At 44.0% G+C, this 288,358-nt stretch overlaps 3 protein-coding genes and 1 long non-coding RNA gene across 5 annotated transcripts; 2 read left to right on the forward strand and 2 right to left on the reverse strand.

Annotated features, from left to right (window-relative positions):
* The first annotated feature begins 37,585 nt into the window (after positions 1-37,585).
* Positions 37,586-194,127, forward strand: LAMA4 (laminin subunit alpha 4). Its single transcript, XM_074990717.1, has 38 exons — positions 37,586-38,201; positions 69,518-69,619; positions 92,545-92,669; positions 102,041-102,121; positions 110,608-110,822; positions 115,973-116,059; positions 117,777-117,928; positions 118,110-118,220; positions 123,255-123,366; positions 132,169-132,336; positions 133,770-133,963; positions 138,597-138,713; positions 140,560-140,708; positions 142,611-142,752; positions 145,067-145,163; positions 146,285-146,401; positions 153,142-153,327; positions 155,515-155,654; positions 157,381-157,554; positions 158,652-158,794; positions 159,185-159,347; positions 162,453-162,586; positions 164,170-164,341; positions 166,737-166,868; positions 167,116-167,258; positions 170,681-170,819; positions 172,930-173,067; positions 175,357-175,490; positions 178,859-179,023; positions 180,198-180,351; positions 181,589-181,779; positions 182,539-182,728; positions 183,481-183,636; positions 185,306-185,465; positions 186,688-186,818; positions 190,832-190,925; positions 191,680-191,799; positions 193,859-194,127. The coding sequence occupies exons 1-38, from the start codon at positions 38,001-38,003 to the stop codon at positions 194,002-194,004; spliced, it is 5,475 nt and encodes a 1,824-aa protein (XP_074846818.1). The 5' UTR covers positions 37,586-38,000; the 3' UTR covers positions 194,005-194,127.
* Positions 194,128-201,269: 7,142 nt separating this feature from the next.
* On the reverse strand, positions 201,270-204,339 carry LOC142010461 (uncharacterized). Of its 2 annotated transcripts, none has more exons than XR_012644807.1 (3): positions 204,201-204,339; positions 202,215-202,322; positions 201,270-201,815 (listed from the first exon to the last, which is right to left on the reverse strand). It is a non-coding gene; the product is annotated as an uncharacterized LOC142010461 (long non-coding RNA). The 2 variants fall into 2 exon arrangements; XR_012644806.1 differs by having other exon boundaries at positions 202,141-202,322.
* TUBE1 (tubulin epsilon 1) lies at positions 204,226-234,674 on the forward strand. Its single transcript, XM_074988816.1, has 12 exons — positions 204,226-204,476; positions 204,563-204,636; positions 207,923-207,975; positions 216,482-216,539; positions 217,179-217,294; positions 218,280-218,401; positions 221,398-221,585; positions 222,646-222,821; positions 225,823-225,963; positions 228,351-228,491; positions 229,616-229,790; positions 233,318-234,674. Exons 1-12 carry the CDS (start codon positions 204,452-204,454, stop codon positions 233,474-233,476), a joined length of 1,428 nt encoding a protein of 475 aa, XP_074844917.1. The 5' UTR covers positions 204,226-204,451; the 3' UTR covers positions 233,477-234,674.
* Positions 234,675-234,974: 300 nt separating this feature from the next.
* On the reverse strand, positions 234,975-242,389 carry CCN6 (cellular communication network factor 6). Its single transcript, XM_074988817.1, has 5 exons — positions 242,339-242,389; positions 240,439-240,733; positions 239,833-240,072; positions 237,217-237,410; positions 234,975-236,317 (listed from the first exon to the last, which is right to left on the reverse strand). The coding sequence occupies exons 1-5, from the start codon at positions 242,387-242,389 to the stop codon at positions 236,036-236,038; spliced, it is 1,062 nt and encodes a 353-aa protein (XP_074844918.1). The 3' UTR covers positions 234,975-236,035.
* Between the last annotated feature and the right edge of the window lie 45,969 nt (positions 242,390-288,358).

Consider the following 288,358-nt stretch of genomic DNA (forward strand, 5'->3'; position numbering starts at 1 on the left):
GATAGTCTTCACTAGGACTACATCTACACTACAGAGCACTTTTGAAAGCTACCCTTCAAAAGATCGCCTTTTGAAAGCACGTCTACACAGAAAAAGTGAATCGAGATTGTGATCCACTCTTTTGAAAGACCAGCCCACTCTTTCGAAAGGGAGCATACACACAGCTACAGGCATCTTTTCAAAAGAATGGGCCAGGAAACCCCACAGAAGGGGTCACATGGCAGACAAGCCCTTCTGGGCCCTGCAGTCAGCCACTCACTTAAAGGGCCTCTCCCAAGCACCCTCGCCCTGCATGCTCTGAGTCCTGCAGAGCCGTCACAAGCCCAGCAGAGCCTGAAGATGCCTGGAAGCCAGTAGCCACGGACACCCAGCAGCAGCTCCTCATTGTCAAGCTGGCATCCTCAACACCATGCTCAGCCAGATGGTCATGGTGCTCATGGCCACCCTCCACCTGCTCCTGGAGGTGATCCGCCCTGCCAGGGCTCTGGAGTCCCTTGAGCTGGGATCCTGATGGATCCCCACCCCAAGCACCCCACCACCCCTGAAGCCACCCAAGCAGCACAGACTGGTAACAGCGGCTGGTGCTTGGGGACGGGGACAACATCAGGTGAGTGCAGAACTTCTGCATGAGTAGGTGGACCTTTGAAGAACTCTGCCACTGGGTCACCTTCACCCTGAAACACTGGGACATATGCATGCGGCCCACCCTTGCTGTCGAAAAACGGGTGGCCAACACCATGTGGAAGCTGGCCACTCAGGACAATTACTGGTCAGGCAGTGTAGCCGGACAGAAACCCCCTCCCCTCCTCCCTCTTGGATCACAAGACAGAGAGAGAGAGAGCAGTCTTTGATGCTTCGGGGGCACAGATGTGCTGCCTCATCATGACCCTGAACAACAGACAAAAAAACAAACAACAGACAACAAAGACAAATGGACTAGCTGACGACCAGAGCCTCAGGCAGCCCTTGGCTGGTACCGGCAATTGATACACCTACACACCGTCCCAGGAGAAGAATCTCACGCTCATGAGAAAAGAATGCCTCGTTAGCTTCTCCTCACAGGTTTAAATTAAGTCTCTGTAACACCTCTGTGAGAACTGGCGTCACAAAGACGATCTAACACAATTGGCATCTTTGAGATAAGGAAGAGTGTACGTGACCCAAGGGGTATGAAGAAGGGTCCAGCAGCCCACTCTAATTGAGCTCCAATTACCTATACCTGCCGGTCAGGAAGGTCTTTGCCTCCTGAGGTCCTAGGGGATGCCCTCCTCATGCTTCTTCTTTCCAAGGGATTGAGTGGAAGACGCTGGCGACGCCAAAGTCGGGTAACTCAGGGGTGAGAATTATACCTGCCATGTGTTTTTCTTTTGCGCACATTCAAAAACAGATCTGTAAGCTAAAAATCATTTTGCTGTATGTAAGTTACTTGTAACCAAAGAAGTGAAGCAATAGCTTTGTAACCATAAGAGGTAAGTTTTCTTGTCTAAGAAGTAGTAACTGTTTAAGTTTCAGCCTGACTCCTCCTATTACTGTACTAAACCGAACACAAAGAACCCCAGCCAGTCTTGGCTGTATTAGCGTGGTCACTGGTGAGATGTACTGAGAGCCGGGCATTGAGTCATGTCGCCTCCACGGGACAGACTCTTGGGGCACCCATCAGCCATCCTGGCTGCCCGCTGCGAAGGGACTGTCTGTCCTAGCAGTCAAAGACTTGGGTGAAGTAGGCTCTCAGTATAACCCTTGGGGCACCCGTCAGCCACCTTGGCTGCCCGTTGCGAAGGGACTGTGTGTCCTAGCAGCTAAAGACGGGTGAGAATCCTTGGGGCATCCGTCAGGCACCCTGGCTGCCCGTTGCGAAGGGAATGTCTGTCCTTGCAGTTAAAGACTTGGATGAAGTGAAGGCACACGTGATATCTCACCACGCCATTGGCTAACAGGCGGGCACCAATTTGGGGTCAGCAAGGCCACCATCGGAGCTGTCACCATGGAGGTAAGGTATGCTCGGGGCACGCACCCACCACAGGGAGGCGGGAGGGGGACCCCAGGCAACGGGGACCCTTGGCAGCTGGGACAACAGTGGAGGGAGCCGGGGACAGGGCCAGGGAGGGGCATGGAGAAGGAGGGAATGGGGGAGGGGCCCTGGGAGAGGTGCCTAGGGGAGAGATCCTGGGGAGGGGCCAGGCACACCCTGTCACACCCTCACAAGAGTACATGATCTCCCTTCTATGTAGGTTGTGCCATGAACACCACACTGCTGCACAGTGTGGTCTCTGTGGGGGATGTGGATACAGCGGTCATGGGATTCACGGAGCTCAGCTTCCTGAATTGCTTTGGTGCCATGGACGGGATGCACATACTCATTTGCTTCCTGGAACAGAGCACTGGCACCTACATCAGTCTAAGGACTACCACTCGCTAGAGCTCCAGGCACTGGTGGACTCAGGGGAATGCTTCTGGAACATTTATGTGGGCTGGGCAGGCTGGACACATGATGCCTGTGTGTCCTGGAATTCTGGCTTCTGTCACAGAATGGAGGCCAGAACATACGTTCCACCATGGGAGCATCAGGTTGGGGATGTCACCACGCCCCAGCGCATGGTGGCGGATGCCACCTACCCCCTGCAATTAATGTGGATCTATCTTGGCCACTCCAGTCCCACCTAGGAGCTGTTCAACACACACCTGAACCAAGCCTGCCATGTGGTGGAACGAGCCTTTGTGAGCCTAAAGCGTTGGTGGGGGTGCTTCCTCGCATGGCTCGAGGTTGGCCTGCAGAACATTCAGTGGGTTGTGGGCACCTGCTGCATCCTCCACAACATTGTTCCCCCGCAGTGAGTGGCCAAGTCCAGCCCTGGCTTCAAAAAGCCAGCCCCCACCCCAAGCCACCAGGCCCACTGGGACAGGATCCACATTAGGGAGGCCCTCCAGGAGGCCTCTGCACACAGGCCACAGTGATTCCCACACACAGCACCCCATGCAGGCCCCACTGCACATACACCATTCACCATCCCCCCCACACCTTCCCTACACACATCCACCCCCCCCACTACCCCGCCCCAACAAAATCACAGGACACGGTGGTGGTGCAAAAATAAAAGCTTTAATGATAACTATTAACTGGGTGGTTTGTATGAACAGCGACACACATCTACCTACAGTGTGGAACAGGGGTAAACTATGTACAATGCAGGGGCTGGCCAAATAGGAAGTGGTGCAACCGGGGGTGGTACTCAACTTGTGTTAGCTCAACCGGGGGGGAGCTCAACTGGGGAGAGGGTGGCACTACGCCGGGGCAGGGGTGGATGGGCCGTGAGACTCATTGGCTCTGGATCCTCTCCCATCTCTGGTTCAGTGTCCCCAGTAGGACTGGAAAGCGGCTGGCAGCAAGGGGAGGTAGGGCTGTCAGGGGGGGTGTCCAGCAGGGGTGGTCTCAGCAGGGGGGCTGATGGGGGAGCAGGCCCACAGGACTGTGGTCATCTCCCACAGGTAGCCCAGCAGCTCATCCCACGTGGCCTTCTGCTCACACCACTCTGCCAGCTCTGTCTGGAGAAAAGTGGTGTTGTCCTCTCTGGCCCCACATCATGCCCTCCTGCTCCAGGACCCTCGTGGTACGGCTAGGGCTGGTGAGTGGTCACCCTCTTTAGTTGGGCTGTCTGGGACCACGGATGGGTCAGGGCACTCCTGGCTCTCCTGCAGCACACGGCTGCAAGGATAGAAAGGAAGACATAGTCAGTCCTCTGTTACAGCACAAGGGCCGTGCCCCCCCACATGGCACCCGCCCCCATCCAGTGGCAGGGGGACGATGGGGTATCATGCTTGCCACAGGGGTCCCTGCTCATGTGGGGCAGTCCCCAGCCACGATCCAGCCCCAGCTCCCTTTCCCCGTGCATGTGGCTCACAATGCTGTTCAGAGAGGTGGGTGCTGGATATTACCAGTGGCTGTTGCATGCTGGGAGCTGCGGTCACGTGTGCTGTGTGCCTGGCCTGGGTTCACTGAGCATGTGGGTGGCCCACTGGTGGCTGTGCTGCCCCCGTCCCAAGGGATGGGGTGTGTGCCTTGTCGGGTACCTACTGGAGGGTCCCTTGCCAAGGTCTGGCAGTTCCTGGCTGCCTATCACCCAGCTTGTCAACCAGGAGGTGAACTCGATCACAAGGTCACTCGAGACCTCAGTGGCAGCTTCTGCCTCTGGGTGCATGGTGGGGCAGTCCTCAGGTCCAGGCTCCTCCACACCCCTTGGGTGTGGCTCGTCTGCTGCAGTGTCCAGGAGGAATGGTGGTGGGGAGATGTCCCTGGGCCCCAGGAGCCAATGAAGCTCTCTGTAGTAGGGACACGTCATGGGACCTGCCCCTGAGCAGATGGTGGAGTCCCAGGCCCGGGCATAACCCTGATGCAGCTCCTTCACCTTACTGCATACTTGGCCAGGGGTGTGGGCAGGGTACCCTTGGGCACAAAGCCCTTCAGCCAGATGGGCAAATGCAGCTGCATTCCACTCTTTCACCCCCATCTCCTTTAGGACCTCCTCCTCCTTCCAGAGCTCGAGCAGGTCTCGCAGCTCTGGCTCCATTCAGGAGGGTGCCCTTTTTTACGGGGCTGCCCAGAATCCTGCGAGCCCTGTGAGTGTTCTAAGGGGGAGCCCTGGGGCTCCTGGGGTGACTAGCTGCTGGCCATCTGTGCCGCTTGCTGCTCTGTGGCTGCACTGAAGGTGTGCTGTGGAGCTTATGGGTTTGCTGCTCCTAGCATGTTCTCAGCTTCCTGCCAAGGAGCTTTTGGGTCCATGCAGCTTTAAACGCAGTTGGACGTAGCTACCATAGAGCCCCCCTGCTGCCGGCCAGGGTGTTTCTATGCGCCAGCTGGCCAGCACCATGGAGAACTGGCCTTTTAAAAGAGCAGCCCATGGAACATCTACACACGTTTCCTTTCAAAAACTCTTTTGAAAGAGCGCACTCTTCCTATTACAGGATTGGAGGAACGCTTTCTAAAACAGTGCCGCGTTCTTTTGATTTTGTGTGTAGACGCTCTGAGTGCTCTTTCGAAAGAGGTGCAGATTTTCCAAATGTAGTTGCAAGTGTAGACACAGCCTAGAAGGCATTATGCCCTTCCCAAAAGCAGAGATCCATCCACAGCAAACCAGCTGTTGTAGAATCCAAACAAACAGAATGCAGAATGAAAATATAGAAATAATTTTATTCTATCAATGCTTTATAATGCTTTCAAGGCATTATCTATTGTTCTAGTGATACACAAAAGGCAGTTCACGTGCAGTAAATAAACTTGTATTCCATAACTTGTATAAGTAACATAGACGCTACCAACTTACATATTTACAATCACCCATGTTGCATTACTTATACTTAAATTGACTTGTGACTGTTACATGTGGCAATCCAAAACATATTTTTTCAAACCATTGTGCATGTTATTAGATTAACTGTATAATATCATCTTGCACATATCATATCAAATGTTGAGACTCGAGACACAACCTACTCTAAATGTGAGGTCCACTGGAAATCTTTAGGGCCTGTCCAATTGATTTGCACAGAACTCCACTTCCTCCTCTGAGAATAGCTAGCTCTTTCTTTGCATGTGGATTTGGGTTTTGTCTTGTGGAGGTAGACTGCTCTGCCCTGCCATGTCCTACCTTCTTATCCCATTTCCCGTGGTCTCCCTTCTCTGGATAACAGGTAAATAAAGATAAGTAGAATCTTTTTTCACACTGCTTCAAGGTTATTCTTGTAATTCCATAGCCTCCTCTGTAGGTGATGCTGGAAATACAGCTGACTCCTGCCTCTTCAGAAGTGAAGTAATTCACCTTGCTTTTTTTTCACAATGTGTTCAGTATTCTTCAGCCAAGACTACTTCTAAGCACCTTGCGTTTGGAAATACTACTTTAACTTGTCTAGTGACTTAAGGCAAGAAGGGTCCATCTAATGTATCTCTGTTGTGCAGCCAGTAAAACAGGGGCTGGACTAGATGATCTATTGAGGTCTCTTCCAGCCTTAGGATTCTATAATTTTATGGATTCCTCAGGGCCCTATCAAATTCCAAGTGATGAAAAATGTGACAAAGACCGTGAATTCTGGTTGCCACTGTGAAATCTGGTGTTTGGTGTATTTATACCCTATATTATACAGTTGTCATGGGGGGAACACCAGTGTTTCTCAAACTGGGGGTCATGACCCAAAGGTAGTTGTGGGCACTGTGCAAGGTTATTGTAAGTGGGTGTTACATGGTATTGTCACACTTACTTGTAAGCTGCTGTCAGATTTATGTGGCAAAAGAGTGGTGGATGCTGGCTGGGTGCCCAGCTCTGAAGGCAACAGCACAGAAGTAAGGCCACATCATGTCATCCTGACTTCTGCACAACTGCTGGCAATGATTCTGCCCTCCGAGCTGGGTTCCCAGCCAGCAGCTACTACTCTCCAGCCACCTAAATCCGCCATCAGAAACACAGAAGTAGGGATCTCAGTACCATGACCTCCTTAAATAACCTTGTGGCCCCACTACCTGTTTTGCATCAGTACCCTAACAGTTACAACAATGTGAAATGTCAGATTTAAATAGGTGAAATAATGAAAATTATGTTAAACATTGTTTGATTGTGAAATTGACCAAAGTTGCACGGTGAATTTGGTAGGGCCCTATTAATGAAACAGAGAATCAGATCTGGGGTTTTATTTGCCACATCACACAGACAGAAATGAACACTTAACATTGCAAATAAGCAGCAACCCTAGCCATTTCTGTAGCCATAATTCACCAAGGAAAGAGTCAAAATATTAAAAGAAGATACTTCCTTAGCTTTAGATCTCATGAGTAAAGGCTTGGTAGAACAAACCTGTCATGGTGCTATGGAGGTTACCACATTCTGGCTTTTGCAGCCCAGTAGACAAAAGGACACCCACAAGACCCTTCCCTGTAAGTGATCTGTCTGTGATCCTCCACAACGCAAACAGAAAGGCTATAAATAGAAGTTCATCAACTGACTTTGCTGTCATTGCTGTGCATAAGAAAAGAGGCAATCTCGAAAGTAAATATTTCTAAGGCTTTATAGATTAAAACCAGCAGTATGAATTAGAGTCAGGTTCCCCCAAGTAACTTTTCTTCACATTTATAATCTCAAAATGTAATCAAATGTATGATTTAAAAGAACAGGAAGACAGCTAGGAGATCTTGGGATTCCATAGAAGACTATGTATCATGTTAAGTAGGCAGGGAGCAGTTAGAAAAAAAGACCACTATTTTCTCTAACAATTCCACTCTTAAAAAATTGTTGGGACTGATGCTTGTGTAAAACTGAATTATATCAATGATTTGCAATCAACGCTTGCACAGCTGCATAACCATCATCTCGTTTCAAATATTTCTATAATCTTGTGAGGAGTGTGGAATTACATGTGGTCCTACAATTTATATATTAATAGCAACCAAAACAAACTGCTATTTTCCAAATAGCTTTTACACAGAATGCAATGTATTGGATCACTAATACTATGGAAGGCAAGTTTATGTTTTTGATAATCACAGCAAGCTTGAGCAGTGAAGAATCTCTCCTCAGAACTTGGAATCAGCTGTCTATTTTCTAATGACTCCATTGAAGTTAGTGGCAAAACACCTGTTGCCTAAATGCCCACAGTCATCACAACTAAACAATGTTAACAGTGGCTCAGATTTTCCTGGAAACCTCATGACAAGGCATGCCTGAGAATGTGTTACACTCCAGTCTGCTGTGGAAGAACGGGATTACCACGTGGTGGAACTCAGTTACTCTAGTTGCACGTGCTTGAAGTTAGCTTTGAGTAGTCATCTGTTGTTAGACTTTTCTCATTAAAGTTAACTTGTCAGTCTAAAATAGGCCACAAGCACATAAATAAGCATTTCCACCCATACAATAGTAAGTAAATGAGCCATTCTCATTGAATGACTTCTCTGTGAGGCACCCAAAGCTTTCTGGTAACTTCACTCTCAGACATCTAAGAGAAAGTTAGACCTTTTGTAGAACAATCAGTTACTGGCTCTCAGCCAAGTCAAGGCAGAAAAGATTTTATCTTTGTTTTAGCAACGAAGGGTCCTGTGGCACCTTATAGACTAACAGAAAAGTTTTGAGCATCAGCTTTCGTGAGCACAGACTCACTTCATCAGATGCTGGTCTTGGAAATCTGCAGGGCCAGGTATAAATAAGCCAGAGCAAGGCTGGGGATAATAAGGTTATCTTCGTTTTGAAAAGCTTGAAGTCCTCTAGTGATTCTGCAGTTGTCATCAACCTCCAACTTTCCTTACTCCCAAGACATAGAAGCCAAAATTAGTAATAAATCACATTTTTTCTAAAGTGATTATCTCCAAAATGTTACTAAAATTCTGCTATTTTTTTCTGAAGAAACTACATTTTTAAATTTCTCCTAAAAAACTGCCCCCTTCATTAATTCTCTCCCTCTCTCTCTTCTGCTTCCCCTTTCGACTCAAAAGAACAACAGAAGCTACAAGAAAGGTGAGTTCTGAGGTCATGGTAGAGAATAATCAGTTGTGCAATTTCTATAATCTAAACCAAAGCCATTTCAATTTGTCCTCCAAGCATCCTTGCAATGAGGTCTATAGACTTTGATAGTAGCAGCCACAGAAGAGTTAATGTATGGCTAATAGATGGAAAAATTACATCTCCAGTTGTGACTCCATGGTTAGTTAGCAACTGCTGAGTTAAAAGGCTATCGCATAGACTCAGAAAATAGGCTGGCAGAGTGTCTGAGCACTGTCTCTACAACTCCCTAGCAATGGACTGAGAAGCCTGTCCAAGGAGTCAGCTGAATGAATGACACCTGCAAACAGTCAAGAAATGGGATGCAGCCCAAGGAAGCAGCCAAGATTCTTAAGATGCAGTCCTTACCTGTTTCCACAAAGGGTTCCTGGGCTGGAACCTGTGGCAGAAGGTAGGCCTGGGCTCCTTTCCCACTCCTTCAAAAGAGGAGGCACAAGCCCTTGAGTGCAAAGAAGCAAGCAAGAACTATTGAGCTCAGGTTGGAGCTGAAGACCTAAACTTAGGTCCTTAGATAGTTGGTTGTCTTTGCACATCTTTGGTTATCCCAGAACAGGAAAGACAAAGAGTGACCCAACCCAAGAAGAGGGCCAAGTCTCAAGTCTCTTGGCTTGTACTTCATGAAGCGATGATGGCAAACTGACACTCTTCTGCTTAATTATTGGAATTATAACCGACCTGGAAACTTATGAAGTACTGCCATGTTTTGGAAATTTGCTATCGTTTAGTGATGAAATTGCTTATGATTGCATATTGTATAAGTGTAACTTGCATTTTACAAACTGTTACTCTTCCACACTGCTTGGGGAATAAACCAAGGCTTTACTGCGTTACTAAGAGGCAAATGAAAGCATCTGAGAATGCTGGACAGATGGAAGTTGAGCCTATTGTTACTTATGTAAAAACAGATTGGCTTCACTGTTACCTCTTTGTCCTTTTACCAGTTACTTTTTTGATTCTTGATCTGTTTCCCTTTTTCACAGATCTAGATTGCAGACTCTTTGGAGCAGACACAGTCTTTTCTGCTTGTAGACCCAGTGCACAGAGGGGCAGGGAAATACAGCACTACATGCCTGCCCAGATATTTTGTTTCCCCACCCGCAGACATGGATGGCAAGCTGAGATACATCAGGGAATGAAGATGGGGCTTCTTCCCTGAGCCCCACACCACGAGTCTCCTGTCATCACTGCTCATCCCCTGAATATTCCTCCATGCCACTCCCCACAATTATAAAACCTCTGTAGGGCAGTCACATGCCACCTCAAAGGTATAAATTGTGCTCCCCCCCATCAGCAGTGCTTGCTTGTTTTAAAAGTGGCTAACATGACAGCACCTCTAAACACTACTGAGCTGAGCAACTATCACCATGATCCCCCAAAGTGAAGGCACCATTTGGTAACACACAGGCTGCTATTTAAATGCTTCTCTTTGGCCTTTGCCACGTGGCTGTCTCTTCTACTAGTCCTGAAAGATCCGGAAGGGGCAGACAGGCTTAGGCGCTCACTGCAAAGCACCCATATGTATTGCAAGAGGCAGATAAATGAAACCACTCATCAACTGCTAACGAATGGATTTTCACAGTAAAAAACCTGCCTTTGTTCAGGAGAAAGAAAGATACCTATTGCTTCTGCTGGCCCTGTTTGGGAAGGGGAGGAAAAATTACTGCAGCTGTTGTTATGCTTCTCTGGTGTTGCCACACCTGTCCCTAATGCTACTGCCTCTGCTGTGACTACAGAAATAACAGTCTCCGGCTATGCTCTACTACCTCTGCTTCTTTCAAAACAAAGACCACGGATGGGTTTTTATCACAGCAGGGATCTCCCCAACCTGTGCTTTTGTGTGAGTCGCTGCTTCCAAGGCACCATCGTCATCCAACCTATTTTCCCATGACCCTATGGCTTGCTCTCCACAGGAGCTTGGATCTCCATAGGATTGAGAGGCAGGTCGAGGGGGCCGGGGGAAGGTGAGGGAAGGAAGGTGACAGGCTGGAAATCTGCTTCCCCCACCCCACCCCCTTAAGTCTTCATGTGGGCTTCATCTGCATGGAGTCACAGCGCTCTGCTGGGAGACAGAAAGGAGATTGAAAAGATGAACTCTGTGTAGTTTGAAAGCATGTCTTTCTCAACAGCAGAAGTAGGTCTAATATAAAATATTATCTCACACACCTTGTCCCTGTAGCACTGGTGCAAACTCAAACCTGGGGCCTCTGGACCTTACTGCATGAGCCTCTACAGTTTGAACTAAAAGTCAGCTTTCTCCTAACTAAAATAATTTGTAACCCAAACGCCTACAGGTCTCAGAGGGGTAGTGTGTTAGTCCGCAGCTTCACAAAAAGCAAGCAGTCCTGTAGCACCTCAAAGGCTATCAAATGTATTTATTAGATAATGAGTTTTTGTGGGTAAGAAGAAGTGGGTCATATACACAGAATCTCATTATCTAATAAATATTTGTTTTAGTCTTCAAGGTGCTACAGGTCTGTTTGTTTCTGTGACACCTAAGGTGTGGGTCACTGTCCCATGAAGTGGCACTGAGACCACCTACACAAAGAAAAACTGAGTCTCTGCTTCAGCCTTAGCTGAGAGACAGCCAGCTTTTAGCTCAAATTATAGCAGCTCATGCACTAAGCTGCAGAGGTCCCAGGTTCAAGTCAAGGCTGCCTGTGGGCAGTTACACTAGTACACTACCTGGCCACGTTTACATAGGACACCTCTCTTGACAGATGTCACTGTCAGAAGAGATCTCCCAGGAGGACTTCTGTTGACAGATTGCGTCTACACACAAAAGCAGATAGAAAGAGCAACCTGCTCTGTCGACAGAGCAGCCAGACTGCCCAGCCCTCTCTCAACAGAATGGCTGACCAGAAGCTCTGCAGACAGGGCTGCCTGGTGAACAGGAAGCCCTCTCTGTCAATAAAAGGGTGCCAGAGCTTCTACACATCTGTTTCGTCAACAGAAAACTGTCAAGGGAACCAGTATACGTGAACGCGGTGAGAGATAATGCTGCTGGTGAATGTGCCGGGTTTTGTCGACAAACAGTCAACAAAGCACATTTTGCGTATAGATGCTCCACAGGTTTTTTCAACAAAAGCCTAGTTTTGTCGGGAAAAGCCCCTCATGTAGATGTGGCCTCTGTGAGAGGTAGATAATAGCAATTATCTCCTTTATCCCCTGGGGAACTGATGTACACAGAGATGAAATGACTTGCCCAAAATCACACAGGAAGTCTATGGTGGAGCAGAGAATTGAACTGATGTCTGTCACGCCCCAGGCTGGGGTCTCAAACACTGACATCATTAATTGGCCTCCAGTTCCCTTAATCCCCCACTTCCCAGTGATTTTCTGAAGCAGGATTGAGCCCAAGTCTTCATGAAACTGGTGTGGGTAGTGTTGGTGGAAGGTAACATTTATTTCTGCTTCTTGTTTTTCCTTTGCAGTATGTTCTTCCATTGGCCTTCTTTGATTTGAAGAATTAAAACTGCTAACATCCTCTTATCTCGTCCTTTCAAGTCTCTGTAAGGGAAAGAAAACACACGAACCAAATACAGCAGGTGACGTTCACAGCTTAACATGGGGATTTTGCTTTTTCATTTTTAGCTTTTGACTTTTGTGTAGTATGTGATTTCAGCTCTATGCAAAGAATAAAACCTTTTGAGCTCAAATGCCCACTGCAGAAGTCACAACAGTCTCTCCTTTCCCCACAGCTCTTTTGTGGTGTGTGGAATTGGAAAGCACAACAAGTGCTATCTCATTAATAGACTGTTGATGCAATAAGTACCCTTTTGTAGGCTTAATAAGAAATTAGAATGTGAAAGAGTACGTGAATAATAGCAAATTTGGTAATATCATCCCTCAGAGCCTGTCTTCCAAGATGCGTGCTTTAGGGCTGCTTGTGAGGGAACACTGCTGCTGATTATATTATTATTACTACTATGGTAACACTGAGAGGTTCTAACCAAGATCAGGACCTCACTGTGCTAGGCAGCATACGTTAAAGGCAGAAGTTCTTAACCCACAACCTGCAAGCCACATAATGGCCCAAATAGAATACAGCTCAGGCTCAGCTGTGTGCTAAAAATAACTCAAAATGTGCTCCTCTGCCTAGTATGGGCAGAGCTTACCGAGGGAGAGACAGCATCTGATAGCCTGTGCCAGGGCCTGGTGAGTGCTGCAGGGGAGCAGGGGGAGGGAAAGTGGGTCTGGGGTAGTTTTGTGGGGAGGCGCTGAGATGTAGGGGTTTGCTGGATTGATGTAGGACCTTCTTTCCCAGTTTAAGGTAAGGCTCTGCTCCTGGCTGCCAGCCTGTGCTGGGTGCTCCGCTCCTGGGTACCCATCCGTGCATTACAGAACTTGAGTCCCAGCTGCCCATCCCACTTGTATAAGCACTTTTGAAAAATGTGACTCTTAGTCCAGTTCCTTAAACTCAAAACTTCTTCCTCCCAGATCTGGTCTGTGCTTTGGCCAGTGTTGTCTTCTAAAATAAATTTCAGGGATTGTGCTGAATATTTATTTATTTACTAACTGCCCATTCCTGCTGCCATTGAAATACATACTTTGGGAGCAGGATTGAGTCTTCAATTTACCTCCAAACCAATCCAGTTCTGAGACCTGGCAAAATCAGTCATTCAGCAACACGCAGTTATAAATTCTGGTTTGGTTAGTTTGGCGGTTTTTTTAAATCCATACAAAACCTCCCTCAGCCCATTAAATTATATGATCACTCACCATTTTAAAAATCACAATGACTCCAGTGTTGCTGGCTGATTTCTCAGTCTTATACCTTCTCGCACGAGGTTTTTTTTTTTTTCATTCCCACTGCAGATGTTTAAGGTTGGCTTATATAGAGGTAACTGCGCACTGTCAAAGCTAAATACCTTTTAAGCTCAATCAGAGAAAATAGGCATTCTTCTGATGAGTGTACTATGTCACTGTGTCAAGTGTCTGTGAGGCTTGAGGGAATTCTGTGCTATTGCATATGCACATGTAGGGAATGTGGCAGAAGGAATGCAGTGCTGCTGAAGGCTGGGAGAAATAAGTCTCCCAGAGGTCATCTGCATAAGAATGCAAAAGGTGTGCATGTGTGATACCTTTTCAGGCAAAGCCTAATGGGTAGCAAGTAAGCCATGAGATTTGGTCTACTGTAAACATGTAGTTGTAAAATCACAATTTAAGCTGACATTTAATGCGGGAGTTGTGAGATCTCACCAATGCTCTGGGTTGTTGTGGGGGACAGGGCAGTCGCCTTAGCTGTGTAAGACATTGATTACACAGGGCTCCCTGGTTTAAAGCATTGTAAGAGACAGGGAAGGGGTACTGGTTGAGCCAGCTTGCTGAGTGCCTTGGCCCTGCCTATGCCTTGGCCATATAGCTATAAGCCTGGCTTAACTAACCTTCCCCACCTGTTAAAAGATAAAGCTGAATACTAGGGTGTTTGTAAAACCCCACACTAGAGATACCAAAAGCTGAAATCACAGAGTGGCAGCTGAGGCCACACAGAGCTGAAATCACTGGGTTTTGCCTTAGGGCAGTCCCAAGCAGTGGGGTTAGGACTGGCGGACAACAGCAGGACCAGCGGGCGGCCGGTAGGAGCGCCGGCAGCAGACGCTGGTGACCGGCGGGCGGCGGGTAGGAGCAGCGGCGGCGGCAGATGACGGCGGTGGGCGGCCGGTAGGAGCAGCGGCGGCGGCAGACGACGGCGGCGACCGGCGGGCGGCTGGTGACAGCAAGAGGAGGCTACAGACAAGTGGACAGCTAGTATTGCCCTGGTGATGTATCTGTGGGCTTTGAGTTTGGGACTGCACCGCAGAGGGTACACCCTGTAACTGTGTGTGTGTGAAAAAGGGCCAAGAGCCCCAGCAAAAGACTGGGTTCTACTGCATATGGGGATGGTATCTGGGTAAAAGGGGTTTTGTCTCTTCTGTGCTGAGATATACTGCATCTGTCGCTGTAACCTTGGGGTAGGTTACGGTCATTAAACAAGCCATTTCTATCTCAGACTCTGTGCTTGCGAGGGGGGGGAGAACCGCCTTACAGGCACCCAGCACGGGGGTGAAATTGTCCCAGGCCACTGGGTGGGGGCTCAAGCCAGTTAATTGTATCCTTGATAGGAAAACCCCACAAGAGTTGAACCCGGCCCTTCTGGCAGGCATCTGGCATTAACAGAAGGGTTACGTAAGTGGGGGCTCGTCCGGGATATCTTTTGCTGGGTAGTGCCCCTCGCAAGCACACATATATATATATAACATTGTAAGAAGCAGTTGTTGTTGCGGGATAAGTTAGAGTTTATACCATGGCTGGCCGTATGCTAGAAGAGTGGTGTGGGGAGTTGGGTATTGACCCTAGAAATTGTCTATTAGTTTTAGGGATACCTGAGGGTATGGAAGATGGCCCAATTAAGGCCCTTCTAACAAAAGCCATTGATTCTCTAACGAGGTGTCGCATACGGGGGCGTAGACCTCAAGTAGACGACAAAGCATTTGTGGTGATACGTGAATTGCCAGTAGCTGTGGACTCTTTGCAGATCCCAAGTGAGATAAAGATTCCCACTGGCACTTTGAAAGTTGTGATCGCCAAGGCCTTTGCAACAGGCCCCGCTTCACATGCTGTATTTGAGGAGAAGATGACAGCCTTTTTGGCACAGGAAGGAAAGACTATGGCTGACGTGTCAAGTCTACTGAGTGCTGAACCATTGGCCCCTGGCCCTTCTATGGATGTATGGGCCAAAGCTTTGGGACAAGCATTGGAGAAGGTCCTGCAACCTCATCATGAATCTAGTTCATACCATAAGTTACACTTATTTTCGGGTGGTGCGGTCCCAATACCCGGGGAAGAAGCGTTTGAACCCTGGTTAGAACATACCACTGAAATGCTCCAAGAGTGGGCAGTACCTGAAGCTGAGAAAAGAAGGCGACTGATAGAGAGTCTCCGGGGTCCCGCGCTGGATGTCATTCGGACGTTGAAGCTGGGTAATCCGGAGGCTAGTGCAAATGACTGCTTGGAAGCTCTCAATCATGCCTTTGGGAGGACTGAAGATTCGGAGGAAGTTTATTGCAAATTCTTGAGCACCAGACAACAGAGAGGCAAAAAGTTATCAACCTATGTTCAGAGGTTGGAGAAACTACTACAGAGAGTTGTCTTGCATGGAGCCATCACAGCGGAGCAAATGGATCGAACTCGAGTGTCCCAAATTGTGAGGGGAGCGCAATACCAGCACCCAATCCTACTCCACCTTCGGTTAAGGGAACGACTGGCGGCCCCACCCAGCTATTCGCGATTGATTAAAGAGATCCAAGAAGAGGAAGAAAGGCAGGCCACCAGTGAGAGCGGGGACACTCAACCATCCAAACATGGCAGCACGGCCCCCTCGCAACTCCCCAAAACATTAATGGTGAACGGTGGAGAGGAGCTTGCCCAAAGAGTGCAAGACCTGATGGTGCAGGTGGACAAACTGAGGGGTGCTGTAGGTTCAGCCCGGGCACCAGGGAGTGGTGAACAGCTAGCAGCAGCAGTCCATAAGATTGGGCTCAGGACAGCTACTTCTGCAGGCCGGCCAAGTAAAGGATCCTTCTTCTGCTACAAATGTGGTCAGGAAGGACACACTGCAGCAAGATGTCGAAATAAGGAAAATCCAACACTGGTGTACCAAAAGCTGAGGGCCACCTGGGAAAAGTCGGGAAACGGCTACAGGGTCTGGGAAAGGAGCCGCCCACACCCTCGGGAAGCAAGGGCTCCCCTAGAAGAGACAGACCCACGACTTTCCCACGAGGACTAATAGGACCTAGAGCAGAAGTCAATGTGAAAATAGAAGGGGTGGAATGTACAGCCGTCCTTGATACAGGGTCTCAAGTGACGATCATATTCCAGTCATTCTATCAACAAAGGCTTGGGCACCTGCCTATCCAGCCATTGACAGGTCTCGGCCTGTGTGGACTCAGCCTGAATGAATACCCCTATGCGGGGTATATCATCGTGCACCTAGAGTTCCCAGAAGATGTGGCAGGGGTAAGAGAGGAGGTGGACACAGTTGCCTTAATATGCCCTGACCCCAAGGGGATCTCTGACGTGTCGGTGCTCATAGGGACCAACTCCAGTCTCTTTAAAGTACTGGCAGAATATTGCAGACGACGGGCCGGGGACCAATACCTGAGTACCCTGATGATTCATGCACTTTGTGCTGAAGCCTACAAAAAATTTGAGGATTCTAAACAGGAGTTGCCTGAACTACCAATGGGTACCCTGAGGTATGCGGGCACAACTCCCATAGTAGTGCCTGCAAGGACAGAGCAAGAGGTGCTCACTAGGAGTACCTGGCTAAAGAGCAGCGGAGGGACTCTAGCTATGGTAGAGCAACCAGCTGATGGAGGCCTTCCTGAAGGAGTGCTGGTTCCCAGTGGAGTTATAGCCTTACCCGCTAAAGCCCAGGAAGAGGTAACTATACTAATCGCTAATGAGACGAGTCGTGATATTGTTGTAAAGCGAGGGCAAAAGATAGCAGACCTTTTTAAGTCCGATGCAGTGGTAAAGCCCCAGTGTGGAGCTCCGGCCCCAACAATAGATCCAAAAAAATTCGACTTTGGAGATTCACCACTGTCTGAGGAATGGAAGACACGGTTAAGGGAAAAGCTTTGCAAGAGAACAAAGGTATTCTCACTGCATGAGTGGGATGTGGGATGTGCAAAAGGGGTTGAACATAACATCAGGCTGCATGATTCTCGATCCTTCCGGGAGAGATCTAGGAAGATCGCCCTTTCTGAGATGGAAGATGTGCGACAGCATCTTCAAGAGCTGGCAGAGAATGGCATCATTACAGAGTCCCGCAGCCCATATGCTTCACCCATTGTTGTGGTCCGTAAAAAGAATGGAAAAATCTGGATGTGTATTGATTACCGCACCCTAAACAGCCGTACGGTGACTAACCAGTACACTATGCCTCGGATCCAAGATGCCTTAGACTGCCTGCTAGGAAGCCAGTGGTTTTCAGTTTTAGACCTTCGAAGTGGATACTATCAGATTCCTTTGGGGGAAGAAGATAAAGAGAAGACAGCCTTCATCTGCCCATTAGGGTTCTACCAGTTTAACACATGCCGCAAGGGATTTCCGGGGCACCAGCCACATTCCAGCGTCTTATGGAGAAAGTTGTAGAAAACATGAACCTACTGCAAGTCTTGGTTTACTTGGATGACCTGATCGTATTTGGAAGAACATTGGAGGAGCATAAAGAAAGACTTCTTAAGGTCCTTAACCGGTTGGAGGCCTATGGGTTGAAACTTTCTATTGACAAATGCCAGTTTTGTAGAACATCGGTGAAGTATGTGGGTCACATTGTGTCCCAGGAAGGTGTAAGTACTGATCCAGACAAAATAGAGGCACTGGTCACATGGCCACGTCCCAACAATTACCAAGAGCTTAAAAGCTTTCTTGGATTTAGTGGATATTACCGTAGATTTGTGGAACATTATGCGTCCATTATCAAGCCTTTGAATGATCTCACTCGTGGATACCCGCTCAACAAGAGCAAGGCTAAGACCAAGGGTAAGGGGGGGCCCTCAAGACTGCCAGGGCAAAAGTGCCGTGGCCCTGTAGAGCCTTTTGGATCACAATGGGATGAGAGGTGTAAAAAAGCTTTCCAAGAGATCATTAACTGCCTAACTCATGCTCCAGTCCTCGTGTTTGCTGACCCAAACAAACCCTTTATCTTGCATACGGATGCCAGTTTGGAAGGGTTAGGGGCGGTGTTATACCAAGACGTGGATGGCAAACATAGGCCTGTGGCCTTCGCTAGCCGAGGATTGTCTGACAGTAAGACCCGTTACCCGATCCACAAGCTGGAGTTCTTGGCCTTAAAGTGGGCCATCACTGAGAAGTTTCGTAACTACCTATATGGTGCTAAGTTCCAAGTATGGACAGACAACAATCCATTAACATATGTATTGACAAGTGCTAAGCTGAACGCCACTGGGCAGAGATGGGTGGCTGCCTTGGCCAGCTACAAGTTCAGCCTACAGTACCAATCGGTCAAAAGCAACATTGATGCCGATGCATTGTCACGACGCCCACAGCCACAAAAGATTGCTGAAATTCCTCTAGATGGAGTAAGAGCCATTTGCAATGGAAGTTATCACAAGCCCCAGGCCCCTGATAGTTGCATTGCTGAAACTCTAGGTTTACCACCTGAGAGTGTGCCGTCGGCCTCTGTGAACTATATTGCGTTGGATCAATCGCCATTGCCTAGGCTCAATGCAGCGGACTGGCAAAAAGCCCAGTTGCAAGATGCCGACATCCGTAACACCCTACTCGCAAAAAGAGAGGGGCAAGACCCTCGAACCATTGTTCCCTCCACTCCGGGAAGTAAAATACTACTAAGGGAGTGGAACAAACTGAGACTGATACAGGGCGTGCTGCACCGGGTCACCGCAGATCCATTGCAAAATCGACGAACACAACTGGTGCTACCGACCGAGTACAGGGTTCTGGGGGTTCTGGCCATGAGGGCTCTGCATGATGATTTCGGACATTTGGGTATGAAAAGAACACTTAAGCTTCTCCGTAATAGGTTCTATTGGCCCCGGATGGCTGAGGATGTACGCAGGAAATGTGAGACGTGTGCTCGATGTGTTCAACGCAAAACTCTGCCCACTAGAGCAGCCTATCTGCAGAGCATCACGACCAGCAAACCCTTGGAACTGGTATGCATTGACTTCTTGTCTCTGGAGCTGGATAGAAAGAATATTGGAAACATCTTAGTGGTAACTGATCACTTTACCCGATACGCCCAGGCCTACCCCACACGGGACCAGAGAGCCACCACTGTGGCACGGGTATTGTGGGAAAAGTACTTCTCAGTGTCTGAACTCCCAACTCGAATACACTCTGACCAAGGGCGAGACTTTGAAAGTCAACTCTTAAAGGAGGTGCTAAGAGTGGCAGGAATAAAAAAGTCCAGGACAACCCCTTACCACCCACAAGGGGACCCTCAGCCAGAACAGTTTAACCGAACCTTATTGGATATGCTGGGGACATTGCGCCCGGAGCAAAAAGCGGCCTGGAGTCAACATGTTGCTTTTTTGGTGCATGCCTACAATGCCACAAAGAATGATGCTACGGGAACCACCCCGTATTTGCTAATGTTTGGACAAAAGCCCAAACTACCAATAAACTTGTGTTTCGGGGTGTCAGGGGATGGGGAAGGCTATGAGACACATTTGCAGTATGTTTCCCGACTAAAGGAAAAGCTGCGGGATGCCTACCGTTTGGCTACGGCAGCTGCCCGCGGGAACACAGATCGTAACAAACACCGGTATGATGCAAGAGTGCGCCCTCAGGAGCTCCAACCTGGGGACCGAGTTCTCCTGCGGGATCTAGGGGTTGCTGGTAAACACAAGATTGCCGATAGATGAAAGGCAACACCCTACCTGGTGGTGGAAAGACTTAAGGACCTACCTGTTTACAAGATTAAACCTAAGAGCGGATCAGGGCCAATGAAGACCGTACATAGGAATCTCCTACTGCCTGTGGGAGAGTTGGTTGGTGCATCTGCAGAGATGAACTATGACATACGACCAGGTGCAAGGTCACATCCATTACCCAACACAGGCAGTGGGTGCAGTGGAGATGATCTTCCTTTATACAGCACCTTCAAGAGTGATCCTGAAGAGGATAAGATTCCCATGGAACACCCTAAAGTGGAAACCAGATCCCAGAGTCTATTGCATAAACCTGGAAAAAGGGCAACACCTTTGGCACTGAATCCCAGAGCAGAAGTGTTTAGGCCCCGGCCTGGGGACCCTCCTTCCACAACAAGACTAGTCTGGGATGATAAACCTGCCCCAGCTGCCGACAGTTTGAAGGAGAACCAGGCATGTGCAGCTACACCCCCATTAGCTGACGGAGACATTTTTGTCCAGGATATCCCAGTCTGTGAGCAAGAGACACAAGGACCAACACGGGTGGAGGGGGAGTCCCCGGGTGAATGCCCCTCGCCCCTGCTGCCAGAGGAGAACCCTGCCCCTGTTATCCCCATCCTCAATAGGCAAAATAGAGCCATAAAGCCCATAAACAGACTAACTTATGAGGCACCTAAAGTAGTTGAAAAGAATGTAATACATCTGGCACACAAACTTGTAGAAGCCATAGTAAGCTTTCTCAGGCCATTAAAGGGGAATTCATGTGGATGTTATAATCAAAACAGTGTTTTGCCGGGACGTCAAATTCTCAGCTGACACACAGAATTCATCTCCTGGGAAGAATTTTTTCTCCTCAAAAATGCATTGTGACAGAGAGGTGCTCCAGTTATGCCTTTTACGTAATGGGGTGCTGCAGCAAACGAGCAAAGAGCAGTAGCTTCCAGGCAGCAGAAGCCCCAACAGTGGTTAAGGAAGATATGGCTGAGCTCCTAATAGTGCCCTGCCTGTGGGGCCAAGTCAGCAGGCATGGGGTATGGAGGGATGGACAGCGTGGGGCACATAGGGCTGCTGAAGTGATCACAGACAAGTTCAGAAGAGCTACTTGGAGAAGGATAGACTGGTGCAGAGGCTGAATGGGAGTGGGGATGCAGGAACACATGGGAAGAGGCAGGAGAGTGGCTTAGAGGAGGTGCAGGGATATATGGGGATAGAGAAAGAGGGGATCAAGAACACATGGGGATGAGAGAAGTGTGGAATGGCTGAGACGATGTTTAGAAACACATGGGGATTCTGGAAGAGGGATGCAGAGACACACAGAGAAAGGAGAGTGTGCATGGCTGAGAGGAGTTTCAGGGATATATGGGGATAGTGGAGAGAGTTCAGGGACACATGGGAACAGGAGAAGGGGAGGTGGGAACATGTGAGATGGGTGGCTATGTGGAGGTGCATGGACACATGGGGATGGAGGTGTGTGAAGAGACACAAGGAGCCAGGGCAGCTGTGGCTGACTGAATGAGAGAAGCTAAGGGTCAGCTGGGGTCTGCATGGAGAGGCTCCCTAGCAGTCTTTTCTTCTTCTCTCCAAAAAACTGTTCCACTCTTGTCCCACTCTTGCTCAGCAATGCCCCCAAGTTCACACAATGGGCTCCTTCCCCTCAACTACTTCCCTCAGCTCCTCCTTTTCCCCTGAATCTCCCCAAACTATGAACTGCTTCTAAGGGGTGTGAAAAATACATTTTTGTATTGTAGTTTGAATGAATTGCTACAAAGTTCAGTATTAATATGCCCAGTAAGGAATCTGTCAAAAAAAATGTCCTGAATCTTTTTTATTGTCTGTGTTGTGACAGACATGCTTGTTGACAAGTATTTTGAAATAAAATTCCAAAATAATTGAAATTGGCATATTAGCCTGTGGTGTTTTGACACACTAAATATGCAGAATTTTGGAGAATTTTAGAACATTGTGTACAAAGATTTTAATTTTTGCACAGCATTCCCCCAGGATCAATATGCCTGCTGTGTCTGCTAGAGAATCTGTAAGGTACAGTACATGAACAGATGTCATTCTGCTGAGTGTGTCAGCTGCTAAGCTGTGAGGATGTGTGAAAGTGTGTGTGAGAAAGAGAGAGTATTTTTGGTCGGTAGAAGAGAAGGACATTTGGGACTCCAATATGAGTGAATAAAGAAGATATAAATGATGATTTATATAGCGCCAAAAGTGGATCAGACAGACAAATAAGAGCAGGTCCTTCAACAAGGAGTTTGCTGTACCAGTGAATCACTGCAAAGAGCTATCCTAAAACAAGATGTCAGAATGGAGCGTAAATGACTGTTGATCTCCAAACATTCCTGCCCATCTCCAGAAGGCTTCAGGGATGAATGAAAATTACCTTAAATGGACCTTTACAGCCCAAGTCCTCACCTACAGAGTCCCAAATACACAACCAAAATAACACCGGTAGCCAAAGACCAAGCATGGAAAGATCTGCCTAAAAGCTGAATGTTACGAAAAGTCATGTGTGTGAAAGAGGTGGGTGCAGTGGAAATCATTTTGCAGCATTAACTCTGGCCCTTTCTAACAATGAAAACAGTATGCAACTACTGAGGCAGAATAATCTATACTCAGTCCCAATCCCTACTCTTTTAAGATAAACAGAAGAGGTATCTTCACACAAGCACTCAGGAGAAACGTTCCACCCTGTTTGATCAAATTGTAAAAAGATTTGTGGTTGTCTTGCTAATAAACATCTACCTAATATACCAACATTCAACAGAAGAGCTGTAGGGTATTTGGGTGCCAAAGCCACCCCACAAAAATTGCCATTGTGTAAAAAATGAATAGCTAAGGAAATGCTTCTCAAATACATTCTGCATTTCACTTTAATTCCTGGACAGCGCACCCCTGGCAGGCTTTGCCGGTGAACAGGAAGGACTAGATTGGAATTAACAAACTGGTTTAGGATGCCCAATCCCTTCCAGAGGTCCCTGGTATTCAGGGGACCTCTGTGATGGGCTCAACACGTTTCCCTGCCCATCTATAAACAGGGGGAACAGCAGCTACGCTGATTTGACTGTAGAGGGAAGCAATCTCTGTGTTCTGGGTTCAGGCAATGTGATTGTGCCTGATCCTCGCCCTGGAGAAGTAGCAAAGGGAAGGTCTTAGTCTCCAGACCATGATCAAGATGTTCAGCTAGTGTAAATCACCATAGTTCCACAAAGTTTGGTGAAGTTACACCAGTTGTTTTATACATGTTTCATTGTGCCCGTTCTTGTGTTGTATCCGTGGCAGTCTGGGTTTCATGAAACACCTATTTTCTCTGGGTTCCTCTGATGCCCTTGTTACTATGGCACAGAGAAGCAACAAAAGGGTGGTAATGAGATTATCACTGTAGTAAAAATGGATCTAAATTCCAAGACTTGACGTGATTACCCTGTCAACTGCCTGACCAAAAAGATAGGAAAACATTTCAGTGATCATGACAAGTGGAGAGTTCAGGCCTTGAAAGAGCCATAGTCTTCAAGGACCTATGAAATTCCTTTTGGGTTCACATCACGTTACATTTTCAGTGTTGACCGTTTTTTTCTCACACACACTCTCTCAATCTCTCTCTCCCTCTCTCTCTCTCTCTCTCTCTCTCTCTCTCACACACACACACACACACACAAAGGCAGAAACGCACCCTCCAGTCCACAGGAATTAAGCAGTGATGCCAGTGAAAAAAAATGAGCTCATTTGGGTGGAGGGAGGAAACGACACGTAATTCCACAGCCACACATACTGTAATTCTAACATACTGTATAAGAAACCCAGCCGCCAACCACTCCTGCTGAAACTGCTGTTTCCCATTCTGGCCTGGCTTCTGGAGTGGATTACCGTAGGGGTGGAGACCCAGCCTGTGCAATCTGAGTGGAGCCAGGAACAAGCCTTTGCAAAATTTGTTCTTTTGTTTTTTCTCTAGTCACAATCTTTTGCCTTTAGCTTGATTTTTCTTCAGCTCTCGATAGTGAGTAGCCACTACCTCACAACTTTGGCCCTTATTCTAGTCCCTTTGTGCTACTGGTTACAAGCATAGCAGTTTGCTCAATATAAGCACTATATTTCTATGCTAAATGTCTCAATATCTGCTCTACAGATAGTAGGGCATCTAGTTATCCCAAAGATGGGCAGGTTAGTGTGAAGAAGGAAGCCTTTCCTTTTTGCTATCCACAACTTGGACTGCTCCTTCCTGGGACCAGCTGCACTCTGTTCTGTAACCACAGCCACCCTGATGTGTGAAGGGCATAACTGCAACCCTGCCAGAGCAGAATGTATTTTCTACGGAGGGGAAAAAATTGCAAAAGATGAATTCTGTGCATGCACAGTGGCACAGAACTCCCCCAGGATTAAAAACGGGTCATATAATCCAATCCATGAGCCAAGTGAATGATTTTATCAGCCATGTTTTGAATATATTTGAGGAAAGCAAGGTGACAAGTACCAAGTCCAGAGGCAAGGAGACTACTGCAATCAAGCTGTGAGATGATCTGTGCTCAGACAAAAAGTTGAGGAGTATGAGCAGAGAAGATGAAGCAGCAAGATGTAGATACAGCTCAGAGGTGCAGGTTTAAAGGGAGAGCTAACTGGAAACTACAGCCAAAATTACAGGTGTAAGTGAAAGCAACAAGAAGTCCTGTGGCACCTTATAGACTTACAGATTTATTGGAGCATAAGCTTTCATGGGCAAAGACTCACTGGGTCAGATGCATGTAGATAAGTGACAGGTGTAACTGACAGGAGGATGTCTATCATGCTACAGAAAGCCGAGAGTGAGAAGGGGAGAGTTTCGGGGAAGGAGCTGAAGCATGGGTTTGAATATTTTAAATTTCAGCTGATGGCTTGACATCCCCAAGAAGAAGTCAGAAAGATAGATCAAGATTTTAGTTTTGATGACAGAAGATGAATCATCATCATAAAGATTGTAGTCAGAGATGTGTTGTGACATTATTGGATTTTAAAATGAAGACAAGAACCATTATTGTAACCACTGTCCTAGGTTTGCAACAAATCTTGTGCCAAGTGGGCCAAGTGAGGTGTCTCATGAGATCTGTTGATTCACTGAATCTGTTTATGCTGCTTACATGATAGTATCTTTTTATATGTAAAGTTATAAGTATTGGCTCTGGGGTTAGAGTTGAAATTCTGGTGTCTGGGAGACCACAATAGGAGGTGGGGCACCAGGTAAATCTGTATTTGATTCAAACCCACATTTCAGGAATTTAGCTGTGGACATGTAGTCTGGGAGGCTGCCAATGGCAGAATGCCCAAAACAGGACATGGACAGGTAATAATGCCCATGTGATTCTCCATTTCAACCATGCTCCCAGACAGGGAGGAACAGTGGATTTCCCTGCACATGGGCAAGGGTATAAAGGGGACCATAAAACTTCTCCATTTTGTCTCCGATTTTCCCTCTTGAGTCTGCAGTCTTCTGTTTTCAACCCAGCTGATCACTTCAGGAACATCTCTGCTATGAACAAAGCCTGGAAGCATCGCTGACCCATCCTAACAAAGGATGTATCCAAAGACTTTTAAGGTAGCAGCCATCTGCTGCAGCCTGCATCAAGAACTTTGTGATTGATATACAGTAAACCCTCAAAATATGTGGCTTCAATTTGCACATAACTCGCTTTAATGTGAGTTAAGCACTACCTGAAGCTGCTCTGTGGTCCCTTTCCACTACCTACTCCCAGCAGCACAGCTGTCAGCCTGACAGCTGCATGGTTGGAGGAAAGCAGGGGGAAGGCTTTTAGCTTGCTTAGATGCCTGCAGCTGCGAGCAGCTAGGCATGCTAAAAGCCCCTTCCACCTGTTTTCCCCTAGCTGCATGGCTGTCAGGATGACAGTCACACGGTTGGGAAAAGATATGGTGCAACGGGCTTTTAGTGTGCCTAGCTGCTGGCAGCTGCAAGCATCTGAGCAAGCTAAATGCCTTCTCCGTGTCTTGCCCCCCAGCATCGTGGTTGTCCGGATGACAGCTGCGCCACTGGAGAAAGGCAGGGAGAAGCAGCCAGGAAACAGACCAGCCCTGGGGAGCTGGTCAGTTTCCCAGTCCTGAAGCAGAGGCGCTGGGAACAAAGCAGCGGCCTGATTCCCTCTCCCCACATCCAACTTGTGTGAAAATTCAAGTTATGCTGGAATTGCAAGAATGCAACCCACATGTAACTCAAGGGCTTACTGTATGTAGTTTGATTGCTTTAAACAATTTCATGCTCACACAATTCTTTCTTTTTATTCCTAAACCTTTAGATTTTAGATTCTAAAGGATTGGCACAGCATGCTGTTTTGATGAGATCTAAGCATATATTGACCTGGGCATGTGGCTGGTCCTTTGGCAGTGGTAGAACCTGTGTGGATGTGCTGAGATTGATTTACATAACCTCTCATTTGTGAAAGGAGGGACACTGGTTATGGCACAAGGGCTGAGGGATTTGCTTGAGTGACATCTTCCTGGCCAGAGAGGCAGCAGAGGTACTGTTTGTGACTAGTTTGGTGAGCCTCATATAGGAAGCCCCAGGGTCTAGGGATGTAAGTAGCCTTGTTTTAAGAAATTTGCCCTGATTTGGCTCTCTCAACTGTGCCTGGAAAAACCTGTGCTATTACATATGTTCACAGTAAAATCACCCAGAAATGGAGTGTAAAGGGAAAAGAGGAGACTGAGGGTGGTATTCCGAGGGACCCTCAGCAAAAGTGAGAGAAGGAGAAAAACCCATTGAATGAGGCACTGAAAGAGTGAGCTGAAAGGTAAGAGGGTGGAGCCACCAAAGTCCAGAGATGTCAGGATATCAAGAAGAGGAGGAGTACAGTAAACATTGTTAAAGAGAGCTGATAGATCAAGAAGGATGAGGCTAGACTGTCAGTCCAAACTCTGTCCAGAAAAAAATTAGAGACCTTGGTGTCAGCTAGAAATAGGAATAGGTTGCCAATATCAGGAGGAGCTCCCAACTGCAGAATATGTAGCACTGGGCCAATACTAATTTTTTATGTCTTTCCGCAAAACCAATAAAAAGGGTGAATTTCTCTCATTTAACTTCATGGGATTTAGAGAATAAATAATCCTTTCATGCAAATCTAAAGCTAATGAGAAAGTCTTTCCAATGCAGTCTAGTGTGATGGCTGCTATGGAAACTGTAAATGTGTTGCCACAGAATCTGCTGTGAACACTCAGCTATCACACAAAGAAAATGGTAAAAGTCCACAGTGTCATCGAAATCAAGCATTCCACTTACCCTAACAAGCTCTAGAGTTGTAGAAACTACACGTTCAAAGACTGTCGCAGCAGGAAAAGATGTAAATTCCCACCCCCAACTCCCTGTCATTTTGTGCTTGTCAGCTAGATAATAAGGAATTTAAAAAACAGGACAAAAAGAATGTATTTAGAGCATGAAGTAAGAATAATCCTTTATGATGACATGTGAGGAACTTTCTTATAGCTAAGAGTAATTTGCTGAATTGGGGAACTAGTGGCCACAATGGAAAAAGGAGCTGATTGTCTTAAAAGCCACAGTAGGGTTTGAGTCAAGGTGTATTGCTGTCACAGCACTCTGAGTTTTGCCACAACCCTATCTTCAACCATTAAATTAGTGGCAAGCAAGAATGTATTAACTGTTCTGGTTCATGCAGCATGGATTGGAGTTAATAAAGTGAGACCGCCCTATGGACGCTTCATTTGGATCCCACTCTTGCCTCGGAACACAAGACAATAGTCTAAAACCCCAGTATATATGATAGCGACAGCATGCATCCATTTGCCAAGGTTTATATACATATGATGTATTTTGATAATATGCTTCAAAATAGTATAAATTTTTCAACACTTTAATGTTCATGCAGTTAAGCTAATTATCTTAAATGATGAACCAATTTTCTTCAGTAAAGAATTTTGCATCAAGTTATTGGTCCTTGCAGCATCTCTTTTTACCTCCCAAGTGTTAGGTGGAAATTTGTGCCTCTCTCCACAAAGCCTGAGGAATATGAACTTTGTGTGGAGACTGGGGGAGCTAGGGTTGGAATCCACCACTCAACCCATGAGCAGACAACAGGGTTGCTAATCCAGTTTCCAAGCTCAGCTCTATTATGGAGCCAGAAAAAGAGACTCAGTAATACCCACTCCATTTTAATCTAGCTCAGCAGTTCTCAGACAGTGGGTTGGGACCTCAGAATGGTTTGCAAACTCTTTTTAACCAGGTCCCCAAGGCCAGAGTTACACTTGCTGGTTCCCGTGGGTGAAGCCAAAGCTGCAGCCCCATCATTCAAAATGGTGAGTCTTGAGCTTCAAATTTGGCCATGGGATATGGCGGGGGAGTCACATGGACTCAGGCTTCAGTCCCCGCTCCTGGATTCATGTCCTAAATTGAGTTAGCTGAAAAGCATCATGGTGCAATGAAATTTGAGAGACCCTAATTCTAGCTAGTTTTGGGAGCAGTAGTAGTGAATTCATGGAGGCATGGTCTTCGGCATTCATGAGAGGCTTGTACTGGGAGAGCTTGCCCATGCCACCAGGTTTTCCCTGCTTGTTACCCACATTATCTAGAGCCAAACTATTATGGTTCTGGCTACCCATGCTACAGTCACTCCTTGTTGAATATACCATCACACATGCACATAGTCTGAAAGTCAGCATATGTGGTGGGTGGTGTCACAGGGCCTCAGAGCAATAGCTTGTAATTTTCAGCACCAGCATAATGCACTGATATCTAAAGACGTGGTGTTTCCATGCTAGCCTTAATTCAAACTTTTAAATTTGAACTTCACATTATGTTGAGTCTCTTCTCACGCTGTTATAATATCGATCTTAGTGATGCCTAAAATCGACGGAATGGTATTTACAGTGAAGATAGTGACTGTGTAAAATCCAGCTATCTCCTATAATTTGACTTTATCATGTAGTGTAGACATAGCCCGAGTCAAGAGATTCTTACAGAGATTTCTTTGTCTGCTGTTTGAAATCCTACACAAGTGTAGCTTAGAAAATTAGCTCCCCAGGCTACTTAATAAGTTTAGGGATCTCATTAAAAATAAAATAGTATTTCACCTTCAGATAATTTTCACCTAAGAAATCAGAGAAGGGAATTGTACCAAAAATTGCTAGCTGCAGTTGTATATACAGCTTATAGACCTATTGCAGGTGCCTAACAGGGATATTCTGTTCTGTGCATGACATTGTACTGTGCCCATTCATATGGCATTGAAGGCATTCAGATACCTGGCATGTTAGTCAAGAAGACGGGCAAAGCAGCACAGATTCTAGCACAGCTGTGAAAGTGACTATCTAACAGTTGAAGACTGGCTCAATCTGGAATCATCAACCTGCCTTTCCAACAGATTGCTACAGAAAGGGCTGGAGAGGTTTATCTGTTCACGCAGTTCAGGATCTAAATTAGTCAAAGTACTACATATAGAGACACTTTGATGGCTGTTCTATTTCTGTCCATTTACCCAGCTATAGGCATCTGCTAGGGTAGTGTAGTTTAGTGTCTGCTCTTTGGTACTGATGATACCTCCTGATCTCTTGGTCACTCTATTTTAACTAAAGAGTCACTTACTCACTGAAAGTAATTTGTGCATACATTACTCCATTACAGTAAAATTGAACTGCTGATGTACTGAGGATGCAGTTGTAATAAAACTTCATGGTGCAAAGTCTCTTTCAATATCTGCAATCCCAAGGACATTACTCTTTTCCTTCAATTCCAGGTAAATGTGGGTTACACTAGCGCAGTTCATTAGGCATCACTGTGGAGCCGCTTAACAGATGAATTTTGTAGTTGTTGTTGTCAGCATTTTCTGCCAGCAAGATGTGGGCCAGCTGCTCAGCTAGCCCTGCTGCTAACAGACAAGCAAAAACAGCCTCAGTCAGTACTGTGCCTTCTGTCAAATGCAGGTGCTACAATTTTATATTGACTTTTCATGTTTACCAACATACAAAGTAAAAAAGAGTGTATCCACCACCTGCAAAAGTGACTTTCAATCACCTTTGCTGTTCAGGCGGGCAGTAAAAATTCTAAAGATCAGTGTGAAACAGAGACTGTTTTATGGAATTAACGGTCTTTGTTTCAGACAGTTATTTTCAGTTCATTATGGAAAACTGAAAAGCAGTTCATTAAGGTGATAACTAAGGTATAGTTATATTAATTTGTGGTTGACAATAAATGTCAACAATAAAAGGGAAATAATATTAAACATAATTTTAAAAAACTAATTATCTCAGTTCACTGCCTTTCTCGCTTAGAAAGCTTCATTATTCTGCTGCCTTCGATTAAGCCCTTTAGCAAAGGCTCAGAGAACTCCAGCTGTCCATCAGAATCTATGAGCTCAACTAATTTCGTCATAGTAGCCTGTGACCTTCATAGGGTAAACAAAACTGCATGAGCATTCACTTTGTGCCTACTGACTTGACCTTAACAAACTATGCAGTGAATGATAGAAATGTCAGGGCATAGCCCAAATATACTCCTTTGCTTTGCTTACTGTGCCTTTCAGGGGAAGCAGTCTTCGTTTTGAAGACCAATAAGCTAAGACAGAGTGAATTCACAGGTCTCTCCACAGATGCAAAGACTATTCTAAAAAAAATGCCAAGGGGTGAACAACCCCCAAAACACAAGGAAATTTCTCGCAGATCCAGTAACGATAGACATAAGACTCTAGATGAATAGAAATGTATGAGACATATGCTGCCGCATGGCCTTAGTATTCCATACCACTGTAACAAAGACACTTCACAAGAACATTTCTGCCTAGCATAGCAGCTAACGCACTTTGTCAGATCCTCCACATATCTAAAGGCTGCTTTAATCACAGCTGTCACAAAGCTGCTCAGTGTGGGATTCCCCATAACAAGGGGAGTTCTACAATGATATAGGCAACAGGGCTGATAGCCACCATGGACTGGGGGACATTGGAGGCAGGGTGGTTGGTTATGTGCCCCTAGAAGGGTTGGAGCCTCACGTGGAAGTGGTGGGGCTACGGACAGTCAGCCCTTAGCACTGCCTGAGCATGGTGCTGGGCCTGCCCACCAGCCCTCAGAAGCCACGTGAAGCAGCAGAGTGATTCTCCTGTGGCATTTCAAAGGACCCTGGCGCTCCTAGCTGCCACCTCTGCTACTATAGCAGTGGTGGTGGCGGCCAGCAGCTCCAGGGCCTTTGAAATACCAGGCCCTTATGCAGTTCCCTGTTTGCTCCACCCCCATCAGTAGGCCTGGATATAGGACTTATGGTAAACTGTCCTACACTGTCACCTTTCCCAGCCTTGATCCATGAGGAGATATCAGGAGGAATGGGATATAGTCAGCCCACCTAACAATCCCTGACTTCCAAAATGTCCTTGGATGGTGCAGTCAGGTGACACGATGTAGGCTGTTTTCGTGATGAACCGATGCAGTGTGGCATTTCGTTTGTTGCTGCTGAATAGCCTTTCAAATGTAGTGACTTTCAGTCACTACTGACATGGATCAGGTGTATCAAATGAGTGACGCAGTGGTAAATGGCTCTCTAGCTCATTTCCAATTCCTCAGAACAATGCTTTTCCACAAAAGCTATCATCCACCACAGTATTCTCACTCTTTCTACCCCATTACACACTTGAAGCAAAGACCTTGAAAAGTCTCACCCCATAAGCAACTTTCTCTTTTTATTTTCAGTAATGAAAAAGCATGACATGTTCACCAGGCTCTTGAGGCCACTGTATGTTTTATTGAACTCCAAGAGTTTTACAGGAGAAACAAATGAGAGCAACACTGTGGAACAAGAAAGAAAAAAGCCATTATGAGATCAGCTGAAAGCAACCCAGGATAAGCCAGACGGGTCTGATACCAGTAATGAATGATACAAAGGATGAGAGATGTCAAGGTTAACGCAATGTCAGGTGGGAAATGAAATTGAGTACAGTGCAAAAGCAAAGAAGTGGAGCATGTGCAGATGTTTGCTTGGATCATCACTTCTTTATGAAGACCAGTACTCCAGCTATTGCTTTCCTCTTCAAAGTGCAATGTAGAGCACCTGAGCAGCTCATTCTGAGTCATTCATCCCAGCATCCGCCATGGTGAACCCATGAACCCACATCAAACGGGGTGGGGGGATGGGAATGGGTGAAAAGGAGAGAAGCTGCCAATGGGGAAAACAAAAATGAAGGACACTTTCTTAATTGCATCTTGGGATCTATTCTATAGCCCATCTTAAGTTTTGCTGAAGACATCATGAAACTTATTCTGCCCAACTAAATCACACATTAGTCTTACAAAGAATAATTAAAAAGCTCATTTCATCACAGCACAACTTTAACTCAGAGCCATGGATTAATATCAGGGGTTTATTAATTACTTGTGTTACTTCAATTTCAACATCTACAATTTGTCAGGGATATTCTTAAAAGGGAAATATAGTCAATCAATATACATAATTTTTTAGCAAAGAACTTCTTACGGCAATTTCTTTACTGTTGTCTGTGTCATTAATTCAATAAAATGTACAACATCATTAACTTACAGTACACTTATATATGCAGATAGACTTGATTTTGAAGATCATCACAGTGTGCCTTTAATGTGAACAACTGTAAATGTATTATTTCTTCTACAAAAGGTATTGCTTAGTGTTTAACACATTGAGATTAGTTTTATAAGCTTAATAGTCATTTCAGGTCAGAGTTAAGAGTGTTGTGTTGTGCTGAAATGCCTTTTTATGCTTCATAAGAAAAATTGGTTTATTGTAGTTCTAAGAGTTACAATATCTTTATTTAATTCTTTGCCTTTATAGAGTCAAAGGCCACAGTTTTCTAAGATGATTAGTGATGCCCCCGTTTTTGGGTAGCCAGCCTGAGATACTTTAAAGAGGCAGAAAGTCTTGAGCAATCACCTTCTTCCCTTTGGAATTTTGATTTGGTGAAAGATGAAAATACATAACTCTTATAAAGCAGCCTTCCTTGGTTGATCTCAAAGCATTCTATAAAAGGAGTGTCATTGTCTCCATTGTATAAATGGAGTTATGCTGTGATAAGTAACTACATTGCTTTTATTTGGCAGCCTTTACTACTTTCCAAAATGGAGTTTTCCGAATGTCTGGAAAAGTCCCAGGTTATTATTATTATTATTATTATTATTATTATTATTATTATTATATCACAGTACTGTAGATGCCTAGAGGACCCATGTAAGGCTTTTTGTATATCTGAAATAAATGGTAGTCCATGCCAAAGGACTTACAATTTAAGCATCTTTCATGTTTTCTCCAGTGTAGGTAACTGAAGACAGAGAGGGTGAGATGGCTAGATTATTTAAATAAAAGGAGAATGCAGCACTAACTGGGGCTCTGCAGGAGCCATTCTTCATTCACTGCCCCCCTGCCAAGCCCATTACATTCTCTGTGTTATTAAAGCCACGGTCTTGAAGACAGTTCTAAATTTAACTCTGTGGGACCCTTTGTTTGCTGGAAGTTATCACATGGCTGTTTTCAGGGTCAAGGTCTAAATTATCCAGGTGTACATGTATAACACAACATACCTTCAGACTCCTTCTCTCTCTCGCTTCTCTGTAATGCCCATCATTTCCCAGGAAAATTAGGAACTGTTAGCCACCCTGTCTCACAAGCAAAACACATGGGACTAGACTGGGTGTTGCATCTCTCAGAGGGACAGCACAGAAAAATTCTGTCCAGGCAGGAGGAGGACAAAAGTGCCAAGCTGGACACAAGCAAATAATTTGTTTTGGTACAGCCAAATGTAAAGCTGTACATTCAGGAAGAGAGAATATACGAACTTAAATATGGGGGACGTATCTTGGGAGCAGACACTCTGAAAAAGGTTTGGGAGTATTAGTGGAAAATCAGCTGAATATAAACTCTCGGTGTGGCACTGTGACCATTAAAGGCTGATGTCAATCTTGGATGTATCAACAGGGGGACCTTGAGTATGGATATGCAGGTCATTTTATGTATAGGCAGCTGTGGATGGCCTCAATGCCAATTAAGAGCTGTCTTCTTCCATGTTTTCTGCACAACCAAGAACAGCCACATCTGGCACTGGTGTGACCACAGCGTGTGTGACCAGTCCTGGCGCCCACAATTCAAGAAGGGTGTTGATAAAATTGGCGAAAGTTCAGAGAAAATTGGGAGAATAATTAAAGGCTTCAAAAACACGTCTCATAACGATAGACTCAAGGAGCTTAATCTCGTTATTTTATCAAAGAGAAAGTGAAGGCTGACTCGATCAATGATAAGAGTGGAGAGAAATGCCGCAGAGAAGGTATAACAATCCAATGGCCAGAAACTGAAGCTGGACACATTCTGTCTAGAAATAAGGCACAACTCTATAACAGTCAGGGTAATTAAACACTGGAACAGTTTACTAAGGAGATGAATTCTCTATCCCTAATGACTTTTAAAGCAAGATTGTAGGATTTTTTTAAAAGATGTGCTAGAGTTCAAATGGGAATGTATTCCACGAAGTTCTGGGGACTGTGTTATCAATTTACAGTTGATGAGTCTTAGGCTATGTCTACACTACCAGATAAATTCAAATTTGAATCAATTAGCTCGATTGCACCAAATGACTGTCTTTACTGTAAATACCATTAGCTCGATTTAGGGAGCACTAATATACATATCACAACGGCTGTGTCTACACTAGCCCCAAACTTTGAAATGGCCATTTCAAAGTTTACTAATGAAGCGCTGAAATACATATTCAGGACCTCATTAGCACACAGGCGGCCGCAGCACTTCGAAATTGATGCAGCTCGCCGCCGCGCGGCTCGTCCCAACGGGGCTCAAAGGACCCCGGCAACTTTGAAGTCCCCTTATTCCTGTGGGCAGATGAGAATAAGGGGACTTAGAAGTATGCGGGGTCCTTTCAAAAAGGAGCCCCGTTGGGACGAGCCGTGTGGTGGCAAGCCGCATCAATTTCAAAGTGCCGTGGCCACCCGCATGCTAATGAGGCGCTGAATATGTATTTCAGCACTTCATTAGTAAACTTCGAAATAGCCATTTCGAAGTTTGGGGCTAGTGTAGACACGGCCAACATCATTGGAATCAGCTTGGTGCAGCATCAAGTTCGAATTTAAAAGTTGGAATGAAGGCTGGTGTGGAAGCGCCATGTCTTTTAATCGAATTCATTTGCCTCCAGAGGCTGACTGGCACTGTTACACCTGGCTCCCTGCTCCCTGCCTCTTGCAGGAGCTGGGAAACTGACCAGTGCTGCTGCACCTGGATCCCTGTTGCACCTGGCTCCCTGCTGCCGTGACCCAAGTGCAATAGTGCTGGTCAGTTTCCCAGCTCCCCCAACCTGCGGGGACCCAGGAACCAGGCAGAAGGATGTGTGCTGCTGGGGGCGGAGGTGCAGCCGGGCCCGGAGGGAGGGCACAGTATGCAGGGCTGAGGCAACTGTGGGATAGGTTCCCACAATGCACTGCTGCAACAATTCAATGTTTGGCCATTCAGTGTGGCAGCACTAATTCGACTCTGTGTGGACTTTGTGGGGAAGTGAGAATACTCAGAATTTATAAAACCAAATGTTAGAAAATCAAATTTATTAATAAAAAATTTATCTGGTAGTGTAGACATGGCCTATAGGACATCGCTTACAGCCATCTTCATGCTGCTTGGATTCTACCCGCTCTGGGGTCCAGTGTGGCCCTGATGCACATTGTAGCTATCTTTCCCCCATGACTGCTGCACAACTGAGAACAGCTGCAGTGGTTTGTACTGCAACCACTCCCACTCCTGGTGCACTCACAAAAGTTCCCAAATCCCCAAAGCAATTGAAGTCACCCACAGCTTTATGGCTGCTCCCTAAGTTGATATTAAAGCAACATACAAGGGGAGGCAGGAATCTGCTTTTCACTCGGAGGTGAAATAGGACAGCCATGTTCTAAACCACTGAAGAACAGTGTGTGTAACGGTGGGACATACCAGGGTACTATTCCCACCAGAGAGGGCCTGCCAGTTTGGAGGCCTTGCTGAAGTAGCTCCTGCCTGGGCTTCTCACAAACAGTGCAGGGCACCTGAAAGTTTGGGGCACAACACGGATGTCAGGGAAGACTGAATCAGCTCACACAGGTGTGTGTGAGGGAGCTGACATGCTCCTGCTGTCCCCGTTGTGCCCCAAATTATGTCAGTTTGTACACTGGAGGAGGGGTATGGGGATGGGGGGCTATTACGTGATTGTCACCACAGGACATCTAAGCCCAGGGCTATGGAAGGAACTCCTGTGCCTCTAGACAAAGGCAGGGGCAGCTGCAGAACTTCCCCAGCCACCCCTCCAGGGCCATCCACTCATGTTGTCCAGGGCTCCGGAGGTGCTTTAAGGGGCCCAGGATTCTAGCTGCTACTGCAGTAGTGGTATCAGCAGCCAGCAGCCCTGGGTCCTTTTAAATTGCCATGCCCCAAGGCAGCTGCCCGCTTTCTACTCTCTCTCCCCACTTGCTGCTGTTCCTGAGTCCAGCTTCCTGCTCATTGGAGGTTTTCAGTGCTCTGATTCCCAGCAGTCCCCAGCCCTGGAGCTGATTGGCAGCCTCCGCAGCAGGCAGGTGAGGCAACGAAACCCTTTTCCTACTGGCCTCTCCCAGCTAATGTGGAGGGACAAGGGAGATCACGGAGATGGGAGCACCAGGCTGGTGGCAAGAACAAGTGAAATGGGTGGGGCACATGCAGGGGGTGTTCGTAGAGCACGATAAATTCTAGAGACAGTCCTGCAAACAGCTTTCCAGCATGCAAGCCACATCCTGAGTGTGTGTGCAATCACAGCCTGCCAGCTATAGCCTGGCTGTCACCAGCCTTGGTTATATTTCATGGTGCCCCAATGCATCCCTGAATCCCGGATTTTTTACTAAGAACGTACGTCGGGCACCGCCTCGCCTCTCCTGAAGAAAGAAATTAAGTAGGTCCAATGCTCCTTTAAGGGACCCAGTATGTCAGAAATGGATTCAGCGGTTCCCCTTTAAATGAGGGGGTGCACAGTGATTTAGTTCTATCAGGACTTTGTCCAAAACCCTTGGAACGGTTACTTAGTCCAGTATCGTCCTCATAAGATTATAGTCAGAAAATAAGGGGCCAGCTGTGGATGTGCTTTCACACACTGCAAGCCTTGTTTCTGGGGACTTACAAAGCATCTCTTGAAAAGGCAAACAAGATGCTCTTTGTAAATAAAGTTCATGCATTTGAGCAACGAAGCCTTTTAACATAACGGCAGTGAATGATATTCTTTTTTCACAAACCGACATGAAAATGGGACATGGGGCTCTGGAAAAAGGGAGGAGGGAGATTTCAATTAAGCCAATTAGTACTGTTTCAGTAAGATCTGTATCTTCCATTCTCTCACACAAATGTGAAATCTTGAGCAGCAGAAAAGCCACCCTGCCCTTATTAACACTTGGCACATTCTGAAGCTTGATTCCCCCTTTTCCTGCCCATGCTCCCTCCCTCTCCCAAATAGGGGCCTTTAGAGGATTTAATGTATCCGGCACCTTTCTGGGTTTGGCTGAATAAACTAGAAGTGCTAAAAATAATCCTAAAAGCTGATTCTTAGTCTGGAGCAGTCAGATTGTGTCCAAATTGGAGAAGGGGAGGGAAAGTCTGACCTCAGTTTCTGAATGGCAAAGTTTGAGTGGGAGGATCCCAAGTGAAAAGGTAAAAGGGAACGATGTGAACATGTGAAGGAAGCCAGAGCCCTGAATACAGACTCAGTCTGCATCCTGACAGAGAGGAGATAAGGTGGCTGGGGAACTAGCGGTGCTTTCCTGGAACACAATCTGTGTTTGACACTCTCTGTTTAAGCACTGCCCATCTGCATGTTATTCAGCTGGAGCCTCTAGGGAAAAAGAGGAGCCACAGGCAGAGACTGCAAGGGAGGGAGGAAGCAAAGGAGCTTTTTTTAAAATAAGGATCTGGTTAGACTGCCTTGAAGTGCCACATCTGGGAGCTGAGAGCTGAGAGAAAGTTAAAATAACTGAGGTGCTACTGAACGAAGCGGGGTGGGGGATTGATTGAAGAAGTGGGTAAACAATTACTCAGAAGCCAGAAGACTACTGCTGGATGTAAGGGGAGGAAATGGCTTTGATCTCAGCCTGGCCCCTTGTTTTTCCTATATTATTCTTCATGGGATGTCTCTCCTCCAGTACAGTCTCAAGCGAGGGCAGCGTTGTTCATTTTGACATTGAAGGTAGCTCAGCGGTCAGCATTCAAGAATCTGCTGTTATCAGAGGGCAACAGCAGTCAGTTGCTACTGGAACTTTGGTGCCTTTTGCTGAGGTACGGTAACTCCATTCTATCTCTAGAGTTGGAGCTTTCTCCTTTCATGTGATTGTGGTGAAATTCACACCTGGATAAACTTAGTTTAATCATTTGAACTTTCAAATGATGCTGCAGGGTTTGCAGAGGGAGGGTGGGAAGTTGCATTTCAGGCTAAAAGAGACATTTCAGGCTTCAAAATAGACACATGCTCTGCTAGCTTTGAATAAATGGCTGCACTATAAAGTGATACTAGCTCAGCATGTCTCTGCCTTTCCTGCCAGCATAACTAAATAGGCCTGTCCAAACAGATTTTATAAGGGTTAATTGTCACAACAATAGTCACCCAATCTTAAAATTCACTTGGATTTCCAGAAAGAGTTCGCCAAAAGGAAATCTACTATATTACAGAAGTTTTCGTTTAGTTTTTTGCATAAAAGTCCATCTCTGGAAATGGAGGTTGCTTCTGTAGTTAGAATAAGGTTAATAAATCAGACGGTATTTAGAAAACTGCCTGTACAGAAAACACCTGCAGAGATTTTAAACATTACATGAGGTATGATAGTTACCGAGAGGTAGCTATGTTAGTTTGTATATACACAAAACAAAAAAAGCAGTCGTGTAGCTCTTTAAAGACCAGCAAAACAATTTAAGATTTCCAGATCTGAAGAAGTGGGTCTGCCCCACGAAAGCTCATCACCTAATAAATTATTTTGTTAGTCTTTAAAGTGCTACACGACTGCTTTTTTGTTTTATAAAACTTGATGATAAGACTAATGACAGAAGAAATCAGGAACATCCTAAATTTACTTTGTTGTGGTAAATTTTTTTTCAATCTTTGTTTCTTCAAGTTACTTTAGACGTCTGATTTCTGTAAGGCTGCATCTGAACTGACCTATTTAGGAAGAAAACAAATGATTTCAAGGCAGGCTAGAAACAGATCAATGTCTCATGTGGGAGATACAAAGTAGGAGGCAAATTAAGTCACCTAGGGTCATGGGGAGAGAAACAATAATTGAGTAACTGCTCTAGCATAACATCAGAAAATAAGCAAAGATAAGCACAGCTGTGTTGCTATCCCAGTTATGACACTAATATCATATGTCATGAAACTAAATGTTTTCTACCATGCTTTGATTACTAATGGTAATAGCTATGAAAATAAATGTGCAGCAACCTCGAAAAAAATCTTCTGGGACAAGAGGCCTTCCGTATAAGGCCGAATTTGATTAGACAAACCTCACCCACATTACTGTGCTCCCAAACAGCTGAGGAATTTCAGGAAAGACCTGCCCACTCCTCTACTTCTCTGGGAAGAAATGCGACCAACGTGAGAAAGTGTGGAACCTACCCTTTGTTCAGCTTCCATAGCTAGTCAGCGGGGAGCTCGCCTGGACTTGGACACATTCCATGGTGTGGGAAGTACATCTCTTCTCCACAGGCCTGGAATTAGCCACTGGGAAAGAGTATCACCACCTGTTGCTAGCAAAATGGAAAATCCCTGAATGAATGCTCAATTTAAGGGACAAATTGGTTTTGTAACTGAGTTCCACAGGGTAATGGACATAAGCTGTTAACAGCTAACACTCCTAGCCTTTTTGGGTATAATCCCATGGAATGATTCCACAAAGCCAGACTGTGTGTGCTTCATTTAACCTATTGGACTTCACACCAGGAAAGTGCTGAGTAATAGTTTGCATACAACTTAGGAAAGACAGTCTCCCACCCCCAAAACCCACTTGCTGATGAAGGCATTGGAAAGCTGGCGTTTATTCTCTTTTATGTTATTTTTTAAATAGTTAATATTTGCAATAAGAGCCTGACCTGGTGAAGCCAGTGGGAGTCTTTGCATTTACTTCTGTGGACACTATGTAACCCACATGACTACTGGGAAATTCTAACATATTCTACTTCTTTTTCCCCAGTAGTGGTACCTTAAATGTGGATTTTAAAACTCTCCATTTTGTGAGATTGAGCTCTTTATCCACAGATCAGCACAAACTGCACTACAAATTCCCATATACAGTTCGGCGTGAGTCTACTCCTCCAGCCTGTGATTCCAAGCAGACAGAAGTTTTTAGTCATGCTGAAGAGTGCCAAAATATACAGAGAGTGGGTTTGTGAGGTAGACTTCTAGAACCACCACATCATTGTATGTCATGGTGCCAGTGAAGGCCTCTGCATAACCACAAAGCTAACAAACCACAATAAAGCCAGAATTCAGGTCTAATCCACAAAGAATTCATTGCATTTCATGACGTAGTGGTAATATTATGCAGGGTTTGCACTGCAAACCACTTTTATTTAGATAATACACCAGCGAATTTGAAGGATTAGACATTGTGTGGGGGAACTTTTAAAACTGCATGGTTTTTTTTTCTTTTGGCCAGGTTTACATTGCTGTGGTGTCCTTAAATTCTGCTGAGACTATGATAGTATGAGCCTATTGAATAGTTGAAGGGAAGCTGGAGAAAGCATGAGGTACAAGGGAACACACTGGTGAATATTCCTTGGCCTTTTTACTTTCTAAGTTGGTAACCTAAAATCTAAGGATGAAGCGGGGAACTGGCTTTAGAAAACTTTAGAACGAACTGGAATTTTAGCCTTCCTGTGTGTCTGATATAAACCCAAAGCTCTTTATGGCTGATATAAGATTATTAAGTACATGAATGTCATGAGAGAGAATTGCATCCCAGTAACTGGACACACTTTTGAGGACAGGGGGCCCTATATATTTATGCTCTGTTGTCCTTTTACAGAAAAACCCACATTACTCACCCTTCCAAGTTCCACACAACACATACGGTCTCGCATAATATTCTTATCGACAAACTAGGCAAGTCCAACTTAAATCGCGCTGCAATAAGGTGGGTGCATAACTGGCTGGCTAATCGCACCCAGAGAGTAGTTGTTAATGGTGCTCAATCCAGCTGGAAAAGCATAACAAGTGGGGTTCTTCAGGGGTCTGTTTTGGGACCAGTTCTGTTCAATATCTTCATTAATGATTTGGATATTGGCATAGAAAGTACGCTTATTAAGTTTGCAGATGATACCAAGCTGGGAGGGATTGCAACTACCTTGGAGGATAGGGTCATAATTCAGAATGATCTAGATAAATTAGAGAAATGGTCTGAAGTAAACAGGATGAAGTTTAATAAAGATAAATGTAAGGTGCTGCACTTAGGAAGGAATAATCTGTTTCACACATACAGAATGGGAAAAGACTGTCTAGGAAGGAGTACAACAGAAAGGGATCTAGGGGTTCTAGTAGATCACAAGTTAAATATGAGTCAACAGTGTGATGCTGTTGCAAAAAAAGCAAACATGATTCTGGGATGCATTAGCAGGTGTGTTGTGAACAAGACACGAGAAATCATTCTACCGCTCTACTCTGCGCTGGTTAGACCTCAGCTGGAATATTGTGTCCAGTTCTGGGCACCCCAATTCAAGAAAGATGTGGAGAAATTAGAGAAGGTCCAGAGAAGAGCAACTAGAATGATAAAAGGTCTGGAGAACATGACTTATGAAGAAAGGCTGAAAGAATTGGGCTTGTTTAGCTTGGGAAAAAGAAGATTGAGGGGGGACATGACAGCGGTTTTCAGCTATCTTAAAGGGTGTCATAAGGAGGAGGGAGAAAACTTTTTCTTCTTGGCCTCTGAGTAGAGAACAAGAGGCAATGGACTTAAACTGCAGCAAGGGAAGTTTAGGTTGGACATTAGGAAAAAGTTCCTAACTGTCAGGGTGGTCAAGTACTGGAATAAGTTGCCAAGGGAGGTTGTGGAATCTCCCTTGCTGGAGATATTTAAGAACAGATTAGATAGATGTCTATCAGGGATGGTGTAGATAGTGGTCGGTCCTGCCGTCGGGGCAGGGGACTGGACTCGATGGCCTCTCGAGGCCCCTTCCGGTCCTAGTGTTCTATGATTCTATGATTCTATGATTCTATAGAACTTATCTGGAAGAGGGGTGGAGCTTCATGCAGGTCATTCAGGGAGCTCCAGCTAATCCAGGTAACATTGGCAATGATAGCAGTGAAGAGATGGTGCTAGAGGCTTCAGCCTCAGCCTGCCACTCCAGCACAAGCCTCATGAGGGACATGGGTAAATACTTAGGTTGCTCCCAAGTGATGAAGCCCATGTCATTGCCTTGCCACTGCTATTGTAATCCATGCTACCTTGATTAAAACTAGTATGGTTATGCTTATTTATGCTACAATCACACGTTAATTTGAAATGTCAATGTACCTGAGGAATGTAGCATGCTGGTCAGTGTTGTTCCTACAGTAAGGGACTTTCCCGCCTACAAGTTGCTTTCCATCCATTTGCTGGATCCTTCCTTCTGGAAAGGATTTGACGTGGACACCCACTGGGTCATGAGCTACCAATCAATGGGTGCTTTGGAAGCAATAAGAGAGGTGGGTTAGATTTGCAAGCACTAAGTGTGGAAGATTTTCTTCTGAAATTAAAGCTAAGGAAGAATTTAGCAAAAGGCATCCAGGTGAGAGAGAGACGAGCAAAATCATCAGGGAAAATTTGTATTAGGAAAGTAAACACTAGTATAAATAGGGTTGCTTGTATTCTGTTTCTGAGAGTGATTCTGGGACATTGATGTTCATAGGCAGGTTAGGAAGATATTTGTAAAAAAAAACACTAAAAAGCATCAGGAGCTTTAGTGGTTAATTCAAACCTTTCAAGAAATTTAGATTTCCTATCTTGTGATGGAGGGGAGGTGGAAAGTGTCACAATCTAGAAGGTTGGGGATATGGGACCAAATTACCCTTTGTGTACCTACACTGAAGTTAATGGATATAGGCCTGGGATTATTTTTGCCAAATATGAAAAATCTGAAGTATTTTTGGAAAGGTTCCACAGGCAGGATCCGAGGACTCAAACCACAAAATCAACAGCCAAATATTGACTATATCAGTGTTTGAGGAACACTGAGAGCTCCATGCCAGTCCTAAGCCTGGATGAAGGAGGAGGGTTGGTCAGATGTGTGTTGACGCACTGACCGTCAAACAACAATACGAATGACATCTAATGCCAGTACAACTAAATGTTAAAAGATGCTGGCTCGGACGTCACCCGGATAAACAAGGTCCACGATACCATTCGAGCGATCAGGGTTGAGTTGATAAGTTGGCTACCAAAAGAAAATTACACCTAACGCATATGCTATCCATTGGAACATGGAACATCTGAACACTGTGGGCAACTGGAAAATTAGAGCTGCTTCGGAAGGAGATGAAGAGATACTGGTGTGATATACTTGGACTGGCAGAGATGCGTTGGATGGGATCAGGAGAGATATGCAGTTGCGAAGTCATTTGGCCAGGAAACGAAACGAAGCATGAAGCAGGAGTTGGATTCCTTCTTAGCAAAACAGCTAGAGGAGCATTATTAGGACACAAACCAGTGAGTGCAAGAATGATGGCTGTGCGATTTGAAGCAATACTGTTCAACATCTCAGTCATTCAGGTGTATCCACCCACATCGGACAGTACAGAGGAAGAGATTGAGCTATTCTATAAAGACTTGAGAAAGATGGTGGAGGAGATACTGAAGAAAGAGGTGTTGATCATCAGAGGATATTGGAAAGTGAAGGTTGGAACAGACAATGAAGGTTGGGAGAGAGTCATGGGAAGGTTTGAATATGGAGAAAGAAACGAACGAGGTGAGAAACTGTTAGAGTTTGCTACAGAGCATGAAATGGTGATTTGCAACATGAGATTCCCACAAAAGGACTGTAGGAAGTGGACGTGGCAATCGAATAACGGGAAGTCCAAGAACATGATAGATATGATTTTGATAAGAAGAAGATGGATAACATCAGTACAGCAGTGCCAAACTTTCCAAGGAGTGGATATAGACTCAGACCACAGTCTAGTGATCGCAAACATCAAGATAAAACTCAAAAGAAAATGTAAGACTCAGTTTAAGAAAAGAAGTGACATGGTGAGGCTATATGAGGAAGAAACAGGGAAAGCATGCAGAACACCGCTCAAAGAGAAGATTAAGAGTATCGCCACAGAGGAAAAACCTAGATAAGAGAGTCGCAGGGATAGTCATCACTATAGAAAAAGCAATTGAGCAGACTGTTCCAGAAGAAGAAAAGATCAATAAAAAGTGAATTACCCAGAAGACACTGAAGTTGGTTCAAGAGAAAAGAGTATTGAAGATCAGAAGAGATGTCTCTGAGATGGCAGAACAGCAAGGATGAAATGCAATGAGGTAAGGAAAGCAGCCAGAAAGGATAAGGAGAAATGGTTAGAGGAGCAATGTGAAGATATCGAGAGGTATTATGGCGAATGTAAGACCAGGGATGTGTGTAAGACAATGAGCAATATTAACAGGAAATGGCAACCAAAGCAGATGGTGATCAAAGATGAGAACGAAGAAGTGCTCATGAACAGGGAGAAGACTGTGCAGCGATGGATGAGATATTGCACCAATCTATACAAAGCGCAGTTGAACCCGAGTGTCTCAGAGAGACTGGTTGAAGAATTGAAAGAGATATCTCCCCCGAGCATCAAGAGCAAGACCAATATTTCGAAGGAGGAAGTAGAAAAAGCAGTGAAACAACTAAAGAACAACAAGAGCCCTGGAAATGATAAGATCACAGGAGAGATGATCAAATATGGTGGAGAAAGCATGATTCAGGAAATACACTGACTATGTAATATAGCATGAAAGAAGGGAGGGCACCTAAGGAATGAACAAGATCTGTGCTAGTTACAATACCCAAGAAAGGAAGTACATTGGAGTGCAAGAACTACAGAACGATTGCCCTAACAACTCATCTAGGTAAGGTGATGATGATGATACTGACTGAGAGATTAAGGTCGCAGATAGAAGAACATATAGCAGACGAGCAAGCAGAGTGCAGAAAAGATAGAAGTACCATACAGCAGATATTGGCACTAAGACTGATAGTGGAGAAAGCTCGATGAAAGAACAAAAACATATACACTTGCTTCATCAATTTTCAAAAGACATTTGACAGTATAGATCAGAAAGTGACTTGGGCAGAGTTGGAGTCATATGGAGTGGAGAGCAGACTGATACGGTTGTTGAAACATATCAATAATAATGCGGAGGCAGTACTGAGAACATGCAGGGAGTTGGGAAGTTGGTTTAAAACAACTAGAAGTACGTGACAAGGAGATCCAATATCGCCAAGTATCTTCATCACACATCTGGAGAGAGTGATGGAGAAGATCAAGGAAGAGGTAGAAGGGGTATCTGTGCACAAGAAAAGAATTAACAACTTGAGGTTTGCGGATGATATAGTTATCATTGAGGAAGATGAGAAGCTAGCAAAAATGGTGCGGGTGTTAAACGAAGAAGGGAAGCGGTACGGACTGATTATGAACATCGATAAAACAAAAACAATGGTAATTGGAGATAAGGAAATAGGAAGGAAGATCAGTGTGGATGGTATTGAACTGGAAAATGTGGAGAAGTTCACATATCTGCGGAGCAACATAACGTATGATCTAGTCTATAAGAAGGAAATAGCGACTAGAATAGCAAAAGCAAGAGTGAGTTTGAAGGCAATGGATAAGATCTGGAATAGCAAAGCAATTAGCTTAAGAACGAAGTTGGGTGTCTTGAAAACGTGTATTCAGCAGTATGTTGTACAGATGTGAGACATGGGTGATAACGAAAGATTTAAAAAGAAGAATATTGGCGTTCAAAAGGAGTTGTTATAGAAAGATTCTGAGAATAGGATGGATGCAGAAGATCATCACAGAGGAATTTATATAGGAAGATACAGCCGAAAGAGAACCTGCTGTAGAAGGTTATAAAATGGAAGCTACAACTATCTGGACATATTTGCAGAATGAATGATGAACGAAAATCAAGACCCGGGTATTTGGCATAATGGATGGTTTGAATAGGAAAGGCAGACACACAGAGAATGGATAGATGATGTAGTAGACTGGTGCAGAGCTAGTCTACAGAAACTAAGCCATTCTGCACTGGATAGGGAATGATGGAAGGAAATAGCGAGAGAGGCATCAGACACCAATGGGTGCTGAGCCCACGGTTATTGATGATGATGATGAGTGTTTGAGGATGAGTGGGCTTACGAAAGTCAGAGGTGCCAAAACCAGGGCTTGGGCTAAGTACAGATTTCACACAATGATTTTTGGGGTGTCTAGATCTGGGAGCATTGTGTGGACCCATATCTATTCTAGTAACAACCTAGACAAGATGGAAAAATCAGGATTAAGCTTGAGGAAGAGATTAGTTATCAACCTCTAATAAAACCTTTCAAAAATAAGTAGAATATGTGTTAGAATTTGATCTGCAGTCTGCTAAGCATATTTCTTTTGATCTCTGTGATTGTATTTTTCAGTGGTTTTCATTTATACAGTCCAATAAATGTAACTGGTGTTTTGCAAAATAGTGGAATTGTTTGTAACCTGAGAGAGACAAACATTAATGATAGGACAATAGTTCAGGCATCTGAATGAAGACCACGGACCTGATTCAGCTTTGTCCTGAACCTGGTGTAGTTATTTCCTCCAATGCAACATGAAGGTAAAATGCTGTCAGTCCAGAATAATAACATTTTACGTCAACCATGCACTGGTGTTAATGAATACACAAGGTGCAGAAGAATGGTTAATGGGGCTCATCACTATTGAAGAACTCAGTGCTGGAAGGATTAGTAGAAGAAGGAGGCTCCAAGGAGGGATTTGGAGGAATGGTGTTGAGCGACTTAGTAAGAAAAAAAAGAAAAGTGTGTATACCAAACATGGGGAATGTCAAGAAAGAAGGGAGAAAGCTGACAGTGAGAGATGAAGAGAGCAGGATAGAGAGAGACCTGAGGAGCAGAGCAAGAGACAGAATAGGAAGCGCTGACAGCAGAGATATAGGAAGTAGTGAAATTATGTATCTCTTAACCATACAGACAAAGGTGACTGAATTTACTGCAATAGGGGAGGAAGCCAGGTATAAGTGTCCAGAGAACAGGGCTGATATTCTGGGAGCAGCACAGAGAGATAACTTTCAGCAACAGCATTTTTGGTAGACTTGAGGGCAGAAAGATGCCATGGGAGAGAGAGGTCCAGTGAGGAAAAGCTTACAGAAGTCAAGGCAAAAGTAGTCAGTCACTGCCACCAAAGCTGGAAGCATAGTACTTCTTAGAAAGCTCTGGCCTGACAGCTAAAGCCTGCCCCTTAACATAATGATGAAATGAGGTATTTGACAGCAGTCCATTACTATATCCGACTTACAACAATATCCTTTGGCCTCAATTCTTAAATGCATCTAGTGATATTTTGGATGCTTAATCTTTGGATACTCAGTTAAAGACACCATAAAGGGGCCTGATTTCTTTATAAAGGTGTGACGAAAGATCACTGAATCACTCTGAAAATCAGGGCCCTTTAAGGCATCTCAGGTTAGATATTTTAAAGTTGGGGGCTTCAAAATCACAAGTCACTTGAAAATGTAGGCCTAACCCTATAATCAAATGTGCCATTCCCAGCAAATAAAAACTGGGATAGAAAGACTTAGGAACTCTTCTGGAAGAAACACCGTTTGATCTCCCCTTTTAGTTTGCATCAGTTTGAAACAGATCAAAAGGGTTTTTAGACTTGACCAAGATCTTTACTTTTTTAAACAGTGGGAGCTGTATCTCACTGTGCAAAAAGCAGCTCTTCTAATGAGCTTCATTTCAAACTCTTAGGGTTATGATAGGTTAACTACCATAATGGGTAATTTAGATTTTTTTGTTGCTGTGTGTTCCTGCTGAGACAGGGTCATGTTCTGAGAAAAGTCCATTAATGACAAGGAGGTTTAATTGCAGATGTTAGCATTTGCAACTTTAAGTTTCTCATCAAAGTTTTAATGAAAATCAGCTGCCAGGAGTTAAGAAGCCAGCCCCAAGCCCCTTGAATCATGGACAGCTGAAACAAATGGAATTAAAGGACTGAGTGGATAGTGGGAAAATTATGTGTTTCAAGTTTAGTCTGGAAGACTAGAGTCTGCTTAAAATATAAAGAGCTAAAGAACATGAGCCAAACTTTACTGCAGCCTGTTCCAAGTGAATTTTGGGAAAGTACCAGTAAAATGCCCAAACTTACTCAGGGGTGCAGAAACAATAAAAGGAGTTCTATGTCTAATTCATGAGCATGGAAAGGAACAGACATACTTGAAGGTGCAGCTTTATTAATGGGCATGGGAAGCGGTAAAAGGATCAGTATGTCAGGGAGAGTGATACGACCTGGTTTTAAAACAACCACAGCTGTCACGGTTCTAATGGGAATTGTTGTTGCTTGGCAGCAGTAAAAATATGGCCAATATTATAAATTTTGATGGGAGACGTGGGCTCAAATTTTATTCTGAACTTGGATTTTAAACCCCTTAAAGTCCAGGGAAATTTCAGTCTGGGTTTTAATTAGGAATGGTTGCCAAATTTTGCTCCTGATCCCTGTTCGTTTATAAACACTGCCCAAATTCAGGAGTGTTTGAACCTGGCTTTCCAAGTGTAACGCAAGCTATAACCTTATCAATCCACCATCTTTATACTCCTCTTTTCTTGATGCCTTATTCTTTGTTAACAAAAAACAGTCAAAAATTATCCTAGCAATCCAGTTGTATATATTGAGCAATTGTTTTACTGATGAAAGAATGGGCTACATTTGATCTGTGTTTGTTGTTCTTATTTGTTTGAAAGATCCAAGATGTCTCTTTTCCGAAAACAAATACAGCAGAGCTACATTTTCTGAAAACAAACAAAACAGCAGGGTCAGAAGCCCAGTGCTCATGAGCAATTCAGACCCCAAATTCCACCTTTAAAACAACAAAGGAGGGAAGAAATCATAGTCAGATATGGAAGCAGATTTCAATTCCCAGCCTATAATGTATTATACACAACAGTAATTAAAAATTATGTTGTGAGGACTTCCTCCAAAGCCTGTGGAAGTCAGTGGAAAGATTGATTGGCCCATAAATGATGAAGAACACATTTATGGTGTTTCTATCACATAATATCTACGTCTACACTAGCCAAAAACTTCGAAATGGCCATGCAAATGGCCATTTCGAAGTTTACTAATGAAGCGCTGAAATGCATATTCAGCGCCTCATTAGCACGCGGGTGGCTGCGGCACTTCAAAATTGACATGGCTCGCCGTCGTGCGGCTTGTCCAGAGGGGGCTCCTTTTCAAAAGGACCCCGGCTACTTCGAAATCCCCTTATTCCTATCTGCTGTTAGGAATAAGGGGACTTTGAAGTAGGTGGGGTCCTTTTGAAAAGGAGCCCCGTTGGGACGAGCTGCGCGGCAGTGAGCCACGTCAATTTCGAAGTGCCATGGCCGCCCGCATTCTAATGAGGCGCTGAATATGTATTTCAGTGCTTCATTAGTAAACTTCGAAATGGCCATTTGCATGGCCATTTCAAAGTTTTTGGCTAGTGTAGACACGGCCATAAAATGTCAGTTCCTTGTTTGTTCCAGTAATTAATCAACAAACTAAATCTACTGTAACAAACTCTGTCAAAACAAACAATTTTAGTCACAGTTTGTAAGCTGTGAGTTATGCTTAACTCCTACACCCTTGCACTACTTAGCCAAGGAGGCCCCCTCTCCTGGTATTGCCCATAGACAGGGCTCAGCAACCAAAAGAGCAAGAAGAGCCATTTTTTTCCGATTTGGTAAAAAAAACTCAATAATTCAAGAGCCACAATGTGTGTGAACAAGGGACGGTTCTTAATAAATAATGTCAAACCATACTTTTCATAACCCCTGTTTTAAAACGGTGCACATGCAATGACTTTTAATATGATACATGCTTACTACAGGATGTTCACAAATGTTTTACATATTCTATTTCCCCACACTTTACATGTGTGTTTGTGCCACTATCTTCCTGACTTTCTCTCCCAAACATTCTCTCTCTCTGGAGGATGCTGGGGGAGTTATCCCATGTTTTAAGATCACATATCATTTGCTATTTAGATACGAGGTGTTCATTTTGGGGCCCTTAAATGTTCACGTTTATTGAAAATAATCAGGACAGTTGAGTTATTTGGTTTGTTTGTGGGTTTTTTTTGTTTTTGTTTTTGTTTTACTTTGCAATAATTTCATCAGGAGCCACAGAAAAGTCCTTAATGAGCTGTATGAGGCTCCGGAGCTGCAGACCTCTGCCCATAGATATCAGGCAGGAAGGGTATCAAGTATCCAGCAAGTGGATCTGTGGTGGAGCAGCCCCTCCAAGACAAAAAAGAAAGGTGGAATGGATGGATGGAATGCCAGATGGGGAGGACCTCATGGCTTTGGAGGCAGGAAGCTGAAAAGGGGACTAGCTGGGAGGTTGGATTTAAGAGGCTGTGAAAGGGCAGAGGTATAGCAAAAGTGTCTGGATTGTTTCAGACAGCCTATTACAAACCTTAGTCTCACATAATAGTACTCTTATTATCCCCCTACTGTGATCCCTGTCACTTTTCATCATGGTTCAGTGGGATGCAGCAGGGAGCAGAAAACTTCCTCTTGCCTAATTTTGCAGTGAGCCAGTCATGACTGATCAGGGCTGCTCAGACTACAGGCTAGGACATGCCTAGAACACGCCTAGAGAGGCAAAGCTTTTTCAGTCAGTGGTGCTTTTTTGTGGAACTCCTCCCAATAATACCAGCTCAGAGAGAGCCATGCATTCATGGATCCCCTGCATTCTATGCAGAAGAGGAACTCTGTCACCTCCTCAGCACCATGTATGCCCTCCTCCAGATCCAGTGTAAACCTCACTTTTTTCCAGGCATAAGAGGCTGCCAATAGAAGGGGTTTTTTGCTGACAGAACCATATTTACACTGCATCTGCTGGTGAGTGAATATGCAAATGAGTGGTCATTTGCATTTTCGAGACCACCTATTTTCATACTGCTGCCAGTGGTTCAGGTTAGTGTAACCATAGGTCATACATCAAGCCCATGCTGATGTATTCCTGATTTCTATGGGAACCTTCCTTTGTTTTGTCTATTTTTCAGGGGAGGGAAAACAGGTTAGTTGAGGGGCTATTTACTGTTTACTCTAATATTCCCCTTCACCCTCTCTTTGAGCCAGTGAGGAATAGATTACTTTGTCAGCAAGCAGCATCTCTAGTGGAATTGCCTCTCTACTATAATTTTTGACTCTGTGCCTTTTTAACGTTTTGTACTGTGACTTCCATTTGGTGCTTATGTGCCTTGAAATAGGTATCTTATCTATTGCTTATATCATTCAAAGCATCTCCAGAGCCAGGTTACTGCAATTCCTGAATTGTGCAGCGTAGCAAAATCAAACCCTAAAACACTAAGTCAAATGACTCTAAACAAAATTTCAGTCATCCATAGTGGAGTTCCTGGGGTTTTACCTTCTTGTTAGCCAACAAACACCTGTTTTAAGTCCCTCTTAGGACATACTAACCATATATATTTTGTTCCAGTGGTCTTGGACCTCTGGAAATCCATGGGTTGTAGTAGCATTTATTTTTCAAAGAGAAGAATGATACAAAATTATTTACATCCTTCTTGTAGTTGACTCAAGGAAAACAAAATGGACATTTGTTAAGAGAGGTAAATGGACTTTCCACATTACTAAACTTATCAGTATTTCTGTTTGCCACTGTGCATATATATTATAACAAGCTTTATACTTACTATCTTAGAAAAATAAATCAGTGCTGAAGCTTAGTATTAAATTATCTTTTGCTAGCTTGCAGCCAGCTAAAACATTTTAGCTCTTCGCCTTTGTGGGAAAGAATTCCTTTTAAGCTAAGTCTTTGTGTTTCCCACTTTATATGGAAAAAATGACTGTGCACTTTTACGAAGAATGCCTCACCAAGACATGTTTATATTGGAACCAACCCCATCTCTAAATCAGACACTGTTACTGAATGGTATTTTGTTTTCCGTATGGACTGAGGAAGGGTAACAGCCTGGAAACATCTGCAGCGGATGAGATTTTCAAAACTGAATACAATTATTTGACCACAATGATAGATAATTTTGTTGCTTTGAATCAGATCATTTTACTTTTTATCGTCATTTCCCTTGATGACACTTGCAACTATTTAGGTAGATCTCACTCAAAATGCAGGGTTTGTAGGTCTGTTTTGTAATTCTGTGCTTACTAACTTGAAAATATCAGATAAACAAATGGATTCTATAGTGAGGTCTGTAGAGAGATACATGAATAAATTAGAATGCACAATGATTGGGAAAACTGAGATGTTAAAGCATAGCTGAAAGGAGATAGCCGCTGAGCCAAATAATTTAAAAATTGGTAAAAAACCAGGTTTCATGCTCCATTGCATGCTCAAATAAGTTATGAAATGCATTTGAAAACAAAGTTGTCAATTACACTGTCAGCCATCTTAAGAGGCATCATTTGCCATTTTGACGTAATAGTAGTCAGTTGCCAAAAGCCCCAGTAGGGCTGTGCAATTCCCACAGTAGCTAGAAGTTGAACCTACTAGCCGATATAGAAGGCAGTAAGCAACCTGAGAGAGGTTACTACAGGAGCCATTGGACTTCTTATCATGGTCCTGTCCCTGGATATTGTACGTCTTCAATCTTTCTATCTATCCAAGGTACTTGAGTGGCCTCCATTGTTTTAGTATCTGAGCACTTCACAAACTTTTTTTATCCTGACAAGGTTGCATGAGAGAGGGATGGGCTATTATCCCCATTTTGTGAATAAGGAGCTGAAGCCAAAAAGCCCAGATCCATAAAGGGCCTTAGATACTTCAGTCTAGTTTTTAAGCACCATTGCAATGCATAAAACTCCCACTCGGCTGCCATATAACCAAATAGGCACCTCAACTTGCTCACCACCTACATTTTTGCAGAAAAAATTCCAGCTGTGGCTATTTTTCTGCCTCCAGGGATGGGCATTGCTACCTCCTTCTAGGCACCCATGCATCTGTCTCTAGCCTAAAACCCTGAGGTTATGTCTAGATTTCAGAGAACTGTCACTAAAAGGTGCAAATTAGACAATGCATTAGTGACCTTTTGCCAATCGCTCTGTCATGAGAGACTTTTCTGACATTTGGCCTGTCCACATGGGACCAAACATTGGAAAACCCTCCTCTGTCAAGACATCCCTTCTTCCTCATGGAATGAGGTGTACAAGGATGTTGACAGAACACACCTGACTGGCAGATCTCTTGTGGGAGATTGGCAGTCTAAATCTGTGCTCTATAGACAAAACATCTGTCTACGGAAGTTTTGTCAACAGGAGCCTGCAGTATAGACATAGCCTGAATGTGAGTGTGACCTAAGATGCACGTGGTTCCTGAGCCGACAGGCATTCTCAGCAGCCAGTTAAGTCCACAAAACCACTAGGTAGTGGGCAGAACAAGGCTGTCCTCCCTTCTAATCTTTAGCACAGTGGTTAGGGTACAGACATGCAAGAAACTTCCAGTTCAAGTGCCACTGAGGAGAAGGGATTTAAACAGGGATCTGCCCCTTGTCAGGTGAGTGCCCCTCTTCACCCTATGACTGTTTGGTGTGGAGTTAGACAGTCCCTGCACACACCTTCTGGCTCAAGCTTTCTTGTCAACTAGGTGTACAAGAACTTATCTTCCACTCTTCATGAATCATGGGTCTAGAACTCAGGCCTGCAGGGCTTGGAACAGCTGACATATCCGCCAGGGAGCACTCTCAGGGATTAGGCTGGGCAGGAATTACTGGCCAAAGGCCCCAGGAAGTACTCTGCAGCCCTCTGATTGGTCAAGCATATTATTGCATCCTGCAGAGTGGCCCAGGAATTAGGTTTGGCAATTACAGTCTTCTGGTCTGCTGTGACTCTTGACCATGCCTGGCCTTCTGGTCTGCAGCCCCCGCACTCCAACCTGACTCTGATCCTCATTCTTGCCATCTGATTCCATCCTGGTGCATCCTCTGATCTCCAGTCTCCAACCCTGTCATGTCCCTGACCATCACTCTTGTTTAATGAACCCGGCTCTAATAACTTCTTCAATCTTTGCTCACAGACTACTATCCTGTGGCCGTCCTTGACATATGGACACCAGACATGCTGCAACCACCAGGCCACTGCCTATTCCCTAGTCCCTTACAACCACGGGCAGAGATAGATGCCTCCCTGCAGGCCACACTTAGGTGCCAAAGTCTAAGACAGTGTCAGGGTTTGCCACACACCCCTCATCACTATCTCCCATTGGCTACCTAAAGCTGCTCCCTACCTAGTATGCTGCCTGTGCGGATTGCACTCAGAGTTTGCCGTGCCTCCCCATTCACTGTACTGTATACGGAGCCTCGGCATCAACATATCATAGTGTCTTTGTGATTTTCTCCGTACCAACGTCCCTTTGTGAATCTAGGCCAGCAAAACTACGTGATTTGCCCAAGATTGCTTGGGAAGTTAACGGAGGAGCATAAAACCAAAAGGAGATCTGCAAGGATTTCATCTTTCATAGCAGCTTCTAACTAGTGGGTAAATTTGAAGCCCCTTTCTTTGGTCTGGTTTTGGAAATTTACTTTAACTCTCCCCCTGGAAGCTTAAACTTTGCAGTATATGACAAGTATATGACATGTTAATGTCCCTTATGTGGCACAGGAAGTTTCCCATTTGCCAGTAGTGGATAGGCAATGGAGCACTCCGCCACTTGTGTTATGGTGTTTATATGACAGTGCTATCCTGTAATGAAATCAGCAATGAAACCTCCATTGATTTCAGTGGGGCTAGAGACCAGTCCCTCAGCATTTAATGTAAAATGAAGGCTTTGATCAAAGTGGTATTTTATTCTCTTTGATTAAAGGATTTTATACTGCTGGTATCAATGAAAGTGCACTTTTCACGATGAACTTTCGGACTGCCAAGCTAAGCACGCATGTTGTAGTTTATTTTTAATAACTCTTAAGTACAGATTCCTAGCACAATTTCATAAAGTGAAACAACCTTATCTTTCCAGCAGAAAGATGGGCTTGTGTTTAATCTTTCAAATAGGCACTTAATAGTGTTCAGGTGGAAAAACCCAGTACTGGACAGCTTTGCCACAGTAAATTCATTAGGAGAACCTTCCATTTCTATTTGTGTATCATGTTAAAATTCAGTTTCCAAAAAAAATCTGCGGTGTGAGAGCACTTTCTTTCAGGAAGATGAATATCTTGCTGGCAAAAAATGTGATCTTATCTCTGCAAATGAGGCAGCACATAATCTGTATGTAATTTGCTCTTTATGCAGTTTGGGTAGAAGCTTTAGTTTATACTCTCATTAAACATCATTAAAATGGAGATACCTGTCAAAAAAATGAGTAAGAAAAGCTTGCCAACCTTGTGTGCAGAAAACACCACAACTTTTTGTTTGCTCCTAATTTGCAGCAAAAATGGAGCAGAGAAAAAGATCAAAAATGCAGTGAGACTGTTAAGTAATTAATAAAAGGTAGTATATAAGATGAAGTTACTAAATAAAACGCACCATCAATAATGGCTTGGAGACTGAAATCTGGGAAACGTGTAATTCCAAGAGATGTTCACATTTTTAAAAATAAACCAATTCACACAGTAAATGCACATGTAATTTCAGTTTACCAACATTCACCAAAATGAAGGCTAAAATAAAGTGGCTTTTATCAGACAGACTACTTTCTAACCACTGTGCTGTCTTATTACCAAGGCTACTTAACTGTCTAGCTAGGATGTCAATACAGAATTAATTTCTTCAGCTATCATAGTTAGCATATGACCTTTCTAGTTCAAAAGAACAAGACACTGTCAAAGAGAGGTAATGAAGGTTTATAGAAATTATAAATAGGTTGGAGAGGAAATGGGAGAGCAGGCTTGATTGTTTTTAATTCAATAAATTTATAAGGCTTAAAAGCTCAAACTAATTTAACTGAAGCCAACGGTGAAGCAATAAAATCACAGAAAGTCTCTGCTCTTGGTTGCCAGGGTGTAACTCTGAAGGAACTCTGCAGTGCAGATTCTTTGCATTGCATATTGTTGTTTATTTCAATGTTATGTGGTAATCAACATGCTGTGGTGTTGCTGGCTTTCTAAGAGTATGTCTGCATCGGAAAAAAATAAAATAGAAACCTGCATCAGTCTCAGAGACCAGGTCAACAGATTAGGACTTGCACTATGAGGTTAAAAACAGCAGTGTAAATCTTCCAGCTTGGGCCGGAACCCAGGCTTTGAGAACAGGGAGGGGTGATGAATCTCAGAGCCCAGGTTCCAGCTTGAGTGGAAGTATCCCCACTGTCATTTTTTCATCCTGGAGCACGAGCGCAATAAGCCTGAATTAGCTGACTTGGGCTCAGACACTCACTGCCATGGGATGACTTTTTTGCAGTTTAGATATCCCCTCAGGTTCTAATAGCGTGGTACCCAGGGGCAGAAAACTCCCATCAAAGTTTCATTTTGTTGGAACTGCAGACTCAGTTCCAGGGGGAGCCTGAATGTACTACTACTTCCTAATTTGGAGTCCATTAATATCTTCTTTAACTGAAATTGTATTTAAATGAAATGCAGTCTGGGAATCAATAAAAGGGGCATGAGTTTGAAGGAAGGGTATCTTAAAAACTGTTCTAGATTCACTGGCCTGTCAAACTTTAGTAATAGGAAGATTGGAGGTCACCCTTAAGAGACCCTAACTTCTATAGTCCAATTTATTGCATAGAAAGTATGGAGAGAAGGAAACTTGAAAATAAGGTAGAGTAAGGTCAACAGTCTTGGTATCAGATCAGGGCACTGATTGGATCCTTCACTTATGTTGAAAATGCCTCCCTGAACCCTAAATATGATCCATATCTTGAGGGGGGAGATATTCCAAATTCTAATACCTAACTCTTACACAATATTTTGCTCTCAAAATGCTTTACTGAGGTCAATATAATTTTCCCCGATTTACCTATGGGAAAACTGAAGCACAGAGAAGTGAAGTGACTTGCCCAGGGTCACCCAGCTGACAAATGGCAGAGCTCAAAAATACAACCTAGACCTCCTGACTCAGTCTAATGAGCTATCCACTAGGCCACACTACCTCAGCAGAGCATATGTTTAATTTATACAAAGCATAAAGGATGACTTGGGGCTAAAAGTGGCCCAGTTTCTGTGGTTGCTGACAGATACTTGATTAAGGACAAAAGAATATGACTCATCTGTAGTTTTTAAATATATAGCACTCAGGGGCTACGTCTACACGTGCACGCTACATCAAAATAGCTTATTTCGATGTAGCAACATTGAAATAGTCTATTTCGATGAATAACGTCTACATGTCCTCCAGGGCTGGCAACGTCGATGTTCAGCGTCGACGTTGGGCAGCACCACATCGAAATAGGCGCTGCGAGGGAACGTCTACACGCCAAAGTAGCACACATCGAAATAAGGGTGCCAGGAACAGCTGCAGACAGGGTCATAGGGCGGACTCAACAGCAAGCCGCTCCCTTAAAGGGCCCCTCCCAGACACAGTTGCACTAAACAACACAAGATCCACAGAGCCGACAACTGGTTGCAGACCCTGTGCATGCAGCATGGATCCCCAGCTGCAGCAGCAGCAGCCAGAAGCCCTGGGCTAAGGTCTGCTGCACACGGTGACCATAGAGCCCCGCAGGGGCTGGAGAGAGAGCGTCTCTCAACCCCTCAGCTGATGGCCGCCATGGCGGACCCTGCTATTTCGATGTTGCGGGACGCGGATCGTCTACACGTGCCCTACTTCGACGTTCAACTTTGAAGTAGGGCGCTATTCCCATCCCTTCATGGGGTTAGCGACTTCGACGTCTCACCGCCTAACGTCGATTTCAACTTCGAAATAGCGCCCAACACGTGTAGCCGTGACGGGTGCTATTTTGAAGTTGGCACCACTACTTCGAAGTAGCGTGCACGTGTAGACATGGCCAGAGTCTGGGAGACACTGGAGATATAAAGGTCTCAGAGATATAATCACCTCAAAACCTTATATAAGACCTGAAACCTGCCACTGAGAAACATTATGAACATGATGAAGTTCACTGAATTACACAGGAATACCCATATGGATACAATTATTCACCTCTCCCACATCCATACATACAGAACTGGGCCCTATATAAGGATCTGACCCAACATGGTAACACGAACAAGAGTGAACAGGTTGTAAGAGGAGAGGATAAGTTTACAGATGCATCTTAATAAGTTTAATCAACTGTTCAGGGAGTATGTTGAAACTGCTTGTTAGGTTAATTTTAAAATTAAGATGATTTGTTTCTGAGAGGGGAATTAATGGGATAGAGATGAAGGGAATGGCCTGAAGTCGCTGGGATAATAAACCCAAGCGAAAAGGAAAGATGGGAAGCAGGAGAGCAGAGTAGGATGGAAGGAGAGGAATCCAAGGAGACTGATGCAGCAGCCGAAAGACTCTGGAAGTTGGAGAGGGGCAGAAGGAGATCAACAACCAATCAGTGTACTATCCAAACACAAGTGAAGCAGGATAGCCATTAATAGAAACAACCCAGGAGAACTACCGAGGCCTCCCCTGAAACGGGCCAATCAGCAGCCATTGCATCTTCTCGGCATTCAGTTTAAGAAAGTTAAATGATATTCAAGCCCAGTCATCAATGAGAGAGACATGTAATACAGACAAGACTGAAAAGTAACCTATAAATAAAAACTAGCACGAGTGTCATAAATAGAACCCAGAGGAAATGCAGATTCACTTAATAGCTTGTCGTACATAAATGGATCTGTCATAACAACTTGCCCATAACAAAACTATATTACCAATGTTCCCTCACTTAGTCACTAAGCGTTTGGGGGAAATCTAGGACTGAATTGGTCCTTAGTCTATTACTGAAGTTTCTTTCTTTAGTAAACTTATAGTCATTGTAAATTTTGAGAAATGAAACCTAGAAGACACAGTGCACAGATAAATTAGCTGCAGTTGACACACAAACTAGATAATGAAAGATTAACAGACATACCATAGAGAAAATTAATGACATTTTCCGCCCACCGCAAAAAAAAAAAAAAAAGCACAAGAGCAGTTATTATGTGCTTGTATGTAAAAAGTCTTAGGACTCACATTAGAAATAGGTTATCTCTCAAAGAACAACACAAATAAGCTGCTTAGACAAGTTTGAACCTAGGTCAGACATTCACACAGATTTGATATCCTTTACCCTCCCTGGACCAGACTTATACCAGATGTAATCATGCAAAGGAACGATTTTTGGCCAGCTGGAACGACACCACCCATCTTGGGGAGGTAGGCAGTACAAAAAATTTAAACATCTGTGACCTCACTGGCTCCAATTTTTGAAGGCATTACACATGGCAGCAAGGCTGTCTCCCAGCTCATACTTGTTGTACGTTCATAACTTTGTCGGTGGGTTGAGGAAATAGTATTCTTAGGTATTATGTAAAAAGTCTTATGCTCCTGCGTGTAATAATACTGAGATGTGAGATGTGAGTGAGTAGATTTCTTCAGACATGATAAAGGATGCAGGATCTCTGATTTATTAACTCCTAGTCCTACTCAGGCCTGCCAACCAGGGTCAAGGGGAGAAACTTGGAGTCTGGCATTTCAAAAAAGATAACAAGAGAATCAAAAAACTGCCACCATGGCTTAACAACCAACTAAAAGAAGCAGTGAAGAGTAAAAAAAACATTGTTTTAAAAGTGGAAGTTAAATCCTAAGTAAGGAAAATAAAAATAAGCATAATCTCTGGCAAAATGAAGTGTAAAAATATAATTAGGAAAGCCAAAAAAAATGTGAAGAATGGCTAGCCAAAACCTCAAAAAGTAGATCTGAAGCAGGAAGTCTGCTAAACAAAATCTCTCACAGAGTCTTAAGCAGGTGAGGAGAGTGGAGTTTGGATGGGAGAGGGTTTTGGTCTCTGGCAGTGTGTTTTTTGTTTTGTTTTGTACTTTTTTAAAAAAAAGAGGAGCTAGTACTTGGCTGTCTCCCCACCTCGTTCCTCCAGCCAACCCCACAGCTTGTGCTGCCAAGGTGCCAATACTCAGGTACTAAGTACTGGCAAGTACCAACACACACACAAAAAAAAAACAAAAAAAAAACCACCACTGGACTCTGGGCATTCTTGGAACCACCAACATTTCTGCAAACCTGCTGCCTCGCCTTTGAGGGGGGTGTCTCTGCTCCCCTCTCTCATGCAGGCAGAATGGCTTTGAGCACCATACCTGAGACTCTACAATCACACCCCCAAAACCCAGAATTTTACCTACATAATTCAACACTTTGCCCAAGGTCACACAGAAAATGCTGTAGCCTCACGTAGGACTGCTGAAACCTAGTTCCCTGGTCTGTTCACTAGCCACACTTGAAGCTAGAGTTTGGTCTAGAAACTAGTTGCCTATGAGGTGTACTCTATGTCTGTCAGATATTCTTTTTCAGCCCTGAGAAAGGGTATTTCAATCAGGTCATAGGATGCAGGAGGTCGGAACTGAGGGTCATAGTGTTATTATAGTTCCTGCTGTTTGCAGAATGTTTCCCATCAGTCCTGACAAGAACGAAATCTTTGTGCTTCTGAAAATATGTCTTTGAACTGGACAAACTGCTGAGGAATTTGAGAGGGCTGTTACTTCTCTCACAGGGAGCAGGAAAATGAGTGTCCATGAGTCTGCTATTGGGAGCCTACATTGTGAAATCTATGTTTGAGTGTTGTGGGACACTAGTTATGCCAGCAAACAGACTTAGGATGTGTGGGTAGGGGAGGGTGTGGCCTCTAAGCCCATCTTGATTGAGTGACATTAACAGATTGAGAGTCCCCTATGTCTGATGCTAAACTGACTGCTTTGTTAGCTAATACTTTCCTGCTGTGACAAGCTGAATGTTTTGTGCTTGTCAGATGTCCGAGTATAGATTGCTAGAGTGCCATGATGAGGACAACACAACACTTCATCTATTCACTGGAAAAAAGCAACATTGAACAGAAGGCTGTTTACTGTTTGACAAAATGTAAGGTACTAAGACCAGAGCAAAAGGATGATCTAGGTTAAAGCATAGGCCTGAAAGCCAGCAGGCTGTACTGGGAGATGCAGTGGGGTGGTCTATTTCCCACTACACCCTGGCTTTGGTGTGTCTCTGGCAACATTTACATTGCAATCACCAATACTTTGGAGCAGGTGAGCCTTTCAAACAGTCTGAGCAGGATTTCCCCACCATGGGATGCAACATGAGTGGGAGTTAATGGGAGAATTAAGCCCTCTGTACCTCAGTCTCTCCACTGGTAAAACTGAAAGAATGTCCCCATTCCTCACTGGGGCATTTTGGGTCTGAATTCATTGAAAATTGCAAAGAGCTCTGAGGCACTCAGATGAAAGTGCAAAGTTTATGATGACTGGTAGCTTATTATGACTTTATTCACTAATCTGCATGTAAATTTCCACTTAACTTCAGCTGATGTACTTGTAACAATGAGATGATTCTCCAAATAGCAGAGGTGCAGGAAGCATTTATTTAACTCTTCCTGAGATTTCTAGTTTCAGGAAAAGCTCAGTTACTAACTAATATTTGCTAAAAAAAAGAATCCCTAACCTTTGGCTGGGGAGGATTTATTTCCATAGTCAAAGGTACTTTAGCACAGTGAAGGAACAGTGATATTTGCTAAGTGCAGAGTAGCTCTTTTGAAAACAGAACGCACTGGGGATTTGCTGGGATTTGAAAACCTCTGAAAAACTGATCATGTTTAATGGGAACTAGAAATCTAGCTTTTTTGAAAATATGGCTCTGTTTACTATGAAATCTGTCTGCTTGGTTTAAAGCAAACATCAAGTGAATTGTAAAGAAATTCTGACTGGATTTCTTAGCACTTAAGAAAATGAAGATGCTAGATGGCATCTCTGTCACAGCCGGCTCTGCACAGAGTGTAAATGGTGGTGGGAAACAGCCCAGTCACCTCTTCCAAAAAATCAAGACATGGTGGGAGGAAAAAAAATCCTGCTTTTGGGACAAAGGTTAGCTTATTTATGTTAAGAGAGCCAAGGCAACATAAACCATCTTCAGAAAGCCTCAGATCTTTGGGCTGCTAATTCCAAACAGGACACTCAACAAAATCAAAACAAATCGAAGTACCAGTGATTTTTAAAAACCTCCTCAAGGAACAGAGGAGCTCACTCCACAGCATCACACTAGATTGTCCAATAGTGTCTGACACAGGTCCAGGCCCACCCACAGATGGGGCAAAGGGAAGCAGGGTTCCCTGGTGATTCAAAGGTCCCCAGGGTTCTTGTCCAGCCTACTGCAGCAGTCAGAGCACAAGCCCCTTAAATGACTGCCAGAGCACTGCTCTGCACACTCTGTGTGGCTCTGAGGACTGTGGGGCAGATAGGGACCATGCTGCGCTCCAGGAAGTGTGGAGGGCTGGCTTCCCCAACTCCACTGCTTCTTTCCTTCTGGGAGTGCAAAGCCAGGCCCCCATCCCCGCCTTGCCCATGGATGCTCTGAACTCCCCTGCACAGGTCATATTACTTGTTAATTACTCCTCTATGGGGCACAATGACTTGTGTGGTGATGACCACATTTATTTCAGAAAGACAGACATTTCTGATACGGAGCCATTAGGAGATGGAGAGTCTACCACTGGCCTTGGTCATTTGTTCAAGTGGTTCATCACCTAGTTAAAAAACTGGAACTTTCTCATTTGAATTTGCCTGGCTTTAACTCCATGAGTTTTTAGAATGTCACTTTCCATTAGATTATTATTTATGTGCCCCATTAACATTGAGAATAGCTGCTCTGCCTTGTTCTCTTGAGCTCAGAAGGAGCTCCTCTGCATTCTAGCAGCATTCAACTAGAAATCCTTTACTTAGGGAAGTGAGGGGGGAAAACACTTTGGGCTTTCTACCATTCATCACACAGATGGTCAGATAAAAAAGATGAAGATCAGAATAGTGCATCAAAATCTATAAGGGAATATTTGTTTCTTGGGGATATATTATCTCCTAAGTACATGCAAACTTTCCATTTTAAGTAATAGGAGTCATACATATGAGAAGATGCATGTGCTGTGACATTACTATTGCTACTACTAGCTCTGGAAGCATGAGGCTGCATAAAAGGGAACATGGCCCTGATTCTGCTGTGTAACACAGGTATGGATGAGAATAACTGCACTGGTTTCAGTATAGTTACATGAGTGCAAGTGAGAGCAGACCCATGCCTTGTGTCTCTACAGCAGTGCTTCCTAGCCTTTTCAGTACCACGGCACACTTCACTGAGACCCACATTTCCATGGCACACCCACTTTTTTTCAGCTTTATCAATTGATCATAAACATTGCCCCACCCCACCAGCCCATTGGAGCCAGGACGTGGCATTTAAACACGTCCCAGCTCCAACAGGCTCCAACCCATGCTCCTTCCCCATGCTTTCCACGGCAGGGAGCCGGCAGCCTTGCTGCTTGAGCACCATTTGGCATGAGGTCATCCATTTCCCCCTGCAGTGGCTCTGCAAAGAGCTGCGGCAACGGGAAATTGATGAAGTTTCACGGCACACCAGTGTATCGCAGCACACCAGCTGAAATCCACTGCGCTATAGCCCCATCCGATACTGACGCCAGTAAAGATAGTGGAACTAGGGAAATCAAACATGGAAAAGGAAGTAACTCCAGTGTCACTGTCACCTTGTTCCACAGCAAGGAGAGCTAATATTATAGCATGCCAGCTGGTTTGAAGAAAAGTAATAACAAAAACTAGGTGCAAAAATCAATATCAAATACACAAACAGGGTTTACAGATTTTAAAAGACTTAGTAGGATAGGTACGTTGGATTGAATTTTTCAATTTGTGCAGTACTGAGAAAAAATGTTGTCCCTTGGGCTAAAGAAATCCCCTCCAGTCGCCAATAATGCCTAATTCTGAAGATATAATGAGTAACGCAGACCCAACATTTTGTTCCACCAAGTATTTCCTAAGCTGAAAAAAGAGCCAGTGGATGGAAATGCTGCTCACCCACTTCCTTCACCATTCACGGAGTATATTTACCACTGTTCAGGGAGGCCAGATTGGTTTTATTCGAAACCTGTTCATGCCTTGTCTGTAATTATTTTATACACCCACAAGCATTAGCTCAATTTGACCACTCAATTAGCTGAACACCTTGAGATGTTGTGGTATAAATATGATGTTGGCTTTAAGCATTGGAACATATAATGGATTATTTCATTGTCACTGGTGGAGGAGGGAACAGTAAAAATACATTAACACTTAGAGAATGCTGGTATCCAAAGGCAACAAGCTGGTTCTGATTATCCTCCCACGTGTGTGCAGTTCCACTAACTTCCATAGGATATTTCTGATTTAAACCAGTGCAAGCGTGGAATCGGGTCTGTTGCAGCTTCAGGGATGAGTATCAACACTTAAAAACTGAACCTTTTCGAAAGCACCCAAATGACTTCAGAGCTTAAGACCCATTTTGAACAATGCCTGAGGCCCAGATCTTTAATGAAATTATCCTGACTGAGGCTGATCTCTGAAGATCTGTGCCTTAAGCACGCAGGGACAGAGGTACAGAGGTACTCAGATGGCTAAAGATGCAGGTACCTAATGGCAGGGGAGCCCACAGCCTCTGTGGACCACTGGGCTAGGTGAGAGGAGGATGGATCCATGCTCCCACCTTTCCCCCACCCCCACCCCCCGCCCTCAGAGCTGCACAGAGTGCACGGCGCAGGGCTCTGGAGCATGCTGCCTAGCACTCTGTGAGCAACTTAAAGGACCCAGGGCTCCAGTCACTGCTGCTGCTGCACCCACAGTAGCAGCAGGTTTAGTATCTGACTCCCTTTGATTTCAGTCAGGCCTTGGGAAGACTTAGTCACATAATCTTTTAGGTACATTCGAAAATGTAACCCTTTATGTATCACTGGCCCCTGCTGGATTGATTCAGAACAGCTGAAGCTGTCTTTCATAGGCCCCGTCCAAACCAGAGGGCATTCTTTTGAGCTTAAATGGAAGGTGGCAATACTTTTGGCATAGAAGCTCAGTTCTGTCACCTCTGCAACTGCACATTTCTGAGTGACCAAAGTGTACACTGCAGCATATTGTCAATTTAGGGAGTTGGGTCTTTACTGCAATCCTGGAGGCTAGTCACTTACACCATGCTGTGCAATGACACAATCGATGTGCTTCCTAAGCGTACAGATGATTAACATAGCTGGAGAGTCGCAAATGGCTTGTGATAGTCCCTTTCTCAGCTTCATACGCACTTCAGCAACATTCATGGTCATTGTTACATCCTAACAATGGCTCCCCATACCAGAAGAGCAAGAAAGCTATTGGACAGCGTGGCATTAAGCTCCCTTTTATTCAGACCCTGCACAGTACTGCACAGTACTGTAATTATCTTTGAATAGAATATTCTTTGTGAGGCATTGTTTCAAACCAATAACTCACTGATCATTAGTACTGTTGTGTAAGGTATACATGTGGTAGCTATCAAGAGTTACGGATATAAGCCTGAATTATGACTATAGTATTATGAAAGAAAGCACGTTGGGGGAGCCAATAAACGTGCCTGCCTTAAACAAAGAATTGTGCTGATTCTCCAGCCAACCTGATCTTCAGGCAAGATAATGAAGGTCCATTTTGACAGAAGAGGTAAACAAAGCTATTCAGCTAATAAATGACAGAAGAAAGCACATGGTGCTTCCATCGTCGCCAGACTCCACGTTGTCTTCCTCACAGCTTGAATAGACTTTACTTCTATGGTAAGAATCCACTTCAAAGGGTTACTGCTCTATAAAGATGGAATCTAAACATCCAGTGGTAAGCCATTGAATCAACTGGTTGTCTACAATATTACTCAATAATAAAAGTGCACAGAGAAGTCTTTTCTGAAAACTAATGACAAGCCAGGGTTGAATATAATTGTGAAATGTATGAACTGTATCAACAATATGAGGAAGCCTGGATATTTAATGATATTATGTTTTAAAGTCTGTGGCCAAACAGGGAGAAAGTTTCCCTCTGCGACAGGAGAGAAGATAGCTTTTTATCTGTCTCCTCTGAAAATTAAGCATGTTGGAACAAAAACAATGGAAGACGCTTTTACATACAGGAGGATGGGAAATCCACAGAAAGGGAAGAACAGCATGATGTCATCCTACCTCTTGAAATAAAATCATTGAACTGTGGAAGATATAAGCAAACACAGGTGCCATCTTTGGGCATCCGTAACTAAACAAACACAAGGTTATAGAGCTCTTGTCAACTGAGAAAAATGGGTCCTCCAGTCAAGGGAGTTCATCTCAGAGAACTGAATATAGATGAGAAAACACCTTTAGCAAAGCACTTTTATTTGCTAGATTCAGACCTTTAAATTAATTTTCATTGTGTTTACTTGTAACCTTTTCTAACTTTATTGCTTTTACTTGGCATCACCTAATCTATGACCTGCTGTTTCATAAATTTTTCTTATTTTCCCTATAAACCAACTCAGTCCTGATGAAGCGATCATACCCATGAAAGTTCATTACCTAATAAATAAAATTGTTAGTCTTTAAGGTGCTATAGGACTTTTTTTTTGTTAGTGTGTGACACTACAGACTAACACAGGTACCTCTGGGACAACTCAGTCCTGTGTTTAATGCAACAGTGTATTCACCCCAGTTAAATTAATAAACTATGATGTGCTTTTGAGTCTTTGTGTCTTTAGAGAAATGAATTAACCATAATATTTCTCAGAACTGTTCAGGAGAGGGCTAGACGTTGCAGAGGACATGGCTTGGGGAAAATTCAGGACTGAGAAATTTATTGGAGTCACTTTGCTGGTTGTAACCAAGGCTGCTGGAAGCCAGAATGGAGCTGTAGACAGGCTGATGGGATCAGAAGTAGCTGAACCAGAGCTAGCACACAGATGCTCAGGGTCTGACCTGCATGCCTGAAGGCTGGTTATGAGCATCCCAGGCTGGAAACTACTTCAATAAAGGACTGTGAGGCACCAGGGTTGCCAGAGCGAGTGGTGAAAAATCATCTTACTGGTCTTCCCCCAAGCCCTTGTTACAGACAGGCACCGATTTAACAGCTAAGACCTCCCACCAACCGAATAACACTAAAAAACAGAACATGCCTTAGATCTATATGAGAGAAGAGAACTACTGTCAAGAAAGACATCGTAATAAGAATCTGCTTTCAATTTGGAAGCTAATTGTCTGCCTTCCATGCTGTGTGGTTCAATCATCCAGCTGAAATTCTTAGTCTATTATGAGCCAGTTCTGCAATTTCACGTCAGGTTTGATTTACTGAGAGATGCAATACAAATGTCAAGTACTGATGATACCTCTCTAGCCATTGCATGAAGGATTTTCCTCCACAGTAGCTATAACGGACAGCAAATATTTGCAAAAGCAAACTAAAGTAACTGTCAAAACAAAAAGCAGTCAAGTAGCACTTTAAAGATTAGCAAAATAGTTTATTAGGTGAGCTTTCATGAGACAGATCCACTTCTTCAGACCATAGCCATACCAGAACAGACTCAATATTTAAGGCACAGAGAACCAAAAACAGTAATCAAGGAGGACAAATCAGAAAAAAATGATCAAGGTGAGCAAATCAGAGAGTGGAGGGGTGCAAGGGGGAAAGTCAAGAATTAGATTAAGCCAAGTATGCAGACGAGCCCCTATAGTGACTCAGAAAATTCCCATCCCGGTTCAAACCATGTGTTAATGTGCCGAATTTGAATATAAAAAACAGCTCGGCCGTTTCCCTTTGAATAGTGGTGCGAAAAAATTTTTTCAGTAACATGCATACTCTTAAGTCATTAACAGAATGGTCAACTCCATTAAAATGTTGACTACCTGGTTTGTGGATCTGGAGTGTTTTGATGTCTGTTTTGTTCCCATTAACCCTTTGTCTAAGGGAGTTAGAAGTCTGTCCAATATACAAAGCATCTGGGCATTGTTGGCACATGATGGCATATATGATGTTAGTTGAGGAGCATGAGAAAATGCCCGTGATTCTGTGAATAACCTGGTTAGGTCCAGTGATGGTATTTCCAGAGAAGATATGTGGACAAAGTTGGCAGCGGGCTTTGTTGCAAGGAGAGGTTTCAGGACTGGTATTCCTGGGGTATAGACTGTGGCTGTTGGTGAGGATCCTCATAAGGTTGGGAGGTTGTCTGTAGGAGAGAACAGGCGTGTCACCTAGGGCCTTCTGGAGTGTGGCATCCTGATTAAGGATAGGTTGGAGGTCTTTAATAATTCGTTGCAGTGGTTTGAGCTGGGGGCTGTAGGTGATGACCAGTGGTGTTCTGTTCTTGGCTTTTTTGGGCCGATCTTGGAGTAGCTGTTTCTCTGGGTATTCATCTGGCCCTGTTGATTTGTTTTTTTACTTCTTGTGGTGGGTAATTCAGGTTTATGAATATTTGGTAAAGAACAGAACATCACTGGTCATCACCTACAGCCCCCAATTCAAACCACTGCAATGAATTGTGCCATGTTAGAGATTTTATTAGCATTATTATTGATTGATTGATTGTCTCATTTTATTACTATAATTACTATTTAAAGCATATTGTTACACCGGACTGATTATTTCTTTTTCTATGAACTAATGTTATATGTATTAATGTCTGATTTCAATAAATGTACTTAACAGCTCCAGTATAGGTATATCCCAGTTATGATCACACATTCAATGTTTGGCAGGAAAGTCAGCATACACACTGTATAAAAGCACATCAAATTTCTTCTATTGCCTTTGAATTTAACATAAAGTCCCTATATGGCACATCCAGAACTGTGGTGTTGTTTCAAGAGCTATTACTTTGAATGACAATATAGTAGAGCTGAGGCATGTCATTATTCCCACATATAGATATTGACATGAGTAGCTGAATACCATACAAAGCTTGCTCCGTGATTTTTCATCTAGTTCTTGTTCAGAGGAGCCTTCATCTTCATAGATGTATTCCTGCCTTCTCTCTGGGCCTAATTCAAACCCTAAGGAAGCCAATAGAAAGATCATCATTGATGTCAGTGGACTTTGGATCATATGACACTCCTCCTCTCCTTCAAAACCTTCCTCAGAAACAACTTTTTTTTCATACAGCATTAGAATCAGTCATTTTCTGTCAGCTTAGCTTCTTCATTTGTACCTCACATTTACCATAAAATTCTGCAAGTTTCTCAGACCAGCACATGACCCTCTGGATGGATGGGCAGTGCTAGTGAGGGGAAGCAGAAACAGATGTTACCAGTTTCATGAGAAAAGGACAAAAAAGAAACATTAAAGAAGAGGGTAAAAACCCATCTGCATTCAACATAGTGCACGTGACCTGATCTGATGGGGTTCTGCGATGTTCACTGGGTAAACCTCATGGTCGCAAATACTTGCTACCTCTGAATATTAGCCAAACTTGATCTTAACATGCATAAATGAGGAATTTTTTTTTCATTGCAGAAATGTCAAGAAGGATTTTATCAAGCTGCTTTGGGGGATTGTTTGCGTTGTAACTGTAATGGCAATTCAAACAGGTGCCTCGATGGATCTGGAATCTGTGTGGTAAGTCACAGGTGCTATCCCCGGCCTCTCTGCTGAGCCCCCGTTTCACAGACGCCTTCCATTTCACTGTAAACATATTTGTATTTTCATTGATGAGACAAAGCCTCAGCGGAGTCTCCTCCCTTGATCTCGGATAAGTCACTCCAGCAATGAAATACAGTTAAGGAGAACACAAGCTATTGCAGATTATAGTGTTGGTAAATCAAAAGATGTGGGTGACCAATAGTCCTGGATCCCAATACACCAGCCTAGTCTTACGCTGTATTGCAGTAGTGTCTGATAGGAATTTAAAGATCACCACATTTGTGGCTGTCTCCTTTCCATATTCGCCACATTATATGAGTCAAAACTTTATTAAATAATGTAAGAATAATGGTAGATATTTCATACTAAATAATACAAACAACAAAATTTCAAATGATCCATTTATTAATATTATTAGAAATCAGCGTGACCCTTTGCAATCTTTATCTTTTACTAATAATTATTTCTTATGTCCCGCGGAGCCAGGCAATCCCACCCCCTCCCCTCCTAAACAAATGGCCTCTCCCTCCCACAGAGCCAGGTACCCCACCACACCCTCTCTACTCTAACTGAATGCCCTCCCTCAAAGCCAGACACCCCCAGCCCCCATTCTAATTCACTGCCAGTGACTCACCAGGGCCACTGCCAGGGCAGCCACATGCTTTTCCCACCAAGCGGAGAGGCACATGTGCGGAGTGGGCAGACAGAATTCCCCAGGTGTGGCTCTCAGGAGGAGCTACATATAAAGGTTCTAAGAGCCTCATGCAGCTCAAGAGCCACAGGCTGGCCACCCCTGTATTTGCCACAATGCAGTGTCCTATTTGCCACATGTGGCAAGTGGTGAACGTATTAGACACAGTGGCTAAACTGCAGTAGCAAAGGTGCTTTCTTCTGAATTACATTTAAAAAGTCGTGATCATTTGCCATCATGAAAGATCTCTGCATCTCAGACCATTAATTACAATGTCCTGACCAAATCTGAATGAAGATGCTTACATCTGGCCAACCCAACTTCTCTGTAGTTTCCAAAAACAAAAGCTGTGTTACACAGCAGTGTTATTTCTAAATAAACTATTCTGGATTAGCTATTCCAAAATATCTTATTTCGGAATAACACAGCTACATACTACAGTGCATTTCCAAATGGCACACAGCTATTTCGAAGTAATATGTCTGGATACACAGGCTATGGCCACACTACATTCCCCTTTCAGAGGAGGACTGCAAGGGAGGGAAATCCCAAATGTAAAGGAAGCGCACTTCATTTGTATAATCTCATGTTAACGCTTTTCCAGAAAAGACTTTTCCAAAAGCAAAAACAGCTGTGTAGGCGGAGTTCCTTCAGAAACAAAACCCCATTTTCGAAAGAACCCTTTTCCCTGAAATAAAATAGGAAGAAGGGTTCTTTTGAAAACGGGGTTTTTTTCTGAAGGCACCCCATCTACATGCCTGGTTTTGCTTTCAGAAAAGCCTCTTCTGGAAATGCGGTCATAAGACATTATGCAAATGAGGTAAGAGATTTGTAAATCAGTGCTTTATTTGCATTTTTGATCTCCCTCATTTGCTTTCCTCCTCCAAAAGGGAAATGTAGCTATAGGGCCTATTTTGAAATTATGTCTTTGGATGTCATTATGGCTTATTTTGAAATAGGGCTATTCCATGTTTTAACAGCCCATAGGCATTATTCTTCCTGCAGTGAGGTTTATGAAATTCGAAATAGCATGCCCACTGTTTGGAATTTATTTCAAAATAGCATGTGCATAGTGTAGAGGGTTGCAAAGTGTTTTGGAAATAATGACTCTTAAATAACTTTGCTGTCTAGAGGTAGCCAATGTGTTCTGCTCTTCCTGCTCTAAACTGATGTGAAATGTTTGTGTGAGCCACTGAACAGTTGTCAGATTTCATCTCAAAGATGAAGTGGTGCCTAGAGAGAGATTTTTAATCCGTTTCTCAGCACAGAAAGGAATTTGGGATCCAACTTGAGAAAAACACATAAATATAAGTTCATTTTGTTTTCCCTTACTGTCCTGTGTTGTATATCATGCAAACAGCTTCTGATTTTAAGTGACCTCTGACTGTTTATGTACATGTGTTATCTATAGTAGCTCTACCTCACAATTCACAGCAGCTAGCTTCCTGCTGCTTACTAATGAAGATAGGAGCTTGAAATAATACACGGAGGAAAGAATGTGCTCAAATTCCAGTGTAACATTATAGCCTGCCATATGCTCTGTCTCACTCATTATCAGCTAATATGGAATACTGGTCTTAGTATTACTAGTTTGTTGCTTTAGGCTTGGAAACGGAAGCCAAAATAGTAAAATCACCATCATTCTAACAGACCGCTGGTCACCAACCAGCAGTTCGTGAACTTGGAGCCTCTGCCAGGTGATCCTGACTGGTTTGGCCAGGAGGCTATGGCGCGCCAGCACTTCAGCTTCCCCTTCCCCCATTGCTCTGCTTCTCTTGCCCTCTGCCTTAGATGCTTGAAGCTGCAGTCCCCCACCCCACCCCAGAAATTCCTACTTCCTCTGCAGGATGGGGGCGGCAGAGAAGGGGAGTGCTGATGTCATACCCCTGTACCTCATTCCACAGAGAGAGGGGACATGACAGGGCTAGGGATGGAGGGAGCTTTCTGGAAGCTGCTCCTGTGTCTGAACGTGCCCAGTATACTTAAAGGGGCAAAGCAAATCTCTGTCACTCTCACAAACACACCCTGTCTCTCTCATCCGCCTGCCAACCCAACGCATACTTGTTTTGCTGTTTTTGTTACTTCTTTTATTTCTTTCAACGTGCATTATTTTAGGTATTCGACTGGCCTGTGAATGTCATCATTTTTATTTCTCTTAATCTTAAATTTCATTGAGTGGTGAGTTATAAAATGCCTACACTGGTATGGCTGGAGTAATTATCCCTATTCTAATTTTTGAAAACTATGTACTATATCTAGGCTTTTGTTTTCTACTGGCGGTGCACACCTGCACATTACCTTGATATTGGTGCACACAACAACTCATTCCCTCTATTTTTCCATCCATATGCAAACACCAGCCAGGAGTTTCCTGGTTTCAGGCTAGTTCCAAGCAACTGGGAGATTGGGTGCTAACAGTCCAGCAGTGCAACAGGGCTAAGGCAGATTCCCCCTTCCCTGGCCTTGTGCTGCTCCTGGAAGCAGCTGGTACCTTGCTGTGGCCCCTATGGAAGGCAGGGCAGGGAGGTCTCCACACACTGTCCACGCCATACCTGCAGATCCCATTGACTGGGAATGGAGAACTATGGCCAATACGAGGTGTGGAGTTGGTGCCTGCAGACAGGGGGCAGCACACTGAGCCACCTGCCCTTCCCCTGGCACTGATGAACATGCTGGCCTGGCACAGGGCCAGAACAGGAGTGAGCTTTAGCCACCCTGTGCCACTGCCCAGAAGCTACCTAAATTAAACAGTGCAAGATGGAGACCATATTCTGAACCCCGAACCCTGTCCTTTGCCCCAGCCCCTGCAGCAACCCTGAGCCAGACCTGCGCCCAAACTTCCTCCCAGAGCCTGAACTTTGAGCCCTCTCCTGCACCAACCCCATACCCCAGACTCCATCTGGAGGCCCTCCCACATTCTGAACCCCTCGTCCCAAGATCAGACCTGAATAGTACCCCTGCATCCCCACTCTCTGCCCTGGCTTGGTGAAAGAAAGAGAGGCAGGGGAAGAGAGGGTCAGAGTAAGCAAGGCAGGGCATCTGAGAAGGGGTGAGGCCGGGGAAGGGCCTCAGGGAAGGAGGTAGGGCAAGGGTATTTCAGTAGTGGATCTTGGACTAGACTTAAATTCAGAAAATGATCTTGAGCTTAACAAGGTTGGAAACCACTGTAATAGACAATCAAAATGGAAAATACCATAGGAAGTTAAAACAGTAAAACTGCCAAATAATAACAGAAGGGGGGAAGATTCTGTATCATACTGTATCTAAGCAATATAGAAAATATCTACTAGTCAAAACAATAAAACGGTCATGTAGCACTTTAAAGACTAACAAAGTCTTTTTTGGGTTTTTTTTTTTTTGATAGAATATAGACTAACACGGCTATCTCTCTGTCACTATCTACTAGTCTGTGTAGGGCGGGGAAATGCAAACATTTAACATCAGGCCCCACTTTTCATCCTGGCAAGTAGCAGCCCCTCCCAGTTTGTCTAATGTAACCCAAATCGATGGAAATTTCGGTTATGTTCATCTGAAGAAAAAATGCCCTTTTGGCATGTGTAAGAAAATAAGGATGTAGAATGTAAAAACTTTATGAATGGGTACATAAATATGAATACACATTCTGTACATAAAAACAGTTAACACATTTCAACATACACACAATATATACATGTTTTATTAGATGGATTAGACTGAGACCCAGCAGACGATCAGGCTGCACCCCACTTATGAAATGTTACACCCCCCCATAGCAGCCTGCCCATTTGTGCACCCCAGATGTAGGGCTTTCTGGGTTTTATTCCTGGCTCTGCCACTGAGTTACTCTGCTATTTTTATCAAGTCACCTAATCCTCTGTGCCTCAGTGTATTTTTCTATCAATGGGAAAATAACATTATCTTGCTTCTCCGCAGTGTTGTGAGTCTTAATTCATATTTTGAAAGTGCTTTGAGATCCCCCACTAAAAGAGACTATTGTATATAAATTCAGCTAATGTGAGTTGAAAGGTTTTATAGTTATATTCTGTGACAGTCAAGAGGGTGGGTTTCTTATCATTAATAAGCTGTTGGGAAGAGGATCTTTAAAACTTCTTCAGGACCTAGGTAGAATACCTTATTCTGTCTTTGGCCTCAGTTGTATGCTTGGATGGAATGATTCACAGCCAGCCCAATTTCTGCTCAACAGTGATTGTTTTAACATTTTATGTGAATTAAAAGAAAAATATCATTGGTATTGCCAGATATATGTGTATATGGCTGTGTCTACACTAGCTCCCTACTTCGAAGGGAGCATGGTAAGTAGGGTGTTAGGAGTTTACTAACAAAGTGCTGCGGTGCATATGCAGCACTTCATTAAGAACATTCCGCCCCCCGCAGCAATTTCGAAGTGTTAAACTTCCAAGTACCAGGTCACATCTAGCCGTGGCTCACCTGCCTGTACTTAGAAGTGCTTGAGCAACTTTGAAGTCCCTTTACTCCTCCTTTTGAGAACTTCGAAGTACCATCGGGTGAGCCGTGGCTAGACACGAGCCAGTACTTCGAAGTTTAACACTACAAAGTTGCTGTGGGGGGCGGAGTTTGCTTAAAGAAGTGCTGCATATGCAGCGCAGCACTTCATTAATAAACTCCCAGCACCCTACAGCCAACGTCCTCTCTTCGAAGTAGGGAGCTCAGGTAGACCCAGCCTATAGCCACTCACACTCTCTAGGGATTTCACTGTTAATCATTCGATTGACAGAAGAGGAAAGTGGTGATGAAATCTCAAAACAAAAAAGGAGATTTTTAGCAATTTTATGTTCCATCAGACTCTCAGGAGGAAGGTGAGTATATAATCAACTAGAAAACAGTACAAAAGCCAGGATGCATTAAATGACTTTATTGTTTGCTGTTCCTCATGAAAAGCATGGCAGGTGCAGAGAGTAAAAAAGAAACAAATGGTGACATGCTGCACAGAGTAATCTGGGAACATGTAGCCCAAGTGTGGTTTTCAACCAATGGGACAACTAGATTCACTGAACTGAGCAGCTGCTGGAAAAAAATAACTAGGAGCTGACCACTGTGTGATCCCACAGATCTTTCTGTGCAGTTCAACAACCAGCTCTCGGGGTAAGGAGAAAAAGGGGGAAGTTTAGGCAAAACAGAGGCACAAATGGGAGAGGAGAGGGGTTCAACAAAGAAACGAATGAGAAGGAGTTTAAGGAGAAGGAGGAGAGCAAGGGGACAGGACAAGAGATGCCCTTGTGGGCAGTAGGGATATTGACCTTGGTGAAGCTGTGAAGAATTAGGAGAGGCTGGTAGACTTAGAGGAGGGGGAGAAGAAAAGTGAAGGGAGAGAAAAGGGCGTTAGGGAGAAGGAGAAGAGTGAGGGCAGTGTTTCAGGAAGAAGGAAGGAATGCATGGTATTTGGGTCAGAGGGAGAGAGACTGAGTGGAAAAATCAGTGGAAGTTAATAGGAGCAAGGGAACTTGAAGACAAAAAGCCTGGTCTAATGCCCGTTAAATAATGGACAAGGCCCTAAAAACATCTGCTAATGACAGCTGCTGGCAAACTCAGAACAGCACAGGAGGGAATCTAGCCAAAGACTATGCAGAAAGAGGGAATTTACACTACTGGGAGCCTCGTAACGGTGAGGCCTCATGTTGTTGGAGGCAGGTTTTTGTTTTCCACAGCAAATTGCTCACTGCTGCTCAGGTTAGTAAGCATCCCACCTGGTGCTAACAGTTTGCAGAATCAGGGCCCTCTGCACCCAAACAGTTTAAACTGCCTGAAGGAGCTGACAAAGGGAAAGATTCTGGCTATGTCTACACATGAAGCCAACATCGAAATAGCTTATTTCGATGTAGGAATAACGTCTACACGTCCTCCAGGGCTGGCAACGTCGATGTTCAACTTCGACGTTGCGCGGCACCAGATTGAAATAGGCGCTGCGAGGGAACGTCTACACACCAAAGTAGCACACATCGAAATAAGGGTGCCAGGCACAGCTGCAGACAGGGTCACAGGGCGGACTCAACAGCAAGCCGCTTCCTTAAAGGGCCCCTCCCAGACACAGTTGCACTAAACAACACAAGATAGACAGAGCCGACAACTGGTTGCAGACCCTGTGCCTGCAGCATGGATCCCCAGCTGCAGCAGCAGCAGCCAGAAGCCCTGGGCTAAGGGCTGCTGCCCACGGTGACCATAGAGCCCCGCAGGGGCTGGAGAGAGAGCATCTCTCAACCCCCCAGCTGATGGACGCCATGGAGGACCCGGCAATTTCGACGTTGCAGGACGCGGATCGTCTACACGGTCCCTACTTCGACGTTGAACGTCGAAGTAGGGCGCTATTCCTATCTCCTCATGAGGTTAGCGACTTCGACGTCTCGCCGCCTAACATCAAAGTTAACTTCGAAATAGCGCCTGACGCGTGTAGCCGCGACGGGCGCTATTTCGAAGTTAGTGCCACTACTTCGAAGTAGCGTGCACGTGTAGACACAGCTTCTGTGAATACATCTAGACCTTTATTATTGTTCTTGTCCCAACCATGAATGGGAACCACTGCTCCAGCTGGTTTCTTCCTTCAGAGAAGTGACAGCAGGAGGGTGGTTTTAGGTTTTATCAATTAGGGATTCTAAATACACAGTACAATCACAGGAGGTCACTGATGTGCCTATGTTTACCCAAATGAATGCCTGAATGATAACTTAAATCCAGCAAAGTAGCAGCAAGTCTTTACATTGGTGAAGTCAATTCCCAAAAAGAATTCTTCCAATAAGTGTACAAATGTAAAAAAGTGCTTTTCGGGAGCAAAGGGGGTTGGTGCTAAAAATGGTGAAATACAACCTAGAAATGATCTTGTCATGGAGCTACATGTGTCACTACAGCATCTGAGAACATAGTTATTTTTCTTCTAGTTGAAATAATAACTAATGTCTAAAAACTAAATAAATGGTCTGGACTCTTGTGAAAATGAAAAAAAAAAAAAAGCTGCACAGCAGAGGATGAATTATAAGGACCAAGTTCAATAAAAATGCTTCAGAGCACCATACCATGCAATTCTGAAAAATCAATCTGTTGATAGTAGCCTCGGGTGCACAGAAACCAAATGGAATTTATATTGACTTCAGGGCTGAATGTGAAATCGACCAAAATTAAAACTTTATTAATGAAGTCCCAAAGTCCAGTGTTCAGATTTTTAATTTCTACAAACATCACAATGCTATTTTAAGGTTCTCTTTTTAAATCTCCTTTCACCATTAAAGTATAAATCAGTCCTGTGGTGTTTCTAAAAGCTATCTGAATGTACACAGTCAATAAAATCAGCAAACTCATTAGGTATCCAAGGACCAGGAATAATTGCTTATGGAACATTGCTTTTATGTATGTTACTGTAAAACTGGTGCATAGATCAATCATTTGATCCTTTAATTAAAACTGGACAGTTGCTCAATCTATTTCTAATATAGAAGTACACCCAATCAGAAGGAAAGAATGAAGTCAGCATAATCTAACTGCATTTATTATATATGGCAGTATAGATATTACAATAATGCTTCATTTTTCAGCTGTGTCCCATGCATTGGTAATACATCTATACAGCCCTTGAGAGAGAGAGAAAAGGAGACAGACCCACTCTCAGTGCTGACTTCAGGACTTTGCTCTCAAAAAATGTCACAGGCTTCATGTGTGTGAGTGGAGCCCAGTTAACAGAAGTTCTTTGTACCTTTCAGGTTTGGTTACATGTACATATAGGTTGCTGCAGGTACTAATTAAGGGTATCTTGAAAGTGATGGGAGAGAGTGCCTCTGCAGACAGAGTGAAACTTACTTCACCAGAATAAAGCTCAAGCAACTAGCTTTGTTGCAAATTGATTGCGCAGGATTTCAGAGGGCAGCTCTCCCTTTTATTACCACCTCTCACCCTGGTGCTGACCTCCTCATAAGAAACTCCTCCACTGTAAACAAAGATTGGAATTTGCAAGTAAAATTATTGGCAAATTTTACAGCTAGTAAAATGAAATGATCCTATCCATTCTTCAAACTACTTTACATTTGATCATGAATTTGTGATGGCTATTGTGGCAGACCACAGCCTGCAGGCTGTAAGGACTTGATCCTATGGGGGTAACCAAGGGAGTGGGTGGGCACAGAAGGGGATCCATTAAAATAACAAGGTTCCCAAATGAATATGGGGGACAACTAAAGAAAGAACAGGAAAGGGTGTGGGGGGTCAAAGGGCTAAAATAAGGGAGCCAGAGGGGGATGCCTGTCTGAGCAGAGAGCCCTGGACAATGCACACTGCTTCCCAAAGGTGTTGAGGGAGCCAGCGGATGCTGCCTCAACAAATTCTGCCGGATTCGTGAGCAGATGGCAGAAGAGAAATAGGCTCCATGGTCGCAGTCCTCCCCTCAGTCAGCCTTCTGTCCCTGGTCTTATAGGCTACGTTTACACGTGAAGCCTACATAGAAATAGCCTATAGCAACATCGAAATAGGCTATTTCGATGAATAACGTCTACACGTCCTCCAGGGCTGGCAACATCGATGTTCAACTTCGACGTTGCGCAGCACAACATCGAAATAGGCGCTGCGAGGGAACGTCTACATGCCAAAGTAGCACACATCGAAATAGGGATGCCAGGCACAGCTGCAGACAGGGTCACAGGGCGGACTAGCGCTTCCAGGGCAACACCTAGCCACTCCCTTAAAGGGCCCCTCCCAGACACACTCAGCCTGCACAGCACGCGGTCTGAGGAGCCATAGGCACGCAGACCCCGGGCGACGCAGGCATGGACCCCCAGCAGCAGCAACAGCAGCAGCAGCCAGAGGTCCACCCAGCCCTCCCGGCAGGAGCAGGGCTTGCCCTGATCCATGCCATGCGGGAGGCAGCTGAGCACCTCCTTGCTACACCAGAGGAGGAGCTGCCTCCAGGGCAGCAGGGCTCAACCCCCAACCCTGCAGCACTCCGCCCCCACCCCCGCCTCACACACCGGCAGCTATGGAGCTACCCCACCAGCACCGACTGGTGGGAGCGGCTGGTGCTTGAGGAGTGGGACGACGACCGCTGGCTCAGGAACTTCAGGATGAGCCGGCAGACATTTATGGAGCTGTGCCAGTGGCTCACCCCCGCACTCAGGCACCAGGACACCACCATGCGGCTTGCCCTCCCTGTGGAGAAATGGGTTGGCATCGCTGTCTGGAAGCTGGCCACTCCAGACAGCTACCGATCCATGGGACAGCAGTTTGGTGTCGGCAAGGCCACCGTCGGGGCTGTCCTCGTGGAGGTAAGAGAACCCACAGGGGGAGGGCAGGGCAGGGGAGGGGAGGGGAGGGCAGGGCAGGGCCACGCACACCCTGCTCACCCCTCATTGGTGCTGTCCCATGTGCTTTCCCTGCAGGTTGTGCGTGCCATCAATGCCATGCTCCTGCACAGGCTCGTGAGGCTGGGGGACCCAGATGCCACCATCGCGGCCTTTGCCACCCTGGGCTTCCCTAATTGCTTCGGGGCTCTGGATGGGACTCACATCCCCATCCGCGCCCTGCATCACAGTGGAGGACACTACATCAATCGCAAGGGCTACCATTCTGTGGCCCTCCAGGCCTTGGTGGACAGCCGGGGCCATTTCCAGGACATTTACGTGGGCTGGCCTGGCAGCACCCACGACACCCGGGTTTTCCGGAACTCGGGCCTGTGCCGCCGGCTGGAGGCGGGGACCTACATCCCCCAGCGGGAGATCCCTGTGGGGGACACCACCATGGCCCTCTGCGTCATCGCAGATGTGGCATACCCCCTCTGGCCCTGGCTCATGCACCCGTACATGGGCCATCTCTCTGCTAGCCAGGAGCGCTTCAACCAGTGCCTGAACCACGCGCGCCAGGTGGTGGAGCGCTCATTTGGCCGCCTGAAAGGACGCTGGAGATGTCTCCTGACCCACCTGGATGCGGGCCCCAACAACATCCCCCTGATTGTGGGTGCCTGCTGCGCCCTGCACAATTTGGTGGAGAGCAAGGGGGAGGCCTTTTTCCAGGGCTGGGCTGTGGAGGCCAGCAAGGCCAACGTGCAGCCACCCGCTGCCCCCAGTCGGCAGGTGGACCCCGAAGGGACCCGGGTCCGGAAGGCCCTGCGGGCCCACTTCAATGATGAGGCCGCGGGGTGAACTCTGCCAGGCCCCCCACTGCCCACCCCTTCCTCCACCACACTCCCTGCCCCAACGCCCACACCATGGAGCACCCAACCGCACCCCCCTCCCACTTTTCCTGGACAAATGACAGCACGCACTTGTGGCTGAACTTAAACTGCTTTTTCTTTGAGAACTTTTTTTTTTTAACTATAAATAAAACAAGAACAAACTATATACAACGTGTGGAACCAAAGTAATATGTACAAATAAAACAATAGTAATAAAAAAGTTTGTTCACTAACAAAAAGAAAACCAGGGATGATAAAGGGGAGAACTATTTACATGGGGGGACGGGGCAAACGGGGGGCACAAATTAATAAGTCCCAACTATATACAAGGGGGGGAGGCCACATCCCGGGCCCCTCGCCCCTAAAGGCCGGCACTGGGCGTGGGCGGCCGGGAGCCCCGCCACGGCTGCAGCCCTGTCCGGGGCTGGCTGGGGGTGGGGCGGACCGGAAGATATGCCCGGCGAGTCTCAGCTGGCTCCAGGGGTCCCTCGGCGCTCTGGCCCTCGGTGGTGGGTGGCGGGGTGACGGCGGACGGGACGGCGAAGTGCGGAGCAGCTGGGGGTGCGGCGGGTGGAGCAGGCAGGGCGGGCACTGCGGCGGCTGGCGCGGCATGGGGGGCCAGGTAGTCCACCAGGCGGTTGAAAGTCTCCATGTAGGCCCCCCATGCCTCTTGGTGCCAGGCCAGCGCCCGCTCCTGCAGGTGCAGGTGGCGTTGCTCCACCCGCAGGTGCTGCTCCGCGACCTCCAGCTGCCGACGGTGGATGGCCAGCAGCTGGGGGTCTGTCACCGTCGGCTGGTGGTGGCGCGGGGTCCGCCGTCTAGCCCGCCATGGGGCCGGTCGGTCCTCCGCCGAGGGGCTTGCCTGGAGCAATGGCCCTGAAGGGGTCTCCGGGACCACTGATGCCTCGCCGGCGCTCTCTTCTGGTCCTTCCGATGGTGCAGCTGCGGGACACAGGAGAGGAGGGGGGGAAGAAGAATGGAGACAGGCGTTAGTGTGGGCCCCGAGCCGTGGCCTTGTCCCCCCAGCCCTGTGCTGCAGGTTCCCCATCCCCATCCCCGGGAGATGCTGCTGTGATGGATGGTGTTCAGGGGTCCCCCTGCACTGCACCCCGTCCCCTGGTGGGAGCGACTCTCACTTCACTCCGCAGGGTCTGACAGGAGAGGTTTCTTAGGCCACAGATGCCCAGTTTCTCCCAGGAGAGACAGCACCAGCTGTCAGAAGAGACAGTCCTTCCAACCCGTCCTGGGGAGAAGACCCCAAGGGGTGCCCCTCTGGGATGCAGCTTTCCCCCTCCTCAGGCTGGCTGCCTTCCAGCTCTCCCTTCCCCTAGCCTCTACCTGTGGCCCCCGCCCTCCACCCCCGCAATTCAAAGCCAGCTCGGCTCCTCCATCCTCTTTGTTCAGGGCAGAGGTGTCACATGCCAGCTGTAGCCCCACGATCATCCTTTGCCCCTGGGAGCTATTCGGCTCTTGTTGCTCATATGTAGCCTGAGTCTCCCTTTTGCACTCCCCCCACTCCATCACATGCTGCTGCTGCTGCTGCAGGGTGTCCCACCCCCTCCTCCCGGGGGCCCCTCGAGGTTCCACTCCCCCCTGCCCCAGGCATGGGGCATGGCACTGTCGTGCGGGGTGGGGGAGCAGGGGCTGATGCACTGCTGTGAGGGACATGGCCCTGCTGTCCTTGGGGCCATGGCCATGTGAGCATGTGGGGGGCCCTGGACACATATCTATTACCCCCCGCCCCTCAAGCCCAGGGGTGTACACCAGAGGGGGGTACATACCTGTCGGTCCACTCCCACGGTCCGGAGATCCCCGGGGGGCGGAGGCCCGGCTGCTGCTCCGGGATGGCAGGAGGAGGATCTGCAGCCCAGATTCTGCGGAGGAGGAGCCCCCCTCCTCCTCCTCCTCCTCCTCCTCCTGCCGTGATGGCCCGGGGGGGGGCTCCAGGGGGGGGCCCCCGGGGTGCGGGGCTTACCTCCGGGGCGGACTCCGGCTGAAGGGCCTGCTGGGGCTCGTCAGCCGAAGTATCAAGGGTGGCCAGAGGGGAGGAGGTGTGCTGGGGGCCCAGGATGTCCCTGAGCTCCCTGTAAAAGGGGCAAGTGACGGGGGCGGCCCCAGATCGGCCGGCCGCATCCCAGGCCCGGGAGTAACCCTGCCGCAGCTCCTTCACCTTACTCCTGACGTGATCAGGAGTGCGGGCAGGGTGACCCCGGGCAGCCAGGCCGTCGGCCAGCCGAGCGAATGCATCCGCGTTCCGCCTCTTGCTCCCCATTACCTGGAGCACCTCCTTCTCGCTCCAGAGCCCCAGCAGGTCCCGCAGCTCGGCCTCCGTCCAGGAGGGGCCCCGCTGCCGCTTGCCAGCCTGGCTGCCCGCCTGGCTGGGCTGGCTGCCCTGGCTCCCCTTGGGGGGGGTCCCCGGGGGGGCGGGGGGGGCTGCCGGGTAGCCATTGAGGGTCCTGTGGCTGCTGAGGGACGTGAAGGCTGGCCGCGTGTCTGGGCTGCTGCCTGCACGTTCCCTCAACTTCCTGCACAGGAAGGGAGGGGGAGGGGACCTTTAAGGGGCCACTCCATGCGGCCACCATTGAGCTGAGGGGCTGCAGAGAGCGTCTCTCAACCCCTCAGCTGATGGCCGCCATGGAGGACCCCGCAACTTCGACGTTGCGGGACGCGCAATGACTACACAGTCCCTACTTCGACATTGAACGTCAAAGTAGGGCGCTATTCCCATCCCCTCATGGGGTTAGCGACTTCGACATCTCGCCGCCTAACGTCGAAGTTAACTTCGAAATAGTGCCTGACACGTGTAGCCATGACAGGCACTATTTCGAAGTTAGTGCCGCTACTTCGAAGTAGCGTGCACGTGTAGACACGGCTATAGACAGCCATCTTGGTTGTGGCTGTAAGGACTTGATAGAAGGCAGATATTCTGGATGTTGGGCTAATGCTTTTCTGTTCCCCAAGCAAGCCCAATCAGGGCTGGTAGCTGGGGCCTCATTAGGAGTCAGACACAGCTGAGGCTAATCAGCACCCGTGGCCAGCTGAGGCCTCTGGACTTCCTCTAAAAAGGTCCCCCCCACCCAGGCAGCAGGGGGGCAGGAGTTGGAAGGTGTTCAGGGGAGCAGAGCAGAGCAGAGCAGAGCAAAGCAAAGCAAAGCAAGAAGGTACCTGGGGGAAGTGGTGGGCAAAGTGGCCCAGGGTGAAGTTGCTACACCGGGGCAGTGGCAAGAGCCCTGCCAGCTGCCTCTTGTCATTTTAGAAACCCTGGACTGGAGTCCAGAGTAGAGGGTGGGTCTAGACTCACACCCTTCCCCACAGGGCTACCTTGCTGGAGCAGGCAAAAGCATGCAAGGGAGCCTGTTTTACCCCCATTCCGGACTTGCCCATGATAAGAATGGCTCACTAAGCAGAGACCCCTGCCTCTGGAGAGATCTGAGCAGTTAAGGAGCCACCATGAGTGCCCGAAGCACAACCGGGAACTGCCAGGAGGCACAGGGACCCTCAGGGAACTGAAGGAGAATCTGTCACACTATGGAAGTTCTTCTGCTCGGAAATTTTCTATGTAGCACATCTATCAGAAACAATCAACCTGCAGCTTTTTGGAAGCAATTTGCTCTGGGATTGAATATATGAGTGGACTTTAAGAGGAAACTATAGCTCCTGGTCAACAAACCAGGCTTTTCTCACGATGCTGAAACACAACCATGCAAACGTTTGAGAGAGAAAGCCAGTCAGTTCAGCCTGTAGGGTAGCTGGACAATGACTTCAACAGAATAGAGCAGGGTGGGAGAATTATGAAGTGGCAAGGAGGGTTGTGTACAGCAAAGGTATTTCTGGATTGAGTTGGCAGTGACCTTTCTGAGGATATTTTTAGTAATGGAAAGTAAATATTAGTCTAGGGTGAGCTCTTTACACAAAGATCACGTTAGGCTACATGGTATAAAAACAGCAGAGTGTGGAGATAAAGCTTTGTGGGGGAGTTGCTCTAAAAATATTACAGTGCTTTGGGGGTTTTCTAGGTGGGTGTATATTTGATCCACATGCATTGGAGGTGTGTGGTGGTTAGTTTCAGAAAGTATTTGGAGGAACTAGCAAGACAAAGGGCTCATGGGATGGGAAGCTAGAACTATCCAGATCCATTTGTCCCTCTTATGAATTCCTTAACAATAGAGCACGTCATTTGAATGTTTAATGTTTGAGTTTACAGCTAACTGGAAAAGTTGGAAGGGATTTGGCAGTTCTGCCTTTGAGGATAATATGTTCCATATGATAGCCAAGGCAGTGCTGGACACTAGCCAATAGATTTCCATCCATCAAGTAATAAAGGAAAGCAACAGGGAGTTGGCACAGTTCTGCAGCTTAATAGATACTTCTGGCTTGAGAATAACCTTGCCTTTTATTACTGGATTTTTTCCTTCCGCACAGATGGATTTCATCTGTCCAACAATGAGGGAGACAAAGGTAATACTTATCTATGAGACGCCTTGGAAGACAGGCTATCGCTCTTTTGATTGCAGGAATAGTCAGACGTGGTCCTTCCCTTGACATGGGATCAAAGATCATCACATGTCACGTTCAGATCTTTGTGCACGTTATTTTTGCCCTTTTACAGAGGCTCAGGAGTGCAGTTCTCAAACACGTGTGCCACAGGGAGTCAGATGGAGAGTGTGGAGTAATAACTTATGTGTGGCAGGCCACCACAATGCTTCCTGTTAATTAAGTCTCACAATTTTTAAGTCACTTTTATGACACTTTGGACGCATCCACCCACCCACCCTGATTCTTCAGTGCTTGAGGCTGGCATTATTTGCTACCTTTATTGTAAGCGGACACAAACACATCAAAATCTTGGGGTAGTTGAATCAGTAAATCTAAAAAATATGCAAAAATGCATAGCCCTTTCTTCACTGCAGCCATGTTAATTATCTGTTCATACAATGTTTGTCTGTGTTCATAATTTCTACTTGACTATCTCTGCAAGAAGAATTATTTCTATTGCACACCATTGAAAATGTTCTTTGAAAGTGAGACATTGTTATCTGATTCCTGAGTGGCTTGATGCAACTTTCAAATGCTATTAATAACATACTCTTGGACCTACTGAAATCAGGGAATTTTCTAATATAGGAAAACACATTCAGGCCACTTTGTCATCCAATTGGCTCTTAATGATATAATGGTACATGAATAGTTACATACTATAGAGGGTGCCTTCATGTAGAAGATGTTGGAATGATGGCTTCTGTTATATTTTTCCCTGGATCTTTAAGGGACACTACTGAGTTGACTTTGGTTTTGTAAAAGCAAAAGATTGTATTTGGCTAAATGCGAAGTGTTTGGCTTAGGATATTAACTACTTTATTTATTTTATTTTTTAAATATTTTTACCCCACTTCTCTATTTAAAATACTCAAGGCAGCTTACATTTAAAAAAAAAACGATATAAACATATATAAAAAATTAAAGTACAAGACCCCAAAAAGACATAAAACCTACTAAGACGAGACAAGGGACACACCCACACACAGATTCAAACACCAATAAAAGCATGAGCAATGGCATTTTTAAAAAAATTAAAAACCAGTTCTTCACCAAACATAACTGCAGTACATTTACCTGTGTAACTGTTCAACCTTTGTAGTCCATGAACTGCATATGTTAGCCTTTCAGGTCTCTGTAGAGACTGATGGCAGTTTTACCTTCAGTTCAGTGAATGCTGTCCAGATCAGTCTCATGGAAAAATTATTTTTTTTGGTTTTACATTTGCTTTCTTAACCAAAATTGATTGCTATTTGCTCCTTCTGTGTGGAAAAAAAAACGCTTAAACATCAATCTCAATAAGCATGTTTCAGTGATTTTTTTAAAAACTTCTTAAAGTGAATCTAGGATTGGAGGGCTGGTAACCAAATACCCTACTGCAGAATTTGTGACCCAACCAATGCTGGAACACAGCTCTGCATGCATGCAGAGATGTGTGTGTTTAAACACTGGGACCAGGAGTGTGTTTCTCCTCTATGCTTTACATAGGCATTACTACTGTGAAAAGTGACTTTATAAAAATGTCATCATGGAGTTCCATGTTTCTTATCCCTCACAGTTATTTTTCAAAGGGACATTATAAAAGGCCCAAATGCAAGCTATTCTACTGTGTAGAAGAGATGAAGAGGATGGCAAAAGAACACCTTGGCTTAAGCAGGAGATCTTGCGTGATCTCAAAAACAAAAAGGAGTTATATACAAAGTGGAAACTGGGAAAATTACAAGGGATGAACATAATCAAACAATACAGGCATGCGGGGGGGAGATTAGAAAGGCAAAGGCACAAAATGAGTTCAGACTAGCTGGAGATGTAAAGGATAACAAGAAGACATTCTATAAATATATTAGAAGCAAGAGGAAGACCAAGTACAGGGCAGGGCCCACTACTCAGTGAGGAGGGAGAAGCAATATCAGAAAACTTGGAAACAGCAGAGGGGCTTAATGACTTTTTTTTTTCCCATCTTCACCAAGAAGTCTGATGCAGAAATGCCTAACGTAGTGAATGCTAGTGGGAAGGGGGTAAGTTTAGAAGATAAAAGAAAAAAGAAAAAATTAAAAATTACTCAGAAAAGTTAGATGTCTGCAAGTCACCAGAGTCTGATTACATGCATCCTTGAATACTCAAATAGCTAGCAGAGGAGGTATCTGAGCCTTTAGCTATCATACTTGAAATGTCATGGAAGTCCGGGGAGATTCCAGAATACTGGAAAAGGGCAAATACAGTGATCATCTATAAAAAAAGGGAATAATAACAACCCAGGAAACTACAGACCAGTCAGTTTAACTTCTGTTCCAGGAAAGATAGTGAAGCACGTAATTAAGGAATTCATCTGCAAACATCTGGAAGAAAATAAGGTGATAGCTAGCAGCCAGCGTGGGTGTATAAAGAACAAATCATGCCAAACCAATCTGATAACTTTCTTTGATAGAATAACAAGTCTTGTGGATAAGGGAGAAGTGGTGGATGTGGTCTATCTAGACTTTAGTAAGGCATTTGATACAATTTTGCATGATCCTCTTGTCAAAAAACTGGGCAAATACAACTTAGACAGAGCTACTATAAGGTGGGTGCATAACTGGCTGGATAACCATTCTCAGTTATTAATGGTTCACAGTCATGCTGGAAGGGCATAACAAGTGGGGTTCCTCCAGGGTCAGTTTGGGGACCGGTTCTATTCAATATCTTCATCAACGATTTAGATATTGGCATAGAGAGTACATTTAGTAAATTTGCAGGTGATACCAAGCTAGGAGGGATTGCAACTGCTTTGGCGGATAGGTTCATAATTCAAAATGATCTGGACAAACAGGAGAAATAGTCTGAGGTAAACAGGATGAATTTTAATAAGGCCAAATGCAAAGTATGCCACTTAGGAAGGAACAATCAGCTTCCTACACACAGAATGGGAACTGACTGTCTAGGAGGCGGTACTGCAGAAAGGGATCTAGGGGTCATAGTGGACCACAAGCTAAATATGAGTCAACAGCGTGGAGCTGTTCCAGAAAAGCAAACATAATCCTGGGATGAATTAGCAGGCGTGAGCAAGACACAGGAAGTCATTCTTTTGGTCTACTCTGCACTGATTAGGCCTCAGTTGGAATATTGTGACCAGTTTTCAAGAATGATGTGGAGAAATTGGAGAAGGTCCAATGAAGAGTAACAAGAATGATCAAAGCTCTAGAGAACATGAGCTGAGGGAAGACTGAAGGAACTGGGCTTGTTTAGTTTAGAAAAGAGAAGACTTACAGGGGACATGATAGTGGTTTACAAGTACCAAAAAGAGGGTTACAGGGAGGAGGGAGAAAAATTGTTCTCCTGGGCCTCTGAGGATAAGACAAGAAGCAATGGGCTTAAACTGCAGGAAGGGAGGTTTAGGTTGGACATTAGGAAAAACTTCCTAACTGTCAGGGTGGTTAAACACTGAAATAAGTTCCTGAGGGAGCATGTGGAATCTCTATCACTGGAGATATTTAAGAACAGGTTAGACAGACATCTGTTGAGGATGGTCTACATGGTACTTGGTCCTGCCATGAGGGCAGGGGACTGGACTCAATGACCTCTCAAAATCCCTTCCAGTTCTAAGGTTCTATGATTCAATGATTTCTCTATGTGACATGCGTAGTTTAAAAGAGAAAAACTTGTAAATGCAGCTTTGGCTGTGAGAGTCTGTTATGAGCCATGTCTACACGTGCACACTACTTCGAAGTAGCGGCACTAACTTCGAAATACCGCCTGTCACAGCTACACGTGTTGGGTGCTATTTCGATGTTAACATCGATGTTAGGCGGCGAGACGTCGAAGCTGCTAACCCCATGAGAGGGTGGGAATAGCGCCCTACTTCGATGTTCACTGTCGAAGTAGGGACCGTGTAGTCGTTGCGTGTCCCGCAACATCGAAATTGTGGGGTCCTCCATGGCGGCCATCAGCTGGGGGGTTGAGAGACGCTGTCTCTCCAGCCCCTGTGGGGCTCTATGGTCACCGTGGGCAGCAGCCCTTAGCCCAGGGCTTCTGGCTGCTGCTGCTGCAGTGGGGGATTCATGCTGCATGCACAGGGTCTGCAACTCGTCAGCTCTGTGTATCTTGTGCTGTTTAGTGCAAATGTGTCTGGGAGGGGCCCTTTAAGGGAGCGGCTGGCTGTTGAGTCCGCCCTGTGACCCTGTCTGCAGCTGTGCCTGGCACCGCTATTTCGATGTGTGCTACTGTGGCGTGTAGACGTTCCCTCGCAGCGCCTATTTCGATGTGGTGCTGCGCAATGTCGATGTTGAACATCGACGTTGCCAGCCCTGGAGCCGTTACTCATCGAAATAGCCTATTTCGATGTCTCCACGTCGAAATAGGCTACTTCGAAGTAGGCTTCACGTGTAGACGTAGCCATGATGTCCAGTGTCACCTTTCTCTTCAGTGGTTTCACAGATTTAACTTAGTCTGCTGAAGACTTATGAACAAGGTAGTGAGTAGACCCACACTTCAAATGTCTCAGGCACCCAACAGGTTATGGAATGGTGTGGGGGGGTGAGAGTGTGCTACAATCTCCTGCTTTCTTTCTGTGTTCATCCCTGTAACATTTGAGCACCTGAAAATATCAAGAAATTTATCCTCACAATACCTATACTCTGGGCCATCCCGCCTCCCATCCTCAGTACCCCAAGCCCAGGGCAACTCCCCTTGCTGCAGGCCCCACCCCTCCTCCACCCCCACTGATTACCCCAAGCCTAGCCCCTGCTCTGCCCTCTTGCCGGAAACCCCATTGCCCAAGCTACGCAGGTCGCAGGATTACTGGGGAGGTCCAGTGCAGGGCTGCAGCAGGGGTCGCCCACCCATTCACCACGATGATGACAGCTGTAGAGACCCAGCAGCCTGCTCCACTCTATCCCACCACCCACTCCCAACCTGCTCTGTTCTGCTTCACTGCAGTGGCCTGGGTCCTCCATACATCATATGGGCACCATAGGTCCCATCCATCAGACAGTTGAGGCACCCACCATTAGGGCTCTCCAAAGTGCCAGTCATGGGATGGCTGCCCCAAACCATCCTGTTTATGAGTCAGCTCTACCCATATGATGTATGGAGAACTGAGGCAGAGGGAGGTTAAGTGTTGCTCAGAGTAAAACAGGAAGTCCATGGCAGAACCCAGAGTTGAATATAGACCTTCTGATTCCTAGTCTGGTGCGTTAATCACAAAGTCGTTCTTCCTCTTTGAGGAAATTGATTTCCCACTCTCTTGTCTCTCATCTGCAGTCAATCAAAAACACCTCTTCAGTAAACATTGCCAAAACCCACTAGTGCTTTAAACTGCACTAGCTGTCCAAGACCTTCTACATGCATCCCATGCCTCAGTTCCTCTGACACCCATTCCTGCTTTGTGTGGTATGACCAAGCTTCTCTCCTGCTCACTTCCATGCTGTCTCTTATGCTTGCAACAGCTTTCTATTTGATGTCCACCAAGCCCAGTCCTTTCCAAACATCATTTCTGAAAAGCCCTCTGTAAAATTGTTGAGAATATGTCTATCTTTCACACTAAATGCAGTACACTGCACCAGTTGGTGTCTTTGTACATATAAGGTCTTTGAGAAAGTGGAGGTGGGGAGATTTTCATGGGGGAAAGGTTTCTATTAGTTTGTTTATTCATTTTGGTCAGGTTGTTTGGTTTTTGCTTACTATAGTTAGTTGGTATAAAGGTCCTTGACGGAATTATAGCTTTGCATAAACAAATAATGAAAATTGCCATACACTAGTGTAACCCAGAGGTACCAAGACCATTGACAAGTTAGAATGAAGTCTGGTCTATAGCATTGGCTAAGAAGTGGTAGAGGCTCATGCTTTAGCCCCTAAAGTACCAGGTTCCATCCCACCTGCCAACAACCCTGATCTGTCAGCTTTTCACTGGCATAGTTGGTCTGCATATTAGACCATCTCCCAGGATTCACACAGAATTTACAGTTGCTGGACGGTTCTTATCAGAAGCTGAATCCACCTAAAGGTCAAAGGAAGGAATACTGGCTAAATGATCAGCCACATTTGCAGTGTATTTGTAACTTTCACACAAGTGGCTGGCCTTTTTCTGGTGTAAAAACAGTAGCCATCAGAAGAGGTTGAAGGAATTTGTAAGTGAGTAAATGAAAAGGACATATCCGTGTCTTGAGAATCAGTTTATGGCAACAAGTAAAGGTTCATTATTGTGTATCTATCAGAAAGCAGGCCTGAGAATTTCAGATCTGAGGTACTGTTGTTATTTTTTCATTCGACACTTTCTGTCTTTTCATTCCTCTTTGCATGATCTCCAGGACAAAGAGGGCAGTAAGCTAAGGATTCCAGGTGAACTTTCAAATCTACACCAGAAAAATAACCTTGAATCTCATGAAGTATTTTTTCATATATTAGAGAGAAAGAATACAGCAGTCTCCTAATTAATGGCTCCTCTGTTTTAAGCAACTTTGAAGAGCAATGTGAGGTGATCAATCAGAATATTTAAATAATCATTTACATTCAGGCATACATCATTTCAGGGAAAAACCAAAACCACCAGCCTATTAATCACTGAAAACCAATTTTCCCTGATACTTTCACTCACCAGCTACGTCTACACGTGCCCCAAACTTCGAAGTGGCCATGCAAATGGCCATTTCGAAGTTTACTAATGAAGCGCTGAAATGCATATTCAGTGCTTCATTAGCATGCGGGCGGCAGCGGCGCTTCGAAACTGACGTGCCTTGCCGCCGTGCGGCGCGTCCAGATGGGGCTCCTTTTCGAAAGGACGCCACCTTCTTCGAAGTCCCGTTATTCCCATGAGCTCATGGGAATAAGGGGACTTCGAAGTAGGCGGGGCCCTTTCGAAAAGGGGCCCCGTCTGGACGCGCCGCGCAGCGGCAAGGCGCATCAATTTCGAAGCGCCGCTGCCACCCGCATGCTAATGAAGCACTGAATATGCATTTCAGCGCCTCATTAGTAAACTTCCAAATGGCCATTTGCATGGCCATTTCGAAGTTTGGGGCACGTGTAGACACGGCCACCAAGTACAAAAAATAATCCTTTTCTTTGTCAGCAAGCAACCATCTGTACAGAAATCTATTGTTAATTATATATTACAGTGCATACACACCAAGTTTTACTTTGTTTTGGTGCCAGGCAAGTTCAGCATTCATTCTTATACCTTCGGGTGCCTTCAGCTCAGAAAGACCTATCCACTATCTGTGAATTCTAGCACATCTCAGATTATATGAAAATCAGTTTGTGCTCAGAGAGCCTGCACATGCAAATACCTAGAGTGATAGCTTTATCCTGTTTGTCACTTTGTCATCACTCCCAGTCAGGGCAGTGAATTGTTCCAAATATCTTCATTTGTAATACACTGGGGCTTACAAATACTTTCCATTTAATCCCTCGGTACCTTGAAGGGTTCAGGTCTGGGACCAGTCCTTGTTCTGCATGGCAGAGTACCTTCCAAAGTCATTTCTGCTAGGCCAGAACTAAGTAGCACCTTCCTTTAACATTCATCACTCTTCTTTATTGAAGGGCTGCCAGCGAAACACCACTGGAGAGCACTGTGAAAAATGTCTGGATGGTTACATTGGGGACGTTGTCAGAGGAGTGCCTGCATTCTGCCAACCTTGCCCTTGCCCATTGCCACTGGTTGCCAAGTACGTAAAACAGCCTTTGTTTTATTTCAGTTGTGTTGATCCTTATACTTCCTGTTCTGTGATCATCTCCCAGAGCCAAGCACAATAAACGCTATACTAGGGGTGAGGGAAAGACGGATGCACCTTCAAGTATAGGAAACCACGAACATGTTCATATGTTTACATTTATCACCTAAGGAAAAGGAAAAGAGCATTTAGCATCATAGGCTAGGGCTATACTACAGTGGTCCTTCGAAAAAAGTTCCTTTGGAAGATCTCTTCCAAAAAAGCTTCTTTCAAAAGATTGTGACCACACACAAAAAAGCAGATTGAAAGATCAATCTGCTCTTTCAATAGAGAGCAGCCACACCATGGCTGTTCTTTTGAAGGAATGGGCCAGGAAATGCTGGGGATTGAAAAATCCAGTGCCATGAGGATGACTCTTTAGAAAAAAAGGCTCCTAGGGTGTCAACACATTTTTTTTCTGAAAGAATCTTTTGGAAAAAGGCACTCTTCCTCATCCTGGAGCAGAAGAGGGTTGCTGGAAAAAGTGCTGCGTTCTTCGATTTTATATTGAAAGAGCGCATTTTGTGCGTAGACGCTCCACAGGATTTTTCAAAAGAGCCCCAGCTTATTTGAAAAATCTCACTAATGTAGACATAGTCATAGAGTTTAAGGCCTGATGGGACTACCAGATCATCTACTCTGACTGTCTGTGTATTACACGCCGCTGCCACCACCACGAAACCCAGCACTGGGAGTTTTTATTTAAAAGGCATTAATGCAAAATATTCATCTCTCCCACTGACTCCTACATACAAAGATGAGAGAAAATATTCGAACAATGTTGGTCTCTTTTTATCATTTAAGTGAGGAAACTTGTCTGGCTGTATGGTGACTATTCATAAGCCAAGTCAAAGATATATCTATATATAAAATTCTCCATGACATTAGGAAAGCAGAAATTGGCCCTGGAAAACACTAGGACAGTGGTCACCAAACTGTGGTGTGTAATCCCAAGGGGCAGGGAGGAACATTCTGGCAGATGTGCAGCTGGCCACAGGCCAGTCTCCACATGGATAGTGGCAAGGGAGTAGTCCCATCCCAACTCCAGTGCCAGCTCTGCTCCCTGCCACAGCTCCACTCTGCCCCAGCCCTGCTTTGCCCTCATTCATTCTCTGTCCCTGGGCCAGTGCCATCTCTGGACCCAGCTTCTCTCCCTCCACAGCTCTGTCTTCATCTCCAGCTCCTCTGTTGAGCCAGCTGGGAGGGGAGGTGTGGATGCATTCCATTATTGTAAGGCAATGTGCAGGGACAGGAAAAGTTTAAGCACCATTGCCATAGCACAACACAGATCCAAGCAAATGGCAACTTTGCCTAATTAATGAAAGCATAGGCGATGATATATCAATTAATGCATCCAGTGTCCAAAGTGGTGCAAGTGGCAGATAATAACTGTAATTTCAACTAATGCATGGCCTGCTCTTGCTTCTGAATGTGAATTTCTGAAGCTTGTCAGAAAAGAAAGGTCCAGATCAATAACGCTACAGCTACACTGGAGCCCTATTTCATAACAAGATATTTTGAAACAGCTATTTTGAAATAACACAACTACACACAAAGGCCGTGGCTACACTTCTCCTTCCTTTCAGAAGGGGCATGTAAATTATGGATGTTTGAAAATGCAAATGAGGGGCTGATATGAATATTTAGTGCCTCATTTGCATAATGGCAGTTCCCCCAGCCCATTGAAAGTGCTGATTCCAAGCTAAAAATATCTGTGTAGCCAGGATTCTTTTGAAGGGGTGCCCTGATTTCACAAGCACCCTTCTTCCCAATTTTTTGGCTTATTTCAGAACAGCACTATTTTGTGTCTTAATAGCACCTTTTTTTAAATAGGTGCTATTCCTCTCTCACTGAGGGTTACCAATTTCAGAATAACTCACACACTATTTTGATTTTATTTTGGAATAGCATGTGTGCAGTCTAGACTCTAGCAAAGTTATTTTGAAATAACTCTGTAGTGTAGCCATCACCTAAGAGGACCTTCATAGCTGTCGTTATTCCCTGTGGTTTCAGAGATACCAATTAACTAGAAGATGTGGCTTTCTATTAGAGAATTTTAGTAGCATATCAGTGTCATAGCAGAAGAAAACAGCATTCATTTACTTATTGTATTCCATCAGAATAGATATTTGTTCATATCCCACTACACCGAGAAGATATGTTAATATTAATATTTTGCTCTAGGTTGAAGACCTTCTTTTCCATGAGACAGCGACTTTCTGTTTCCCCTTCCATTTTCAACCGGTCAATTTTAGTCCTTCTCTACCCTGAATTTCTTTCTCTTCATTTCATGATAATTCTTACAGTTGCTGTAGGTCTTTTCTTTAACACAGCCCCAAAGTGAGAAATCTGCATTTTGTTCAGCTGCTGGGAGTCACAGGCTCAAAATCACAGCTGGGCCAAAGCTTACAGTCCCACAGACTACTTCCTGCCTTTCATAAAAGTTAGTTGCACACGTGTACTGCAAGATGGAGAATAGCTATGCATTAAAAACTACATCCTTGATTGAATTAGAGAGAATGCCCATGAGACAGAAGAGAAAGGATGTTCAATTTCTTTACAATAGTCTGAGTGCCTTCATTTTACTATATTTATGCAAAGCAGCCAGGTGAATAAGTTCACATGGGAAGTGTATTGTTTATGCATGTATCAGTAGCTTAGACAATAGCAAGAACACGTAAGTAGAAACAGAAGAGTCCAACAGCTGCTTTGTTCAATAAATGAACTTGAATTTTTTTAATATGGCTGTTTGTCACACAACATCCATTTCAGTTCGCAAAGCAGTTTCCTTAAACACCGTCCAGATTTTTGCTGGACACAATAGCATCCTTGTTGTTTTGCATTTGGTTAGTTTATGTTACCATAAAAGAGAGATGTATTCAAGTTGAGCTGGGAGAACATGGAAATATAGGACTGGCCCCAGGGGAGGTAAACCAGTGTAACTCCATCGGCTTCATTGAAGCTACACAGATTTATACTGGCTCAAGATCTGGCCAAATCTCCCTCTACTGCCCATCTTTACAATGGCGTGCCTTATTTCAAATTTAAATTTATCTCCAGGCCATATATATTTGGGGCTTTACTTTCATTGCTGTAAATTATATTTACCTCAGAAATAGAAACACGAAGCAAAGATTATCAGAAATATCACCTATGCTAAGGGGTGAATCGTAACATTTAAGGGCTTGTTGACATAGTGAGTCACTGCACAGCAAGTGAATTTACAGTGGACCAGCTTGTCATGCCATAACACCCACATAGACACTGCTAAAATGGGGCAGAAAATGTCCCAGAATGCAACTTGGCATATAACGTTTTTAAGCAGCAGAAGGCCAAGCCCTATACCAGAGTGTTCATCACACTGTAGCAGAATCCACGTAGCAGGTTACTACGTGGCAAGCTAGACTGTACATTCATACCCTGTCTTGTTGAGCAATAGCTCATTGTGTAGACAAGCCCCACCCTTCTACTTCAGTAACTGTCTTGTCTTTCATTTGGGCTCTTTGGGTGAAACTGCCCTTATTAAAATCAATGACAAAACTTCTGATGACTTTAGTGCGACCTGGATTGCATGCATTGCCTGGGAGTATCCTTCCATTTTGGTGCAGTCTTGCTACTAAAGTTTATTTGCCTCAGATGAGCAGAATTTCTAGTACAGTAGATGCAGAAAGTTATGAACACCTTGGAAATGGAGGTTATTCATAATTCTTGTAACCCTAAACAAAACATTATGGTTGGTCTTGCAAAAGTTTGCAAAAGTACCATGAATTAATACAGCTTTGAAATTTCACTAGGCAGAAGAAAATCACTCCTCTTTTTTTGTTATTGTTGTCTCTGCTGCTGCCTGATTGTGTAGTCCTGCTTCTAAGTGAGGAGTTTGCTTGACTGGTCAGTTCATAATTCAGGTGTTTGTCTCTCTGAGATTAGATGACAGCTGTAATAGCCAGTCCACTGACAGAATTCAGTGGGAGCTTCAGCTCTGAGTTCAAGTGGGAGCAGGAGCAGGCCCATGTACTACAATGAGCTGTTCTTGCTTTTTACCTGTGACGCTATTTTCACAACATACACAAGAAAGACTTATTAATAAAATATACCACATCAAATCTGAAGTTTTCTAAGTGCCTCCTACCCCTAAATCTACTTTAAACCTAAACTACAAAACTAAGGCTATGTCTACACGATGAGATAAATTTGACTTTTAATAAATCTGATTTTAACCTTATTCTTATGAATTCAAATTTGTGTCCACAAAGTTTCTTGAAATTCAACCCATCGTTTTTCTGTGTCAAGTTTCCAAGTCCCCATTGCCCTATGCAAGTTCGACAGCATGAGCACTGCATTGTGGGTACCTATCCCACAGTGCCTTAGTCCCGGTTACTTGTGAGTGTTTCATGTTAGAATCCCAGAATGCAAAGCACTGTCCCAGAATGCAGAGCACCCAGTAACAGTATTCAGACCTCCCCCAAATCTGTCTGGGTTCCCTGTGCTGCCTGTCCTCTGTGGACATTGTCATAGTGGCACTTGCAGGCCTAGGCCTAGGCACTGCACAATTCAAATTCTAATTAAATAAAAAATCCACAGGCTTCCTGTGACCTTCTTCCTGCGTACCTGGATGTAGAGCAGTGGAGAAGGAAGTGGCCATACATGGAGGGTCACCTCATAGCTTTGTGGGATATATATGGGACACTTCTGGAGGCTGATAAATTCAAATTAAGGACATGGGACTTCCACACTAGCCTTTATTCAAAATTTTAAATTCAAAATTGACGCTATACCTATCTGGTAATATTGACGTTTTGTTATCGGTGTTAGGGCTCACTTACTCAAGCTAATGATATTTACAGTGAAGAGAGTGACATTTTAAGATCAAGCCAAGTCCTTTAAATTCAATTTTATCTCGTAGTATAGATGCAGCCTAATACAGGTTGAACCAGTGGGACCTGACTGGTGCCAAAAGAAAGAATTTGTCAGACCGCAGGAGATCCTTAGAGGACATACAGCTAAATATCATCACAGAACACTGAGAGCCACGATTGGTGGCTATAAACAAACTTCATGGAAACACAGGAAATAGCCACATCCATGCTAAGTGGTTTTCCGGCTACCTAAACTCTTGCTGAATTATGGATGTTGCCAGACAAGTGAGTGCTGGACTAGAGAGGTTTAACCTTTAGGTTGTTTTTCTCAGTATGAATCGTTAAAGTGTTACAGAAGCATTTAAATTGCTTTGAAAACTTAATCTTAGAATTGTTATATTTATATATTTATATATATATATTTATAGCCTATTGACTTATTAGTAGGTCTGGCTCACACAAAAGAATTCCATTTCACAAAATGAGGTTTCACCATTTGTTTTCAATACAATTGTGAATGAAATAAAGACCTTTCAAAACGTTACACACACAAGAACACCCTGCTACTACCCAGTCTAATCAGTAGCTCTGTGGTTATATTGCTTACCTGGGATGTGGAAGACCCATATTGAAGTTTTTTCTTCACATCAGGCAAAGTAGGGATGTGAACCTCCCAAATGGGAGCCCTTACCACCAAACTATTAGGCTCTTTCAATGAATGTCCATCTTGGACCTGAGAAACCCACACTTTGCCATGAAAAGTTTTAATTTCAATAAATTGACATTTTCTAATGAAAAAGCCCTTAATCAGAAAAATCCTGTTGTTCTCAAATTATTTGTGGATCTGTATTTCCACTCCAATAAGACGTGCTTACTAAATAAGCAGTAATCACACCTCTTTTAAGTCAAAAGTTCTGTTTAAATGCTAGCTGTGTGTACAGGAATGTTATATCTAGAATTTGGCTCCTGTTACTTTTTATTGTATAGGGACTAATTGGCCCATGTTTTCCTTTAAACTTACATATTTAGAAGTTTCCTAATTAGCTTCACACCTTCCTTTCAGTTGCAGCTTTCCTGTCATTGTCCCATTTAACCTCAGAGTTACAATCACCAGATATGAACTGACCAATCTAGCACAAACCTCATTTAGAAGCAGAGGTACACGGGCAGCAGCAGAGACAAAAAATGAGCCTAAAGTACCTATTTTTAGGGAGTAAAAAACAAGAACTTCCAGTTTAAAGACACTAACTTTCACCAACTTAAATTTCTGCCTATTGCGGAGATGAAAGAAAATCTTACTGATTGCCATAGCAGTACCCACTACCTTTACCCCTCTCCTATTTCACACCACTAAAGTTAATGAAGCCCACAATCCAAATTGTAATATCAATGCTATTTTGCAACATAATTTTATTTAAATCTGGATTGTCTGTATATATACTACATAGTACACTGGGGCCCTAGCCTCAAGTGAGGCCTCTGGAAGCTACAGGTACACAAACAATATGTAACCCCAGAGACACTGAGACCATGTACTAGGGACAGGGCTTTTTTTTCTGCTGGAATGGTGCAGAAAGGCCCCTCCTCCTCACTCCATGCGTGCAGAACTCCAGCTGAGAGCCACATGGCTCCTTCAGTCACAGCACGGCACCTGTGGCTCCATGACAGGAGCTGCACGGTTCCTGGTGCCCCAGTCCCTGTGGCCCAGCGTGGTCCTGGAGCATCCCCAGTGGCCTGGCCCAGCCCACCCTGGCACTTGCATGGCCCTGGCAGCCTGCTGTGGCTGAAGTTAGTGCAGCCCCTGTGGCAGCAGGGAGGTAAGTTGCCAGCATTCACTTGTGGGGAGCTGGGAGTACCCGGCACTGGGGAAGCCACTTGGGGAGGATGCTTGGGGCCCACCGGGGGGGGGCAGTTTAGTCACCAGGGGGTGGCAAAGCTGCCGGGGGGGGGTGGCTCAGGCCTCATGCAGGGGGTGGGGGGCTAAGCCCCAGGAGGGGGTGTTGGGCCTTGGCTCAGGGGATGGGGAGTGGTTGGGAGCAGCTTGCATTCTGCCACCTTTTTTTCTAGGGAGAAAAAGCATTAACTAGGGGAAGTGAATTCTCCACTCTATGGCCTTTTCTGAATGCCAGCTGGCCCTTCGCTTTTGTGGTAGAGCTTTAGCCCTGTGGTTGCAGGTTCAATCCCTCCTGCCTATATGTCAGTGTTACAAATAAATATTAGTTATTATATTTAGGGTATAATTTTCAGGCTCAAACAATTGCATTCAAAGAAAAAATGTCTTTTTTTTCATTTCTTATTTATTTTTATTCTTACTCCATTTATAGGAAGACAAAAAGATGCCACCAGCAGAGAGCTACTGTGGCTTTAAAAAGGAAACATACAGAAGATATTGATTGCCACTCCATTTTTCAGTTTTATCCCTAAAAATTACATAACCATAATCTAACAAATGGACCAACTCTACACACAGTCTTTAAGCTGACAGTCATTTTTTTAAAGGTGGCCAGAGTATCTCCATATCAGCTATCCTGGGAACTTTTGTTAAAGTTCCCATTAAGTGAAATGTCATCCTTTCGGGAAAATGGGATGGACACTTCTCCAGACTCTAACAGATGTTACTTAATTTTACTCTTCAGGGAATATGATGACCTTTAAAAAAAACCCAAAGAAATATAAAAACTCAGGAAGACTTCAGTCATATTTCGTAACTTAAACCCACAAAGTAATAGCCTCATTGTTTTGAGGAATTATCCTGTATACTGGAAGTGGTGAAATTGCCAAAGTATTGTAATTTTCTTGGCATGTTCTCATCAAAATGTTACAGACGATAATTTGGGAATTTCATCAAGACAGTCTCATTTTAAATTCTGTCTAGTTGTATAAATATCTCCAAACAAGGCAAATAGATCATGTAATTTACTCTGGAAAACATTAGCTTAGGAATACTGATGAGAAAGGAAACAATGAACGAACTATTTATACACTTTTCATGGTGATTGTTCTTGGGACAAGAAGTACATGGACCAGATTCGCTTCTGTTTTTCTGGCTCCTTTGTCCAGCCTAGGCAATGAAACAGGAATGGAATTTGTCCACAGATGCCCAGCTGAGAATTCCACTGTGCTCAGGAACCTCTTATCTGGCTTAACACAGTCTGAGCCAGTTCTCAGCTACTCACTCTTCCAGGCGTAGGCTGTGTGTTGGGGAAACATCACATTGTGGTGCTCTGCTCTGCTCTGTCACCTCTCAACTGGCTTATATTATGCTCGGAACCATAGCCAGTAGACATAAATTAGAAGCAGGTTAGTCTAAAAACCAAAAAGTCTGTAGTTTAAAAAGCATGGAGCTGTAACTGTGGCCATGATTACCTTCCTGTTTCCTGCCCATGTTGAATGGGTGTCCATAAGGGAGAGAACCTGGCCCCATATGCTCTAAAATAGCTAAGAATGTCTTTAAAATTGTGTGCCCTCTTTTGTCTGTAACAATATCTAAGATGCATCACCGTGGTTCAATTGTATGGGATTTAGTACTTTTTCTTTAGTAACCAAGTTGTGGTCAAATTTGGGATCAGCTCACATTTCAAAGAATTTTTGCTTCATATATTGTAATGGGGTTATTTATTTATTTATTTTAAAAAACTGACATTTGATCCTGAAAATTCAAGACTACACAGGGTAAAGGCAACCAGGATGTTAGCATACACGCCATTAAAAATCACAGTGCTAAACCCCCATCACAAGCAGCACTAACTGGCACCTTTGCTGGAAGTCTCAGCCGAGGCCAAGGATTGACTAGATTTGTAGCTGAATCTGTCTTTTTCTCTCTAGGAGGTAAAAGAACAGATCCTCAGCTGGTGCAAATCAGCAGAGCCCCATTGACTCCAATAGAAATCATTTGAGCTATTCCAGTTTACTGATTCCTAAAGCATGCCTTTGACACATTCTCTGTTGGTGTTCTGTAAGGAAACTTGCACTGCTGCTGCCTGGATTATACCTTTCCTGTGGTTAAATATAACATAATCCCCAAAGTGTTTGATCCCACACACTTCAAAAGCAACATTTTTGCTTTAACATTATGAAATAAAATACAGGAGGCAAGTTCACCAGAAATATAACAATACCCATATACTGTGGAATCATGCAATTTACTTATTTGTATGGATGGATGCATGCAAGTGTGTCTGAGCTAGGCTGCCAGAAGGAAGTCGGTATACTGTTCTGGTTTATATAGTGCCATAGGTATGCATGATTCTTTATTGGTGAAAATAAAAAGATCAGGTGCTGAGTATCTCCTTCATGGTGCTGTGTGCCCTCAGCTCCTACTGACTCCAATGGAAGGTCAGGTCACTCAGCATCAAGAAGGATCAGACCTGAGATCATATAAGTAACAAAGGTATAAAAATTACAGCATGTTTGCTTTTGTTTTTAATAAGTATTGGCTACCTTGATTAATATTTGCATATGTAATTCTAGTTTTGCAGTCTCCTGTCACAGAAAAAGTGGAGTAGTACGCTGTGTCTGCAAAGAAAACTATGCAGGACCCAACTGTGAAAGGTAAGTGGACTAACAATGTGGGTGATGGGGCAAGTTTGCCAATGTTCCAGTTTTATGTGAAACCTCATTTATGTTACTGCAGAGAATTTTTTCTGTGCTTAACATTCAGCGGATTATATTATGTCTGTCTGCGTGAAGGCCTGATCCTGCACTGAAACCAATAAAAGTTTGCTAATGCTAATGTTTGCCAGGTGCAGGCAATACACTTTTTTTTTTAATCTTCATAAAACTGGCTTCTTCAAAGGAATAGAAGTTTAGTATATTGGGTAAAATCAGCAGCTGCATTTAAAATTAGCTGTATGCCTCCCATAATTCCTTTCCTAAAAAAATAGTAAGTTTACCATTGAATTTTTTTAGAACCTGTGAGGAAATCATAATATTTGAAAAAATATTAACAAGCAAATATAGATTTTTTATTTAAATTTTAATGCATTTCAAATGATGCATCTCCATAAAAAGTGAACTGAGCAATCCAACTCAACTTTCTTTTTCCAGAATGTCCATATACCCCCCAAACAATTTCTCAACTCAACTCAATCCAACTTTCTTTTTCCAGAATGTCTATATATCCCCCAAACAATTTCTCCTACTATATATCAATAATTATAATACATAGGGACAAATGGAGCTATATACTGCAATGCAATTTTAATCTGGTGAAGAACCAGTTTAAATGTGACATTGATGTCTGATGTGCCATTGAAGTGAATGGAGTCCTCTTTACACTCCCACTTATGTAAGGGCACTGGGGACATGAGTTACAGTTGCTCTAGTTTACAGTGGGGCTGAGTAGCAAAAAGATATATAAGCCTCATCTAGCTCCCCAACCCATCCTTTGTACTCAAGTTATCTGGTGCTACAGGAAATTTATCCCATTAACCTCAATGGGAGATTGTGCGCAATCAAGGCATACATGGCTATCAATGAGGGCACCAATGGATGCCAAATGTCCAAAGGAGAGAGGTGTGTGTAAAGAGCAAAAAAAAGAATGGGATCTTATCACAAAGTAAAAAATATCATAGCTCTTAAATAAATAACTTGTAAATGCAAGTTGCTCTAAGTATCAATATGGTACCTTTTGAACCTTTAAAGGGGCTTCAGAGACAATTTTACAAATAAAAGGCTACAGCAGACAAAGAGCATAAAAATGAAATAAATTTGTTTCCAATCAGCTGTCTATGTTTTGTTATGCTTCTGGAATGTCATATACACAAACATGGGGCACTACAGACAATTAAAAGTTCAGTGAGATTTTCTGACTGATTATTAAAATGCCACACTAGGGCTACGTCTACACGTGCACCCAACTTCGAAATAGCTTATTTCGATGTTGCGACATCGAAATAGGCTATTTCGATGAATAACGTCTACACGTCCTCCAGGGCTGGCAACGTCGATGTTCAACTTCGACGTTGCTCAGCCCAACATCGAAATAGGCACAGCGAGGGAACGTCTACACGCCAAAGTAGCACACATCGAAATAAGGGAGCCAGGCACAGCTGCAGACAGGGTCACGGGGCGGACTCAACAGCAAGTCGCTCCCTTAAAGGGCCCCTCCCAGACACACTTTCATTAAACAGTGCAAGATACACAGAGCCAACAACTAGTTGCAGACCCTGTATATGCAGCACGGACCCCCAGCTGCAGCAGCAGCAGCCAGAAGCCCTGGGCTAAGGGCTGCTGCCCACGGTGACCACAGAGCCCCGCAAGGGCTGGAGAGAGAGTATCTCTCAACCCCCCAGCTGATGGCCGCCATGGAGGACCCCGCTATTTCGATGTTGCGGGACGCGGATCGTCTACACGTCCCTACTTCGATGTTGAACGTCGAAGTAGGGCGCTATTCCCATCCCCTCATGGGGTTAGCGACTTCGACGTCTCGCCGCCTAACGTCGATTTCAACTTCGAAATAGCGCCCAACACGTGTAGACGTGACGGGCGCTATTTCGAAGTTACTGCCGCTACTTCGAAGTAGCGTGCACGTGTAGACGCAGCTTAGCATACAAATGCATAAACTACTGTGAAAAGGATATGGGACATGTTTCTATTCAGAGTGGCAGAAAAGATAACGTCAACTTATTTTATCTTTTTCTCATAGCCCCTGGCCAGCTTTTTGTGTATTAGAGGGAAAAGATAAGAGCAGGCAAAGAAGAAGAAGGGAAGAAGAAAGCAGTCAGACCAAGGCTGCAAGATAACTTCAAATTTATTAAAATCAATTTTATAATACTGGGTTTTATAAATTTGAATTTGAGTATCCTTACTTTCCCCTAGGCTCTCCACAAGTTCAACATGTTTCTGCCACACACAAATCGTCAAATATCAACTGTTGTAGCAGTGCATTGTGGGAAGCTATCCCACAGTTCCCTCAGCCCCACAGCATTCTGGGTATTTTTGCTGGTGCAGCACAGGAGAAAAAATGCCCCACAAGTGGCTGTGGGTATGTGATGTTATCTTCCCACATTGCATTGCCTCATTTCCCTCCCATGGAAAGATAACTGAATGATAAAGATCTTACAAAAAGCAGCAGGTGTCATCAATGGGCACCAAGACATCTGTAGTCTTCTCAACTGGCCCTCCACCCACTGTTCCCTGTGTTTTCAGGGGGCCAAAGCATGAAGAAAGAGGATAGCAAAGGTAGGAAAAAGATTTTATAACTGAAATATCAAACATTTTGCAAAAAGCAGCAAATGTCTGACATGGGCAGCAAGCCCCCAAAAATATTTTTGGCAGGACGGTCTGTGGCTGCAGGACCAGTTGAAATGTTCTCCCGCCACTGAAAATCTTAGCCACTGAGATTTTGTGAGGGAGGGTTTTTTGCTTCCCAGTTCATTATCCACCCATCTTCTGTGCTCAGGGACAATGAAAAGCATGACAAGAGAGTAGACAGTAAAGTTCTGGAAAGAGAGGATTTTTGGCTTCCAACTTCATTGCCTGTCTTCTGTTCCCAGGGAAAATGGAAAGCCTGAGGAGAGAATAGAGAGGTTTTTTGGCTTCCCAATACATGACCCGCCCATCTTCTGTGCCCAGGGACAATGAAAAGCATGATGAGAGAGTAGACAGTGAAGTTCTGGAAAGAGAGGATTTTTGGCTTCTCGCTTTATTGCTCATCTTCTGTTCCCAGGCTCATTGGAAAGCCTGAGGAGAGAGTAGCAAGAGTTTTTGGCTTCCCAGTGCATTACACAGCTTCTGTGCATGAAGGGATCCAAAGTCAAAAGAAAGATGACAAAAAAGGCTAGAAAAAAAGGGTTTGTGGCTGGTTTTTGCACAGCTTGAGGAAGGCCAAAGTTGAGGAAAGCGCAAACCATAACAACTAAAGCCAACGTCCCCTGGGTGGCTGTCAGCCCCCAGGAATCTTAGCCACTGGGGGAGACTTCTCCTGGGTGGCTGTCAGCTCCTGAAGAGCTTTCCTGCTGGGGGAGATTACCTACAAGCAGCTGCTAGCCACTCACTGTGCACAAGCTAGGACGTGGCTATGCCTGGCAGCATGGTCAGCACTGAAAAGCAGGCACTTCCTTTTATTGGCTCAGGGGCTAGCCACGTGATGCAGCTGGGCATGGGAAAGTCCCTGACTGTGTAGCACCAGTGGGGAAGGGAGGGGGAGCCTGCACAAAATGTAAACTACTGAAAAGAAGTTTCTCAGCCTCTCATACAACCACTATCTCCACACACAGCCTAGCTGCCATGTGGTGCAGCAGGGACCGTGGCCGGCACCAGGCAGCGCAGAAAAAAAAAGAAAAAAAGCTAACAGAGGTAGACACAGAACCATGAAATCTGTGTTGGGGCTATTTGTAATGAGTAGATGAGCTCACAGCACTAACAAGAAAGACAGAAAGATGTGCCTCTCATACAAGCATTACCCCACAACCACGTTAATAGCAAAAGAAAGAAAGAAAGAAAAAAATGTCTCAGCTTTCATACAAGCATGGCCCCACAGACACAGGCTTTCTGGTGCAGAATTGAAATTCATGGTCTTCCTGCTACCTAACTGGAGAGCAGCAGAGATGGAAATGGCCAGAGTAGAACACTGTGAGGCATTGTGGGGCAAATACGGAACACTGCTGGAGGCTCATGAAATGGAATTAAAGACATGACACTTCCACACTGGCCTTTGTTCAAACTTTTAGATTCGAACTGACTGCTATACCCACCCAGTTTCAATGATATGATATCGATATTATATTAATATTAGTGCTCCCTAAATCAAGGTAATTGTATTTAGAGTGAAGACAGTCACTTGGTACAATTGAGCTAACTGCCTTAAATTCGAATTTATCCCATAGTGTAGACACAGCCCACGTTAGTGAGGGCAAGTTGGTGAAGTGATTAGCAATGGTGTCTGGGTCTTTTTTCTTCTCATCTGTTTAGCACAACCAATGTCAGAAGTAATGAAAAGTCTTTGCATATAGATGACTATGTATGGGGCCAGAATTAAATGAATTTGTAGTTCCCAGAGGACTCTCTCCTGAGCACTAGATAGTATTCTTCACTGGTAATTTCAGCTGTCAGGATAAAACAATAAGCAGTAATAGGGCACCTTAGAGACTAACAAATTTTTTAGGGCATAAGCTTTTGTGGGTAAAAACCACTTCATCAGATGAGCTGGAGTGGAAATTAGAGAGGCAGGGTTGTAAATATAAGAAAAGAAGAAAGAAATACTTGTCAAGCGTAGGACCAATGTTAATGGAAGTGGGTTTTACCCACAGAAGCTTATGCCCTAGTAATCTGTTAGGGTAAGTCTACACAGCAAAGTTATTTCAAAATAACTATCCTTGTATCTATGCAATGCAACTACAATTTCAAAATAGCGGTTGGCTTTTTCTGAAATTGGCAAACTTCAGTCTATGAAGAATAACACCTATTTCAAAATAGCTCTTTCAAAATAGGTGCAGTTAAAACAGGGAACAGAGCCTATTTCAAAATAAGCCATAGTGCATTCAGTGACTTTATTTCAAAATAGGTTCTATGTGTGTAGAAGAGGTGTTTCAAAATAGGTAAATGCTATTTCAAAATACATTTATGTGTGTATCTGTGTTATTTCAAAATAAGTGATTCCAGAATATCTCTTCTGGAATAGCTTATTTTGAAATAAGGCTGCTGTGTAGACATAGCTTCAGTCCCTAAAGTGCCACTTGAATCCTCACTGTTTTTTCAGATACAGTGTAACCTATCTACCCCTCTGCAACAGTTGTCAGACTGGAGATTCAGTGAGCATGGAGAATGACTTCCTTGCTCTCTTCAGGGCTTGCCTGAGAATAAAAACCTGAGGCTTTTGGAGGTGCATGTTCAGTGCTCACACCACAGCTCCAGGCCCAGAGGAGTGTTCTTTCTCTCCTCCATGCCCTAGGACTGGAGGGAGTCACTCACTCTCACTCCCCCAGGGTCTCCAGGACCAGGAGACTTCTGTGACCCCACCAGTTATTGAGGGATCCCATATCCCTGCTTTCTCCTGTGCACACTGCTGCTCTCTCCCATAGGAGATCCTTCACGTTGGTGAAGGGCTACATTTCCAGGGCAGCGTTGGGCTGGTTGGACACCACTACATATGCAGACATGGAAGACTGATAGATTATAATCTGGCATTTTCCTGTTTTGGGCCATAAATTACCACAAGATTGCCTATAAATTTTAATTTAGGCCTGTGTCAGGCCTGCCCCAAAATGGTTGCAGCAGGGGCAGAGCACAAAGAATTCCACTGCCCTTCTGTGTGGTCAATGTGAAAGCCCCTACACTCTGAGGTGTGTGAAAACTAATCCCTGCCTATCTCCCTGTTTAGGGCTGACGTAGAATCAGGCCATGTCCCCACCCCTACGTACAGGCCTAAGGAATGTGACTGGCATTTCAGGGTAGTAAGTGGCAGGACATCAAGGGAAGTAACAGCATGTGTGCTCTTGCAGCACGCTGGCAGGCAAACTGCTTCATTTCTTCTGGCTCCTGTGTGAGAGGTTTTCTTGTTCTGCTCAGGAGCCTGGGAACAGAACTGTCTGATTTATTCTTCAGGTGCCAACATATAATGTTGGGAAACCATGGAAGCTTTTGCTAGGAATTGTAAAAATGACTCCTCAATCCCCACATGTAAAGTTGTGAGTAAGTGAAATTCTTTTGTTCATTGCTTTAAAAAATGAGATGTTAAGGCAATAGCAAATTAAATCCAGTTGTTATGTTCTAATTATTACATGACAGAAAATATGCCTTGGCATATGTGGTGGGTAGAGAGGCAAGGTTCCATTGGCAATGGTAATAGAGGGGAAGTTAACATCTTACCTGCCAATAATCACAGAAAATAAAAAAATTCCTGGCATATAAAAGACAAAGAATTTGTTAACTTCATTAGTTCAGCAACAAAAGGTTGAAAAGTCACATGGAAATTAAAATATTTGTAGTTAGCAGTGAAGAGTCATTTATCAGAATATGGCGGGAATGGAGCAGGCCTTTTCTGTGTGGCTTTTGCTGGCACATAAAGGAAAAAGATGGAGCAGTGTGTTTCTGTCCAAGTTTCCTTGCTTTTCTCATTCCTTGCCAACCATTCAGAGGAGTTGGAGGTAATCCACCTCTATGTTCTGTGACATGGGGAAGTGCAAGTGATACATGCGCATTTTCAGCTCTGAAAGTTTCTGTCTGTTTGAGACAGCTACTCCTGCTGATAGGCTATGGCTAATAGACGTGAGGCAGACAGTCTTAAAAAAACAGCAGTTACCTCCATGCCCACAGACACGACCTTAGACATTTCTGTCATACGAACCTGCACTTCAGCTGAATGGTGTATTTTAGAGGAGAAAAACTGAGCACATTATCTTCATTATAACCAATGGCCTGTGGGTTGGCAGAGGCATATAGATTTTTGCTTGCAGATCTAATTTAGGAAAGCAGTGACCAAGAGTTGTTTCCATAGAAGCATCATTCAATGACCTATATGAAACTGATAGTCACAGAACAGTTAGTAGCAGATGGGTGACTACATGAAAAACCACTCACTGCATTTTTTTAAAAGAAAAAGTATGAAAATACAAAAACATTCAATGAAGTCTAATGATGGTCAAAAAAGGAAAGGAAATGTTTCCTGTTCATATTTCAAACCTCAGAAAGTTGTTGACATTTTAAAAATGTTGACCAGCTCCACTAGCTGGTACTAGCTGAGGGTATAAAAAGACTTTAAAAGGCTTTCGACATTGCTAGATAGTGGCATTCCTCTCTTTACCTATGGAGTGCCTGTGCTCCGCTAGCAACATTGAAATGACAGGGTAATGGCTTGGCTAAATTCCCTCAGGAAACTATTATAGCCACCTTTTAAGCATAGAAGTAGCACAAGGACACTGTCCTTAGCTCCTGGAGCTGAACATCGTTTCCTTTCACTCAAAACTGTGGCCCATGTGTATGAGAGACTATGGGCTTAATTCTGCCCCCAAACCACTGTGGCCATGGAAAACATTGGCGTTACTCTGGTGATGATAATGTTAAAATCATGCTGTATAGTATTACAACTGAATTCAGATTGCTGGTATGGTGTTTCATAATCATGGAGCACGACGTTCTTATTTATCTCTGGGTCACCAAAATGACAGACCATTTTTCTTGCTATCAGATTATCGTGTTAGTTAATGCACACAGACAAGCACTTCACTGACAAAAGCAATTAATTCAACCAGCCAAACAGTTTAAAGTCTGTTTGAATTGTGTGAAAATACTTTTCATTTTCTGTATAAGTGTGGGAGTTTAGGGTGTGTGTATAGTCAAAGCACTGTTAAGGAAGTTCAAGGGAATCAGAACTACTTTCTTCTTCCACAAAAGAAAAAACGATAGACAGAGGGGCCAAAACCAGAACTTCATCCAAATCTCCCAAGTGTATATCATATAGATATGACGAAATGTGGATTTGACTAACATCTAGTTTAGGTTTTATTGACATCTGACTGATGCATTGCAAAACTCCAGTTGTCCCATCATTAAGATTAGCAAACCCCAAACTGTTTTACAGACTCTTTCTGCTCTAAACTTACATATATGACATAAAATGGGCTCTGAACCTGAACTTACTGGGGTCGTTTTGCAACATGAAAGCCAATTGCCTCAGCTACTCTACCATACATCACAATATCATTTATGAAATCCAAAGCTGCTAGTGAATAAAATAAACACCAGAACTGCTTAGTGACCCTTTGCCAAAAAAGTTTTGTGATGCATTCAAAAAGCATCGTATATCAAACATTTTCATTGCTAAGAAAACAGACACAAAAAATGGACTGAAGTAATCAAAAACTAGAAGTGTTCTGGATGCAGTACATGTTTCTCAATACCACAGAGCTACAACTCCCTAGATAAGTTTAGATTTAGGTTAGATTACAAAATAGCACCTGCCATAATTTAAGTCTTGTTCGCTAGCATTTGCCAAATGTCACCATGAATTCTTGGTGGCCTGATAAGGACAGAAAAAATGACACTGTAGTGGGGAATGTCACCATTACTAATCATCCTTGGGGTGGATTTCTTCTCAGATGTGCGCCAGGTTACTATGGAAACCCCATGCTGATTGGGAGCACTTGTAAAAAATGTGACTGCAGTGGAAACTCAGATCCGAACCTAATCTTCGAGGACTGTGATGAAGTGACAGGCCAGTGCCACAACTGCTTACGCAATACCACAGGGTTCAGGTGTGACCAGTGTGCTCCTGGCTATTATGGAGATGCCAAAATAGCTAAAAACTGTACAGGTATTGTATTGTGTGAGTAATATATGCTATTGCGTAATTAAAGTATAGTATAATACAGAGACAGTGGTTCATTCCTGACCCATTGCCCATTTCATCCACTAGAAAGATCGGCAATTCTGTAATAATGCTGGTCATTAATATGACATCATTAGACTTCAGAGTTAAATATCCAATAAGATTAATGACTTTCTGGGTTATTTACATGTATCAAAACTACTTGTACACTTAGGCAGGCAATTCTATATTGGTTACACTTGGATCATATTTAGAAGGTTTTTTGACAATCGTGGGGACTAGTAATAGCTTAGATTTTTAAGAATCTGATTAGGCTATGTAGGCTGCAAGGATATATCAAGAAATGGGCAGCACTTGAGACCTCTGGTATCATATATGAACAGACACACACATGTATCTTTCCATCTTACACATAAACACTGAGCTTACAGATTACCACGTCAGTAAACTACAGCTCATGTTTCATGGTAACTTTTAGCAATGCAGTACTGTCATAGCTATATTATATATATGAAATATAACTATATTTTCACCTGAGCAGCCAGTCAAAATTCAGGGGCTTCTAGGTTGTTCAGGTTGGGAGTGAAAATTGATGATTGATTTTGGTATTTTTTTCAATGCAATCTTGTTTGATAACAAGGAATGCACAAAGTTCTGCTTCTCCCAATGGAGGAAGAAATAAAATTAAATAAAATAAATGGTTTCTCAAGATACAGGCCAAAGCTGACACAGAATTTCTCTCTTGGTTTCTCCAGGGTCATAGTATCACCACATGATTTCAGGCTTCCATTAAGTTTTCTTGTTCTGCCACTGAGTCCCTCTGAGTTTTTTGTCTGCACCCCCAGTTTGTCTTCTCCCCACCCACTCAGCAACCCACACTTGGACAGAACGTAATCAATGGAATCCTCTGAACATTTGGAACTAAGTTCAAGCTAGATTTCCCTGCCACCTTGTTGTAGGTGTTAGTCCTTAACTGTCTCTTACAGCTGTCTTAACTGGTGGGTGCATTAAACTCAATCAGTAAAGAGCTTTAACCCAAGTCACAACTACAGAAACTCACTGCTGCTAAATACATTTCATTTATACAAGACAAGTAATTCAGTATGTGTGCAATATACCATTTTTTGTGCCCATTCTGAAGTCCTAAGTCCAATATTGATTTTACATTTCTTCTCTGCTTGGTAGAGGCTGGGAGTTTCATGGAGGTGGCTCTCTCAGCCCATTGGAAAGTGGCCAACTCATTTCTACACATTGAACCTCTCTAGTCCGGCACCCTCAGGACCCAACCAAATGAGTGCCAAATGAGAGAATTTGTTAGACCATGGGAGCTCAATATTTTGTAGTAGAATTACCAATTACCAACACTTCCACTACTTAGAGATCTCTTAAAAGACACTTGGGGTAAAATACAGCTAAATAACAGCACCGAACAATGACAGCCAAGACTGGTGGCTGGAAACAAGCTTCATTGGACTATGGAAAACTTGGCCACACCCATGATGTGGTCATCCAGCTAACTAAATTCATGCCAGATTACAGATATTGCCAGAGATGAGTGTGCCAGACTAAAGAGGTTCAACCTGTGCACTGGTTCTCAACAACGTCTAATACCAGCCAATGTGAGAAGCAACATAGACAGCAGTCTTGGAATAGGATATGTTATGAAGCTGGTTAGGCACATGGCAGCTTATGTAAATTCCATATTGTTCTTACTTTTAGTCATCTCCCTTTCTTTGTCTTTCAATTGTTCACTAAATTCACCTGATGTGTCTTCTTTAAAATTAAATTGTATATTCTTTGGATCAGGAAACATGACTTTGTATATGTCTGTCCTGTACCAGACACGATGGGGCCAAATAAAATTGAGACCAAAGTCATTTAAGACCCTACAGTGAGAATAGGATTCTTCTTAGTGTCCTGGCTACTTTTGAACTCAAGTGTCTACCTAGATTTCTCCTGCAATTTCAGATTGATAATTTATTCTTCACCTTACACTCTAAACACTATTGCATCACCTTGTTGATTCAAGAGAAGCTACAATGTTTTCCTCAGATGAATGCAGGTTCAGTGGTGAGCTAAATGATTAGCAGGGGCCAGAAGATGATGATGATTCGGGGCAAGGAGGGAGAGAATTATGCCAAATTTGAATAACAACTAAAAAAATCAACGTTTTGTAGGAGAAAAAATTCTGAAAAATTCATTTCCAGAAAATCAAAATGGAATTTTGCAGCTTACTCCCAGCTGCCCTACACCTTGGGCAGTGGCCTCCTGAGGTTATTCCTTCCCTCCTTATTGAAGCAGCAGCCTTCCCTTGCTGCCTGGGGAGCCAAGAGAGCTAATGGCTGGCAGAACACCAAGCAAGCAGGCAGGCCTGGTTTCCATCCAAGGTTTTGATGGAATTAACACATTCCCACAGAATATTTTGGCTGTGTAGAATCAGTGTTTTCCAAAGGAAAAGTATTCACTCAGAAAAATTTTTACAGTTCTAGAAATGATCACTCTGTAGGGAGGGTGATATTCACCCCTCTGTCAAGAGATTACAACAAGCCTAAACATTATTTAAACATACGAATTGTTAAAATAGGACTTAAATGGGATTTCATGAGGCACATACCATGTGTTATAGCCTTCCGCACATAAATGATTTAAATGCAGAGTCTGTTAACTGTAAATGAGTTAGGCTTTCTAACCAATGACTCACCCAGTGAGAATAGATTTTCTTGCAGTATATTTCTGTTCTCATTAAAACCAGGGGGGGAAAAACAAAGAATTGTCCATTATTGTCCTCCAAATGTCAAGAAAAATTCAAATTCCTCTTGGGTCAGATCTTACTGAATCTGAATCTGTTTATTTTATATTCTTGGTTACAAAGTTCATTTTGCAGCTATATAAATCCTGATTTTGGAATGTTCATTTTGGAGAGAGTCACAGCCCTAACTTTATCTTAACCACTGCTACAAATTTCAACATGGCAGATTTCACTAACAGGAGTATACAGTCTGAACAGAAATGCCGTACAAACATTTAGACAGGCAATCCGTAAATGGTTTATATGCCTCATGCAAACTCAACTAAAGTGACAGCTTCAGATTAAAACATTCATATTATATTCCTTGGAGTCTGCAAGGTGGGTTAGATTTTTATTTGTAACTTCATTTATAAGCTTTGGAGTGAAATATTGCCAATGAAATAAGGCATATAATTTTCTTGGAATGCAAAAATATGAAAAAGAGGGTAGGCAATTTAATAAGCATAGAAAATACATTTGTCACTTAAAACATTACAAATTATTCATAGAACAAAAAATTAGAGAGAAGTAAAATGCAGAAAACTGTGTATAATAGAATTGATGAATGAGTAAAGAGAGGCAATAACAACATTTAGTATCCATGCAAGATAGTATTTTTGACATAAAAGCAAAAAGAAAAAGTCTGCTCTAGTTCATAAAAGATGCTAGAATAGTTATTTTGAAATAAGGGCTGCTATTGCTAAATAACTTTGCTGTACGGACATACCCTAGATGAAAAGTAACAGACCAGTGGTGCTTTTGAAATTAATTTGTTACAACTATTTGAATTACAAATTCAGTTAGCCGGTTAAAAAGAAGATGCATATTTGGCTTTGGATCACTATTCTACAACTTTATTACATGCTAGTGCTAAGTAATCTTTTGAATAGTTTGTGTCCTGTGACAGAATCAGAGAAGGTATTACTTCCTCAGTGACCATTATTTATTATGGAAAGGGTTGCTGTCACATGGCAGACCTTCAGCCTGGACTTGTCTAACACTAGTTCTGAAACTTCAAAGTCCAAGTAATACAGATCTGGTAGCTGGAAGAAACACAGATTACCTAGAGAACAACAAGAAGTCTTGTGGCACCTTATAGACTAACAGATATTTTGAAACAAAAAGCAGTCAAGTAGCACTTTGAAGACTAGGAAAATAATTTATTAGGTGAGCTTTCGTGGGACAGACCCACTTCTTCAGACCATAGCCAGACCAAAACAGGCTCAATATTTAAGGCACAGAGAACCAAAAACAGTAATCAAGGAGGACAAAGGCATTAGTTCATGACTATAGGAGTTCGTCTGCATACTTGTCTTAATCTAATTCGTGACCTTTCCCCCCCCCACCCCTCCACTCTCTGATTTGCTCACCTTGATCATTTTTTTCTGATTTGTCCTCCTTGATTACTGTTTTTGGTTCTCTGTGCCTTAAATATTGAGTCTGTTCTGGTCTGGCTATGGTCTGAAGAAGTGGGTCTGTCCCACGAAATCTCACCTAATAAATTACTTTGCTAGTCTTTAAAGTGCTACTTGACTGCTTTTTGTTTTGATAGTATATAGACTAACATGGCTCCCTCTCTGTTAGTATTCAGATATTTTGGAGCATAAGCTTTCATGGGCAAAGACCCACTTCATCAGATGAAGTGCCACAAGACTTCTTGTTGTTCTCAAAGGTACAGACTAACATGGCTGCCTCTCTGATACAGATTACCTAGGTTGTAGAAAACCTTACAATGTCTGCAGCCCTGGGCTAAATTCTAAGCTCATGCTAGTATAAAAGCAAAATAAATTGAGTGATGTTCATGAATTATACTCTGGAGTGACACTCCTGTAAGTGAAAATGTGGTCCATTGTGTTTATTACTAAGCATATTCCACAGAAATCTTCTTCAGAACTTCTTGACTCCTCACACTAGGATGTAAATAGGAGGAATATTTAAACCACAGCAACCCACATATTGACTAAAGTGAAATGGAAGTAAAACTCAACCCTCCTAGGCAGAGCTGAGGCCAGACTCCGCCCTGCCCAGGGGGTCCAAGCTCCAGGCCCAGAAGGGATGGGGCCTCAGGCAGAAGGGACTGGGCTGGGAGCTAGCCTCCCCAGCCAGCCCTTCAGCATCACCAGGCTTTTGCTGACCAGAGCTCTGACAACACTTCAAAGGGCCTGGAACTCCAACCACTCTTGCTGTTGATATACCAGGACCAGTGGCCAGGAGCCATAGGCCCTTTTAAATTGCCATGCCCCATAGCGATTGCCCCATTTGGCCTCCCTTGTTGACAATCCTGTAGGAGTAGGGGTGGCATGCTTCAAAAAATGACTCTAAATAACTCCTTATTTTTTTTCCACAGAGTGCAATTGCAGAGGAGGACTCTGTGACAGTCGAACTGGAGAATGTGTCGCAGAGGGCCCTACAGGCACAGATTGCCCAACAATCAGTAAGAACAACAGCAAGGCACCCAATAAAAACAATGGAATAACCTTAGTAGCCTACAAATCCATGTTAAGACTTGATCGTGCAAGATGCTGAGCACTTGGGCCAGGACCCAACAAAATAGTTAGCTTTAAAGGGGTGCAGTGTCCTTTGCTTAAAGTTAAACACCGGGTTAATTGTGTTGCTGGACTCAGGGAACTTACTTAGCACCTCAGAAGAATGAGCCCTTAAGAAAGAGAACCTTCAGCACTATGAATGTCTTGGAAGGCTGATTCTGTGGCCCCTCAGGCACAATGTCTTACATTCAGAGGTGTACTTAATAATAAATTTGCTGTCCCAGTTCCTCAAAGTTAGTTAAGTACTTAACTTTCTTTGAAATCAATAGGAATGTGGTGCCTAAATACCTTTGAGAATATGGGCCACTGGCCCTAAAAGTTACTACCTATAAACCTATAAAACATCAAACTTTGGGTTCCAGCAGCAGTATTTCCTCAGCATCAATTCCTGTTTTCTGCTTCAGTGTGTGTCAGTACATCGAGATCTCTACAGCAAAATCAGTACAGGTTGAACTCCTCTAGTCCAGCACTCTCTGATCCAACAACTTCCATGATCCAGCCTGATTTTAATTAGACAGATGTCCACTTATGGTTGTGGCCACATTTCTTGTGGTCCCATAAAGTTTATTTGCAGCCACAAATACTGGCTGTCAGTGTTCTGTGCTGTTATTTAGCTGTAATTTACCCCAACTGTCTTCTAAAAGCCCAGTAAGCAGTGTAAGTGTTGGTGATGGTGCTAGACAATATTGACTTCACATGGTGCCGCAAATTCTCTTGTTCAGCACCAGTCAGGTTCCAGAGGGTACCAGACTACAAAGGTTCAACCAGTATTTAGTAAGAAACACCACAGAGAAGTTTCTGAAATATTGCAGATATCTCCTATTCAAAATGCAGGGACACACTCTGATGTCTCCAGTATCACAGTGTTGTCACAGTAGTTAAATGCTAACCCTGTTAATGGCAGTCAAACTTCAGTTGTGTACAAAACGTGCAACGAAACAGTTTCTGCTGGAAGCTACATTTTACATTTCCTAGCTCTGTGATTTTAACAAGGTAGCATCAATATTTGGTTCACCACAGGTTTTTAGAATTTAATTAAAAAGTATATAGTATTGCCTAAAACCAGCATTCCTCATAACTCTTGGTAACAATAATTCCGATATACTTCTGTGCCTTTAAGAATTAACTGCCTAGCTGAAATGCCAATCAAGTTCAGCTTCTGCAGATGACTGCCAGCTATTAAAGAAAGAATGTATATGGTATAACTGGTATAACTGCAAGTATTAATAAAGGCATATTTCTGTGTTATAACAGTTGGGTGAGCTCACTTTTTGGCCCTGATTTCATGTTCTGTGAGCCCCTCTGGAATAGCCCGGAAATGCCTCTCATTACCCCTCCCACTGGTTACCAAGCAGCCTTGACAGACTCCCAAACTAGTTCCATCTGGCCATCCTTTGCTGAAAATGTGGTAGTTAAACTGTGGGACGTTGCAAGTAGGTAGACTAAAATAAAGAAATATGGGTTTCCTCGGGACTTCGTTAACGATTAAGAGAAGAATCCTTTCTGGTGCAAAGTGCAGAAAGTAAACTTTCAGAAGAAGAATGTTTTCCATTTAACTGGCACTGAAGTTAAAAGAAAAATGACCGTCTCTTATTTTATTGTCAGGTTGTGATAAATGCATTTGGGATTTGACTGATGACATCGGATTAGCCATTCTCACAATTGACGAAAGCAAATCAATTTTGCTGAGCATTTCCAGCGGCGTCGCTGCTCACAGACACTTGAATGAACTCAACTCCTCTGTCTCCCTCCTCAAGGTATAGATTACCCTATATGGATGGGCGTCATTATTTTAGTTTCATATTAACCTACAAATTACTGCTCCATCCATAAGCACTTAATTTAATTCCTATGCTGCTTATGCTATATTCATTGTAGAGAAAATTGTTTTCTGCTACGTTCAATTAACACTATTTTTAAAAATCTGTTTTCATACAGATGAAACTGTCAGAAAAAGAAAATCATTCTGTACTTAGGAAGATCCAGATGGATAATGCTGAGTCTGAAACAGACAATCTCCTCTTAGAAATAGAGGCACTTGAAGAACAGGTTTGTCTGCAGTTCCCATTACAAACTCCTGATGGAAAAAGTGAATCAGTGTGAGCCTGTGATTTATCCCATCCAATAAATGACAACAAGATTTACAAAAAGAACCTATGAAGGGCCTTGGCAAATTATTTTATTTTTAAACAAAGAAGAATGCCTCTGAAAACTGGAAATGGAAATGTCCTCTCAAGTCTGTCTTCCTGAAATGCAGGCTATGGGGCCTGAGCCAAAGCCCATTGAAGTTAATAGGAGTCATTCCGCTGGCTTCAGATAACTTTCAGTCTGGCTCATAATCCTTCACATGTTGCCTATAGGCCTTCTCAGAGGCCATATTACTTAACTGGCACTACTTTGGATCTGAGATAGTCTGAATATCCATTTCAAATACTGTTTTAGAATTAAGTAAAGTAATTAAGAGTAAAGTAACTCTCGTGTACTTTTTAAATGATTGAGTTGTATATATTTTACATGGATGCACTCATAAAATTTAAATTAGCGCTGATTAGATACTTCAAATCATGTTCCAAAACTGCCAGTTAAAAATCGTTTCTCAGGTACCTGCTGAGAGAGGCACCTGATCAGCACTCAAGATACCCCATTTTACACAATTATAATCATACATTTTATTTGTGGTCAATTGCAAGACCATGTAATTTCTGCTACATTCCCTCACTTCATGTGACACACTCAGTGGAGCTAACAGAGCACTAGCATGAAATCTCCTAAAAGAGCAACTGGGGCTCAAAATGCGCTCTCTTTTTAAAAAAAAAAAAAAATAGGCACCAGCAGACATCCTTCACAATGTAAGTGATATCAAGGCTGGGATCACCATATTTTCACCAAGAGCAGAATGCAATCAGACTTTCTGGCACAGTTCCAGAGCTTCTGCTTCACTTCTTCAGTTTTCTGTGGGCATATAAAATATTACACTTAAAACTCAAGCACAGATTTAAGCAGAGAACAACACAGAAACAGAAAGAAAGAGAGGGAATGAAGAGTGGGAAATTAGTACTCACTTAAAGTTAATGGAAGGACCTTACAGAATTATTAAACGTGATGATTTTTTTTTTGTATTCCTCTGCACTGTAGATTCGAGAGATCCATCAGCAAAAGCATTTGCATATGCCAGCCGATGGTTCTGTCAAGAGAGGCTTTCCTGACATTAGGCCCATCTACACAGGGCCAAATGTCAGGAAAAACCCCTCTGCTGACACTTTCCTTCTTCCTTGTGGAACGAGGATTACTGGGATGTTTGCAGAGGGCTCCCAAAGCAGCACAGTTCTATTAGGAGACCTCCGGGCTGGCATCCAGATATACCCTTAGTGACTCTATCCCCCTCTGTGGTTTGAAGGTAGCATGATTGAGGCATTAGGTTTTCTGGGAATCTTTACTGTATCTGTATAATAGAATTTCCACCATCTTCACTGGCATGGAATTTGTTTTGAGCTCATTGGATTTCAGCATCCCCTAAATTCTTGAGTGATTTGATTTACTTTTGGACTTTTCTCCACTGGGGACTCTTATCCATGAAGAGTGTCCTACAGCAGAACTTACGATTGCTAAAAAGGGGATGATCAGGTTCCTGAACTCTCAGGCTGTCTAGACTACGGGCTTGTCTTGACAGAAGTTTTGTTGACAGAGTGCATGTCCGAACTGCAGAGCTCTCAGAAAAGATCTGCTGGTTGTGAGTGTTCTGTTGACATCCCTCTACACCTCGTTCTACGAGGAAGAAGGGCTGTCTCAACAGAGTGTTTTTTTCCACGTGCACAAGCCAAATGTCGGAAAAGCATCTCTCAACAGAACTGTCAGAAACAGATACACAAATATGTTGTACAATTTGCATATCTTTTGATGACAGTTCTCAGCAATCTAGACATAGCCTTGTCATAGGGATACCAGCACAGTAATTCTCTCACATGCATCACTTTTCTGTTCCTTTAAAAGCACTAAAAAGACAATCCAGGTAGGAGCCCTTATTAGTTGTAGTGGGTTTTACACATGTGTACTGCGTCTTCCAGTCCAAGTTTTGCAAATGTACTTCAGGATGTCTAAGAGATGGTTGGGTTTCTGGTTTAAACAATCCAAATGGAACAGAACTGCCACCAATTGTATGTGAGGTTTCATTACAGTAAATGCAATTTATAGTGGCCTAATGTGATGTAGTTGTGGTACAGTAACTTAAAGGCTCTGTCCTGCAAAATTTGGCAAGGATTTGGAGAATATGGACAACTTAGTCCTGTAATAGACGTCTTTGAAGGCCCGAATCAAATTCTGCATGAAGTCAATGGGATTGATGGGTTCAGCAGCAATGTGCTTACTTTACCCTGTACTAATGATTGCTCATAAGGAAATGCTGATGGCAACCTCAGCTAATGCCATGGTAACTCTCAGTGTATGAAAACATAAAACCACGGAGAATTTTAGGGTAATTAAAGTAGGACAAATTGACTATTGTGTTAAAATAAACACCAGTTAGCCAAAAAAAAGCCTTCATTCAAAATCCTGAAGGTAATCCATGTATAAAGCGACCCATGTAGCGCTCTTCCTTCAAAGGCAAAGTAAATAATGATAATAATAATAATAATAATAATAATAATAATAATAATAATATGTTAAAAAAAACTTCTTAATATGAATCCATCTATTTAGTTCATTCAGGTGAAAATACATTCCTGTTCTGTTTCCCAAGAACTCTCCTTGATTTGTTTCCACCGAAGCCAAGATCCTTTCCATTGTCTAAACTGATACCTGTTTTCAAGATGATTTTCAGCCATCTATCTGGTTTAAAGCGCCACCTGGTGTTTTTGCAAGTGAAAACATCCGTTTGCAAGATTATCTGCTGTATATTTTAGAGAGTTTGTCTGTTTGATCAAGAACTCCTCCAAACCAGTAAGCACTAGGGGCACCAAACTGGGTATAAAGCTTCCTCTTATTATAACTTAAACCAGAGTAAAGGTTTGGTTGTGCCATGAAAATGCGATATGTCTGGAATGGGATTCCTTCTTGCAACACCAAACAGAAAAGAGACAGAATCACCAAATCAAGTACAGTCCTCAAAACTGACATAATTGAGTGAATGTTGAAAGAGACGAAATCTAGATGAGCAAGAAAAATAGGATGAACCTGGAATAGGATGATTTTCAATAAACCTTACTGAAAAGAGAGAAAAATGGAGAAATTTGAAGTAGTGCTCTGTTTTGGCACAGTTAAATCAATGCTTAAGGTTTGAAAACTAAAAGAAAATATTATTGGCTACCAAATTTTCTGTAGACCGTTTGACCACATCTACACTACAGCGACCCTTCAAAAGAAGTTCTTCCAAAAGATCTCATCTGAAAAAACTTCATCTGAATAATTACATCCACACACAAAAAAGCAGATCAAAAGAGTGATCTGCTCTTTCAAAAGAAAGCGTCCACAGAGCCCTCACTCTTTCAAAAAAATGGGCGCCAGGGATTGAAAAATCTGGTGCCATGAGGACTGCTCTTTCAGAAGAAGGCTCTCTGGAGTATCTACACATGCTTTTATCTGAAAGAATCTTTCAGAAAAAAAGACGCTTTTCCTCATCTGGGAGAGGAAAAGGGCCATTGGAAAAAGTTCTGTGTTCTTTTGATTTAATTTTGAAAGGGTGCTTTTTGTGTGTGGATGTTCTGTGGGATCTTTCGAAAGAACCCCAGCTTTTTCAGAAGATCTCACTAGTGTAGGCGTGGCAATAGTGAATTGTAAGCGTTTATAGGGATGAAGAAAATAATACACCTGACAGAATTCCCATTTAAAAAATATTTTTTTTACTAAATATTTACTAAAAAAATTGGGCAAATTTTGTCTGAAATAAAAATTAACTTCATAAAATAACACTGTATTTTTGAAAAATGCAATCATAAATAAAGCATGTACATTTTTCCTTTATTTAAAAAGCAAGCTTTAACCAAGTTACGGACATGAGCAATGCCTGGTAAATCCGCTAGTATGGCTACATTAATACAAGTCACACCTGATCAAACAAAGCAGCTAGAGCTGTTAGAGAATATAATAACAATTATTAGTAACTATAGAACAGAGAAATGGAAGTTGTTTTCTCAACCAAGTGCATCCTGCTTTCCCAAGAGTTACAGGTCTTCAAAAATATCGGGTGGGGGATTCAAAGTCCAAAGCTGAACCCAAATCCTAATTTTCCAGTGAGAATTAATTCCATTACAAACCAAAGCATGCCACTGAATCCAAACACTTTGATACCATCAATCATGAGATATAGATTGGCGTACAAGACATAGCAACAGTGAACAACATAGCAATAACTTCAATTCTTTTGTTCTCCTTATGGAAATTAGATCTACAGACAACTGAAGTCAAGACGTTTCTTAGGAACCATGATGATTATGCAATAGTAACTTTTAATTTTCTCTCTAGCCTCAATCATAAATCAATGCTTCTCTGTAAAGCTGTTTTTTTAGGATCCCAAAAAGTTGTGATGCAGGCAGGAGGGTGTTACTTAGAGGACAGTCCCAAAGGTAACAGAAGAGTGTGGCTTTGCTTTTGCTTCTGAGTGGCTCCCCACTGGCTGCCTGTGTTTCAGAGAAGGGAGAAAAGGCTGAGAAGATGGAGAATTCTTCCCCAAACAAAACCTCTTCGTAAGGGAGACAGAGCCCCAAAACTGGCCTTCATTTCATATGAGACTTTTGCCCATATGGTCACATTAGTTGAGAAACAAATATCTGACAAAAGGGTTGGTGGGAACGTAGTAGCAAGCAGCTTGAGACTGAGCAGAATGTTTGATGGCAGTTTTACAAAGGTACATAATTTATGACAATTTGAGTGCAGCACATGATGGAGAAATATGGGCTAGATTTTCTCAAAGTACCACTGAAGTCAGCCCTTTGTGTCAGGCACTTCCTGAAATATCATTTTATATGTTGAACAGACCTACACAATACTTTCATTTAAAAGAGGCAAAAATTACATTTGTTCCGCACACCTGCTCACATGTATGTGCTTTTAAAAAATTACTAATCTTATGCTCACATGGTTTATTCACAGGGAAATCAAGCAACAAGCAAAGGCCTACTGGTACAGAAGGAAACAATGGCAACCATTAACCGCGCTGATCAACTTGTTCAGCAACTCAGTAATATGAGGGACAATATCCAAGGTAAATAGAATTTTTCTGGTTCAGCTTAGTGCCAAGAATAGATCAATAAAATCTCTACTGGAGAAATGTCAAAGCACCGGAACCATTGGGCATAAGACTGTAATAGAGTATGATGCCAGGGTGAAAGTTTGTCCCTCTCAACAAGCTCTTTTGGCTAGTATGTCAGATAGCCTCCATTACAGACTGCTGTATTTCTTTTCTCTCCCTCCTGACATCTGCCTCAGGAAGTGAAATCTCAGGTCAATTACCTACAAAAGCAATTATTTTGTGAAACACAAAGGCCATGTGTACACTCCCCCTCCCTTTTGGAGGAGGTATGTATATCTGCAGGATCAAAATTGCTGAGGAGGTGGAGATTTAAATATCCTGCACCTGATTTACATATTCCCCTGAGATGTGGCCTTCCAAGTAGGGTCATATTTAAAGTGAAAGTGCTGTGTAGATGTCAGCACTTTGAAAGGAAACCCTGACTTCAAAATTCCCTTATTCACTATTTGTGTGGGGAACTGGTCACCAATTTCCAAATAATGCACTTGTTGTTTTGAATGAATTTTGAAGTAGCATGTGTAGTGTAGACACTAGCCAAGTTATTTCAAAATAACAGCTATCTCAAAATAACTGTAGTATAGCCATATCCTAGAAGTTTATATAGTGTGTAGTTTGTTTGTGTTTGTTTGTCATTTTGTTAAAATAGAGTGGATGCCCAGATACTACAGTGATATAAGTAGCTTTCACATGCTGACCCATTACAGAGAATCATAGTTCTTTATTTAGGCAGCATTAATTTTGATTTTAAAAGTGGTTTTCTACAAAGTTCATTTGCAGAAAGATTACTGTCATTCGTTTAAAAGATTTGTGTCAATAGAGTAATAAGATATTTAAAGCCCAGGGTGAAATCCCATCCCCTCTGTCAATGTGAGTTTTGTCATTGACTTCAACACAGGCAGGTTTTCATGCCATTTCATAAAAATATTTTTCATCATGATTTTTTTTTTGCTTCCAATCTGGGGAGACAACACTGTCTAATGGATTGAATATGAGATTGGACATCCAAAATTTGAATCCCATGTCTGCTGCTGACACAAATTAACTTTATGGGCACAAATTCTTTGTTCTGTTAGAGAAACTTGGAAATTTTCTCTCAGTGCAAAGCTGCCATACAGATGACAGATACAGCCATTGGGGGAATTTGCCTTGCTGAGGAGAGACTTTGGATGACATGTTAGTGGCTCCTATGCCCTAGCCCCTCTCAGAGCCTAGTGTGAGGAGTGCAAACAGAGCATCATTGCAATCCAGCAATCCTCAGTTGCTATGACAACTCTTGGAAGCTATTGGCAGTCATTGCAGATTCTGCTGTAAATGCCGTCAGGAGACAATTCAAGCTCTGACCAGCGTAGGATTGAGAAGCCACAAAGATGGCTTAAAACCATCTTTGATGCCCTCTCTTCAGGCCTCGTGTCAGACTCAGCTTGGCCAAAGCAGTGATATCTGACTTATTTTGCATCTATTTCTTTGTTTTCAAAAGAGAGCTTTGACAGAGAGTATGGGAAACTGCCCACAAGTCATATTTCTTGACAAAAGAACATTGATGGATTATTCATTGGGCCAGCTGGGTCCCAGCCAACTGGGAGCCCTGGAAAAGTGGGCACCCTCATTCGCTGACCCATTCCAACCACCTGGCATTCCATTTGGGAGGAGGGATCTTGTCCTGCTCCACCTGCCCATATTGGCTAAGAATAGCAAACCATGGCCACTGGGAGCTACTAGCTGCTGTGCCTGCTGACACTCCAGTAAATTCAGCATCTGGCAGCCTGCCAGGGGCTAACCCTGGTGAACCATGTCCAGACAGTGTGCTGGAGGTTCCCGCCCCTGACTTAGAAGAGACAGAGAATCCAAATCCTTTTGTGTGTATCTTATTAGACAAAATTGGAAAATGAGTTATTGGCTCTGGCTCAGGGGTAGGGGGAAGCTTGGCAAAGATGTTGGGGATGAGGGAAAAAACTCTTCAATCTCTAGATAGCAGCACAAGCAAACCAGAGCAGTCAGAGACAAAAGGTTACTTTCAGCCATTGTTTTTTCTTTTTTTGTTCTTTCTCCATAAGTAAGTGGAGAATGTGTCATCTAGTTTAGCTGGTGAGAAATATAAATCTAGATATATTAAGCAAAGTTTCTTTCAGTTTAACCCTATTTTCTCTCATTTTTTAATAAGTCTTGGTTTTGTTCAGATTAATGGCACATAAGTAATTTCACACAGACCCTCCCAAAGAGAAAAGAGCACTGTGACCTCTAAGCAGAAGTACCAAAGGAAAAAGACCTTCTCACTCCTAGGGTGCGTCTACACTAGCAAGTGCATTTGAAAGTGAGGTTGAAAGACAGCCTTCTTTCAAAATAACCCAGGGAGCATCTACACACACTCTGAGGTTTTTCAAAAGTAACTTTGAAAGAATGGAGCTATTCCATTGAAGTTGGTCCTCCCTTCCCACAGTGGGAAAACTGCCCTCTTTCAAAAGATTATTTCAGAAGAGAAAAAGTGTAGATGCTCTGCAACCTTCTATTTCAAAAGAGGGAGTCCTCCGTGGCGGCAATGAGCTGGCAGGTGGCAGTGCCGCTCACAGCACAAGCAGAGCTCTATGGCTCCAGCGTCTGGCCACGTTTAAGGAAGCAGGCTCCCACAAAGCCTCAGGTAGGAAGCTGCGGGCATGCAGGCAGCAGGGAGCCCATGCTGCTGCAGAGCTTGCCCCCAGCTGCAAGGCCCCAACCAGCCCACCCTGCTCTCTGGCACCATGGCCAGCACCCCAGATCACCGACCACACCAGGGATCCCCCAAAGACACCAGGGAGTCCTCCCAGGAGACAAGCTGGGCCCCAAAGCTCCGGGGCCCCTTGTGGAGCGAGGCCAAGCTGCAGCACCTCCTGACCCTCTGGAAAGACGAGGAGGTCCTGCACCAGACAGGGGTCCAGAGCCGCAACACTGATGTTTGAGCTCCTGTCCATGGACCTCACCTGCCAGGGTCACCCCACCTGCACCCCAGACCAGGTTAGGTCCAAGGTCAAGGAGCTCTGGCAGGGCTACTGCAAGGCCCAGAACATGGCCAAGTGGTCAGGGGCAGCGCCCACCAGCTGCCCCTGCTTTAAGGAACTGGACTGCCTCCTTGGGCCCAAGGAGGTGGGACCCCCAGCTGTGGTCCTCAATACAGCGGACCCTGACACCGAGCTGGAGCATGAGATGGTGAACAAGGGGGATGACCGCCTGGGACCGGTGGCCGGCACCAGGTGCCCACGGCGGCTCCAGGCCATCAGTGATGATGAGGGCTTGAGCAAGGGGGCCCTCATCATTGACGTTTCATCTGGCCCATCTAGCCAGGCACCTTCTGACCATGCCTCACCTCAGTTCCTGGAGTGACCCACAGGTATGTGCCATGCATGCCAGTCACCATGGGGCTTGGGGAGGGGGTGCTCAGTCCTGCCCAGGGCAGCTGCAGCCCACCCACATGGCCGTCATCCCCGGGGCACATGGAGGCTGGGTGGCCCTGCTCCCCCAGCCTCAGAGGGCCGATGTACAGCACTCAGCACCACATGGCCAGGACAGCACCACAGACCACCTGGCAGTGGAGGGACAGATGGAGGGGCAGTGGGAGCTCACACTCACAGCACCCAGGTGGGAAACCCTGAGAGGCAATCCCTGCAAGGCCCCTGAGGCAGGGAGGGGAGGAGAGGGTGTATTCACAGGGGCCGTTGCTAGGAACTAAAAGCCCATTCCTCTCCCCTCTTCTGTCTCCACAGCTCCAGCAGCCAGCAGCTGGACTAGCCCTGTCAGTCCTGGGGAGCCTGACCACCGAGGCGTCTGACAGCGCCACCAGAGCAGGGAGGAGGAGGCGGAGGGCACAGCACACACTGCAGCCTTGCAAGATCTGATGGGTGTTCTGTGAGAGTGGGTCACCGTGGAGCAGCAGGTCTGGGACCAGGTGGCAGCCAACCTGGACGTCCTGGCCCAAGCCATGGTTGGCCACCTGGCCCCGGCTGCTGCCCCATCATGAGCCACTCCCACACCTACCCCGTCCACCCCCCTCCTACATCCCACCTTCCCCCCTTCCCTGATTCCCCTCACACTCCACCCCACCACAGTGCCCCCCCATGAGCCCAAACTTGTGTCCCTGGTTCCACCCCACCCCCCCACCTTCCCCCAGCCAGCCTCGTGCAGCTGCCACACCCATTGTTGACCAGGGCCAGCCAGATGAAGTCCTCGCCCCCTGCCCCCTGCTCCCTCCATGCCAAACCTGGTGAGGCCACGGGGACAGCAGCCCAGCCATGCCCTTACCTCCCCATGCCACCAGCCCCGGCCCGACCCCAGATATAGGGGGGAAGGGGTGGGTGCGAGCAATGGGGATCCTGGCCATCAACCCCTGGCCATCAACCCCTGTTGAGGGGTAAAGCCCTCCACCCTTATCCTGGTCCCCCCAGGGCTAGCAGGGTGCCTGCCTGGGGCCACTATGCCCCTGTACATAGTTCCCCCCAGCCTCCCCATTAGCTGTTCCCCCTCCTGCCTGTACATAGTTTTCTCAATCATGCAGAGGCAGATGATTACATTCAAGTGAACAGTTTATTGTTCAGTTTTACCCTATGTCCCCTGTGTACGTGTGGTATGGGAGGGGGGGAATGTGCAGGGGGGTCACTGTGGCCCCCCCTTGAAGGCCTGGCACAGGCCTCCTGTACTTGCGCCCCGTCCTGCTGAGCCTGGTGGCACGGGGCGGCAGGGGACTGTTCGTACCCGTGCCCCACCTCAGTGGCCCACCCTTGCACAAAGGGCTCATGCTTCACCTCCACAAGATTGTGCAGGGTGCAGCAGGCTCTGACCGCTGCCAGGCCACTGTGGAGGCTCACCTCCAGGCTGGTGTGGAGGCATTTGAAGCACCCCTTCAAGAAGCAGAATGCCCACTCAACCATATAGTGGGGCTGGTTCAGCCGCTCATCAAAAATGTCCTGTCAGGCTGTATGTGCCCTGGGTATGGCCTCATCAGCCAGGCCTGCAAAGGATACACCACATCCACCACGATGCAGGGTGGCATTGTGATGTCCCTGATAGGGAGCTCCCGCCAGGGGCTGAAGGTCCTCTTGTCCATGCAACATCCCAGCCCTGAGTTATGGAACACCCTGGCGTTGTGAGCGTGGCTGAACCAGCCCACACAGATGTCCTGGAACTGACTGCTGGCATCAACGAGCACCTGCAGGACCGCAGAGTGGTAGCCCTTGGGGTTTACATAGGCACCCCTGTGCTCCAGGGCCCAGATGGCAATGTGTGTGCCATCCAGGAGCACCTTGTTGGTGGCCTGGATGACCTGCAGCGTCATGAGTGTGGGGTGGAGTGCGGTGTGCCCGCTCTTCACTGTTCCCACCCCTGTCCCCTGCAGGATAGGCCTCTCTGGGGCCCCTGCCCTTTGCCCCCTGCATACCCACCCATCCCCATCCCAGACCCTGTCCCCAGGAGGGGCTGTTGCCCAGGTCCCCGACAGTGGCCCTTGCCAGGGTGCCCCCTGGACCCCCATGTGGTGGGAGTGTGACACGGGCACGGCTTACCTTGTGGACCATGGCCCCAACTGAGGCCCTGCCCATCCCAAACTGATGGCCGACGGATTGGTGACTGTCCAGGGTGGCCAGTTTCCAGAGGGCCATGGCCACTCTTTTCTGGAGCAGGAGCCCAGCCTCATGCGGTGTCGTGGTACTAGAGGACTGGGGCAAGCCAGTGGCACGGCTCCAGGAATGTCCCCTTGGTCATCCTGAAGTTCTGTAGCCACCGGTCATCACCCCAGTCCTCCAGCACCAGCCAGTCTCACCAGTCACTGCTTGTGGGGAAGCCCAACAAGCAGCAGATGACCTGGGGGACTGGGTGGGGATCTGGTGCCCTAATGATGGCCTCCAAGACCATGGCTAGCAAGGTGGCCACGCAGAGTTACTGGTACAAGGCAGCCAGGACCATGGCCAGTGCACCAGCCACAGCCTCAATGGGTGGGGGGAGCTGCTCGGGGTCCATGAGGGCCAGGGGTACCTCCTCCGCTCATTCTCCCTGCGTGCTTGGGGACAGGTGGCTGGCCCTCAGCATGCGCAGACTGAGACTTAGGGTGGGGGGCCCTTTAAAGGGAATGCAGGCAGCAGCCCCAGAAGGGCTCGTCCACCATGTTGCCCTGCCCGCGGCATTTCCTGTCCCTGTTCTTTTGAAAGAGCGCCCTGGAACATGTAGATGCTCTCTTTCAAAAGTGTGGTAGGGGCCGTTCGAAAGTGTGGGTCAAACCTCTGCTCCCTGTTTACCTGTGTGGACACTCCATTTCGAAAGGCCCTCTTTCTACGTCATTTTTTGAAAACTGTCCTTTCAAAATGGAGCTGTCGTGTAGGTGCAGCCCAACACACACCCCTTCCTCTCAGACTCACTAAAAGAGAGGGACAAAGGGTTCCTCTACTAGCCAGTTGTTATCATCAGGTAGAGAAGTTTTCTGTTTAGTTTGGACACAGACACTGCATTTCTGCAAAGGAGCTTACATTTTATCTCTTTTTCTCCTTTCTTCCAAAGAAAACATTGCCTTCAGTGAACGAATATTCAGTTTGGTAAAATGATGGACTACTGAAAAGTTTCATAAGTTGTTAACTGTGATACTGTTTCACAGTGGGCAAAGATCATACTAAAACTAGGAGAGCTTGATGAGGTGATGCTTCATATTAAAATGTTGTGACGAGCTGTCACCTTCTGTCTTGCAGTCCATATCATCTGTCCACTGAGTATCTAGAGATGCAGATAACACTTCTAAAATCCATCTTTGTGTAACACTATATCAGTAATAGCATTCTCACCAGGCACAGATATACACTTTACAACTAGAAAATGGGCTGTCTTATGCCTTTGCAGACTCAGAAATAACTTATTGATTTTGGGACTAAGAGACTATTTGCATTTTCAAGAGTTTTGATGATCAGTAATAGGGATAAATGACAACAGTGAGCATGCTCCAAAGCACAACAGTTCTGAAGAAAGATACTCTGGTCAGAGATTATTATCTCTGTGCTAGAATATTGATAGCACCTCCTCCCATATGGACACATAAAACAGATGAAACCTACTTCTCATTTTGTATCTACAAGAAGCATTAAATGAGAAATGAAATACACTTGAAAGCTTCCAAGTGCCATAAAGGCCCCAAATCTATCTTACTGCACATTTACATTACTCAAGCACTGACTGACCAAAAAGGGAAATTGCATGGGGTACAGATATGTAAACACTGATCTCACTTGACCAGACCTGTGAACATCCCCTTTTCAGTCAGAGTTCAGTATAAATCAGTACTTGCGTAAGGTACTACATGCTTCAGGAAGTGGATTAGATAATGTAGTAGGGGGCACTCTTCCCTCCATGTCAGTATTGAATGGGTGCCTTTGATTTTGTGGGGTGTTATAAAGTAGGAAGTGCCCTTCTTCATGTGAGTTCTAAAACTGAGGTTCTCACCCATTGTGGTTATTAGAAGTTCCAAGTCACATTTCGAAAAGAAGTGGTGTTAAGTAGGAGTTCGTTGTCCTCTCCAAACTCCACTACTTGAACACACCAGATACTGTTTCAATTACTTGCATAGTTTATGTAGTGAGTTTTAATCATTTTCATTTCTTGCCCTACTATGTAGCATTGCTATGCACTGTTGAACAACTACCATGTTTTACTCAAGAGGACTCAAGGCTTAACGTGGCCCCAAAGAACTGTCATAACCACAGTCCCTGACTTCTGCCCTACCTTGCCTATCCCGTCATGTCCCTCTATGGCTATGTCTATACTAGAGGATTTTTTTCAACAAAACAGTCATTTTGTCGACAAAACTCATGGAATGTCCACACTAAAAATGCATTCTATTGACATACTGTCGACAGAACTCGACAGTTTGTTGACAGACTTCTGCCTCTCTTCCATGAGGCAGAATGCCTTTCTCAACAGAATCTGTTGACGAAAATGCCATGTGGATGTTCCAGGAGGACTTAAGGCGACAGCCTGGGCTTCCAGGTCACTGGGCAGCCCTGTCTGCTGTGCTTCCGGTAAGCCATTCTGTCGAGAGAGTGTTGGGTAGTCCAGCTGCTCTCTGTCGACAGAGTGGGTCACTTTTTAGATCCGCTTCTGTGTGTGGACTCACTCTGTCAACAGAAGTTTTGGCAGAAGATCTCTTCCGACAGTGACTTCTGTTGACAGATCGCTGTACTGTAGATGTAGCCTATATGTCTTGAAAATATAATTGTCAGCTTTCATCCCTTTCTTTCTGTCTCTTTTTTTCATTTGTCTTTCTTCTCCTTTTGCTGTCTCTCCCAGCTGTCCTCTCTTTCTCTCTTTACCCTCTTACATGCCTCGCTTTTTTTTCTGCCTCCACAGATCTTTTTTTTTATTCCCCCTCTTTGACTGAGATAAGGTGTCTGGGGCTGAGCTTCATATGTACTTATGCCAGGGACTTGGCCAGGATTGAACTTACTTGTGTAAACATTGTGGTCAATTGGCCAGAATCATTTGTGCTACGTACAACCAAGTGGTTCTGACATCTTAAGGGGAGTTGCGGTAGAAGTTTGTGGATTGCTACAGATAGTAACAGTTGAAACAATCTGATAAACATACTCTAAATGTACTCTAAAACATGTTGTAAGTAGACTAACTCATAAAGCATTGTTTCGGAAGTTAGTAGACAAAAATATCAGTGTCGGCTTTACTCCAAAAGCTGGATTCACACCAGGTGAAAGTGTTCAAAAAAGTTCATTTCAGAATGGCAACCTATTTCTTTGCCCTCAGAAATCAGCAGCAAGATGAAATACTATGGAATCCAGCATGAGCTGAGCCCTGAAGATATCATTCAGAAGCTCAAAGTGGCAGAGCAGATGCTGAGGGAAATCCAGCATCGCAAGCCTTTCACCAGTCAGAGGCTGATTGCTGAGGATGAGGCTGATGCAGCACAAAAGTGTGAGTTTTAGCCCTCCATCTATCTATGTATTTATTTTGGTGGAAAGAAACAACATAGCAAACAACATCGCAATAGTAAGCAGAACATGGTAATGATTGATGCTGAAGCTATGTGGAGAATCATATCGTAGAGGCTGACCAGCTGGACTTCTTATGGCTTAAGAGAACACATGCTACCATTAGTCTCAGAGGGGTAGTCATGTTAGTCTGTAGCATCACAAAAAACAAGCAGTCCTGTAGCACCTTAAAGACTAACAAATATATATATTAGGTAATGAGCTTTCATGGGTAAGATCCACTTTCTCTTAAGAAGTCTTACCCATGAAAGCTCATTACCTAACAAATATATTTGTTAGTCTTGAAGGTGCTACAGGACTGCTTGTTTTTGACATGCTACCATGTCGTGCACATGAAATCTGTGAATACATTAAAAGTCTTCATCTAGGGTTTGCAGTAGCAGGCCCTCACAGAGCTCCAGAAAGGCCAAGACCACTTCCAGCTTTTGAGGCCATAATAAAAATAAAAAATCATGACACATGAAAACAAAATAAGGCACAAAACAAAAGTGAGACATAATTTGAATTTTTTTTACTTAGCAAATGCTTTTCTAGCCTTTTTCTTTGCAAATGAACTAATCAGTGAAGAAAAATCTAGCTTTGAGGTCCTTTGAGCTTGAGGCCAAAGCTAAATAGCCCTCATCTGACTGGCCATGTGCAGTAGATTAAGTACTAGGCTGACTAACATGGCACCACTTATGTCCACATGGTTACACTGATATTTTTGTGCACTTGTTTGATCAAATCCAATGCATATACATCTGAAAATTATACCTCAAGCTGCAGTGTAGACACATCCTGTGTGTTTCCAAATGTAGGACAAGACAACTCCTCTGATTTAACTAGTGTAAAACTGGAGTCACACAGCAATCAGAACCATAGTTAGCCCACTACTATTTCCAGCCTGATTTAAGTGATTTTGGGAATATTGCACCTTGAAGGTTAAGGCAATAAATATGCTTTCATCCAGAGAATCTGCGTATGGGCTTGTTAGCGAGACTGTAAACAAATAAAAAACAGTCCTGTTCATTTCTGTAATAAATACTTGTAATTTGGAGATTTTATGATAAGGAAATTAAACTTAGACAAGTTTTTTCCCCTTCAGAATAGTCAGAAGTGAAATCTAGCTAAGTGTCATGGGTAAGTACCCAATTACTTGCTAGCAACTGTATTTTTACTGGCTGCCTGATTAAGGACAGCAGCTGAAGTCATGAAGCTGTTCTGATGCTGGTGTATGTAAACTCCGTCAGAAAGAGCATGCCCTGGTCATGATCTTTTCGGAAAGTCACATGTAGCTAGACAGGTAATTCATGCTGTGAAGGGAGAGAACAAAGGAATCCAGAAAGATTAATCAATAGCTTCTGACTCTTCTCTCAGTGCTAAGGCAGGTTGAAGAGTGGCAGCTGAGATATAATGAGACCCGATTTCTTTTTCCCATCGTATTGGACCAGCTCAGTGACTATAACATGAAGCTTTCAGACTTACAAGAAGCTCTGGACCAGGCTCGTGACTATGTTGGGCAAACTGATGATATAAATAAGGAAAATGTGGCCAGACTCCAAGAGAATGAGGTATTGTGCAGGGGCAAGTATATTATAAGTGTGTGAGCAACACATTTTCCTTGGCAAGGAGATGTTAAATGTTGGAAATTTGCAGCTCTGGAAATGACAGTAGAGAACTTTTCCTTTGTGCAATTTCTGTATTATGATTAGATGTTGATGTGCATTGATCGCCAGAGGGATTGTTGTCTAATGGCTAAGACAGGACACTGGATTCTACTCCCAGCTTTGCAATTGATAAAGTTTGTCACCTTAGAGTTTGTCGCTCTTCCTTTTTATGCTGTTTTCTCATGACTTAACTTCGTAGGCCTGGCCTATGGACCACAGAAAGTAATTTAAATTAGTCCACCATTCTGCAGCATGAATTTGGCAGTTTTAGTCTCTATCTAAGTGATGTAAGAGCTAATAAAAGTCAGCGCTATGCAAGCCTACAGAAGATGAAGACATGGTCTCTGCCCCAGGGAGCTAAATAAGACACAGGCATGATAACTGAAATATATCTTTTTGTCTACATTACAAAATGTTGTCACCAAAAACTGCCTTTTGGCAACAAAGCAGTCAGAGTATTCACACTGCAATGTAACTTTTATTGCAAAAAAAATTGCCCAGTTTCTGCAACAAAAAGCTTCCACCCCACAAGACTTTTTTTCTGTTCCCCTTACTTTTGTCAGCAAAGAGCAATGTAGACTCTTCTGTTTGTACAGAACTGGCCTCTTCCAGTATCCCACCAGGTCTGCCCTGAAGGCTTTGACCAATGTTTTGATCTCTGCTGCCTGGCAGGCATGCTCCCAGCGAAGCAGCGGGAGAACAGAGAGAGAATCCGAAGATGTGCATGGATCAGCTCTGCCTCCCCACAGTACTGCACTGTGGGATACATACCCACAGTGCATTGCTTACCCTGTTGATGATGATGCCTCCAGTGAGGACATGATGACTACCTATGCACTAGCCCCTTCCTTTCACAAGGGGCATGGTAATGAGTGAGTTGGGAAGATGCTAATGAGGCGCTGCCATGAATATGCCATGCCTCATTAGCATAATGGGGGCTGTGCATGATTCGAAAGTGCCGCTTTCTAATCATGTGCCACCCATGTATACAGAGGCCTTTCAAAAGGAACCCCAGACTTCAAAAGCCCCTTCTTCCTATTTGGTTTTAGGAAGAAGGGGCTTTCAAAGTCTGGGGGGTCCTTTGCAAAGGCCCCCATCTACACTGGTGGCACACGATTTGAATGTGGCACTTTTGACGCATGTGCGGCTGCATATTCATGGAAGCACCTCATTAGCATCTTCCCAACTCGCTCATTACCATGCCTCTTCCAAAAAAAGAAGACTAGTGTAGACGCAGCCTATCTGTTGACAGAGGGAGCAATGGTGAGCACCTTCTGGCAATTTCTGGCTATGTTTACACTAGCCAAAAACTTTGAAATGGCCATGCAAATGGCCATTTCAAAGGTTACTAATGAAGCGCTGAAATACCTATTCAGCACCTCATTAGCATGCGGGCGGCCGCGGCACTTAGAAATTGATGCAGCTCGCCACCACGCGGCTCGTCCAAACAGGGCTTCTTTTCGAAAGGACCCCGGCTACTTCGAAGTCCCCTTATTCCTGTGAGCAGATGGGAATAAGGGGACTTCAATGTAGCCGGGGTCCTTTCGAAAAGGAGCCCCGTCTGGACAAGCCGCGTGGCGGAGAGCCACGTCAATTTCAAAGTGCCGTGGCTGCCCACATGCTAATGAGGCGCTGAATATGCATTTCAGTGCTTCATTAGTAAACTTTGAAATGGCCATTTGCATGGCCATTTCAAAGTTTTTGGCTAGTGTAGACACGGCCTCTGAGTGTCAATTCAACCCACACATTTCGGGGTATAATTGCCTGTCCCATGTAGGGGCACCTAGACCACTTACACAGAGAAAAACTAAGTCTCCTCTACAGCCTTACATGAGAGGCAGCTGACCTTTAGTTCTAACTGTCAAGGCTCCTGTGCTATGCTCTGGAGGTCCCAGGTTTGAGTCTGCCTGTGGACAGTTAGTTACATCAACGCAGATTTTGTTTACAAAATCTGGTAGTGCAGACATACTCTAAGATACATGGCAAGGATTTAACAGGGGGCAATCAGAATACAATGCAGATTTTCCTGTTTCGAAAGTACAGGCCAATGCTCAGTAACTAAAAGAGAATTTCCCTTATGTATTGGCAATTAAGTCCTATAAGAAAATTAAGCAATTCCTATTCCATTCCTCAGAAGGCAGTTTCGTATGTACACACACACACACTGGTTCAAATACACATTTCAAGCTGTAGGAGTTTAAGTATTATAAATACATTCTCTACATCGTAAATTATTTATAAGTGGATTGTGGAATAGAGAGAGCGAGGCCATTTGAAGCATGGTGAAGCATAAAAAGCAGCGATACAAATAAAACATTCAGGAACTGTGCCTGGAGAGTGGGGACGAGAGCCTCGGTGTGGCCAGCATTCATGAGTTTATCGTGAGCCTAGTGACTTTGCCCCCTTTTCCTGGGAGGGGCTTTTCACAACCATGCGATACAGCACAGGACACTCAGGAATTTGAGAGCTGTGTGTAGTTTCAGAGTTTGGCTGCAAGGGGCATATGCGCTGCAGGCCACTGGCACCTCAGAGCAATCCCAATGCTGCTACCCCCATCCCAACTTGGCCGCGACAGCAGGCTCATACCTTTACTTTACACACCTACATATGTGTGCACAGTCCTGGAAGGAGGAATAGGAAATAAAGGTCCCAGGAAAGCCCCCTCTCACGCAGACTTGACATAGGAGTAGCTGGCAGTGGGGAGCCAGGGAACAGCAAGGCCTCTGGGCAGAGAGCGCCAGAGAAGGCAGTAGGCAGGGAGCAGTTGCACACAGATTTGTGCATCCTGTTTGAATGTGTTTAGGGTTGAATTTCACCCTGTATTTGTCACATATACGGGAAAGTGGAATGAGAAGTTAAAAATTCAGACAGCAACCAAAAATACGATTTGTTGTGGTTTTATTAACTTGTGACTTTCAGGTCAGGCTTATGCACTTTTAAATTTTTTTTATTCCAACTAATCGTTTTTGAACTTGAAGTTGGCAATATTGGCCACTTGAATTTGATGTGGAAGGTAAGAAAACCCACATCAGGAGCCAAAGAGATGACCATCTTCATCACAGGAACAAGAGTAGAAGATTTTAATACACAGCATTCAGGCCGTGTCTACACTGGTACAAATCTTCAAAATGGCCATGCTAATGGCCATTTAGAAGATTACTAATGATGCACTGAATTGAATGTTCAGCTCCTCATTAGTATTAGCACACTTCTGGCCGATGCCCTTTGAAAGCACCACTTGCGAATGCCTGCGGCTCAGCGCAGCTACACATGGGTCCTTTTTGAATGGGCCCCGCACATTTCGAAATCCCCTTATTCCGCTCAGCTGAAGGGAATAAGGGGATTTCAAAATGTGCAGGGTTCTTTCAAAAAGGACCCCCATGTAGCTGCGCCGAGCCACAGGGGTTTGAAAGCGGCACTTTCAAAGCGTGGTGGCCAGAATTGTCCTAATGCTAATGAGGCGCTGAATATTCAGTACAGCGCCTCATTAGTAATCTTCAAAATGGTTATTAGCATGGCTGTTTCAAAGATTTGTACCAGTGTGGACACGGCCTCAGTGTTGAATAAAATGCATAAGATAAGATGCATGAACTCCAGAAAGGCGAAGGTTTTTTTAGTAAAAAGGAGATTTCTAAGGCCAGTCCAGAGTTTTAGCTGCAGAGATGCAGTGATATAGGCAGGCTTGGGAGATGGTGTAGGAAAAGAAGCACCAGTTACACGTATTTGTTTTAAACTAACGTTCGGGAGATCAAGTGAATCACATTATTATTTTTTTCTTTCTGATTTTCATTATTGCTAAATAGTATGTAGCTAAGGACTAGTGTTTTCTTTTAATAATTAAATATAAAATCAGGCATTCTGCTTCTGTAAATTGCTCTGTGAGATGCATATAATCCTCATGTACAGAGTCTTCTTTGTTCCTCTCTTCCTTTGTTTTATAATTACTATGCAGAAACAGATCTGTAGCTCATCTCATATTCATTGTCTGAAGTATGTTGGATGTGGTCATAACTGATCTTTGCTTTTAACCATTGTTTGAGTTTCATTACTTTCCACAATTAAAGCAGATGTTGTACCAAAGAGAACATTCACATTAGTTTTATTATTGTCATGGAAAACAGATCTCTAATTTGTACTTAGCAAAAAATCTTCCAGTCCAAACTAGTCTACAAGCCACTGTGAAAAGTCCATATTTTATTTGTCTTTGTACCGCCAGATCATTGTTCTAATGTTGTAGTAAGGACAGCTTATTCCAATAATTGCTCTAATTATAATAAAAATTGAATTTATTTTTGTAATTAAAGGGGCTAGTCCTCCAGAAAGTCAAACTATACTGAAAAATTCATATTATAATATGCAACTTGAGAAGAGTGAGCAAAACTTTGTCTTAGCATTAACTGAGAGGAAAATGCTATCTGATTATTTGTTTTGCCACTGTAAATGGAGGGTTCACATTAACAACAGATCAGAGAACATTAGCACCACATTTTACTAATGCACAAAATACTTCTGAATGTGGATATATTTTTTATTTTAGCAGCAACTGGAGAAGGTGAAGGAGCAAACAGATGGTGTGAATAATGTTCTGCGAAGTGCCATAGACATTTTAGTTGAGCCACAACGCTTCAACTCAGAATTAAGTGATGTGATAAAGGTAGGTGACTGACTGTATGACATGTTTCAATGCTGTGTTTATTTTCTTCAAAGCGCCAAACTTGGAGAACACTCTCTATGTAGCACTGCTGAAGAACTAACAAATAATCCAACAAAACCTAATAATTTCTGCCTCTGTGTCACAGGTGTTATTTTAAGAGCTCCCTATTAGGGAAAGATCTGTGTTAAGCTTATTGTCATGCATTTCTTAGGCTAAGTCTTCCCTACAGATGGGGATCAAGGGAGCAGAGATCAATGATGTTGGTGGGTCTAATGAAGACTCACCAAATTGACCACAGATTTCTCCCTAGTTGGTCCCCGTACTCTACTCCAGATGAGAAGAGTAAGGTAAGTCAACTGGAGAGTGTCTCCTGTAGGCCCCCTTGTGGTGTAGACACTTCGGCTATGGTTACGCTACAGCGATCTGTCTGCAGAACTGACTGTCGGAATTGATTTCCTAACAAAACTTCTGTCAACAATGTGCCCACGCACAAAAGCCAATTGGAAGAGCACTCTGCTTTATCAGCAGAGTGGCCAGACTGCCCAGCTGCTCTCTCGACAAAACAGGCACCCGGAAGTACAGCAGACAGAGCTGTCCATTGTTCTTGATGTCCTGTCTGTTGAGAGAAGGGACCCCTACAGCGTCCACACAGTTTTTTTGTCGACAGAATCTGTTTACAAAAGCGTTATGACTCATGGCTAAGAGGCAGAATGCTGCCAGTGAAAATGCTGAGTTTTGTCACAAACTGTCAACAAAACGTATTTGTCCACAAAACCAGGGTTTTGTTGGCAAAACTCACTAGTATAATCATAGCCCTCAGGTATTCAACTTAAGGTACATCAACTCCAGCTATGTTATTCACATACCTGCAGTTGCATACCTTAAGATGACTTATTGCAGTAATGTGGATGTAGCCTTGGTAACTCCACAAGGGATGCACAGTCAAGATGCACTGAGCAGAGGAATGTCCTGTTTGTAAAAGAAAAAGCCCAGCACACACACTTTTGTCTGTTTCAGGCAGATGAAGGTAGAAGCAGGTTAAAGATCTTGAATCTCAACATAGAAATAAATAGTTTATTGAAAATTGACATTTATACTCCCCATTTACAGATCCTCTTAAAAATCAATTACTCTTTAGAGCAGCAGAGTGAGGAAATTAATGTTTTGTGGTATAAAAACAATTGAGCCTTTTTGTTTCAAAGCTGACAATAGACTACTGGTGGTCCAAAAATGCCAATTGTTTTTCTGAGACAGTTGTTATATAACATCTTCTGGGATTTTATATTACCTTTTTTATGAAAAACCTAAAGCAAACTAAGCAGAAGTTTCTGATAACCAAACACTGAGAACTTCATCAAAAATCGGTTTCCATTTTTTACAGGAATGGAAACCTTTGATCAAAAATTTGATGGAATTTTTCATTTTAGTTGGTTTGTTTTCTTTTTCTTTTTAACAAAAAACTGAAACAAATTTTTTGTTTTGGTTGAAAAGATATTTTTCATTTATAAACAAAAACAAGACAGCACAGCCAAAAAAAAAAACATGTGACCTGCTGTAAGCATAATCTTTTTAGATGTGTTGATGTCCCATGTATCTATCCATTGTCCTTCTCTGGGGTTTCTGATATTTTGACTTATTTTGCTCACCTTTCACACTCTTCCCATTCAGTCACCCTGACTCCATCTATATTTTACATCCTTTTCAATTTCCCTCTTTTTCATCTATTAAAATATATCATAGTTAAATATGTTACCGAATATAATGAAAAAACCCTGCATGGTTTAGAGTTAAAAGGATATTTTTGATACTATTTTAAATTTCTTTCAATCCTTCTGTATTTGTTTAGAATGTGTCGGGATTCTATGCAGAAATAGATGGCGCTAAAAAGGAATTACAAGAAAAACTAGCCAATTTGTCTCGGTTTGATGATGATTTGGTGCAGCAGGCTATGGAATATGCACATGAGCTTCAAAGACTTGCTGACGAATTGAACCGGTAAATTTTAACTATATCAGACTGTACTGCACTTATTTTGAAGGTTATTTGTCACACACACTCATAGAAGGGTAAACAGAGAAGCAAAAAAGATAATGACATATAATTAATATAGAAAAGTATTAAACAAATCAGTGTGAAGTCATACGTACTAGGGATTATAAAAGGATCTGTGAGAAAGTATTTTAACTAAAATGGTCAATATTTTGTTTTTTGTATTTGAACCTTTTTTGCAAGAATTCCTAAAATAGTTTTTAAATTCCCTTTGATTTTTATTTACGTGTTTTTAAGTAATTTCTTATAATCCCAAAGTAACAGGGGAATAGAAAAAAAAAGTAAATGGGAGACAAATAATATGCCACTGACAAATGTAAATGGGAATTCCAAAAATGGTTTATGCGAATAAGATGGTTCACATGAAAAAATGCCTTGAAGCTACACTAAGAGGTGGGATCTACTGTTGTTTTGACTCAAAGTGAATGTGCTATACCTGTAATAATTTAAATACCAAATGGATGGTTTCAAGTTGAGTTGTTCCAGCTGCAGACATTAAATATATCTCAAGCTGTTTTGTTCTGCTAAGAGATGATAAACACTTAAGCTATGTCTAAACTACAGCTCCATTTCGGAAGGATGGCATTTGATAATAAGCACTGAAAGACGGCCTTTCAAAAGGGAGCGTCCACACAGGCAAACGGGGAGCGAAGGTCTGACCCACCCTTTCTAACCGTCCTAGCACACTTTTGAAAGAGTGTGTTCACCCACCCAAGGGCACTCTTTCAAAAGTACAGGGGCAGGAAATGGTGTGGGCAGGGTCACATGGTGGACGAAGTCCTCTGGGACCACCACCTGCCAATCCTTTAAAGGGCCCCCCCTAAACCTCAGCTTGCTGAGGTCCAGCTATCTGACCCCAAGCATGCAAACCAACAGAGAGCAGAGGAGGCACCCCAGGCCCCCGTGAACCCTGTATGCCCATCAAGTATCTAACTTAAGCCCTAGATAGGAGATGAAAGTAGATTTAAAAATTACACAGAAAGTTAGTGGTTTCCTTATTATAAAATCATACACTGCAGACACTTACTTACCCTGGAAACGATCCCCACAAAAAACTGGTATGTGAGGGTTGAGAGCAAATAATTCATGCTACTGAATTCCTTTGAAAGGGAGTGACCCCATAACAGGCTGAAATGGATAGCTCTCACTTTATTGAGTACATGACATCAGGAATTTAATACAAAGCAAATGGAACCCTTTATGGATTGTACTGATGGAAATGTGACACATTTGCTGGAAAGATTGTAAATGTAAATGTAAAGATTATAAATGTATTATAAATGTCATTACCTGGAGCAGTCCCAGAGAAATCATGTGTTTGCAGGCTTAGGCCCTGCATCTGTAAAGTTAGGATGAAGTGCTTTTGTGTTCTTCCTAAACCAAACATAGGCTCTGAATTTTCATGGGTTTGTTCATCACTAAATTTAACCTACTGAAACATGTTCACATCTGAAGGGCTGAGGTCAGAAATTCATGTTTTAGACATATCTAGTAGCCAGCTTAATTATTATATGAACCTGAAAAATGTAAACTATACCTAAATGGTAGTCATCTTAAAAGCACTCAGTGTAGGCCTATCACTTTCCTCATTGGAGTTAATGGTAAAATTCCGACTGGCTGCAGTAGGAACAGAGTCAGACTATTGAGGTTTTTTCAAAATCCTAGCCAAACTATGTAAGTCCATCTTCCCACGTGTGCAAGCCCACAGAAATCAGATGGGAGTCGGTGTGCATGCATGGACATGACAGTAGTATTGAGACCAAAGTGTCTGTGTATTATTATTTTACAAGAAAGAAATGTAAACAAATAGTGGGGTTTTTTTTCTTTTTTCCCCTTCTATCCCCACAGGAATTTGTACAGTGTTGATACAAATGGCTTGGTACAAAAGGCATTGAATGCCTCAAATGTCTATGAAAATATTGCTACTTATATTGATGAAGCTAATGAAACTGCATTACTGGCCTTAAACACAACACACCGAGTCAGTGATGTAAGTAATTTTCATAATGTTTGTGTCTACCTTGCACTCAGTCAAGGCCCCAGCCATGATGTTCTAAGACTTTGGACTCCTGAGTGTGAACAGCAGCAATGACAGCCACCGTGGGCCCCAGGGCAAAGTGGAAGGGAGGCCTGATTCAGCATCCCCGGAACAGATGGGCCCAAGAGCAGAAGGGGTGGGGGCAAGAGTTGTGAGCCCTCAGCACCACCCAGACCATGACACTGGTCCTTCCCCCCACTTCCTCATAGCTGCGCACAGAGTTGCCATGGCACTTTAAAGGGGCCTGGAGCTCCAGCCACCACCACTGCCAGACTAGCAGCAGACAGAGCCCTTGAAACTCTTTGAAACCCCTTTGAAACTCCAAGCCCAAGGGCAACTGCTCCTTTTGCCCTCCCATCATCTGTGGGCCAGGGTGTGAAGTGAAACCAATCTCTTCATCATTTGCTAATGTAGCACTTCTTAACGTGTGGGGAACCTCAAATGGAGTTTGCCAGGGTTAGCCCCTGGTGGGCTGCCAGACACTCTGTACCTGAGCATTTCAGTGGCTGTGCTTGTGCATTCCTGGCCAAAGGGTGCTGGGGGACAGCGATGCGGGATGAGCCACCACTTTCCACAGCTCCCATTGGCCAGGAACAGTACATCACAGCCTGTGGACCTCAGGTAAACAAAGTGTCCGGAAACCCTTCTAGCTCACAGGCCTAAGTTCTCCACCCTTATTTTACAAGAACAGCAGTTTTCTCTCCTATTGCCTGATCAAATGCCAAATTGGTTAATTACTTCTACTCCCCCAAATTTCCTCTGTAGTTTCAAAAGGCTATAGTGGTCTTATTTAATTCCTATCCTAAACTGTTGAGTAGCGTTGCTGTATGCTGTTAAATGGCTGCCATGTTTGCCCGAGAAGTGGTAGAAACGACAGGTTAGAAGAGATGCAGAAGGTGGTGACTATTACACTGTGATTCTGACTTGGCAAATCCAGTTGAGCATAGGCTTGATGTGCGCACATATTTAGTGCCATCCCTTACAAGCAAAGCTCTTAAACATGAGCAGATGTCCCATTGACTTCAAGGGTAACGTGCTTTGCTGGATCTGCGCCTCTTGCCCTAGCACTGATTTACATATAGGCACTTAAAAACTCTTAAAGTATCATTTATTTTCTGGCTCTATTGTGACGAAAAGGAATGTAAGTTGGTGTAACTTGCCTGTCAAAGATCCAGAAGAAAGTATTAACCCTACTTTGTCACTTATATGAGCTTACATATCATTACTGAATTTGGCCCAAATAGCTGCTCTTTGGGATTCTGTGTATTGTAAAGCACTACATACATGTACGACATTATTAAACAGAGGTTGTAGTGTACTGCAAGTAAACAGCTTTTAACATGCACACCTTCCACTGGATTGGCCTTATAAGCCATCCAGTACCTGATTTCAACTGGAAGACCATGGGCTTCACTTGGCCCATCTAGAAGAACTGTACAGAAAGGACAACTTAGCTGAACATTAGATCTGACATCTGAGCTGCCATTCATGTTTGTGCCATATTAGAATTTAGACTTTCTAATACCATTACTTGTTATTATACAGCATCATAAGTATGCATAGTGCTTTACAAAACATATAGGAGGATTCTGTCCCTATCCAGAAGAACTTACAAATTTATCCTTCAGTACACCAGCTGCACCACTTAAATCTCATCCAAGAGACCCCATCCTCTGGTCATTGAGTCACCGAGGGGAGACTGCCGGAGGTGTTGTGCCTACTCTCTTATCTTGGAAAATTCAGCCTCTGTCTCACTCCAATTTTGCTCCCGTAGAAGCCTGTGAGACTTTTTGTCATCCACTTCAATGAAAGCAAGTTCCAGAATCAAAGAGCTTCTTATACATCTTCTGTTTATCCCACAGTCTGCTCCAAGCTTCCTACCTGCCAGGGAGCGATCTCCCTAGTGGTAAATTGATCACAACTACTTCTTCCTTCTGAAGGATAATGCCCTACAAGTGGAATAGCATGACTATTAGTTAGGCCAAGTCTTAGTTGATTTAGATGATTTTTATGCTATACTGTGAATTTAGTGTTCAGTTTGCCTGTTTAGAGGAAATACATTTCTTTAAACTTCAGTTGCAATTGATTGCAAATTTGGTTTTGAGCCATTTTTCTCATCCACCTTTTACTTTAGCACAGAAAATGGAATAGCAGCAAATTTATTGTGTGTGCCTGTGTAAATATTATGTCATCTAACCGCAGACACAATAAAGAGAGAGATTTCAACAAGCCTATTCTGACTCTCTTTTTGAAATGCATTTTTTAGGCTGTAGTTGGAATTGATACTCAGATTGTTTACCATAAAGATGAAAGTGAAAGACTCCTCAATCAAGCAAAGGAACTACAAGAGACAGCAGATGCTAGTAAATATATATCCTTCCTGTTGGTTTCACTACTTCACTGGTAATACGATAGCTCTATATATGAAAAGAGATCATTAAGAAGGAGATGCTGCTACAAAGAATAATAAGTGATCAAAGTTAGACACTAATGTGTTAGACAATGGAAATGTACAGTTTGAGCAGCTAGTGTCATGCCAAGCTGCTAAGAGTTTTCTATTGTCTACAGTGGGCACATTTACAGGTGTATTAAATTATTAGAACCTGATCCTGCAAACTTACCTGCATCTGAGTAACTTTATTCATCTGTCAAAACAAAAAGCAGTCAAGTAGCACTTTAAAGACAAGAAAAATAATTTATTAGGTGAGCTCACCTAATAAATTATTTTGCTCGTCTTTAAAGTGCTACTTGACTGCTTTTTGTTTTGATAGTATATAGACTAGCACGGCTCCCTCTCTGTTTTTATTCATCTGAGTAGTCTCACACATTCCTTTACTCACATGTAGAAGGGGATGGAGAATTGGGCCCTACAAAACCAGCTAAGAATAAGATTCTAGACTTTTCTTCATTAAAAATAGTGGAATTTCTATAAAAACAGTGGGAGTTGCTGATTTTTTTGTTTTGTTTTTTTGTTTTTTTAATTTTTCAAGGCCTTGTGCTTTGCATAAAATCTCATCTTGAAGTTTGTACTGTAATATATCAGCACCTGTCCCAAGTAGTTGCTAGCTATAAAAGCTCTTTTTGAGATATGATCTTTAATGAAAATAAGGAAACACCTTCCAAATTCTCTTGAGAAGACTCTTCCAGGAGATTGTTGAACATCATCTGGAAGATTGCTTAGCAATTTAGATCACTAGGGTGCATGATGTTAAAGTTAGTCAAGGTAAACATTGTAGTAACTAGTAACAGAGAGTAAGCTGTGCTAGTCTATACACTATCAAAACAAAAAGCAGTCAAGTAGCACTTTAAAGACTAGCAAAGGTGAGCTTTCGTGGGACAGACCCACTTCTTCAGACTGGTCTGGCTATGGCCTGTAACTAGTGTTTGTTAAATGCACTCTGAAATATTTGTGCATTAAGGGAAAGTTTTTAAGTGCTCTTTGTAATTATAGAATTCAATTGTTTCTTCTGTTCTGTTCTAACAGGTAATGATTTGGCTGTTGCAGAGACTAGTCGTCGTATAGCCGAAACGATTGCCAGAAAAGATGCTCTGAAAAGCCGCTTGATGAAAGCCATGAAACAAATTCAGTCAATAGAGCCAGGTTGTAAAATAGATACATCAGCTTTAGCTTTACTATCTCTCTGTGAAATTATACTCAAGAGCCTCAAGCTGGTTAGTTCAAGCAGCATTTGACTTAATCTTTAAAAATAAGGTTTCATAAACAAGTCAGCCTTAAAGACATTCAAAAAGCAGGAAGGACTCCTGGAACTTCTTGATGAAGGCAGAAAATCAAGATAACCTGCAGTAAAACACACTGTCTCTCTGATAAGCAAATTCTTGGCCACAGGGCACATCATACACAATAGTAGCTTCTCACAATGACATATCGTTAGTTACCAAACTTTTTTCATAAGTCATTTAGGCAAAGAAAGAAACTGTTCACAAGGCAAATTGAGCACTTTTGGTCTCCCCAAACTGCAATTACAATGATACAATATAAAAGTCATAGAGTGAGGCATTTTAGTTCTTTCTCTAATACTGTATTTAAATAAAATAATGTGAAGACCTTCCCCGTTAACAAGGACAATGCAACAGCTCGTTGTACAGTGCTTTCCATAGCATGATGAGATCGCTTATGCTATCATCTGAAACAGCATCGACTTCTCTTGATCTCCAAGTTACTAAAGGTTGCCATGCATTATGTGATCCTTGACTTTATTACAGACCAGACTATGCATTAATTTGTAGGCCTATTGCCCTTCTAATCAAAATTTAATTCAAGTGTACATTGTACTTGGCAGACTGAATATATTGATAGGCTGCCCCTGGCAATTTATGATTAGCTTGGTGTTCCCTTAATTCTTGAAACAGATAGAAGTCCATCAGTATTTGTTGGGTGTTTCCAGCTGTACTTCACCATGTTCTGAAGGCATATATGTGTCCCAAGTGGAGACGGTTAACAATTTTGCATCAAAACTTTTTCAATGAAAAAATGGCTTTTTGACAAACAGCATGTTATCATGTGCAAATGTTTGGTTTATTTAATATTTTTCAGGGTTCTTGTTTTAAAATACCTAAAAGAGAAAGCAGTAGCCACAAACTTGTCAGTTTTTATTTTTCTAAAATAACCTGAAAAAATTCACCCAAAAATTAAACAAAAGCATTTCAAATTCTTTGGCAATGTCACAGAAATAAAATCCATTCTAGTTCTAGGGCCTTGGATATAGTAGCCTTTAGGAAGCACGCTAATTAAAAGCTTAAAATGTAGCAGTTTAAAATAATCAGCCAAGGGCTGTTGATACATCTTAATCATTAATATAACACCAAACAAGGAAAGCTTTTTAAATGTTCTGTGTAATTTGAAAATGCAGTTATTACTAAGGTTTGGGGGGTGGGGGGGGTTACCGCTATGTGAGGAAAGTTCCAGCACTGTTGAACCAAAACTCTCATTAATCTTACTTTCATTTTCTGAAGAATTAGTCAGAAGTAATATATGTAATAATGCTCATTCTCTTTCAAAAACATGAAGACCTGAAAGAAGGGTCAGAATCTGAGGAAGGAGGAGCACAGGCTGTAATAGCAGTGATAAAGGAGAGACAGGACAGAAATATGGGGTCAACAAATCAGACTAAGAGGTTCAACCTGAAATTCAAGAAGTATGGGAAATAAGCAGAAAAAACTTAAATTGCTAGTAAGTAAACACAGCTATGATACAGTTGACATCACAGAGACTTGGTGTAATAATATACACGACTGGAATATTGGTATGGAAAGGTAAAGCTTGCTCAGGAAGGACAGTCAGGAAAAAAGGGAGGAATTACTTCCTATATATTAAAAATATATTCACTTGTACTGAGGTTCAAATGGAAGTAGGAAACAGACTTGTTGAAAGTCTCTGAGTAAGGATAAAAGTGTTAAAAAACAAGGGTAAAGTCATGGTAGGGATCTACTGAACCAGGAAAAAGAGACGGATGAGGCTTTTTTAAACAACCAACAAAATCATACAAAGCACAGGACTTGGTGGTGATGGGGGACAAATAAGCCGCGTCTACACAAGCCGGCTACTTCGAAGTAGCTGCGCCAACTTTGAAATAGCGCCCACCACGTCTACATGTGGCGAGCGCTATTTCGAAGTTGAAATCGACGTAAGGCGGCGAGACGTCGAAGTCACTATCCCCATCAGGAGATGGGAATAGCACCCTGCTTCGACGTTGAACGTCGAAGTAGGGCACGTGTAGACGATCCACGTCCCACAGCATCGAAAGAGCAGGGTCTGCCATGGCGGCCATCAGCTGAGGGGTTGAGAGACGCTCTATCCAGCCCCTGAGCTCTATGGTCGCCGCGTGCAGCAGCCCCTTAAAGCTCCCCGCCCCCTGCGTTCCTGTGCAGAAAGCTGAGAGCGCATGCAGGCGGCAGCACTGCCACACGGCCAGCCTGCACGCCCGCAGCAGCCCCATCCCACCACCCCTGCAGCAATGGCAGCCAGCCAGCCCCCCAAGGCGCCCCCAGGGCACCCCCCCCAAGGGGAGCGCGGGCTCCCAGGCTGGCAGCCAGCCCGGGAAGAGGCAGTGGGGCCCCTCCTGGACAGAGGCCAAGATCCGGGACCAGCTGGGGCTCTGGGGCGAGGAGGAGGTGCTCCAGGTAATGGGGAGCACGAGGCGGAATGCAGATGCGTTCACTCGGCTGGCCGAGGGCCTGGCTGCCCGGGGTCACCCTGCCTGCACTCCTGACCATGTCAGGAGTAAGGTTAAGGAGCTGCGGCAGGGTTATGCCTGGGCCCAGGATGCGGCCAGCCGATCTGGGGCTGCCCCCGCCACTTGCCCCTTTTACAGGGAGCTCAGGGCCATCCTGGGCCCCCGGTACACCTCCTCCACACCAGCCACTCTTGACACCTCGGCCGATGAGCCCCAGCAGGCCCCGGAGACGGAGTCCGCCCCGGAGGCAAGATCTGCACCCCAGGGGCCCCCCCAGGAGCCCACCCCGGGATGCCAGAGGAGGAGGAGGGGGACTCCTCCAGCGACAGGAGGCTCCGCATCGCCCTCCCGTCCCAGACCTCCAGCAGGGTGTCCACCCAGTGGGTGTCCCCCGACCGTGGAAGCGGACCGTCAGGTATGTACCCCCCCGGTGTACACCCCCGGGGTTAAGGGGCGGGGACAAGAGACATGACCAGGGCCCTCCACATGCCCAGATGACCATGGCCCCAAGGACAGCAGTGGCATGTCCCTCAGAGGACTGCATCAGCCCCTGCCCCCCAGCAGGACAGCGCCATGCCCCATCCCTGGGGATGGAGGGGGCAGAACCTAGGGTCCCCTGGGGGTGGGGGGGACACCCATCAGCAGCAGCAGCATCTCCCAGGGACGGGGATGGAGAACCAGCAGCAGAGGGGTGGGGGGACAAGGGCCACGGGTCAGGGCCCACACTAACGGCTGTCTCCACTCTTCCTCCCCCCCGTGTTCCACAGCTGCACCATCGGAGGGCCCGGAGAGCACCGGCAAGGTGTCCGTGGTCCCGGAGAGCCCACCGGGGCCATCCCAGCCGGCCAGCCCCTCGGTGGAGCATCGACCAGCCCCAGGACAGGGCCGACGGTGGAGCCACCAGAGGACAGCCACAGAACCCCAGCTGCTCGCGACCCTCCGGCATCAGCTGGAGGTGTCGGAGCGGTGTCTGCGGGTGGAGGAGCGGCAGCTGAAGATCCAAGAGCGAGTGCTGGCCTGGCACCAGGAGGCTTGGGGGGCCTTCATGCGGACCTTCGAGCGCATATCGCAACGCCTGGCCCCCCATGCCGCTCTGCCCACCGCTCTACCCGCCGCTCCGACTGCCGTCCCACCGCCGTCCGCCACCCTGGGGCCTGCCGCCAAGGGGGACCTGGGGCCTGCGGACACCGGCCGGCCATATTTGCCGGTTCGCCCGGCCCCCACCCAGACTTGGCCGGGGCTCCGGCCAAGGCGAGGGTCACGCCCTCCAACCCCGGGCACCAGTCATTAGGTGTGCGGGGCCGAGGACGTGCCCCCCCCCCACTTTGTACATATCTCCCATTTGTATATAGTTTGTGTTGGACCCCTGCTCTGTTCTGCTACCTGCCCCCCCCAAGTAAATAGTTCCCCCCTTTTTTTCTATATATATATATATATATATATATATATATATATATATATTATTAATAAGAGATTGCACTGTTTGGTTTCAAACAACATGTCCATTTAGTTTCAAGAAAAGTGCGGGGGGGTGCTCTTGGGTGCTCTGTGGTGTGGGCGTCGGGGCAGGGAGTGTTGTGGAGGATGGGGGGGTGCAGTCGGTGGCCTGCCAGCATTCACCCCGCAGCCTGGTCAAAATGGGCCCGCAGGGCCTCCCGGACCCGGATCCCCTCGGGTTCAACCTGGCAACTGGGGGCAGTGTGTGGCTGCACGTCGGCCCTGCCAGCCTCCACAGCCCAGCTCTGGAAGAAGGCCTCTCCCTTGCTCTCCACCAGCTTGTGGAGTGCACTGCATGCGCCCACAGCCTGGGGGATATTGGGGAGGCCCGCGTCCAGGCGGGTGAGGAGACACCTCCAGCACCCTTTGAGGTGGCCGAAAGTGCACTCAACCACCTGGCGCGCATGGTTCAACCCCGTGTTGAACCGCTCCTGGCTGGCTGTAAGATGGCCCATGTAAGGGTGCATGAGCCAGGGCCAGAGGGGATACTCCGCATCTGCGACGACGCAGGGGGCATGGTGGTGTCCCCCACAGGGATCTCCCGCTGGGGGATGTAGGTCCCTGCCTCCAGCCAGTGGCACAGGCCCGAATTTCTGAATACCCAGGTGTCGTGGGTGCTGCCAGGCCAGCCAACATAAATGTCCAGGAAGCAGCCCCGGCTGTCCACCAAGGCCTGGAGGACCACAGAATGGTATCCCTTCCTGTTAAGGAAGCGTCCTCCGCTGTGCTCCAGGGCACGGATGGATATATGGGTCCCATCCAGAGCCCCAAAACAATTTGGGAAGCCCAGGGTGGCAAACCCCACGATGGCAGCATCCAGGTCCCCAAGCCGCATGAGCCTGTGGAGGAGCAGGGCATTGATTGCGTGGACGACCTGCAGGGGAAGGACATGAGAGAGCACCAGTGAGGGGTGTGCAGGGTGTGTCTGGCCCTTCATCCCAGGGCTCCCCCGCCCAGGGCTTCCCCCCCCAGGGTTCCCCTCTCCTCCCTGGGTCCTCTTACATCCATGAGGACAGCCCCGATGGTGGCCTTGCCCACGCCAAACTGCTGCCCTACAGATCGGTAGCCGTCTGGAGTGGCCAGCTTCCAGACAGCGATGCCGACTCATTTCTCGACCGTGAGGACACGTCGCATGGAGGTGTCCTGGTGCCATAAGGCAGGGGTGAGCCACTGGCAGAGCTCCAGGAATGTCTGTCAGCTCATGCAGAAACTCTGGAGCCAGCGGTCATTGTCCCACTCGCCGAGCACTAGCCGCTCCCACCAATCCGTGCTCGTGGGGTAGCTCCACAGCCAGCGGCGTGTGCAGCCGGGGGGGGGGGGGGCGGGGGGGCGTGGAGGGCAGCAAGGTCTGGGGCTGCTTCCTCATCCCCTGGGGGCAGCTTATCTTCCATGAATAAAAGGTGATCAGCTGCCTCCTGCATAGCACTGAGCAGGGCAGCCACTGGTCCTGCAGGGGCGGGTGTGTGGACCTCTGGCTGCTGCTGCTGCTGCTGCTGCTGCTGCTGCTGGGGGTCCATACTGCTTCAACGGGGTGTGCGTGCCTGTGGCTCTGCAGACCGCGTGCTGTGCAGGCTGAGTGTGTCTGGGAGGGGCCCTTTAAGGGAGTGGCTTGCTGTTGCCCCGGAAGTGCTAGTCCGCCCTGTGACCCTGTCTGCAGCTGTTCCTGGCACCCTTATTTCAATTTGGGCCACTTTGGTGTGTAGACGCTCCCCTGCAGCGCCTACTTCGATGTAGTGCTGCCCAACGTTGACATTGAACATCGACAGCACCAGCCCTGGAGGACGTGTAGACGCTATTCATCGAAATAGCTTATTTCGATTTCGCTACATTGAAATAAGCTATTTCGATGTAGCATCCCCCTGTAGACATAGCTATACAAACACAAACATGTTGGGGCAAAATTAGAAAGGCCCAGGCACAAAACACAATCAAACTACCTAGAGACACAAAGGGTAACAATAAAACATTCTACAAGTTCATTAGAAGCAAGAGGAAGTCCAAGGACAGGGTAGACCTGTTATTCAATGAAGAGGGGGAAACAATAGCAGAAAATGTGAAAATGGCAGAGGTAGTTAATGACTTCTTTGTTTCAGTTTTGACCAGTAAGATTTATTTCATATTTATTAGGAGGACTGGTGTAATTGAGAAATGAGAAGTAATTCTTCCACTCTATTCTGCACTGAGTAGATCTCAACTGGAGTACTGTGTCCAGTTCTGGATGCCACATTTTAGGAAATACATGGCCAAACTGGAAAAAGTTCAAAGCAGAGCAATAAAAATTATTTAAGCTCTACATAACATGACCCATGACAGAAGATTGAAAGAACTGGGTTTGTTTAGTCTAGAAAACAGAAAACTGAGAGGGGACATGATAACAGTTTTCAAGCAAATTAAAGGTTGTTATTAGAAGGAAGAAGAAAAATTGTTCTCTTTAACTGCTGAGGGTGGGACAAGAAGCAATGGGCTTAAATTGTAGCAAGGGTAATTAAGGACTTGAAAAAATTGCCTAGGCAAGTTTTGGAATCTTCATCATTGGAAATGTTTCAGAGCAGGTTAGACAAATACCTGCCTGAGATGTTCTAGAGTGTCTGGCCTTGATGACTTCTCAAGATCCTTTCTAGTCCTATGATTCCATGATTCTATATTACAGGTGATACTAGACAACGTTTGGACCAATCTAAACTCATTACTCAAGAGGCTGTAGATAATACAATGAAAGTAACCCAGACTACTACTCCAATGGCTAAGAATCTGAAGAACTGGTCTCAGAACGTTCAAAACTTTGAGCAAGATGCAGTTGCTTATGACAAGGCTGTGGACTCAGCTGGCGATGCAGGTATACAAACTGTAAAATGGCACTGAGACCAAGTGTTACTTGGTGTTATTCATTGCAACCACTATTACTGTAAATGTAGTTTGACAGTTGTTGCTGTTAAATATGTCATGAGTTGCTTTCCATGTCACCTCACACCTTATTTTATAACTATCTGCTCAACTACTGTGCATCTTCTTGAAAAATTACTCAAAATATTTTGAGACTCTGAAAGTCAACAGATCTTAGGCTCCTAATAGTCTAAATTACTTTTGCAAATGGAACTTAGACCCTTTTGAATCATTTACCACTTGTTAAATACCATGTTACCACTATTATTATGGTGGCAATGGTGGTTGTAGCAACAGTTGTAATCGTTTGTTATTACTGGAGCACGTCGTGGTCAACCACATAAAGATCAGCATTATGCAACACACAACAGATATAGAAAAAACAGCTTATCTGAAGAGAGTACCGTCTAAATCAGTGGTTCCCAACCTGGTGACCACTGACCCCTGTGGTTCCATCATGGTATTGCAGAGGGTCCATGAAAAAAATAAAAGTTAAATGAAAATGACCATAGAAAATAAGTTTTAAATAAACTGAGAAGTTACAATCTATTATTATTTTTAAATTAGGTATCTTCCATAATATTATTAATTGCTGTCTGAAAATCTATGTTGTGGTTTCCTTTCTCATTTAATGTAGCATACATAGCAGCTAGAATTGGCTTTGATGGAGGCCTGCAAAGGGTTTGGGGGGGTAATTGGGGGTCTGCAGTAGGGAAAAGGTTGGGAACCGCTGGTCTAAATAAACAAGATAAATGATAAGGGAAGGAGAATAGCTTACATACAGAATGATCAATGGGATGGATTGTAAGCATCATGTTAGTACCCTAGTTTTCGGGGATTGTGGTGGGCTGTTGGGAAAGGAAGCGATCAGCTAAACTGAAAGACAAAATGAAGAAAGAGAGTGGGACCATAGAAGAGAAAGAGGTAAAAGGGATATGGAAAAGGAAAGAGGGAAGGCAGATGGAGAGAGGCTGAGATGAAGAAACTGGGGGTCAGGATGGGAAGAGAGATAGACACAGTGCTGTTTTAGTGAAAAAAGAAGTGCCAGTACTCAGCCAGCGCCCCACCCCAGCCAGTCTCATGGCTGGGGCTGCCGAGGTGCCAGTACTCAGTACCAGCAAATACCAGCACAAAAAAGCACTGGATAGAAGAAATAGCCAGTTAGCACAGAGAAGAGACTATCCAGAGTAAGACTGCAGAAAGCCCTCTCATGACATCATCACAGTCCAGCTGTATCTACTACCTTTGCTTCTGTGTTGGTTGCCAACAGAGACTTTGACTGACTCTGTCCAGGAGTTTCTTCTCAGACTTCCTGTGAGTTTCTGGGCAAATCACTTAGGCCCACATTGTCAAAGGTCTTTAGGTATCTGATGCCTGTTGAAATCAAGGGAGGGTAGGTGCCTCAATACAACAGGGTCTCATGATTCACAAACTTAATGCTCACAAATTCAATTATTCACGAGCGGCCGAGTGGCTGCTTCCCTAGGGCCCCAGGGAGAAGCGTCAGGAACCGCCGTTTCCCCAGGGCCCCCGGCTGGAGCACCGGCAGCTGCTGCTTCCCTGGGGCAATGGGCAAGAGCACTGGCAGCCGCCGTTTCCCCAGGGCTCCAAGCCCCCTCCCCGTATTCATGACTGTTGAGACCCTACTGTATGTTAGAGAATCTGGGCCTTACTCACTCTGTGTTTCAGTTTCCCTGTCTTGTAAATGGGAGTAGTATTTGCCTAACTCATAGGTGTGTTGTAAGATTACATTCGCTAAGGTTTGTAAAGCACAATGGGACAATCAGAAAGATGGTATTACTTGAGTACAAAGCAGCTGTTATTATTCATATTTGAGTAGCACCTAGAAGCACCAAGAAATCTTATACTACTCAGCACTGATCCTGCATGCTGTTACGTACAGGCAGATCCTGCACCTACACAGAGCCCTGAAGAAATAAATGGGCCTCTATACAGGAGCAGAGGTACACCGGCATGTAGCAGCTTGCAGGACCAGGACATTTACTTACAAGAGTAAGTAACAGTTGAACAATGCAAGCAAATACTAGTGAATGGGAAGGGAATGCAAATTGAGCTCCCTGATGGAAAAACAGAGTTGTATAGTGGGGAATTGGGCTCTTAGTTTCCTTTCTAATTACAGTGAAGAATTTGACAGAGGTCATCCCTCAGCTCCTGGATAAATTGCGTACAGTAGACCAAAAGTTGCCAGCAAACAACATTTCTGCCAGCATTCAACGGATCAGGGAGCTAATTGCTCAGACTAGGAGTGTAGCAAGCAAGGTAAAACACTTGGATGAGGCATTCGGTTACTAGTGATAATGGTCAAATGCATCTTACTAACTCTGTTTCTCTGGGCTAGATTTCATGTCTGAACCTTGATGTTATGTTATCTCTCCCTAACAACTGGATGAGAATAGCACAGTGGTAGCAATTACAATTTTTACAGTTGCTACAGGCAAATAATACATGGCAGTCATGATAGAATATCATAAATATGATACTGTTAATTAGACAATGGAATGGTAGTCACTGTTGTAGAAACATTTAAAGCTAAAGTAGTATTTACTATTAATTTATTATTCAGTTGCGAACATTAAGTACAAATAGCAGCAATTGTGATAATTTCAGTGACAACTATGTGAATTCACAAGATTTCTTTCTTTTAAAAAGGGCCCTTTTAATGTAAGAACATCTGTACTATACTGATACCATGATGACATTAATTGCGACAGCAAAAGTATAGAAATTTTACTGGCAAATGCTTGATAACAACAGTGATGCCAATAATGAAAATGACGTATTCAGTTTGGAGGAACTTTGACATGACAATATAAGACTACGTCTGTACAGTGTTAGAACATTCTGGCTGTGATGGGGTGTACCAGATATTTGCGGCCCCCTGCTTGGAGCATCATGGCTCTGCTTCACCCTGTCCGAGGAAAGTTCTCTGAGAGGAAAAGAGCAGCGAGTATTAGACTAGCCATTAGGGGAACCCCATTGAGATCTTTGGTCCTCCAAGAGCTAGAAGGGCTGAGGACTAGCAAAAACAATCAAGGCACAGCAGACTAAAATAAAAGGAGGCGTTGGGTAACAAAACAATTTCTGGTGGAGCTAGAGGAGTGAGGAGGGATGATCTCTAGACTACAGACAAAAGAACTAAGTCAGGCCCCATTTCTGGGATCAGTCAAGGGAATATGCTCAGGAAGAACCCTGCCGAATTAATTCTGGAGGAAGAATTAAGCCTCAGAAAGATAAGAAAACATGATTATGATTGCTTCCAGAGCTGCAGATGGATCAGCAAGCCTTCCAAAAGGGAACCACAAAGGCCTGGTACACCCTGTAACACTGTCCACCCACACTGAACTGTCTATTGGGCCCAAAAAAACCCAAAACTCAGTCAGGAATGACACTATCTTACTGTTCCTCAAATATGTTTTCGTTTTAAATCATACATTTCTCAAAATGTAAAAACATTGCTTTAAATATGCTTAAAGGTATCTTAAAATGAACACTGTTGTCCTGAGTGGCTGCTTATTTGCACCAGTTTTACATCAGTATAACTCAGTTCACTTCAGTGGGCTTGCTCCTGATTAAACCAGTGAAAGTGAGAGGAGAATTTGGCCTATTTCTAAAGCAAAGAAATATATTATCAGGAAAGATTTCAAAAAAAAATAATGCAATAAGTTTGTTGTGTACAGTATAATATTAGTATGTAGTATAATAGTAGTAGCCCAGATTCAACTAGACTCTGAAGCATATTCCTCAATCCCATTGAAGCCCAGTTAAAGTTAATGACATGCATAATTAAATAGTGGTGTCAATGAAAGTAAATTGATAACATTTCATCTGTATGTTTCCTTTTATCTTTACACAGTGTGTTACAAAAATTTGAGTTGTTATGAACGTACAATCAATGCCAATTGAAGTCCAAAGAAATGTTTGCAAATTTCCCCACAGGCGTGTCTCAGAACAGAACCTATCTAACTTTGTATTTTTGCCACTTCAGGTTCAAGTCTCTATGAAATTTGAAGGCCTATCAGCTGTAGAGATCAATCCAAAGACAAGCCTAGAAGACCTAAAGGCTTTTACCTCCATGAGTTTGTATATTAGACTTCTAAAAGACCACCCACAGCTGGCAGCATCTCCAGATAGATTTGTCCTATACCTTGGAAACAAAAATGTAAGACAATTAATTTTATTCTGGAAAAAAGACAGAAGTGAAAATAAGTATTTGGCTTTTTCACAACATTTGTCTATTTCCTTCTGTCAGGGATTTCGACAGAAGTATTTCATTGACACTTTCAAAACAAAAAGCAGCCAAGTAGCACTTTAAAGACTAGCAAAATAATTTATTAGGTGAGCTTTTGCTTGTCATTGTTCAGTGACATGCAGCGCATTAGTGATTCCAAGATATCCCATCTTAGCAATTTTTTCCCTCTCTCTAATATAGTATTCTGTCCAAGTAGCAATTACATTGGCTGGTGCACTGAGATACAGAGGCTGGCTGCGGGCAACTACATATGCCTTCCATGCTCAATTAGCGTTGAACTGTTCTGCAGCAATTACTCCTGTCCGCCAGACTTTTGTGGGTCACATGCAAATCAGCACTGGCCTGCTAACAGTGTGGATTGTAAGTCTCACCATTCAAAGATCTTAGAGATAAGAGTGTTGCTTTGCCGGTGGCCTGTGCTGCTGCTGGTGAATATCTCCTTCTATCTACTTTAGAACACTAAAGAAGGGACTTGCACTCTCCTTGTCACAGTCTTATGAAGTGACTGTGTTCAATTTTTACTGTTAAAGAAAAACACAAGTGACACCATCTCACAAATCATGTGCAATCTGGGCAAGCTGGTAGGTTGGAAAGGTGAAATCCTGGGCTTTACTCTTGAATCTTTTATTTCTAAAGGAATTCTATGTACAAGTGCCTGTAAGCTAAGAAACTCCCCACTGAGAGATCTGATTACGGTGCATCATACCTGAGCCCTCAGACAAAACTTGTTGCCATTTCCTATATTGATACTGGGTAGCAAACAGTGAGCGCATACAAGAGCATATGTCCTAGAAATATTTGACCTAGATTTGAGGCCATCATTTTGGGGACATTTTTATACTGTGTAGTACTGTCTACTGAAACAATGTAATTAGTGGACAGTATACTTTAGTTTATGAGTTGTACATAAATATTTGCTTTTGTCTATAATTGTCTAATGTGTATTAGCTTTCTTGGATCAAGGATGAATCAAGTAGCCCTGACATCCCAACTCATTGATGTTTTAGGCAAAAGATTACATGGGTCTTGCGATCAAGAATGATAACCTGGTATATATTTATAATCTGGGAGGTCGAGATGTGGAAATACCACTGGACTCCAAGCCAGTCAGCTCTTGGCCTGCTTACTTCAGTATCGTCAAAGTAGAGAGGTAAAGTATTTATGTGGAGCTATTCTATTTCCTTTGAGATCAATTTGGTTTGAAAATGTCATGGGTGATCAGGTAAATCTCACCAGTAGCAAATAACTGTCTAAGACTGTCCTATGGGATGATGACGAGGCTGCTGAGCTAAGCCTTTAACAAACTGATGGGGTATTAATTCCAAATGGGGCAGGCTCAAGTTGTAAGTGGAAGAAGAACCCAGTCCAATCACTGTGGTCCCAACTGTGGTCCCATCACAGAAGACACTTTTATGGTGGAGAAAATATATTAAACAGCCAAAAACTTTTTTTAAATGATCTTTTCATGTTTCTCACATCTAACCATCAAACTAAAGAGTTGACTATGCAGCTCTCTTTTTTCTCTATATTCCTTCAACAGGATGGGAAAGTATGGGAAAATATTTCTAACTGTGCCAAGCCTGAGCAGCACAGCTGAAGAAAAATTCATCAAAATAGGAGAGGTTCCTGGTGTTGACTCCCTTTTGGATTTGGATCCCAAAAATACCATCTTCTATGTTGGCGGTGTGCCTCCAAATTTTAAGGTAGATCAAATAACTCTTCTTCATATATTGAAACTTCAATAAATCTGGGACTTCTTTTACAAACGTGTCATTAATGGAAAGGTTTGGTTATTAAGTCACATACCACATTATGATTCTTCAACACAGTCCCTGGAATCTGCACACATTAGTGATACCATCTACGTAGCATGTCCAGCATAGGAAGCTGGTCAGATTCATCTTAGTCACAATGAAATGCTGCTGATATGTAATTAGAAAAAAAAATACATAGCTATTGTAGGTGAACAACTAGTAGCCCAGCTGAGCAAAGCATGCTTTCTGCTACACTTTATCAATATTGGACGTAGAGACTTTCTTGCATGAGGTCTGTTTGTAGGCCTATTGAAATGTGAGAGTGGCTTCAATCTAATTCCTAGAGAATAGGTAGGTACCCTATAGAATTCATGGTCCAGCATTCATGTGTTCCTAATACTAGCAATAAATTGTGTGCTACCCTTGTGAAAATTAGTTGGAAGACCTTTTTCTAAACATTAAAGACCCTTAAAGTCTTTCATCAGTAAATATCTATTCAAGTATGTAAATCTGTGCACAAAAGACGGCCAAAATTACTAAACCCTAATGAAGACCTAATATGACTGTTGAAAAAGCCAACTGATATGCCAGTTAATGCCAGTTGTAACAGGCAGATAATGTACTGACAAAACATTGGTGATACTCTGCTCCCTTTTCTACAGTGTACAGGTTTTTTTGACATTGGAAGAATGCTACATTAATTCTTTCAACTTTACTTCCATTTAATTTTTACATCATTTGATTTTCCCCCTTTCACTAACAAGGCAATTTAGATTAATTTTGCAGTGTTCATTGTTGAGTTATTTAAAATAATCTCTGCTGAGCTTTAGCCACTGGCAAATATAAGTTTCATGAATATGAGAGAATCTCTCTAAGTTCATGCTCTTTTTTCCCCTTTATTTTGATAAGAAATGACCTTTAAATCACAAAGGCTGTGGCCACACTAGCACCTCCTTTCAGAGGGTCTATGGTAATGTGGCACTGCGGGATATATACTGATGAGGCACATCTATGAATAGGCATCTGGTTTGGGGAATAAGGGGCTTTCGAAATCAGGGGTCCATTTTGAAAGGCTCCCCTGGCTACAAGGGCAGCTGCATTTCAAAACTGGCAGTTTTGCGGCAAACGTAACCACCATTATGCTAATGAGACACTGTATATTCATGAAAGCACCTCATTAGCATACCCCGAAGTGCCACATTATGCTAGTGTGGCCACAGCCAAAGAGATGTAAATAAAATTAACACAAAATACTGGGGGATATTTCCATTTAGATGGTTATGAAAATGTAGTTCTCTGGATGTCAAAGACACAAAGTGGGTGAGGTATTATCTTTTATTGAACCAGCTTCTGATGGTGAAAGAGATAAGCTTTCATGTTACGCGGAGTACTTTTTCAGGTCTTTGGATAATAAATTGTATAATCTAAGACAAACATGGGATTAGTCATAAAATTTTTACAGCATAAATTTTCAGCTTGGAAAAGAGGTGACTGAGGATGATATGACTGACGTCTGTAAAATCATGACTGTTGTAGAGAAAGTAGATAAGGGGTTTAAAAAAGAGCTCGATAAATTTTTGCAGGTTAGGTCCATAAATGGCTATTAGCCGGGGTAAAGTATGGTGCCCTAGCCTTCACTACAAGGGCAGGAGATGGATGGCAGGAGATAAATCACTTGATCATTGTCTTCTGTTCTCCTTCTCTGGGGCACCTGGCATTGGCCACTGTCGGCAGACGGGATACTGGGCTGGATGGACCTTTGGTCTGACCCAGTATGGCCATGCTTATGTTCTTATGTTCTTATGTTCTTAAGTGCTATTTACTCCTTTTCATAAGAAAAAGAACTAATAGGTCATGAAATGAAATTCACAGGCAGTAGGTTTTGAACAAATAAAAGGAATTATTTCTTCACACAATACACAGTCTACCGGGGGAACTTTTTGCCAGAGGATATTGTGAAGGCCAAGACAAAAGCAGCGTTCAAAAAAAGAGCTAGATAACTTCATGGGAGAGAGGTCAACAAATGACTACTAGCCAGGATGGGTAGGTATGGTGTCCCTAGCTTCTGTTTGCCAGAAGCTGGGAATGACCAACAGGGGATAGATTATTTGCCCCTGCCCCGCCTCTTCCTGCCCCTGCTTCATCCTTCCCCCTGCCATTGCACCACTTCCCTGTCTCCTCCCACAAGGGAAATATGTGTTAACTACTTATGCTAACTGATCTATTCTACCTTGTATTTATCTGTGGCATTCTGGATGTGTTTCCCAGACCCAAAGAAGAGAGCTGTTTAGCTCAAAAGCTTGTCCCTCTCATCAACAGAAGTTGGTCCAATAAACGATATTATCTCACCCATCTTCTCTCTAAAGCTTTGTCTACACTAGCACTTTTTTGGCAAAACTTTTGTGAGTCTGAGGTGTGAAAAAACACACACCAGCCAAAAGAAGTTCCACCTACAGAAACAGATGATGCGTGGGGGGAGGTACACAGGAGGTCACACGCACCCTCCAGCATCGCTCCCCTGCACTCACCATCGGTGCCACTTCAAATGAGTGGGGGGCAGTCCTGCCCCTCCCCCAGAGTGGCACAGAGGTGGGGGACTGCCCCGCACTCACCGGAAGCAGCACGGCACTTCTTCAGGAAGAGGTGGGTAGGGGGCAGAGCAGGGGCAGAAAGGTGGCAAGGTAGGGTCAGGTGGTCAGTGCCCTCAAACCCCGCCCCAGAATTCCCATACTGGTTGCTTCTGCCTACTGAAGCATCAGTATCAACTGTGCTATTTTAATGAGAGAGTGTCTCCCATTAACATGACTACCACCATGAGTTGAGGGAATTTAATTATGCTAGCAGGAGCACTCTCTCCCACCGGCATAGGGCAGCTGTACAGGAGACCTTACAGTAGTACAGCTGCAGTGGTACAACTATGCTACTGTAAGGTCTGTAGACACAACCTAACACCAACAGCTGTAAGACAAATTGATCTCAGGAACAAATGAGACATCCCTGAATAAAAATAAGTGCTGATTTTATCCTTTTGCCTTTGTCTCCTACTTCACACAGCTCCCTCCCAGTTTAAATTTGCCTGGCTTCATCGGCTGCTTGGAACTGGCCACCCTGAATGATGATATAATTAGTTTGTACAATTTCAAGCACATCTACAATATGAACACCACCGCATCACCACCATGTGCCAGGTACAAGAAAATTCAACTGTTACCATAAACTCTTCTAGCCTGCAGGGTTTGCAGAACCAAATGGCAGAAACCACATGCTTTTGGGTGACTCCTTTGGCTTCCCTTTAGAGAAGACTCAAAGAATAATATTAATTTGACTTTTCCTGAACAAACTTCGCCACTTTAAACTGGGGTTCAGACCAACTGGTTTGATCAATTCTGCAATTGTACATTTTCTTTGTTTTTCATCTCCACAAATTGTCCCAAGTGTCTTATTCACTCCTCTGAAACTGAAGCATTTGTGCCATATGCTACTGAATTGTTTGGTTAAAATTCTTGGGATGAAGAGTGATTTTTAAGCCCTTTGGAGAGAGAATGAGAAATGTTCCACTTAAAATGAAGGGAAACTGTAGAATTAATTTACCATGAATATTTATGTAAAGGTTCTTTATGTAATAGTCAAAAACTGTGGTTTTGTGTTGCAGTTTGATGTATATCTCCAAGATCAGAGAGAAAGACGTTCTGATATATTTTTGGAAATAAATGCAGGTGTTAATAAAACTGAAGAAAGCAACTAGAGTATATTTTTTAAAAAACAAGTTGGATCCTCATTGACTTCAGTGGAATCTGGATAACCATTCAAAAGAAAACTTCTGCCAATAATCAGGAAGGCTTTTCACCCCAATACCTATCCAAGAATGAGCCTCAACACTTTCCAGTTCCTGACATACAACTATAAGTAAACAGAGCACAATTCACCTTGAAAAAAGAAAACTGAGGGAAGACGTAAGAACACCCTTCAAATATGATAAGGTCTATCAAAACAAAAAAGCAGTCATGTAGCACTTTAAAGACTAACAGAATAACTAACTTCTTTGGAAGTAGGTCTGTCCCACGAAAGCCCATCACCTAATAAATTATTTTGTTAGTAATTAAATGCTACATGACTGCTTTTTTGTTTTGATAGAATACAGACTAACACGGCTATCTCTCTGTCATGATAAGGGCTGTTTTGCAGAGGACAGTGATCAATTGTTCTCCAGGTCCACTGAAGGCAAGACAAGTACCAATTGGCTTAATCTTCAGCAAGGGGGTTTTAGTCTAGATGTTAGAGAAAACTTCATAACTGAAGGGGTAGTTAAGCATTGGAATAGGCTTCCAAGTGAGGTTATAGAGTTTCTGTCACTGGACATTTTTAAGAGGTTACACGGACACATTACAGGGATAGTCAAGGTTTACTTGATCTTGCACCAGTGCAAAAGCCTGGATAAAATGACCTCTCAGTGTCCATTCAATGCCTACATATCTGTGACTCTATCACAAAATCAGCATGGGGCCTTATGATGAGGGACACTGATATGCTATCAAAGCCTTACATTATTTTGCAGGGAAAATTCTCAGCAACAAAAAAAAAGACAAAACAAATAAATGCAGCCAGAGGCCTAAAGGCTTTTTTCCTCCCAGGGATAAAAATTACAAGTGTTGTAAACTTTGACACCAAAATGTTAACAGCTCCCTACATCTTTATTGCAGGGTCATAATGCTAAGAATGCTCTGAGATGGTCACTGATTTTTGCATGCTTCTGTGTTCTTTTCCATGCTAGGAATAAGCTGGCCTTCACTCAGAGCAGAGCTATAAGTTATTTCTTTGATGGCTCTGGCTATGCTTTGGTGAGGAACATTGAGAGAAGGGGAAGGTTCAGCCAGGTGACTCGCTTTGACATAGAAGTTCGGACACCAACAGACAATGGGCTTATTCTCCTGATGGTTAATGGAGTGAGTATAAAATTCTGTTCTCACACTTTCCACTGTACTTGTATGTCAGTTGTGCACAGTAACAATGCAATTACTCCAGATACTGTTTATTTATATTTCATTTGGAAAGTGAAAGTTCCCACAAGAGACCTGAAGTACTGGATACAAAGCGCCTAGTGATTTACTCTACCTGGTTTGATTTACTCTACCTGGACCTAATTCTGTTCCCACAATGGCATAATCCTTCAGTGGAGTTAAAGTAATATGAAATCACTTAAAATGAGAAGACAGTGAGGCCCAGTATTTTTCCTTTTATTTAAATGTGAATGCTCTGTCCAGGCTATCAGGTGTTACGACATCGTAATTGACATGAAGTTCTATACATATGTCCCTTGGTAGATGTGGGGCTAGGGGCTTTGTATTAAACAGTACTACCTCCATTCAGATATTTACAATTTTTTATATTTAAATTCAGGCATGTGTCTTGATGTGTCTCCTCCTCAGACTTTCAAGGCCAGTCTGGGATTAGTAAAGAAAAAGGAAATAATTTGTTAATATAGTAAAAATGTCAAGAAAGTAGAACAGAACCACATTGGCTAACAGGGACCTCAAGAAAGAAACAATATCAAGGATAGACACACATCCACAGCGTTTAGTAAACTCAGCATTGTATGGAAATCAAAGAAACACAACATCAGAACAACACAGATGCATTTTAATTCAGACATTTCAATGCTAACACATGACTGTGAAAGCCAGGTATCTACCAAAATGCTATCTAGAAAAGCAGATGCTTTAGAAAATAAAGGCCTACAAAAGATTCTGGGCCTTGGTTGGAAAGATTTTGTCACCAACAAAGAGGCCTGAGAAATCAACAACCCACAGCTAAATCCATCTAGAATAAGAAGGAAGTGCTGGACATATTTGAGATGGGTAATCTGGAAGCTAACACACAGATACACACACAAAACTGTTAAGTGGAAGTCAGCCAGTGTGAGGAAACAAGACACCCTAGAGGAAACCTAAAAACAACCCATAGTCGGGAGGGCAGAACAAGCTCTCTCAACATCATAGAATGGTTGCAAGTAGCAGCAAATAACAGAGAGAAATGGATGTGTGCCAATATTGCCTTGGGAGGCTATAAGAATGTACATGGAGACCGTTTGCGCGCAGACTTCACTGCAGTGAATTAATTCCATGCTAATTAGAAGGATTCCTTGTCAGTGTTTGCTTTTGGGGGTACTTAGAGAAAAGACTTCTACAGTGCAGATTGCTTTATAACACCACCAGTGACTTCAACTTTGCTTTAAGCAGCAGTTGCTACACACAATGACTCTTAGTAGTGAATCAGTAATTGGTATCCTCTGAGCAGAAATTCCACTTGTGTTTGAATTACATACAATTTGTTATTTTGTATTCTTGTGATGGAAACTATCGTCATATAGGACATAGGCTGTTGAAGGCTGGTTATGTTGATGGAGATTTTTGTCTGGATGGTACAAAAACAACTATTACTTTTATGTTCTATGTGAACAACTCACAAATATTGCAAAAAGTCATTCTTTTTTACTTTATTTGTAAGTCTGGCATATATTTTTGTAGTGTTTTCTGAGGTTTAGTGTTCTCTTATTAATGTTAGAAAAATATAAAAATATACATCTTGACAGATCCCCAGCTGCTGTAAATTGGTCTGGCATATTTGCCTACATTTATATATATATTGCTTATCAAACTACTTCTATGCCACAGAACTTGAACTCAAGGATAACTTGATTTCCTAGTCCTTCTATTTCCTGATTATTCTTTCTGCCTTAAGTGAGCCCCATTTTTAATCCTGAAAAATGCGCTGCTTAATGATTTCCCTGAGTGCTGCTCTGCTTATAAAGTTTTGTAGCCATAGTTGGTGTCACTGTGTTGGTCCCAGAATATTGGAGAGACAATGTGGGCAAGGCAATATTTTTTACTGGATCAACTTCTGTTATTGATAAAAACAAGCTTACAGGTTTACTCCATGTAAGTTTGAAAGCTTCTCTCTTTTACCAACAGAAGCTGGTCTAGTAAAATACATTGCCTCATCCACCTTGCTGCTATGAAGTTTTAGTTATCCTGACGCAGAATAGAATCCATAGCATGTGGCGTTGGTGATCAATGACACAGCCTGAAAACCTAAATCAGAATACGGAATAAATATCTGTTTCAAACAGTATTTCACCAAAATATCAGACCAGTGCTATTTATCTGAATAAAAGTTAAACCCAGGAAAACTATGATAATTTTGCAAATAGGCAAAAGGCCATTTTCAATGAATAAATAAATGAATAGTTCAATAATATCTAATACAATATATCCATCTCTACATTGCTTGACTCAGAGTGATGTCTATTCACTTTCTTTGAATACTCTTTGTTTCATACAGAGTATGTTCTTCAGTCTGGTGATACAGAATGGATTCCTGTCACTGCGCTATGACTTTGGCTTCAGCAATGCCCCTATGCTTCTCGAAGATTCGATGAAGAAGGCTCAGATAAATGATGCAAAATTCCATGAGGTAAAACAGATGTGAAATATTTTTATTTAGCTAGCCACATGAAGAGTAATAAGGTAAATACTTGGCTGCTCTTATAACTAAAGAAACAAAAGATGATAGGTCAGATTTTATAGAACATCTAAAATACAATAGACAATAATTACAGACTCGCTTTTACTGAAAACGCCAGTTTGGCAAATCCATCATGATAATTTCTAAAGATTACATTTTTGGATATTTGAAGATGAATTTTCATTTCTCCTTTCAGATTTCTGTTATATATCACAATTCTAAGAAGATGATCTTGGTGGTAGACAGACGACATATAAAAAGTGTGGAAAATGAAAAGAAAGCAATGCCATTCACTGATGTCTACATAGGAGGAGCTCCTTCAGAGATCTTGAAGTCCAGGTTTGTTGATAGCTCAGGTTCCATCAATATTCATCTGATTGTTACTGAGTAGTTTGCAAGAAGCTGTGTTTTACCACCTTAGCATCTTCATGATTCACTGCTCCTGGGACTCCATTTTAATTTTTACTCAGAGTGCTAAAGTACTTGGTACCGTACATTGATCAAGGATGTCTATAGCTCTGCTGCTGATTAAAATAAGTCATGTGACCCAGCAGAGCCTCAGCAGAGGATAACAGAAAGTACAGTACAGTTGGAACTAAAAGAAATATTAAAAGAGTATATGAAAACTAATATACATGCACAGGAAAAGCTAATCCCCCTTCCTTTCAACAAATGTTCTTCACTGAGCAAAATGTCTTTAGCTTACGAACACAGACATCATATCTCACTATCAATCACATTTTCATATAAAGGGGTTTTTTTCCCACTATAAACCTTAGTTGACATTGGTCTCTGTTTATCAGTAGGCTCAAATATAGCTGTTAGTTGTGCAAAACTGTGAGGAAAGAGCCCCAGGAGCCTTTTCTTTTCCCTCAAGCCACTGGATAAAAGCTGAACATAGTCCCATTAGGAGTACAGGTCCTATTTCCTAAGCCTATGTATATACTGCCTTGGAAGATCGACCTGCTCAGGGTCAATCTTCTGGGATTTTGTTTCACACATGCGTGAAACAGCACTTTCCAGTGTAAATATCGACCCTGGAAATCCTCATGAGCAGTGAACATTAAGGAAGGCCGACAGGAGAAACCTCTCCTTCTGTGTAGACAGCCATAGTAGTCAAATGCTGATACGTCAATTTTAGCTACGCAATTGGCATAGCTAAAATTGCATATCAGTGGTCAACTTCTATGTCTACGGTAGACATAGCCTAAAGGAAGAGTGGGACCAGAACACTCTATGCTCATATTTTAGCATCAGTCGGAAGTTCGGGTTCCAAGAATAAAGTAGGACACAGCATACTGATATGGTGACAGAGCTACTATGGCATTGTAAGATAGGTTTTCAGTTGCTTATAACTTTTCCAGACTTTAACCGTGTGGGGTGAAACTTTTCCATGATGGGTGTCCACCTCATACTGAATTCTTTTTTGAAAAATTTAAGCCAAAATTGTTCAGTCATTTCTGTGAGGACAGGACCCCTGCCTCATTCAGTGAATAGGATGGGCCTACTCTGAGGATTAATCAAGGCTGTCTTATAAAGGAGACTGTTGTCTGTAGGAGCTCTGCCTCATTTGTTGCAGAAATTACGTGTGCAGTGAATGAGGCAGGAGACTGAAGGAAAAGAAAGGATGGTCTCATGGCTAAGGTAGCTGAATACTGCCTTCGACATTTGGATTCTATACCTGCCTCTGCCACAAAATTGTTATGTGAAGCTGGCGAGCTGTTTAAACCAAACTTACCACCATGGGTCATTAATGTTGTGTTCCTCATTTTCTGCTTTAAGACCTTGATCTGAGACCCTGATTTTTTGCCTTGCAGAAGTGTAGAGCTCTCGCAGTGATAACTGAGATCGGTGGGAGCTGTACGTTGAATAAATGAAGTTGCTACACAGGACTAAATACTTTGAGAAAGCTGGTGCTACATGTCTCACATTGGGTGCCCAAAATCAGCAGATATTTTCATCCTCATTCTCTCTATGCTTATTCTTTCTGTGCTTCAGTTCTGCATCTATAAAATAGGGATAATGCCATCCATCACCTCACAGTGGTGTTGTAAAATTAATTAATATATATGGAACTAGAGTGATGATCACCACAGAACAGTCCATAAGAAAAATAATTCTATCTTCAAAGCAGGGTGTAATATAAGAGTGAAGCCATGCACTGAACAATGAGGAAACAACAAAAATGTTGATAGCTCTCACAGCCCATTCTGTGCACTGAATGAGGGAGAATCCTGTGGAAAAATAGTAATTAACGATATTCTCATAATGCATATACACAAGGGGACTGAACTATAGTTACACATTAACTCTGGCATATCCTGCATTTTAAGTGCTTGACTTTCCAAATTAAATAATATTCTTTTAATGTAGGCATTGGGTGTGTAATATAAAATAATGATTCGTATGGGGAAGGTGTGTTGTAACATTGGTATTCTATTTGCCTTTTCTCATAATATAAAGACAAAAAGACATCAAACAAAACTGAAAAATAATAAAATCAAAAATGATGAAATACAGATGTACAAAATGAATAATTAACTGGTGGAATTCATAGCTAAATGATATTCCTGAAGCCAAGAACGTAGCAGTCCAAAAGGAAAAACTTAGTAGGGCTGTCAAAAGGTTAATCACATTTTTAAAAAGTCACAATTAATTGCAGTTTTAAGTGCACCATTAAAAAGAGAATGCCAATTTAAATTTATTATGAATATTTTGGATATTTATGTGCATTTTCAAATATATTGATTTCAATTACAGTACAGAATACAGTATATACAGTGTTCACTTAAAATTATTATTTTTACTATAAATATTTACACTGGAAAAAGACAAAGAAAAGACTTTGCAATCTCGAAGTTGAAGTATGAATGAGCAAGCAAACATTTAGCAAATCTATCATTTAAATACCTTGCAACTACCACCTGCAACAGAGGCACCTGAATAGCTGTTCTCACCTTCAGGTGACGTAAAAAAGAAGCAGGCAGCATCTTTTCCCATAAATGTGTACTAACCTGTTTGTCTTGGTGATTGGCTGAACAAGAGGTAGGACTGAGTGGATTTGTAGGCTCTAAAGTTTTACATTCATTGATGTTAAGTGTTCAAATACTGTTATGGTCAGCACAACCGCAAAACATAAGTCCAAGAAAGAATAGTTTATACAGATTACTGTGTCAACTATTATAAGCCTGACTTCAAAAGTATCACTTGAAGGCCATATTTTGCTCTCCTTTAGCATCCTGAAACTATTTAATCAGAGACTCCTGGGTGTAAGTGTGATCAAAACTTGGCCCCAAATATATTACCCCAGGTATATTTGTTTTGCAGTCAAGTCCTGTCTGCTGCCTGACAGGAGAATGGAATTGCCTATAGAGGCAATTCACAGAGGAAAAATTGAAACATGGGTGTGTTCAAAAGGTAAAAAATCAAACCCACTATTTTTTCTTTCTTAAAAACAGAAATCATACCATATCCTTTCAGTTGTAAGAGAACTAATTTAATCTTAGCATTTCTACACACGATTTCTTCAGCATACTCATTGATTTCCATCCTTCTTATTTATAAGACAATGTATTTCAACCTTTTCAGGATAAAAAATGTGAGGAAATATTTGCTTTACATAAAGAGCTGGGATTGCTATATAGTGGGGCAAGAGGTATGTGGGGTTTTTTAAGTTTTCTAAATATCTTTTACTAAAGGGGTAAGTACATTTGTGAGGTATGAGGTTAGCTAACTGCAGTCTGTTTGACATTGTTTTCCAGCAATGTTAACTCACACCTCACAGTAAATACTGGCTTTAAGGGCTGCATGAAGGGTTTCCAATTCCAAAAGAAGGACTTCAACTTGTTAGAGGAGCCAGGAACCCTAGGAATCAGTTATGGGTGCCCAGAAGAGTCACTTGTAAGTATAGCACCTTTCAAGGGGCCATGGCTATCTCTTAGCTTTAGATATGACCATCAATGATATTAATTCCAAATAGTGGTAAGGAGAACACTTCAACCCAGGGACTGTGATTAACTGATTGGTTTTGATTTTTTTTTAAATAGCATACTGAAGTGATTCGCAACTTTTATGCAAAATTGCAGTTCAAAATAGTCATGTTTTCTCTATTTCAAAGGTTGTGATGTCAGGAGTCAGTCTGCAATATGGAATGTACTGTGTTCTGGGGGCAGACAATCCTTCTTTACTCCATTTTGTTTCCTGAAGTACAGAGAATATTCCTAAAAAGGGAGAACTTAATTGCAGAGGAGTACAGAAAGAAAATGTGAAAAGCAGCAACAGAATGCTAACCCCTTTGCCCTGAGAACTGACAGATGGGCAAATATGTCTAGGCTGATCCTGTTCAGGGAGAAAAATCAAAAGGCATTCTCCAACCCATTGGGCACAGAGAGGCTTTACCTCTCTGTGGCTTTTCTTCTTATTGTTAGATTGTTTTGGGAAGGAGAGAGACAAATGCGGTGGGGGGGTGTTTGATGCCAAATGGCAGCCATTTCAACTTGTGCATTCAAACCAATCACAACACTCAAAAATGTCAAAGCATTTTCTGGCCAGAAGGTCACTCAGGGTCCACAAGAAAAGGAGAAAGAATTGTCCTTAGAACCTCTGGGTCAGTTCTCCCCTTGCTTTCACCAATACGGCTACCACCATATTAAATTTAATGGGATGGCATTGGTACAAATGACTCTCCATCCTCTATCAATATAATAAAACCCTGACAATTTAGATAATTTACCTGGACTTGATCCTGCAAGTGGTCCTCCGCACCCATCCAGAACCCCATTGAAATCAGTGGGACTTCATGCAGGTGCAGAAATCTGTGTGTATAGAACTCATTACAGATATTACCCTATGCGGGGGGAACCTAGAGTTTTGTTACATACTCTTGAAGGTATTTATTTTCATATCTTCACTGTGAAACATTAATTCAGAGTCCTTCTGGAGCCCGAAATGTATTCACAGGGGACAATACCTGAGTTTATTCAGGGATACATACTATTTGGGAACTTCACTCCCCTGAGTTCAGCTGGCTTTGAATGAGTGAGTCCCTTAGTCTCTGAAGAAACAGAGAACAGCTTGAGTTACACAGTTTTTAAAAAAGCTAAGAGTATGTCAGAAACCATTAGGAAAGGGATAGATAATAAAAGAAAATAGCAGAATGTCAGTGTATAAATCCATGGTACTCCCAAAGCAGGAATACTTCATGTAGTTCTCGATGCCCCATCTCAAAAAGATACATTAGAATTGGGAAAGTTACAGATGAGGTCAACAAAAAAAACAGCTTCTGTAGTAACAGAAATTAAAAAGACTGGGGCTTTTAAACTTGAAAAAGAGATGAATAAGGGGCAATGTCTTAGAGATCTATAGAATAATGAATGGCATAGAAAAAGCAAATCAGGAAGTGATATTTACTTTTCAAACAATAGACAAACTACGGGTCAACAAAAAAATTAACAGGCAGCAGGATTAAAAAAAAAGGTAGGGGACATACTTCTTCAAATAACACACAGTCCTCCTGTGGAATTTGTGCCAGGGGATGTTATGAGGGCCAAACTTTAATGGGTTTCAGAAAAATTACATAAGTTCATGGAAAATAAGTCCTCTAAATGGCAATTAGTCAAGATGATTATGAATGCAACCCCAAGCTCTGAGTGTCCCTAGCCTCTGATTGCCAGAAGCGGGAGATGGACAACGGAGACTGGATCACTCAATGCTTGTCTGCTCTGTTCATTCCCTCTGAATCACCTGGCTACCACTGGAAGACAGGATACTAGGCTAGACTGACCATTTGTCTGACCCAAAATGGCTGCTGTTATGATTCTAGTTTCTTAATGTTTGCATAACATACCACTCCATTTAGATCACTATAAATCTAGCAGACAAGTTTGACATTTTCCTATGAAAATTGGCCCAGCTGAATCTGCAAAAAAATGGAGATATCTATTATTATGTTTTATTATTGTTAAAAATACGTCCTATGGCACATGTGTGACTTTATTGACTTGGCGTGCAGATATCCCGTAAAGCGTATTTCAATGGAGAGAGCTATATTTCATCCAGCCAAAAAATGTCGCTCTTTGCTGAATTTGAAGGTGGTTTCAGCTTCCGGACTTTGCAGCCCAACGGGCTGCTATTCTATCATGCTGAAGGAGTGAGTATGCTTTTGTATGCTTGTTTCTGTACTAACGCTATAGAGCTACGTCTACACGTGAATGCTACATCGAAATAGCTTATTTCGATGTAGCGACATTGAAATAAGCTATTTCGATGAATAACATCCACAAGTCCTCCAGGGCTGCTGCCGTCGACGTTCAACGTCGACGTTGAGCAGTACTACATCGAAGTAGGTGCTGCAGGGGAGAATCTACACACCAAAGCAGCCCACATCGAAATAAGGGTGCCAGGAACAGCTGCAGACAGGGTCACAGGGCAGACTCAACAGCAAGCTGCTCCCTTAAAGGGCCCCTCCCAGACACAATTGCACTAAACAGCACAAGAGCCACAGAGCCGACAACTCGTTGCAGACCCTGTGCATGCAGCATGGATCCCCAGCTGCAGCAGCAGCAGCAGCAGCCAGAAGCCCTGAGCTAAGGGCTGCTGCACACGGTGACCATAGAACCTCGCAGGGGCTGGAGAGAGCGTTTCTCAACCCCTCAGCTGATGGCCGCCATGGTGGACCCCGCTATTTTGATGTTGCGGGACGCGGATCGGCTACACATGCCCTACTTCGATGTTCAACGTCGAAGTAGGGTGCTATTCCCATCTCCTCATGAGGATAGCAACTTCGATGTCTCACCACCTTATGTCGATTTCAACTTCAAAATAGCGCTCGCCACATGTAGACAAGGCGGGCACTATTTCGAAGTTGGCACGGCTACTTCGAAGTAGCAGGCACGTGTAGACGCGGCTTAGCAGACTCTCATGATTATACCCTGATTCGTTTCTTAAAAACAAAAAATTAATCCAATCCACAGTTTAGAAATATCTATTTACAGGCTAATTTTCATATTCTACAGCCTATGGCCCAAATCCAGCAATGCTCAGTCTTTATTTGGGCAATAACCCATTGTCATCAATGAGATTTTTGCCTAACTAAAGACTACAGGGTTTGACCTTATGCATATAACTGAAGTACATATATTTATACTCCACATAGTGTGTACAGTACAAATGAAGGCTGTGTCTCAGTGTGTGTTTGGGCTGCATCCTCCACAGTGGGGCTGCAATCCTGATTTAAGCCTCAAGGTCCTACTGCAATATGAATTATCATGATGGCACTATTACCTTCCCAGGGAAAAACACTAGGAAGCAGAGAACTCCTTGAATCTAAACCGGTGCAGCTCCAGTCTGATCCTGCCCCTACTGATACAAATTGACCAAAATGCTGGCTTTGTCCCCATCTGATGTAGATTTCCCTATCCCTGCCCCACCATAGGGTACCTGTGTAGTGAGAAGCAGGGTTGCAATGGCTCCTTACAGCCATGAGCAGCCAGCTTGCTCTAACTGCTCCCCATGCAGTGTGCAATGGAAGGAGTATAGGTCTTAAATTTACTTACAGGTTGGTAAGTGAGTGTAAGTTGATCTAAGACTCCCTTACATTCAACCAAGCTAACACCTTCTTACCCATCACCTATTTCTCCCAGAGGATTAAAGTCAGTGTTCCCTCTAATTTAGTCCATCTGTGGGCAAAATAAATTTTGGTATTTGCACTGAGGCATGTGTGGATGTGCGCCACCAAGAGAAACACATGCTATGGGTGGCTGTGGGAGCTCTGCAAATCAGCTGGGTGGCACCTGAATCAGCCTACAGAGAACACTGAATAAGATACTAATTCTGAGAGATCCCTTGGCAAGTGCCCTCTTTTCCAGCAGGAATTCAGATACTTAGCTTCTCCCAAGATCAGACTTAATGCCACATAGGTGGATGCCTGTTTCAATGGAATAGACACATTATTCCTAAAGTTTGAGGCTGTGGTCCCAAATGCCTAATGCCCATAGTAACTTATATCTCCAGACAATTATGAATTAAGAAACAGGTTTAAGCAGAGTTCATATTTGCAGGCTGATTAGCGGAAAAGGACCATAAATATGCTGCTGATTATCAGATATTTTCTATACTATGGTAAAGAGAAACCCAGAATCACAAATTGAATGTAAATACCATAAGTTGCTGAATTGATAGAGCCTGTGCTGCAGATAAGAGAGAAATAATCAGGTGCCAGGCCACAGAGCATTGTGGTTCAAATGGGGACATTAACATAAAAAGAAATCTCACTTCTCACCTGTCCTGCTCTGTACATACTTAAAACCCAAAGAAAATGGCAATAATACACACATCTGACAAGCAACAAGGAAAATATATGTTACAGGAAAGTGCATATGACCTTTAAAGGTTACTATATTATGCCTGTTTCTGAAACAAGCTTTTCTTTGTGTTTCAGCCAGATACATTCTCCATCTCTATAAATGATGGTGCTGTGGTTTTAAATGCTAAAGGAACAGAAGTTCAGACAAAAGAAAAACGCTACAGTGATGGCAAAACCCATTTTATCATTACATCTGTCTCTCCAGAAAGGTAAGGCTGCTCAACATCTTTAAGTCAACCTCATACAACATATATGTAGCTTCTTTATGTGCATATGCCCTCACTTGCACAGCTTTTGTGCAGAAATGGAGGCTTGCATGTATGAGCTCTGTAATTTATTGTGGCATTTAAGAAAAATTGTTCTCAAAATTGCAATGAATTTATTGACCTTCTTCGTCGCACCAGATTAGAACCTAGCTCTGTCTGATCCAGTATTCATCTTTTGATATTGACCAATATCTAGGAGTGACAGAATTTGATTTTTTAAATATTTTTATAATGTTGACATATCAATGTTTATTTTAAGCACGTTTTATTTTTATCAATCTAAATGTTCACAGCTGTGGAAGATTAAGGAGGATCAGACTATAGCAGTCTCAGAGAACAATTATTTAAGGATAGACAAAACTGAGATTCAAAAAAATTGAAGTTTTATTATTGCTGAAACACAAATTGTCAACATTGCATGCCAAAATATACAAAGTAAAAAGCCTAAAACTAAATGCTAAGTTCTAAAGCAGAACTCTTCTTACTTTGCTTATCTGTAAATTTCAATTATATAGATAGAAACATTTTTATCAGTTTATCTGTAAATGATTTACCAATACATATCTAATCCTTTCAAGCCTGAATCTGATGTTTCAAATGTAGACAGTCTGCTTTAAAAAGGTGAAGTCTTCCCTGACTTCTTCTGCAATTAGTTTCCATACTGCTGAGTAAAATTTGATTACTCGGCTGTGTCTGCACAGCAAAATCATTTCAAAATAAGGGCTGCTATTTTGCAATAACTGTGCTAGTGTCTACACAATGTAACAGCTATTTTGAAATAATTTCAAAATAGTGGTTGGCTTATTTTGTAATTGATAAACTATATTCCATGAGGAATAGCCCCGATTTCGACTTATTCAAAATAGATATTTCAAAATAGGGACTTTGTAGACAGGGAATAGAGCCCACTTCAAAATAAGCCACAGTGCGTCCGATGGCTCTATTTCGAAATAGGCTCTGTTGTGTGAAATAGCTCAGGGCTATTTCAAAATGCATTTTGGCTGTGTCTACATTACACACATATCTCAAAAGGGGGAACATCCAAAATCTAAATTGAAACAAGGGATTTCAAAATAACACAGCCAGACACACAAAGTGGATCACTGTACCTGTCCACTATTTTGAAAGAGGTTCCCTGGTCTTTCGAAAGGGAGCATCCACACAGCAACATGAGCCCTTTCAAAAGAGCAAGCCAGGAAACCCCACGCATGGGGTCACATGGCCAACAAGCTCTTCTGGGTCCACAGCCAACGCCTCCCTTAAAGGGGCCCTCCCAAACACACCCCCTCTGGACACACAGAGCACTGCAGAGCAGCAGACAGCACTGCGGGGACTGTGCTCTGAGAATGTTACCTGCCTGGGGCTCTGGAGAACAGATCCGGGGACACCTGTCTCGAGGGGGCCTGGCTAGAGGTGCTGGAGTGACAGCTATGATGAGGGGGCCTTCATCCTCTGAGCCACTCACTGTCTCCACTGCCCCGATCCAGCCTGATGGTCCTGGCCAGTCAGGCACCTCTGCCTTGGGATCCGAGTCGGGGTTGGCCATGTCAACCACGGCTACTGGCTCAGGGGTGTCCTTCGGGCTGAGGAACCGGTCCAGCTCACAGTAGTGCAGGCACCTCAGGGCCGGCCCTGCCCCCGACCACCTGCAGGCAACCCTGCCTCATCACTTCAGCCTTCGAGCACACTTGGTCAGCTGTGCACTGGGGGTGACCCCACTTCCACAACCCCAGCTACAGCCGCTCAAAGACTGCAGTGTTTTGGGGCTGGACAGTGCTGTGCAATAGCACCTATTCATCTGCCCAGAGGCTGAGAAGATCTTTAATCTCGGCCTCTGTCCAGAAGGGGCCCCTTCTGTTCTGGCCCTGGCTTGCCTCTGGTGACCTCTCAGACTAGGAAGAAGGAGCCTCATGGGGGTCCCTGGAGTGTGGGGGGCTTGCCATCCTGTCATTGGGCTGTGTGGCTGCAGTGTCTGTGCTGCTGGAGCATGTACCAGGCAGAGCTCACGCTCCTGAGGCTGTGGGCACGCTCTCAGTTTCCTGCACAGAGTTTCCAGGGCCATGCAGCTTTAAGAGGCTGGCCCCGGAAACCATAGAGCCCCACTGGGGCTTGGCAGAGTGTCTCTGTGCTCCCTGCAGCCGCCACCATGGAGGATCTGCTATTTCAAAATAGCAGCCCAAGAGCATCTACACATGCCCTAATTCGAACTTCAATTTTGAAAGGGGCTGCTCTTCCTGGTTTTGGATGGGAAGAGCAATTTCGAAATGCACATCCTTTTTTGCTAAAAACAATTTTGAAAGAGGCCATTATACATGTGGACGCCCCATGGCCTCTTTCGACACTGGGCCCACTTTCGCAATTGATTTCAAAACACGGGTCTAGCGTAGAGGCACCCTTTGGCCGTTTCTACACAGGCCACTTCCTTCGGAAGTGGCATGCTAATACAGGGAGCGAAAGATGCTAATGAGGTGTGGATGCAAATTCCCTGTGCCTCATTAGCATAACGTCACGTTATTTGGAGTCCGGAAGACCATTCTTCCGGACTCCAAAATACTGTGTAGAAGCACGGCCGCCGGGGGGGGCGGGGTGCTTCTAGAGGCCCCTTCTTCCCAAAAATTTTCAGGAAGAAGGGTCCTCCGGAAGAAGGACTTCATTCTGGAAGCCCCCCCAGCAACCACACTTCAACACGGCATTTTGGAGTCCAGAAGAACGGTCTTCCGGACTCCAAATCATGTGACGTTATGCTAATGAGGTGCGGGAATTTGCATCCACACTTCATTAGCATCTTTCGTTCCCTGTATTAGCATGCCACTTCCAAAGGAAGTGGCCTGTGTAGAAACGGCCTTTGTGTGTAGCAGCATTATTTCAAAGTAAGCTATTCCAGAATAGCTCTTCCAGAATAGCCTATTTTGAAATAAGGCCGCTGTGTCGAAATACCCTTAAAGATCATCTCAAACATCAGAATGGTGTAATGTGTGTATGGTATCTCACTTTACCAATACAGTGGTTCCATTCTTTTACTAGTTTATTTAATCTTAGCCATGGTGGCTGTGGCTTTCTGAATAGCAGAGTTGTCTCAGGGATCTCACTGGAGCTTTTGGCCACTGGACTCCAAGTTAGCACATTGAGTAATTCCACTGCAATTTATCGCATAGCTGAAAAGAGATAAGTTGCCTTCTGATATTGCCATTTAGGGACTCAAACATTGCATTCAGTGTGATGGGAACAGTGGCATATATCATATGCTTTGTAATAACTCTGAATAAACTCTTTCAAAATCAATTTGTGAAAACGAAGATTTCTCTTTTCAGATATGAGCTGATAGTAGATGATAAAAAACAAAGCAAAAAGAATCCGGCTAGAGAGAGAACAGAGCAAAAGCCAGCAGGTGCCAAGAAGTTCTACTTTGGTGGCTCTCCCAGGAGTACTCAATATGCCAATTTCACTGGGTGTATAAGCAATGCCTACTTCATCAGGTAAGTAACAGCCACAACAGTACACATTCAAAGTCATGCCTCTGACAGCTTAGAGAATAAATACTGCAGAGAAGTGATTGTTTTATGAGGTTAGCCAATGTATTCAAACACCTTTTCTTTAATTTACTATGAAATGCCTCAGAACTGCCCTGCCAAGTTAAAAAAACTGCTGAAGTGGAAATAACTATGGGTATAAATTGGCTTTTATTAACATACCTACAATTCCTTTCGCACAACATATAATTTGCAGCATTATTTTACATTTACATAATATAATTTACAGCTCTAGCTCTGCAATAAAGGCATCTGATCGTGTCTTACAAAGCCTCAGACTGGGGAGTTTGGTCCTGATGAAATGGTTAGGCTTTGTTCATCTAAATCATTTTGCAAAATGTTCCTATTTTGGTTTTTTTTTCTGAAAAGCTCATTTATTGTTGATTAATGATATAGCATTGAGAGCCCTACAGACTGAAATCCTCTGTTTATGAATAGTGCAGATACAACACAGGCAGAAGCTGTGCAAGCTGCGTGCTGTCCCACCACTGTGCTACCCTCAAAGGACCACCTGTGTGGGTGAGAGGGCCATTTATCCCCCTCTGCTGAGACTGCCAAGAAGGGTACCAAATAATGTGAGCTAGGAGAGTGTTTGGTGATGAATACAGGGAATTGCACTGGTCTGTATATCAGATAGAGCAAAATTGCCTCTTTCATAGAACTAGCCACCCATCACAGGTCACAGTCCAAGGAGGAGCCAGAACAGAACAGCTCCTCCTCCTCCTGCACCAGTAGGGAGAGGTAGAACTTCAGCTCCATTTCCCCATGCACAACAGCTAGCTCTCCTGGGAAATGTGCAGGGCAGAATGGGTCCTTCACAGGTTGTTTCCCCAATGGCACAAGGTCCAGCAGCTTCTGGGTCAGCACAGCTATGCACTCCACTTACTCAGGGCAAAATGTTATATACACCATGAGCCCAACTTTCATCGTATGATCTGAAATCACAGAGCACTCTAGAATGTCACTCATAATAAGCAGATCTCTGTGGTTGACCTGGTGCTAACAAATGAAAAAAATGTGCATTTTACACAAGCTTAATTTTCTAACCTGTTTTTAAGAAATGTATTTTTGCTACACCTCAGCCATCTATTCTTGACATTATCCCCTCTTTGAAATACAGATTGGATCAAGAGGTGGAGGTGGAAGACTTCCAGCGGTATCCAGAGAAAGTCCAAGCTTCTCTTTATGGATGCCCTGATGATGCCCCTCCTGTTCCCCTTCTCCATAAGAAAAGAAAGAATTCTTCAAAAGTCAAAGGAAGCCATAATAAAAAGGTTATCAATAAATGATTCATTGCTACTCTGAAATCAATTTACCATGTGCCTAGGTCCATTGGACAGATTGTTGTGGTGCCAGGACACATCTGAAAAATAACAGAGGATAGGACTTGTCTCTTTTGAATATTCCATAATTTCAAAAAGATGATCACATTTTGCAGAGTCCAAGAGTCATCCAAGACTTTGTTCATTCCTGTTTCAGCCATTTTTAAGGGAGATTTTTAAAGTGCTCTACCAGATATTTATGTCTTACCTGCTAGTGAAAATTACTACTTTATACTTAGTCTAATGGTTTATCTGGGGCAAGGAGACATACAAAAAGATGTAATAAAAGTCACAGATCGTCATTCTGCTGCTTGTTTTGTTGGAGTACAGACTAACATGGCTACTTCTGTGTTACTATTCTCATAGTTTATAGTAGTTAGAGATGGAAAAGAACATAAAATCCAACCCTCTGCAAGTTCTCCCAACAAGAACTTGCCAGATTCTAAATAGATACTACATGATCTCTTAGCTAAAGGATTTAAAAGGGTGTCAGTTGTATAATTTGGTAGTTTTTATTTGGGGTTTTTATTTGGGGGGTGGGGGTGGGAGTTGATTTTATGACAAAAGGAAAAGGACAATCTACCGTAAATCTTCTGTTGCTGACAATTTACAGAGCTGCATTCACAACAGCTTCAGGGAACATTGAGATTATCTTCTCCTATTTAGTAGAATTGGAAAACAAAATACCTGAGGTCTCCTAAAAGGTGTGACAGAAAATTCCCCCTCCTGTTTCCTGTTTGGTCTTAAGACAGTGGGAGCAGTGAACTAATTTTTGCAGCCCCACTGAGTATAATTAACTTGCATCAATGCAAATGAATGTGAACCTTAGTTCAATATTCTGTGATTGAGATCCTATTGAATTATTGTACTAAGGAGCTCACATCCTTAAAAAGAGGGAAGACCACAACAATGGACTAAACTGGCAAATTCAAAGGAATCAAATTGTTGTTATATGTTGGCTAAACAGTTAGAAATTCTGTGTATCTCTGCGTCAGTGGTGTGGCTGGAGCTGAAAATTAAATTCATTAGAATTAGTTGGGGACAAATACATTGATTAGATTTGGAAGGCCTCTAGATATTTTTGTAAACAATACAAAATATTACCCACCAGTTGGGAAGCATTAGTGTCACCGCTCATCATTTGCATGCATACTCTAAATACTTGTTTAATGGCTTTTGTTGTATGAAGGTGGGAAGAGACAAAGAAAGAATCTCAAAGGCAACTGGCCTCAAAATTTTAGATCAAGAAATGAGTGGGCAAACAGACTCTGACTGCCAGTTGTCCAAGAACCCCAAGGCAATTGAATATGCAAACCAGTTTGGAGGAATAGCAAACAGTCGACAAGAGTTTGACCACATTCCAAAGGATTTCAGTGACAGGTAAAGTATTATTGGACCAAGAAATAAAAGCAATTTGCACTCAGGGAAAAGAGCCATGGAAAGAAATAATCAATCAACTTGTAACTTACCATATGTACTTACTGCCATGACCTTGCTTATTGTGCTTATATACTGTATCCCTTTCATGAGCTCTTCTGCTTTGTGTCTTGAGAAATTGTGCCTTCCTCTGTTTATATGGTACCTATTGCAGTTTGGATGCTAGTGTAGTAATAATTAATAAATAATAAACCTCTGAGAAAGCTTGCTGCATCAAAGCAGGTCTTAGGGTCCTCCACTTTCAAGGCCCACCAAAAAGCTGGTCCGGCATGCTGGGCTTGGCCGCTGTCTCAGCAGTCAGCTTTCTCTTGTGCTGCACACTCCTGAGGGGGCACTCCACTCCCAGGCCAGCAGGGATCAGAGTGTGGGACCAGCTGCTGTAGCCCAGCACTCTGTCTCAGCATATATAATGCATATATAATTCTTAGTGATTGAGCTGCATTGATATTATTCACTCCCTAGGGTTTGGATTTGATTTTCAGAAGGTGAGTTTTTTGGTGAGATGGATTTTCCTCTGCTTCATATCAGCTCTGCCTTCCAATCAAACAACCAAAGAGAATATATATCTAAAACACAATTTGCATAAACAAGGAATACATTCTCTTGTATAAGGGGACAGATTTCAATTCTCCCTTCTCCGCATGGTGATGTTGATCAGTTTATATTTGCTCTGTTCCTAAAATGGTAATTTTTATTTAACAGATCACAATTCTCCATTAGTCTGAAAACACATTCATCCCATGGAATGATCTTTTATGCCTCTGATCAAGAGGAAAACAACTTCATTGCCCTTTTTGTTGCCCATGGCCGCCTGATTTTTATGTTTAATGTTGGTCATCAGAAACTAAAGATTAAAAGCCAAGAGAAGTACAATGATGGGCTTTGGCACAATGTAAGTTGAAGAAAGCGATTGAAGTTATGATGGTATGTGTGTGAGAGAAACAATAGCAGAGAACTTTCTGACCTGACATTTCATTTTCACAGGAAAGTCGGTCTTTATCCTTAACCATATGCACTTTCATATACGCTGAGAAATTTCTGCTAGCATTTTAAGATTCACTATTTTGCCAAGTCATTAACTTGGGAGGGAGGGGGGCTAAGGAATTTAGTACATTACAGTAATCCAGCTGTTTCCCATAGTACAGGCACGTGGAAAAGGCAGAGGTGATCAGAACAATGAGGCCAAGAAAAGGCCATGTGAGGTTTGGAAAGCTTTTTAGCTCCGGAAGAGAACGTTGTGTGACCCGAGGCAGCATTGAGACAAAGGAGCTGGGGTGGAAGTGAGGGCACCTTAAATGTGATATATATAACATAAGATCTATGTATAAATTTCTTCTTTGCATTGTTGTAGCCATGCTGGTCCTGAAGCTGTAAAGGAACAAGGTGGGTAAGGTTCAAAAGGTTAAGACAAAAGTTTCATTACCAGTCTTTTATATGTGGGTTGTCCAGCTAAGAAGATTAACCGTTTAAAAACAAACAGTATGCAGAAGACTTGGAAATTTTGCGTCAATCTTTTCTAAAAACCTGGTGTTAACCCATATTTTCATCTTCTCCTGCTCTGCAGGGACATTTCCTAAGAAGTTTTGTTATCATCTGCTTCAATAGTCGAAACTGTTGCTGAATAATTTTTTTTTCCCTTTCAAGGTGATATTTGTTCGAGAAAAAAATACTGGTCGTTTGATAATTGATGGTCTCCGAGTACTGGAAGAAAGTCTTCCTTCTGTTGACAATACATGGCATGTCAATGGACCTCTTTATATAGGAGGTGTGGCTCCAGGAAAAGCTGTAAAAAATATCCAGGTAAAATGGACATATATTATATATGACATTACTAATGCACATTTTGACCCTGAACCTCAGGTCTGGCTGAAGACCACACAGCACAAATTATGCACTGGAGTGAAAGGTGGGTTTAAGTCAGTACTGTGTTCCTGAAACCTGGGCTGGTGATGCACCAGATTGGACCAATGGCAAAACTTAAAGAGCTAGGCACTCATAGTAGCAATCAAGGATCAACAGGGACCACAGAAGTAGCAGTCATGCCCCTTTCTTCTGGCTATGTCCAGTCTGAACAGAGGAGATGGCATAGAAATCTTTCTGCAAGCTCTGCATCACTGCAATATCCCTCTACATGAGGATGATTCTCACATAGCTATTTAAACTGTTTTAAGGCTACTTTGAACCTGAACAGTGGCTCTAACATGCTTCTCCAGGCAATAATTAGAACTTGCTTGTTTTTCTTCTAAACAAGCTACACAGCAAAACAGCACCACTTGATAATAGAAGGAGATAGGGGATATGCTGCTAATGCCCAAACAAGGGGCTCCCACAAAATTATTCCCATTTGCTTGTGATATAGTGAAAAACAAAGAATGTGTGTGGTCCCAGGTTTTGCCATTTATTCAAATCTGTTTCCTCACAAATAAATAAAAGGAACAGGCAATGCACTCTAGCAAAAATGCATTGCTCCAGTCTATCTACTGCAAAAGAACCAAGTATATTGCTGTTCCCTAAGAACTCTCTTCAGTATGTCACTGATTATACTAGGTTTGACAAAACAAGTAATCTGGTTATAATCTCAATATATAATCCTCATCACTGTTCTGAGAGCCTCCTTAACACTCTAAAAACTAGGGATATCAATAACATACCCTCCTTCAGTTTTCTTTCTCAGGTGGTGATAAAATAGCATGGCTTTGAGGATTTTTGTATTTATTTCTTTTAGTAATTTGGGCAGGAGGGTGTGTGGTGGGTGTATACGGGGTGTAGACCTTAGTAAGGGAAAACTGAGCCAAAGACATTCATTTTGTTGATTGTTAGTCACTGCATAAAAAATAACAGTATGTGAGGTACAAGTCAATTGTAAAGCTTTTAAGCAGGCAGTAATTTTCACTTGTGTTGTCTCAGCTACCTGGGAACTTTGCATAGGTTCATGAAGGCCAAAATTGTGCCTGCACATTGGAGTTACACTGGAGGATTCTGAAGAGCAAAAATGTGACAAAGCAAAACCTGAAGCAACCAGGATTCTTCCTGGGGAAGACTCAGGTGCACATACCAAGGTAGTTGCTATGCAACTCATGGACAGGGTAACCTGGTCCTCACCCAAAAGGGAGAGGGCATGGCTAGAGTCCTGCTGCTGTGCTCCAGTTACTCTTTGTTTTTTTAAATTCAGAGAAGGACATGAAAAGCAGATCATATGTGTTCATAGTGCTTATAAGAGGTCGGTCTGATGGATGCCGGGAACAGGCAGGGCCACAAGTAAAAGGAACACAAAGGTAGTTTAAAGTTCCTCCCTTACCTCCACCATTCTCTTTCTCCGACCTATCACAGAAATGATTCAATAGAGAAACAGGGGCCTAGAATTCATAAACAACCCCAGATGGAGCTCTGAGCCAAAGAGGAAAAGATGAAAGACTTACTTACCGTCTGCGGGCATTTTATTTAATAATCACTCACTTTGTTTCCTCAGATTAACTCAGTCTACAGTTTTAATGGTTGTCTCAGCAATTTACAGCTCAACGGAAGATCAATCACCTCAGCTTCTCAGACATTCAGTGTGACTCCTTGCTTTGAAGGCCCATCTGAAGCAGGCACATATTTTTCATCGGAGGGAGGATATGTAATTCTAGGTAATATGCAATTGAACAAATTTATTCAATAATAAGACTGAAGTATTTACTGTTCTTCACAGTGACACGTGGATGAAAGGGTTGGATATGCCTCTCACTGTCTACCTGTAGAATTTTTTAAATTAAGTCATCACTATGCAGGGAATCACGAGACACCAGCTCACCAACACAATATATTCTTTAGCTAATGTTGATGTGGAGAATGTTGGTGCATAAAAAACATTACATTTTACAAGTTAAATAGCATCAAATTTCTTTTCACTGTGGGGACGTGTCAGTATTTAAAGATTCATTGGTGCCAGTGGAGATCTAACAATTTGCACCAGCTCAGGATCTGCCCCTCAGTTTTTAAGTGGCAAAATAATGCATAACTTAAAAGGCATATGAAAAGATTTCCTCTGTCATCAGGTGGGTAAGTAGTATGGTATAATAAAACCTTTTAAATTATTTAAGCCTCTGGAACAGTGTTCTGGGAAGTGTCTCATGGACAAATTATCACTAATAGGCACTTGGCCAAACAAAGGATGAAGACAGGCTACAGTGCCTCAGAAGAATAGAGGAGGGACTGTTCACTGTTTCTGATCTGCTACATGTCCTGCCACAAGGTTGGAGGAGGAGGTCAATGCTACTGAATCCTGCAGTTTTTATTCAGACAAACCTCTTCCTCCCTGAGGTTATGCCTACACAGAAACCTAAGTCAGAGGTGTGAATATCCCCCTTCCTCCCAAATAACATAAGTTACACAGACACGAGCACTTGTGTGCACAGCCCTGTGTCAACAAGAGAGCTTCTCCCACAGACATAGCTTATGCCACTTGTAGAGGTAGGTTTTTTATCTAAACAAGAGAACTCGCTCTTGAAGGAACAGTGTCTTCATCAGACACGCTCTGCAGAGGTACAGTAGTTTCAGTAAAGCTATGCTGCTGCAGCACTGAATGGATAGACATGGCCTGAGTTAGAACTGCAAATTGTCATTCCCAGTCAGTTTCATGCTAGGAGGCTGCATGAGAAGAAAATAATGGCCTGGGAGCAAAATTTTTAGAAGCTCTCAATTATCTACCTTCCCTTTTGCTATCAAAAAGTACCTTCCAGACTAAAATGTCTGTAATAACATTAAAACCAGAAGTCAGCATTGGAACTGTATGTTGCAATGTAGTATGTAGTGTAATAATTCATCTGGATGTAGAAATACATTGTGTGATGTTCACTTTTCTGCCCTCAGATGAATCCTTCAGTTTAGGCCTGAAATTTGAAGTTGTTTTTGAAGTACGCCCTCGAAGCAGCTCAGGAATCCTAATGCATGGTCACAGTGTGAATGGGGAGTACCTGAATATGCACATGAAACAAGGACAGGTATAAAGAAGGTCATGTTTTCTTAACTGTTATGACTAGTTCCCGTCCAGTGTACTTGGATTTAGTACTACACGTGGCTTTTGTCTAACAAATTTCATGCTCCTTGAATCTTCTTTCTCTTCTAAATATATTATCTCTTTAAACAAGAAGAGTTTAAGTACAACCCAGATACTTCTGTTAGTGTACATAAATATTTATCAGCCAATATCAAAACAAATTATTTTTGGCAGCAACAATTAATATTTAATGTACAGATGAAAGGGAAGAACACTGAAATTTTGGTGCTGCTTTTTCATCCTCATATTAAAAATATAAAACAGTTACAAGGAAGGTGATCTGATTCCATTTTCTTGGTGAGTTGATATGTTTGTATTTGGTGCATTTTAAAGGAGACATCTGAGTTGTCCTTACCTTGTTTTAGAAGAAACCTGAGGGAGTGTTCCCATACTGGGCTGATAATCAGAGCCCCTAGTGTTATGGAAAACTATACACTGAAGACCATGGGCTTGAAATTAAATCTCTCAACAGTTGTTGCTCTTATTCCTTGTTATTTGTATTACAGTAACCCCTGGATACCCTAGCCAAAGCTGGGATTCCCTAGTGCTAGCTATGTATACACGTACTAAGAGAGATTCCAAGGCCGACAAAGATTTGAAGAAAAAATCATTTCTCCCACTTTAAGATAGGAAATTGAGGCATGGAGGCTAAGTTTTTATGTTTATAAATTAACAGGAGATATTAGCCTCTGAGCCTGTTGCAGCTGCACATGGTGTCACTGTCATGGCACTGAATGGGTCTACACATGATGGGTCCAGTGTGATATTTACTATGCATATTAAAACGATGAGAATCACAAATGAATTGGGCTAAAGAAAGGTATAGATGAGTATAGCCCTTTGCCCCTCACTAAAATAGCCATCCATAGGCCTGCTGACAGTGGGGAGCAGGGTAAAGGGGGCAGTTACCCCTGGGCCCTACATTTCAAAGGGGCCCAGAGCTCCAGCTGCCGATGTAGTAGCAGCTGTGGTGGCTGGAGGTCTGGTCCCTTTGAAATGCCGCAGAGCGCTATGCCAACACCCTCCGTGCTGTGGGGTGAGACAGGGCTCACTGAAGCCCTGCCCCTTCCAGAGATGAGGAGCCAGGCCCCCACTCCAACCTTGCCCCTGGCACCATGGCAGCTGTCAGCACTGCTGGCCATGCAGTTACCCCCTTAGCAAATGGTTATATAGGGGTAGATAATAAATGACCTGCAGGCCAGACCTGGGTTGCCAGGGTTAGTTGCTGGTGAGCCGCTAGACACTTTATTTACCTAAGCGTCAGTGGGTATGGCTGCTCACATCCCCCATGGCCAGCAAGTCACCATCCCCAACCAATGGGAGCTGTGCGGAGCAGTGGCCAAGCCCACATCACTTCCTGTGGTTTACATTGGCCAGGAACAGCAAACTGCAACCAATGGGAGCTACAAGCAGCCGTACCTGTAGACACTCAGATAAACAAACCATCTGGTGGCCCACCAATGGCTAACCCTAGCAAACTTCATCTTACTACAGGCCACTTATTACCCCGGTGCTGTATACTTCTAATCTGACTTTCTTTCTGTTTTCTTTAAGTATATGATCAATGCTCTCTTTTTTTGTGAAAACCATTTTCTCTTTCCTTTACTGTCAGATGCTTCTACATGAGAAAAACTACAAGGGGCAGCCCTTTTCTCTTACTTTTAAACCATCAACCATCTTAGTTACCACCATCAGCTCACCTGACCACTTTACTAGGCCAGTGGCTTCTTTCCCCAAGTTTTTGCATTTGATTTTTCTTGTGGTGCCCTAAACTTTGCCAAGACCAAGGGGAGGCATGAAGAGGATGAGGCTTATTGCATTTTATATGTTGGTTCAATCCAGAAAAAAATAAAAATGTTCCCTTATTATCATTGACATTTCCTCTAACATGAAATCCAAGTAATGACTTTTAATCATTTTCAATGGACAGCCTGTGAATACTAAATATGTATATCTACACTGCAAAGAATGTATAATTTCCAGCTCAGGTATATGTACAAGCGCTTACTTTGATTGAGCTAGTACACTAAAAATATCTGTGCAACTATGGTTACTCATCTGCAGTCCAGTCCAAAAACATAGGTATGTACTCTGGAAGCTAACCCAACTGCAGCTCATACCATTAAGGCTATAGTGTTACTTTAGTATACTAGCTCAATCAAAGTCAATGTATGTTTGTCTGCCTGAGCTGGAAATACACCTCCAGTTGCAGTTTAGACATACCTTAAGGGACATGAGTTGTGAGTCCTGAAAAGGAATCTTACACTCCACCACACCACAGAGACCCACTCCACAACTGTTATTGGAGACTTCCCAGAGAAAGATGGTTTTGTGATTAAGGCACCAAATTCAGATCCTAGCTCATTGTGGTGTTGGGCAGTTCACTTAAACTTTCCGGCTGTTTCTACACATGCCACTTTTGGAGACCGTCTTCTGGACTCCGAATCACGTGACCTTATGCTAATGAGGCACCGGGAATTACATACATGCCTCATTAGCATATTTGGGCTGTTTATGAGTGGCATGTGTAGAAACAGCCTCTTTGCCTTGGTTCCCCATGTAAACAACAGAAAGGACAGTACTTCTTTTCTCCTACACTTTGTCTGTCTTGTCTATAGAGATTGTAGGCTCTTTGAGGCAGGAGCTATCACCTAGGCTGTGTCTACACTTGCATGCCTCTTTCAAAAGAGGCATACAAATGAAGTAAATCAAAAATGCAAATGAGGAGCAGATTTATACATCTGGAGCCTCATTTGCATATTCTTTCAAAAGAGCTTCTTTTAAAAGAAGAAAAGCAGTGTAGACACAGCAGTTTTGAAAGTAAACCCCATCTTCCAAAGAACCCTTCTTCCTATTTTTTCTATAAAAATAATTTCCCATTTTTCCTATTTTCCCATAAAAAAAGAGAAGAAGGGTTCTTTCGAAGATGGAGTTTACTTTAGAAAGAGCCATGTCTACACTGCTTTTCTTCTTTTGAAAGAAGCTCTTTCAAAAGAATATGCAAATGAGGTCCAAGATATGAAAATCTGCACCTCATTTGTGTTTTCGATTTCCCTCATTTGCATGCCTCTTTTGAAAGAGGAATGCAACTGTAGACACAGCCTAAGTAATACAAAAATAATCAATAAGGCAGCAGTTCTGGAAACCTGAGTGACATTGGTTGAGGTGTATTCTTTTTTCTTTTTTTATTGAGGGTACAACTAAAATCTATCCATGTTTTTAGAACGCAAATGTTGCAAAAATTTGTGAAAATAAAAGTTTGACGCATGGTTAATTTTAAAGATCTGTTAGAAAGTAGTGACAAGTCTGAGCAGCGTAGCCATGTTTGTCTGCAGCCGCGAAAATAACAAAGAGTCCTGCAGCACCTTAAAGGCTAAGGGTAGGTCTACACAGCTAAGTTCAAAATAGCTATCCTAACATTTACATGATGTTTATTTCAAAATTGGTAAACCTCATTGTATGAGTAATAGCACCTATTTCAAAATGAGCCATAGTGCTTCCAATGACTTTATTTCAAAACAGGCTCTGTGTATGTAGATGCTGTATTTCAAAATAGCTATTTGCTATTTCTAAATGAATTTTTGTGTGTAGCAGCGTTGTTTTGAAATAAACTATTCTTGCATAGCTCTTCCAGAATAGCTTATTTCAAAGTAAGGCTGTGATGTAGACATACCTAACACATTTATTTGGGCATAAAAACACTTCATTAGATGCATATGGCAAAGTGGGGTTTTGCCCACAAAGCTTATGCCCAAAATAATCTGTTAGCCTCTAAGGTGCCACAGAACTCCTCATTGTTTTTAAGAATTAGTGTAAAAGAAATTGGTTAAATCCCTTTTAAAGTCAGAATGTTTAAAGTGAGAACCTAGGATTAATCCAATAAGGTCAAAAGGGGAAGTGGTGGATGAAGAATAAAGAAAAGATTTTACAGAGTGAATCCCATTGGCTTTTCCCCAGGTTATAGTCAAACTGAATAACGGAATCAGAGACTTTTCAACTTCAGTTACGCCAAAACAAAGTCTGTGTGATGGCATGTGGCACAGAATTGCAGGTGCGTAAATCTCTGATTGTACTATTGTGAAGAGTGATGGAATCTGGTCCTCCCTCCTTGCATGTCCATTTGCATGTGTCAGAGGAGAGGGGTGACATCTACACTACAGCAATCTTTCAGAAGAAGTCCTTCCAGAAGGTCCGTTCTGCAAGAACTTCTTTCAAAAGAGTGCATCCACACACAAAAAAAGTGGCTCAAAAGAGGGATCTGCTCATTCGAACGAGAGTGTCCACACAGCTCCCTCTCTTTTGAGAGAAGGGGCCCGGGATCAAACTATCAGGTGCCATGAGGACTGCTATTTTGTGGGGGGAAAAGGGCCCACAAAGTGTCTACACTTTTTTTTCAAAAGAAGCTTTCAAAAGAAGGCGCTCTTCCTGAAACGGGAGGGGAAGAATGCTTTCAAAAGGAGCACCATGTCCTTTTGATTTAATTTGAAAGAATCTGGACATTTTGAAAGAACTTGTTAGTGTAGGTGTGGCTAGGGAGTAGGCATTGCACCTTCAACTCTTCACCAGCATTTGGCATGAAAAGTCTTCATAATAAATTTGTATGGAGGAAGAAGTCCATGACCAAGGACAGTAGCATGCCCTGGGCTTGCTCCAAATTAGCCAAGGGAGACTTATACAAGGGCCACAGAAAATCTAGCCTATACTGTACAGCAGATCAAATAGACGTCTTCATAAGCCACACAAAACATATGATACATTTTTTTTCAACTGGGGTCTTTTTAACATGATTTTGCTTTGTATTCCAGTTATTAGAGACTCTAATGTGGTACAGCTGGATGTGGACTCTGAGGTAAACCATGTAGTAGGACCTCTAAATCCAAAAGCAATTGACCACAGGGAGCCTGTGTTTGTTGGAGGTGTGCCAGGTAAGACTTGTCATCATTCTTATAACTTTGTACCCAACTGCAAACATAGTTTAAACCAGAAACATAAAAAGTTTAGTTTTCTTCCAGATAGTGAAAATCACCCTTCCACTGTGTTCTGTGTTTTACTGACAGAATTCCAAATTTTGAAGTACTAAGCTAATGGCTCTGGTGGGGAGGGGTTGAAAATTTTCTGAAAGAACAGTTGTCCATCAGAAAATGTTGATTTGATGGAATCTAAATATTCAGGCAACCTGCAAGCAAGTTGGGAAGCTGAAGAGATGACTTGCTGGCCCTGTAAAAAAAAGGTTAAATTTCCGATTTTTTGTTCCCATTTGAAATGAACTTTTTTAATGTGAAATTTTTCCATAGGAGAGAAATTCCATTTCCCACATAGTTTTTGTCTCCATGTGCTGTGGTTGCTAAACTGCTTCAAACTCCTTCAAGCAACAATTCCCTGGAACACTGAATATACAACATGAAAACTCTTACTCTGTCAATTTATAATGCACAGATGTCTGTTAATGTGACTTTGTGACTCAGACCATCTGTGCGGGGTGGGCCAAGATTCCTATATTTATTTCCATTATTCAGTACTCTGTTGTGCTTTCATATGCAAACTGTAGTCAACAGGATGTAATTTGACTTTTAAAGCACTTTCCATAAAATCTGCATTTCTATTTGGTAACTTGGAGTATTATTTCTATGTGCCTTGAATGTCAATCAAAACAATTATATGATGATATTCCTTATCTTGGATTCCTAGTTTGAGAACATGATGCTCTTATTCATACCACATTAGAAAAGTGTGGAAATGAATCAGAAGAGAACCACAGCTTTGTCCACAAGCCTGCACACTCTTTAGCTCAAAACTGGAATTTTCTTAGAACTTCTCAACAATGACTGCAAAAACTATCTTGCTATATAATATAAAGTGGTCATTGTGAATGCTGTTCTGGCCTATGATAACAGAACTTTATAATTCTGTATTAATTATAAAATACTGAAGAGATGTCACATATTGACTCTGTGATATTATCACCTTGCAACAGAAATATCCAATAATAAACTTCACTACAACAAACAAGGCACAAATCTGAATGTAAATGTAGTCAACAAATATCACATTTACCCTTGTGTGTCTATTTGGTTTGGTTTTAGCACAAGAAATTACAGAATTAGACTCCACTCTACAAAGGGGCATAGACCTAAACCCCAGTACTAGGCAGTCGGATTAGCTATAAAGAATCCCTTTCCTTGCAGTTGGAATAGCTAATCAGAAAACTTCCATATTTGATTAAAAATTGAGGGAAATATTTTTCCACTTTATGACTAACTGTAATAATCATGCTACTAAATCAGAAAGTTGCACTTGCATGATTGATTGATAGTCCCATACAAAACCATGCCACAGATTTAGACTTAATCCGGTTTTCTTGCTATATAGATGGCACACAAGACATATCATAAGGTGCCCTATTGAACAGAATACTGCACTGGGATTCAAAAGACCTGATATTTAGTCACAGTTTTATCAGTGGCCATTTGGGTAAGCTGTCTCAGGTCTCTAGGTCCTAGTTTCCCCATCCATAAAATGGGGCTAATAATGCTAACCTCCTTGGTAATCTATTTTGAGATGTGTTGATGGAAAGAGCTATTCTAAAGGTAAGTATATTAATGTTTTACTGATTTTGTGTCTCTTTTTAAATTAATTGTCATAATAAAAATATTTAAGATTGCCTGCTTTTAGCTGAAAGCCAGATTTGGTCCCTTGGCAATTTGCTAGAACTTGAGATGGTCTCACTGAAAATTCAGGTTTTGATAAAAAAATTTTTTTCAGAAATGATTTTGATGTTTTTAAAATAATTTCAGTGAAAAATATCTTGAACCTTATTTCAAGAAACAGAAAATAGACTGATTTCAAATGTGCAAAATACAAACAACTTCAAAATATTTTCAAAATCATTTCCCCAGTTTTCAGCTGGCTTTCTTTAAAATTGTAGTAAATGATATAGTTACCATCACTGGTTCTAATTCTCCTTTTTTCCTTTGGTTCTTCTAGAGTCCCTTCTAACAGCCAGCCTAACCACACGAAATTCCTTCACTGGCTGCATCCGTAACTTCGTGATTGATGGAAAGACAGTGAGTTTCAGTAAAGCGACTTTGGTCAGTGGTGCTGTGAGCATCAACGCTTGTCCAACAGCCTGATGCCACACAGCAGGAGCACTGCAAACTTCTTTACTGCACTGAAGGGAAAAAGAAAAAAGAAAAAAAAAGCAAACTAAAGTAACCATGTTCTGTTCAATTACCAATGCCGTGTGGAAATGAAAATATATTATCCAGGGTCTTTATATAATAAAGCGGTTATGTTTACGGTCACTCACTTTAAATTTCTGTGTTTGCAAACAAAAAACACAAAGAATAATCAGAGAGATGTTATTTCTACAATGCTCTTACTAAACCACATGGATAAGTTTTACAATTTTTACAGTATTTTGTAGCGAGCCCTATCACGCTGTCACATGAAAATGCTGATGGATTACAAACTAAAGGCAATTGATTTTAAATATGTTGCTTTACAGGGAAACCTTCAATTCATTTCATTCCATACCATTCAAATGCCCTAGGTCATCATCGTTGGTTTAACTTGAAAATAATTGCTAATATGCATTAAAGAATAAAGCTAGATAATAGACTTACTGTGCAAACAAATGTGTGCAAGATTCTTTTACATGCAGCTCATTTTTCTTTGCTCAGCTAAAATGTGAGTATGATGACCATAGAATTTTGGAAACAATAAATAATTTAGAACCCATTGCTTTCCACTTCATGTGAATTTGTGGAACCCTTTTGTAGCGTTTTTCTCGTTGGACATTGTGTATTAATTTGAATCCTAGCATGAGGTGAACCAGGACTTATTATTTTTATATACTTGTTTTCTTACATAAACTATACAATATTAGGGCAAACTGCCTGACATTGGAAGCAGAGCATGCATTCGCATAAGCGTGTGTTAGGGCTGACTGAAATTTTCAACATTTAAAGTTCTTATTACATTTTTCATCTAAATTTTAATGTCCAATATACACATATAAATACACACAGAACCAGGACCTGACTACAGCTGTATAACAAATAATTTCACGGACTTCAGCAGAGTTATTCCTGATCTATACTTGTATAAACCAGATGACAACCAGTCCAAAAGTATCTGGAGAAGCACCAGCACACAAGTGGGGGAAAGCAGTGGGGCTGAGAGCCATGCTGGGCCCCAAGTCAAGGTGGGAGGAGGCCTGGCTCCATGCCCCTGAGTGGGGCTGAGGACAGTCATCCCTCACACCCCCACCCAAGCTGGCAGAGTGGCAAAGAAGCACAATGCCTCTCCAGCCCGTGAACTGCTCCGAGCAGCAGTTCAGAGGAGCCAGGAGATCCCAGTCACCCTTGAAGGGATGGCCTAGGGGCAATTTCCCCACTTGACTCTGGCTGGTGTGGGGTGGGGGGGAGCATAGCTCCCCTCTTTCCTTGGGGATGTTTGTGTTCACATGCCTACTTTAGAAATGCTTCCATTAGTAACTGATGGGGGCGGTGCCATGGTGGCACACATCTGAACAAGCACACGACCTCAGTATTAATGTGAAAGACAAAAGTCACCTCACTCATGGATGGAAATCTTAGGCCATGTCTACGCTACTGAGATCTTTTGGAAGATGCTCTTCCAGAAGATCTTCTTTTGAAAGAGAACTTCCACACACACAAAAGCAGATTGAAAGATCAATCTGCTCTTTCAATAGAGAGCATCCACACAGCTCTCACTCTTTTGAAAGAACAGGCCAGGGACTGAAAAATCCAGCACCATGAGGACTGCTCTTTCAAAAAAAGGGGCCCATGAAGCATCTACACATGATTTTTTTGAAAGAAGCTTTCAAAAGGAGGCATTTCAAAAGAAGACCCTGGGGGTCTTCCGGAAGGAAGTCCTTCTTCCGGAGGCCCCTTCTTCCCAAAAATTTTTGGGAAGAAGGGGCATCCGGAAGACGGACTTCCTTCTGGAAGCTAGCCCGGGGCCATGCTTCTACACGGCATTTTGGAGTCCAGAAGAACGGTCTTCCGGACTCCATATCACGTGACCGTATGCTAATGAGGCACAGGGAACTTGCATCCGCACCTCATTAGCATATTTTGGGCCGTGTATTACCATGCCACTTTCAAAGAAAGTGGCCTGTGTAGAAATGGTCTTCCTGATCCAGGAGGAGAAGAGGGCTTTCAGAAGAAGAGCCTCGTTCTTTTAATTTCTAATCGAAAGAGTGCATTATGCATGTGGAGGTGCTGTGTGTTCTTTCCAAAAATTGCTAGTATAGACACGGCCTTAGAGGGAACAGTGTCCCACATCCCAACCCCTGCCTTCTGAATCCACACACACACACACACACACACACACCCTCTGCTCTCCACCCAACACTTGAATTTCTTACAGTCACTGTTAATCACAGTACTCCCCCACAAGTGGTGGGAGGTTGTGGTAATATGCGACCTGTAAGAAATTTGCTACTTTTGCCCCTGGTTATGAATAACTGAAAAGGATTGGAAAGAGGTTCCAATCCCAGTATTTCTCTAAGAATCTGAGATTATAAATGTAACCACTCACAGATGGACTCAACGTGGGACATCTGGAACTTAATGCAGGAGCCTCTACAGTCTGAGTTAGAAGCCAGCTGTTTTTCAGCTAATGCTGCAGAGAAGGCTCATTCTTTTTCTGTGTACGTGGACTAAGTTGCCTCTACAGTGAACCTCACCCAGTAGGCACATGGGCTACATACTTCCCCTAGCTGAGGAAGTGCATCCCACACTTCAGAGATCCCGTTGAAACCCCAGATGACCCACCACTTCCAAACAACAAGCAACTTTAAACCTAGCTCTCTAGAGCTTAGTTCAGGAGCCTCTACAGGTCAAGCTAAAAGCCAACTGGCTCTCAGCTAAGACTGTAGAGGAGACTCATTGTTTCTGGCTGCATGTACCTATGCCCTCTCCTTTTGGAGGGGCCATGTTAATGAGGCAGTTTGGAAGATGCCAATGAGATGCTGACATGATGGCAGCCGTGCGCAATTCAAAAGCGCTGCTTTTGGAACACACGCCAGCCAGCTGCCTTTTGAAAGGACCCACCTGACTTCAAAAGCCCCTTCTTCCTAGGGCTCTAAAGGGGAGCTTCTAGGATTGAACTCACAATGCAGGCATTACCAGCAGAATGCTCAAGCCCCTAAGCTACACCTGCCTCACGCAGTCTTTGGGAAGGCTTTATTTTTTTCTATGACTGCGTCAGGACTGACCTACCACACAGACTGATCCAAAATATTGTACAAGCCAGAGCACAGTTTCAGAAAAATTGAAGTGGGGTGAGGTGTGGGGGAGATGTATCAGGATGCAGAACATTGTCTCTGATTATAGAATATCCTGCAGAGTCTGGAAGGAAGGTGTCAAGTGCTTTTGTACCAGATATGGACAGGTCAGAGAGCTTGCTTATACCCAGCATATGTATTTATCATAAGATCCCATAATGCTCTGCCAGGTATGTGTCAGGTTAGCTTAAATAAGGCATTTTACACTGTGCCACTTAGTGGCTGATGATTAAAATCCAGTTAACATTCCATTCCCTCTTCCCCTCTAAGCTGTACATTTCTACCACTTACACTATCATGCTGTTGCTGAAATTCAGTATATACCAGTCTGGCAGGTGTCTCTGAATCATACTAGTATCCTGATTACATGACCCAAATGCATACCAACTTGGTCAGCTATCCATTAGCTACAACAGGTGACTTTGGTTGGTTTGGCCTCTTTGAGTTCTTTTCTTCATGTTCTGCACACATTATCTGTAGAGCAAGTTCTGCTGATTGTTTTTTCTGAGAAAAAAAAACTGTAGATGTCAACATTTTCTGTTGAACTCTGCTTGTTGGGCTCAATCACATATAATCTGGGCAATGAATTATTTTTATTTATGATAGCTGGATAGCTTGATCCTGTTTGACACACAGTCTCCAGTTTCTAGACCTGGCAGTTCTATAAGCACCATCTGCTAAAAGTGTTCATAATAAGCACTTTTTGCCATTTTATCTACATTGTCTACTTTCTGTGTCTTACTCACTTCGAAGATTGATTCTTTTCATAGGCATTGGCTCTGTGGGTGCTCCAGACACAGGGCATCCACAGAGAAAAATTAGTAGCCAAGCTCTCTCCCTTGCCCCCATCACCGGCACATGCAGGATGCTCTGTGAAGGAGTGGGGAGGGGCGGGGATGAGGTGCATTCATGGCAGAGGTGGAAAAAGTACCCAAAAAGTTACTTGAGAAAAAGTACAGCTGATGTCACTTCTGGTTACTTGAGTACAATAAAGATGTGACAAGTTTGTGCATGTGTGTGTACTTTTTACTCAACTAGTTTTCCAGAGGAACGTGGGTGACTTGTGCTGAAGTAAATTTCCCACCCACCCTCAGCAGCTGCACTTTACTTGAGTAACTTTTGGGGTACTTTGTCACCGCTGATTTAAGGGGGGAGGCAGAAGGAGGAGGAGTCAGTGCTTGGGAAAGGGTGGATTGGGGGAGGAGTCTGGGATAGAAGATGTGGGGATTCAACCACCCCACAGAGCTGTACAAAGTAGATGCCTATGACTGTTCTCCAAAGTTGAAACCATATGAGCTGTGTGCTGCACAGGCAACATGTGGGGTATGCACAGGAGGTCAAATGAACACCCCCCACAGCATCCCCTCCACCCACACTCACCGTCAGTGCCATGCTGCTTCTGATGAGTGCAGGCACAATCCCATCCCCACCCTGAAGCGGCATGGCATGAGTGCAGCATGAGCTTCCTAGCTTGCAGTACACTCAGCCTCTGCTGCTCCAGAGGAGACAGGGACTGGAAAGCAGCATGGTGCTTCTGCAGGAAGAGGTGGGTATGGGCAAAGCAGAGGCAGGGAAGAAGAGGGACATGGCAGAGCAGAGGCGGGGCACCTGACCAGTACCTCTCCCCAGAGAAGCCACACAGCGGTCATCTCTGGTGTGGTGGTCTATATCCAGTAGGTGGCAAAGCTGGCACAGATATTATTCTATAATTCAGAAGAATGGATCTTCCTGCTGTACAACTTTCTTGGCTGTATGTATGACTTTCTGAGCCTCTGCATTCACTAGGAACTGCTAGTAATAACAAGATCACTTTTTAATCCAACTGACAAATTTCATATCTTTCACGTACGGTATTTCCGTATACCTGGAAAAACAGTCCACAACCAGGTAATGATGTCTTCTGAACTCACATAAATCTTCAGCTAGTCTTTCCAAGGTCTGATACAGATCTTTTTATAAAAGTTTCTTTGTGCTTTGCTGGTCTGTTAGTTCTGCAATACTTACATGCAAATACTTTAATATGTGATGGCTGATGCCCAGCCTCCACACTTTCTGGTGAGTCTGTTCAAGGCATTTGGATAATCCTTTATGTCCTTCAGGGATTAGGTTTAGGATTTGTCCTCTCGTATCATTTGGAATTATCTTGTGATTGTTTTTATTCATGAGTCCATCTGACCTGCTTAATTATCCACCACAAAGTCATAGGTGCTGATTCCATACTGCTACAGCACCCATTGAAAAAACTCATGGATGCTTAGCAGAGTGCTCTCATTTTTTCCATCTATGGGTGGAATAAATTTTGTTATAGGCACCAAAGCACAAAGGGATGTGCACCACAACAGCAACACATGCTGCCAGCTGTGGGTCGCTGTGGGCACTCTACTCTTTGGGGGGTGGCACTTGAATCTCTGCTGGGTGGCTGCCCAAGCGCTCAGCTTACAGGAAACACTGATGCTTAGTACCCACCAGCATCAAGCTCCTCCTGTTTCCTCCAGGGCCTCCTGCCCACCAGCAGCCCCAACCATCAACTCCTCCAACTCTCCCAGCACCTCACACCTGCCACAATCAGTCTACAGGAGGCACTGGGAGGGAGAGGAGCAGGGATGGGTCACAGTTGGAGGAGGGGGAAGAACTGGGCAAGAAGAGGCAGGGAAAAGGTTGTATGGGGACAAAGCAGGGGTAGGAAAAGATGGGTGGAGGCGGGGGCTTGAGGGAAGGAATGGGGTGAGGTTCAGGCCTGGGGCATAGCAGGTGTGGCGGTTCAGGAATAGGCAATGGGTGAGACAGGGCTAGGGGCATAGTGGGGAGTTAAACACCCTCAGGGCCCAGACAAAGCTGATGCAGGGGCACAAAATAGACTTATGCCACTTCCTTAGTGTCCCAGAGATATGTGGGCCAATCATCCCTAAAGTAACATGAAACCTCCTGAAGTTGCATGTCTATGAAGATTTCTTTTTGTAGGTGAGACAACCTGTTTTTCTGAAATACGCACACTCAGGCTGCGTCTACACTGCCCCTCCCTTTTGAAAGGGGCATGCAAACATAACTGCTTGAAAATACAAATAAGGTGCTGATTTGCATAATCACCACCTCGTTTGCATAATGACAGCCACTCACTGTTCTGGAAGCACTGTTTTCGAAAGCCAAAAGGGCCATGTGGATGGGGTTCCTTTCGAAAGCACTCTTCTTCCTACTTTTTTTCAGGAAGAAGGATGCTTGCGAAACTGGAGCTTCCTTTCGAAGGAGCCCCGTCTAAGCAGCTGTTTTGCATTTCAAAAGCAGCTCTTCCAGAACAGCGAGTGGTCATTGTTATGCAAACAAGGTACTGAATATGCAAATTAGTGCCTCATTTGCATCTTTGGTCTGCCATATTTGTATGCCCCTTTCAAAAGGGAGGGGCCAGTGTAGACATAGCTACCTTTACAACCCACATACACATTTACATTTCTGGGTTGACTCCGTGGATACTCTGGGTATGGAACACCTATGAGGAAAAATTAATAGCTGTGGAGTGCCTAGCATCAGCCATCTCCCCCAGCCTGTGCGTCTCACCTGTTGGTGGTTCTGCTCATCAGCTCTCACCCTTCTACATCCTCTCAGCACTTTCAGAGAGCCACAAATAGCTGATTTGTGGTGTTCCAAAAGCTCCAGGTGATGGGGAAGAGGCAGGGCATGAGTGAGGCAAGACACAGGGGAAGGTGTTGAATGGAGGCAGCGCAAGGACAGAGCAGGGGAGGGAAGAGAGGTGGACTTGAGGAAAGGAGTGGAGCAAGAGCAGGGCCTGAGGCATGGGGATGTTGTCTATGCCTTTACATCACCTTCAAGCTCCTGGGTAGGTGAGACCAATGCTAGTAGCTCTGTAACAGAGTATCTGCTAAGGGTACATCACGTTAACCTTACCAAAAAGCATTGATATCTCAGTGGTACTTGAACCAGCGGTTTTCCATTGATGAGGGTTCCAAGTGGTTTATGGTCTCCATCTGGAGGCATGGGATCCTCTCCCACTTCTAAAACCATGTTATGTAGTTCTGTGCCAGAAATCGATTAGTCACTGTGTTTGCTTGTACACACCAGATGTGTTAATCATGTGAGCCTTTAATTCTCTGCCAGGTATGGGTCAGGGTATCTTAAATGAGGTATTTTCCTTTCCTTTACAGAGGGAGCAAAAAGTGGAAGACATAACGGAGCATATACAACTATGAAAAGTCAGAAAGGTTGGGGGAGCAACTGCTCCTCCACCCACCATTTTCCCCATAGAAAATCATGTGTCTGGATTCAAGGACATATCAACCTTACTGAACAGGTAGTCCTGGACTCCGTACGTCTTACTGTGGGTCCCTAAACCATCCTAGACCAGAACTAAGGCAAAATCAGCCATCTTAGCCATCTTCTCTAGAAATTGTGAGAACATGAAAGGAATTCTCGGGAAAGTCTTTTCTGTGACAACTGAGTGCTCACAGCAATGTTGACAATGAATTGTGACACCCCTGTACAGCACACTTGATTTTCAGGCAGAAGAGACAGCCTATTTGTTCATCTCTGATTGACATCTGTCTGCCCAGGAGACAGTATTTGAACCCACTAAGCAGTCTTCCTTCATCCTTAAGGGCTGTGGTAATGGACAATATCCTGAGAAAGATAAGGAAAGATAAAGAAGTTAAATGTGTGGTAGTAATTACTGTGAAAGCCAACAACCCCAATAAAATACCAAGTGAGCAAAGCCCTGAGGCAAAGCTAATTGCAGCGATACTGTGAATCCCAAGATATTTCCCTAAAGCAGCATGTAATCTAAGTACTTAAATTTGACAGTGATAAGACATTTGCTAAATTTCTGAAAGTGTGATGCATGTCTTTGTTACAGACTGCATTTTTCTTTCATCTATTTCTAGGATTCAAGAGCGTATGCTGTATAAAAATGAAGCGAGGATACAGTGGTCTTGCAACTCATTTATACCTTAGCAGTAGAATCACTCCTGGAATCCAAAATATTTTGTTTAGAAGGCTCAGTATCATACAGTACAGTAATACCTCGAGATATGCGCATTTGATATGCATGTATCTCACATTAGCGCAATCGGAGAAGGATCCTGGAAACTCCAGCCCCAGGCAGCTGCCACATCACAGGGGAAGATCTCCCTGTCAAAGGGAAACAAAGCTGGTGCAGTCAGTTCTTCCCTTCAGTGCTGCTGCTGTGGGAGGTTGGGGGAGCCCCCTTGACTTGCACGAATTTCAAGTTATGCCTGGTTTTCCAGGAACATAACTCTGATGCAAACTGAGTGTCTACTTTATCACACCATCAGCAGTTGAAGCATCAAGATAAAACAGGAAATGGAAACATAAAATTAGATTGCTAGTTAGTTAAACACTGATGACCTTACAGAGTTCACGGGTTGTCCAAAGTGAACGGGTTAAAAAAAATCAAGACAGATCATAAATCAATTTAATCTTTAAAAAAAAACTCAGGATTTTGGGGCCAAACTCATTTTTTGAGGGGAAGAGCAGTCCCCCCCTCATCATAAGCCCTTAGACCAATGTTTCTCAAACTGTGTTCCGTGAACAACTGGTAGGTGTGCCATGAGTGTTTGGAAAAACACACTGATGGGTCTACGTATCAGAGAGGCAGCTGCATAAGTCTGTATCCTCCAGAACAAGTGGTCCTGTGGCACCTTATAGTCTAACAGATATAGACTCATAGAATCATAGAAGAGTAGGACTGGAAGGGACCTCGAGAGGCCATCGAGTCCAGCCCCCTGCCCTCATGGCAGGACCAAGCACTTTCTAGACCATCCCTGAAAGCCATCTATCTAACCTCTTCTTAAATAGCTCCAGTGATGGAGATTCTACCACCTCCCTTGGCAATTCGTTCCAGTGTTTGATCACCCTGACACTTAGGAACTTTTTCCTAATGTCCAGCCTGAACCTCCCCCGCTGCAATTTCAGTCCATTGCCTCTTGTTCTATCCCCAGAGGCAAGAAAGAACAAGTTCCCTCCCTCTGCCTTATGACACCCTTTTAAATACCTGAAAACTGCTATCATGTCCCCCCTCAATCTTCTCTTTTCCAAACTAAACAAGCCCAATTCTTTCAGCCTTTCTTCATAGGTCATGTTCTCTAGACCTTTGATCATTCTCGTTGCTCTCCTCTGGACCCTCTCCAATTTCTCCACATCCTTCCTGAACTGCGGTGCCAAGAACTGGACACAATACTCCAGCTGAGGCCTAACCAGAGCAGAGTAGAGCGGGAGAATGACTTCTCGTGTATTTGGGAGCATAAGTTTTCCCGGGCAAAGACCCGCTGCGTCACAGCCAATGGAGTGGAAATACCTCTACATTGCGTCTGACAAAGCGGCTCTTTGCCCACGAAAGCTCATGCTCCAAAATATTTTAGTCTATAAGATGCCACAGGACTTCTTGTTGTTCCTGATGGTCTACATATTCTCTGTTACTAAAACCAGATATAGCGTTGCTTCTTCATTGCACCGACACCTGATTAGGTTACTTCACGTTGCTTTGGTTGCGGTGCATGCTGCGGTTTGGTTTTGTGTTGGTGTTTTTCGCTGCAACAACAATCTTTGAGGAAAATTTTCTTAGGTGCTTCCGCACCAACAGCGTTATTATCCGGCGTTCTGTGGTCTCAAAACGGGGAGGACACACCGCCCGAACGGGACGCCATGGGGCGGTAAGTAATGGCAGGAAGGGACAGGGCTTGGGAGACCGGAATAGACAGCCCCTGCCCCCGGCCTGCCCCAGCCCAGCTCGTGCAATTGCTGAGGCAGGGACGGCCCAGGCCGGGAGGGTGAGAGCCCCGCTGGGGAGATGGCCATGGCGCTGCACTGCCCCACTCCGGCTCCTGGCGGTAGCGTCTGTTCCTCCGCATTGAGCGGCACATGCCAAGAGACGGCGGCATCGCCCGAACACCAACCGGCACCGCTAGGGGGCAGGAACGCTGCACCAAGCCAAGGGCCTGCGTTGTCCTCGACGACTTCCGGCCCCGGCCCCGCCCCCTCTGCGCTCACCTGCGGCAGCCTCCGCAGAACGTTCCACCTTCGGCACGGGCGGGGAGGTGTCGCACATGTGCTCCCCGGAACAGGAGAGCGGGTGGTGGTACTTTCCACGCCGCGCCTGGCAGTGGGAAGCGCTCCCGTTAACCCGGCGCCCGAGGTCGCGCGTGGGGCGGGGCTTTCGGAACTCAGCTCTGGCATAGGTGGCGCCAACCAGCGAGGGGGTGGAGCCGGAGCTGCCGCTGCCCGCGCGCCTAGTAACGGCCATGACGCAGTCGGTGGTGGTGCAGGGTAAGCCAGTGTGAGCCCCTCCCCTTCCTTCCCTTCCCCGCCCCCCCCCCCCACCCCCGCTAACTCCAGTCTCTCCCCCTCCGCAGTGGGCCAGTGCGGGAACCAGATCGGCTGCCGCTTCTGGGACCTGGCGCTGAGGGAACACGCCGCCGTCAACAAGGTAACTGCCGCCGCGCGCGGCTCCTCCCCTTTCCCGCGCGCCCTCCCGGTGGGGCGGAGCAATAGGAGCGCTGTGGGAGGGGCGCGCCGCGTGGCCGCTGGTTGGGAGCGGAGCCTGGGAAGCCCCGCCCCGAGCGCAGCTTCCCCGGGGCGGTCTCGCTCGCCTTTCTGCGGGGCCAGCCGTGGAGCCTGCGGAGACGGGCGCCGGAGCTGCAGGGCTGGCGCAGCGGGGACTCTGCCGCCTTCATGGCGGGTCTCTGAGATCTCCCGGGTGTGACTGGAGCGTTCCCCCCCCCCCCACGCACGCACGCACACACACACACACACACGCGGCCCCGGGTCCCGGGGGGAACTGGCGGCTTCGAACCCCCCCCCTGAACGGGGACCCCTGAAAACCACTTCCTCGGGGAGGAACCGCCACCCTCCCCGCTGCGGGAACCGGGCGGCGGCTGCAGCAGGGGTGAAACTGACGCGCTCGGTTCCCGTCGCTTTGTTGTGACCGTGTGCGGAGTGAACGTGGTTGTGGGTGGTGGCTGGGAGCGCGCGGGGCGGCGGGGGTCAGAGCGTGGGAAGGACTCAGGGCTGGGGCACAAGGTTGGCAACGAGGGTTCCATGCAAAGCCCTCCTGTCCATAAGACGTAGGGAGTAACTGCCGGGGGCTCTGTGCTTTGAGGAGGGGGGGACCAGCGTGGCCCCAAGCCTTAGTGGGAGTGTTGATAGTGTCAGCAGGTACCTGGCCTGCCCTCACACGGACTAGCAGGGGCTGTAAGCAGGGTGATGTGGCTGTGGGGTGGGCTGGGGGCCAAGCCCTTCCCTCAAGCTCCCTCCTGTGAGTGACATGGCCCCAGGGCCAACAGGGGGTCTGGCACCAGCACCAAGAATCAGGTCCACATCCACACTCACCAGTGGGGTGGGGGTAGAGCAGGGCCCTGAAGGGATGGGACTTGGAGTGGAGTAGAGGGCTGTTCAGAACCTGCTCACACCTAGAGACTGCTGTGGCTCCAGCTAGGAGTGAAGGTTTGGGGGTGGGACTGGGGATGATGGGTATGGAGTGCAGGCTGCCCTAGGGCTGCAGTGGAGAGTGAGCCCTTCCTCCCGTCCTTTCTTGATGCACTAGCTGGGGGACAGATAAGAGATGCTTCTCCCAGGCCCAGTCAGTTGTAGGCCTACCAACAGCAGGGTGCAATTACCCCTAGGCCCAGCATTTCAAAGGGGGCCCAGAGCTCTAGTTCCCTTTGAAACACCACAGAGCACTGTGTACCACTCTGCAAGTGGCTCAACGGGGGTGGCAGAGGCAGGATTGACTGCCCCAAGCCCTTCCCCTCCAGGGTTGGAGAGCCAGACTGCACCTCCCACCTTTCCCCAGGCCCACAGTCCCTCTAGGTGCCACTGGTCAGCTCCAGAGAGGCAGAGGGGAGGACCAGTTCTGCCCTGGGTCTGGAATTACTTTTGGCAAGCCTGTGTGCATATCAGAGCAGCCCCGGTGTTTCTCTACCTTATCCAAGTTGGCCCCTGGCAGGGTTCAAAATACAAGGGATGTAAAGGTGCATTGAAGTCACCGATTGTCCCTTTTTCTATTCCCATATTCAGCACAGGGACAGAGTAACAGATGAATGGGCCCCATAATTAACATGTTGAGGACCCTCAGCGGAAATGTGTCCAGTCTGCAAGGAATTCAGTGGGCTGACATTATTTGAAGAACATTTCAATAGGTTAAAGATAATAGTGAGCAGTCCTTTTAGCATCCTTGCTTCAAAGCAACTAGTTGTGACAGGATATTAAAGTGCATGGATTACCCATCTGATTCAGTATGGCAAATCCTATGTTTCTAGTACTGTATGGCAGCAAGCTCTTTTTTTTCCAGCCCACTCTTTAGTGGATAGCTATACAGTAGATAAGTATCAGCTATACAGCTGGTCCCCTGACTTACGAACACATCAACTTACAACCATTTGTACTTACGATCAACCTCTAGCTCACCCACCCCTGTGCACCCCACCTCACCTCCCTCAGCAAGGGGCTTCAGCCGCTAGCCTGGGGCTCCCCTCCACCCCTGGCAGACCCAGCTCCAACCCCCCCAACCAGTGTGGCCCCAGATCACCCTCCCCCACGCACACAGCTGGCTCAGCACACATGGGGCCCCCACCTGTCCCCCGCTCAAGCACTCCACCCCAGTGCACCCCTGTTCAACCCTCTCCTGGATCATCCCCACCCACGGCCCCAGGTCACCCCCCATGCATGGGGCTCCGACTTCAACCGTGCCGGAGACTCCAACCCCTTCTCCACTCAACCACTCCTCCCTGGTGCACTCCCATTCAACCCGTCCCTCCTGCGGTCCCAGCTCACCTCCCACCCACATTTGTGGCTCCTGCTGTCACCCACTACAGAAGTGTGAAGGGGCTCTATCCCCCCTGCCAGCTCAACCCACCCCCACCTCGTTCATCCCTATTTAACCCCCCACAGCCTGGCACCCGCTAGGCTGTCAGCTGCCAGCACTCACAGGGCTCCAGCTGTCAGCCACTGCAGGCACATGAGGCTCTACCTCCACAGCTAACCCCCTGACCCCAGTTTACCCCGCTCAACCCCTGCAATCCCCCACAGCTCCAGCACACGGGGCTCCCAACCCCTGGCACAAGGGGCTCCAGCTCCGACCCCCACTACCCCAGCAGCTCTGGCTCCAACCCCCTGGCTGAGCCCAACCCCCTGCTGCCCAGGTCCAACCCTCTGCAAGCCCCAGCTCAACTGCACCCTCCTACCACCCCTTCTGCCCTAACCCATCCCAGGCTTAACCCCCCGGCTGCTCCCAGGACCGCAACCCAAGCCCTCCCCAACTTACGCAAAATTCAAGGTACCTGAGGGTTGCATGAAACACAGCCCTCACATACCTCAAGGGATTACAGTATAAGGATATTTCTGACTTATGACCAAATTGACTTATGGCCAGGTTCAGAATGTAACCTGTTCTTAAGTCGGGGACTGTCTGTACTACCATAACAAATGCAGCATGTGAAGCAGTTATCTATGTTCATTCTGTTGCTAATTAATACATGTATTGAATTTTTCCACAAAATACAAAACTCTTGAGAAACACAAAAGAAAAGCAAGTATTTCTTGTGGTGCTTGTTAAAACATGAATAAAATGGTTAATTGAGTGAATTGTTTACTTTCAGAACTTCAAACTCTGTATATATTTTAACTAAATACTGTCGGACAGCACTAGGCAGAAATAGCACTAAGAATCCCTGAAATTGTTTACTTAAAACTTATGCAACATTTCTATTTTTTAGAAAGGACTTTATGATGAAGCATTAAGCAGCTTCTTTAGAAATGTGGACACCAGGTAAACTTTGTTATATCAAAAAACTTACTTGAAATTTACCACAGAAATTGATTTTGGTACCTCTGCAATTCCTGTCTACTATCATTTGCTCTGAATAAACTACAGTTTTGTGTTTCAGGTTAAACTATTAGGTGTGCTAGCAAAAGATCCTGACATCTCATAGTTCCACACTTCATGTCAATCTTTCTGCTCTTTGACTATATTTCCTTTGCTGTTTTAAGTTTATGAAAGTTTTCTCTTCGTTCAACCCTCCTCAGGGAAAAGTCAGTTAACCTTCCTTTAAAATAAAGCATTCTGTTTAACCCACTTGGTCGTATTCAAGAGGCAGGTTTTATATTATGGTTGGTTAGTGTTGATTGAGGATCCTGCAAGAAGAATTCATTTAAAAAGCACAGTTTATTTTAAGAGGCCTTGAGAAATTTACCTGACTTTTTTCTAGTATAAACACTAGGAACCATAGCTAGAGTTTAAAAAAAAAAAAAAAAAAGCAACACCAGATGCTACTCGTCCCTGCTCACACATGTCCAACTAAGCCACATCCTCTGTAACTTAAAGGAATAGAACAATTCTGATGCTTACAATGCAATTATATTTAGTTGCAACATTGTTAATGTGCTTTCTTTCTCATGCTATGTTGGATCAGTAGTTGCAAGATAGTTAAGGTCATTTTATAAAGTTCAGTTTTAACAATAGTTTTAAACCTTTATTTTGTAATGACAAATGAAATGGCAAAAAGCAAAATTCAGGTAATTCATTCTGAGTGTTTAAATTTTTGATTAACTCAGATTATTTGCAAAAGAGGCACAAAGGAAAAAATATGTTGGCACCAATCCTTTGACCACAGTGCTGCTCCTCCGACACTGAGTCCTTGAAAATCAGTTATACATATACCTATAGGCCTGTCTACACTAGAGAATTTGTAGACAAAACTGGGGTTTTGTAGACAAAACTCATGGCACATCTACACACAAAATGCATTTTGTCAACAGTTTTTGTTGACAAAAAAGCCGTGTAGATGCTCCAGGGGGCCCTTTTGTCAACAGCCGGTCAAAACAATAATTCACTTTTGTGTGTAGACAGGATCTGTCGACAAAAGTTGCTGTCAGAAGAGATCTTCTGACAAAACTTGTCGACGGATCACGGTCATACATAAAAGTCAATCTCTCTGTTGATTTGCTTTGTTGACAGAGAGCAGCCAGGCTGCTTAACCACTCTCAACAGCACAGCAGACAGGGCTGCCCGGTGACACAGAACACCTGTCTGTTCACAGAGGAACCCATCCCTGGAGAGTTCACATGGCTTTTTTGTCAACAGATTCTTGCAAGAAAGGCATTCCGCTTCCTGGAGGAAAGGCAGAAGGTTGTCAACAAAAGCGCTGAGTTCTGTTTACTGTATGTCAACAGAACTCATTTTTAGTGAAACAAAATGCCTGTTTTGTCAACAAAAATTCTATAGTGTAGACATAATCATAGTGTTTATCCACAGACTGTTTTATAACCATTTAGCCAAAACAGAAAGTACATCAACATCACTACCAGATTTTAATATTCTGACAAATTTGCTGCAGCACAGATGGCATCACCAGCTCAGATAGGGAAGGTGTATGTACTTCTAGGCTACGTCTACACGTGCACCCAACTTCGAAATAGCTTATTTCGATGAATAACGTCTACACGTCCTCCAGGGCTGGCAACGTCGATGTTCAACTTCGACGTTGCTCAGCCCAACATCGAAATAGGCACAGCGAGGGAACGTCTACACGCCAAAGTAGCACACATCGAAATAAGGGAGCCAGGCACAGCTGCAGACAGGGTCAGGGGGCGGACTCAACAGCAAGTCGCTCCCTTAAAGGGCCCCTCCCAGACACACTTTCATTAAACAGTGCAAGATACACAGAGCCAACAACTAGTTGCAGACCCTGTATATGCAGCACGGACCCCCAGCTGCAGCAGCAGCAGCCAGAAGCCCTGGGCTAAGGGCTGCTGCCCACGGTGACCACAGAGCCCCGCAAGGGCTGGAGAGAGAGTATCTCTCAACCCCCCAGCTGATGGCCGCCATGGAGGACCCCGCTATTTCGATGTTGCGGGACGCGGATCGTCTACACGTCCCTACTTCGATGTTGAACGTCGAAGTAGGGCGCTATTCCCATCCCCTCATGGGGTTAGCGACTTCGACGTCTCGCCGCCTAACGTCGATTTCAACTTCGAAATAGCGCCCAACACGTGTAGACGTGACGGGCGCTATTTCGAAGTTACTGCCGCTACTTCGAAGTAGCGTGCACGTGTAGACGCAGCCCTAGAGATGTTCCTAAACTGGAGAAAAGGAGAGTAGGCCATCCAGTGTAACCTCTGACTGCGGTATAAATTCCCTTACAATTCACTGCCCTTGTTATTGATCAGGGATGTTGTAACCAAATAGGCTTGGGTTCCCCAGAAACGAGGCTGCACCCAGAAGGCTAGTGCTATATTTGGTTTATTGAAAGCGCGTGACACCCGCGACAGGAGCCCCGGAGACGCCGCAGTCACCAGTGGGGGAAAACCCGACGCGTCGGAGCTTCACTCGGGGAGAGGCTCTGTAACAGGCCTCCTAACACGAGCTGATAAAGCTGAACTCATTAACATAAGATTGCCTAAAATTGCCTATGCATTTCTTATCACTATCTCTTGTGGCCTACTGCCAGTGTAGCCGTGAAGTCTTGGCAAGCGCGCCTTGTTCTGCAGTAGTTCCCATGGCAGTTATTTTGCAGCTTTTCACCTTGCACAGACTGGTCTGTTTAGATTCTCCTGAGGATTCACAGAGGGGTCGGACTGCACTCTCAACAGTTACAATGTCTTCTCACACCCTACAGATGTAAAATACAGTTTAATTTGGTTAAACAGTAGGTGTAACTGGTTAACCAATTAAAGGGTGGACGGTGGCTGGGGAAGACCCTTTTTGTTTGTCATTCCCCAATCTTATGTACTGTATTGCAGAGCAATTAAACAAGTGTGTGTTATCCTGTCTGTAAATACTATATGCCACACTGAACTCAGACTCAGCTAGAATCCAGGATAACCTGCTCACCAATATTCTATTGCTGACTAGCAAATAGTTTTGTAACGTACTAGGAAATTACCTTTGGAGTTCTGCAATGATTGGCCTAGAAAGAAGCGAACAATTATATCTGTAGTTCAGCTAGTAATGGTCTTTGTTAGAGAGCTGAAGGTTAAGGTTTTCAGACCCTACAAAGAGCTAATCAAAGAAGATGATATGCTCGAGTGTGATTTACACACTGAAAAGAATTTAAAATAGATTTTGTACTTAATTTGTAAACTCACAGTCCTTATGGTATAAATTGTCAGTTGTCACAATTTGCTTGTAGTCTTCCTATTCCCAAGTCCCATTTTCCAGGCCACCAAGCATGCAAATCTTTGGTAACTTCTTTCTGGATAAGACCCTGGTTCTTTATCACAGTCTGTGAAGCCTTTTTTTTTTTCCCCCCTTAGTTCTGGAAGTGATAAATTCAGACCTTGGTGTAGGAAAGAAGGCAGCCATCACATTTGCCAGTGTCTCCCATTGGTACATGAGAAGTTTGAGAGGTATCCTTCATATTGCAGGAAAGGAGAGGAGCAATAGGCAAAGCTGCTGGTATAATGCCGGTACAATAGTCCCTCAAGTTATGTGAGGGTTCTGTTCCCACGCACCCTTACGTAACTTGAATTTTGCATAAGTCAGGCGGGCAGCTTTTTTCCCAGCAGAACTCGGGTTCTGCAGCCAGGGAAGCAGCAGGACACCTGGAGCTCCTTTTGAAAGTTAAGTCCTGGGACTGGGGGTGGCAGATGTGGAGGGGTAAGCCTGGAGGTGGGTTGGGGCCATGGGAAGGGAAGGGGGGGGTCAAGCCTGGGATGAGTTAGGGCTGCAGCGGGGATGGAGGGTGGTGAGCCAGGACCATGTGGCCCTTTGGGGGGTTGCACTGGAGCCTCTGGGGATGGAGGTGAGCCAGAGCCAGGCATGGGCAGGAGTGAACCAGGGCCAGAGGTGTTTGAACAGGGGGCGCCCGGGATAGGGGATGAGCTGGAGCTGCACGAGCAAAGGATGGTGGTAAGCCAGAGCCACATGCAGAGGGGTTGAACAAGGGCCACACGCACCAGTGTGGGGTTTGAGGCAGGACTGTGGAAGCGGGATTCTTGATTTACACTTAATTCACATTAATGTGAGTTTAAGCACAATTTGAAATTGCGTATTTCGAGGGTTTACTATAATGGGATAGCTGCTGCTGTAGCTGCTTCTATGCTGTTTTTGTAAGTTCAGTAGAGATTAGTGTTTTGGGAAATTAATTGTGACATAAGGTCCTTCACAGAAGTTCCCTCCCATTGACAGCTTATGTTGTTGCTAGACATGTAGGGTTACGCTTGGTAGTATAGGTATTTTCAGTAACTTTTAGATGGTGGTACAGTGTTTGACCCAAAGAATTTACTGAAGCATGAAACAGCCTCTCTCACTCTTTAAGTGGGAGACACACATACTCAATAAAGTTAGGAAAAGCCCAGAACAGAGTTTCTCCATCCAGTTTCACCCAGGCAGTTGCAGCTCTTCTTCTCATGGACTCAGGATGATAATCTACTGAAATACAGTATGCCCAAAGTTAAGAAATTAATTAAAGGGAAACAAAAGTTTTCAATGACAATTAAGGTTGCAACAGAATATCTATCCAAAACATTAGAAGTATGAGCATTAGAAATACATGTTGCTTTCTGCCTTCAGATTTCCTACAATGCTGTTGATAATTCTCTTCAGGGCCACATGCACGGTGAGGAGCAAGTTTGGAAGATGCTAATGAGGCGCTTTCATGAACATGCAGCTCCTCCTTAGCAAAAGGCAAACACGCAATTTGAAAGTGCCACTTTTGAATTGCGTGGCCCCCCCATGTCGACTGGGGCCTTTGGAAAGGACCCCCTGGACTTTGAAAGCCCCTTCTTCCTAAAACCAAATAGGAAGAAGGGGCTTTTGAAGTTTGGGGTCCTTTCGAAAGGCCCCTGTAGACATGGGTGGCACATGATTGGAAAGTGCACTTTTGATTCATGCACGGTCTACATTATGCTAATTAGGTGCTGCATATTCATGAGAGTGCCTTATTAGCATCTTCCAACTCACTCATTACCATGCCCTTTTCAAAAGGCAGGGGCTAGTGTAGACGTAACTGAGGACTCCTTGTGGGCTTCATTTCAGTCTCCAGCAGGTACTCAGAAGCAGCATGGACACAGTTTTAACTACCTTTCACTTGCATGCTCAGACCCTGAACAGCAAGAACAGCAATGTTGAGACAGAGTAACAGCCCAAATGTGTGAAATGTATGACCATCAGATGTACTGATCTGTTATATTAATATTGAGGTGTAATTTAAAACAGAAATCATTTTTTTTCATATCTCCACTTGCTTGCTGCTGTTTTGGTCAGAGGCTGACAATGTACATAATGCTATATACACGCACACCTACCTCCTAGAGCTGGAAGGGACCTCAGGAGGCCATCTAGTTCAGTCCCCTTGCCTGGGCCAAGCACCATCCCTGACATCTATTTGCCCCACTCTCTAAATGGCCTCCTCAAGGATTGAGCTCACAAACCCTGGGTTTAGCAAGGCAGTGCTCAAACCACTGAGCTATCATTTTTGTCCTACCCCAAATAGTACAGCACAGAGACACAAAACAGTGGCTGGATCCACAAAGGGACCTACATGTAGCCATACCTCATGTTTAGGTTCCATAGCATCCAATGGAATCCAACTCTGACTGAAATAGCTAGGTTATAGCCACCTAAGCCGACCGGTGCTTCTGCAGCCATCCAGGAGAGATTCGAGTGCCGCGCAGCTGATTAGCAAAGGATCCGTAGCCACTCATAGTGGGCAGCATGTGTTTCTATTGGTGGTTCACATCCACACATACTTGGGTACGTAGAACAAAATTTATTCTGCCCATGGATGTTAAAAAATAGAGGCTCTACCAGTAGGAAGTGACAGAGGTTGTTGGGTAAGCTGCCCCTCCTCCTTCAAGGGGAGGCAGACATTTATCTCACTGGGGCTACGTCTACACTAGCCCCAGACTTCGAAATGGCCACGCAAATGGCCATTTCGAAGTTTATTGATGAAGCGCTGAAATGCATATTCAGCGCTTCATTAGCATGCGGGCGGCCGCAGCACTTCGAAATTGACACGACTTGCTGCCGCGCGGCTCATCCCGGTGGGGCTCCTTTTCGAAAGGACCCCACCTACTTCGAAGTCCCCTTATTCCCATCAGCTCATGGGAATAAGTGGACTTTGAAGTAGGCAGGGTCCTTTCGAAAAGGAGCCCCGTCAGGATGAGCCGCGCAGCGGCGAGCCGTGTCAATTTCGAAGTGCCGCGGCTGCCTGCATGCTAATGAAGCGCTGAATATGCATTTCAGCGCTTCATTAGTAAACTCGAAATGGCCATTTGCGTGGCCATTTCGAAGTTTGGGGCTAGTGTAGACACGGCTTTGGATTCTTAGTCACAAGCCCACTTCTGTTACCAGAGGTGATAGTGGTAATGCTGCTGCCATCCTGCCCCCAATGCAGATGCATTATAACTTCTGTCTCAGTGATTAGAGCACTCACCTGGGTTGTGGGAGATGTGACTTCCATTCCCTCCTGTGTTTGGTGTGCAGAACTTGGGGGACCCCCACTGGCCTATAGGATATTCTGTGGCAGATCTCTCTGAATGAAGGTGGTCCGCTGTGTGTTAATGATAACGCATTAGGCCAGAGAGCAGGACTCTTGTAGCCCAGTGGTGAGTGACCTCAGCTGAGAGGTAGAAGTCTTAACTTCACATTTCTGTTCTATATGGGGGGAATTGAAAATAAGTCTCCCACATCTCAGGTATTTTGCTATGAGGAGTCCTACCAGCTTTGATTCTGCAGGTGATGACAGCAATGCAGGACTTGGGTTAAGTATTCCATTGGGGCTTAGGTGTGAGATGGGTGCCAGGAAGGAGAAGGATGTGTGCATGCACACTGGCAGAAACGTGGGTGCCGTGGATGTTTTTAATGCAGGCAACTTGGAGACAAGGGACCTTAAGCACCTCCCGAGAGATGTAGCAACTGAGCAGAGGATCTTAGTGGTGTCTAAATTTTGGACTTAGAAGCTATACTAATACTTTAGATACTCAAGTACTTTTGTGGATCTGGTCCTAGGTAACATAGGTAGTTTTGTGTAGAATTTTCTAGACAAAACATACTATGCCTTTTCTGTTTGTCATTTAAAGTAAAAATGTTTCTCTAAAGGATTTGGAAGATATTGTACAAGGATGCTTGGTGCATTCGGAATAGTTTTATGTTGGGGCAACATGAAAGATAGCGTAGACAAGAGTAGGAGAAAAATTCGAAGATGTTTTATTTTAATATGCTGTGTTCCTCTGCCCTGGGTAAATGCTGTGAGGGAAGTTTAGTTTCCTTATCAAATGCATCTTGGGCTAGGCCCTTTGTGTGAGGAATGGGAGCCAGGAGATTCTTTTAGCTGCTTTGCACTTCACAGGCAGTGAAAACAGCTAAAAGCTGACTTGCAGGAATAGCTAGAGCTTTCCCTACTGTTGAGGGATCCATGGGTACTCTAAGGCCAGCTTTATGTCACCCTGTTCCCTTTCTGGCTGGAATACTGTGCACTCTAGTGCACCTCAGCTGACTTAAGTCTGCTGGGGTCATCCGTGCTGTTGTATCTTGGAGAGTGTACCAGGCTGACCCCATGAATCTGATATGAGATGAAACTCAAAAGCGTGGTTAATAACTAAACTGAAACTTGCGTATGCGGTATAGAGTAGGGAAGTGGTCGGCAGCCCGCGGAATGCATACAGCCCATTGGGGTTCTGTGCTTGGTCTGCAAAACATTGTGTTTACTGTCTCCCACACACAGGGTTGCCTGATTCCACTGGTTTTTGTCCAAGTTGTTTTTCTTATGGGTATTATAAAAGTGACACACGTAAAGCAAGGTCATGTGGTGAGGTGCATGCTTATTGCACACAACTTTGACTGTGAGAGCCATGTGCACCTTCTACCTCCAATCAAAGCACTGCTGTGGTTCAGTGGGCATACCCTGCAAATTCTAGGTATGCAAGTGCAGTTGGCAAAACTACCCTAGCCCTGGAAACCATCTTGGTTACAGCAGTGTTGCAGCCGGCTGAGGTGAAGGAGGGCCACTCATATGGCCCACTCACTAGCCTAGGTTGCCCATGACTAGAGTAGGGAGATGCTTCTGATGGCAAATATTTAATGCTGATCATCTTGGCTCTATGTGAAGCAGTGCTTAAGATATCAGTGGGATAGGATTATGTGAAGACTTTATTTTAAGGACTTTCCATGAAGATTTTGTTAGTACTCTGTGGGGGGGGGGAGCATTATTGTTTTGCATTGGGCCAAACTTCTGTGAACCTCAAAGATCAGTGAGGAGGAAAGAGAGTTTTAATAATACTGTATCACTCCCATGATGGTTTTGATCTTACAAAATATGTTTTCCCTTTTCCAGAACTGGTGGGGATGGTGCTGATGTTCACAAAGGAAAAATCCTCTCTTTAAAAGCAAGAGTAAGAGAATCTGTGCAGATAATTTCATATACATTGTGTACTTATGACTACCTAGAAAGACCTCATGATTTCAACTTTGTGTTTCTTTTCTATCTTAAATGCACAATTTCAAATATGCTTCTTAAATGAAAACTGAATTTTTTTAATTCTGCAGACTAGTGTAACTCTTTCAGAGTCCACTTTACAGGCAGACTTCAGTAATAATTTGAAGTGTGATTAGGAAAAGGATTGTGTATATCTCAAATATATTTTGTGTGTGTTTAGAGGATGCAGTGAAGGGTTTTATTGGAGTGAATTCTGTTAAATAAATTTTTAAGATGCAACTTCTCTGAAAAGCTATGTCAGTTCTTTGTTACTAAGTATTTAGCATGTTATATACATTTAACTCTTGAAATTTTGAACCGTGTACAAAAATTGCAGTAACAAAATTTAATGAAGAATTATTTCAATCTTTTGACAAAGAAATCAAGGTGAATTGTTCTAAAATTGGCTTCTCACTCATAGTGGATCTTTTAAAATAAAATCTTTGTCTGAAACTAAAGGAACAATATCTTTTTATCTTGAAAGTACTCACATCACTTTTGTGTAACAATTTCAAAGACTGGCATGCTGACTGAATTAATTTTTTCTTTATCTAAGGCTCTCTTGATTGACATGGAGGAGGGTGTAGTAAATGAAATTCTGCAAGGGCCATTGAGAGATGTGTTTGATAGCAAGCAGCTCATCACGGATGTTTCTGGTTCAGGGAACAATTGGTGAGAATAAACTCTTCTTCATAAAGCAAATCTAACTACTAATTAGGTGGCAGTTGAAAAAGGACATAGAAAGACATTGCTATCTGTATACTGTTATGCTGGGGGAAACTGCACCATATCAATAGTAAATCTTAGAGTCTCTGTCATCTTAAGGAGAATTTCAAAAAGTGTTTTATTTATGGATCATTCTGCTAAGATAACATTTCTTCTGCGTTTTACTTCCCTCACTGTTTTGTGTTACTGGGCCTACTTGTATAAAGAACAGATCTTTTGTTTCTTAAGCATTCTCCTGCTGCTCATTCCTCACTGTAGCTAGTAATCTAGTTTGGGACATATTCTGCTTCTATGGCGACTGAGTCAGTAACGGGAGCAGATGAGCTTCTGAATTTTTGCATATACACCAAGTCACAAAACGGGGAGAAGAAACTCAAAAAAATGAACATAACAGAATGAATGTCCATGTTTTCTCTGAGGTTTTAATACCTCTCTAATATTTAATTAAAGAGTAGAGTGTTTCTAAACAAATATCCAAACATAGGGAGCAACGCAGCAGTTAAGAATCCCATAATACTGAGTTTCTTAATTAGTCATTATTTGGAGGAAACAACCCAAGTTTTACCACTAACTTAATGGTTGTAACTACAAGCTCCAGTATTCAGGGGTCCCATGATACACACAAATGAAGACAGACATTCTAAGTGGAGCAGAGGTCGTCTTTTCCCCCTTAATTTGGGTATCTGACATCCATTGATAGGAATATAGTCCCTTCCTTCCTATTTGTGAGTTAAAAATAAGTAAGTAGTACTTCTGTGTTATGCTATGTCATAAGTTTATACAGCATCTGAGTTTTCAACATGCTAATTGGTTTTTCTTTGAGAACAAAATATTGAGCACAGATTCAGAACCATTCAGTAGTAGTTGTATACAGACAAGAATGGAAAGAATTAAAGCACAAAGCTGGAAGTTTCAATTTTCTTATTGCCAGGGCTGTAGGTCATAAACTCTATGGCTGTCACTATCGGGAGCACATTGTGGAAAAGCTGAGGAGGACCGCAGAACACTGTGACTGTCTGCAGTGCTTTTTTGTAATTCATTCAATGGGAGGTGGTAAGTGTTTTTCCCTGGTTAGCATGTTTGAAAATCCCACAAGTGAAAAAGGATCTAGATTTTGAAATATTTTCACTATAATAATCAAATACATTGGTAACATAGTAAGGATTCATTTTTAATTAGCAAAGACCCTTTTAGTCAAGTTCTTAGTAATAATATTATTGTAGCACCTTTTTTGTGCGTTGTGTTTCCATTGGTTCCCCACTTGGGTTGTTGGGACACTGATTGACAGATCATCCTGCTCCCACAGTGTTTTGTAATTTCTTACCTAGTATTACCAGTGCAAGTGAAGTGTTCTCTGCATCCCTTTTATGTAAATGTATCCAATAGGCATACCTTGTGCAATGTAAACTTTGGTGTTTACATAACCGCACCAGACTTAAACAACTTCAGTGCTGTTATATTAAGAAAAGATTATTTAGATGGTTAGGATCTGAAAACTGAATATGAAAATATGAAAATGTATTCCATGTATCTTTGCACTCTCTCTTCATTGTAATATGCTTAATTTGAAAGAACCTGCTTATTATTATTCTCAGCATTGAAGAAAAGTAGTTATAGTTTCTTCATCCTCCCACTTCATAATTGAAATTGCCAGAAGTTAAGATTCCAGAATATTAGCTGTCCAAGGCAGAAGATTCACAGCTTTAATTTTAAGGTCTCTAATTTGAACTTAATGTTGACAGCAAAGAAATGGGAAAATATCATGTTCTGACTTGAAAACTGAGCAAACTTAATAAGGCAGTTACTGAAGGAAATATAAACCTGAACACCAAAAATTACCACTTGTAGTCATCTCACTGATGGTAATTACACTCAACATACAAACTATTATGCAAAGCTCATTATGGAGATACCCTGCTTTTTCCCAGTATGATATAGCTATACTTAAAAGCTGAAAATGTTCTTTCACCTGTGTTGTGCTAACTGAATCTGTATATTAGGCTTAAATAGAGATTTACTTTGGTTGCTAAATTTGAGAATTGCTGTTTTAGAACACTCAAATCTGACCAAAGGACCCCAATTTTTATTTACATTTTGGAAGGACCCCACCCCACCCCGAGACACCCCTTCAATGAGGTCCTACCCTCACTCACTCAGTTTCCCCTCCCTCTGTTACTCTCCCCCACCCATTTTCACTGGGCTGTGACAGGGAGTTGGAGTGAGAGCTCTGGATGAAGGTATTGGCCCCAGGGGTGAGGGGTTTGGAATGTAGGAGGAGGCAGCTTCACACTGGGGCAGAGGTTGGAGGTTGTGTGCTCTGGGAGGGAGTTTGACTGCAGGAAGGAACTATGGGCTGGTGCCAGAGGTTGGAGGAAGTAAGAAGTGCTGAGTCCCAGCAGTACTTCCTGCATCATCCGGAAACAGCTGCCAAATCCCTACATCCTCTAGGTGAACAGGCAGCCACGGAGGCACAGCCTGCCCTTGTAGCTCCCATGGGTGATGGTTCCTGCCTAATGAGCACTGCTGAGCTACCACTTGTGCAGGGGCAGCATGTGGGAGCTTCTCTGGCCAACTATTCACCTAGGGACCTCAGGGACGGGCAGCCGCTTCCCAGAGCCTTGAAGGACTAAGGTAAAAGGGAGCCTGCTATAGCCCTATCTCACAGGGCTGGAAGGGACCTTCAGAGGCCATCAAGTCCAGTCCCCTGCCCTCACAGCAGTACCATCCCTTACAGATTTTTTTTTTTCAATCTATTTGCCCCAGATCCCTAAACGTCCCCCTCAAGGACTGAGGTCCTAACCCTAGGTTTAGCAGGCCAATGCTCAAACCACTGAGCTCTCCCTCTCTGCCAGGTCCTAGGAAAGAGTGAGCGAAGTTGATCAGGAGGTCCCACAGGCACCAATGAGTTCCTGCATGGACCTCCAGTTTGAGAAATGCTGTTCTAAAAGATTACAAAACCACATAAATATTTATAAAATGTGTCCATGTTTTTAACAATAAATTTAGCTAGATAATACAATGCCTTACTAAGAGGAGCCATGGTCTCATCACAAGAAATGTTCCAGAGTAGACTAGATATGACACTTACAGATATTTCAGAAAACAGCTTAGTGCAAGAGATGGTCTGGATTTTTTCAACTAAGTTTTTCACTGAAACAATACCAGTTCATCGAAACAAATTTTTTCAGAAAAAGATAATTTTTCTTAGATTTCTAGGCCAGAAGGGACTATTGAGATCATCTAATCCAAGGATGGGCAAATACTGCCCATGGGGCAGGGTTAGCCCCTGGCAGGCTTCAGGCTCTCTATTTACCAGCACCTCTGCTAGTATGGTCAGTTGTAGCTCCTGTTAGTAGCAGATTACTGTTCCTGGCCAGTGGGAGCTGTCAGAAGTGGCATCCTGGTCCACGCTACTTTCCAGAGTTCCCGTTACCAGGAACAGTGATCTGTGGCCAATAGAAGCTGCAGTTGCCCTTATCTGCAGATAAATAGGTAAATACAGTTCAACGTAGCTGGCAAACCACTGCCATTTTATTTCCCACCCCAATTTAAATATGACCTCCTGTATAACACAGGCCATAGAACTTCCACAAAATAGCTCCTGCAACAGATCTTTTAGAAAAACCTCAAATCTTTTTATTTAAAAGTTGTCTGTGATGGAAAATGAGCAAGAGCTCTGCTAAACTTACAAATTATTTCAATTCAATTACTTCTATTTCAAATTATTTTGGGGGGAAAAGATTTTAGAAACTATTTTAACATTTCTTCAGTTGACCTCAATAAAAGCGTCTTCAGACTTTGTTTTTTGTTTGTTTATTTGTTTATGAAAATGTTCAAGATTCCACATTCTTACCCCAATTCAGGATGAGAAAAACCGTTTCTGTCCAGCTTTACATCCCATGTTTATCCGTGTGCTTAGCACTTCTGAAAATCTGGATTTTAATATATAAAGAAATCCTGTGATTCAGGCAGAGGGGATTTAAATAATTCAGGATGTTGTTTTAAGCATTATGTCTTTTCGTTAAAATTTTTTCCTTAACTATTCTTAGGGACAGGCTCCGGTCTTGGTACTTTTGTACTAAAAGTGCTTGAGGATGAGTTCCCGGAAGTGTATAGATTTGTTACTTCAGTTTACCCTTCTGGGGAGGATGATGTCATTACTTCTCCATATAATAGTGTCCTGGCTATGAAGGAACTTAATGAGCATGCAGACTGTGTGCTGCCAATTGAAAATGAAGTAAGAAAGTATTAATATTCATGTTGATTTCTTTTGTGCTGAACATTACATAGGAAGTGTTTTCTTCCTTTTTCTCTATTGATGAGCAGGAAAATGTTATTCTAAAACTTATTTTCTGAAAGAACCAAAGTGGCTTAGGCTCTTAAGTTCCTTAAGTCACTTTTGAAATGAGACTTAGACATGTGTATACTGCAGCAGAAGGCCGAATCGAGGTACGCAATTCCAGTTACATTAATTACATATCTGGAGTTGACGTAGCCTTAATTTGGGCTTCTGTGCCATCTCCAGTAAGGGAGGTTGATAGGAGCATTCGCTCCTGTCAACTTCCCTTACTCCTAACGAGGGACAAGAGGATGGGCACCCTGAAAGTTCCATTTAGTGTGCCTACCAGCCATGCTAAATCAAACTCTGGAAGATTGGCTGCTACAGCATCGCTCTTCCCAGAATTGTAGATATGGCCTTCAGGTCCTAATTTCTTTGGGTGGGAGGATAGGTTAGTTGGGTGCTTTAAAAGTTAATCTTATTTCGGGAATCATTAAAAATTGCCCTGTATTTTTCCCCTCCCTAACAGAAGTGGTTGTAGAAGTGAATTTTATTCCTGTCTCTGCTTCAAGGTAAACAGTAAATGATTGTAAAAACCCTTGTCTCTAAGATCCTTATTTCAATATGCGTATTCATTTATAAACATTTTTCACACACAAGCAATTTTTTTTTAATTTAAAGAAAAACCTTTTGTAGAATATTTTCAGTTATATGAACATGAGAACAAATACAAGTTTTTCTGTATTTTAATAAACATGAAGCTTGTGTTTGACTTGAGCTTCATATTTCCATGACACGTTTGAAAAGTGGTTCACAAATACATTAGTCAATTGCAAAGGACCAAACAGTGAAGCATACTTCAAAGGCATAAATTGTAAACATGACCTACTGTTCTTAAATGTTCTTAGATTCTAAGTTTAACCGAAACAAACATGGATACCGAGTTTGAAAGCTCTGTGCACAGTACTACTCAGAAGCTTTCTACTATTTTAATTATTTCATTTGTCTTCTTTCCAAGTCGTTATTTTCTATAGTTAGTAAAATTCATCAAATGACCAATTCTGGAAAGCTAGGATCATCTGTGAAACAAAACAGCTTATTAACTTCAAGTGCAGGCACTAACAAAAACCAACAGGAGAAGCCATTTGATGCTATGAACAATATTGTGGCCAACTTGCTGCTGAACCTGACCAGGTAAACGTACTGAGTATTGTGCTATGCAAGTAATGATGCAAGAGGGGTGCTCTGCACTTCTGAAAATGTCAGTCCCTTCTCAGTTTGGTATTAGTTGGCTATTGTAAATAAGAGTTAATAAGTAACTGTTCAAGTCTTGTAAAAGCAATCTAAAGACTCCGCTTTATGGGAAACCTGACATAGTGGCTTATAATTTAGCACAGGGATTCCCAACCTATGGCTCAGGACCCAAACATGGGTCATAATTAGATTTGTTGAGGGTCACCAGCAGCTCAGAGCTGTATGTGGCTCTTAAAGGAGCCATTTGCAGGTGCTTTACAGTGCCACATCCAGCAGCTGTCTCTATCAATAGAGAAGCAACTACACATTACAAAGACAGCTTCTCCACCTTTGACATTGTTCATAGTCACCCAAGGCAAGCCACTTAATAGACTCTTTACAGTAAGTAATTTCTCCCCCCATCTACCCTTTTCCCCCTTTTGTCCCCTTCTCTTCTGTGTAGTAGATTTGTCAGTTTTCATTTTTTTGTTTGTAACTTCCCTAGCCCCTTAGTGTGACTCACACCCAGCACTCCCAGCCCACGTGTGACTCCTCCCACCCCGAGTGTGACTACCTTCCAGCCCCTGAGTGTGGGGTTTCAGCTGAGGGAGCCAGGGGGAGCAGTTTGGGAATGAGGGTCTTTCCCCCACCACAACTCAGATCCACTATAATAATAAAATAATAATTAACTATAATAAGCATAGTGTTATTATTTTATTATTAATATCTTTTTTCCTTTTTCTATTAAATAACTGCTATAGATATATAAACATGAGGGGGTTCAATTTTATATTCTTGCTTCAAGCGCAAAATTAGGTGGTTACAGCACTGCTTCTTCCAGCCCCAATTTTGAATTGCCCTGGGTCACCAAGTCTTCCTGAACTGTCAAAATGGGTCCCAATCTGAAAAAGGTTGGGAACCGCTGTTTTAGCATAAGAAAATAACTGTAGAAAACCCTAAAAGGAATATTTGATTAAATCCTGTCCTATTGCTGTCAGTAACTAAATTCTCAGTGACTTCAATGACATCTCACTGATTTCAGGATTTTTTCCTACTGAATCTTGGTGCAGGTTGTGAGAGCAGTTCTTTGAATTCTTAGGACTGATACTCATCTGACTTGCTGGCCTAGCTTTATGAACCTATCATGAAAACTTGCCTCTGGCAAAAAAAATAAATAAATAAAATAAATTGTTTTTCCATCCTTTGCCTTAAAGATCTACTTTTTTTATTTTTTAAAATGATTTACTCACACACTGGGAGAAGGAATTATGCTGTGTCAAGTTGGGTGTTAAATATATACTGCGAATAAACGTAAAAGTGAAAAGGTATTCATGAGTGATTTTCAAAAGACAAATTGTAGTTTGTTCAAATAAAATAAAATATATATGTAGCAGAAATGTTATTTTATCTTTATGGAATGAAGGAACCTAATGATGTAAGGCAGTGTCTAAATGCATACACTGTTAAGTAGTGATGTACCTACCACCTGTTGAATGTACCTGCTACCCCCAAAATACTAGTTGCAGTACATGAAATTAATTGTTATCAACATTTTCAGTCTGTTGTCAATTGGGACTAATTACACCTCAGACTCATCTTCAGGCAAACTTCACCTTGCTGTAACCTAACCATGAAGGCTATGTTTAGGTTGCAGGCTTCTATCAGGAGACCACGTGTCTTCCCAACAGAAGTCTGCTGCTCTGGGAGACTTCTGCCAACATGTTGGTCATCCTCATTCCCCAAGGAAGAAGGCATGTGTCAGCAGAGGGGTTTTCCTGATATCTGGGCCTGTGTATATGGGTCAGATGTCAGGACAGCCTCTCCCAACAGAACTGTCAGCAGGAGATACGCAAATGCATTGTATGATTTGCATATCTTTTGCCGATGGATCTCTTCAATCTAGACATAGCCCAAACAGCAGGGCTTTTTGTTAACGTAGAGCGCTTTGATTGGTAGAAGTAAAGGATATTGGTACAAGTGTATAAAAAAACAATAACACCCGTGATAGTGATTGAATCGCCAATTCTGCAGTTGTTAAAATGACAGTATACTATAGGGCTATGTCTACACTAGAGAATTTTGTCAACAGAAGAGGCTTTCTGTTAACGTAACTCACAGAGCATCTACACTCATAAAGCATTCTTCTGTCAACAGAGAGGGCTTCCGGTTCCCCGGGCAGCCCTGTTTGCAGAGCTTCCGGTCAGCCGTTCTGTCAAGAGAGGGCAGGGCAGATGCTTCTAGTGTAGACGTAGCCTATGAGAGACAAGGTATGGGAACTGCTGTTGGTGAAAGAGGCAAGTGTCTGAGCTCTCTAGACTCCTTCAGGTCTCAGAAATATAATCATATTGTCATAGCTAAGTACAAAGTGGAACAGATTTTGTGTGGAGCTCGAAAGCATGTATATTTCACCAGTAGAAATTGGTCCAATAAAATAAGTTGCCATGCCCGTTTTTTTCCTGTCACCAACATGCTTCAACAACACTATGGGCTTGTCTACACTTGCCCCCAACTTCGAGGGGGGCATGTTAATCACGGCAACAGGAGATTACCAATGAAGTGCTGTGGTGAATACGCAGCACTTCATTAGCCTAACTTTGAAGCTTCAAAATTTGAAGTGCCGGCCTGCATGCACTTTACTCAAAATAAAGGGATTTCGAAGTAGATCAGACACTTCAAAGTGCCTTTGGCTACATGCAGGCTGGCACTTCAAAGTTTGAAGCTTCAAAGTTGCCGTGCGGGGAGAATTAGCCTAATGAAATGCTGCATATTCACCGTGGCATTTCGCTAGTAATCTCCCGTCGCCCTGATTAACAAGCCCCCTTCAAAGTTGAGGGGCAAGTGTAGATCCAGCCGGTACTGCATCTCCATAATACTCTCCATTGTAGGGAATAACTGGTGAAAAATAACAGTCATATATTAAGCTTATACATTACTTTTTCTTAGTAAATTACTTTGTTTTTAGCTCTGCTAGGTTTGAAGGTTCTCTTAATATGGATCTTAATGAAATCAGCATGAATTTGGTTCCCTTTCCTCGACTTCATTACCTGGTTTCCAGTTTGACTCCTCTGTATGCATTGACTGATGTTAATGTACCTTCCAGAAGGTAGGTGAAACACCTAATGGAGTAATGGGGGCTATGCCATCACAGAGGTCTGGTTTAAACACTACTTTTAAGTCCTACAACTTTGACAAAAAGAAAACTGCATTTTCTATACCGAACCCCAAAATAATAGTTTCTTTCAAAGCTTGTGGAAAAAATAAAAGAAATTTTAAAGCACTGTAATATTTGCAAAATTGCCTTGAGGTTCACTTTGAAAATGTCCTTCGTTGTGTTTTATTTAAGCGCAGTCTCCACAATGGCTTGGCTTACAAACTGAAAATCTATTTTTGTTAGTCTTTCGGACAAGTGCCTTTTGAGTGGATTTGGAAATCAGTGAGGGAGCTGTGAAGACATATATTATTAAGAGCTTATAATGGGTTTTTTCTACGTCCCACCAAGGAATTAAATTCCACCATTAGAACAGTCATAGAAGGTGGTCAGTGTTTGTGGAGGGTCCCTGTACAGGTAAATGGGACAGTGATAGACTGACAGTGATTATATTCTAGGGTGAGGTATGGAGCAGAAAAGTACCTACTATTTGGGAACGGAGGACACATGGAGGGAATTATGTTCTTACCTTTTGTAATAGAGTGACTCTGGGAGAAGTAAGTGGGAGGAGGAGAAGTGGGGGCAAATTGTATACAAGGGACTTGGGGCACGTGGAAGGGCAGTTTAGGGCATACAGGGACTGAAAAAAAGCATGAGGGGCACTTGTGAAGATGGAATCTTATCTACATTAAAAATTTTGCATGCTTAACTTTTCAGGATTAAACCTTTCAACTTTCTTTCCGCTATTCAGTATAATGCCCAGGTATAATTCTCTCTCTTTTCCCAAGAGTCCACTCCTTTGTGAAATTAAAGAAGACAAGCTTTGCTGCTTTGGTTCCCATAAATTCTGTTCCTGTGTGGCTCCCCTTCCACAGATAATATAAACTAGAAGGTCTCAAACTGGGGATCAGGATCCCTCAGAGGGTTAGGAGTGCATTGCCTCCAGCATTTACAATGGTGTTATATATATGTGTTTTAATTTATAAGGGGAATGGGTCATATTTAGAGGCTTGATGCATGAAAGAGGTCACCGTTACTAACATTTGAGAACCACTAATCTAAACCAATCCAATTTGAACCTTTTGGGAAATTTCCTTTTATTTTTAAAGTGCCAAACAACTCTTTAAGAAAGAAAGTTGAAAGTGTGGTTCAGAGGATCCCCCCACCACACACACATTTATAGTGGGACAAAGGATGGTCCATGTAAAGGGGCACTTAATTTGAAATCTAGTTTTTGTTTGGTTTTTTTTAAGAGTCTAAAATGTGTTCAAGTTCTTCAATCAGTACCTCTAGCTTTATATTTACATTATCCTTTTCTCCTTCCCTGCTTCCTTTTTGCTGCATGAAAGAGCCATGCAAAGGGGAATCTGACAGTACAATATACTCAACACAAGTTACTAGCATGTAACTTACTCCTCTTTAAACTTACTCCCTTGTAAATCCAGGGTTGTGAGTTCAATGGTTGAGGAGGCTATTTAGGGGTCAGGGAAAAATAGATTTAAAAAAAAAAAGTCTGTCAGGTGGTGGTTGGTCCTGCCAAGAGGGCAGGGGACTGGACTCAATGACCTCTCAAGGTCCTTTCCAGTTCTATGAGATATGTATACATTAAACCGTCAATATAGCAGACCCGGTTTTACCAGACATCAGTAATAACTAATGTCTGTTATCCTCCCACAAACAAAATAAGTTCACAGCAGCTGCGGGGTCCCTTGCTGCAGCTGGGAAAGCCACGGCCAGGTCCTCACCCTTCCCTATGGCTGGGATCACCACAGCCTTGGGTCCCTGGCTGCGGCTGGAACTACCGCAGCTTGCAGGTCTCTGGCCACGGCTGGGATAGCCCCTGCCCACTCCTACCACCACAGTTGGGATCACTGCAGAGTCAGGATGAGCCCCAACACTCAGGGCACAACCTGAGGAGCCCCCTTGCTCTGCCGTGAGCATGGGTGGCTCAAAGACAGGATGAGCCCCCGCTTAGGCTAAACCCTCGGCTATAACGGACTTCCTGTTTTAACAGGCATCCCTCCCTATCAGTAGTCCATTATATTAAGGGTTTACTGTATCTCCATATTTATCCATCATTTCTGAGCTTGCTGTAACTTGTATGCTGAGGTGCTCAGAGAAAAGAGTGCCAAGAAGAACAAATAATAGATGGTCATAAGGAGGTGTAGGTTGAAATAGGCCACCTGGCTTGTACTATTGTTTGAATATTTGTGACAGTCTAATTTATACTTTAAAATAACAAGGAAGTGGATGAATTTCTGTTACTCTTAAATTACAAGATAAAGGATCAGTGGAAAAAATTGAATGTCTAAGAGTAGATATCTGTCCTTTTCTTCATTTAGATTGGATCAGATGTTTTCAGATGCTTTCAGCAAAGATCATCAGTTGATTCAAGCAGACCCAAAGCATAGCTTGTACCTTGCCTGTGCCCTTCTGGTTCGAGGAAATGTACAGGTTTCAGACCTTCGCAGAAACATTGAAAGGTGTGATCTCTATTTATGGTTTGTTTATGCACAGTACTTATTACAGAAATGGTTGTCAGTTGCTCATGCTAATATCCGTATTCATATAAGAAGTTTCAACAACAAATTCAGCAAAAAAAATGCTAATTATAGGTACTTGAGAAAATAATAAGGGAGCATTCTGGAGTTCAGTCCATATGTTTATTAGTCTCTATTGATTGGTAGAGACTACCAAATCAGATACCCATTTTAGCGGGGCTGTCCAGCATTAATTTCAAGTATGACTCCTAGTATCCATTGCCAAGGAAAAAGACAACTTATTCACCTAGAGTGAATTCTGAAATCCATGTGGACACTCACTGAAAGAAGAATGGTTACTTACCTCACAGCAACTGTGATTCGTTGAGATATGTTAGTCGCATGGACTCCGTGATCCATCTTCCTTCCCATTTACTACTGAGTCCTCTGGGATTCATTATTCACAAAATCTGAAGGACAGTTGGGCCTCCTTCATCTTTTATGTCCTTAAATGCTGAGGAGCACAGTCATCTCTAAGGCACAGGGTCAGCCCGAAGAGAAAGGAGAAGGGAATCCAGCCGTATGTGTGCGCACCAATAGTAAGAGCTATGTGGACAGCACATCTTACTGAACCTCAGCTACTGGAAGATAAGTAGCTGTCCTTTCTCCCAACACTGGCAAATGGCCTCTATTCTAAAATTAGTTGACGTGATATGCTGCTTGAGATATCTATCATATTATACTGTGTCTGACTAGTTTTGGCCACAGGTAAGGTTCCTCTTTTTATGGGAAACAAAACAAAAAAGAATGAAGTGTCTTGTGAAACAGATCTCTTGAAGGTAGCTTGGATTTTAATACTGAAATATAAAATAAACTGACAAATTATTAAAATTAATATAGTCTTGTGGTTTTTAAAGTTAAATTAATTAAACTGCTAGTTCCATGTTATAAAGTCTAAAAGGGTAATGCCAAATGCTAACTATATTTTTTCTTCCTGAAATTTTATATGCAGATGCCCTTGAAATTGCTTGTTTTAGCAAAGTAAACAGAACTGTTAACACTGCTATGTACTGTATATAACTCTTTGTTGCTTTCTCATATTTTACTTATGAATTTGTGCATTGCAGATTGAAACCTTCGCTTCGTTTTGTTTCATGGAATCAAGAGGGTTGGAAAACTAGTTTATGTTCCATACCTCCCGTGGGCCATTCTCACTCACTGTTGGCATTAGCAAACAACACTTGTGTGAAACCAACCTTTATAGAGCTCAAGGACAGATTCATGAAGCTCTACAAGAAAAAGGTATGGTGAAAAACAACATAACATCTCAGTGTACTTTAAAGTAGTAGTGGTATTTTCTAAAATTTTAGTTTTGAGGAGTAGAGGAGAAAAGGCAGATTTCAGTGCAAGTTATAGCAAAGCTATCCTAAAAATCTAATTTAGTATTCTTTCTGTTGCACAGCAGAAAGAAGATACTGCTTTACTTATATATACAATAAACTTCACACTTAATGCAAAGCAGTATTGAGGACCTACCTTTTGGTAACAATGCATTTTTAATTAGTATTCCTTTACCATCCAAATAAGTATCTTGATAATACAGCTGTATCTCATTTGCTCCTCATCAGCTGAGAGCATACTACAAAAGTATAAAACTCCATAAATAAACCTATCACATTTTAATTAAGCCTGGTGGTTTTTCCAGTTCACGCAAAAGATAGAAAAATTAAATATGTTTTATGACTCAGTGTTATTTTTTAATATTTATAATTAGAAGTCATGTGCTTGTCAATCAAAAAAATGTTTGAAAACGTAAGTTTTTAACACGAGCACTCTAACTCACACTATCACACTTGTAAAATGCAGTGAAGCTGTCTAGTAATACATTGATATTTCAGTTCTATCATGAAAGTTCTGGCTTTGGCAAATGTACAGCTTAGCTAAAGTGAGGTTGATGTTAAAGTTAACAGTTAAAACTCATTTTTAATATTGATTACTTTTCCTTATAGTCTTTTCTTTGGAAGTACAGAGTTTTTAAAGAGCACCTAAAAGTGGGAAGATTAACCTTAAAATATGTGTGTGGCAAAAGATGCTATAGCTGTTGATGCTTCCTGTGTTGACCTGAGAAGGTTTTCTATTATTGTAAATCCACCTCCCAGTCTCTAAGCAGCTGTATGGATGTGGCTGCATTTATGCCATGAGGGAGGGAGGAGGACAGAGGAAACTAAATCAGCTTAACAGTGGCACTCATGGCTTGGATTTTGCATGTACCTAAGCAGAATAGCTAGATTTTGAATGCAGACTAGGACAAACATCAGTTTGAGCAAATTCCAGACACTGCAGCCCATCACAACAAAACCACAGTGGTCTGCCAGCCTGTTCAATGGGCCTTCTAAAATGTGAGGTGGGATAGAAATATATCACTGAACTTATCATCTGAGGGAGTTGTCATTATGCCCAGCCAATCCTGGGCTTTCCCCAAGGGCTGGAGAGGCCTCAGTATAATGAAGGCAGCCTGAAGGTTTTGTCTAAATTAGAACCTTTGCCCTAGTTTACCCTACCAGGGTTGAGAGCTACAACTTGCCTGAATCTGGCCCCTGAGCTTGGGGCTCCTCTTCCCAGCATCCAGACTGCAGCAGATGGGGAGTCTGGTGCCACAAGCCTTGCAGACAGGAGTCAGGCAACATTGGGCCGGACTTGACCCACAGGTTCTGCCTGCTGGGAGCAGGAAGCCGCTCTACAACCTCTGCCACTGCTGCCTCCACTCCTTCTCCTCTCCCTCCCCCTGCTGGGGCAACAGCAGCATAGCGCTGCCTGGAAAGAGACTTCTCCTGCCACTCTGGCTAGAGCGCCAGCTAATTGGACCAGGGGCAAGGGTGTTCGGCAACTGCAGGAGAAAAGCCTCTCCAGGAACCTTTTCTCCACACTGCCATTCCCCCAGCCAGGGGAGGAGGTGATGGCAGCATTGGTGCACAGAGGTAAGCATGCCCTGCGCCACCATTGCCTAGCTCCACCCACCCACCCTGCTCCTGCACTTCCTCCTGTCCAGACCCCCCATGCTCATCCTGCTCCCTCCCTCCTGCCCAGACTTCTCACCTCTAGCCTACTCCTGAATCCCACCACTGCTGCTCCCAGACCACTTATGCAGCTTACCTCCCACCCAGATACCCCAGCCTGCTCCTGCATTCTCCCTCTCACCCAGGCCCCAAACACCCACCCACAGCCTTTCATGGATCCTCCTTTCCACCCATTCCCACACCTGTTCTGCAGCAGCCTGCTCCAGCACTCTGAACCCTGAACATTTTTACTCCCTCCCTGAGGCCCCAGAAGCCCTTTTCTTTTTCTTCCTTATATGGCCCCGACCCCAACTGATTTTTCTGTGGGTCAGTGGCCCCAAACCCAAAAAAGGTTCCCCATCCATGCCCTACTGACCACAGCACTGCTTAGAATGTCTACATTCCTACAACATACAGAACTGCTCCACCCATGCCCAGCATACACTACCCCAAGGCTTTCAGAGGGAGTCTTGGGATTCAGCTTTTCCCAGACTGCACCAGGGTTGTTAGGGCTTCTTCATGTGCTTTGCTCCTTTTATCTGTCACAAATGGGCTGGAACAGGGATAAGGACCTTCTCCAAGCTTGAAGATGGGGCCTCTAAGGATATGCCCTTAGTCTTTTGAAAATAAAAGCATTATAGATGACCTGCCGTGTCAGAAACAGCCAAGAGTCAGTCACACCAAGGAGTAAAAACACTGCTGCATTCAGAACAAGTGGCAAATAGTAGAGAAGCTGTGCTGTAAGCTCCACTGATGAGAAATGATAAGAAAGCATTTACTGCCTTCACTCCATTAGCACCTTGCTGTTTTGTGGCACTAGGAAAAACACTTTTGAATCACAGCTGGCACGTGGCTTTCAATGTAAAAGTCGTGGTCAGAAGTGGCATTAATGGTTTGCCTGCACTGTGCCAATACTGGAGCTTGTTGGTGAATTCCAAAGTGTTGTATATTGTCACACATGGATGCTGTTGGCCAAGCTAATTTGCGTTCTCTGCTTAGAATGTTAACGTGAACTAGGTGCTTCTTAGTTCATGCCAGTAGCATCCACAGGGGCTAGCATGCAACTCTGGTATGTTCTGCCGTTCACACCCCAAAAATCCATCCTTTGGTGCAGTGTAACATAACTTAAGATTCTTCACTGCGTATTGGTGAATCCTTTCAATGTGCTGATGCACAAAGGCACAAGCATCCTTAATGATCGTTAAGAGTAAGGCAGAATGGTTGTTGAGGTTTGTGACTGGTCTGGCAGGGTATATGCACGAATCCCTCCCTGCTCCTCCAAAGAGACGGAATTTGTAGCATCAAGTGTGCAAGATAAGAAATATCATTCTAACCAGATCTATATCTGGCTTAGTCTTAAATATTAGATCAATCTAGCTGTGTCATTCAGGGTTATGAAAAATGTCCTGTCTTTAGCACCGTTAAATTGACGTAATCCCTGGTGCAGATGCCTCTCAGACAGATGGATTAACTACATCAGTGAGAAAAACCCTTTCATTGATTTAGGAAAAGTCTACAACAGTACAGCTGTGGCACTGTAGTTGTCACTATTGAAGCTGTAGTGTGGGCATGCCCCAGATTATTGAAACAGGAAGTTGCTAAGTAGCATTTCAGCAAAGAATATAGTAAATGTAGACAGTCTTTCAGTCCATTTATGACAGTGCTTACAGTCCCCCTTCAAGACAGGCTAAACCATAACACGTATCGAGCTAGGTTACTCTTAACTCCTTGTGTGCAGAGAAGAATATATTTAATCTGTATATATTCTCTTAGGCTCACCTTCACCATTACTTGCATGTTGATGGGATGGAGCAAAGCTGTTTCTCTGAAGCCATATCATCCTTGACAGACCTAATAGAGGAATATAATGAGCTAGATGCCACTAAAGATGCACCTAAAACAGATCCCACAAGACTAAAGATAGCTACATAACAGAGGAAGAGTTGCACGTGTTTGCAGAACAGCAAATCACCTAGGCTTCTGATGTACATAAGACTAATCATTCCACAGTGACCGTATGCTGACTGGGAATGTTGTATCAAGTACTCAGCTTGTGGAAAAGGGACAATACATGCTAGCAGGATAAGTAGTGATCATGTTTGCCAAGAGAAGAAAGAGAAGGAATTGTAACATCCCAAAGTGGAGTTGGTAAATTTCTTGGACCAGCTTCAGCTAAATGAAATTGATCCCTGTTTGGAGAAAAGAGTCTCCCTTGTGTACAATACATGAGGGAAGGGAAAACCTACATTGTCTTTTCTGAGATGAAAGCACAAGCATCTAGTGAGTCTTGGTTCTGATATACTGGAAATTTTATTTCCAAAATGATAATCTAAAATGGGTGTCACTATTCACAGCTAATGTTGTCTTGTCCTTATATTTTGATGCAATTGAATTAAAATTTTCCAAGTTGATATCAAAACTATCAGAAATAATTTGACAAAATGAATTCATTAAGTACAATACTAATTATCATAATAATAATAATAATAATTCACCTTTCGTGAGCTTTCGGTTGTGCTAATGTTTATGTACTGAGGAGGGTAAGGAGCTAGCATAATATGCCATCTCATATGTACTTATCATGTGCATTATTTGGAAAATGGAGATTATGTTCTGAAAAGAAACTAGTTAAAATAGAAGTATATTTTAAATAAAGAGATATTTATAAACAGTTGTCTCAATAATAACTCCTATGTTTTTGCAGAGTAAAGTATATAGATGTTTAGAATTTGTCTGCAAGCATGACTCTGGTCTTAAAACTGCATTAAGTCACTAAATATGAACCCATGAACTTATATTTGTTTAATTACAGGTTTCTTTCAAGAGAGTGCCAATGTCATATGACCAGATACAGTTAAAATTCAAGTACTATTGTATGAGGCCAGAAATACACAACAAAATATGTCTTGAGTCAAGTCTTTTTAGGAAGAAAACATTTTGAAAGTCACGCCAGTGAAATAATTTACAAGTTCTGTTATCTTCAGAATACTGTAAATGTGCTTGGCACTTCTTGACAAAAGACAGAGCTTAAAATCCTATCCCTGTTGCAGTCACCAGGGTTGGGTACACACGAGCCCCTTCCTATGGGAAGGGGCATGTTAATGAGTGGGTTCAAAAGATGCTAATGAGGTGCTGCAATGAATATGCAGCACCTCATTAGCATAATGGTGGCCACGGCAATTCGAAAGTGCAGCTTTTTGAATCGCATGCCACCCGTGGAGACAGGACCTTCCGAAAGGACCCCCTCCCGTCCTCCCACCCAGCTTTCGAAAGCCCTTCTTCCTATCTGGTGTTAGGAAGAAGGGCTTTCAAAAACCGGTGGGGGCAGGGTGTCTTTTTGGAAGGTCCCGTCTCCACGGGCAGCACACGATTCAAAAAGTTGCATTTTCGAATCACCATAGCCGCCATTATGCTAATGAGACACTGCATATTCATTGCATCCCCTCATTAGCATCTTTCAAACCCGCTCATTAACATGCCCCTTCCAAAAGGAAGGGGCTCGTGTAGACACAGGGCAGGAGTTTTGCCATAGACTTCAGTGAGGACAGGACTTCATCCAAGGTCTCTATCCTTAAGAAGCATGTAATCTAGCATAAATAGTATACATAATAGTGTGAGGTGGGAATGGAAATGAAGGTGGGATCATTATGAGATCAGGAAGTTACTTTTCATTGTATACATAGTGTTTGTTCCTTTGATAAGATTGTTTTTTTTTCCCTGTTGTGAGTAGGGAACAATAAAGAAAAGGTATATTGTATACATTTAAAACGAAAAGTCTAGAAACATGGTTCATTGGGGATAAAGATAAAAGCTATGTCTTGAAAAATACATTTTTATTTGTACCTATGCAAATATAATTATTTTTACCTTCACAGCACTTGGAGAAGTGTAAAATGAAATAATTGGGGAATAAACCATGCTGAGCATAAACATTCATTTGTTACATTTTTCTTTAAATCACAAAGGATCAGTCTTTTTCTAATGCTGTGTCAGGATGGTTATCTTGTGAATCAAGAATGATAGATTAGATGTTACAGCAAAAAAGTAATTCCTTTTTCCACTTAGCTATTTACGTGTTTCTTTAATTTAAACCTATGTAAGGAATCATGGAACACTAGACTAGAAGGAACCGCTTGAGTGTTAAGGCTTATGGGAAGATACCTATTTCAACAAGTTTTTTGTGTAAATATGGAGCAAAGTCAACTCTGCATTCCTATGGATTTTTTAAATTACAAAAGTTTTCACTCTGTGACGTACCTGAGTTTACTAGACAAGTACCTTAAATGTATAGCTTTCAATCAGCTTGTGAATTATGTTTTCTAAGTGTCAGTTTTTATGTACAGAGATGTTGCTCTTAAGCCGTATTATCAGGGTATTTAACAAAGACTGCTAACAAGTATCCTTTCAGTGGGAAGATCTTCTCTTTAGTGAACTCTTCAAACTATGAGCATGCTGCTATCCTGGTTGATACACTGATATCCGTGGTGTGCCTTATAATAACTGAAGTCCAGAAAATATGTCTCCTGGATCACTACAAATCCTCTGACAAACGCAAGATGTGATCCACATCATCTTCCACGTAAAAGAGCCATCTTTGGGACAGTCAAACTGTACGGTGATCATTTTGGATTTGTTAGGTATGCAACATCTCTTGTCGAGACACACACCACAGAAAGTAAGTTTGTAGCTTTGGGTGCTTGAGCATCCAGAAAAGGCTAGCTTCTCTGCTTTGGGAGGTTGAAATGTTGGCTGACATGTTTTTCCTTTTGGAATCTTAAATGTAAAACAAAGCAAAGCTTGAAACTTCATATGTAAAGAAACAGAACAAATAACAAAGGTGGTTATACATCTAAATACAATAGCACTTAAAACAACTACCTACTTTTTTAAAGCTGCCTTACTTTCTCTGTAACAGTCACAGACTGAGATTTATCTTTTAAAGTGATAAAACAGCACGCTACCAGCAATGATCCTCAGATTTTTGACATTATTTAAAACCTACTTCTGTACAGTAAACCCTTGATTTAACGGACTAATGGGGGGAAGGGTGTCCCTTTATTCCTGAACATCCATTAAATGTGAGGATTTACTGCCCACCCATCCCTGCTAGGCTATCCCAACCCCCAGTCCTCCCTCCCGCCAAAAAAAGAAAGGTGGCAACTCACCAGAGCCGCTGGAGCTGGAATGGCTGCTGCTGGAGGAGCCTCCAGCTGTGCTGCACAGCTGGAGCTGTCGGACCCCAGGCTGCGACCCTGGCATGCATGGCTGGAGGAGCTGCCACTACCACTGGAGCTACTGAGCGCTCCTTCCACCGGGGTGGGGCGCATCTGTGAGTGCTATCTGCCCACATGCATTCCCCACCCCTGGTGGGAGGAGCGTGTAGCGGCTCCAGTGAAGGAGGGGGCAGCTCTTTCAGGCTGCAGCAGCAGTAAGACCCTTAACATACTTTGTTTTGTATGGGAGGGGGAATTTAAGATTTTACGGACCCAAGCAGATTTTGGGAATGACAGGGGTGTCTGGCAGATGTCCGTTGTTCCTGAAGTCTGCTAAATCGGGATACATAAAGTCAAGGGTTTACTGTAGTTCATTGCTACAGGATAAAGACAAGATCATTCCTGTATTTCAGGAAGGTTCACACAATAGGGATAATAGGCTTTTTCACAAGTATTTACCTTTATAGTCTTGAGTATAGTGGTCTGACAAGGTTGAATGAAACATAGCCTTTCTTCTTTTCTCATTTCACATTTACTGTTTTCATTGGTCACTCTGTTGGATATACCTATGCCACAAGTTTTGGAACAAGGTGTCCAAGAAGTTGCCTGTACTAAACACTTCTCCTTCAAAACAAGCGGTAGACTTCTGTAACCTGTTACATGGCAATATATAATAAATATCACAACACAGCAAGATACAGAACTTTTGCAAATAGCATAAAGTAGCATTGATGTGATAGGTATTGATTTTTGTTTACGTGGTATCTCCTTTTGGTAAATATGAAAGGTGAGGCTGAGATGTGCAAAGCTGCGTAAGAAATCTGGACGTCAGTTTTCATTAGCTTTGGAAATTGGCGTCCACATCACTGAAGTAGCTTTGCAAATTTCAGCATGACTGTTCATATGTTCTGTGGCCCGCCAGGTTAATGTTATGGGAACCTAAAATCCTTTTAAGAATTGCTGTAGAATATTGAGAGTAGTGAGGAACACATTTTAAAAACTACATAGACCGCAGACCAAATGTAGCTGTGAAAAGTTATACAAGCATATGTCACTTGATATGTAACTTTTTAATGTTAGGAGTATTTTTTTTTTCCCACATACACTTCTGAATATCTGATGCTAATCTAATCCTTTACCTAAATGGAGTGCAAATAGGTAAGGGTATAAAATAAGATTTAAAATCACTGTGGCAAATCTTGGTGAAATGCTCAAGAGAGGCTAACAGGGTTTAACATCTGCAAGTGTAGTAAAGAGCGTAAGGCAGAATTACGCAGGTACCTGGAAGGTAGACAGCAGGTTAAAGATCTCAGTGCAGGAAACAGACTAAAAGCCTGGCACAGCTCTGCAATAAATAGAGAGTGGTTACATAGTTGCTCATATGTAGTACATTTTCTAGGTAATGATCTAGATACAGTCTTTGTTTAGAAAGTAGCTAAACAGAGAATGATTACAAAAAGCAGGTGGAAGAACAGTAAAAGCAATAAAATTAAGCTTAGCATTTGCTTCCAGCATTAAGAGAAAGGGAGATAATTAAAACAGTCTCAGACCTAACAAGCCACTTCATGCAGACTTTACAAACAACTTAAGGCATAGATTACATTCTTGAAGCCAGAACGTCATTTTTGACACACTTTTTAAATGGCTGTTTAAGTGCCTGGTTCCTGAAATGGAATCAGTAGTGCACTGAGCCCTGTAGAACAGAGTGGTCTTCGTTGTACTGAAATCCAGGAAGGCGTTGATAAATGGGAAACATTTTTCCGTGGATGTACCACCAAAGGACTGAAAGCAATTTTTGGGTCTCTTTAGACCTGCCAACTTTCTATCGGTATTCAGATCTTTCTACAGGATTGGATGGAAAACACACCCTAATCAGGTGTGGGAGAGGAATGCTGCTATGTTTGGCTGCCTTTCCCCTTCACCTGTGTCTTGAGAAAAGATGATCAATAAGATATGCTGTATGAGCTGAAGAACTGCCTGGATTCTCAGCGCGTATAGCAACCAGTGATCCTTCCCAGCCCCTGCAAATATGGGTCTGCAATGTTAAGTCCTGTGAACCAAGAGCCAACTGGGAAGCAGTGCTTCTCAGTGGTTCTCTCATGTTCCACAGTTTATCCAAATTCCAGAATTCAGAGCACATGTGGGAGTGTCACACTTTACTCACTAAAAGCAATTGAAAATGCAGTTTAAGATTTCTGTTTTATTAATTTGTTGGAAGAAGCAACATCTTGCTACTTTTCAGGGCTATAACATTAAAGATCTAATTAATGCATTTTAATAGGTTAAATGTTTTGGTTGCAGGCATTTCAGATGATTATGACTGTCCATAGTTAGGTTAACAACATTCTCTAAAGGTGTACAGTTCATTCACTTGAACTCAGTTGCTTTTCTGAGTGCCTTTCCTATTGCATATGATTTTATTCCAGGCTGTGGATAAATTCTGTGTAAAAGGATTGCTATCCTTTATGGCTGGTTTAAGTATCAAATTTATTGATTTGATGTAGGATGAGCTTCTGTTTTTAGGATAGCTTGCAGAAGTACTTGAACGTCTTGGAAGCTTGTCCAAACTGAATTTCAGATTTTGTGAGGTTACCCCTGAGCACGCGTCTATAAATGTTCTATAACCTGGGTGGGCTCATCTGCTTGCATGCTCCTTCCGGTACATCTGCAATACTTGAGTCTGCTACACTCCTGAGCCCTGAGCTACTCGTGATGTTATTTTAGTCTTCCAGTCCTGGAAGCAGAGGATAAATGATTTCACCAGGAAATGGCAATTGAACCTCGTATTATAAGTAGTTTAGAAGCTGAGAAATTATAAATTATTCAATATACTTATAGAGGGAATCCAAGATAGAGAAGGAGGTTGGCCTTTTTCCCCTTGAAATGACTGAGATTTTGTCAGTAACCAATGAGCCTGTCTGAGCCAAAATCTAGAATCCGCCATTTTCTATTGATATAGAGGACCTACAAGATGTCAGTAAATAGAATATGTAACCATTTGTTCTTTTTTAAAATAAGCTGTAGTTCAAAAGTTTATGGTATAAGAAAATAGTTTACCATTCTAGTTATGCACACCTGGTGTTAATCTGTAGCTTGTTGGTCGTAGCTGCTTCTGTTCAGGGCCACAGTTGGAATGTCCAGACTTTTTTCTGCCCTTGATCATGACACACTGATTTGTTGCTAACTTTGAGGTGAATACAGGTGTGCATCCAATTGCACCACTAACACAGAGACATGTATAAAGTGGGGTAGGCTGGAAGGCCTGGCCGTTGATGTAATACACTCCATTGAGTTCACATCCTACTGCTATCATATCTGAAAATGGGAAAGAGCCAAATTACTAAACCAGCTACAAGCTATAAAATGGATTCCAAGTGGTAAGGTGAGAAATTGTTTATTGGCTGCTTTGTTTCTTTCCACTCACAAACATATCTATAAATAAGTGGATGCACCTATTAGACCCCTTTTGATGTGTAAGATAAGCAGGAACAGCCTTATACATAATTATTATATTTACACATCGGTAAATGGGTGAATACAAGGAAGTCTACATTTATGTGATTTACAGGAAAGGAACTGTGCAGCCCAAACTAATCTTTTTTTTCTTTTGAGTCAGACTACAGAAAGCCGTACCTATCGCCCTCTGAAGTGTCAAGAATAAAATATGAAAAAATAACTTACATGTGCATACTCCTGTTTCATACTTAGGCCTGTCTGCAGAATAATCACAATAAAGTCCTTTGTGAGGGTCACAGGTTTCTGCTTCGTTACAAATCTCTCCAGCCTGCTTAGCACAAATTTTACAACATCCACAACCATCCTTCACCAAGCTCACCCCAGGTGTGCATGTTGGCTCATGTGGGCATTTGCATGGCCAGTGACAAAATTCTTTACGCTGATGAACTTCACTGACTTCTGCAGGTTTTTCCTCAACCTTCACTTGTAGTTCACCATTGCCTTGTGCCCTGCAGAAAAACTTACATATGGTTGGATTTTTGAGGGCAGGATTACTTTAGGCATGGCTAGTACACCATAAGCTTTAGTAAGGATGAAAAAAGTGAATTTCACAAAGTCACTGAAGCTTTTGTAAAAATTTATAAGATGAAAAGGTAAAATACAATGGGGCAGTAAATAAAAAATAATGGATAAAATTCACAGCTATTTTTAACACACTTTGGGCTTGGCTACACTAGTCCCCTTCTTTGAATGGGGCATGGTAATCAGCCCAAGCGAGGAATAGCAATGAGGTGCTGTGATGCATATGCAGCACCTCATTAGGCTAATTCTCACTGCAGGAACTTGGAAGTTAGCAACTTCAAAGCGCTGGCAAGCCTTGTAGCTGTGGGCACTTTGAAGTGCCCTTACTCCCAAAGAGTTTTGGGAAATAAATAAATTAAATAAATAAAACTTTAAATTTAGTTGGAATTGGCTGAAGGCTTTAAAATTGGTGTTGAAAGGTTTCACACTACTGATAGCTGCCTACCAAATGTACTCAACCCTAAACAAGGGACTGTCAGCCCTACAAATTCACTCATGTGGAAGCTGCATAATGTTCTTTGTGCACCTTATATTGGTGCCGGTATTTAAAAATTTGGCACTTGCTGCTTGCTTGGCATTTGGGTTGTTGTTCTTAAACATTGATGAATGTAAGTTACTGGATGGTTACTTTAGGAAACTCTCGCCAACACAGTTCAGTGTTTGCTGAAATCTTTTTTCCCAAAGCTATTACCTTTAAGTTGAAATGTGCTTTAAACCAGCAGAACTCTACAAGCAAGAAAGAGCAACTCAGATGTGAAGCTTCATAGCAAGGAAAAACAAATTGTAAGAAAACATCCTGTGGAAGGCTTAACTCAGCTGTCATAGAATAAAACCATTTATCTAGAAAATCTTCAACATTCTACCAAGTTAAGATAAAAATGTAAACTTGACAAATAAAATACTTTATGGTGCTTCTTTCCCTAGCCTGACATAATTTCATCTACGTCACACAAATTGGCTGTACGTGTTTGCCAATCCTCTGGGGAGATTCAAAAAGGAGACCATTGTGGATCAAGCTCTTGGTGGGTGGGTGGGTGGGTGGTTATTAAGTTTAAGCAAATTATGAGTGAGGGAATAAATTAATACCGAAGTATAAATGTTTTGAAAACTATCCACTTGGAGATGTAAGGTCATCACTAAAAGAGGAAAAGAACATATTTTGCCAGGGTTTGGCTTTTGAAGCTGGAGTAAATGTTAAAAAAGTTTCATAACACCAGAGCTCCTTGGTAATTTGCAAAAACAGCTTATGGAGCCTGATTAGGGCATCATTGTGTCAGACAAAAATTTCCACTCCAAAAAATAAGTGGGGTTTGAGGTCACTGAGAATTTAAAACCCTCCAAAAATCTAATTTTAGCAATGAAGTAAATTGAGAGGAAATGTCAAAATTGTGACTATGCAATGAATAAAATTGTACATGGTGGTAAAAAAATGGCTTCCTATTCTGCACATGGCATTCGCATGAGTGCATTTTATTTTGTTACGAAGCAAATAAAGCATTTAACCGCTTGAGAGAGGGCAAAAAAATCTTTTGAGAAAACTTACCTGTAGCACATAAGTGATGATGAGGAGAGTGGGAATGAGAAGCCACTGCATGTTCCCGTAGCATCAGAAGTGAAAGAGAGAGAGAGAACAGGCTGAGCTGTGTCAGAGTGAGCACTGGACACAAAGCTCTCCCTTGTCTCCTCTGCAATTCCTACTTTCCTCAGCATGTGCAAGAACACACACATTCATACTTGAAATCCTTCACTTCATACATAACTAGTTTCATGCTCAGACTTTTCAATTGATCTCTCTTATGTTCTTGAGTCACTTTCCAAGATAAGTTTTAACACCTTGTTCCATGCCAGAATGCTGTTTCTGCAGATTGCACTGTCTTAACTGAGGTCAGGCTGGGAAAACGGCTGGTAAATAAAGTTAACTTCTTAAGCATGGAGGGTTTTTAGTTTGTATGTAAACGCTTAGTGTGTGGATGTTATGGTTATTTTAAAATCTGAAGGACAGAACCCCAGTAATATATGTTCTTGAAGCAGTACAAACAGCATTCCTGATCCTTTATGGTGCACAAGGACAGATGTAAGAGATGGAAATTTCAAAATTGTAGTACCTGCTATACAGAGTACTATGCACAGACTCAGCAGATCTATCACTCTAGTTAGTTAGTGGAATAGTGTTGAGAAAACTGTCACTCTGAGCTGGCCCTGTGTAGACCAGTTGTCAATGTTTTAATTACTGTGTTTACATTGTAATCTAATTAGGCAATGTGACACTGCACCTAACTTTTAGGCACCTACCAAATCATAGGAGCAACACAGATCCTGAGTTCCACACTCCAGAAAATGAATGGGGAATGAACACCTTAGAACGAGAGCCAAGAAAAACCCACACGGCAGGGAGGGAGCTGCCAAATGAGAGATGTTCAGGAGAGGGGTATGTCCTAAGCCCTAACAGAACTAAGCACCTGACTTCATGCTGTAGGGAGGCACTACCTCCACTTGGGATATAGAAACCAAGGGAAGATGGGTATGTAGCCACCTATGTTGCATGCTCAAGGGGGTGCCTAACTCCATACAAAATATCCAGGAAAGCAGTAGTCACTCATAACTTTTATCCAAGTGATTAGATGTTCACCCAAAATGTGAGAGGCTCCCAGTTCTGGGCCCACTCTGTGCCTGGAAAGTCTTAGGACGGTTATCTGTTTCTTTTCAGCTGAGTGCCCTAACCACTGGGTTAGAGAATCATTTGGATTTTGTTTCTGGCCCAATTAATATCCAATTATTTAAGTGAATTAGACTAGAGACCTACCTCAGAGTAGCCCATTAGCTGCTAGGGCACACATCTGTTCAAATTCCATCTCAGAAGGCAAAGAGGGACTTAAACAATATCCTGCGCGTACCCTAACCACAGTGTTGTAAGGCAGGTACTCCCACACCTGGCTGTTTTGTGCAGAGTTAAGCTGGCTTGCCACACACCGACTGGCTCTGGCCCCATTCACAGCATGTGCACCCAAGAGTCTAGCTTTCCCCAGTGTGAACCAATCCAGGGCTTAGGTGGGCAACAGGTGTCTGGGTGCCTAGAGTGAGACAGCAGTGTGTGTGCTCAGAGGCAGAAACAGGTGTGTAAAATAACCTGGTGACCCCTAAGTGACCGGCTCAGGCATGTTAGGGTGAATTGCATGGGCACTTGAACAACATGGTGAGGTACGTGGGATGGAGGCAGGGTACAGAGACCCTTTTAAAATACTATAAAGAAATATGCCTCAGCACAAAATGGCTAAAACATTAGCCCCAGGACAAGAACCAAGGAACCGAGTAAATTAGGCAAGTCTAAACCAGTTAGCAGCGGGATTTACTGGACCGCATACAGCCTGCATTAACAGCAGTATGTAACTTCAGCATCCACATCCTCTCAGCCTAAATTGAAAAACAGGAAAGACCATGGCCTCTGACCCATCAGTCCAGAGGAGCCAGCTGCATACTTTAACAAGGACAAAATAAGTATGAGATATAGTTGTGTAAAATGGGAAGGGGGGGCTAAGGAGGGCTGCAAGCGAAGAGAAACAGAAGCAACAGGCTGTGATGTGCCAGGCCTTGGGTGAAGCCACCGAACAGCAGGATTATAAAGGGGGGGCTACAACGTAAGGAAGAGGAGGACCTCCCGAATCCTGGAGAGACCGGACGCTGTCTGCGACAAGGCCTGCTCACCCTTCGCCGCTCCTTCCACCTGCTCACGAGTTAGATAGAGTAGGGTGTGAATACCTAATGGTACCACAAAAATCTGTAGTAGTAGTATAGCTAGCTGAAGTAACATGATGCAACGGTGCGTCTTATTCCTGTATCTGCTTAACTATGTAAGTATATGCTCTCAGTAAATGCTCTCATTAATGCTATCTGTATTTCGTCCTGTGGCAAGTCTGTCTATGTGGTGCTGTGTTTATGTTTTAGTTTCATGAGCCTGTAAGGGCCACGTGTAAGGCTGAAGCAAAGACGCCCCAGAACCCCCAAAAGGGCTTTGACCCAATGACTGGGAAGTTCTGAAAGCAAAGCTGCCTCAGCTGGGAAGCGTGATCCGCTGAGCCTCCATGTTCTACAGGACAGAGTGTTGTTAGTGTCTGTATGTCACACCCTCCTGGCATTTCCTTAGCCTGACTTCTGCTCTGACCATTAGGTAAGACTGCCCACATCTCAGTTGTGACAAAAGATGCCTTTTTTGAAGCTTACCCTGACTACCTAAAATGCTGTAGAACCAGGGCTAGGCTCACAAGTTCTGTGAGACGACAACATTGATGAGGAGCTTGAGTTGTTACGAAACATTTCTACTGGCAAAAAGCTGTCAGTGTAGCTGCTGTTATAACGACAACAAATCCTTTTGCTGGTGCAGTTTATTTAGTTTGGAGAACTGATATAAGCTATTAACACAAGTTCTTTTGCTGCTATAAGCTGTTTCCACTCGGGGGTGCTGCTCGTATAGCTAGACCGGAAATCCTTTGACATGCAGACAAGTCCTAGGAAGACAAAAAATGGTCATTATCTGACTGATACCACATGTCTTTGGACCTCTTGTCACCCGGAAATCCTCAATTTGGTTGGTTCCTGGTCGACTCATCCTTTTTCTGCCTGTTCCTTCTCTCCAGCCAGCACCATGCCAAGCAGCTATAGATCATAACATGCTTTATTAGTTATCTGATGAAGTGGGTCTGTCCCACGAAAGCTCATCACTGAATAAATCATTTTGTTAGTCTTTAAGGTGCTACATTTCTGCTGCTTTGGTTTGTTGGAGTATGGACTAACACAGCTACCTCTCTGTTACTGTTCATCATGCTTTATCACTGTAGGTTTCAAAGGTAACCATGTTAGTCTGTTTCAGCAAAAACAGGGAGTCCAGTGGCACCTTAAAGACTAAATGGCATAAGCTTTGTGAGTTGCAACTGATGAAAGCTTATGCCAAAGTAAAACTGTTAGTCTTTAAGGTGAGACCCAACTTCTTGTTTTATCACCATACAGGTGCATAGATCACGTTCTTACTGGTAACTAGCCCAGCTATGCCCAGAACCAGTCTCACTTTTTGGAAGGCTAAACAACTACATGTTAATAGCATAGCTGAAATCTGAGATAGCAGAGCTGTCTAGAAGTGGATTTCATTTACAAATATGGAAACTTCAGGCTCTCACTTCAAAGGCAATGTATGAACACAATGGTTTCATGTCTTTATTTACATTAGTGAGAAGTTACTATTTAGACACAATCATAAACCAGAAGCCTAGAACTGTCTTGTCTGGGTAAACACATAGGAAGCTTAACATCTGCCAGTGATGGCTTTTTAAGCTGAAAGGATACAGAAATTAATTGTGATTTTTTTTTGTGAAGGGCAAAAGGAGCCCAGAACACACTTGTAAGATGGAGTCCCATGTGGCTTTTTGTTTTGAGTGCCCCTAGGGCTGGCACTGGCTGTGAGGAACTTTAGCTTTAAACAGACAGCTTTCAATTTCAGTGGCAAGATACATGGCATAGAAAAACTAGAGTGTAGAAAGCCAAGTCATATTCATTTGATTAGGTTGCAGTAGCTTGGCAAGCAGCATCACATGTAACTGTCATTTGACAGTGGATGGCAGTATTTAGAAACAGGTTTGCAGTTCTGGTTAATAGAACAGTAGGTTTTCAACCTTTTTTTCATTTGCCGAGCTCTACAAAATATGGAATTGAGAGAAATCTTATACATAGTTGATAAACCCCCAGGGGCCTGCAGACCACAGGTTGAAAACCACTGTAATAGAAAAACCTTAGCCCCAAAGGACTGAACAGGAGCCCACAGATTTTAAAAACCAGCTTTGGTTATGAACACTTCAGTTTTGACAGAGCTGCATGGCAAATAGCAATGTTAACACATTTTTCCTTCTGAGCTAAAGGCATGTCAACTCAATTAAATATATTGTACAGTAAATTGTTCCAATGGATAATAATGAGCCATCCTGAAAGGTATGAGATACTTAATGGGAACAGCTCTTTCCTCTTTACCAAGCCTCTTGTCCTCGGAAAGTGAAGAGGGAAATTATCAAAGCTAGGGACAGTGGTTCTAATACCCCTTTGTCTCTGTTATTGGGAGAGGGCTGCAGGTGAAATTGAGCTCTGAAATAATACAAAGTGTTTCCGTAATTTGTTACAGTCTACTAAGATCCATGGACTTAGCTACATCCTGGAGACAAGGTGGCAGTTGCCAGTACAGATGTAATAACATCTGGCAGAGATTGGGCTGGTAGGGATACTTGTCAAAAAAACAAAACAAAATTCACGTGAATAACATGAGGTCCTCTATAGGACAGGAAAACAGACCTAGCACACAGATTCATCCTTTGCTAACGATAAAGAAAAATAAACAGAAGCAGGTAGAAACTAAACGCACAGCTTTGTATTTGGTTTGAGCTTGTGGCAGAGAGGGATTTGTCCCCATAAAAGTTACATTTTCAATAATATTAACATTTTTAGCATGACATTTCAAGGCCTTACTTGGCCTGTGCAAAAAGTGAGTGATACGCATCATTTTTCTGCATCTTCCAGTTTCTTTTGAGGGCACTATGATCAACATGTTGAATCATTCTCACTGAAACTGTAAGGATGCTGGATTTGTTCCCTCAATTATTTTTCCAAAAGAAATGCACTAGGAAGTTCTATGATCTGTCTTACACAGGAAGTCAAACTAGATGATCACAACGATCCCTTCCGACTGTGGAATCTGTTCATCTGCATCTTTGCCCTTGCTACAAGAACATATTCTCTCATAATCTTTACGGTTCTCCATCGAGTATTCCCTGTGGGTGCTCCATTTAGGTGTCCGCACATCCTGATGCTAAAGATCAGAACAGTTTTAGAGCAGGGTCCCCACACACACACACGCCTCTGTGCTGCACATGCCCACTGGCCGTCTCAAGCCGCCACCGCTCTGAAGGGTGCATGCATGGCACAACCCTCCTTAGTTCCTTTTCTACCGTCCTCGGCTGAAGACGGATGCAGAGCAGCTCCTCTCCTTACCTGAAAGAACCATCAGAAATCCTTAGTTAGCCTCCCCCTTTACCTCATAGTTTTTATAGTTACATCTTTTTACCTAATTTTTATCCTCAAAAAATTAAAAAGTGGTGGCTGCCACAGTGTGGCTCTACTTTTTTCTCTTCACAGTGCTGGACTCTCCAGTGATGAAGAAGTGCGATTCATGTAGGGGCTGTATGCCCATTTCTGATGGGCATGCCTCCTGTGTAGAATACAGTACTTTGGGGAAACCCACAATGCCAACTAGTGCCCCCACTGGCTGGATATGCCAGCAAAGGCATGGAAAGAAAGGGAAGTACAACTAGAGGCACTACTCTGGCAAAAGTCCCTATCATTCAGGGACAAGCCAGACAACACACGAGTGCAGCAAAAGCCCTTAGATAGGGTAGCTATATAGCCCTGCAAAGGCTCCCAAGCTATGAAAGCTTCACTGGCATGCTCTCATTCCGCGCTGACTGGAGCCTTGCATTCCCTGGTGCCACCTTTATTGGGTGCCATGGAGAGAAACAGGTCCCCCTCAGCTAGAAGGTCTGAACGGAGAGGGTAGGCAAGCCACATCAGTGGGCACCATTGAGGCATCAGCTTCTGAAAAGTTGCAAGTGCCTCCACCAGCAACACATACTATCTCTGCTGTGGTGCTAGAACAAACTTCACAACAACATGGGATAGCACAGCAAAAAATGTGGTATCTCAAAAAATCCCCACCACATCATTAACTTCTTCACCATACTCCACAGGACAAGGATATACTAGCTCCTCACAGAATGCCCCAAGAGATCCTTCATCACTTTCACCTATATCTGACTAGGGTATCAGGCACAGGAGCAGGCATTCATCAGCCTGTTCATCTGCTTCCCGGCATTCACATACAGACCACCCTTTTCAGCCTCACCCTATCTGGACCAACCATCTGTGGTTATTCCCCACACACCAGCTTCCACCACAATGGGGTCCATGGGATGAGTGGCACACATACCATCCACACTCATCCCATATTCATCACTCCAGATGCACTACTCCTCAACACCAGTACATGCCCAGGCAGCCTCCCACAATTTTGGCGCATTCCTCACCTGCCAACCCACCCTCTAAAATCTCCCAGATGGTTTCTAATGCATTTGAGGAGTTACCTCAGTCAGACTCTGAAAGTTCATGCCGGGGACCCAGGTATAGACAAGAGGAGGCAGTGTTTCAGATTTCCCCCTCTCCTCCTACTGATGGTCTGAAGCGATTTCAAGAGCTGTTCAAACAGGTAGCCCAATCCCAGGGTATCACCCTGCAAGAGGTGCACGACAAACAATATAGACTACTTACTACATTACAACCATCTGCTCCTTCTAAAATAGCACTGTCTGTGAACAAGGCCATCCTCGAGCCCTTTGAGGTGCTCTGGAAAAATCCAGCTTCTATTCTGCCCATGAATCGTAGGGCAGATAGGAAATATGTTGTTCCATCAAAGGACATGGATTTTCTTTTCTCACATCCACAACCGAATTCCTTTGTTATGGATTCTGTTGAACATAGATCCAAAAACCCACAGTTTAAATCTACACGTACAGATAAAGAGCTTAAGCAGGTAAATTCTTGCAGCCGCAGTGTTTTCTCCTCAGCTACACTGCAGTTTCTCACAGCAAACTACACTGCTCTCTAGCAAATCATGATCACACGAATTATAACAAACTACAGGAGTTAGTTCAGGACCTACCAGATAATAAACATCCTGTCCTGAAGTCTGTTATTTAAAAGGGCCTCTCAGTTGCAAAGACTGCCCTCCAGGCAGCCATGGATGTGGCTGACACGGCAGCTAGGGCCACAGCCACTGCAATAGTGACGCGCAAGGTGGCATGGCTACAATCATCTGGCATCCTACATGAAATCCAAGCAAAAGTGGAAGACCCCCCCACTTTGATAAGATACAGTTATTCTCTAGCACTACTAAGGACATTTTACATTCCGTGAAAGATTCCAGAGCAACACTGTGCATATTGGGAATGTACTCCCCACCAAACAAGAGGCACAAGTACACTCCCTACCATAGATCCAGGGAGCATAACTATACCTCTTATAGACAATAACACAGTCTGTACAATAACAAGACCAAGCATGGATCCAACAGGAGGAGGGCACAGCCATCTGAAGTCTCATCAATGACTCCTCCCTCACAGACATCATCATATTGAAAGACAGCAGGTAATGAAGGATGGAGAACTTAAGTGTAATGAGTAGGGATAAATTTACATAAACTTGTTAACAGGCTTTTGACTCTCCATAATACCTCTTCTTGGCATTAATTTTATTGCCTGTTTTGGCACAGCACCAAAAACCCCTACTCATGGACCACGACAAATAACGAAAAATCACCTCTAGGATCATCCTCTTTGTACAATTGCTTCTGTCATTCTTTAATTTGGCCAAACTCCTGTGTTATCCAGTCTGCATCCTGCATAATTAATCTAATTCAACCCAATCTGACTCTTGCTCTTTCGCAGTTGAAGGATCTTTTCTTTGCCTCACTGCAGAACCTTATGCAGTCTTTTACAGAACAAAATGCAAATAATATTAAAAAATGCAACTGTGATGCATTCTAGCTTTGCCATGAAGGTTCATTTTGTGCCCTATTATGTAAAACCAGTGCCAGTGTTGATTTTAGCATTCGCAAATTACTAATACTTTTATATACCACCTGCTATGATTATACTGTGATTCACCCTAGTTGTCTGTGACAGATTTTGTGCTATATCTTCTGAGAGGTACAGCACAGAAAATGCTGCTCAGGAAGAAGGAAGCAAAAGTAGGAATTTAAAAACAAAACAAAAAACTTACTGGACCAATGGGTCCAGAAGAGAAGAGTTACATTGGTAAGATGACCTAGAATGCACTTGTTCTGGTTATTTCTGCATACATCACCATGTTTTAGTTTCTTGTTTTTAATAGCACTGTGGCAGAGTACATTTAGACTAACAAAAGCAGTGGAGCAGCTTTCCTCATCACATTATATAGAGGTAGTGCACCAGCCAGTCACTGACTCAACCAGCTTTCTTATGCAGCCATGAGTTAATGAGGGTTGGATAGGTTGTTGCCTGAGGAGTGTACAGTGAGCTGCTCTCAGCTGAGAGGAATATTTTAGTGTGGCAGCTCATCATGCATTTCAGGCGACATGTCCATAAGAACATAAGAACATAAGAATGGCCATACTGGGTCAGACCAAAGCTCCATCCAGCCCAGTATCCCGTCTGCCGACAGTGGCCAATGCCAGGTGCCCCAGAGAAGGAGAACAGAAGACAATGATCAAGTGATTTATCTCCTGCCATCCATCTCCTGCCCTTATACTGAAGGCTAGGGCACCATACTTGCCCCTGGCTAATAGCCATTTATGGACCTAACCTGCAAAAATTTATCAAGCTCTTTTTTAAACCCTAATAGAGTCCTGGCCTTCACAGCCTCCTCCAGCAAGGAGTTCCACAGGTTGACTGTGCGCTGTGTGAAGAAAAATTTCCTTTTATTAGTTTTGAACCTACTACCCATCAATTTCATTTGGTGTCCCCTAGTTCTTGTATTATGGGAAAAAGTAAATAATTTTTCTATGTTCACTTTCTCCACACCATTCATGATTTTATATACCTCTATCATATCACCCCTCAATCGCCTCTTTTCCAGACTGAAAAGTCCCAGTCTCTCTAGCCTCTCCCCATATGGGACCCGTTCCAAACCCCTAATCATCTTAGTCGCCCTTTTCTGTACCTTTTCTAATGCCAATATATCTTTTTTGAGGTGAGGAGACCACATCTGCACACAGTACTCAAGATGTGGGCGTACCATAGTTTTATATAGGGGAAGTATGATATCTTTTGTCTTATTATCTATCCCTTTTTTAATAATTCCTAACATCCTATTTGCTTTACTAACTGCTGCTGCACACTGCGTGGATGTCTTCAGAGAACTATCCACTATAACTCCAAGATCCCTTTCCTGATCTGTCGTAGCTAAATTTGACCCCATCATGTTGTATGTGTAATTTGGGTTATTTTTTCCAATGTGCATTACCTTACACTTACCCACATTAAATTTCATTTGCCATTTTGCTGCCCAATCACTCAGTTTGCTGAGATCTTTTTGTAGTTCTTCACAATCCCTTTTGGTTTTGACTGTCCTGAATAACTTGGTGTCATCTGCAAACTTGGCCACCTCACTGCTTACCTCATTTTCTAGATCATTGATGAACAAGTTGAACAGGATCGGTCCCAGGACTGACCCCTGGGGAACACCACTAGTTACCCCCCTCCATTGTGAAAATTTACCATTTATTCCAACGCTTTGTTTTCTGTCTTTTAACCAATTCCCGATCCATGAAAGGATCTTTCCTCCTATCCCATGACCGCCTAATTTACATAAAAGCCTTTGGTGTGGGACCGTGTCAAAGGCTTTCTGGAAATCTAGGTATATTATGTCCACTGGGTGCCCCTTGTCTGCATGTTTATTAACCCCTTCAAAGAATTCTAATAGATTAGTTAGACACGACTTCCCTCTGCAGAAACCATGCTGACTTTTGCCCAACAATTCGTGCATCTTCTACAGGGGCTCTTATGAATCTCAAAAGGCTCCCATTGTTAATTAAAAAAGGAAATAGCAATGCAGCTTCCAAAACTCCCATGCCATTTGCACATTTAGTATGTCTGCCAGCTAAAAACATTCCTGTTGGAAATGAAAACATGATTACAGCCAGTTCTTGAACCAAACCTTCCTTAGTCAGGGAGTAAATAGAAAGTGGGGGTTATTTTTTGCCTCAAGTCAGAAACAAACCATCAGTTCTGGTATGTTTTCATTTCTAGCATGTATTTTATTAACCTTTTGAAAAAAATTCTGCCAAATATATTGATGCTCTCTTACTTCTATCTTCAGATTATTTTGGCACAGCGTAACTTGGAAGGGAAATCTCAACTCTCCAACCTATACAGGAATTTTCTAATGTATTTATTTTAAAAGAGGATTCTCATTAACCCTTGGTACACAAGCTAAGCTTTTCTGTACCAGTCAGTGCGTCCCGTTTCCTTGGGCTTGTAGCAAGGGAATGATACCATAGGGAGAAGGGTAAGTATACTATGCTGGCATGAGGAGCAGGGCAAGGACTGCTGTGTTGATCCAATCCCAGCCCATTTTCCTACAGCTTGGGACTTCCCTTCCTACACTTGGCCTATCAAAGAAAACTGCTTTCTGCTGTTAGGTCCTCCCTCCCAGAAAATCAGCAGTAACTGGACAGTTAGCGTCACAAAACCCAAAACCGCTCCCAGTTAACACAGCAACTGCAGCTTGAATGCAGGTAGGTACAGTGCACGAGCCCCACCTCACCCCCCCCTTCCCCATCATTCATAAAATGGAAGGTTGCCTTCTTTGACTCCCTCTAGTAGGGAAGTGATGGGGGTGTTCCTTCTTCTCAAGAGAAGCTCCACAAAGGGAAGGCAGGGATGAAAGAGAGCAAAATCTTAGGATGCAAAAAGGTGAGTGTTTATGATTCTAAAAGGTAAATAGCAGTTAAAAGGACAACTTGTGTTTGGTGGGGAATGGTGTGAAAATGCCATCCTTTCACTTCATAAGAATTTCTGTGCTCCTGTGTGTGTCCGAACAAACTCAAGTGGAACTTAGCCAAAACTACCAAATTCTCTGTTTTCTTGTTTGTACCTCATAAAGACCATGGAAATCTGTAAGATTTCCAACCAAAACCAAGCACCAGACTAAACTTTCCAAAGGGTTTGTGATTTTTGACTAGTTTCAGGATTTTTTTAAAATATGTGGGATTCTAGTGTCTTGTCTATGTTCCTAATTTAGCTATCTAATTACATTTTTGATCCTACATCTTTATCACCCCAGGAATTCTTTATAAACAACAGCTTTGTTAAAGTCTCCTGTTCCTTTTATTGAAAAAGATGTGAGTATTCACAGAATTCCTGCCCTGAGATATCCAGGAGGCTTTCCAGGAAAACTAGGGAAGACCAGGCTTGACAATCTTGAGATTTATAAGGTAACACATGTACAAAGAGTTGGGAATCATTTAGGCCTGTTGCTAGCACATCTGTCCCAACAAACAGACCAACCAGGGATGAGGAGTTTACCTCTCCAGCATTCCCAGACCTCCTTCAAGATAGACAAACCAGTGATGATACACCTAGGCTGTTAGACTGAGGGGACATATAGGTGAAAGTAGCCCCAGTGCTCTGGACCCTGCAGAATGCTCCAGAACACTATATGCATCGGCCTATGTGTAAATCTATGGGGTTCTCCAGAGACCTTCCCACTATGCCTAACCCAAGAAGTCCTGCCTTCTGATGCAGTGCCCACTCGCAAAAGGTGTGACCGGGTTATCAAGTCAGCAAACAGGTTAATTTATGATGCAGCTGGGATGGTAAGGGAAGAATCAAGACATTTATTTCACAGGCTGCTGGCACCTATGGTTAGCTTTCTCACCCCCTTTGAGGAGTCATAGTGGATGTGGTATAATCTGGGGGGTGGCCAGGATGACAAATTATCAGCTGGGGAGAGGGTGTAAGTAGGGTATGACTCAACCCCCTCCTCCCTCCCATACGCACATTTAGTGATCCACTGAGGGAAAACACTTTGGCTACATCTACACTACGGAGCTCTTTGGAAAGAAGCTCTTCTAGAAGCTCTCTTCTGAAAGAACTTCTTTCAAAAGAGTGCATCCACACACAAAAAGGCAGATCAAAAGAACGATTTGTTCTTTCAAACGAGAGCATCCATGCAGTCCCCACTCTTTGAAAGAACTGGTCAGGGATCGAAATATCAGGCTCCGTGAGGACTGCTCTTTCAAAAAAAAAAAAAAAAAAAGAGCCTGCAGACCATTTACATATGTTTTTGTTCTAAACGGGAAAGGAAGAGCGATTTTGAAAGGAGCACCACATTCTTTCAATTTACTTTCGAAAGAACACTTTTTGTGCATAGATGGTCCATGGACTCTTTCGAAACAGCCCTCTTCTTTCCAAAAATCTTTCCGAAGAACTTGATAGTGTAGATGCAGCCTTTGGGAACAGACCTATTTACATAAACACACCTATTTGGCTTAGGAGTTTTTACAGGGACCTGCTTTGCCAGAATGATCAATTTTGGCAGGTTTTGGGTTAAAGAATTGGTTAGTGTTGAAGGCAGGAGAAATGTTATCCTGATAGAGTGAAGGGCGGCAGCACTTGGCCTGCACTGACTGAACATGTACCTTATGATTAGGCCCACCAATGGGGAGGCAGTTGTCCCAATGCCCAGTGTTTCAAAGGGGCCTGGACTTCTGGCTAGCCCTGGTGCTACTTTGGCAGCAGTGGCAGCTAGAGCTCTGGGCCCCCTTGAACTGCTGTATCAGTGTTGTTCTGCCACTCCATGCAGCTGTGAGGGAGGAGGGGCCCCAGTGCCACTATCCAAGAGGCATTAAGGGCTGACTGCCCTTGAACCTGCCTCTTCTGCCCTTGGCCCCCACCCCTTCCAGTGCAGAGCCGGACCCCTGCCTCCCACCTTGTTCCAGTGCCCCTGGCATCTTTCAGCCCACTGCTTGTGATGCTGGCTGACCAGATGGCAGCTCATACCAGAGCCTCAGGCCAATTCACTTGTGCATTAGTGTGTAAATTGAAAAGTATAAAAGTGTATTTGGTGTTTAAACTTCACGAAGACTCGTGAGATGCTCTTGCATCCTTTTCACTTAACCATATCCCATTATAATGTAGTAGAAAATATTTACATTGTACATACATCATACCTAAATAACCCATCAAATGAGAAAGAAGCCTTATGGAATGCAAATGAAGAACTTCACCAGCAAAGTGCTAATTTAGAAGCACGTGGGCATTGCATGTGATGATTGGAGGTCAAAGCCACAAAATGCGTTTCTCACTCCTTCATCAAAGGAGAAGCCCAGCTGGGTAGTAACACCATCAGCTTGTTTTCTGATAGAAGAAGCTATAAGTACACATTCAAAGCAAGAGACTGGGTATCTGAACTGTTCTGACTCTTACAAGGAAGAGCCTGCACTAGCACTGAGGTTCCCCTCTGCTGGCTAAGATCACTGAGATGTGGGTGACGTGGTGGGACCTCAGGATATGGCAATGCAGAGGGTGCAGTAGAGGTTGGTGGCAGTAAAGAGGCTGGTGGCAATAGGGCAGTGAAACACTTAGGCTGTGTCTACATTAGCTCCCTACTTCGAAGGGAGCATGGTAAGTAGGGTGTCGGGAGATTACTAATGAAGCGCTGCCGTGCATATGCAGCACTTCATTAAGCTAATTCTCCCCCGCGGCAACTTCAAAGTGGCAAACTTTGAAGTGCCGACTTGCGTGTAGCCGTGGCTAACCCCCAGTACTTCAAAGTGCCTGGGCAAATTTGAAGTCCCTTTACTCCTCAAAATTTTGAAGGCCCAAGCACTTCGACGTACCGGCGGGTGAGCCGCGGCTACATGTGAGCTGGCACTTGGAAGTTTAACACTTCGAAGTTGCTGGGGGGAAGAATTAGCTTCATGAAGTGCTGCATATGCAGCGCAGCACTTCATTGATAATCTCCCAGCACCCAGCTTACCATTCTCCCTTCGAAGTAGGGAGCTAGTGTGGACACAGCCTTAGTGTTATAGCCATCATGATTATGGCAGTAGGCGATGATACAGAGTGAACGGAAGCATTTGTCAGCCAGTTGCAGAGCTCCTTAAAGGCATGTTTTAAAAGTCTTTATCTTGTATTAAACACCATCCTGCCACCTACTGGACTTTTAAAAATTCCAAGGTTACTGCTTAGCATAAGGAAAGGCAGCAGTACTCTGAGTTTGTCCTTTAATCAAGTGTTTATTTTAAAATAACTATGGAGCTTGAATAAGCATCAGCTAACCCGACATTCACCTCAAGTGCTTTGTTAAATGATCATAGGTTCATCCAAAAGCACTTAGCCTGGGCTAGCTCCACTGAGTGCTGAGCATTCAATAGCATCAGGAAAATACCTCCAACATGCATTTTATTGTACATAAGGCATGAGCGCCCCCAGTACTGCAGCTTACTGTGGTACTGCATAATTTCAATTTTTACCCACCTTACCACAGTGCTCTCTCAAAAGGAGTCACTGTCGGGAGAGTTTTCCCGACAAAACTTCTGTAGACAGAGTGCGGCCGCACATGAAAGCCAGTCCAGAGAGCGCTTAGCTCTGTTGACAGAGCAGCCAGGCTGTTCAGCCACTCTCTCAACAAAACAGGCACCCAGAAGCCCAGCAGACAGGGCTGCTCATTGTTGTGGATGCACTGTCTGTTGAGAAAAGGTCTCCCCTGAGCAGCCACACAGCTTTTTTTGTTGATAGAATCTGTCGACAGTAGTGTTCTGTCTCAAAGCTTTGAGGCAGAATGCTGCTGGCAAAAGTGCTGTGTTTCATCCAGATATGTCGACAAAATGCATTCTGTGTGTGCACACTTCACGAGTTTTGTTGACAAAACCAGGGTTGTGCCAGCAAAACTTGCTAGTGTAACGATATCCTAAGTGGTGTAACTCTGGAAAGTCTTTGCTGAGAGACATTTCCCTTCGTCCTTCTTCCAGGAGACACAGAACAGTGGAAGCTAAATAACACCGAGGATTCCTTGAAAGCTTGAGTTTCAATCCAGATTTGTACCAATTTTTCCTCTCAGACAGATAAGTGCAATTCCCCCTATTGACAAAAAGAGTCCATGCTCACATACCTGAGGCAGGGCTTTGGCAATGAACTCTGATGAACTTGCTCAATTGAGACTTGCAATCTCCAATAACCCATTCCCCCTGCACAGCCCTTTCCTCTTGGCCAGGCAAGAGGATGAACCCTGGTCCAGAATATGACGGCTCTTTTGGGAAGCAGCTGGGCATAGCTAGCCAAGAGCTGTAGAGAGAAAGTCCTGGACACTGTGGACAAAGCCATGTGTAGAATACAGCATGACTACTGGATATTACAGCTGTTTGCTGGGTGCGCGGGACTTACAGGAGAGAACCAGTGGCTGGGCAGGGAACCAATATAGATGGGCCCCAAGATATGAGATGCCACTAAAGCCTACCCAGTTAGGTTGAAGTTGTATCTGCACCAACATTTATCTCCTACTGAGGTAAGCACTCAGAAAGAGAGTAACACTATCTCCTTTCAGGGGCACAAACATTCTGCTTAGGATGAAGCACTGTGCATCTAGTGTGCATTACCCATGTCCACCCTAACAGGGCTCTAGCATCTGTCCCACTGGTCTCCTCCCTGTCTCATAGAATTAGAAGGGACCTTGAAAGGGCATCAAGTCCAGTTCCTTGCATTCACAGCCGCAGGACCCATCACCAGGCCAGACAGATTTTTTTTTTTATCTATTTGCCCCAAATCCCCAAATGGCCCCTCTCAGGGATTGAGCTCCTAGCCCTGCATTTATCAGGCTAATGTTCAGGCCACTGAGCTGCCCTCCCACCCTGAAGAAACAGAGATATACCTCTCTCATAGAACTGGAAGGGATCTTGAGAAGTCACCAAAAAAAATCTAACCTGCCCAAGTCCTTGCGAGGCCCCATTGAGGGTTGGGCTCATAACCCTGAGCTTACAAGGCCAATGTACTAACCACCAAGTTATCCCTCCCCTCACAACAGCAGCCACTTCAGTCAGTTTTGAAGTCTACTGCCCAGGTCTCACAGAGTCAAGAAGCCCAATCGCCCATCCCCTTTTTTTAAATCCCTGTGTATTTCTAAAATGTCTTTTCCTGATTTGCTTGCGAAGGTGAGCAACTGTGCTGCCCACCTTTATTGTTTGAGCCCAGCTAAACAGGCTGGCTCCATACACACAGGCTGTGTCTACACTAGTAAGTTGCTTCCAAAGGAAGGGGGCTTTTTCAAAAGATCCTGCAGAGCGTCTACACACAAAAAGCATTCTTTCAAAAGTAAGTTGAAAGTCCATGTCACTCCTTTCAAAATCGCTCTTCCTTTCCCGTTCCAGGAATTTTGCCCACTTTTGAAAGCTTCTTTTGAAAGAAAATGTGTAGATGCTCCACAGCCCTTTTTCTCAAAAAAACAGTCCTCATTGGGCCTGATTTTTCGATCCCTGGCCTGTTCTTTCGAACCAGTGAGGGCTGTGTGGATGCTGTCTTTCAAAAGAGCAAAGGACTCTTTTGATCAGCTTTTTTGTGTATGAACACACTGTTTCAAAAGAAGCTCTTTCTGAAGAGATCTTCCAGAAGGGCTTCTTTCAAAAGATCTCTGTAGGTAGATGTATCTACAGACAGCAACAGAAGCAAGTCTGCTTGGAGCTAGCAAGAACTCATGGATCTACTCAACCTGTGGGAGGAAGAGACTGCTCCCCAAAATAATCAAGTAAAAGAGAACCAAACAGAAAATCATCAGAAAGATTGGATACTAGGGGTCTGGGGCTTTAGCCTCAGAAATACTGGGCAATTATTGAACTGTTAGAGTCTAACCCAGGGCTGCTGGAGCAATTTATATAGTTGAGGGTTCTGAAAGCCATTGAACCAAACTGTAAACCTTTTCTATGAGGGAAACCATTTCAAACTACAGTTGAATCTGTACCCCCAGTACTTCTAATTACAGCCTCTATGTTCTAACCCCAGACTACTCTGCCTGCATTTATTCAGTCTGCTGTGAGCAGAAGGAAACACATATTTAGTCCTCTATTTTCTTATTCCTAAGCTACACTTAGATAAAAGCCCATATCTGGGGCAAGGGGAAGATCAGTCCATCACTGGAGCTCTCTATAAGAATGTTGTGACATGTGAGTTTTAAAAATTACTCTTTCAAGACTTCAAGTTGTCTTCCAGTTAAAGAGAACTACAAAATGAAAACTAGCTCCTCAAATACTCTAATGAAGCTGGCCTATTAGAAATGAAGATAATAAATGCACAGTGGGGAACTCCTTTGGTTTCCTGTTACAACTCTCACTTCTGTGAGAAAACTTAGAAAAATTTCCTCCGTGAAAAACAGCAGGGAGCTGAAGGAAACTGCTGTTGATAAAACCATGTGTATTCTATGCTGTCTCAGAAATGCCATAAGAACCACATAACTCTTTTATATTTGAAAGACTTTTCCACTCCAAAAGATTTTCCTACATAATAATAGTTCCTACTCTTGTTTCAGAATATCCCAGAAAACCTTGTTCCTGAGCTTGATTCTGGCTGGATTCTCAATAAGATAAACAAGAGCCAGGAAAATCTCATTCTTCCACATTCTCAAGCATGCAAGCTCTGATTTCACACATTTGTCTACACGTGCCCCAAACTTCGAAATGGCCATGCAAATGGCCATTTCGAAGTTTACTAATGAAGCGCTGAAATGCATATTCAGCGCTTCATTAGCATGCGGGCGGCAGCGGCACTTCGAAATTGACGCGCCTTGCAGCCGCGCAGCGCATCCAGACGGGGCTCCTTTTCGAAAGGACGCCACCTACTTCGAAATCCCTTTATTCCCATGAGCTCATGGGAATAAGGGGACTTCGAAGTAGGCGGGGCCCTTTCGAAAAGGAGCCCCGTCTGGATGCGCCACGCGGCTGCAAGGCGCATCAATTTCGAAGCGCCGCTGCCGCCCGCATGCTAATGAAGCGCTGAATATGCATTTCAGCGCTTCATTAGTAAACTTCGAAATGGCCATTTGCATGGCCATTTCGAAGTTTGGGGCACTTGTAGACGTGTAAACCAAGGCAAGACTGCACTGAAAGAGAGGTCACTGCCTAGGAAGTAGCTTGTGCAATAAAGGCACTGAGCATGTACCACAAGGGTGGGCGAGATACAGCCTGTGGGCTGGATATGGCCTATCAAGCTTTTAATTCCGGCCCATGCGCCACACCCTACAGCTGTGGACGGGGGTGAGCTCTGGGTGCTGCCCCCTTCCCAAGTAAAATCTCTCAGCTCTTATTGGCCAGAAACTGAGGGCAGGAGCAGCACAGCACAATTTCTCAGCTCCCATTGGTCAGTCTCCAGTCAATATGTGCTGAGAGATTTTTCTGGCAGTGTAAGCAGGGCGCCCCAATTTCTTAACTCCGTCCCCCAGGTTAGAATCCTCTCCTGCACCATATCCCCTCCTGGACCCCAATTCTCTGCATCAGGTCACAACTCTCACCTTCAGCCAAACTCCCTCTCATACCTCACGCCCTATCTTGCACCCCAGTCCCATAGCCTGAGTTTCCCTCTACACCCAACCTCCATCCCAGACCCAGCAAACACTCCATAGAAGAGTCCAGCCCTGGACCATATACCAAAATCTTGGAGGGCCCCCAACATCGAAAATTATTGCCCACCCTGATGTACCACTCTGTAGAGCTGCAGCACTTTGCCACCTGCCGTGTGCACTGAATGCAATTATTAGCAAAGACCACCAGAGCATCGCACCTAGTCAGCCTTATGGAATCCTGCAGTGTGCTGGCTGGATTCCTTGTCACCAGAACACTCCAGTCTTGTTGTCCTGGCTGAACAGGATTTGGACCAGATGGACAAGGTTTGCCTTGAATTAGAAGCTTTAACATTGTATTGAATAAAGTAGTTATTAAAAGCAACTAGGTTCAGATTTTACGGAGAACCAGCGGAGCCAAATTCTATCCTGAGACACACAGTGCTGTAAAAACCGTGAAAATACATGTGAAAGTCAACTGATTCATAGGCCTTGCACTAACCTCCTTCCCTGGGGTGAATTTCACTGATAGGAGGTATACGTTAGCATGTCTTACTACAACAGTAATGTACAGGGAGGGGAGACTTGGTTAGCTTGAGGCCTGATGAATTCCTTAGCCTTTTTCCTAAAACTCATGGCCTGCAGTTTTAAATGTGACTAGTGACTTTAGGTGTTCAATGGAGACTCCTTTCCAAGGATGGGAATTAAAGTAAGTTTTTAACACATGCTCTCTGAAAATCACGTTAATCACTCAAAATCACTAGTCACTTGAAAACACAGGCCCATGTGCAATGACACCATAATGAGACGGGCTAAGGCCATGTTACCCCCATTTTTATTATGGGCCTAGTCTGGAGGGGTAAGCAGTGGCATTGTCCCCCCCACTAAACTGCAAGCCTCAGTTAGACATTATGCCCTTTAACTGCCACATGCAGCCCTAGCCTGTCTCTGTAGCTGGTTAGAGAGACAAGAGCCACATGGAGAAGAGCTCCGTGTAAATTCAATAACTTGTCTCTCTCACCAACAGAAGCTGGTCCATGGTCTCAGAGGCACAGTAGTGTTAATCTGGAGCATCACACACACACACACATACACACACAGACAAAGCTGTCCTGTGGCACCTTAAGGACTAACAAGTTTATTTATTAGGTAATGAGCTTTCATGGGTCAGACCCACTTTATCAGATTCAGGAGCAGAAATGAGATTACCTCTCCCACCTTGTCTCTCTTAGGGTGCGTCTACACTAGCCCCGTGTTTCGAAATTAATTTCAAAAGGGGGTCCAATTTTGAAAGAGGCTGTGGAGCGTCTACATGCCCAACAGCCATTTTCAAAATTGTTTTCAGCAAAAAGGGGCACGAATTACGAAACCGCTCTCTCCATACAAGATCAGGAAGAGCGGCCCCTTTCGAAACCAAATTTCGAAATAGGGCATGTGTGGATGCTCTGGGCCCACCATTTTGAAATAGTGGGTCCACCATGGCAGTGGCTTCAGGAAGCACAGAGACACCCTGGCAAGCCCCAGCGGGGCTCTGTGGTCCCCGGGCCAGCCCCTTAAAGCTGCACAGCCCCAGAAACCCTGTGCAGGAAGCTGAGAGTGTGCCCAGGGCCTGAGGAGCACGAGCTCTGCCTGGCAAATGCTCCAGCAGTCCAGACAGACATGCCATGCAGCCCATCAGCTGGATGGTGAGCCCCTCACACTCTAGAGAACCCCAGGAGGCCCCCACCTCCCAGCCCAAGGGGTCACTGGAGGAGAGCCAGGGCCAGAAGTGGAGGGGCCCCTCCTGGACAGAGGCTGAGGTAAAAGACCTCCTTGGCCTCTGGGCAGAGGAGGAGGTGCTGCTGCATAGCACCGGCCGGCAGCAGCCTTCGAGCGGCTGTCAGTGGGGCTGTGGAGGCGGGGATACTCCCAGTGCATGGCCAGTCAGGTCCAATCAAAGGTCAAGGAGATGAGGCAAGCCTATAGCTGGGCCAGGGACGCCTGCAGGCGAGCAGGGGCTGGGGCCGGCCAGAGGTGCCCGCATTACCAGGCATTGGAACAGCTCCTTGGCCCAAAGGACATCCCCAAGCTGGCGGCAATGGTCGACACAGGCAGGCCCAACACTGCCGTGCTGAGACCATCAAGCTGGAGCACACCGGTGGAGCCAGGGAGTGACTCAGAGCTGGCGGGGGGGTGGGGAGGGGTGTGCTTATGATTGCTGTCAGCTCTGGTACCTCTAGCCAGGCCCCCTTGAGGCCAGTGTCCCCAGACCTGTTCTCTGGCGTCCCAGGTTGGTAACAGGTGGATCAGGCAGCCCGGAGGGGCCTATCCCATGGTCCCCTGCCCCATCCCAAACCAGACCTGTGCCAGCCACCAGCACACCCGCACCACCATCCGATGGACCCAGGGTACCCTCCACACCCATCGCACAGGCTGCTGCCTGCCCAGCCCCAGAGGGCCTGACAGCACCTGCATTATGGCCCTCAGAAGGCGGTGGAGGCCCACACCTCAGCCATCCGAGAGCAGATGGCTGTGCTCTGCGAGTGGCTGCAGGTAAAGCGGGAGGACAGGGCCTGCTGCAGGGAGGTCTGAGTCAAGGCAGCCACAGCCCTAAGATGGGTGGCCCCCCGCTGCCCCCCTGATGGCCCCCTGCCCCCCCACTGCCCTTGTCCCCCCTGCCTCCCCCAAACCTGCTCCCACCACCCCCAAATTCACTGCCCTTATCCCACCCTCGCTCACCCCGTCTGCCTGACTTGCCCTGGGCCGCTGGCTGATTGCCAGTGCGAGCCTGGGGTAGGAACTCCCCACTGCCCCCTCTAGCACCCCGTTCCCTGCTGCCTCACCCAGCGCACCCCGTGCCTTAGCCCCTGGTTGATCCTACCTCCCAGTCTTGCCAGCCCCCTCCCAGCCCTGACAGGGCCCCTGCACCCGGGGCGGCAGGGGACTCTGTACCCGCCAGGGGTCTCCCCCCACCTCTGTGGTGGACTAGGCCTGCCCTTGCCTGTGGCCCCAACCATTGGGGCATGCCCCCACCGCATTGTATATAGTTCTCCCCCATATTTAGCTCCCAGTTAGGAAGACCCCACACCATATTTTCCAGTGTTGTTTATTTGCATGTATATAGTTGGCTCCCAGTTATTAAACCCTTTTTTTGGTGCACCCCAGTGTCCCCTTAGGGAGAGGGCATTCTGCAGGGTAGGTGTGAGCTGGAGTGCCAGGTGGAGGTCAGCGTAGCTCCTGCTTGAAGGCCTCCCGGAGGGCCTCCTGGACCCTAACCCCTTCTCGATGTGCCTGGCAGCATGGAGCTGTGGGTGGCTGCTCATATCCAGGGCCATGGTCTGCAACCTACCCTGGCATGTAGCGCTTATGCTTGACCTCCACTGTATTGTGCAGAGCACAACAGGCCATGGCCATTCCAGGGACATTAGGCAGCCTGATGGCCAGCCATGCATTCAGGCATCGGAAGCACCCCTTGAGGTGTCTGAAGGCCCACTCTACAGTGTTGTGGGTGTGGTTCAGGTGGTTGTTAAAAGTGTCCTGGCTGGCAGTGGTGTGCCCAGTGTAGGGGCACATCAGCCACGGCTGCAAAGGGTACGCCCCATCGGCCACTATACATGGTGGCATCCTTGTGTCCCCCACGGGGAGCTCCCGGCAGGGATGTAGGTGCCCTTCTGCATGCGCCACCCCAGCCAGGAGTTGCGTAGTACCCGGGCGTCGTGGGCTCGCCCAGACCAGCCCACGCAAATGTCACAGAACCGGCCCCGGGCATCAACAAGCGCTTGAAGGACCACCGAGTGGTACCCCTTGTGGTTTACGTAGTGTCCCACGCTGTGGTCCAGCACGCAGATAGCTATGTGGGTGCCATCGAGTGCGCTGAAGCAATTCGGGAAACTGAGGTCTGCAAATCCCATCATGGCGTCGTCCAAGTCGCTGAGGTAGGCGGCCCTCTTCAGGATGATGTGATTGATGGCCTGGACTACCTGTAGAAGGGGGGCACCAACATGTGGGGCCTGCACATCAGGGAGCTCTCCTCCCCCTTCCGCAGCAGGCCCCCAACCTGGAGGGGCCCCCTGTGCCCCCTTCCCAGGGTGGATGTGGGGCCCTGGTCTGACTTCCCTCCAGGAGGATGGCTCTGACTGTGGCCTTGCCCACCCCGAATTGGTGGGTACGGTGAACTGAACAGTGGCTGTCCGGGGTGGCGAGCTTCCAGAGAGCGATCCCCACATGCTTCTCGACGGGTACTGCAAGCCACATGCGGATGTCCACGTGCTGCAGGGCAGGTGTGAGCCATTGACACAGCTCCATGCATGTCTGCTTTGTCATCCTAAAGGTCTCAAGCCACCTTTCATCGTCCCACTGGCCCAGTACCAGCCTCTCCCACCAGTCCCTGCTGCTGGGGTGGCTCCAGAGGTGGCGGGGGGGACAGGAAATGGGGAGCAGTGGTTGCCCTGTTGCCAGGGCCTGCAGGACCCCAGTGGGAGGGTAGGTGGGCCCCAGGGCATCCACCACACCCAGGATGGCAGCCACCATCTGGATCCCAGTGGGGGTGGGGGCATCGGCCTCAGGCAGTTGCTGTTGCTCCATTCTCCTGTCCTCAGAGTACGGTCCACACAGTGTTGTGTGCTGCTCTGCAGTGCTCTGTGTGTGCAGGGTGAGTGTGTTTGGGAGGGGCCCTTTAAGGTGGCTGCTGGCTGTGGGACCCAGAAGGGCTTGTTGGCCATGTGACCCCCTGCGTAGTGTTTCCTAGTTGCTTATTTCCAAAGAGCCCGCATTCCAGTGTGGACACTCCCTATCGAAGCATGGGAGGGACGGGCGGGGTGGTTCTTTTGAAATAGCGGCTCGGTACAGCGATCCGCTCTGTGTGTGTAGCCGCGCTATTTCGAAATCCCTTATTTCGATTTTGTTTTCCAATGTTACCCCTTTCGAAGTTTCTTTGTGATTCAGACACAGCCTTAAGGTTTATACTCCATTCTGCAGCCTCCTTTAGAAAAAAAATCTACTCTCTCTGAGGTAGTGATAATCTTGTGTGAAGTAACCCCTTTTATTCAGTACTAAACAGCTGCTAATTCTATCGAGGGACTCCTAGTTCCCCTACGGGGAAGCACACTGTCAGCTGTCTCGTAAAACAGAATGCTGCGCACACCGTCGCGCTTTAGCACTGCCATGTTTTCTCTCCAAAGAAAGCCGCTCTCGTCTCAAAAGGGCCTGAAAGTGCCAGGCGGCTTTTTTTCCTGGGACAACTCAGTAGTTTTGAGTGAGTCAGTGAAATGGCCGCCTCAAGTGAGCTGAGTGCCTGGGGAAGGCTTGCCCGATATGACTCCAGCAGACTTCATTTAAGGTGACAAAGCAACAGAGCGTTTATCGGAAAACACTAATAAACTAGCAAAGTGCTCCTGCAGGGTCTCCCTTCACAGGCACCACCCCAGGGCAGAACCTCTGCACTTTCAAATAAGCTGGCGTGTTGGCTCTGCCTAAGTGCTTCCCAGGGGCTCTATGCAGCCGTGAACCATAAAGCATGGTACAGGTTTGCTGCTTCCATAGGGCTTGCAGAGCAGAAGCGTTGCCTTGTTGCCTCTGTAACAGGGAGCTGCTGATTGCCACACTAGAGTGGCTCTAAATTGGCTCCAGCTGGGCTGGGCTAGGTTTGGTCTAATAGCAGCACTTGTCAAGGAGTAATTGAGTGCTTCAGGATCACACCAGGGAACGAAAGCTGCTACCCTTTATTTTCCAGGTAACATAGTTCTCAAATAGGGAAGAAGGGAAAGGGGTCTGGCTTTTATGTGTGCTGTGATTAAAAAGGAAGCCCACTCTGGTTTCCTTTCATGAGCTTTCCTGTACAGCAGCGGTTCCCAAACTTTTCCGCACCATGGCCCCTTTTGATATTTGAGAAACCCTCACACCCCCCCCACCTCTTCTTCCCCCTCATCCAACCCCCCCTTAACCAAAAAGTAAATTTGTAATTTAAAACAAACACAAAAATTAAAAATGAGCACAAATAGTTTTTCTTGGCTCCTTGCAGATGCCTGGTGCAGCCCCTGCTGGCCAGCCACCCGAGCCCCATGCCCAGCACCAGAGCTGCCCACGCCTGCCACCGCCCACCTGAGGCCTGCACTGCCAGAGCCACCTGCCCAAGCCCTGTACCGCTGGGGCCAGCCACACTCCCATCAGCTGTTAGGGCCTCGTGCTGCCAGGGCCAGCTGCCTGAGCTGCCCACACTGCTGGGGCCAGCCACCAACCCGCCAGCTGCCCGAGCCACCCATCCAAGCCCTGCACTGCCAGGCCCAGCCACGCGCTGCTGGGGCCAGCTGCCTGCCTGTCAGCCCGAGCCACCCAAGCTCCATGGTGCTGGGGCCAGCCATCCAAGCCCTATGAGCCGTGCAAACCAGCTGCCTGAGCCCCTCCCCTCCCCTCCCCTCCCCTCCCCCAAAGCCAGGCACTACCGGCCCCCTACTCTTACGCAATCCCTCCCAAACCCACACACTCATCGTTGGAGGAGGCAGCTTCGCCAGCTGCCTGCTTTTTATAACGTTTGCGCCAGGTTGCCCATGTAATATGGCAGGGGCTGAGAACTGTAAACAAAGGCCATCTTTTTCTTTGGGTGGGGCAAATGACAGTAGGGGGGCTGAGTCACTTCACACACACACACACACACACACACACACACACCCTGGAATTTCTTCACACACCCACGGGGGGGGAGCATGCCCCCCAGTTTGGGAAACCATGCTCTAAGGGCATGTCTACATGAGGAAACTGCAGGTTGAACCTCTCTAGTCCAGGATCCTTGAGTCCTGATGGATGCCAGACCACGGGAGGTCAATATTGTCTAGCACATTGCAAACACTTTCACTGGTTACTGGGCCCTTAGAAGGCCTTTGGGGTAAATTACAGCTAACTAACAGCACAGAACACTCAGAGCCAGGACTGGTGGTTGTACACAAAGTTAATGGGACCACAGGAAATTTGGATGAGAGAGTTCTGGATTGGAGTGGTTCAACCTGTATTTAACAGAAGTGGAACAACTTCAAAAAGAAAGACCGAGGAAGACCAACATCAAACTATCATGTAATCAGTGCCCCAGATGCCTACAATGACACAGCATATTAAGTCTGTGACTGTGCTGGAAAAAGGACAGTTTTGTAAGCACCAAAGTAGCTCTATTTCCTCTTTAGGAAAACTTGTAGCAAAATATATCCTCCTAATATCCCTGCTGGCCACGTTCAGACTTAGGATTTCAGGTTTTGACCCCTGAAACAAGATTAAGAAATACACAGCTTGATATACGGCAATGTGCTGTGGTGACTGGTGTGCAGGGCCAGTCCCAAGACCCACTCCCTCCCTGTCCCTGCCTGTGTCTCAGGCTGTGCCACTCTGGGGAAGGGCCAGGACTGCCCCCACATTCACGAGAAGCGATATGGCAGTGACAGTGAGTGGGGGGAGGCCGCACTAGGGGGCATGCAAGTGACAGGCATCACCCCTGGTGATGTGACATTACGTGGCACCCAATTAGAAAAGTTTGAGTCCCATTTTCAGTACCATATATTAATCTGGAAAGGAAACGTTCAGGAAAATGCTTTGGAAGAGGAAGAGAGTGAAGTAAATACTAAATTGCTGCCCACATTCGAAAAGCCCTTTAGATCATAAATAAAATGTACAACAGGACAGTGGAAACAAAATGTGCGTAGAAAAATGGAGCAGCTACACTCGTGAAAATGAGAAGAGAGAGAACTTCTATTAAAAATGGATAGTTTTGTGAAATATTGCTAACTGAAATAGCATGGATTGTTCTGGTAGTCTGGTTTAACTAATCATAAAAATACACGGCTTGGTTGGTTGAAATTTGCCTCTGTGAGAAATGGTAGACAGCAAACAGTTAATACAGCCTGAGAATGGTAATAATGCAGGCTAAAAAAGAGAAATCCTTAGAAATCCTCAAATTTTAGAGGCCAGTGAAGCGCCTTACTCCAGCATATTACAGTAATTATGAACAGCCATTTTGAGCAACCAAACAGATGCATTCTTGGATTTAAAAGTTCTACTGGTTTTGCTTTTGTCAGTTTATTCTTTTTTTGCGGGTGCAGCCCCTGTTACCAGGGCAAAGCGCATCCATCATAATGACATTTTATAAGGCCTTAATACTGCGATCTGCTCTGTTTATCAACGTTTATATCAGTGTGTAGCCCTATTAAAGCAAATGGTGGTTAATGAAATGTATAGGGATGCACCCACATGGCGCAGATCGTAGGATCCACTGGCTAAGCTCAAATATACACTTCAGGAACCGACCCTGAAATACCAGATTCCACTTCCACTCACCAGTGGGTAGACAGGTCAAGTCCATTAATTAATCCACTCATTAATCCAGTAGAAATAAACATTATAATTGCTCTGCTTGTTCTTCTGAAATGAAATAAGTAAAAAGCTGTGAGATATTTTTTCGACACAGTAGTGCACATTTCCCCAAAGTTAAACATATCTCTCTCTCTTTCTGTGTGATTACGTCTTGAGTGAAATTCTGCATATCTCTTTCACCTCCCAGAGTGTCCTTATGTATTTTTGGCACTTACGCCTGTAGTGAATTCCTGTGCCTTCCTTCCAGTTCCAACTTTTGAGAGGTAGAATTCCTTCCCATTTAACTCTCCTCCATCTTACTTGGCAGATCTGCTCAAATCCCATTTCTCAACTAATTTTATCTGAAGAATAAGCTGCAAAATTAACTGAATAAGTAATTTGCCTTTTTTTTAAGTCAGAGCTGTGAAAATTTCCCCATTTTTACATGGCAAATTGTATATGACAAAACATGGGATTCCACAAAATGGACTGGTGATGTGTGTGTTTGTTTCCCCAGCAGTTGCTTCTGGTGAGCCAAAAAGAAAAATGTCTCACCTCGTGCTTGCCACCATGAACATGTATGCCAAACATCTGACTCCAAGTAGAAAACTATGTAAGCCCCAGATTTTGTAGCCTCAAAGCCCATTAAAGTACAAATAAAACTGATCTAGAGAAGCTGTTGCTCACTTTCATTGTCTCCCCATTGCCTTGTGTTTTTAGCGCTCCTCACCTCCCGGAGGCACTAGTAAATTGTTTTGCAGCAACCTGCCAGATGAGGGCCTGCCAGAGTGTCTGCAGCTTTCTATAGTCACAGCTGATGCCACTATTTTAACACTTGTAACACTGAGAGATCATTGCAGCCCTGGAGGCTGCAGTGTATTGTTTGCCTCTGACTCCACACCTAGCAAATCATCAGCTAAAAATGTTCTTAGATTTATTGGGATTTCTCAGTTTCAATCCTCTTGATTGCGCACTGACAAGATCAGAGTTTTTTATGTGAAAAGGAAAAGGTGCCTGTAAGACTCTATTGCAAGACAGGTGAAGAATATAATACACCCATTGTATAAAAATATGCTGAAATTGATCCAGAAATGAATGCAGGTGTAAAAGTGCAACAGCTGCTCCTTACCAGCCCGTGGCTGGCAAGTGGAAACCATGTATTCACTTCTCTCATAAAGATAAAGATGGCAAGATGAAATAAACAAACAGTGCTATATAACTCACACTGGTTCTGTGAGTGCTCGCTGTTCCGAATGCCAGTAATAAATGCACACTGGCATTATTCTAACCTTAGGGTAGCAAGCATCTTCCCAAACACACTTGACTGTCAACTGCCACTGAAACCAGTAGGAGCTCCAGGATGCACTGTACACAAGAAAGACAATTCCAGTTGAGGGATCTTATTTCTTCCTGTAGGAATCCAATTCAGCGATCATAAAATCCAACCCTTAGTTATCTTGTCCTTGTAAGCAGAGAACAGGGAGTTTCCAGGACCAGGAGAGTCATCAGCCTTGCTAGGCCCCTAGGCGAGCTGTGGTGGGGCCAGCTCTGCACTGCTGGAAGGGATGGCAACTCCGACGGAAGGGGGAGGGCAAGGGCAGCCATTCCTCAGTGTCACCTAGACTGCGGCATGCCCCACCTCCAGCCTCAGAGCCTACCAGAGCATGCCAGGTGGCTCTCTGGCAGCAATTTAAAGGGCCTGGAGTTCTGCACATTGCCACTGCCTCAGCAGCAGCAATAGTGGATGGGATCCCCAGACTCAGCTGCCCCATTGGCTTACCCTGTTGGTGGGCCTGTTCATGGCACATGCCTAAGATATGCTGCAACTAGAGGTGACAGGTAAACAGCAAACTCTGGAGAGAGTTAATCCTGCTAAGAATAAACATTCACACTTTACAAGTATCAGAGGGGTAGCCATGTTAGTCTGTATCTGCAAAAACAACAAGAAGTCCTGTGGCACCTTGTAGACTAACAGATATTTTGGAGCATCAGCTTTCATGGGCAAAGGCCCGCTTCATCAGATGCAAGCGGCTGTTTGCCCACAAAACCTTATGCTCCAAAATATCTGTTAGTCTATAAGGTGCCACAGGACTTCTTGTTTTCACACTTTACAGTGAGTCTACAGGTTGAACCTTTCTAATCTGGCATTCTCAGGATGTGACTGCTGCCAAATGAGAGAATTTGCAAGATCACGGGAGGTCAATATTGCCTAGCAGCACTACCAACACTCCCACTGCTTACTGGGCCCTTAGAAGACATTTAAGGGTAAATTACAGCTAAATTACCCACAGAACACTGACAGCCAGGACTGGTAGCTGTAAACAAACTTTACAGGACCATTGGAAGCTTGGCCACACCCATGATAAGTGGTTGTCTGGCTAACTCAAATCATGCCAGATTACAGATGTTGCCAGATGAGAAAGTGCCAGATTAGAGAAGTTCAACCAACACTGGTAAGGAGTTTATAATGGGTTAATAAATGATTGGTAGATGTTACTAGCATGTTATAGACATAAGGAATATGATTTGCTGATGGTTATAAGCCCACTGCAATATTATAGCAGTTATGGTCCATGGTCACAGCAATCTATCAGCCTGCTAGATTCCATAAAAATCCATAGGAATTGATTAGACATTTACTGAAGTGTCTACTAATTGTTTATAAACTATTAATACAAAATATAAAGACTGACATTAGCTCAGAATTGACTCTAGGGAATCAATGCCCTGGGAAAGCAAAGATCTGATGATTCTGAATTTTGAAGATAATTATTCATGGACTGATCCTGCAGAACTTAAGTCAGTGGTGGCAGATGGCAGAACAAGGGGTAATGGCCAGAAGTTGAAGAGGGAGAGGTGTAGGTTGGATATTAGGAAAAATTACTTCATCAGGAGTGTGGTGGGTTCTCCATCCCTGGAGGATTTTAAGTCCCAGGGTGGTGGATTCTGCACCCCTGGAGGTTTTTAAGTCCCAGCTTGACAAGGTCCTGGCTGGTATGACTTAGTTGGAGTTGATCCCACTTGAAACTGGGGGCTGGACTGGATGACCTCCTATGGTCCCTTCCAGCCCTATGACTCTATGATTCTACGATTCTAAGTACATGAGCATCTTTACTTGTTTAAGATGGAATATTGAGTTCAGTCAGACTATTTAACTTTATGCCCATAATCTTTAACTAAAATTTAACTTTATGCCACATGCTTAAGTTTCTATAAGATTAGGCCCCACGTCTTTTTATTGAGGCTCCTGCAATTTTATTTTTATGTGGTGAGCTGAATTCTGCATTCCTTTACAGGCATGCAACCCCCATGAAACGTGAGGTCCAAAAGGTTGGAAGGCAGAATATGTCCCTGTGTGTCTCTCTCTAGTGTTTCCTGGCACTGGTGAATTGAGATAATTAACATGAAAGCAATTGAAAAGGGGAAGTGCACAAATTTCAATATTAACTAATTTTACTAATATTAATATTAATATTTTGCTAATATTAACTAATAAACTAAATTTCAAAATGAACAGCTAATTGTATAGAACATCTGTCTTTCATATGCCGATCAGAAGCTAGGGGCTCTGCTGGGGCTCCAAGAGCCCAATGCCTCAAAGCCCTTGACTAGAACTAGGTAAGACGGTAGATCTCAATGTACTACTGACACATCTCCTGTGGCCTGAAATCTTTACACATTTTCCTTTGTTAGTGACTTTATATTTTTCATTTGCACTATGATGAAAAGAAATGTGCCTCTGAAGCAGAGATAAAGGAACGCCTATAGTTCATGCTGTCACAGTGGCCCATGTTGTGCATGTCTGCACTCTAGCCAGTGGTGTGACCTCAGCACATGTAGACATACCTGGGCTATCTGTGAGCTAGCTAGCTCCAATAACAATAGGACTGCAGCCGGGGAAGCATGGGGTGGACAACTGAGCTCAAATCCAAGACGTGCTGCCACAGTATCACTACTATTGTTATTCACGATAGCTAAGCTGAAAGTAGTTTGGATATGCCCAAGTGTCCTGTGGTCACACCCCTTATTGCGTGCATACATACGGGGAGGGATGATACTCAATCCAAGTAATCACACTTGTAAGTCCTGTATTTAAGACGTAGTCAGTTGTGAGGTCGGCAGCTCCAGCGTTTTGACTCTTTTAAAACTAGGATGAACTAAACAAGAGAGAATATATTGTGAATAACGCCCCCAGCATTGATGGGGGAATGGACTAAATGACCCACAGTGTCTGTATTGTCTCTAAAGTCCGTGTTTATAAATCTTGTATTACAAGCATTATAAATCTCATTTTACAAGAAAAGCATTATTTCACTGCCAGCTTAGAAAAAAACACATTGTTGACAAAATAGTCAGCCAAACTTCAGCGTTGTGTAAGACTCACGGGTATCAGATGTTGTTTCAAAAGTGAAGGAATGTGTTTTTGATTATGAATTGAAAATCTTATTTTCCACTGTAGAAAAAAGCAAGAGCTTCCCTTAGCACCAGCCAAATCACAATGGTCCAGTAAGTAATGTTCTATCTGGGTGTATAAATATCTTATAAAAATCAGTATATATCTGGTTAAAGGAGCAGTGATGTCTATTTTGGATCTCTATAATTTTCTTCCATATGTCTATAACCAGTCTGTAGAAAATGTGTGTACATCCAGAGGGAATGCAATCTTTGGTAATGTAGCTGTACAGCTCCAGAAGGGATAGACACTGAATATTTACATATATCTAGAGTTGGAACACGTAATTATAGGTCTTTATAGAGTTCTTTGGGGGATTAGACAAAACTAAATTATTCAGCAGCAAATAAAAACTGTAACTTTGTTTATATATTACAGATCTCAAGATCTATATGTAAAACATTTACACTCATCCCTTGTTTAACTAGTTCTTTACTAATAAGTGCTCACTAAAACAAGGACCATATATACCTACCTTTGTTCACTATATGAGTGAACTTCCCCCACTTATATGAGCAGGGTCCCTGGCCAGGAGGCTGGGAGACCCACAGCCCTGCACTTGGCTCTGCTTCAGCTGTGGGGTCTCTGGCCAGAGGCAGCCCTGTGGCAGGAGCAGAGCCAGCTACTGAATCCCAGACAGGGGGCAGGGAGACCCACAACTCTGCAGCTGGAGCCTGCTCCCTCCCATCTCTCAGACATGCAGCTGTCTGACAGCCCTTAGGCTGGAGGGAAGAGAGGGAGAAGTCTCTTAGCCTGGTTCCCTCCCCTGTGCCAGCCAGAATGTGAAACTGACCAACGAGCTGATCAGTTTCCTGGCCCCACAAGCCTTGGGGAGACTGGAACCAGCCTGTCCCTGATTCCCAGCTCCTTTTACTCTGGGAGCCAGGAAACTCACCAGCCCTGGTGGTTTCTCACTCTCCTCCCCTTGCAGGAAAATTTGAGTTATGCAAGGGTTGCAGGAACAACCCCTGGGTAACTCCAGGGTATAGTGTATTAGACCCCCCACCCTGCCTGCCCCCCAGACCTCACCATTGGCCAGGTTTTAACCCCCACTCCAAGGTCCCAAACTGCCCCCCAGCTTTAAAGCCCCCCCAGCAGACCCAAACCACCCCCAATCTTAGAGTCCCCCAGCACCTCCAAACTGCCCCCAGGCTTACACCCCACCCAGCAGCCCCAAACTGCCTGCAGACCTACAACCTTGCCTGCAGCCCCAAACTTCCCCCAGTCTTAGACCCCCCACTGCATCCCTCAACAGCCCCACCCTTAGACACTCCTCCTGCTCCCACAGCCTCTTCACCAGTGCTGCGAGGCTGGGTGGCTCCCCCAGCCCTCCTGCTCCCAGCAATTAACTCAAGTGTTAAAGTTTTCAGCACCTAGGCACAAGGTAATTGCTATCTCTAGTGATAGAGATAGCTGCCATCTCCGGCAGCTACAGCTATTAATAGAGATCTGCCTGTGACAGCAGTGTTAAGAAACTGCAAATGGCTTCTTTAACAGCCACATGCAGCTCGGAACTGCCCAGCTGGCGACATTTAACAAATCTAATGGGACCCATGTTTGGTTCCCAGCCCATAAGTTGGGAATCCCTGCTCTACATACATACACTACATTTTATTTCTGGTGCCAAACTATTCAAATACATCAGCAAAGTACTTAAACTCAACTGGTTTATGTCAAGTTACAAGCCCTTGGAACAAACTGGAGACTTTTACATGTGTTTTAATGGGAATTTAGTGTCGTTCTCATGAGTTTTCGCCCACGAGCAGAAATTTGGGAACCAATTGTGCTCGTATAGTGAGGGATGAGTGTATATTAAAATATTTTTCAAGATCACCTTTGTGAAAATAACATTTACTTACATAATTTGCTAATGTCAAATATTAAATGAAAGCAACATCATTCTTCAAGTGGCATGGTTGTTGCAAGCTGCCTGCAATTCTTGCCATGCTTGGAAAACCCTGTCCTGTGCTTTTGTTTATTTAGAAACATTATGCAATGCTTATATGAAACATGAGTTTTTTTATCATTACAACTGACCATAATCTTGTTACACCAGGACCTTGACTATGGAGGAATTCATCATCTCCACCACAAGTGCCCTCCCCGAAGAAATCCCTTAAAATGGTGCTTCTATTTGTTACTAGATCATCTTTTTTAACACATATTTTTTTCAATAAACCCTGTAAGAACTTTCTAATTATTTATCCCTACTCCAGCTATATATCAACACATACTGGATTACGCTCTTTGGTGCTGCTGCAACCTCAGAATGACAATGATTACATTGAAGTGTATGTTTTTGAAGACTGACCATAAATACACACTGCATTTTCACTGTTCACTTGGTAGTCAGCACTTCTTAGCAACTAAGTTTGAAGTCTTATTTGCATTTCTCTGCTCCCTGTGCCTAAATTTGGGCAGTCTTGTGGCTGCTCTAATGTACATTAAGCTGTTTATAGACCCAATCTAGTAGCTGAGAATACAGCATTCTAGCAGCTGAGGATAATTTGAAAACAGTGTCTCTCCTGGGACATGTGGAGGTTGTCTCCAGTGTGTGTTGTAAAGGAGAGACATGAGAATGTAGAGCTGTTATGCCAGCCTTATGTTACTCAAGGAATTCTTTTATATCATTAGCATTCCTTCGCAATCACCTCTTCAGACCCTTTTCGTTGATCGAGCTATAACCTAACTAAGGATCTCATCTCAAAGCTTTAAATACTTCTCCTACTTACAGCTAATGTGATCGGGTTTCAAGAAGCTCTTTTTAAAAGGCCCTTTCTTTGTTGTTGCCAGGGCTGGCCTGACCATATAGGCAAAGTAGGTGGTTGCCTAAGATGCCAGTCTTTATGGGGCCCCAAATTAGTGAATTTTTATCTGTTTAAAATATATATTAATATGCTCTCTCTTATAAACAAAAGTATCACATATTGTATTTGCAAAACAGCGCATCACTGCCATGTCAGAAGATGTATTATACTATTTATTTCATACTGCAGAGCACGGCCCTGTGTGTAAATTTGGTTAAAATGTGTCCTAGCATAGCTTCAAAAGAGCACTACCTGGGTTTGCAACCTGGGGGTGGGGTCTGGCAGTTCACTCGTTCTCAGTAACCTAGTGTTAGCCAGTCATATGGCTGAGCGGGTGTTGCTCAGCACTTAGCAAAGGCAGGTCAGCAACCTGCAGCTGTTGTTCTGCCATGTTTCAAGCTGTGATCCTGATACACTGTGACCTCAAAGGGTTTGTTCTGTGTGGGATTTGAAATATTTAGCAAGAGGTTTTAGCAAGATTGTAAAAAGAGAATCACAAGTACTTGTAAGAATGACAGTGTGTATTTATGGTAAATTATTACTGTTAAATGAATGGAGAACAAGAAGAAGTCCTGTGGCACCTTACAGACTAACAGATATTTTGGAGCATCAGCTTTCATGGACAAAGACCTGTTTGCATCTGAGGAAGCGGGTCTTTGCCCATAAAAACTGATACTCCAAAATAGCTGTTAGTCTATAAGGTGCCACAAGACTTCTTGTTGTTCTCAAAGCTACAGACTAACACGGCTACTGCTCTGATGCTTGTTAAAGGAATAGTAAAGCCTTGATTTTACAACATCTGACTGTTAATGTTAACAAATCCCACCTGATATATATACATTCCTTTCCATTCTAATTGCAATAATATTCCATAATAATAGAAATTCTGGGTTTCTGTTTAATTTTTAAATAGTTTTAAGTAAATTCGGAAATGAGAAAATAAACTAAAATTTAGCAGATTACTATGTTACTATGATGCCATTGCAAATGCTGTAAGTCACCAAGAAAGGTTTCAATAGCTAGACAGCTATGTGTGCTATTGTCTCATGGCATTACAAATCCATAATTTTTCTCTTTCTGTGTGCTATTAACTCATTCTTACTAATCATTTTGATTCATTTATCTTTAGTTTAACGTAAATAGTACTCTACTTCATTATCATTACTCTCTATTTTGATAATTTAATTGAAACAATTGCTTAAAATTTTTCAGAAAATTAACACCATGGCAGATTAAAAAAGAAAAAGCCATCTGGAGCTCAGGATTGTAAAAAGAAAGCTGAGCAGATAAATGAACAAGCAGAGCAAAAAGATTCCTTCCTCAAATACCTTTGATTTGACAAACAGCAAGATGGAAGCAGTTCACATCAAGATCAGGGGTCTGCAACCAAAATAGTGAGAAGAGCTATATTTTCAAATTCAGCTACCAAATTAATCCTTGAAGAGCCACGATGCACGTGAATGCAAGACAGTCCTTACTAAATAACCTCAAACTATACTTTTGTAACCCCTATTTTAAGAACAGCTCACACACAATCGTTTGTACCAGTCAGAAAGTTTGTTAGTTCCATCCCTGGATTGGAGAGCAAATGAGGACAAGGAGAAAGCTGTACTTGGAGACAGGCTCCTAAGCAGGAAGGAACAATGTTCACATCAACCCTTCACACACCCCCATTCCCAGGATCTACCCCACACAGCCTCCAAACTCAACCCCCCATCTCTAGGCTTTACCTGCCTCAGCTCTCAAATCTGCCTCCCTATCCCCAAGGTTTCACCCCCTCATCCCACAAACCTGTCCCCCTCCATGGGTTTAACCCCTCTCAGCCCCACACCCATCCCCCATCCCTAAGATTAACCCCTCTCAGCCCCAAACCTGCCCTACCATCCCCAGGATTAACCCGCCTCAACTGACGAGCTCCTCCTGCTGCGCACGAGGCCACCTCTGCTCCCCTACCACCGCCTCCTTCTCGGCTGGGCTGCACAGTTCCTGCAGAGGCAGACTTGGCTGCCCCTTCCCCCCAGCTCTCCTGTGGGCTTAGCACTCCCCCCACCTGCAGTGCAGATGTCTCCTGGCCTTGCTGACACTGAAATAATGGAACTAAATTTTAATTCGTTCAAAGGCCAGATCCCTCCTGCTGGCCATTAAACCAATTGAATTTAGTTGCATTATTTCAGCAGTGGTAGTGCAGGGAGCCCTGAGAGGAATCAGCAGAAGCAGCGCCTGGAGCTTCAACTGACTCCTTACAGAGTCAGAGCTGCAGGTTGACGACCCCTAATCAAGACGAAGGCCGTTCGCTTCAAGATGAAGGCAGCTTACTTCAAGAGAGAGGCATCTCAAAGCATCGAACTAACACCGAAGTTAAGAAAACGTATTCATCTGCTGATGCTTGTGCTAAGGTTGAGGTGAAAAAAAGATAACAAGGGAGTAGAAGGCAGGTTTGTGGAAGATGAACTTGCAAGCAAGGTGCAGTGTGGAGACCCAGCTCAGGATCTACATGTGATGATCGTGTACAACAAGTGCTAGTGGAACATGGACTCAAACAAGTACAGGAATTTCACTTCCCAAAAAATGGAAATAAAATAAAATTCTCTGCAGTGAGAACATTTCTCTGCAAGAGCAAACTTGCCAATAAGGAGGAAATACATCAACAGTGGTTACAATAGTCAGTGCCAATGGACTCCATATTGTGTTTCTGCTGCAGGCTGTTTAACTGCCGTGCATTTGGTGCCTTGCTTACTGAAAATGGTTCAAAGGGTTGGAAAAAACAAGTCTTCAGTTCTTTCTTCTCGTGAAAAACGTCCTGAACTTTCGGGAAATTTACTAAATTGGAAAGAATTTGAACGGCGATTGAAAATACTGAAAACTATTGATGAAGAAAATGTACATGGAATCAAGTGAGAAGAAGGATACCAGAGCCAAATATTGAAGCATCCAGTTACTTTAGCGAGTGTGTCAAGGAATGAAGATTTTCATAGCTTCCCAAAAATCAATTCCTTTGGAAGAAAGACAGTTGCAACTTAAAATGCAACTGTTGGTAGAATTGACCAAAAAAAAGCCACTGCATACAACTCAAAACAGTTAAAACTTTAAAGTGTCAGCTACTTAGGGCGACCATATCTCCCTGTCCCAAATACAGGACAGGGAGAAATGGCAGGAGGGGTGGCTCTTCCCAGCTGCATCAAGCCCCAGGGGACCAGGAAGAAGGTGGCAGCCCCCAGCTCTCCCTGGAAGCCCAGGGAAGCAGCAGCTGGTAGCGCTCCCTGAGCCCTGGGGAAGCGGCAGCCACCAGCCCGCCCCGGGAGCTCTGAGGAAGCTCCAGGGATGTGGCAGCTGTCCACGCTCCCCCACTTCCCTGAGGCTAGGGGAAGTTACTCCAGCCAGCAGCTGCGCCTGCACAGCTGCTGGCAGAAAAGGTCACCAGGGGAGGGCCCAAATATGGGACAATTAGTCCCTTCTAAAAAATAAGTAGGGACGCCTTTTTGACATCCCAAATATGGGACCATCCTGCCAAATATGGGATGCATGGTCACCCTACTCAGCTACTGGGCAGTTTACCCTATACAGTACAGTTGTATTAAGATTAATGAAAAGCAGAAAAAGACAACAAATATTTTTATTTTTACTTTGTCCATTTCAAATGCCAAGTAAATAAAGGTAACATTTCATTCCAGACTTCTCGTTTTTCGCTATATTGAATTAGGGGAGGGGAAGCGCCAAAGTCATTGGTCACTTAGGGCACCAAAAACCATTGGGCTGGTGCTGGGTGTAGCCAATCACTTATCAGTCCTCTGATACTGGGATGTGGTGGAGCCTCAGTTCCTACAGTAGAGGGTGAGGTATAAAAACCTGAATAAAAATGATCTCTAGGCGTGACTACCCTCTCACTCCAGTTTTTCTGTGCAGTTGCTCCACTGACTTAACCACAACTTTCACCAGGGAACCGAGGAGGAGAATGAGATCCTCTGTTTCCATGGCAATGGCAGCTCAAAGCTGAGCACAGTAATGTTTTCTTGTCAGTTTCAGCTGTAGTGTGCCTGCTGTGAGCAGCAAGCCCTGTTTTACAAAGAGCAGCTGCAGCCTTTGCTAACCAGCTCTCGCCTTCCATAGCATTAGGAACTTCACTATTAATAAAGGGCCAGTATGACCAGCCTTCTAATCCGTATTATAAAATGTAAGAAAAATTTTAAAAATTAGTAATATTTTTGTTTTTCTTACATTTCTTTTCAATTTGAGCCTCCAACTTGCGATGAATTGCAAGTGCAATGGCTGCTTTTGGAGCTCTCTGCAGGAGGACTATTCCCTTTAGGACGACCAAAGCAACCTCTAAAGCAACCTACGATGGCCGCCAATTCCTCTCATCTATTGATTCCCGGCTGGGGAAACTACACTGGGCCCAGTGCTCTGTTCTTAGACTCTGCTTGGGGTAAGGGGACAGCAGCCAATTTCCCCACATCCAGCAACACTCACCTGGCCCTGCTGATCAATTAATTTTAAAGCAGTGGGATTTTGTTCTGTGAAGGCCTAAGAAGGAGAGAAGGACTATGAGAGCCCATTCAGAAGGCTGTTTTGGGATTCCAGTGACCCAAGAGATTTATAAGTCTGCAAAATTAATGCTCTGTCACAGGCCTACCAATGGGGCAGTTGCCCTGGGGCCTGGCAATTCCAAGGGGCCCAGGACACGCCTCTGATGCTGCTGCTCCCAAGGCCCTTTTAAGTCACAGCCTGAGCGCTGCACTGGGCACTCCATGAGGCTCTGAGGGCCGGGCAGGAGGAGGGCGGGGCAGCACCGAGTGCTGGATGCCCTGACTCCACCCCTTCCACCCAAGGCCCTGCCCCTTCCAAAGCCACAGAGGAGCTCCCCAGCACCTGACCATGGGACCCGTGGGGTCTGCTGGCCTCGCTGCTCTGTCATATGTCTTATTTTCAGTTGGCAGGCATATTCTGAAACTGATGCTGACCAGCTGAAGTGTTCAGAGACGTCTGATAATTTCGTAACCTGTGCAAATACACTGCCACAATTAACGTCCTTACTAACTATCTTGGGCATTTGCACCTTTTATGAAAAGTTTGTCCTTTCGCTGTATTTCCTTCTAATGATGACTGTCAGGGTACAGACTCAAAGGGGATGTGCTACCCATCTTCAGGGCACAAGATGTCGTAACATGCTATTTGATAAGATCAACACTTTGCTTGAAATCTGTTAATGCCTCCACTTTACAGACTCCTACGAATTTTCTACAGCTCTAAACCATTCTCCAGAGATGTGAGGTCTCCATTCAACTCCAGGCCCTTTTCTTAGCTTCAAGATATGAGACAGAAACAATAAACAGCATTAGAGACTGGCAAATCTCGTGTAATGGATTTGTGGTGGTTGCAGGCAAGTGAAGACATCTACCAATCTTTCCACCAAATTAAACATTTCCTTAATGGTCTTTGTTCCTTTTTATTGTTGTTGAGATAATCACCTACTTGAACTCTCTTACTCACTGGCAGATGGCTGATTAGATATGCTAATATGAAGACTTCTCCCCCATCCCTCTTCAGTGATGTTATTTCATCTGAATCAGCAACATAGGCTTCCATAATCTTGCTTTCTACTCCTCAAGGAAGACTATAGAAAGGGAAAGCAGGAGTCTCTGGCAGAGATACTTAACGCAACTGAAATTTCATGAGCTGGAAAAAAAAGCCATTTGATTAGATTACTTATTCTGGGGCTTGTAATAGAAACCCAGAGAAATAAATAACTATACATGACAAAGATTTGCTATTAAGAAAACAACTTGACAGTCTTTTTTCCTTTCTCTATTTAGTTAATCATGGTATATGCAAAAAGAACAGCACTCATGAAGTGGAACGAGCAAGCTGTTTTCAGGTGTTGAGAATAACTGGCAAACTCACAAGTCATCAAGCAAAGCACCTTTATGTGCAGATCTGCACCAGCTAGAAGTGAAATACTAAAAACTCCTGCCAAACCATCTCCCCAGGCTCAGGCTTCTTACTGATAAGCAGACTTTCTTTTTAATTTCTTGTTTTCAGTCTACAGTTCTTACATGATCTAAAAACGTATTTAATGACAGAAAGTTTCCAAGAATGTTAGAAAAACAAGGAGTCCTGTGGCACCGTATAGACTAACAGATCTTTTGGAGCATAAGCTTTCGTGGGCAAAGACCTGTCATGAAAGGACAAAGGATGAAGCGCGTCTTTGCCCACGAAAGCTTATGCTCCAAAACATCTGCTAGTCTATACGGTGCTACAGGACTTCTTGTTGTTCTCGAAGATACATACTAACACGGCTACCTCTCTGAAGAATGTTAGTAGCATCTCTTTGTGTCTGTCCCTCCAAATAATACAGCATCTAATATTGTGTCTATATATATATATATGAACATTTGTTTCTTTTTACGCAGCAGAGGGCTACAGCCATTCATACCAGAGGCTCTGCCTTTGCTGTCTGGTTTCATGTTGGCACAGAAAACTACACATGGCATGAGGATTAGCCAGACATCTGTGCTTCCTGCCGGGTGGCAACTGTCTTACATTTGCAGCTAAAGAAATAATAAGAGTTTCTCTGAATATCTTTAAAAAGAAACAAAAGATGAACCTGTTACTCTGTCCTTACAGCTTTCCCCAGAAAGCATTTGGGGTTCTGGGGCCAGGTTCAGAGAGAGGATTTATAGGGCTAAAGATGAAATGTAGAAGGAGAGTCCTACTCCCTAATTTCATTTTCTGAACATTTCTCCCCCATAACATGCCCCCCCCGACCTGCCACAAACACTTACATTATTTTCTCCCTGCTCCTTAAAGTCTTGAATGATTGGTTACCCAACCTGTTTTGCAGAAAGCATATTCAAGTTATATACATTCAGATTTCAAAGCAGATTTCATAAAAATATGGGGACTTTGAGTCACTCTGTTGCAGGGATTCCCAGCCTGTGGGTCAGGACCCAAACATGGGTCATGATTAGATTTTCTAAAGTTTGCCAGCTGGGCTCTTAAGGCTCCATTTGCAGCCGCTTGACTCCTCCTTGGCTGCCAGTCCCTGCCCTGTGGTGCTGAAATAGAACACAGTTTAACAGCTGCCAAGAAGGATCCCACCCTGAAAACCAACTAAATTGAGCATCATTTAAGCCTGCAGGTCAGGGAAGAGCCCCGCTGCAGGTGGGGGAAGGGAGGTGCAGGGCTGAGGGGAGCCAGGCAGAGAAGGAGGTAGCCCAATGAAGGAGCAGCAACGGTCAGCAGCTGCAGCTTGGAACTCCCCTGTGAGGTAGGTTGGTGCGGGGGCAGGTGGCTAAGACAGGTTTAAGATTTTGGAAGGGGGACAGAGTGGGCTGAGAGCCTGTCAGGCTCCGTGCCCCAGACGACTCCCACCGTGCTGCTCCGGGGTCCTCTCCCCATGCCTCGGATCCCATGGCTGATGCAGGCAGCCAAGGCTAAGCGCCCCAGCCAGCTTCAAGCCATAGAGGTCCCTCCCCACCCCTTCCTCAGCCAGGGTTCCATGGCTGGCACTGCTGGCCAGAGCTAAGCGCCCCAGCTGTGGGGCTGTGGAGGGTCCCTGCAACCCTGGCCAGGGATCCCATGGCTGATGCTGCCAGCCAGATCTCTGCACCTCAGCCTGCTCCCAGCTGCAGGGCTGCCAGGGTACCCACCCCAGTTTTTGGAAAATTTATGCAGGGTTGGCTGGGGATCCCACAGGTGGAGCTGCCTGTTCTGCGTACATTTTCCAAAAATCTGGCAACCTTAGCATGGGGTTTAAGCCTGAGGGGGTGGGTTGAGAGGGGTTTAAGCTGTGGGGTGGGGGGCTTTTTGGGGCTGAGAGCAATTTAAGCTGGGGCTTGGGGGGTGCATTTTTCCCAGGGGAGAACCTCCTCTCCCCCTCCCATTTTTGAATTGCGATGGGTCACAAGGTCTTCCTGAATTGTCAAAATGGGCCCTGTCTAGAAAAGTTTGGAAACCACTGCTCTGTAGTGACAATAACCTGAATCAGACATCAGTATAGCACTGCTGCACACAGAGGCAAGAGCTGTAAGGGTTTCATGAACAGGAATGTCTCTAATATGTAAAAGAAGAAGGATATTTTTCTGTGTTAGGCTTCCCTGCTTAGGCCTTAAACTGAGTCAATCATTTTGGAGTACCATGAATAATTTATAAAACACAGAAAAAGTACAGAGGAGAACAGGAAAAATGATAAAATGTTTGGAAAAGGAGACAGGTGAATAGAGGCTACTAGAACTGAGAAAATTTCGACTGGGGTTAAAAGAAGTCCCTTGGGGGGATATACCTCTCAAATCTGAAAGGATATTACAAATATTACCCAGATTATCATTCTAGCTAGTGATCACGGATAGAATGAGAAGTAATAGGCTAAGGCTGTGAAGGAGAAAATATGGATAAAATGACAGGACAAATTTTCAAGAGCAGAAAAAAACCACCATGTGAAGTTGTGAAATTGCCATCACTGGAGTTATTTGATGTTAGACTGAAATATTCATTTTTCAGGGATGATATGTGGGACAATCAGTCTAGTACTGCCAACCTCATGAGACCAAAACCAGATTTCAGACTCTGAAAAATTGTAAGATATTTTTAAATCCAATTATGATTTTAGTCTTCTTGACTTTTTTACTCCCCTCTCTTCCTTTGCCCATGTGTGTGATAATTTCAGATTAAAAAGTCAACCTTTGATGCTCACCTGGATGCTCAGGTGGAGACTGACCTACTTACCTTTTCTTCACACCTAAGATGTAAGAACTGCCTCTATCTCCTATTACTGTCTTAACCCAGCAACCATACAGGTATCTACCTCCACTGCCCTGAGACTTCTCTGTCTGGGGCTCACCACCAAACATGCTGTCACCATTTCAGAGCCCTAAAGTGGAAATTAGCCATGCCATCTCCCCAACATGCCTACCAGCTAAACAAAAACTGGGGTACATGGATATCAGGTGCAAATGATAAGACTATAGACGAGTTCTCTCTCCTGATGAAAATGGCACTGTTCCTAGAGGGCTTCAAAGATACAGCCTAGGGGAGAAACCCTAAACCAAGGTATCCAACCTTTTTTCATTGGGGGCCACATGGCAATTTTTTCCGTGTTCTGGGGCTGAACACAAAATAGCCCCAAACTGCCCCCATCCCCAGGCTTAACCTCTGTCAATCCCAAACTGCCCCCCTGCTTCCACCCCCAGGCTTAACCCCCCCTCCCACCACAGCACAAAGCTGCCCCCCCAGGCTTAACTCCTCCCCACTTCAGCCCCAACCTGCCCACTGGCTTAACTCTCAACAGTGGGCAGTGCTGCTTCCAGGATGCCAGAGGTGGTGTAAGGACTTCAGCCAGGCAGCTGCCAGGGAGTGGGGTCCATGCCAGAGCCTGAGCAGCCGTGGGGAGCCCCCAGCATGATAAGTGGGGCTGCAGCTCGGCCAATCCTGCAGATTCTGCAAGGGGGGCAATGAGGTATCGCTCTGGGTCCCAGGCACCTGACTGCCCTGGGGCAGCCGGCGTGGGTCTGGCTTTCAAAATAGTACCTCACCCAGCTTTGCGGGCTGGGTGAAAAGGCTCTGGCGGCAAAATTCTGGCCCATGGGCCACATACTGGAGACCCCTGCCCTAAACTGTGACAGAAGTGGGGAAAATAGGAGCCAGGTGGCTGGAGGTGGTGGAGAAAAACAAAACAGACAGTCATTCAATGGAGTACTATAAGGGGTACCCACAGATGGCATCCCACCACTGGGAGAAATCCAAGGGCCCACCTCACAGGGAGGAGCCCTCTCCACGCCAGAGGGAAGTCCCAGGCACCCTCTCATTCCACAGTCCCGTTCTCTAGCAATCTACCTTGCTCCAGTGACAAGTCAGCTGGGTGATGCTTTAAATGTTATGAGCTGAGGCACATGATGGACAACTGCCCCAAGAGCACCAGTAGAGTGCAGTTCATTGCACTGGGGTCACACCTAGAGTCCTCAGGCCCAGATGCCTCACAGATACCCCTTTAGCAAAGGGAAAATGTGGGTGTATGCAGGAAGAAGGTTATTGCATGGAGAGACACTGAGGCAGAGGTGTCTGAGATCCACCAGTCCTTAGTAGATTACACACTCTTGAACCCAGACGCTCAAATAACTATTCTACTCATCAAGGCAGACTCTTTTGACCTACCTACAGCCAAGTTGCCTGCAACTACAAGGGCTGGTCAGCAATTTGAACTTTTGCAGTCTATGATGATTATCCCATTACTATGCTAGTGGGAGAGCACTTAGCCAACCATGTGAGACAATCTAAGAAGGTGGGAATGGTCACTCACAGGAAGCTTAAGCAGCCCTGCACAAATAACCTTATTCTTGAGCCTTCTACAGAGGCCTTGTCTATATCCACAGACACCCCAGGACCAGAGACTCAGGCAGAGATGGCAGATGCAGACCTCAAACCAGAATCTCCAACAGCAGAAGTAGGTCCAGTTCCTGGAGTCCAGATGGAACCAGCCCAAGAGCCAGCACTAGTAGAGCAGAAAGTGCCAGGAGTGCAACCACAGCAGCCAGCACCAACTGAGTTTGCACAAGAGACACCACCAGAGCCTGCAGCTCAACCCAGTGCACTAGCAGAATGCAGCTCACAGTCATCAGAGAAACCCACATCATCTGCATCAGTCTCTTGCAGATGCCCACCTTCTGAATTTGGGGTATTAGAGTGGGGAATAGCCTGGACAGATTTGAGGACCAAAGAAGAGGTCATGTCTGGTGAAACCTGGACAACTAGGCTACGTCTACACGTGAAGCCTACATCGAAGTAGCCTATTTCGATGTGGCGACATCGAAATAGGCTATTTCGATGAATAGCGTCTACACGTCCTCCAGGGCCGGCAACATCGATGTTCAACTTCGATGTTGCACAGCCCAACATCGAAATAGGTGCAGCAAGGGAACGTCTACGCGCCCAAGTAGTACACATCGAAATAGGGATGCCAGGCACAGCTGCAGACAGGGTCACCGGGCGGACTAGCGCTTCCGGGGCAACAGCTAGCCGCTCCCTTAAAGGGCCCCTCCCACATACACTCAGCCTGCACAGCACGCGGTCTGAGGAGCCATAGGCACACAGACCCCGGGCGCCGCAGTCATGGACCCCCAGCAGCAGCAGCAGCAGCAGCAGCTAGAGGTCCACCCAGCCCTCCCAGCAGGAGCAGGGCTTGCCCTGCTCCGTGCCATGCGGGAGGCAGCTGAGCACCTCCTTGCCCCAGAGGAGGAGATGCCCCCAGGGCAGCAGGGCTCAACCCCTACCCCTGTAGCACCCCGCCCCCCTCCCCCGCCTCACACGCCGGCGGCTGTGAAGCTACCCCACCAGCACCGACTGGTGGGAGCGGCTGGTGCTTGGGGAGTGGGACGACGACCACTGGCTCAGGAACTTCAGGATGAGCCGGCAGACATTCCTGGAGCTGTGCCAGTGGCTCACCCCCGCACTCAGGAACCAGGAAACCGCCATGCGGCGTGCCCTTACAGTGCAGAAACGGGTCGGCATCGCTGTCTGGAAGCTGGCCACTCCAGACAGCTACCGATCCGTGGGCCAGCAGTTTGGTGTCGGCAAGGCCACCGTCAGGGCTGTCTTCATGGAGGTAAGCGAACCCACGGGGGGAGGGCAGGGCAGGGGAGGGGAGGCCAGGGCAGGGCAGGGCAGGGGGGCCAGAGCAGGGCAGGGCAGGGCAGGGCCACGCACACCCTGCTCACCCCTCATTGGTGCTGTCCCATGTGCTTTCTCTGCAGGTTGTGCGTGCCATCAACGCCATGCTCCTGCACAGGCTTGTGAGGCTGGGGGACCCAGATGCCACCATCACCGCCTTTGCCACCCTGGG

Source organism: Carettochelys insculpta, chromosome 3 (assembly GCF_033958435.1).
Source record: "Carettochelys insculpta isolate YL-2023 chromosome 3, ASM3395843v1, whole genome shotgun sequence".
Taxonomy (NCBI): Eukaryota; Metazoa; Chordata; order Testudines; family Carettochelyidae; genus Carettochelys; species Carettochelys insculpta.

What these genes read in the sequence shown, in the direction of transcription:
- LAMA4 (XM_074990717.1), top strand. Translation starts at nt 38,001, where the DNA reads ATGGCTTTGATCTCAGCCTGGCCCCTTGTTTTTCCTATATTATTCTTC. An exon ending in GGACTCAGCTGGCGATGCAG is followed by an intron (nt 153,328 to 155,514) that starts GTATACAAACTG and finishes TTCTAATTACAG; the next exon opens with TGAAGAATTTGACAGAGGTC. An exon ending in TCAGAGATCTTGAAGTCCAG is followed by an intron (nt 167,259 to 170,680) that starts GTTTGTTGATAG and finishes ATTGTTTTCCAG; the next exon opens with CAATGTTAACTCACACCTCA.
- TUBE1 (XM_074988816.1), top strand. Translation starts at nt 204,452, where the DNA reads ATGACGCAGTCGGTGGTGGTGCAGG. An exon ending in TTTAGAAATGTGGACACCAG is followed by an intron (nt 207,976 to 216,481) that starts GTAAACTTTGTT and finishes TCCCTTTTCCAG; the next exon opens with AACTGGTGGGGATGGTGCTG. An exon ending in AATTCATTCAATGGGAGGTG is followed by an intron (nt 218,402 to 221,397) that starts GTAAGTGTTTTT and finishes AACTATTCTTAG; the next exon opens with GGACAGGCTCCGGTCTTGGT.
- CCN6 (XM_074988817.1), bottom strand. Translation starts at nt 242,389, where the DNA reads ATGCAGTGGCTTCTCATTCCCACTCTCCTCATCATCACTTATGTGCTA. An exon ending in TGAAACAGGAGTATGCACAT is followed by an intron (nt 240,073 to 240,438) that starts GTAAGTTATTTT and finishes TCCCATTTTCAG; the next exon opens with ATATGATAGCAGTAGGATGT. An exon ending in CTATACTCAAGACTATAAAG is followed by an intron (nt 236,318 to 237,216) that starts GTAAATACTTGT and finishes TTTACATTTAAG; the next exon opens with ATTCCAAAAGGAAAAACATG.